A 265259-nucleotide genomic window follows, 5' to 3' on the forward strand; every position below is an offset into this window, starting at 1 on the left:
TAAAACTAACCCCCCCCCCTAAACCCTAAACCCTAAACCCTAAACCCTAAACCCTAAACCCTAAACCCTAAACCCTAAACCCTAAACCCTAAACCCTAAACCCTAAACCCTAAACCCTAAACCCTAAACCCTAAACCCATAAACCCTAAACCCTAAACCCTAAACCCTAAACCCTAAACCCCCCTAAACCCTAAACCCTAAACCCTAAACTCCAAACCCTAAACCCTAAACCCTAAACCCTAAACCCTAAACCCTAAACCCTAAACCCTAAACCCTAAACCCTAAACCCTAAACCCTAAACCCTAAACCCTAAACCCTAAACCCTAAACCCTAAACCCTAAACCCTAAACCCTAAACCCTAAACCCTAAACCCTAAACCCTAAACCCTAAACCCTAAACCCTAAACCCTAAACCCTAAACCCTAAACCCTAAACCCTAAACCCTAAACCCTAAACCCTAAACCCTAAACCCTAAACCCTAAACCCTAAACCCTAAACCCTAAACCCTAAACCCTAAACCCTAAACCCTAAACCCTAAACCCTAAACCCTAAACCCTAAACCCTAAACCCTAAACCCTAAACCCTAAACCCTAAACCCTAAACCCTAAACCCTAAACCCTAAACCCTAAACCCTAAACCCTAAACCCTAAACCCTAAACCCTAAACCCTAAACCCTAAACCCTAAACCCTAAACCCTAAACCCTAAACCCTAAACCCTAAACCCTAAACCCTAAACCCCTAAACCCTAAACCCTAAACCCTAAACCCTAAACCCTAAACCCTAAACCCTAAACCCTAAACCCTAAACCCTAAACCCTAAACCCTAAACCCTAAACCCTAAACCCTAAACCCTAAACCCTAAACCCTAAACCCTAAACCCTAAACCCTAAACCCTAAACCCTAAACCCTAAACCCTAAACCCTAAACCCTAAACCCTAAACCCTAAACCCTAAACCCTAAACCCTAAACCCTAAACCCTAAACCCTAAACCCTAAACCCTAAACCCTAAACCCTAAACCCTAAACCCTAAACCCTAAACCCTAAACCCTAAACCCTAAACCCTAAACCCTAAACCCTAAACCCTAAACCCTAAACCCTAAACCCTAAACCCTAAACCCTAAACCCTAAACCCTAAACCCTAAACCCTAAACCCTAAACCCTAAACCCTAAACCCTAAACCCTAAACCCTAAACCCTAAACCCTAAACCCTAAACCCTAAACCCTAAACCCTAAACCCTAAACCCTAAACCCTAAACCCTAAACCCTAAACCCTAAACCCTAAACCCTAAACCCTAAACCCTAAACCCTAAACCCTAAACCCTAAACCCTAAACCCTAAACCCTAAACCCTAAACCCTAAACCCTAAACCCTAAACCCTAAACCCTAAACCCTAAACCCTAAACCCTAAACCCTAAACCCTAAACCCTAAACCCTAAACCCTAAACCCTAAACCCTAAACCCTAAACCCTAAACCCTAAACCCTAAACCCTAAACCCTAAACCCTAAACCCTAAACCCTAAACCCTAAACCCTAAACCCTAAACCCTAAACCCTAAACCCTAAACCCTAAACCCTAAACCCTAAACCCTAAACCCTAAACCCTAAACCCTAAACCCTAAACCCTAAACCCTAAACCCTAAACCCTAAACCCTAAACCCTAAACCCTAAACCCTAAACCCTAAACCCTAAACCCTAAACCCTAAACCCTAAACCCTAAACCCTAAACCCTAAACCCTAAACCCTAAACCCTAAACCCTAAACCCTAAACCCTAAACCCTAAACCCTAAACCCTAAACCCTAAACCCTAAACCCTAAACCCTAAACCCTAAACCCTAAACCCTAAACCCTAAACCCTAAACCCTAAACCCTAAACCCTAAACCCTAAACCCTAAACCCTAAACCCTAAACCCTAAACCCTAAACCCTAAACCCTAAACCCTAAACCCTAAACCCTAAACCCTAAACCCTAAACCCTAAACCCTAAACCCTAAACCCTAAACCCTAAACCCTAAACCCTAAACCCTAAACCCTAAACCCTAAACCCTAAACCCTAAACCCTAAACCCTAAACCCTAAACCCTAAACCCTAAAAAACCCTAAACCCTAAACCCTAAACCCTAAACCCTAAACCCTAAACCCTAAAAACCCTAAACCCTAAACCCTAAACCCTAAACCCTAAACCCTAAACCCTAAACCCTAAACCCTAAACCCTAAACCCTAAACCCTAAACCCTAAACCCTAAACCCTAAACCCTAAACCCTAAACCCTAAACCCTAAACCCTAAACCCTAAACCCTAAACCCTAAACCCTAAACCCTAAACCCTAAACCCTAAACCCTAAACCCTAAACCCTAAACCCTAAACCCTAAACCCTAAACCCTAAACCCTAAACCCTAAACCCTAAACCCTAAACCCTAAACCCTAAACCCTAAACCCTAAACCCTAAACCCTAAACCCTAAACCCTAAACCCTAAACCCTAAACCCTAAACCCTAAACCCTAAACCCTAAACCCTAAAACCCTAAACCCTAAACCCTAAACCCTAAAACCCTAAACCCTAAACCCTAAACCCTAAACCCTAAACCCTAAACCCTAAACCCTTGTTTTTTCACATAATGATTTAGGTGCCTCCATGAGGGTCTTCTCGACAAGGTTGAGGTTGTGAGGTCTTACGACACGAGTAAATGTTATTTTTCTTCCATATTTTAAGCTTAGGACAATCTTTAGTGGATATGGCATGATACTAAAATGACAAAACAACTTTTTTGATCGAGTTAACGACCCTGTCTCAAACGTGAAAAAAGTTCCTATGTTAACACCTATGGACTTTGACTGCGAAATGGCCCAGAAGCGAAAGTGAATAAGTTTCGTATTTTCACCATTCATTCAATGTGGCTCTATTTCATTATATTCCATCCATATCCCAATTCCATTCATTTAATATCCTTCTGGTGTCATTGAGATAAGAGATGTCGTTTCTAGTCTATCTGAAGCAGAAGTGATGTGGATTATTCAAGAATCGAAGTCGAGTTGCTTTATAAAAGGAAGATATCAATGAACTTCTAACCATTAACCTTTTCAAAACTCACAAATGTTAAGAAAAAAAACTTAGATTTTAATGTCATTTTTCTTTCTAATCTTAATTTTGTAAGTCAATAAAAGCATATACGAATACTTTTGTTAACAAATCTTCAAACAAAAACCTATTAAAGTAAAAATTGCAACATCGAGATAAAATAAAATTGAACTTTTTCCCTAAAATTTTGTTATTGATTGATATTATTGTATTTAAAAACAGTATACTATTAATTATGCCTGTTAACAAATTAAAAATATGACGAGGGGTTTCTAATAATTAAAATATGTAGAATATTCAGTGATCGCCAGAAACTAGCGAAACAGAAATCTATATTGCAACCATGCTTCGTTGCAGTTGCAAGGAACCATAATCTACTTTATCTATAAACTAAAAAGTAAGCTACTGCTCAGCTGCACCATTTGCCTCCATCTGCGATGGCCTCCATTTACGTTCAAAAATACTCCGCTCTAAAACATTTTGAGTTTTTAGCCTCTCATCCTGATCAACCTTTAGTCTGTCATCTATGAGTTCTAACAGCTCTCGCAAGCCAACTCCAAACTTGGCTGATATTCTGACATGTGGACCAAATTGACCACCTGGAGGCTGTACATCCTTTCTCATCCCCTGGTCTTCTGAGGCCTCCTGAGCCTCAGAGTAACAATTTTCATCAACCCAAGGGTTTTGATCATCATCGTCCTCTGCCAACCAGTCTTCACACCAATCGCTCTCCTCTCCCTCAATTGTGTTTCCAAGATCTTTTTGAGAAAGCTGGCTGACATCTCCAGAGGGGAATCCACTGACTTCTCTAGTTGCTTGCTTTTTCGTAATATCACCCTTTTCCATTTTCATAAAATTGTTGCTTTCAGCATTTCCCTTTCTACCATCTCCTACCGACGAATTGCCAGCCTCGCCAATATCATCATCACAATATTCATCTACGCTCTCATCTTCTTCACGATAATCAATCTGTCCGAATTATTACACGCATCATGCATCACAGATCAAATTGCAAACTTGTCCCAAGTAAGAGAAATAAATAAATAGAATTACCTTGTTCCAAACTTCAATCATATCATCAAGCTTCGTTTTAGAAACTCCTATTTGCTTAAGTACTTGGAAAACGGTCAACCGGTGCTCATCAAGGTTGGGGGCGGTGCAATCCACCACATGCTGCAATAATCAAGATACCGGCATTGATATCTTATATTAGTATCTCCATCAATATCCTGGAAGTCTACTTCAGAATTGATTTTTCTACATATTCAGTATCAAATAGTGTGATCATACCAATTTTGAAATATAATTCAATTGTAAGAGGGCAAGCATGGTTCCCAGGAATCATATTAAGACACTATGGCTCAACAGACGAGGAAACTGCTAGGAACAAATGCTTTCATCTAAGTACAACATTAGTAACCCCACCATCCATTAAACTCTCTAGAGGTAAGATAACCCATATCAATTCATTTCTTGATAGCCTCCATATTTATCTTGATAGCCTCCCGAAAAATCCAATCATAATGACAAGCAGTCAATAAGTAAAGCATAGTATGGCATGTCTCAACAAAGTATGCACCAATTTGGAGAGGAGACTAACAAGGGATCCCTTTTTAGCTGCGCATAAGGTGTACTAATTCATTCACGAATTAATTCTGAAAGGAAAAATCTAATTTTCTAGGGAATTGGGCCCTTGAATATATTATTATAGAGATCTTTGTGACGATTTTGGCCACTGGACCCAATCTTAAAAGTGAGAAATTTGGTGAAGGTTCCTTTATCAACCAGATTCTATTTCCAATAATCATCTGTTGTTAACCTTGGAGGGGGGGGAGGAGAGATTGAGTGGAAAAGAGACTGTCCCATTCAAAAATTTGAAGCTTTGGTTCTAGATTTGATTAGAAACTCCATTAAATCTAGAATGAAGTGAAGGAGGACGAGTGAGCGAAAAAGGATGGCAGCAAGGGAGGGAGGCACAGGGGTGGTGGTGGTGACGGCAAGGTCTATCAGACGAGGAGGATGAGAATGAAGAAAGAATGTGGTGTGAAGGCCACATAAGAAAAAGTAATAATGTAAAAGAGACTGTCCCATTCAAAATTTGAAGCTTTGGTTCTAGATTTGATTAGAAACTCCATTAAATCTAGAATGAAGTGAAGGAGGACGAGTGAGCGAAAAAGGATGGCAGCAAGGGAGGGAGGCACAGGGGTGGTGGTGGTGACGGCAAGGTCTATCAGACGAGGAGGATGAGAATGAAGAAAGAATGTGGTGTGAAGGCCACATAAGAAAAAGTAATAATGTAAAAGAGACTGTCCCATTCAAAATTTGAAGCTTTGGTTCTAGATTTGATTAGAAACTCCATTAAATCTAGAATGAAGTGAAGGAGGACGAGTGAGCGAAAAAGGATGGCAGCAAGGGAGGGAGGCACAGGGGTGGTGGTGGTGACGGCAAGGTCTATCAGACGAGGAGGATGAGAATGAAGAAAGAATGTGGTGTGAAGGCCACATAAGAAAAAGTAATAATGTAAAATTAATATTTTTGCCGAACTTATTTAAAATTGTCAATAAGGCCAGGTCAACAAAGCCCAATGACCAGGTTAACTTACATGTTATCTGATCATATGGTCGACTAAGTCATACTCTATTTAGAACTATTTCAAACCTCAAAGACCACAAGTGAAATTTAAATTTGGCCCAGTATATCATTCATATGAGACCATAGTTCAACGGAGCTGAAGATGCAAAATATTTGCGCATAAAGAAGAGTCAGATCAAGCAGATCATACCACTAACAAGTCTGCTTCAACAACTTCCTCTAAAGTTGCATGAAATGCTTCAACCAACTATAAAAGGTGCATTGTCTTAGCGAAAGAGATATTAAGAATAACTTGTGAAAGAGAAAAAAGTGACACGTCAAGCTTTCATTACCTGCACAGGCAAATCTGAAATAAATCCCACCGTATCACTTACGAGTACTTTTCTCCTGAAAATTATTTAGAAAACAAAAGATTATAGAATAAACTCTGAAAATTAAACGATAAGATCGAGGTCTTAATTAATAGAAACCAACAAAAAGTAAGACTTCCAATTTATTACAAATTGTATACCCAGAAGGAAGAAAGACGCTTCTTAATGTGGGGTCAACAGTTGCAAACAATCTGCATAAATTCAGATTCCAATTATCAAATCAGATGCAAAATGTTGACAAAAAGAGAAAAAAGTATTCAAACCATTAAAAAGCACGTTGAGATACCTAGAATCACTATAGAGATCATTGTTTGAAAGTGCACTGACTAATGTCGACTTCCCCTGTTAAATGGGTTGCATAAAGCTGTTTAGTTTTCTTTTTTCCCCTTTCTCATGGAACACATAAAACAATCATAATTAATTGGAACTGAGCACGTACAGCATTAGTGTACCCAACAATAGCAACAGTAGCTAACTGTTGACCATTTGAGCCTCCATGTCTCTTTCGAGAAGAACGCTGCAAAGCACGTGTACGACGAACCTCTTCAATTTGAGATAATAGATGATTCCTTCGTTCCAAAATTCTGGAAGCATAGTTACAGAACTTAAACTACAGCAGAGAAGTAAATATCATTTACACAAAAGGAGAAAACAAGGAGGAGGTTAGGACTTCACCGTTTTCAAAACTTTTGAGAAATTTTGAGAATTGAAACAATTTCGTATATGATATGCAAAATTGAAAAAGACGGGAAGAATGCCAAGCCTCAAACCAAAAAGACAAAAATCTCTTCCAACTAGCCAAAAGTGCATTTATTTGAACTGTAATTGTTGATGGTTGACATAAGCATACAGCAAAATAGAGCTAAAAAAAAGTGAATATCTAAGGCCTCTTTTGATAACCATTTAATTTTGAGTTTTTGAAAATTGTGTTTGTTATCCATGAGACTAGTCGTAGATGTTTAAGTTTGGACGGGCAAACATGGAAATACACCATCCCTTATTTAGTTGTTAGTATATTTATGGTTTGCTGTTCTGGATGTTCTTAAGTTTTTGGTTGTGCAGTACCATACTCGGAAGGTAAGGAGAGTCCCACCCTCTCGAATGGTGCTTGATGGCTGTAACTGTACTTTTGTTATTGTGAAATACCATGTAGTCAAGGGATTCCTTGCATTATCTCACTGTTTCTCTACAACAGTTTTCATCTTTCAATTCTTACCCAAATTTTAAAAACTAAAACAAGTTTTCCAAAACTGCTTTTTTTTAAAACTAAGCTTGGTTTCTTTAACCATAAGTAAAAAGTAGATGACAAAACAAAAAGAACCTTATCTTTCAGAAACCAAAAACCAAACGGTTATCAAGCAGAGCCTAAGAAACTATCAAAAGAATTCTCCTCATAGAATATTCTATAGTTATGTTCAATTCGAGGCCACAAGATCCAAGAAAAATGCCCAGTGCATTGAAACCACAAGACCTTTTCTCTTTTGAATGGTTCCGCACCACTATCAATGATATAAGGATGTTAGAATCCATGTGGTGGGGGCGCGTACCAACTGAAAATGGAGACTCCAAATATTCCTAAAGGAGCAATATAGGAAGAGGTGGCCACTCAGACTCTTCCTTGCAACAAGAACACCATCCTGAGGGGTAAAGCACGGATTCAATTTATTTTTCTATCTTTCCATGGGTATGTATTCTTTCGTGACTAAGCTCCCAAAGTTTAGTACCAAACAAGCTTAAGTCCCTAGGTCTTTATATTTTGCTTGTTTATTTTGGCAACGAAGTTGGAGTGCCTCCTTGTCACAGTTTTTCCTTTCTTGGACTTGAGGACTCCTTATCCTCCAATTATTGTATCATTTATATATTGTTTGTAAGAAAGGAGTTCCAAATAAATTTGAGTATTTAGCATCACAGATTCAACCTTCGTCGCTGGAGTTGAAGTTCAGTCTCTCCTGCACCACTTATAAAGCCACGTCCCCCACTCCCTCTCCTGCATATTAGTATCTTCGTAAGTAAAATACTTAACAAAAAAAATAATACACAAAGAAATGAAAACTTTGGCTTGTTACTGTTTTTGTTATTGCAAAGCTGTAAATGCAGTATACTCTACCCTCTGGCACTAACAACTTCGGCTTCTCCCGTGGCACCAAATGTAAGACGTCCATCAAGGCCACGTACACGAACAAGTCTCGACTTTTTATACGTTAAAGCAGCCAGTTCAGCCTATAAATAATGTAAGGGTACAAACAAAATTAAATAAGGGAGATGATTTATAGATGCGCAGATACTGGGCTTTTTTACCTTGTTAAGCAAAAGAAAAAGGTTAATTGTTAGTGTTGTCCTGGAACATGGAAATAAATTGTCAGAACTTCCTTCTCTGGAAAACTCAATTTAAAATTTCATTCAATCTGAAATTTTGAGCACCATAGTACAAATGTTGCTTCTTAAATAGGATGAAACTAGAATCCAAGTAAAGTAAATGTGTTCAACCCAACTGGGATGAAGTTGTTGATGGAGGTTGACAGAATGATCGAGGAAAAGAATGATGTTTCTTACCCACGCTGTTCAACAGAAGGTGAAGTTTGGACCCAATTAATGGACAAGGACCAACAATATCGACCAACCATGCCTAACTTGCAAAAATAGGTAGGTAGCACAAATGGTGGGTATTACTGACTTTATGGGGTTGATGGGCTATGACCCATTTGGTTGAGAAAGAAAAAGGCAATAATTCATATTACCTGAACCAGCAATGGTTGTTACAGGGGTAGGTGCTGAAGATGATGAAGATGCACTAAATGATTTCTGGTACTGTTTAAATTTAGCTAAGTCATCTACCAAATTAATAAATGACTTCTTAGATAAATCATTGATGGGCTGAGCCCTCGATTGAACAAAATCAGATATCACCACCGATTTCTCTCTGGCTATATTCCAAAAATAATGGAGAAACACAGTCTAATCCAAATCAACAAAATCAAAACCCAATGACCCCACATAATTTTTTTTTTTTTTCTGGTACAGCTTCAAATTGGAACCAACTGTAAATTTTTCTTGTAGTTACAATTGGTTGCAACTAAATAAAACTTAATGGACCAAGTTGAAACAATGATAAAATACAAATTGAACTCTATCCTTTTATTGTAAGTACAGGTTAGCAAGAAAAAGGCAATGATACATTTAATTGGGCCCATGAAAAAACCTGTAACTTCGCCTCTTTCGTGTAGGCATGAGCATTGAATATCTCTATTATGAGACCCACGCGGTCCAGTACAGGTTTATCCCATGCTCGCTGACATAGAATAGTGGAGCATGTCATCAAGAACAAAGAATATTGCAAAACATTTATATTAATGTAAAGATATACACAACCTACACTTTTTCTACAAGACCATGAGTGTATTTGTTCATGGTCGAACTAACAAGGGGAAGAAATGAATATACACAAGATATACCTCCAAATTCCTCTGCTGAATGCCAGAGAGAGTAGCATTTACAAAAATAGCATCAACCTCACTCTGACAAAATTTTAAACTGATAAGGTTTAGTTTGGTGATCATATTACACATCTAGTAACGTACAAACAAAACCAAATTACCACTACCTTCGACTCTGCCACATTCAAATGGCATTTGATGGCATCCACAGTTCCTGGTCCAAAATATGTATCTAAAAACATAAAACACAATGAGAAAAAATGAAATAATGCAACGCTCAACCATCTAGATCATAGACAAGTCAATTTACTCATTATCTAAAATTAAGGACTTGTCTTCAAACATTCAATATCAAGGATGAATTAGAACTACTAAAAAGATTTTTAAAAAAATCATTATCAGACATTTTTTCAAAACAATATTTTGCTTTCTAAGAAACAGATGTCACAGCTCCCCGACATCTCCCCCCAGAGGGATAAAAGAGTGGGGAATTACACAAAAGCTTCCAACCAGAGAGTTCAAGAATGAAGGATCACTTCAAAAATGATTGGTTATTATTGCTCACAGGAAAATGATAGGAACGCTATCAGGGTATTATTGGGATATCAAGGGTATATTCGTCATTTTTTAGGGAAGTTGTCATGGTATTTGGTTATAAGTAGAGGGAGAGGAAAATGACAAAGTTAGACAATTTTTTAGTGGCTAATGGATTGAGCGATATCTCAAGAGGGGAGGTTCCAAATACCTTGAATACTCGGGAAGTTACATTGTAGTTTTGTTATCGTTTGTATTTCAAGACATTGGAATATTTCTGATTGGTATCAGAGCTGTACAGTTCTGGCCAAGGAGCTTCATGTGAATTTATGCAAAGAGATATAGAAGTGTTTATGCGAAGGAATGGATTGACTTAAGAATCAAGTGAAGAAGTAAACGGACTTGATCTTTCAATCTATATGGCTACTGCGTAATTTCAGATAAAGAAAAGGGGAGATTGCAGCAACAAAAGAATAGGAGATTAGACTGGCAAAAACAATGAGTCAGAAATTCATATTAGAATAAGGTAGTCTTATATGGAAAGAAATAGAGGATACTAGGAAGGTCGTTGATCAGTAGAGTGAGAATGGCCACAAAGAAAGAAGAATCGTCATATCAGAGACGAAGGCAGAAAACGTGAAGAGTCGTCCTAGGTTGAGTTTGTTCACAAAAAGTGTAGAAAAGAAACAGAAAAATGGGAAGGCCGACAAAAAAATACTAGCACAGAAGAATTGGTGGCCATTGAAAGGAGATTAATTTTCCCGGAATTCAGACTGTGCGACTAAAGACTAGATTTTTGGCACAAGGTTCTTACAAAAGTTGCCATGGCAGTAGCATCTGTTCAACAAAAGGTGAAAAAGAAACAGCACAGCTACTAAGGACAACAGATGAGAGGATGCGTGTAAGGGGCCCCCATGGGAGACGTAAGCATATTTTCAACCCTTCAATCTATACACCCCTTGTTAAATCAAGGGACTGCAAAAAGAAAGAGATTTCAGTTTACCGACAAGCAACAGATCAAGGCAAGAATTATGGTTTCCTTCCCAAAAATATTGATAGGAAGCAAGATGTCATCCGCAAATAGAATCTAACCTTATGCAAATAGGAGACCTATTAAAGAAAAAGCCTCTAATTGATTGTTGTCTCTCACCACTACCCTAAAGTCCCTTCCATTGTCTTCAAGCCCATGCTTCCCATATGAAAAGAAAGGGCAGACTTGGAAAGGGGATTGAAGGAAGAGCACATTAGTGAAAGAGTTGGATGTCCTATCGTCCATTCTCATTTGTCAACACAGCTACCAAGGACAACAGATGAGAGGATGCGTGTAAGAGGCCCCCATGGGAGACGTAAGCATATTTTCAACCCTTCAATATATACACCCCTTGTTAAATCAAGGGACTGCAGAAAGAAAGAGATTTCAGTTTACCGACAAGCAACAGATCAAGGCAAGAATTATGGTTTCCTTCCCGAAAATATTGATAAGAAGCAAGATGTCGTCCGCAAATAGAATGTGCCTTATGCAAATAGGAGACCTGTTAAAGAAGCCTCTAATTGTGCCTTGACAGGAACCATGAGAAAGAAGGCAACTTAGGCAGTCGGCAACAATAACTACGAAAAGTAGCAGTTCAGAAAAATAAAATTAACGTCTTCGCATGCTTCCCAGCATAACATAAATCTTTGGAATCGAAGATATGGTCAGACTTTATGATCTTTTTATGAGTCATGCATTCAGTCACCGTGTCTTTTTAAATCAATTTAATAATTCAGAATTGAGGCGCTAACAGGACCATAGTTCAAGTGGCATAACTCAAAAACCGTCCAGTAATAAGCCGAATTCAAAGAAAGGGAAAAAAAAAATCCAAATTGAGGCAATGAATACTAAAATAACTAAGAAAACATAACCAAAGGACCCAAATTTCAATTTCTAAAATATTTCAATAGGCAGTTAACTCAAACACCGGTCGGTTTGAGGTGAGTAAGAGAGCTCTCAAGTGTCCCCAACTGAAAAATGTCTAAGCACAAAATAAAAGAAAGGGGCTACAGAATTCAATTTTCTTGGACTTACCAGCGCGAGCTCCTCTGGCAGAAGGATTTTGAACTACAACGTGAGGGGGTATTTCCTTGTCAAAGAAATCAATATCGAAATACCCATCCCGTTGTTGTTCTAGAGAATTTGCAAGACACAAAGCCTCGTTTAGCTTTGCTTGCAGAATAGTATCGGGACGAAGACGAGGTTGAACCACGAAGAGTTTGGGTGGAGCTATTGGGTCTCTGTTGCAAACGGAAGCAACGTCGTTGCTATTTTCCTTCCTGTGCTTGGATGAGTGCGAGAATGGCGAAAAGAGTATCCGAACCGAAGGTGGCAACAGCTTGGAAGGAGAATTAGATGGTAATAGGTAGGTTATTGAGGCGGAAGATAGAGAGGTTATGTAACGGGCGAGAAACTTGATGCGAGGTTGCGATACAGAGATAATTCTCAACATTTGGAAGAATCGGTGGAATAATCAACCTCCTTTCACCACTATCAACCCTCGGCGTCGGTGAGTTGGCCGGTGTTGCCCTTCTGCACTCCAGAAGTTTTATGGTTTATTAAAAATATAAAAATAAAGTATCTTTTGGACCCTTTCACTTCCGAATACTTCGAACAGTAAATTACAATTTTACCCTTTATTATCCATGGTTGAGGGTGGGTCCAAACTTCATTTACGAAGTTAGAGAAGTGTTTTATAAACATAATTAGATCTCCAATCCAACAACATTATTCATGGTTTTGTTTCACTACGATTTGAGTTTTTCAAGTTTTGTACCCATATATGAACTTCAAGAAACCTTGTTGAACAATAGCAGAGGTTTCAACTCCACGTTCTTGCTTTTCAAAGGGCAGATTTTTCAGTCATCTTTATCCTTCTTTACTTTGTATGTTTGAATCGTCTTTAGAGGTTATTTACATTTACTAGTGTGTATGCCTTCATCTGCATTATCAATTCTGCACTTTGACATCAACATGTTATAACTGCTATCACAGCATGCAAAGATTAGGGAGGCAGAAGAATTGTTCCTTTTGGAGTGCACTTCACAGAATGCAATGTGAAACAAAATTCATAATAGTCAAAACAAACAAGTGTTGGACCGTATCATAACTTTACATAATACAGGGCAGGAATTGAGCAGTGGAGATGAACTTGTTCCACACATCTCCAATATTAGCAAAAAAATTACAAATGACAAGCACAATAACCAAACCGACTACGGTAGCTCCATTACTTTATCAAGCATTGCCCCTGCAAATCAAATGCAGGAGAAAAATCAAGAAATAAAGTTGAGTAAGGGAGGCGGGAAATGTCTTGTGAGAGTGCCTCAAAAATCCTTTCCGCACCTTCTAAGGATGACCCCATTTCGTTCACTAAACTTGTTCTCCACATCTACAAAGACACATAATACACCTGCCAAGAAAGGTGAGAAGCATCAGTGATTCCATTCAAACAAATTGCAGAACAAGGAACATTAACTGAGGAGCATAACTAAACTCTCACAATTAGGAAAATGACCACACCTCTGCTGCAAAATAGTAAAAAGAAAATGACTTAAGGACAAGCTCATATGAAAAGAAGAAAGCTAATAATAAATATTAGAAACCTGAACACAGCCAAAAGCAGGTCTAGCAAGACAGATTTCAAAACAATATGAATACAAATCGGAGGCTTCAATAGTCTGTCTATGTTAGAAGGTGGTGAAGGAAATACAAAATAGAAATGTAAGTTTGATGATGATCCGGATCCATCTTATCTGTTATAGTATAGTCAATCTAGTGTCAGCTACATATTGCATAAGACAAGATTAGAAATATAAGCGTCCCTACAAACAGGTGGGGCAAACAAGGTCCACCACTTCAAGCACCCGCAGGTCAAGTCCATTATATGATTATCAGTCCATACGCAAAACAAAAGGAAAATTATTCAAAAGAACAGAGCACAGAGACAAGCCCCAGTTTCGCTTCTTTTTCATAAACAAATCTAGCTCATCATATCCATGCCATCTCCAACTTGACTACAAATTGGGACGGCAGCAGAGAAAGATCTCTCAAAAGGTGAAGGATGAAACTGGGCATCCCGCCTACGCTTAAAACCAAAATCATCAACGGAGGAACTGTCAGCATCAAGTTTCCTGCGAATGCCTCTGATTGCTTGTTCCTCTGTCAGTGTAAGCGGGAAAATTTGCCCACTTGCACGACAAAGTGAGCTATGGTTATCATACACAATTCTTTGGTCACAGTTTTTGTCACAAATGTGAGTCATTCCTGTAAGTTTGCAGCGGTACATATTACCACACACATGTTCATTCTCACATTTCCAATCACATTTGTGGGCAACAACTTGCTCATCTCTACCCAGAATAGTTGAAAGATAAATAACGTTTGCAGAGACCATGGATTTGCCGTTCAACTCCATTTTGATGATGCGATCAAAAGGAAAGTCTTGCCTCAAAATTTCTGCACAGCCCAACACAAAATACACAACTGTCAAATATTGGACTATGAAAGCAGGGAACCCCCAGGTACGAGGTACCTACTTCTCTGATCATAAATTTTCGTTTTTTTTTTTTTTTTTTCTCAAACTAACTATATTCTTCCGCCGCACGTCCCTAATCATTATGGTGAGTTTAAATTCTAAATTTGACTGAAATTTGAAGCAAATAAAATAGAATAAGAGAAAAAGAAACTGCAAAATATAGATATATCAACAAATTGATTAATCATCCAAGAAACTCTAAAGGAAGCCCTAGAAAATCAGCTCTCCAGATCTTAAAATAGTAGAATGGTATATACCACGAAATATAATGAGAAAAGTAAAAGGTGCGTGCAGCTGGAAGGACCTTACAGAGTGCCAGATTGACATTATCCTAACTCCGGAGACCACCACAAGTCCTTAATTAATCATATTATGAAGAGCGTGGTGATTTCAGGCCAGATCTAAGAAACCCATGTGCAGATTAGGGAAAAAAACAAATATTTAGTACTGGAGAAACGCTTTTTTTCTTTTTGGAATAGTGTAGGAAGACTTATACAAAAGACATATGAATGTTTCGATGCAGATCTTAAAAGGGAAATAGAACATGAGGTGCTAAAAAAAGCCAGAAAAGGAACAGAAAATAACTCACTTGATCTGAGAGGCCACACGACAACACCAGAGTAATGGAAAATAAAAACAAACAAAGAACAAACGAAGGCGCGCTGTCTCCCTCTCAATCAACTCCCGCACTCCCTCCTGTTTTAAGGAAGCAGAAAAATGAAAAAGACAGAAAATGGAATAGAACGAGCGAAAGGGGGGACGGGGCAAGCTTTTTTATAGAGAGAGGAGAGTTCGCAGTCCGTGATGATGGGGTCGATGTTATTAGTAGTTGGAGTGGGAAGGGATTTACTCAATTTTTATAAATAAATAAAAATAAAAAAAATCAACATTATCCATAATATGACTTGTATGTAGTCCCAAACAAATGAAATTCCACTTCTCACAGGTGGAAAATAAAAGGTATATTTGGGAAACTAGGGTTGTAAGAAATAGAGGTATTAGATCGAATTGTTTCACGCTTTAGAAATAGACAATAATATTCTTTAAAAAATGACTAATAATGCTGCTCCGTGAAAACAACTGAAAAGTTGTCCGAGAAAAAAACTTTGGAAACCTTTTTTTTTTCTTTTTTTTTTTTTCTTTTTTTTTTTTTTTTTGTCATAACTAAGTTATTTTCCAGCATGTGCTTTCAATAACCAATTTTGGAATTTTGTTTTGTGTGTGTCAAGATGTTATATTTAAGGCCTATAGTTTTGTTTAGAAATATCTCTGAATAAAATAGTACCGAGTTAAATGAATTGATTGTTAACAACTTGTTCACAAAGACAAGAAGGGCAGCAACAATGGACGCAAAGGGGCCAGCGGCAGAAAAAGGCTGAATAAGAAATAATTATCGTATTGAGAATGAATTTGGAGTGGCTTCTGGTATAGATAGAGTTTCCTCTCACCCAAAAAGAATCCCACACCCAGAAAAAGGGAAACCCTTCACACTATGTTAAATCCATTTACTACTCCGCAATCTTGGGGCTCTGTACAGAAAATCCTGGGCTGCCATTTTGAACTTCCTCAGCAACTCTAACAGTTTGATTGCCCTCTCCCCCGATTTCCGCTGCCGGATTGCTCTCCTTTATGCCTTCATTTAATCCACTTGTTCTGCCTTCATTGCCAGAAACATTGCCAACCAGGTTCTTGTAAATAGTAAGGGCTTGAGCCATCATGTTACCTGGATTGGCAGCTGAACTAGGAAGCAACATTGTGGTACCCTGAAGTGGAAATTCAAGATAAGGATCAAGACCCTATTATGAATGGTGATCGTCAAATAATCATAACAAGCTCAGACGACTTCACCTCTTTGGCAATATTACTGAAGGCTTGTATATATTGCTCAGCGATTCTCAAACTAGCAGCCTGTCAATAACCCAGAGATACTTCAGTTATGCATGCTATAAGCAATCACTTAACAATTTGATCTTCACAATGAAAAGCCACTGCATGCGATATAGACATTACAAACAAACAAACAAAAAAACGTCTTGAATAATACATTATTTACTTCCTCTTAAAGGTCGAGGTTCAATTCCCTCCACCTTGTTTATTTAAGGTAAAAAAAAAAAGTTATGAGAATTACACAATGAAAAGAAGGAATACAACAACAAGGAAAAAAAAAAAAAAAAAAAAAAACTCGGTTATCAACTGAATGTTTGCATAACATAAAAAGAATTGGAAAAGTTAGATATTCGAAAGGGAATAAATATTTAACCACGATATATCACAATAAGACATTAAAATTTAATATATCAAGTATTCTATTGCTAATAATGTAAGCAAATAACCAAACTAAGTTGCGGAAAACTGAAGGAATGGGGAAGGAGCTACTATAAATAATTAGAGCACCATTGTACTTGATGTTCCAAATATGAAAATTTACCTCTGTGAACTTTAAAACGTCTTTCCCACAATTTTTTCATTTGTACCTCTCTTTAGAGGTCATGGGCTTAAACCCCACCCCGTGTTTGTGGTGTATTACTCTAAAAAAAGTCAGATGGTTTTTAACAGTATAATACTGGAGGGTATCATTACAGATTTCGATAGTTCAACAATACCAGAGAAACAGGGCTGTCTCCTACACGAATTACATGCTAATCAGAAAGGGGAGAATTAGGGTATGACACATGCCTATTCTTAATATATACGTAAATAATAATTTCAGTGATTTAAATTAATAAAAATAAGGACGATAACTTTAAAATCAGAGCTCAAAGGTTTGATTTTAAGAAGAGTTGATATTGGGGGGAAAAATAAATGTAGCTTTCACTTTTCACAAGCCCCCAAGGGGTGGCCTTATTGGTTTTTGAGGGTTGGTTAGGTTTACATCTACGTCCTAGCCCTAAGTTCAATCTACAAGATGGAAATCTTAATAAAAGAAAACTCTTAAGTCTTCCAAGTTCTGGCTAATTTTCCCATGGTTTAGTGGGGTTCAACCCAACACCATGGTAATAGAAAAAAAACATATAAGATCTTAACTACCAGGAAGCCAAAATGCATCATCGCCTCCTAAAGTTTCAATATTCAAATTAATTGTGATTGTCCATTGGAGTTCAAAAGATGATCTAGTTAGATCATGTTGGTTCTGTTTTTGGCCCAAACTGAGAATCCAACGCATCAACGTATTAAAAGCTAAAACATGAGGATAAGAACCTCACCTCGACGCCCCCACTGTCTTTGAGGGCCTGTGACACAAGAGCGAGTCCTTTGGCTGTTGCTTGGGATTTTACAAGGATGGCCTCCGCTTCACCTGGTGAAGTAGTGGGGTAGTGTTTGAGGATGAAAAAAGAAAAATGACACAAGAAGTAATACTCGTCCTCCCATGTATTCAGATGCCATTTTAATCAAATGGAACAAGAGATTGGAAAAAAGAATGTCATATAAATGGTAAAAATGGAAATTGACAAAGAAAAGGCTCAAAATTTCAAGTAGAGTAGGAAGTTTTCCCATTCCCACCATGAAGAAAAAAAGGAGAAAAAAAATTTGTTAAAAAATAATATGCTTTTCAAGTTTGCTAGTTATCTTTCTCTAATATTTTTTTGCAAAAGTTAATATTTTGGCGACTGAGGTGAGATGGGGATGAAACTGCATCCTGATAGAAACTTAAAGCATCATCATGGATTTCAACCAAGAAGGTCGAGATGATCGTGAAAGATTCTCATGCAACTGAGAAGAAAATAGGATCCTATTGAAAGAAGCTCTAGAGATATCAGCATTTTAAACTAGATTAAAACCACCAAGCAAGAACCAATAGAAATTTTAGAACAAGATAAAGAATGTTTCAACTTGGTATTGAGATAACAAAATAAACAAATGAAAAAGGGGGAAAATTCATTTCAGTATTGAGATGAAAGAGAACAGTTGCTATCCTCATAATGTGATCATCTTAAGCCTTGAAAAGCCTCTGAGATTTCTTTTCAATAGTTTGTTTGGTCGTATCACTCACAACCCCCAATCCAACAAAACAGACCGCATCTCAGTTCTACAAATCAAACATTGTAGTAGCTCTTGTTTCTCATTCATCAAGCCCTCCTAACCCCACAACCCCTGTATGTTTTATTTCTTCCTTTCTCGAGTCCACGCCTTCTCAGTTCTCATCTCCGTCCTTTCATTGTAGTCAACAAAATTCAATCTTCCATTAAAGAAAATTTTCAACTCTCACTACAACATTCCATTAATAAGTGAGAAAAGCATATTCAAGAATGGACATGGAGTTGAAGATTTACTTCAATGTTTTGGATGAACCACAAAAAAAAAAATTGGCTATGATAATCTTTACACCAAGAAAGCTTTCAAACATACTTAGATGAGATAGGCAAAGAAAGGTGAAGAAGAGGAAAATATAGAAGTATCTATGCAATTTCACAGGAAAAAAGCTTGATATCCTCGGGTAGTGAGGGGTGGGCCGAAACCATCTACCCCTTCTTTATACCCACTTTTGTTAGAATCCTGTGAAATGATATATACTTAACTGAGTATGAGCCTGAGCAATTAGTTCCATCACACTAAATCACTCAAGGAAAGCAGATGTGTATTTTCATAGCACTAATTGAAATAGTAATGCAGACTGACCTTGCGCCCTGTTAACTTGGTCTATTTTTGCAGCTTCAGATTCTAATATAACTGCATTCTTCTTACCATCAGCAATATTGATATTGGCCTGCCTTTCTCCTGTTAAAAATTGAAGGGCATCAATCTTCATGAATGAATATCAGAACCTAAGAGAGTACCAAAAGAAAGAGACTAATTCAGTTCCTCGAGAATTTAGGTTTTCACCACCTCCATACACACCCAAATAACCCCAGCATATGAAATAGCTAAATCATTTTACTTCTCTCTGGAACCGTCCATCCATTCCACAGAAGCTCATGGATATTTGACACCTTAGGTCGGTAGCCGTCATAATTTAAAACTATGGCCTCAAAAACATTCAACATGCTCAGTTGAACAACTGAACCTATTGATGAGATTTTAATCAACTGAATCTATTTGACCTCTGGAAAATTAGGTTATTTTATCAAACTCAAATCGAGATGATTTTAATTGTTTGCTTACCTTCAGACTCAAGAACTTGAGCTCTCTTTTTGCGTTCTGCTTCAGCTTGCATCTCCATAGCTGCCCTTACCCCTCGAGGGGGAGAAATATCCCCTGGAAGCAAAAAAAAAAAAAAAAATGAAGTCATAAAGTCGCTATCAAAAATTCACTTAAGACATGATAGAACTATATAGAGCTATGAGTAATATAGAACGAACTTATTTCATATCGAAGGCATTGCAGTCCCCAGTCCCTTGTGGCTACATTGATAGACTCCTACAGAAATGACCAGTTAAAATATTACTAATCAGTAAAATCGTTCATTTATTTTCGTTCAAGCAATCAGGGTAAAATGCAGTACAAAACTCTAAGAAGAAGAAGAAGAAGAAGAAGAAGAGAAAAAAAAAATGTTTTCCCAAATGCAAATTTTGCTCCACAGCAAGCAAACACAACCAGAATTCTCAAAATCTAAAGACATGATGAAAAGGATGTAATAAAAAATAAATAATAAATAAATAAATAAAAGTACCACTATCTTCTCATTCAGCGTGTCTCTTTCCTCAAATGTTTTGTCAAGAGTAATCTTCCCAAGCTCGCTTCGCATTGTAGTCTGAGCGAGCTGAATAACGGCATATATGGGATGCTCCACACCATAAGATGCCAGCTTGGGGTCCACTATCTGCACAGAAACGGAGACTTTGTCGTTTCATTCGTAAATTGTAGCAGAAAGAAAAGTAGAGCGAGTTTTAAGAGTAAGAAACCAGAACACGAAAGTCCGCGAACAGCTTCGCCTCATACCTTAACATAAAGAACCCCATCTATCAAAATGCTAACATTGTCCTTTGTGATAGCAGACTGGTCCGGAATAGGAATAGCTTCCTCCTTCAAGGAATGCACATAGGCTATCCGATCGACAAATGGAATCAAAAAATGGATTCCGGAGGGAAGTGTCTTCACATACTTTCCAAATCGTTCGATCACGTAAGCCTTCTTCTCCGGGACAATTCGAATACCCCAATTTAAAGGAGGAGTAATCTCGTAGCTAATAGAAGGGGGGTTAGAAAATAATTGCGCATGAGTAGACAACAAAATTAGTTGTGAAAAGAAGGAATTGGAAGGAATAGAAGATATGTAGGGAGGGGAGGTCACCTGATGTTGGGATCTCGAGCAGTACGAAGATAGCGGATGGTGGCGGGAGAGAAGAGGGAGGAAGGTTGAGGAGAAAGAAGGTTATTGTAGAAGGGAAAGGAAGAGCGGGTTGTGGAGAGACGTCTGGAATGTGCGATGAAATGGAGAAATGTAAGGGAGGAAGAAGCGTTGGACTTGAAAATGTTCATCATTTCCGAGCAACCTCAGGTGGGCGTAGAATGAGGTCTTAGAAGAAGTCCCACCCAGTTTCACTTTTTCTTTCTTGCAGACGGAGGCATCCGCTTTTAATTTTACAAAAAAAAAATAATAATAAAAAATAAAAAAATACTCCACTGTTCTACGGTTAAGTTATGTTCTTAAATTTGCAAAACTTTCTTTTTTTTTTTTCTTTTTATTTATTCTCGACCTATCCTGACATAAAGCTTCCGGGAAACATAATATTTACCTATTCATTAGCTCCTTTTTACCCCTCTTTTAAATTAATATTTACCTATTCATTAGCTCTCTTTTTACCCAATTAATATTTACCCGCTCTCTTTTTACCCATTAACTAACTCTCTTTTAAATTAATATTTATCCATTCACTAGCTCTCTTTATGAATTCGGCTCTTTTTACCTATTCACTAACTCTCTTTTTATCCATTCACTAGCTCTCTTTTAAATTAATATTTACCCATTCACTAGCTCTTTTTATGAATTCCACCCTCTTTTAATATACTAGCTCTTTTTATGAATTCCGCTCTCTCTTTTAATATACTAGCTCTCTTTTGAATTTTAATATAACTTCTAAATTAATATTTACCCATTCACTAGCTCTCTTTTGAATTTTAATATAACTTGTCTCAGAATTTTGAATTTTAATATAACTCCTCCCGCTCTCGGAGTTTTGAATTTTAATATAACTTCTCTCGGAGTACATGGTGAACTCATCGCTACATATTTCGTGTTCATCTCAACCACAAAACTCGCTAAAATAACAAGATTACTTTTTCATGTTCATCTCAATCACAAAACTCGCTAAAATAACAAAATTACCTTTTCCTTAACAATTGAAATGCTTACTCATAAAATGCATGTTACCTTCTTTAATGAAGTCCAAAATTCAGAAACGTTTTGAACATTTTGAATAGTTTAACTAGAAGTGACAATATATTGCATTTCCCTCGCTCAAAGGGAGCAAAAAGACCCATTAGGCTCTTCATGTATGCCCTGCCCTACATAAATAAAAATACAGTTGGCCTCTGCCCTTGTTCTCTTAGACACAGTTTTTTTTTTTTTTACATCAATCAAGCCTATCATAATGTAATGCGTTGAAATTGTTCTTAAATTGTGTGAGAATTCATGATTAAGGGATTGTGAATGCCTAAAGCAAGAAATCCAAGGGTTCTCCTAAAAGGTACATAGAAATCAAGTAACATAGACATCTGTAGAAGAAGGGTTACTTGCTGAATGCCAGTTTAGTGCCTCGAATAGAAAATATCCATAAAACAAAACTGTAATAAAGTTTAAAAGGTTTGCCACGAAACATCACAAAATTACGCAATTGGTTGCGAAAAAACAATTCCAAAAAGAGAATAAACTACTCTTGAAACTAAGAGCAGATATAACCTACAATTCTATTCATCCCTCTTCTTCTCCAACAATGGTACCCTTCTCGCTGACATAGATACCATCAAGGAACTTCCGTATATCCTTGTTCTTCACATGACATTTCTGCAAAAGAAGACAAGAAAGAGTAAGCCACAGAATGATTTAAGACCAAGAAATGCACCATTTAACTCTTTTCTTTTATGTGCAGCAATGCCTGCATCATGTGAGTCTGATCAATACAAACCTGGTTTATAAGGGCACAAGACCGTGAAACCAGTTCAATATCATTTCCATCCAAGACCAACTCATCTTTCACTTTCTCAGATCGGGTAATTGAAACTCCATCAAGCATATCCACCTTCCTCACCTGATTCAACAATTACCCGCATTAAAGTTTAGCCGATAATGACATCTAACAAACCCATCTACAAAAGTATTTACAATTCCAATTCCAACTGTTTCTCTTTTCTTTGTAAGAAACATGCTTGTCAATAATATTTTGAGAGTGAGTGAGGATAAGAGATTAGAAGCAAACCATCCTATCTATCTTAAACATGCAAAACTCTGACACGAAGCGCAGAATGTGAATGACTTGGGCCTTTTTTCATTTACGAGTATCAAGGCCAAGTTATACACCTTAGAAAGATGGCACCAAATAAGATATTAAGTTCAAATCAATTTCCAATCAGGATGAATATTTCATATTCTGAAATTTTAGATATGGCACTGGCCTAGGCTTCTTTATATGTTGGTTTTGGTACTAAACTGAAATATGAGTTTTGGTACTAAACTGAAATATGAATTACTAAAAGAACTGGAAATGAGGTTCGAATAGCCATTGCACAAAATAGACTTCTAGCTTCAAAGACCCGTTTAAAAATCATTTGGCTTTCAAAAACTAATGATTTAATTTTCAAAATCTTGGCATGGTTTTATGAAAACATAGGTAAAGAGGTAGATGACAAAAAGACTAACCATGGTTATCAATAGGTCCCAACCCATATGTACATCAAGAAGAAATCATGTAATGATGGAGAACCCATTCGTAAAAATGGCAATTCAAATGTCGAACACGCATGGAAAACAATATAAATAATGCAACTGAAAAAATTGATATAGACAGAATTCCACAAACCTCAGAGAAACTGATTAGAGCTAAGTAATATTAGAAGGTTTATTTTTCATGTAAAATCACCACCAAGCAGATTCCTATGAATAAAATATGTTGCATAAAATCACAGCGCGAGGTTGTAAACAAGTAACAGCACAGGTCCATACGAGTGTACAAACATTAATGTAAACAGTAGATATCAAAGAATGGAATATGGCACAAAATTGAAAAAACCAGCAAAACTAAAGGAAGGCTCATTACTAATGAACAGAAGTTACTTGGAATATATATTTCCAAGAAGAACACTAACTAAATAACAAGATCAAAACCTAACACAAGTGATGGTCAAATCAAACACATGGCGATTAATAATGAATGAATAACATGAGAAGCATAGAGAAAACAATACCTTCTTTTCTCCAAGAAAATTACGAATCTCAATAGACTTGCTGCCGTTTGTGATACTAGCATTGATGGGAAAGTGAGCGTAGACGAAGCGCATCTTGTAACGATAGCCCTTAGTGACGCCGGTAATGAGGTTCTCAACATGGCTGAGAGCAGTACGAATAGCGGCGGATGTCTTCCTAGACCCAAACCATGCTTCAATCCGGAGCTTCTTCTTGCCAGTGGCCTCGTCAGTAATGAGTTGAAAGTCGAGATTGAGATGCTTAAAGTTACGAACAAGCTTACCACGAGGACCTTCAACCTCGATGATCTTGGCATGGACCTTGATTTTAACCCCATCTGGGATATCCATAGACTCGGATGAAAGAATGGTCTTCATTTTTCTGTGGAAAGAGACTCAAGGAAGCGCCGGCAAGAAACCACGGAGGCTGCGGCAGAAAGCGGAAAAGCTCTGTGAGAAGATTTATATACAGAAAACCGACTACGATGCAGCTGCCGAAGAAAAGTAATAAACTTACGGAAGAAGAAAAACCCTAAGGCTAAAGGGGAAGGAGCGATGGGCTTGGGCCGATATATAGAGTTTAATTTTAATTACAGAACTGCCAATGAAAACGAAAGGGCATCGGTTCGGTTTTCTCGACTTTTATCTAAACCGGAACCGAACAAACCGATCCGATTGGGTTTTGTGGTTCCGATTCCAGACCGTTTGAATTTTATACAACAACGACCTGAAAGTGCTTTAAAGAGAGGGAGGGTGGCGGCTAGGGCAAAGCCTTTCTTTTGTATTTTCCCCCATAACCCGGTTTCAGCGACTGTCTGTGGGCTGGTTAAGGTGCGTTATATTGGACTGCTGGAAGCTAAATTAGGAACTGGGACTGGGCCTATTTATTATTTCATACGGGAATAATTATATATACTTTTTTTTAGAACCTCATCGAATTCGAATGCTAACCTTTAATTTTTTTTATTAACATAAACAGAAAAGATTGTTACGTGAAACTTTAGAGCATATATCCTAATAATAACAAATATGAGTTTAAAACTTATCATCACGTGTTATTCCAAATTATATTTAACTTTTATTATTATTATTATTGAGTTTTTATTTATTTATTTTCAAAATTTTAATTAATATTTGGAACTCAATTGAATTTTATAAAATTACCTTCTAAATAAGGAAGATAAATAATTATCAAAATAATATAATATATGTATAGATATGCTTATTGGAATCAAAAAAGAGTTGTAAATAAATTTGAGTTGATTCAATTAACTCGATTTAATTTTAGGAAATTCGTGAATTAACGTAATCCATAAAAATTTTCATTTATTTGAGTCTAACCTAACTTAAATAAGTTTATAACACAACTCCTAATTGACAACTTTAATAAACTCATTTGGGTTAAACATTAAAAAATATATTGTTCGTAAATAACAAAACTAATATAGAAATTATATTTTCAATGGCAAAATCGTCTTTGGACTCCCACAAACTTGACTATATTGAAGAAGAATATAAAAGTTTTGTACCCTAATGTCACAATCAAAAAAGTTATGATTCCTAATTGTTGTAGCTAAAGCGGAACCAATATCGATTGCACTCATATATTCTTAATCATAAATTATATAAAAATACACGGATGAAGAAATAAGAAATTTCCCTACATCTACCTATGGTAGCCAAATCACTATAACTAAAGTTCCTCCAGATTGATCATAGACAAATACAAAATGACAATAATTTCAAACTTCAAAACAACGCTAGATAAACTTTTATACCTGTCTAATCATATTAATTATTTTACATATACCAAATCAATGAGAATATAAACAAAAAAAAAAAAAAAAAAAAATTTAGTCAAAGATAAATAAGAATATAAGGTTATAAACTAAATGAGAGTTAGTTACGAGAGTATATCACAACTTCCAACAAAATGTTTAGCTTTCGGGTATGTTTTGGTAGTCAAATGTGGGTCAAAAGTGGAGAGACTTAGTTAAGATCCTATGGGTGAAAGGGAGAGCGTAGGCCGCATGTCATTAAGTCGCATAGAACAAGAGGAAAACAAATTTCCTTTTTCTTTTTTGTTTGTTTGTTCCTGTGTTGGTATAAACTCTCTCGCTCTCTCTCTGTCTCTGAAGAACATGCATGCAGGTAGCAGGTAGCAGGTAGCTAAGAAAAACAAACACATGGGTGTTCACAAATCGTTGAACGCATCTCGCCCCGTTTTCGCAATGTTGGCTGTCCAAGTTATTGCCGCCGGATTGCAAATTCTCAGCAAAGTTATTATCGATCAAGGCACCTTCATTTTTGCACTCATGACCTACCGCCATCTCGTCGCCGCTCTCTGCGTTGCACCCTTTGCTTTCTTCTTCGAAAGGTGTCTTAGCTTTCACTCTTACTTCCATATTAACTCAAACTCCTCACTACATCACTCCATTCCCCTGCTTTGCTTGCAGAAGTAACGCATACAAGTTGTTGAGCCCCATGGTTCTGTTTTGGCTCTTTCTCAGTGCCTTCACCGGGTACGCCTCTTCTCTCTCTCTCTGTTGCTTTTCTCAATCCAATGCATTATCCCTCAAAACCATCCATATCATTACTCCAACAACCCAATTAATATGCAGGATAACAGCGGCTATGGGACTGTACTACTATGGTCTACGAGACACCACAGCTACTTATGCTACCAACTTCCTCAACTTAATTCCCGTGCTCACTTTCGTCATCTCCTCCATCCTTGGGTATATACTCTGCTACTGCACTCTACTAATAACTAAATAAAAAGCCCTGCACTGATGCATGTGAACTGTGCAAGTGTAGGATGGAAAAGGTGAGCTTGAAGAGCAGAGCAGGGAAATTAAAGATAATGGGGGCATTTTTGGGTGTTGTGGGAGCATTAATTACGTGTCTTTACAAAGGAAAAGGATTCCACATTGGTCATCATGTTGTTGTCCAGCAACAGCATGTCGCCGTCCATAAGGCTCACTGGGGACGAGGCACCCTCCTGCTTCTTGGAAGCTGCTTCTCCTATGCTACTTGGTTTGTTGTCCAAGTATGTGTGCGTGTGTGTGTTAATTACACATATTCTTTCTTCTCATTCAATTCCAATTCAGCTAACTTTTCTAGTTAACTAAAAACAGGTGAAGTTGCTCAAAGTGTTTCCATATAAGTACTTAGCGACCATGCTAACATGCATCATAGCATGCATTCACTCGACGCTTATTGGCTTGTTCCTGGACACCGACAAGGCCGCTTGGAAGTTGGGTTGGGATCTGCAGCTTCTCACCATTTTATACTCTGTAACTGTTTCTCTGTATCTCTCTGGCTACTAGCTATTCTCTATTATATTAATTCATCCGTAATAGTATATATATGCATATGCAGGGAGCATTGGCGACAGCAGCTACTTTTTGCTTAGTGGCATGGGCAGTTTCAATCAAGGGACCAACTTTCCCTCCCATGTTCAACCCCCTGCCTCTAGTTTTTGTGGCAATCTTAGAAGCCATCATACTTGGCGAGGAGATCAAAGTGGGCAAGTAGGATATTAAATTAATTACTTACTTCATTTACCCTTAATTCAATCTGCTTTGAGGAAACTGATGGATCTGGCGTTGCAGCATACTTGGGGCGGTTGTGATGGTAGCGGGGCTCTACTGTTTCCTGTGGGGTAAGGCAAAGGAGATGAAGGAATTATCGCATCTCCCAAAAGCAGCTGCTGCGGTGACAGTTGAAGCAGCAACAGCAACTTCACAACCTGCGCGGCTGCACTCGGCAGCTGTAGTGCCAAGCGCTTCACCAACTCACCAACATCATAATAATGCTCCAATTTCTGGTGCTGATCTAGAACAAGGCTTCATCAAAAGAAACCCCTGAAGCCATTGCAACAATGTATTTCTGTTATTAAGCTTTCAACCAGTTTTTGTCAGGATCTTACTTTTTGCCAATCCATCAATTCATTAACCCATTACATCTTCATCCTCCAGCGCTATATCAAAATTCTCCAATCAAAGGACAAAAGCTGAGCAAAAGAATTCTAATATGCGAATTGAATCAAATTTTCGATTTATTTAAGTTATCCAAATCTTAGCAAAAGTAAAAGAAAAAGTAAGAATAACAATAAATGCAAATCTACATAAATTGAAACACTAATAGAAGTTATTAAAAATATTGTAGTTATATTAATTAATTGGCACAATTATTTGGTTGGTGGATTCTGAAAAGAAAAAAGATGGATAAAGCAAGTATTTTGTATTAGAGAAGAGGGAAATTGAGAAAGAAATGATAATTAAATAGGATTTAAAAGGAATAAACAAAAAGTAATTGTTATTATATTTTTGGGTTTGGTAATGGTAATGGTAATGGCAAAAATAAAAAATATATGGTCATATTAATAATTAACTTTTCAAAAGCCAAACCACACTATAGAACATCACCCATCAATCACTATCTGCTTTCCCAATATCCACTCTGATACCTCAAACTATTCCCTTCTCTTTCTTTTATGAAACGTGTAAAGTTTGTATCATTCATTTCAAAATAAAATTATAGATCTCAAATTATATTGCAAAATTTTATTTCCAAAGATATATATCTTAGGTTCAATTAATAAAAATAGACAAAAGTTGCAACAAAATCAACTTTTATTCATTTATTTATTTTATCAATTTTAATAATTAATTTTTTTTTTAATTTTGGTCCAGTTGAATCTCAAATTTTAATATTATGGTAAATTTTACCCTTTTTCAATTTTTACTAATTTCATCTCTTAATTTCTACTAAAGTAATAAAAATATTCATAAATTTAGATATAATGATTACAAGTTGTCATACCATAGATTCTGATATTTTTCTTTTATTATTGATGATTGTTAAACTGGATGAGCATAAAAATGAGGGACACTGTCTCCAAACAAAAAACAAAGTCACAGAGCTCAAGCTCAAAATGGACTATATCATACCAATGTGAAGAATTGAGACGTTGTTCAATTCCTCGCCCCCCGAGACTTAAGACCACTTCATGCCTAAGGGCATGCTCTTGCATGGGTTCTACTCGAGACACCTTTAGTTGGCTAGTTGCCTTTTCTAGAATCAGATAGAGAAAATGAATAACACTTCAATTCCATCAACAAGTGTCTTTTACGGTCATAAGGTACAAAAATACCAATTGATTATAAAATAAACTCTCTTTGGGAAGATAAAACTCAAGCTTTCGTGATATTCCTAAAGAGAATTAAAAAACCAATTTAGAATCATAATATTTCTTTTAGGAAAGTGACAAGATTATAAAAATCTTACATCATCGTCTTTTAAACGTCATACACAATCTTTAAATTTGAACCCTCAAATCTTATATAGGAATGTAACATAACCACGAATAAGACTGAAATCATCTCTGTAAAGTCCGATATTGAGAATAATATAAATATCATATTAAAGCCTCTAAAATTTACTTAGTAAATAGAATGCAAAACAAAATCGAACACTAATGAAAACTAGAATAATTTTTTAGGATTTGGTAGTAATCCCGTGATAATTCGAAGCATACAATAAATTAAAAATGTAATATATATATATATGATGTTTGTAACACGGACGGTGTTAGACTAGACTCTTAACACCTAAGGTATATAAACTATCTTCTTCCACCGAGGAAATGTAAATCCATGTTAGCCCACAATTCTAAAACCCTACCTATTTCTGTTACTAACTTAAAAGTTGTTGGTATGATACAAAAATTGTAACTAATTTTAAAGTTTATTGAATATAAATGGAGTAAAATGAGTTATTTAAAAATAGAAGAACCAAGTTTTATACTATTATTAAAAAAAAAATGAAAATATAAGAAACGTGTAAACCCATGGATCCGCGTCCAATACAAAAATAGCTTCAATACTTCAATTCAAACTGTAAAATTAAGAGTTATTTAGGAAAGAAAAGAAAATGAAATTTGACCAAGTAATTATTTAGTCTGAATGTTAGTATGTTTGAATTATTTGAAAAAAAAAAAAAGAAAAAGGAATGGGGGGATGAGTAAGTTCGGAGCAATTTCTTTAGAGTGGACCCGGACAATGACGAATCTTTAATGACTTGCGTTCACATTACGTGTCAAACTTTGATTCGCTCGCGTACGACATTTCACTCCCACTTTTCCAACTTGGTGAATGGCAGAGTTGTTATTTTGATGAACCGCCGGGGTAGAACTGGCATGAGAAAGGCACAAAACGCGTTTTTGATTTTGTTAATAGAAAAAGGAAAAGAAAAAGAAAAGGAAAGCTGCCCTTCATTGCCCTTCATTGCCCTCGCCCTCCTATTAAACTTACTGTCGTCTTCTTCGTTCTCCCCTAAAGTAAATCGCACTCTCGTCTCTCTTCTTCTGCTTTCATCTCTCAGTTTTTGACTCTTTATTAAAACAAACAAACAGAGAGAATCTCTACGGCCGATTACTTCTTCTTCTTCCTCCCTTCCCTGTTTCTTCTTTATCATCTTCTTTCCCTTCGCTTTCACCGACGATGGCGGTTTTAACCCTCAGTTCCCTCCCCCTGGGCTTCCGATTTAGACCCACCGATGAAGAACTCATCAACTTCTACCTCCGCTCCAAGATCAATGGAAATCACGAAGAAGTCAGCGTTATTCGCGAAATCGATGTCTGTAAATGGGAGCCCTGGGATCTTCCTGGTACGCTGTCTCTTTGCTTCCCCAATTTTTCTTTTATTCCTCTTCTTATTTATTTTCTTTTTCCGCCCTATGTTTCGACCTATCTCTGTCTTGCTGCTCTTTACGGACATCTCGAGTATCATTTGATTTTATTCCATTTTCGCTCCTCTCTGATTCTTTACTTTTAGTTTCTACTTATTCCTTCTTTCTTCAATCAATTCCATCTGCGTATCGCTTCACCCGACTCCATGATTTCCTCTTACTAATCACCTATCATGATCCACCTTCGAGCTTCGATTTTTCTAACAACTGTTTTTTTCCGCCTATTTTGATCGGTGCAGATCTATCGATAATAAAGACAAAAGATCCCGAGTGGTTCTTCTTTTGTCCACAGGACAGGAAGTATCCCAACGGGCACCGTTTGAAGAGAGCTACCGATGCTGGCTACTGGAAGGCAACGGGTAAGGATCGCAAAATCAAGTCCGGAACGAACTTGATTGGAATGAAGAAGACATTGGTATTCTACAAAGGTCGTGCTCCTAAGGGAAAGAGAACCAATTGGGTAGTCCATGAGTATCGTGCCACTCTTAAGGAACTTGATGGCACTAACCCTGGACAGGTCTTATTCTCTTCTAATTCCTCCTTTTGGCTACTGGGCTGAATTCATGCTACAGTTCTGTCGATCCATATACAGTTGCTTGATTTGATTTCTCTTTTCCTTTCGTGCATTCAAAACTGGGATGGATGACTTTTAAGACCTACATAATGCTACTTAATAGTATTTAAAACTTATCTCTATCACTGCATCATGATTTTCTTCTATTTTATTCTCTGCGCCATCTTATGTTTATGCTGAAATTCTAAGCGAGAAATATGTGGATATAGTATCTAATTCGTAACTCGAGTATAGACTTCAAGACTCCTTTGAGAGGTCTTGTTCTGCATAACTAAATTTTTTCTTTACACTTGCTAATTCAAAATGATCGATTTTCAGGTGAAATCTATCTCCTGAATCTTTGAATGCCCTTGTTTCAATTCTAATTAAAATGTTGTTTGGTTGTTGGTTTCAGAGTGCCTTTGTTCTCTGTCGTCTGTTTAAGAAACAGGATGAAAGTATTGAAGGGTCAAATGGCGATGAAGCTGAAGCTGCTATTTCATCCCCTACCACAGCTGACTCATCTCCTGGACCTGGAGACTCCCATTCAGAGCCAATACCTCCTTTAGTTTCTCCATCATTGCCGGGGCGGGCTGAAAGTTCTGATGAAGTGGCATCTGAAACAGTCGAACATCCTGATGGTTCAGCTGAAATCTCTTGTTTTGATTCATATAATGCTGAAGTGAGAGGCTCCCTTTTCCTTTTCATTTTTATTACAAGAAATTCAGCATAATCTGAACTGTATGCATCTATGTCTATTTCTTATTGCAGATGGATCCTCATCCATATGAGAAGAAGAATTACTGTGTTTCAGAGGATGAACCACTTGATAGCAAACTGTTTTCCCCCTTGCGCTCGCAGCTGCAAGCAGAGCTAGGATCATCTGGCATATACTATTCCGATAGCAATTACTTGAACTTCGACACTAATGCAAATGCAGTGCAGCAGTTACAGAGTGGGACAGAGGAGTCAGATTATATCTATCAGTTTATAGACTCTTTCGACTGTAATTTGGATGATTTTGCTCTTGAAGACTTCCAGATTCCGAATAATACAATGGCTAGCTTGGACTACCGATTTTATGGCGAAGTGGAGGCTGAAAATTCTAAAAAATCAAAGGTTTGTGGGACTTTTCCTGCGAGTTTTTCTTTTTTAAAGATAATCTTACATTTTTAGCCGGTGGTTTCTGTTTCTGCTTTGAATTCGTTTCGTTGTATTACTAATTTCTGGTCTCGAAGCAGGTTATGTCAGAGTTGGAAAGCTCAATTTGTCTGGAGGATATAGACAGGAAGATTCCTATTATTGAACATACGGAAACTGCACCAACAGAACAAGGTGCTGCTGCCTCTCTCTTCTCACAATAATGTACTCAACGCGCCCATGACATATCTTGTTAAAATAATCTTGCTAATTGTTCTTGGCAGGTCAATTTTTTAATCCATCTGGGAGCCTTCCGGAATCATGCAATCAATTGTCTGCAGAAGGAAGTACCGATGCTACAGCTGGAATTCAGAGAATTAGTCGCCGGCAAAGAAGTCAGCAGCAACACAATGAGTTTTCTGCATCACAGGGGACTGCGCCAAGAAGGCTACGATTGCAAAGGATACTTGCAGCGCCATCCTCACGCTCTAGCAAAATGTGTAGTGCGAGTGGTGGAAGGCGGGATGATGACCCCCCATCAATCTCTAGCAAGGTAAGCGCTCGATATAAAGTTAGTTATAACTATATATATCATGGTGTAAAGTTATAAACGGGTGTTATTGACATGACACACAGGAGAAAAAAGCTTCAGAAAACAAGAGTATTGGAGGGGTATGTGGGAGTGATGATGGTTTTGATGATGTGAAACAGCCCCAGATGAGGACTGGGGCTGCTGAGTCAGGGGTGAGCAGTGGTAAAGCCTCCCAGGAAGCAAGTTCAAAGTCAGTGGCAAGCTATAGCTCAAAGATTGGTTTCGTAACTGGGAAAAGAAGATTGGCGAAGGCACTGCCACCTTCAGTTCTTTCATACGTTTCTATAGTTAGGCTTGTTGTTGTAGTATTGTCCATAATTTTTATTAGCATTTGGAAGTGGTGTAAGCGCGACCAGCGTGGGTACCCTGTCTCACCCTTCCGTTAAGCCTTCATAGTTTTTTATGGCCTTTCCTTCATGGGGTAGCAGCTTAGGATTGTGAGAGGCATGTATGTGGTCAATGTGGATATTTAGTTTGGGCCTAATGTATGTTTTTATGCACCGTCCCCAGGACTCGGGAGTCCCATGTTTTTGTATAAAACAGCATCATCACTCTTCTCCACTCTCTTTTCTTTAAGGTGTTTTATGTGTAAATTTAGCTACCTGCTTTTATTCTGAAGATCATTGCTTTAATAATAACATTTATTTATTTAAATAACCCCATTTGATGGAATCACAATCTTATATGTCATTGCCAACTTGAAGCCTGGATATCCAATCAATTTGAATGGTATCTTGGTGGTACAATTTGATCTTCATCACTTTCCTTCCTTGCATCATCAATTATAGAAGAAGTCTTGTTGCTTGGATGGGAAGGAAGAGGAATATGAACGAAAGAACTATAATTTATTCAACTTTTTCACTAAAGGGAGAAAAATATGTATTTTATGTGCATGGACGGCGGATTGTTTCATTTAATTAGGATGTTGAGCGTGTGGAGTAAGAATTGGGAGGGCTCGGGGCTCAAACATCCAAAAATGTCCCATGCTGACTCACTTCCACGTGTTATCCTCCTTAATAAGCTAAAAGGCAGGTTACCCTATTAGCTTTTTTCATTTTTTTTTTTCAACTTAAAATTATCAAAGCAGTTTTATTGCATTGAAGAATATTATCTATTATCTTCAGTGCAGTGAGTTGGGTTACTTAAATTTTATGAACTTGGTTTGTGGGAAAAGGAAAAGGAAAAACTGATGGATCATGAAATTTTGGTTGCCTTGGTGTGGCGTGGCGTGGCGTGGCGTAGAGAAAGAGAATGAGTTATTAGAAAGAGAGAAGGGTGAAAAGGCATGTGAGATCCACTTTTGAGAAAATATGTATTAGGGGGGGAGGAACTGAGTTCCAGCATCCCCACGTTTTGAAGCATCTCAACTCTTGTAAAGTTGCTTCATTTCTGTGTTTCCCTTTTTGAACCTTTCATGGGCAGCCCTTCTTCTTAATGTGTGTGCCATAATACCCCCACTTGGTGCTGTTAGCAGTTACAACTCTTTCAATCGCTCCTCCTTCTCCAATCCTTGTTTTCTTTTTTTTTTTTTTTTTTTTTTTTTATTATAAATTCCTTACGCTCATTTACTCATCTGCACTGCCCTGCCCTGCTCTGCTCTGCTTTCTTCCAGTCCTTCCCCTACCAACACAACACAAACATTCTGTTCTTTCCCTCTTCGCGTTTCTGGTGATGGGTGGAGAAGCTGTTAAGATGGTCAGTCAGTATCTTATAACTTATTGTAATTAATGCAGTAGTAAAGTAAAGTAAAGTAATCGCTCATACATAACTTGTTCATGCAGGAAGAAGCAAAGGTAGAAGAGACGAAGGAAGAACTGAAAGTGGAGAAACCCAAGCCTTGTCCTCCTTCCGTGCTGTTGTTTGTGGATCTGCATTGCACAGGGTGTGCTAAGAAAATTGAGAAGTCCCTCATGAGAATAACAGGTCTTCTTTCCAATTCACTTTCCTACTACTGCATTTGGAATTATTTGTGAACCTTGTCCTGATTCCTGATGGATGGATGGATGGATGCAGGAGTTGAAGGGGTGAGCATTAATGTGGCCAAAAATGAATTAACCATCAAGGGAATAGTAGACCCACATGCGGTTTGCGCCAAAATCACCAAGAAGACCAAGAGAGTAGCCAAAGTGTTGTCCCCATTGCCACCTGCTGAGGGCGAACCCGCCGGCCCCCAACTTGTCAACTCCCAGGTATAAGCACACACACCTACGCACCTAACCTGCTCCAACCATACCACAATGCTTTAATTTGTTTATAAATTTTAATTCATTGAAGGTGGGTGGATTGACGGTGGTGGAATTGAAGGTTAACATGCACTGCGAGGCCTGTGCCCTGCAACTCAAAAGAAAGATACTCAAAATGAGAGGTACTATTGATTCAACCAGTTTTGAGAACTGATCAGACATGGATTAATTATGATTCATTGAAGGCGGATTTCATTTGTAATTGTCCAGGAGTGCAAACAGCATGGACGGAACTGAGCACGGGAAAAGTGGTGGTAACAGGAAGCATGGATGGGAGTAAGCTAGTGGAGTACGTGTATAGACGCACCAAAAAGCAAGCCAGAATAGTGCCACAGCCGGAACCTCCTCAGCAAGAAAACAAGCCCCCTCAAGAAGAACCACCAAAAGCCGAGGAAAAGAAAGAAGATGAGGCGGCGGCGGCGGCACCACCACCAGAGACAAAGACAGAAGACGCGCTACCCCAAGGAACAGACACGAACAATAACAAGGAGGAAGAACAACCAAAACCGACGGAACCAGCGGAACCAGGGGAACCAGCAGAAGAGACGAAGGCAAGTAGTGTGGAAACGAAGCCGGCGGAGGGCGGAGACGAGAAGATTGTTATGGATGAGGTAGACCCTGAAATCATGAAGAGGATGATTTACCATAATTATCAGTATCAGCCGCTGTACGTTATCGAACCAATTCCTCCACCGCCTCAGCTATTCAGCGATGAGAATCCCAATGCTTGCTGCATCCAGTAAATGCTTGCTATACATTATCAAGATTTATAATATCCTATCCTTGTGTACGCCTTCTGTAATATATTCATTTCTATATTCATATCTAATAATCCAATTCTCTGATTCCATGTGGTCGTTCATCATATTCATGATTTAATTAATATTCTTTTTGCATATAATTAATTTAACAGGCGTGGCATGTGATGCCCAAACATGAGATTAGTTTTCCATTGGGATATAAAATATAAGTATTAGGAAAAGAATATAATTGAATTTTGATTATTCCATTATGGTAGATGTGAAAATGAAGTTGATGATAGGTGGAATTGTTTGAGAAAAGAAGGGTTTGGGGAGTAGAGCATTAGGCGAACAATGTGTTGGAAGTTGTTAAAAATTAAAATATAGTTAGGAACAAAGAAAACAACAAACCCTCCTCGTCACTCACTGCGCTTTAATACTAATGTGTATTGGTAATTGGTATTGGTATTGGTATTGGTTTTCACGTGGATGGGCCCTTCTTCTGAAGCATGAATCATGTTACGAAAATGGGCCATTGAAAGCAATAAGATTGATTATAAAGGCAGAGGGTGACGCTGATTTCCACTCCTCCGACTCACTTCAATGGAATAATGCATGCCTCTCATCCTACTTAATATATATGAACTAAAGCTGACCCACCACTTTCCCACTGCACAAAAGGCTTCAAAAGAAACGGATAACAAAAACGTTCCCATGGGGGAATACCCTTTCCAATATGGCCTATAAAAACCAACCTTAATCTGAGTGAGTGCATGGCTAATTTGCAAATAGTTCCGGCTCACACCCCATTTCATGTGGAGCCTCAGCTGGTGGAGATGATGGTTCCCCTTTATTCTCATGGTTGCGCCAACAAAATCCACAAGGCTCTCTCCCATCTCAAAGGTCTTATTTTGATTTCTAGTACAACACCCATCTATATATTCTCCAAAACCTCACACTAACAACATGCATGGTATGATTGCAGGGATATATTCAGTTAACGTAGATTACGACGAGCAGAAAGTGACGGTGTGGGGAATATGCAACAAAAACCAAGTGTTGAGCACTGTGAGAAGCAAGAGAAAAGCAGCTCGTTTTTGGAACACTGATGATGATGATAATAATAATAATGATCCACAAGCAGAAGAAGAAGGTCTAAACTCAAGAAGGCCTTCTTTTGGTGTTAACAAGCTTCGTTCCCTCAGTTTCAAATTAGCCTGCAAGAAGGTTTTCACCACTACAAGATCATATTCCTTGCGTATCTTTGGGGCTCCTACTGTTTCCTAACTTTTGTACATAATATATGTATCCATCTATCTTTTCACTCCATGGTCTTTGGATTCTCTAATCATCAATCTCAACATGAATGACTACTCCACACACTTCCACTAATCCTTTATTTCTACATCTTCTTCTTCTTCTTCTTCTTCTTCTTCTTCTTCTTCTACTTCTTCTTCACATCACCAGATTGATTGCCCCTGCTATTCTAAATTCAATTATCGTTGGTGCTAATTTGGCTACTATCACCTAACCAATCACTATCGGTTATCTTGGTTATGGAACAATTTGTTCTTCCACAACCAAGATACACTCTAATTCTACAAAATAAGAAATTTACTTTAGGCTGAGATTATGGTAGTGTAGGTACATGAAAGGAGGAAAGAAATTTTGTGAAATCTACGCTCCCGGTGAGGAAAGGAATCTTGTTGATATTGTATCAACTGAGGCATGTTAACTCTAGTGTGTGATTGCTTGTGTTGTTTTTCTTGTTGAGAATAGGAAGAAACGACGAGCCTAGATTAGGGCGCTTGAGACTAAGTAGGCCAGAGAAAGACCTAGAACAGGATACCTCCAAGAGACGGTGCATTTAGGAACGCGAAAGGGTAACTAGCGGGCCTAGACTCCAATATTCCAGACCACGACAGGTTTGAGAAATCTTACGCGATGATCCTAGAGATGAGTGGATCCATGTCTAACCCACCAAGATCCACCCTAGAAAAGCTAGTAGGACGCCACGGTAACTATAGACAATCAAGGTAGCTCAACAGACTTGAGCAGTGTGAATAGTGTCACTAGAACCTCCACTTCCCTCTCTGCTCCGATACCGTACCGTCGAGCTAGGCTGATCTGGACAGGGTAATGTGATTCGTGCCTCGACCTAGTGGTGATGGCTAAGGGGTCTCCTAAACAGGACCTTCGTGCCGTAGAAACCTATCCCTGAGCGGGGGACCGTGGGACCACGTAGGATGACCTAGTCACTAATCGACACACAGGAGATCGCAGCCCCCCGAATTTAGTGGTAGTATGGTTCTGCGGGAGGATTGTCGGCTAACCTCCATGAATGATGTTCAGAGAGCAATATTGATTCATATCCAGCCATACTGTCCCTCAATTTTACTCATGAGGTTGCGTCTCATTGCAAGACTCGGATCATTCACCGCATAAGATGGGCAAGCTACCTAAGTGGTACAAAAGAAAGAGTTGGAATCTAGTCTGCACTCCCTAGAACCTAGAGATAAGGTCGTGGATACTTACCAAGATGAGAATGCAAAAAGAGCCAATTTGATTGATTACGGACTTTCTTATACTCGTCCCTTTCTATTCTTCCTTTCCAAGTGAGTGATGCCACGAATCGAAGCAGGAGAGCGTTCGAGACTCCTGGAGCCAAAAAAGAGTGTCACAGGACATCTCGGAGTCAATGTCATGCATAGCTACATAATACATTTTGTACCCCCACAAACTTCTTTTATAAAATTCATACACTACTTAGACCATTGTTTTTTTTTTTTTTATATTGGAATTCTTCTTCTTAATTGCTAAATTTTTCATTACTTTATCTCTTTTTTACATGCTTTCATTGCATACTCAATAAGCCTCATCTTTGATTTTGAGCTTTGACAAAACAGATCATTGAAATGAAAAAAATTGAATTGTGATAAAAAAAAAAAATCAATTTTATAGTTGAAAATGTTAAAGTAATGAGTTTGATTCATTCTTTTTAATACCATTAAAGTTTTGATGAATATTTGTGAATTTATTAGTAGAATATGTGAAAGGTGAATGAATTTTTATAGGGTATGATTCCAATTTTTGGATATTTATTAAAATGGTATCATTTATGATTTGTGGTGTAAACACAAAAGCTTAGAAGAGTGAAATGGCATACATTATTAGGAAAAGGAAGAAACAAGAAACCCAAAATTGATTAGAATGAAAAATATCATTATTGCGAAAAGAAAGAGACTGTCAGTGGGAATAAGGGTTAAAAGGGTGGGAAGACGGAGGGTTAGATGCAAATCTGAATGGGAGAAGGGAATTAAGTACCTACTCTCTACATCACAAGGTGGAAGAGGAGACGACTGCGGCACCACCTCCTGCTCCGCTTCACTATTCTGGTTAATCTTCTTCCTTATACCCTTCTTTCTAATTCTGCATATCTTACGAATCTTGAATCTTATTCTGCCCTCTTTTCATTGCTTTTTTTCTTAAAACTTGTCCATTTCATCCATTACCTTCATTGTCTCCTGCAATATGAACATGGGTTTTGCCCCTTTTGGTGTTGGTAATGGAGGATCTTCATCATCTTTCTCCAATTTATCACCTTTGGCGCCGCCCTTTACTCTTGATCGTTCGGTTACTAAACCTTTATCAACCCCACTTGTGGATATCACTGAACCTGAACCTGAACCTGAATTTGGGGTTGGGGTTGGGGTTGGGGTTGGGGTTGGGGTTCCCCTCAACCCTTTGCAACACAATTGGCTCCCTTCCACCTCCAAAACCTCAGCCCATGACTTCGATTGGTTACCCTTCTCTACTGGCTCTGGATACCCCAGGTCGCAGGCTATGATGGACCCTTCTCATAACCATGGACCTCTTTTGGGTCGTCTTACAATCACTTCAACTGACCTCTCCTCATACCACGGATCCTCTGATGGAGTAACAACTAGTATGGGCAAACCAAAACCCTATTATCCTTCTTATGCCGCAACTTCATCTAACAAAGCTGGTCCTACGGCCATTGTTGATCAACCAAGTTATGATTGGCTATCAAACTCGCACGTTGTTAAATTCAAAGGGCCCCCGTGCACCGACTTCTCTCGCGGATCTTCAGCTTCTGAGAGATCAACTAAAGAGGCTTCACATTCTGTTGATGTGCTTGATCTGAATAAATGCAACGACTTTGTAAGAGAATATCCAAATGAGGAATTGTTTTCGGAGCGAAACCTTAACATTGAGAGAATTTCTAACATGGATGCTCATTCTGCATTTCCAGGATGTCATCCTAAGACTAGGACACCACCTTCCAATCCAGCCTCAAGTTCTCAAAACTCTCCATTTCTGAAAAAGCCTCCATATCTGGAAATCTCGAGAGAGCAAGATTCTAGACTGAACGTGACTACATCAATTGTCAATTCTCCCGCTACTTTTTCCATCAGACCATCTGTTGTCAGCACTGATTCTTTTGCCTGGAATGTCGGCTCATGTCATGTTTCAGATTATGGCTATGAAGCAAAACAAGGTGGTAACAACCTTTCCAATCTAAAGGAGCTTCTTCCAGTTAACTCTGAGAGCAAGGAATTCGTCAGTGCAGAGAATTATGATACATGTATAGATAAAAACGATCCCGTAATTACTGAGCCCTCATCAACCAAAATTCATGACTTGCGAAACAATATACATTCTGCTAAGGATTCGCCAGATCGTAGATTGAAGGCTGGAATGAGACTTCATATTCCCGATGCCAGTCCTCATTTTAGTTTGGACCCTAAAGGAATTGAAACTGCCACAACAACTGAGAGTTCCTCTGAAAGTTTTGATCAGTACAACCTTGCAGCAGTAGACTCACCTTGCTGGAAAGGAGTTCCAATTAATCAGATTTCTCCTTTTCAAGCATTTGAGATTGTTACACCGAGTCGTACGAAGATGTTGGAAGTTTACAACAGTGTGAATCTGTCATTGTCTCAAGTACCCCCGTCTACTGCTGAGGATACTGTGAAAGTCATAGTTCATGAACCAAATGAAAGCACGATAGGCAGCATTCTGGAAAAAGGTGCAACGTCTTCTCCAAAGATGCCTTCAGTTATTGGTTCCTCCTTGCCTGCAGAACAGAAAAGTAGCAATTCTGTGAAAGCAGGAGAATTTTGTTCAAAAATGGGTTGCTTCCATCCAGCTACCAGTAGCGTCTATGAAACATTTGAAGATGGTGGTGACTTCTATTCTTCCTGTTCCATACCACAAAATAAATATAAGCATAATTTAGTGTCTGGAAAAAGGATTGGACGTACAAGTTGTACGGAAAAGCATGCAGATGCAAGATTAAATAGCGACAACTCTTCTGGAAATGGTTTAAATCATTTGTCGTTTGATGCTGCAGAACATGTCCAGAATTTGCCTTCTGAGCTGGTGAAGGCATTTCATGGAGAATCAACTTCAAAAGTTGATATCAGGATTTTGGTTGATACATTGCATAGTCTATCAGAGTTGCTCCTTGCACATTGTTCAAATGGTTTGGATGCATTACACCAAAAAGACGTCATGTCCCTCGAGACTGTGATGAATAACCTTGATGTGTGTATAAATAGCGTTGGATCACAAGGTTCTCTCTCACCTGAGCAAAGGACTTCACAAAGCCTTGAGCAGTTTCATCAGCTTCATGCGGTATGTTAATTCTACTCAAATCTACTCGAGGCTTAGAAGTTCTCACTGCATTGTGAGAATGCAAATTGTAATTCCTGTGATTATGTAATATATTTGTTCGTCAGCATTTCCAGGATTTGGGAGTGCTCAAGTCCCAGTCCCAGATGACAAAGATTGAAGGTGAAAATTTGGAGTGTCTATCAAATGATCGAAATGGTGTCGAGGAAACGAATCGACACATATTATCTGTCAAGAAAGACAAAGAAGCTGCTGGCTCTCATCATCTTAGGAATGGGATTGACTCGATGAAAGAAGATAGCATGACCAAGGTATCTATTAGGAAAAGAAGTTACATCTTTTCATCTGTTGAGTGGAACATATAATGAATGATCACTTATCAGCTTATGCCGTTGTCATATTTTAGGCTCTTAAGAAGGTTCTGAGTGAGAATTTTCATGACGATGAAGAACATCCTCAAACTCTCTTGTACAAGAATCTATGGCTTCAAGCAGAAGCTGCGTTATGTGCCTCCAATTTAAGAGCTCGTTTTAATAGTGCAAAGTCAGAAATGGAGAAACATGAATCACCAAAAGTGAAAGGTAAGTTTTAATCATATTGTATTTAGTTTGGTGTGTTGAGTCAATGTTCTCCTTAGATTTATTTATTTATGAGCCTAATTTTTATGTCTTAGAACATGCCAAAAATCACAACCAACTATTCGTTTCTGGTGCATCTCCTGGTTCAAACACCATTGCGGAAGTGGCATCTAAGACTAAAGTTGGTTCTACCTCATTTGTTTCCGTCCAAACTTCCCCTACTGTGAGTGTCAGAAGTCATGCATCAGATGACGTGATTACTAGATTCAATATTCTCAAACACCGAGACGATGAAGCAAAGCTTAGGGATGCCGAAAATTCGGGAACACTATCTGATTTTGAGGTTTCAGTTAAACAAGGCATGGTTGAAAAATCCGCACTGGAGAAGGAACAAACTGCAGGCCCACATATGAAAGACATGGATTCTTCCTTCCCCTCTTCAAAGGTCAAGGGGAATGATTCTGGGCCAGCTCCTCGGTCGACTTCCCCCATCTTGACCAGGACCAGTCATATAGACGATGTTATGTCGAGATTTCAAATTCTGAAATCTCGAGACGAGCGCGTAAGTTCTTTGAATGCGGGAAAGGTGCAGAAAGTTACAAGTTCCCGTTGCAGTGAAATTGAGAAGGCGGCACTTGAAGGTGCCATCTCGATGATACATCATCCCGTTGCAGATAACAAAAATGAAGTTGATGATTTAGATGGTTCAGTAATGGGCAGACTAGATGTCCTAAGGAGTCGGGGAAACAACATAAGCCCAACTCCTGCAGGGGAAAACTTACAGGAGTATTGGACATCTGTTGAAAACAAAGTAAAAATGGAACCTTTCTTGCGGCCTGAAGCTGGGAAGGATAGTAGAAGCCATTTTGAGGGCAAGCTTCCTGCTGGTTGTTCTAATGGGTCCTCATCAGACTGGGAACATGTTCTCTGGTGCGATTGAATGTGTATAGAGTTCTAATGATCCTTCTCTCAGTGTATCATAACGTTTTTATTTCTGTTGAATCAACTTCTGGTGAGACTGTTTAACTCACTCAGATTCTCTGCCATACTTAACTACCATCGATCATAATAGATCTCTTGTTTGTTCATAATAGATATCTTGTTTGTAATTACTTTGTTCTTCTGCCTTTATATTTTGAGAAAAATGAAGTGGAGTTCTATTCTTTAATAAAGAAGATCAGGAAATTTAACAAAGAAGAAGATTGGACAAACTCTAATTAGGTGAGGATTTGTTTTTGCAGATACAGGTACGCTGATTAGATGAGGATGGTAAACAACCAGCCCACCGTACCAAACCTAAGAGCAAAATGTAGTCACACACACCAACCACTGATTGATGGAGTTAAACTATATAAAATAAGCTCACTAATTCTCGTTCACTCACCTCTCAAACGACCATCTCCCCATCTACTCTACACTGCCATTTTTTTCAAAATGACCATTTGCATCATCCGACACACTAAGAGTGTGCATTGAAGCTAAATTGAGGTATACACAAAGCTCGAGAGAACGAGGCGACACGAGTGTCGCAGACAAGCTCAAAGAGGACTAGGTAGGGTCCCGTGCCATAACCTCAGAAGTCGGAGTTTCGATATGAGTTTCAGCACGTGGCTCGAGAATTAGGTCTGTCGATATAAAAAGATAAAAGCTCATCAAATTTGAACGAATACTCGATGGACTATGCACGAGACCGTCTATCTACTCGCTAAAATGATGTCTACTCGAGAAGGATTGAAAATGCCTCAAAATGTACTATAGGGGAGGCATGGTGTGGGCTCTCTACCACCCCTGAACCCTTAGGCCTAAGCAAGCTAACCAGTGTTATATTCGTGTGTCATAGCGTGAACGAGTGTGTAAAGGATCTTCCTTTGAAAATGATATTTTCTTTTGTTTGTATTTTGATTGTTTGATTGTTGCGATATGTTTGGTTGACACCTTACCGTGTTGCAATGAAGTTTATTGTGCAACAAGATAAGTGGGTGAAAAGGTGGGAAGCGTGTGGAATGACCAATAAAGTTTGGGTTTCAATTCGAAGTGGGGTAAAGTTTGGTGGAATTGTGTAATTGAAGAGAAAAATGAAGAAATGAAAGATAGATATGAAAATTAGAAGGCAGCTCAAAAAGATTGGAGGTCAACTGCAGTGGACCCATTTACCAACCCCGTTTGATATTTGGTATCTGTATTGGGATGGCTCCAACCAAAACAAGACAAGTGTAAGTGAGTGAGGTGAGTAAGGTGAGGGAGGGGCGTGAGTGCGGTTGGTGGAGGATGTGAAAGAAAGTTGAAGTCACTATAAAACCAACACTCACCACGGGAATGTATGGGTTGTAATTGCATACCATTCTTTAAGCAAACCAAAGTCCAGGGAGAAAGAAATAGAAAAGAATGGGGTCCTCGGGGCAAGGTTGTGAGGTCCAGATCACCCCCACCACCCAAGTGAGCGATGAAGAAGCACAGCTGTTCGCTATGCAGTTGGCGAGCGCTTCGGTTCTTCCAATGGTGCTGAAGGCCGCCATCGAGCTAGACGTGCTGGAGATCATTGCGGCGGCAGGGGAGGGGGCTTTGTTGTCCCCCTCACAAATAGCCTCTCACCTCTCCTTCTCCGGGGCCAAAACCCCAAACCCTGAGGCGGGTGTGGTTCTGGACCGCATGCTCCGGTTGCTGGCTTCCTACTCCATCCTCACTTACTCCCTCAATACTCTCCCCGATGGCTCACTCCAGAGGCTCTACGGCCTCGCCCCTGTAGCCAAGTTCTTGGTCAAGAATCAAGACGGCGTCTCCATCGCTCCCCTGTGTCTCATGAACCAGGACAAGGTCCTCATGGAGAGCTGGTAATTATCCTCCTTTCCATCCTTCCTCTGCTTCAGATTCAAATTACAAATAATAAATCTAACCAAGTGTATGCATAATTAATAATTTAAAAACGTATTTGTCATTAATAGAATCAGTGTTAATTATAATACAACAACAACAACAACAAAAGAAAAATGTTATTTAAATTAACTCTTTTTAGACACTTAGATGTGAGAAGTCAGATCAGAGCTTAGCTCCTCTGCTACTCTGGTCCAAAATGTTTTGGGAATAATTTTAATAATTTTATTTAAGGAACCATGACTTTATTTGTATGTTTTGGGAATGAAGGTACCATTTGAAAGATGCGGTACTGGAAGGAGGGATTCCATTCAACAAAGCATACGGAATGACGGCGTTCGAATATCATGGAACAGATCCGAGATTCAACAGGGTGTTCAACAGGGGAATGTCCGACCATTCCACCATTACCATGAAGAAGATTCTAGAGACCTACAAAGGCTTCGAAGGCCTTAATTCAGTGGTGGATGTGGGCGGTGGGACCGGAGCTGTTCTCAACATGATAGTCTCCAAGTACCCTTCTATTAGGGGCATCAACTTCGACCTCCCTCATGTCATTCAGGACGCCCCTGCCTACCCAGGTAACCTCTGTTTCGGAACTGGGAATTTAATAAATATGCATCCGAATTCTCAATTGCTTCTTCATTGAAATGGCTGCTGCAGGCGTCCAACATGTTGGGGGCGACATGTTTGTGAGCGTGCCCAAGGGGGATGCTATTTTCATGAAGGTAAAGTAACTGAATTTAGAACACCTACACCCATACCTATACCGACTCTGTATTGCATGTATGTATTTGGTCTGATGTAATGTGGGGTTTGCAGTGGATCTGTCACGATTGGAGCGACCAGCACTGCCTGAAATTGTTGAAAAATTGCCACGATTCTCTGCCGGAGCATGGGAAGGTGATTGTGGCGGAATGCATTCTTCCGGTTGCACCAGACAGCAGCCTTGCCACCAAGGGAGTGATTCACATCGATGTCATAATGCTGGCTCACAACCCTGGAGGCAAAGAAAGGACCGAGCAGGAGTTCCACGCCTTGGCCAAGGCTGCTGGATTTCAAGGCTTCAAGGTCCACTCTTGTGCTTTCAACACATACATCATGGAATTTCTCAAGACTCTTTAGTTTCAAACTCCACACATAACCTTCCTCCTCTGCCTTTCTGCCTTTTGGTTTTCAAATCAGTCAATAACATCTTTTGTGGCCATAAGTTCATTATTTGGGCAAAAGAATCAATTTTACAACGTGGAAAGGATAAACCAAAATGAAAAAGAAAAGTATTAGATAATACATCGAAGATAGCGCGATGAACTCTTGGCCATTGGATGATAAGGCTGCTTACGACATCGCCGCTGACATGATGACGTCAAAAGCAAGATATTAAAAATAAGGTTAATTTTGAATGGCTGCGATTTGAGAAATTTAAATAAATAAATAGTCCCATGATTAGAGTGGACCCCACTTGTACTCTAGGAGTCAATGGTCGTTGTCCAGATTTTCCGCCCCAATTCATAATTCAGGTCGCCAATCCTCTCTTTACTAATTCATAACACAAACAGATAAGAAAAGGCACACTCAAATTTAAAAAAAAAAAACGAATCTTCAGCTAATAATTGCTATTTTTCTTCTCTTTTTTTAATTGAAATATCCTTGTTCCCCATCAATACTTGAACAAATAAAAACGGGTTTTGAATTCTAAGTGTGTGGAGTGGAAGAAATATCATTGAATATTACATGTTAAATTCAACTTTTTTTTTTTTCTTTTTTAAGATTTTTTTTTTGTTTAGTAAGTAATTATTTCCGTTATATTATAGATCCTTTTGTGTAATGATAATCCTTCTAATTCAAACAAAACAAAGTATGATACAATAAAAAATAAAGGATTTAGTACAACTTAATCTGACGCATATATAATTTATTTATTTATTTATTTATTTATTAATAAACTATGAAAGTAGGGAACACCTCTCTGCTTCTTTTCTACTGGTTAGAAAGTAAAGTTAATAGGGTGATGTTAGAGGTAGAGAAGAAGAATGAAGGGGGAGAGAGAGGAAGTTAGAAGGAAGGAGGGTTAGATGGGCAAGTAGTTGGGAAGAGGATGGCATGGAATCTGAGGGAACCACTCTCATTCCCTCCACCATCTCCATCATTGATGACCTTCATTCCCTCCACTCTTATTCACCAAATTCTTATAATGAAGATTCATTGCACCCTTCCCATCTCTAAAACTTACCCACACACGTAGTTTCTACACCTCAATTTCCGCACAAAAGGACCAATTAGGTCTACCCCAGTTGTATGTCCTTAACCTTCGTCAACCCTCAATCTACCTCTCAACTCACATGCATGCCTCGTACCTCATCAACCTCCATCTACTCTACTTTAACTTTAAGTTTTGCCTCAAAGGAAAGGAAAGACCTATGTTTAACTTTCGCATATCAAGTATGATATCAACCAATCATAAATCACTTTGTTTCAAGTTAGTATCAATGCAAACCTTTTTCCTAACAATCAATTTTTATATTCCAATAGCCTTTACAATAATGAAGGTGTGTTCCTTCATGTTATTTTGCTCATTTTAATCGTCTTTCTCCAACCTTTCTCCTTCAACCCTTGTGGCTTTCTCCTTCAACCCTTATGGCAAAATCATCCTCTTCTACTACTTAGTTACTTCTGTGTTTTTTCTTCATTTACAGTAGTATCACATGATCAAACTTCGGAATTAAATTTCAAACATCTTTACAACAATTGTTTAATCTAAAATTTCTTCACGATAGGCACACATTTGACTAACTATCATTATTGCTAGGCAAAAAAAAAAATATATCAATAATCGATTCACCACCATTTGTCCCGAGCAAACTACAAATGTTTAAGATTGTTTTACTCACCCACGTCCAAGAGTTACAATGCCTAGTTAATTATCAATCCAAGAAGTACGGGTTGGCTTTCATCTCATTTCATTGTTTTAGTAATCAAACAGAAGTTGAAAAGACCAATTACCATTGTAAATTAAATGAAAAAGAGAACTACAAACTCACTACTAAAAAACTTGAGACGATTGAACAGAGAAAAATAAAGATAAATCCAATAAGGCTACCACCCAAAAACGTCCTAATGCAATGCAACAACGCAACAAAAGGGCATTCTAATCGAATAAGCTGAATCCCATGTCGTCATCACTCTCTTCCTTCGGCTCCTCCTGCACAATACGCTTAAGAATGAACAAATATCGAAAGGGGAAAGACAGATAAGATTCATTCCAGGCGACTACCATGTCAATGACGATGGTCATTAAAATTTGCTAGGTACAAATTATGCTGTCAATACAAGTTCAACGAGGGATAGCTATGATCATCTAATGGGTTAATTATGAAAAGGTAAACATTTTTATTAGCATAATTTGACCATTGTATTGTCATGACAAACTAGTATTAGTCATACCAACATACAAAACGTGGGTCAGTTAGAGCTACCAAAGGTAAAGCAGCATATTTGATTAACGGGTTAATACTGATAACCGGAGTTTATAAACGCGTCTATGGAAGGTTCCCTACATAATTATTACATCCGAGAGAGTCCATGAACAGTTGAAATGATCGTATGTTGTAAACGTATGAAAGAAACTTATCAAAGATATAGCTAAATTGTAAGAAAGAGTAGAAAAAAGATTCATCAGCATACCTTCTTTTCCTCAACGGCAGGAGCGGCAGCAGACGCAGCACCACCAGCAGGAGCAGCTACAGACACAGCAGCCGCAGCGCCGCCACCACAGCCAACATTCAGAAGAAGGTCCCCAATATCCCTCTTCTCCGCCAACTTCGCAAACAGGCTAGGCCAGTAGGATTCCACACAGAGACCTGCAGCTGCTACTACGGCTGCAATCTTGTCCGCCTAGATACAAAAAAAAATAAATAAATAAAAACTCGGACTAATCACGCATCGAGCATTCAAAAAAAAAAAAAAAAAAAAATGAGAGAGAGATAAAGAAAGTGGTTGGTACAGTGATTGCAATTCCATCATCGTGAAGAGCCAGGGCGGCGTAGGCGCAAGCAAGCTCACTGGTAGACATGGTTAGCGTAGCGCTTGATATGCAATGAGGACCTATAAATTAGAGAAGCAGAGGTGAGAAAGAAGGCAATCGGAAACGATTGAGTGAGAAGCGCAAGATCAATAAACGGAGATCTTGGAGGAGCGACATACCGTGAGAGTACTACTTAGAAGCCAAATGCGCGTACGGCGATCGCCACACCTTTCACTAAACTATGCTATATATCGGGGGGAAGGAGAAATAGGGTTTTTGATGCTCCATCGATATCGGACCGCGTTCATCTGACTGGCTTGGGCTTCAGTGGACCAACGAAAATCTATTGGGCCGTTTGTATATTTTGAATTGTTTTTGAGTTATAAATTTTCTTAAATAAGTAAATTATAGAAATTAGTAAAAGGGTGTTTGGGGATGGAGCTACATTATTACATTATACATAAGAAATAAGGTATTAATTGGGGTTGGGGAGTAATTAATTTTGTGGAATCCTTTTCCACAAAATATGAGCTCTGCTTAGCCATTTTGAGCAAAACTGGAGTGGAGGGCGGAGGGTGGAGCCCTGCCTGCCTAAACCAATGCCACAACCTTCGCTCTCCGTCCCCACATCAGTCCTTAATGCAAAACTCACATAACAGCCTCCACAAATTAGATATCACCTTCCATTTTTAATTAATTATGCCTAAACGCTAATATCTTCCATAATTAATCACGCTAATATCTTCAATTTTTATTATATCAATCATCTAATATATATAATCACGATTAATGTTTATTTGTCGATTTTGGAGAAATCACGATTAAGTCACAATTCAAGCTCAAGGTTTTTGAAATAAAAAGAGTAATCAACTAAATTATTTTTCGGACATATAATATTATGAATGACAAAAAAAAATACGAGATATTTGTCCTCCATATTGACTAATAAAAAAGGAAAATAAAATATAAAAAGAATTTAGGGGGAATTAAAAAAAGATGCCAAAATGCAAAGAGTGGAGACAAAATGAAAGAAGAACCAAACTAATCATCTTTCGACGTTTCCTAATAAACAAATCCCAGTAACAAACATGTGCACCCTAACTCATCATGGTCTTGTCCAAGTTTTAATAACCTCCACAAAAATTTATTTATAGTACATTCATTTTTCTTCCCGATCTACCCCCACATCTTTCATTTTTATATTATTCCCATTTTTTTTTTTTAAATTATAGATTCAATTTCTATTATTAGAAATTTGTGTCCCACTCCCCATGGTACGTTAAATAACATTAAAATTTAGTACTTTTCTATATAATTCAATACAAATTAAGTATTGGTTTTGCACCACGCAACATCGTATAATTGACCATGGTTCCACATCTCTTTCCAAACTAAGTCCATGTGGCAATGGTGGGGAGGCGCATTTTATAAACTATGGAGTATCTCCTAACGAAAATTGATGATATAAGTCAAAGTACCTCAATCATGTAATATGTACTTCAACGAAGATGGAAAAAAATGTTGTTCATATTACTTAATACAAATTAAAGCTATAATTAAAGAAGAACCGAGTTTCAACATTTTTTTCACATCATTCTTAAAGTGCATATTGTAGGATTGAAATGTCTTAGTTGGTATCGTCAAATATGATGACTTTGGATAATTTTACGATGATGGATGAGCCGCTCCCTCCATTTATATTTTGTATAATTTGAAATTGTGGTAGATTCTAATATAATTATTGCTTTTAGATAAGGTAATATAAACGTTTAAGAGTTTTAATAAACTCGAAAAATTAGAGTTTTGATTTATTAAATGAAGTTTGATTTTTGTGAAATATAAAATGAAAATAAAGATGTAAAAGGTCAACTACTAAATTAACATGATAATAAAAACACGTGGACTGAAAACATAATTGAAGTTGAATTTTTGTGAATATACTTTGCCTCCACTAGAAGCTTCTCGGATGCCACAGTTGCGGACCCCACTCCTAATACCTACAAAATTACACGTCACCCTTTGAATAGAAGATTTAATATTTGCCTTTCATTTTTTACACAAAAATTCAAAATTCCGCACATATTTAATTAAAATAATTATAATGATTATATATATTTTCTAAAACAATTGAATCCATTAAAAGTTCTAAAAATTCTTTTCTGTAATAATTTATTAAAATTTGTTATTGTAAAGTCGAGCTCAACTAGTTTTACTAGGCACTTAATTTTCTACTATCCTTGTATTGTAAATCTTTACCCTCTTTCGTTTAAACTAGTTAATCATCTTCCACTTCTACAACTAAAGCAACGTCACATAATTAACCATAATTATAAGTGTGATGAAAGGATATGCTTCTGCAGCAAATAAACTTCACTTGTAATCATAGCCTATTTAAACTACGACAATGCATCACATTATCTTGATTAAACAACAATAACGAAAGATAAAATAATGCAACTAAACAACAACCTATCACTTAATCAACACAAAATTATAATTAGATTAGGATGTTTTTACATGGGTTTGATTTAATTTTTGTCAAATTTGTAAATAGTTTCAACATTTGGGTATTTTTTCTATGTTTGCAAACACTATTTTTTTAAGGTTAAAACCAAATTGAAAATAATTTAATGACATTTAGGTATATTTAGCCAAAATCAAGATGATTTTAGAAACAATTTTCACAAAGTCTCTTATGTATAAGAATTAGCAAATGACATCCACTAATGAAGAAAATATCTAGGTTCAGTTACAAACAAAATGACCATGATACCCTTTTCTCATAATTATTAAAAATAAATAAAAAATCATATAGTCCATGTCAAACCTCTTTTTCGTTAAGTTGAAAAATATTCATATCTAAATACCTAAATCAAAGAAGCTAAGAGCATGGCTTAAAGTTCAATCAAGCCAGGATGGTTAAGGAGAACCCCAAATAGTGTAACAAGTTTTTATTAGTTAAAAGATACGAAAAAAATTATTGCAACCTTCATCATTTTAAATACGATGGTCATATGAATAATGAGATATATAACATACACCCAATGACACCCAATGACATGTACCCTATAACCAAAGGCTAAATGTTCAATTCTCTTTAGCGGAATTTCATACATGTGTGAATAGTAATATAATCATTTAATTTATAGCAATTAAATAAAAATTCACTAGAACAATAAACACAATTAATTGTCATTTTACATTATCATCAAACCATAAATGCTACAAATAGCTCCATCTAGCATAGTTTTCCAAAAATTAAAGTTTAACAAACAATAGAAAATAAGTAGCCAAATAATTTGGTTGATTTTTGAAGAGAAATTATGTCTATTTTTTTTAATCTCCCAAAAATTCAGGAAATCTCAACTTATAAGAAAAAAAAAATGAATTTAAATAATTTAGGTCAAACCAAATCTTAAATCTTTTAAAAATCAACTTTATTTAAACAATAGGCTCTCGTATTTTTAGACTCATTTAACGCCAAAAACGAATTTTCAGTTTTGGTTCACAGGAAATCATTTTAAACCTTGTAGGTTTAGATTTGAACAAAAAAAAAAAAAAAAAAAAAAAAAAAAAACACTTTTAATAAAACCACAATTTTTATCCACAGTCAATATTTAAATTTTCAAATCAAATCTCGTTTTTCTCAAAACAATAATATTTTTATATATATATTTTTTTGTCCAATATTACACATTGAAAGAAAATAATAATAATAATTGAATTTCATTCATAAAATAATAATAGTTGAATTTCTTAGCGACAGACAAGCTTCCTTTGTAAAAAAAAAACATTAATTTAGGTGTAGATAAAAATGAATATTTTAATTTATAAAAACAAACAAATTTAAATTATATATATTTTAAAACAACATTATATTAATTTTTAATTTATTTATCATTACTTATAATAATAATAATAACAATAGTAATACATGATGTTGTAAAATATTAATTTGACAGAAATGGAAAATTAAAAGATTTATAACCATTGTGAAAACAGTTTTTATAATCGAAGAGAGATATATTATACACAAAAGTGTTGAATTTAAGGTAATATATGAATAAAAGGAAATGATGATGAAAAATGGTAAAAACAAAATGTGGGCGTGGGTGGTGAATGGCATTTGCATTTATAAGAGGAAAAATTAAATGTGATAAAGATATAATGATTGGTTTGCATATAAAGAAATAAGGAAATAAAGAAATAAAGAAATAAAGAAATAAAGAAATAAAGAAATAAAGAAATAAAGAAATAAAGAAATGCAGAAAGAAATGCATGATGCATGGTGATGGTTCATTCATGCATGGGTGATGGGAAAGGGCATGGATATGGGCATTTTAGGAATTTTGAAAAGTTTGGTTGGGTGTCCCTGAAATATGTTGAGGGCGAGGGGAAAAGGGGAGGGGAAGAGGAAGACGGAATTTCATCTCATCGGTCATTTCTGGGATGCTGTGCCACTCTCATCTCCACCGCAATCCGACGATCTGATTCTGAGCAGCCCACGTACACACCCCCCCCTTCCTTCTCTCTTTCTTCTACGCCTCTCTGTCTGTTTACCAAGCATCGCCCCCCCCCCCCCCCCCCCCCCCCCCCCCCCCCCACCCTAACAACCCATTAACATTCTCTCTTGTTTTTTTCATAGCAACAACACCACCCTTACCTTTTCTTAATTCGCGCACAGGGGTTTTCCTTTTCTGTTCGATCCTCTTCAATTCTGCTTCTTCTCCCTCACTTCGATCTCCTGCTGCCTTCACTCCTTTACCAATGGAAATGTGTTAGATACATAACCCCTGCCCTCCCCTCAGGTAACACCCATCCCCCACTTCTTTCCCCGCTTTTTCGTTTTTCTCCTTTCTGATCATACGATTCAATTGATTTTCAGAATAACACTGCAAAACAACCACCTTTTCACCACTACTCTTTCTCTTATCATGGCGGTTCCTGAGAATGTTGGACCCAAAATCGGTTCTCCAAGTCAAACTTTGGAAAATACCATGGTTTCCTCCGATTCTAATGACCCCAACGATGTTGAGACTCAGAAGCCCAACAGCGATTCTACGGTCCCCATGAATGGAGAACCCGACTTTCATTCCAACGGCAATGATCACGATGTACAGATGAAGGCACAGCTTCAGGAGAGAGCAGCTACCGCTGCTTCCTTTTCACTTCCTTCAGCCAATTTCAAGCCTCAAATGCCTCAGATGCTCAACGGGTTTGAAGCTAATGCCCAGACGCTGATGGTGAAGTCTGCTGCCGGGTATGGGATGAATCAGAGGCCTAACGGAGTGATAAATGGAGCGGATGGAGGAGAAAACTTTAAGAGGGACATGAGCGATCTGGAGGACTTACTATCCAAATTGAATCCCATGGCTGAGGAATTTATCCCTCCTTCGCTTGGTAAAAATTTGTCTGGTTACTTCGGCGCTGGTGGGCTTGGGTATACTAACGACTTTCTATTGCAAGCTAATTCTGTCAACAACGAAGGGCATATGAATCGAAGGGTATGTGGGGATCTTGGATGATTTGAAAGATGTCCAACTGTTATTTATACTATTACTAAACTTTGAATGCCGTGCACCTCGCTTTGATTTCTGTACTACAAAAACCCTCAAGACTACATGATGGTTTTGTAGGGTCGGGTGTTGGAGTTTTTGAACATTGAAGTGTTTTTTTTTATTTTGTAGTGCTGTTAACCTGCTAGAAGAGCAGCTTGATTATGTATTATTTGATTGCACATTTTAGCACCAATAGATTTTAGAGAAATCTATTTTGTGTTGAATGAATCTACTATTGATTTGGTTTCTCTTGTTTGTTTCCTTTATTCTTTTCGCTTAGAAGAAGAATGGTTTTAGCCAAGGGAGAAGGAGGATGAATAATAAGATGAATGCGGTGAAGAGGGATGAGATGACCCGGAGGACGGTGTATGTATCAGACATCGATCAGCAGGTAAGAGACCTCCATTTCCAAAACTTCCTTGATTATATGCCTTGCACTTCTCCTTTTTGACCAATCCATTTTTGGATCATGGAATTGCATTGTAGGTGACTGAAGAGCTACTTGCTACTGTCTTTGCTGGCTGTGGAGAGGTAGCGGGTTATTCTCTTTCCTTTCATTTGATCTGTTTTTTTTTTTTTGTTTTTTTTTTTGGCATTTTACTGCTAGCTTAATGTGATGTATCTTCAATAGGTTGTTGACTGTCGTATCTGCGGTGATCCCAACTCCATTCTTCATTTTGCCTTCATTGAGTTCACGGATGAAGGTACAGTCCCAAACTCAGTATATCTAGATGTATTTCCGACTATATCATATCTAATTTGCTTCATGCTAGCAGAGGGTGCAAGAGCTTCCTTGAGTCTTTCAGGGACAGTTCTTGGTTTCTATCCAGTTAGAGTGCTGCCCTCAAAAACTGCCATAGCACCTGTCAATCCTGACTTTTTACCCAGGGTAATTAACCGTCTTCAATGTCACTCCTTCATTTTTTTTTATCCATTCTAATTTGTTCCTAGCAATGCTATCAACTCATTTTAATTTATTGTACTTCTTTTCTTGAAACTGATTTTGTTTTATTGTTTCTAGTCGGATGATGAACGTGAGATGTGCTCAAGAACTATCTATTGTACAAATATTGACAAGAAGGTAGGTTTGCAAGTGAAAAACTTTCTGAATGAATTTGAGAACTGTGTTTTTGGAAGAGGAGAGAATGAAAGAACTTAAATATGCTCGATTGTTATATTGATTGTTTTCATGGTATGTGATGTCATGTAGGTTACTCAAGCAGAGGTCAAGCTGTTCTTTGAATCACTATGTGGAGAGGTCTGTTCTTCGTTTAACAGATGTCTTATTTCTTCGGAATTTTATTTGATTCTCTTTACAGCGCTTTTATGTTTTCTGGTTGTGGCTTAATCTATGTAATCTGTTAACCTCGTGTAGGTTCAGCGCCTTAGGCTACTTGGAGATTATCATCATTCCACTCGTATAGCTTTTGTTGAGTTTACCATGGTAATCTTGTTCACTTCCGTTGATTTTATTGTTTTCTTTTTTTTTTTTTTTTTTTTTTTTTTTACACTTTTTTCTTCTTTTCCTTTTGTGGGGGTGGGGGTTGGAGATTGAGCATTAGAGGAGTGATGAGGATGGACATGGTTTGCCTTTTCAACTATTAGAGGGGTGGTGAGGATGAATTTGGTTTGCTACTTCCTAACCCTGAAGAAACTCACGCCAAAACGGGGACGATGGCAAGCAAGACAAACTTGCCTAGTTTGATTGACTTAATTAATGAACAGCCATCAATTCAAATTCTGGATTTCTGAACCGAGAGAGATCAAGAATTCTCACTATTTCTTAGATTCATGGACCCAATTCAATTCAGTGGGATCTTTCCTTCACATTTTTTTGATCAAGAACAATTATCAACTAAATCTGATGTGTGGTTCTTGCATTTACCATCTATCAATGCATCTTTGCTTTTATGGGGTACAGAATGCATTTAGAGCACCTTTGTCGAACCCCCCCCCCCCCCCCCCCCCCCCCCCCCCAAAAAAAAAAAAAATGCATTTAGAGTACTGCTTTACTTGTTATATCTATATGTAAACTTAATAATGGATGTGGTTTGCCTTATCAACAAGTCTGTTGTGATTCTTGAAGTTATCATTCACCAATACATCGTTGGTTTTGTGGCATATAGAATGGAGAGCACTTGAGTGATGGCTTTAAGATGCTGCATTCACATCTGTCGAGCAATTTCAAATATCTTTGTAATGCATATATCATCTATTAAATCGTCAAAGATTGATTGTTTTTCATTTGAGTGATTATTGTTTTTCATGTTTGTGAATAACAAAGCATTAGCTATGCCCTAAAAGACTTTCTAGAGAACATGGGTGTTTACCCATGCAGTTACATGAATGAAGTCGTGTTTGGCTGTAACTTCACCATGACTTTGCGTAACTGTATTGCATTTATTCTTAATTTGCAGGCTGAGAGTGCAATTGCTGCACTTAATTGCAGTGGAGTGGTGTTGGGTTCCCTGCCAATAAGGTTAGTATAGCTTGTTCTTGTTTCCTTTTCTGGTATTGGGTATTTTGAGAAACGTGTTGTGTTTTTGTTTGAAGAAGTAAAACCGTTTTGATTCTTATGGGTTTTGTTTTCAGGGTAAGCCCATCAAAGACCCCAGTTCGCCCTCGCTCCCCTCGTGCCCAGCTGAACTGATGCTCCCCTGCTTCTATCCCATGTGGGCCTAGTGCCCAATAGATATATTTATATATATTGCATATATATATTATGGTTATAGAGATATGTCCAAAGGGGTTGTGGGGTTTGGTGGTGCATGATCCTCTGCAGTGGAGTTGAGTTGGTACCTTTTGGTGTACCTAGAACTAGGTGTTGTTGGTGAATGAGATATTTGTTTAGTTTTTTTTTTTTTTTTTTTTTAATATTTTTTTTTTATACAGTGGATGGCATTTTGAGGCTCGTAGTCGTTTATCTGTGACGATGTTATGATGGATGGACTGATGGATTCTGTAGGGTTGGTCCCTGGGAACACTTGCAACTTGCTTTCAATGTTTCTAACTGGAAACTCTCTCTTAATCAACCTCGCTTTAGTCATTTGTTTTTGATCATCTACATTCTTTTTTCTGGATGCTGTGTGTTTGTGTTTTTTCATTATCATTCTGCTGCTACATAGTTAGCACATAGAGATGGTAGATGGTAGATGCAGATGAATAACCCAGGACACAGAAGTTGATAGGGAAAACGGTGATGGAACTTTCCCTGAGAGTGTGAACTCTCAGGGAAAGTTCCATCACCGTTTTCCCTATCAACTTCTGTGTCCTGGGTTGGAGTTGGTTTGAATCAAGTTTAGGAAAATGAAGAGTTTTGGTGAAGGTGGGTTGAAGCTGAACCTAACATCCGTATGTATTTCTTTATTTGTTGAGGCTGTTTGGTAGGTGGGAATGCTTTATTAAGCCGAAGATAGAAAGCAGTGAGCAAACTAAAGTTGAATGTGAAGAAGATGATGAAAGAAAGTAAGAAGGAATGAAGGAGGAATAAAGAGGAGAAAAGAGAAGAAGAGATGTGGGGGCATTTCTGGAACCTCAGTTCAGGGTAAGCCTTGAGCGGGGGCAGAGGATTATAATGGTTGGACCCCCTACTCCTCCCTCCTCGGATTCCTTGACGAGCTTCATAAACAGGAATCACAAACCGCCGCATACCCCTTCCGGATATTAGCCTGTTCTACACCGACCAAGATGCCCTCCCCACGTTGGAACGTCGTGATGGGTTTTCTTGTTGCCGGAGAAGTTGATGAGGAAGAGGATGGAAATCGGAAAACGGGGATTGGGGTTGGGGTAGAGGCTGCGGCTGCGGAGGAGGAGGCTTAGAGCAATGAAGAACATGGATTTTCAAAACTCAATTCTTTCTCACAGAAACTTCTCCCCAATCTCCTACCCAGTAACTAATTATCTTATCTTCATTCAATGCAATGCCTACGCTTCAAAGCGTGATGCTTTATCATTCATTTTGAAATCAATTTTGAAACCATCACTAAGTTCCCTCGAAACGTGTCCAAGTATTAGCCAGCCAAAGCTTCAAAATTCAAAGCCACCTTCTCCTGCTGCCTACAAGACTTTACTACCAAACTAAGCTATCTTTCTTTTTCTTTTTCCTTTTCTTTTTTTTGGGTGTTTCCCAAAACGGCAGCTTGACACTCAGAAATTTCATTGGTTCGTTGTATCAAAGGAGATTGTCAGCGTCATGAACTCGCAAGGGCCGTGGCGTGCAAGCCATGGCCTTTTATGAATAAACAAGAAACCAATTTATACCTTACGCTCACTGCTAAATATGGCAATCCATCGCCGTCTTGGATCCCCAAATTCCACTGCTTTGTGCTGTGCCATCCATCAAACACCAGCCAAAAGCCAAAGCCGCCTCTTCCCTTTGTAAATATGCTATGGATTTGACAACAATATTCACAATACCTTCACTTTGTCTGTATTTGGCCACACACAGCCATATCCAATCCCAGATATTATATCTCATTCAAACTGAAATTAAAGGCTCTGATTGAAATAAATCACTATGATATTTATGCAAGACACAGCAGATATTTGTGCCCGTGTAAAAGGAAAGGGGTTCAATGCATGGGAAGCTAGCTAGCCCAGGATAAGCATGTAGTATAGTGCCTTTATAGCAAAAGGTTTTGAAGAAGAAAAAAAAAAAAAAAAAACACTGTTAGAGGGTGGTGGTGGTGCTTAGTTTTGAAGCTGAAAAGGGAAAAATGGATGCAGACGACCACAGGACATGGGCTGGAAAAAACCACACGCTATTGAGCTCCATTGGTTTCCATGCAAACATTTGTTGTTTCACACTTCCCCCTATAAATATATTCTTATCTCTAATCCTTTCCGAGAGAGCTTGTAGTTTCAACAAAAGTTATGGAGAGACAGGAGTACATCAAAATACAAAATTTTGAAGTAGCCTCTTCGCAGACATGTCCAACTCCTAGGAGGAAGAAGAAGAAGAAGAAGAAGAAGAAGAAGAAGAGCAACAACATGAACAAAAGAAGGTTTAGTGATGAACAAATCAGGTCACTGGAGTCCATATTTTATTCATCGGATTCAAAGCTTGATTCGAGGAAGAAGGTGCAGCTGGCAGCCGAGTTGGGACTCCAACCTCGCCAGATTTCTGTATGGTTTCAGAATAGAAGAGCAAGATGGAAGTCGAAGCAGATGGAGAACGATTTCAGGAGCCTCAGAGCTAGTTATGATAATCTAGCGTCTCAGTTTAGAACTTTACAGGAAGAGAACAACTCCTTGCTCTCACAGGTACCATAAACTCCTTTTTCCATTTTCATTAGTTCATCATGAACTGTAGTGGTAAGCACTCCCCTGGTATTTGAAACAGTTGCAAAAGTTAGGCGAGCTTGTTGAAGAAGAACCTGGTGAGGGATGTTATTCCAATAATTTTGGAAAAAACGCTGATGAGAATCAAGCAAAGCTAGAAATCTTAGAAGATGAACCGGAACAGAATGGAGTCACGTATTTGAACAACAATTCAAAGACAGAGAATGGAGGAGGACATCAAGCGACCCATTTGTTGGAAGGCAGAAGCAACGGCATAAGCCACAGTGAGGAGCAAGTATGGTGCGATTTTGAGTCGGATGGTGGTGTCATCTTTGAATATCAGCCGTGTAGCAGTTTGCACTTGCAGGGGCTAAGTTTCTGGGGATGAGAGGATTCCAGAGAAAACTAGGCTACATCCACTTAGAACTAAACCTCGTGTAGCAGTCTGCAGTGCCTAAATTTGCAGGGATGACAAAGGATTCCAGAGTTAACTAAAAGTGGCTCACAAATATTGGTCTTAATACTGCTAGGTCGGTCTTATTACTATCAGATTGGCTCCCCGAACAACTTGAATTCTAGGTGCGATCTTTCCATGGCTTTACATCACAAAGAAACTGTTGCCTCAGCTCACCGGTTTAGCTAACTGCTTGACATTAAAGATTGCCAATTAGAGTTGGTTAATATGAACTAATCCTAGAAACTGGAGACTTGCTAGTTGCTTTGTAACACATTTACTATGAATCCAAGTTCCCATAGTAGCTGCACTCAAGAGTTTGGCATGGACAAAGCAAGTAGTACGTTTTAATCCCTTGTTTGTGCACTTACAAAAGAAACAAACAGAAGAAAAAATGGACGTTCAACGCTTTCAGATGCATCAGTGCATTAAAGAAATAATGCAACCAGCTTCATTCCTGGGATCTCTTATGAACGTGTTTGTCATCATTTTGAAAGAATTATGCTACGATAGTATTATTATGAAGGTGTTCATATATCATCGTTCGAATGGACTTTCAACTGAACCAGAATTGGACTCAACCATCAGCCATACCTGATCCCCAATCTTCATGTAGTGGCACTTTTAGTATATTTTGAATTATTGTATAGTTGCTTCTTCCCAAAGCCCATTCACAGTCAAAATGTATTATCGATTATTTTTTATGGTTGTCCCAATATTTAGCATTCTAGTTACTTGTTAACAGTGGGAAAGAGTCCAAAAATGAGCTGTTGATGGAAAATAAAATGACCGAAGATTTGGTACTACAAAGTCAAGAACAAAACATACCATAACTGAGAATGTCGCAGAAACAAAAATTACAACAATTCCAACTCCTAATGAGTGTTAAGCAAATAGTTCTGAGCATAAATGCACCCAAAAATAAATAAAAACATAAACTTTTGCATAGGTTTCCTCTCTCCAAATCAATGGTCTACTTGATCTTCTTCTTTGGCCTCAACTGCAAGTCAATGATTAACCCAAAAAGGTTAAAGTAGTGGCAGCAAGATTCACAGATTTATCAGAAAATTACACCAGGAAACAATAAATTACCTGGTTGCTGTGTCCGCACTTCTTTTTCCTGCAGTTGACAGCACGAGGGTGCAGGCGGGCATAGCACCTGTTGTAATACAATTGTACGTGAGCAACCTTTGATAATGATTAAGAAAGCCACCACAAACGTACGTATATAAATTTTAACTCTAATGCAACGTTTTAGCTTCTAAAGACATAGGATGTTGATACACTTAATTGGAAATTGAACTAATGCTAAAGAAATTAAAACAGAAAAGGTATGGATAACCACCCAACACATCCAACTCCGAGTATAATTTTAATTGCAAGACAAAACCACAAACCCCTCCATCTTGAAGAACCGATCGGAACATCTTTTTATAAATAATGAAAAGTATAGAAGCTTACTTGCGGCAGATCATCTTGTCCTGATTGTACTTCCTAGCCAAAGCCATCAAAGAAGGCTCAATAATACCACCACGAAGCCTGAGCACCAAGTGCAGAGTTGACTCTACGAGGAAGAGAAAAATGATGGTAATGAGATGCAATTTTCACTTTTTAGAACACTGCACTTTTAATACATCCCTAAATTTTAAATACATCCCTAAATTTTGGAATAAATCATTGTTTCGAGACCTTTTAATACCAAAAGATCCTATTCGCAATATTATATAACTGGAAAGTATGAACTAACTCAAATTTTTTATTTGCTTCGCAACCAAAATAGATAGCTGCAAGTTTGAAAACATTTTCAGATAGTACTTGAGCACATCCTAGCTCTTTACAAGAATCAGAAAGTGTAACTTGACGATGTCAGAACGGAAACTCCACAACCAGTTTCGAGTCTCACAGGTGTCACATGACATACAAAACGCTACTCAACAAGCAAAGCATGTATTCAAATTAAAACCAAGACGGTCGCAAAAGAAGATTTACAGATATACCAAACCCAGTGGATGAGATTACCTAATCAACAAACAATACGTTATTTTCTCAAATTTTATTAGCACGATTTATTTCTTAATAGGAAAGAGAATACAATGAAAGGCATAGCACCAACCCTTCTGGATGTTGTAGTCGGCGAGAGTTCGCCCATCCTCAAGCTGCTTCCCAGCGAAGATAAGCCTCTGCTGGTCCGGAGGAATACCTGAAACATGCACCGCGAATCATTAAGATCTAAAACACATGCATTAAGAACGATGAAAAGAAGAAGAAGAAATATTGCTTGAAAAAGCAGATAATTTAGAAAAAAAATCGAACCTTCCTTGTCCTGGATCTTAGCTTTGACATTGTCGATGGTGTCGCTGGACTCAACTTCCAACGTAATCGTCTTCCCAGTAAGGGTTTTGACGAAGATCTGCATCCTGTCGTGTCGTCGTTAAGGCTCTCTCTGGTTAGCAACTCTGCCTTCGCGACACTGACCTCCTCGTTGGAATGGCGATTATAAGCCCCTTTTATATGGTTTTGAATTAGGGTTTTGTAGGGATGGGTGTTTGGGTGCAGGATTACCGTATCCCAATTGTGTCTGATTCTCTTATCTTTGGGTGTGCAGTTCACAAATGTAAGCCCAAATCGAAGTCATGAAGAGGCCACGTTGAGGATAGTTCACAAATGTACGCCCAAATCAAAGTCATGAAGAGGCCACGTTGAGGATAGTTCACAAATGTAAGCCCAAATCAAAGTCATCAAGAGGCCACGTTGAGGATAGTTCACAAATGTAAGCCCAAACCAAAGTCATCAAGAGGCCACGTTGAGGATAGTTCACAAATGTAAGCCCAAATCAAAGTCATCAAGAGGCCACGTTGAGGATAGTTCACAAATGAAGAGGCCACGTTGAGGATGCAAAATGGGCTCCTTTGGCCCAACCTCGGGCTAATTTCAGCCCAGTGTTGAGGAGTCAAATGTTAAAAGTAACGAACGAATTAAAAGAAGATACATATTTTTTTGAATGATTAATGGTTTAATTAAATGAATGTTTAGTATGTTGATTCGCAAAGATGATTGAAAATAGAAAATTTGGGAGGTTAGGGGATGAGGTGGCAGTGAAGATGAGCAAAAGAAAGGGTTTAAAGGTAAAAAGTAGGGGCAGGGATGAGACACTTGACGGAGTAATCCACTTATGAGTGTTTCTTCTTCTTCGTCTTCGTCGTCTTCTTCTTCTTCTTCTCTCTCCTCCTTTTCTGCATCTAGAGAGAGACAAAGCGGCATATACAAAAGGAACTTGCTCTCCTCCCCTTCTCGTACGTGGAAAAAGCCAACTCCATGCTCTTGGCCCCCAACCATACTTCAAGCCTCTCTTAGATTCATTCTCCTAAAGGATAACCCATTGCCAACGAAGCTCCGATCTGCATCTTCTTCCCCTCTATGATCGCCTCCGGCACCGACATCGCCCGCTCCTTCGGCGTCGGCGGCGGCTTCGTCTCCCGGATGATGGCGGGGGCACGGCCGAATGCAGCCGTCGCGGTCACGGCCTTGGCGGGCCTCGCTGTGGTCGTCGTTCTCTTCTACTCTGCCAGTAGGTAAAACCCATAGCAATCTTTTCTTCCCACAATTTCACATTCATCTCTAAGGGGCCACAAAGAAGGGGTTCATTCGCTAGTAAAGAGGGGAATTTACCCAACCCCAATTCCTTTATGCCCACTAGTCAATTTTCCATAGATGAGAGCTCTTAAACAAACTCCAACTCCATCGTCTCCGGATCCGAATTCCAATTCTCCTCCTCCTTCATCTTCCTTGTCGTCAGCCTCGTCGTCATGGGTTCATTTGCGTTCGGTTCTATTCGTTGTTACTTCTTCTTCACCGGCTTCTTCTTCCTCCTCTGATCGGTGAGTCTCTCTTTCCTTCCTCTTTTGCTTCCCATTTCTCTTATTCAGCTCAAAATTAAGCATAAACCTAGTTTTCGACAGGGATCTTGGCCATTTCGGGTTTTGGTCGTTTTTCTAGGGTTGATCTTTTGCTCAATCTAGGTGTTTAGGTCGTCTCAGTACCATGTCTCCTTTACATTTCTGGAGTATCTAGTTTCCTTCACATTTAGGTTCCTTTCTTACCAATGTGAAGTTACTATCTAAATCTCCAGTTTGCTTCGGTTATTCAGAGTACTTTATCATTTTAGTATCTTTTTATTTTTCAGCTGTAACTGGTGAATTATTAGTGTCATTATCCTCCTTAGAAGGAGGTACATATATAGGTAATTGTGTATCGTGCTGAGGGTATTCCATTTCATTGGATAAATTTAAAAATGAATTGACTTCGATGTATTAACCATGTCTTAGGGGACGCCTTAAATCGCCTTGGTCACGCAAGAAAAGAAAGCACGCACTTTCACCGCAACAATGGAGGGGTTTGTATACGCCAGATGGGAAACTTCGAGATGGCGGCCTTAAGTTTTTAAAAAAAGTTCGGAGTGGAGTGAGTATAAATCACTTTGTCTCGTGCATTTTCTATCCAGCGTTGAATAAGTTTCTTCTTTCATAACTTTGAGGTACTTACCCATTAGATTTTGATCTGATGATGTCTACCAGGGAGTAGATCCAAGTATTAGAGCAGAGGTCTGGCCATTCCTTCTTGGAGTGTAAGTGAATCCCCGGCCCCCTTCTTTTCGTGATCTTGCATATGCTTATTCTCTTGTTTTATGTACAAAATATTTTAGTTCTTCAGTCCATGAGGGATTTGGCTAGAATGCTGATTCTTCTGGCTCCTATCAAGTGCATCATCTTAACACAAATATATGAGCTATTTTAATTCAGAACCTCAGATTGTGTGACCAATGTAATCTTAATGAGCTTGAAAATATATAGGCTGGTTTGTTGATCTTTTCCAAAGTTTCCCTCTCTAAAGGTTTTGGAGTTAAAAGCATAAATCTCTTGCTCTTGGGTCTTGTGTATAGATTTGTATGGTCTTCTCTACATTGCTCTTTTATCCTTACAATCATTGTTTGTGGGCAAGAAAGGAGTGATTTGATGCACAAGTTTCTTTCTATCTAGTTCATTATTTATTTATTTTATTTTTTGATCAATAACTGAGCTTTCATTGATGGAGAAACTAAAGAATCATAAGGGAATACAAAGGGAGAGTCCACAAAGGGATAAACACCACAAGTAGGGTCTCAAGTCAAGCAAAATAAGACCTGAAAGTTAATTGTAAAAAGGTTTTGCCACCAAAGCCCAAAGATAAACATAAACTTTAACAAGGGACCAACGGTGATCTCTAAAGTCCTCAAAAAATTCTACTGTACCTCTCTCCTCAAAGTTAGAACACATCCCAACTTGCCACAAAAACTTTCCTTTATTGGAAAAAAAAAAGATGAAGAAGGAACTCCTTGATCATCTCTTCTTGCTTAGCCAAAACGTGTCTATCTAGTTCATTATTATTGCTATTATACCATCATCATGATTTTTAAGATCTCATCCTCTTCTTATTGCATATCCGTGCCAGTTAGATGTCTCTTGGAGATTCACCCCTATTTAGCATCCCTTTCTCTTACTAAGCACTACGCATCCGATCTGTATTTTATAATAGCAACGAGTATCATGCCCCAATATACATAGAAGGTTGTCCCGGCATGTCTGCAATTCTGAAGTATAATGAAGGTTGGAAGTTCTGCTTGTTGTTCACACGATCACGATGTTTTGGAATCGATGATCTGCGATAATTGGAGAGACTATGTTACTAGGTTTGTATCATGCAAACATTGAAGGGTGTAGAGCCATTCCTGCATAAGAAAAAAAGATACTGCATTCTGATGCTTCTTCCCACCATAACCTCTTTCTCTTTTGCATGTGGTCATCTTATATTTTGTTCACTTTTTATTCAAGACATTTGTAACGACCCAATTTTCGGTATCACGAACCCCAAATATTTTGTTCACTTTTTATTCAAGACATTTGGAACTACCCAATCTTTGGTATCACAGATCTCCACGTACACTCAAGGGTAAAAAGGGCAGTAAAATTTTCTTTTGTAAAACGGGAGACTCAAGGAATTTGAAATTTAAATATGCATTCAAAACCGACACAAGAAGGATAATATTCGAGCAATAGCATTTAAAATAATAATGAAATGACAAGAAAGAAGATGACTCGATTTGAAGGGCACCCCCTACAGGTGCATGGCTCCGCACGCTCTTGTCATCAATAGTGGTCTACACTCCATCTGGAAAAAAATAGAATAACATGGGATGAGTATAAAATACTCAGTAATCAACCTACTTGTAGGCTCTTGTCAGACTTAATCCTACACACAGAAGCATGGTTATGTGCTCATAACAGTACATAGCGGTAGCCAAACTATGGCTTAACGTCTATACCAAATTTTGTAGGTCGCTGCGTAACTAACTTTCAGCATACCTCCTTTAAGGAGTACTAAATCCCTCTTAGGTTCACAACCTAGGGTTTTTTGTTTCCTCTTGGCTCTAAGTTTCATCTATGTCTAGGTCCTTCGTCAGTCTTGTGCAAAGTGCGCCTCGAGTCGTTTGGCCCATGGAAAGGCCCTAAGGTAATACTCATAAGTCTAGGAGGAGCCCTTTTTGCTCCTCCATACATGTCTACCTACTGAGCTTTAATCAGTGGATTCTCCTTAGTGGTGCCGGCAACATTTACCTGTTCCTACGATTAGTAAACTACATGTCACTATGCCCTTTTTAGGCTGGAACAGGAAACTACTTGCTCATGTACCCTCATTGAGTTAGAACAGTAAAAGTACCTGCTCATGTACCCTCATCGGGTTAGAATAGTAAAACTACTTGTCACTACGCCACTTAGTCATGGCCTCTCCCCACTAGGCACCACCGTAAGTACTTCAGTAGTATACCCTCTATGACTCCCAAAATTCTCTATGGGTGACAACTAAGTCATGTGTAACAAGTAGACCCTAACCACTGTTGGTTAGTTCACAAATAGGGGTTGTGCCCTATCTGTTCCTACAAGGTACCTAGTCAACCGAAGGAGGCTATGGAATTCATGACTAAGTACTAGGACCAAAATACATGAAACAATGACTCATAGTCTATGGATACCACGACTAGCCAGCACTCTATGGCACATAGCAATAGTCAAATTCGTTACTGGGCAATAACTGGTTATCCAAACCCTAAATCATGCATAATAAACGTATGAAGAAATACAACATGTCAGTCATGCTCATGGAGTGATAATGATCAAACTTCAACAATCTGGAAAGCATAAAAGCCTAATGATCTATCTGAGTTCACAACCATGCGAGCGGAAGCTGTATAAATGTAAGTAGGACTAAGTTGTAAACTTTTCACATTATCTAAGCAAAGTTATCATAAGAATAGGTTGAACTAGGCTCCTAAACATAATACTCAATCATTGTCCTCAATCCTAATCGACTTGCTCCGTATGGTTACTTAGTTGATTGTATACTTCCTAAGCTTGTTTTGGGTCTTCGAGGATATTCCAAATTTCTCCAAAATTCCTCAATATGTCCTAAATTAAATAAAAAGAATTAACACCAGTGAAATTGACTAGCTTCAAATTTGTTAAAAAAGAAAGGAATGTGGGTCAAGAAACTAACCGTTGACTGTACGGCCATCTTCTCCAACTTGCGTGCTTGCCATTCTGCTTTCCTTCCTTCTTTTTTATTTTTTTATCTTTTTAGAAAAAAGATCTTTTATTTATTTTCTACATTTCTTTTATAGTCTTTTAGGCTGGGTTTCATCTACACCTGCCCCTAGGTTGTTTGCCTTTTTTGTCGTAATACATTCACCATTTCTTACCAAAAGAAAAAACTGTATACATATTTTGTTAACTTCTCTATAGGATTAGTCATAGCGACACCCTCATTTTGAAGATTCATGTCATGCTATATATGCCTGCTGTACTACTGTGCTATGTGTTTGTGATGCTTGGTATTGTTCAACATCGTGCTGTGTGCAAAATGTGTATTGACATGACCACTAATGTTTTCAACAGCTATGACTTGACCAGTTCTGAAGAAGAAAGAGATGCTGTAAGAGTACAGAAGAGGTATATGTCAAGTGCTAATATTATTTAATTCTATTTTTCTTGGATAAGTTGGTGGGGGTATTTTACCCACCTAAAGCTGTGCTCTGAGTTGGCAGTTTAAACTTTAAGGTGGTACATATATAATGCAGGAAAGAATATGAAAGGCTTCGCAAACAATGCCGATCTTTACTGAAGTTTGGGGATGAGAGTATGAAGTTGAATGATGATGATATGAACTGCCACAAGGAGGGGGGCATTCAGCATGCTGCTCATGGTGATGACTCTTCAATGAACTGCAACAAGGAGGGGGACAATCAGCATGTTGCTCGTGGTGATGACTCTTCAATGAACTGCAACAAGGAGGGGGACAATCAGCATGTTGCTCATGGTGATGACTCTCCTAGTTTGGGAGATGTGATAAGTGCTAGAGAATCAATTTCTAGTGATGAAAGGGGTTTAAACTCGGGGGTTTTGTTGGAAGAGGATGACAGTTCTAGAGGGATGACAAATGCTGATGCTTCTGTTCTAAATACTGAATCATCCGACTCAGATTCGTCTGGGGATCCTGAAGTTAGTCATACATTCCCTTCCTCTGATGGTAGAGAAGATAATGATCCTGATTTCACCTCCAAAAATTTGTCTCCCTTGGTTGAGGTTACATCCAAATTTCGCAGTAATGAAGACTTTACAACATGGCAGCGGATCATCCGTCTTGATGCAGTACGTGCAAATGCAGAATGGATAGCATATGCACCATCCCAAGCAGCAGTATCGGATGATAAGGCTAGGCATTTGGCTGAGGTTGTTGGTTTGAAAGATTACGATCACCTAGAGCCATCCAGGATCTTTCATGCTTCTAGGTTGGTCACCATTCTTGAAGCATATGCTCTTTATGATCCTGAAATTGGGTATTGCCAAGGAATGAGTGATCTGCTTTCTCCTATAATTACCGTGATAACTGAAGATCATGAGGCATTCTGGTGCTTTGTAGGGTTCATGCGGAAAGCTCGGCATAATTTTAGGCTTGATGAGGTTGGGATTCGAAAGCAACTGAACATTGTATCTAGGATCATCAGGTTCAAGGACTCCCACCTTTACAGACACCTGCAAAATCTCGAAGCGGAGGATTGCTTTTTTGTTTATAGGATGGTTGTGGTACTCTTTAGAAGGGAATTAACTTTTGAACAGACACTGTGCCTATGGGAGGTGATGTGGGCTGATCAGGCAGCTATTAGAGCTGGTGTAGGTAAATCATCTTGGAGCAGGATTAGGCAACGAGCCCCACCCACGGAGGATCTGCTGCTCTACGCAATTGCTGCCTCGGTATTGCAGAAGAGAAAGTTGATTATAGAGAAATACAACAGCATGGACGAAATAATAAGGGAGTGTAACAGTATGGCCGGGCAACTTGATGTATGGAAACTATTGGACGGTGCTCATGATTTGGTGGTGACCCTCCATGAGAAGATAGAAACCTCGATTTAACGAGTAAATGCCCAATTGTTGGGTTGTTAGTTTACGTGCCATTCTTCCTGGACCCGTATCTAGGCTTCTGCTCGGAGAAAGTGCAGCTCTCTTGGCTCTTATTCAAGGGGGTAGCCAGATGTTTCTTTTGCTCACATTCTTGTAGCTCACTCAAGCTCACTCAAGTTGTAGTGACGGATTTTAATGATGAATCACTATAATTTGCATAACATTGCATCCTCACCTTGATCTGTTTCAGAGTGGCTGCATAATAGCTGAAAATGGGAGTAGCCTATCGACAAGCACGAGAATGAATTTTGAAAAAGTAGAAAATATTAGGTCATTGGTGTACGTTTAGCTGGAGTAATAACTTCTGGTCTACATTGTTGGGTTGTTTTTTTGTGAACTTGGTTCATGTAATCTGTTTCCAGTTAACCAAAGTCTATATTCAAGAATTTTAGTCGATATCTTTCCGAGATCAGATCTCTTAGTTCCTACCAAATATCTTGCAAAAATAAAAAAGTGTTGGGGATCTGGGTCATCAATGAAAGAGATGCCCAGAAGAAGCTCTGAACTCGTTCATGGGGTTTTGTTGAGCGTAGTCATAATGTTGAGCTTAATGATATCTGTTGATCCGAGCATCATATATGTTGTGATGAGTGGGAAAGATCAACTTGGGGATGTCTAAGTACATTGAGTTAATTATGCTAAGCAGGCTGAACTTTGCAAAAAACACGTTATTCGTGTGGGTCCAGCATTGTTATTTAGAGGTTGATGTCGAAGCAAGTTGAGAAACGTTGGAGATTTTCATTTACTGATGAAACACAAAGAAAAAGGATCTTGCTCCACCAACATTGGGTTTAGCATTTGGTTAGCGAGTAGGAAAATGAACTGACAGGAGCCTTAAATCAACGGTGAGTTGTTCCATCAACTGGGAAGGTGTTCTCTGCTTCTATTTACTTGAACTCGTTGTCCATTTGCTGAATTGTCCAAGCTTTATTCCTAAATCTAGTTTCTAGCCTTTGAGAAGTTCCATCTTGTGATTCTTCAAACTGATCATCTCTACTGCTAGCTAATCTTAAGTATAACTTGGCTCTTTATAAATTAAATTATGTTTCAATATCTTAACTATGCTTAGAAGTTCGTTTCTTTCACTTTATAGGGCTCAATTTTTGTTAGCTCTACCTCTTTGCCTTTGGCATCTAAGGTAAGTTGCGAGCTTTCTGCAGGAATTTGGTTGAGATTTTCTGTTTGACTATTCAGTATTCATCATTTAAACATTTTTGAGAGAGGTTGACAAACAAAATGAGTCGTACCCTTCTGTGTCTTGGTTGTTGCACTTCGCCGCTTCTTAAAATGCGAGCCTTAGAATTATTGCCACTTCTTGAAGTGTGTGAGACAGAGCCTTCGAATTTAAAGCCATTGTCATCCACCGCATCTTTATGTCGTATGTCTTATCTATGCTAAGTATTTGGTTGCTCACACGCAGTCAAGGATCCTTATCCACCAAACTCTTTTCTTTAGTTTAACGGTATGTGATTGGTCTGCATCATTGTAATCGACATACTTTTCAAAAAGCTTCTTTCAATAAAATCAATGAAATAACCCATTCAATATATCAATGTTTTTAATTACTGAAGCTGAACGTCAGTTGATTGACATAAATTCATTTCATTTTCTAAACGTCTCCATTGCTGCGAAGTTACCATTTGGCTGCGTTCCATCTGTTCAGCTATAGTCTTGCCATAGTAACCGGCAGTTTCTCCTTCCACAATGAGTTGCCTTCATGAAGTTCACGCTCTTTTCCCCTTGACATCAAAATAAACAGATTTTAGTCTAGGATGATTCATGCACTGATGAACTCAATGACAACAGGTCAATCACATGTTTCTATGTGAATGACTGATTTTAAAATAAATTTGTTTAGTAGAGGAGGATAACACTTTGCAAAAGTGTTATGAGAATGCATGCCAATATTAAGGTCAAGAATATGTTTTGTTGATGCAGTTTGATTCAATACTTCCATAAAATATTTTATTAAGCTTTAATTAATACAGGAGGATACAAGAGTTTGCAGCTTCTCTACATCTTGAGTTATGCATAAAATTCTATCTATACTAACAAAGTTTATATCTAATACTCTCTTTCTAGATTCAACTTTTACTGGAAGGGAAAAAGCTCATGCAGATTGGGGGATGGACCTTAGCCAAGGCAAGAATTGATGAAGGAAGAATCCATAAACCTTCTCCACATATCAAACCAGAGGCAACGGCTGGAACCATCAATCCTGCCTTTTGACTATTCAGATAGTGCCACACGAACACGATCAAGCTACCAATGCACATATCAATTGCGAAATATGCACCAACAAGGAAGGGCACAGCCATGGCCATCGGTAGTGGGATCCATTTACCAAACTTTTTAGGGATACAATCTCTCATCAAGTTGGCTGCTATGGCAAAGCCGAAGAACCCATAACATAGCTGCAAGCAATGCTGGGGCAGAGCTGAGAAGCCTTCAACTCCTAGGATAGCCATGTTTCTGTATATGATGGCATATGGGACCTTATATTCACCATCTGGGTCGGCCAAATCAAAAGCCTTGTAGAATATAAAGAATGTGAGAGGAGCTACAATGCAGCCTACCGCTGTCCCAATAGCTTGGCTTACAAGCATGGATCTTGGAGATGTGAGTGTGAGATGGCCAGTCTTGAAATCATGCATCAAATCAGAGGAGATGGAAACAATAGACTTAATCAAACCACATCCCACAAGTCCTGCAACTACACCATCATTTTTACCAGCCATGGCAGCAAGCACGAACAGAGCCACTTTTCCGTAGTTATATGCCATATTCATGTCAGTTAGACCAGCACCATATGCATTGCAAAAGCTAAGAGAAGGTGCCAAAGTATAGGCAACAACTATGTAATACCACTTCACCTCCGGGAACATGATCGGGATTACGATGATAGAGACGATGGAGAAGCAGACGTACCCTATAACTGCCACCCATATTGGAATTCCATCTCTTAAGAATACTTCATTTCGTCGATGATCATCAAAAGTTTGAACCAGGTTGTCATCCGGGACTGCATACATGTACGCACTATGTCATAATTAATTAAATGAAACTTGGAAATTGGCACATCTGCTACTATCCCCCGACACACAAGTTGCAGCATTATGCACTATGCTAGTGGACAGTGCTGCAAGTGGTGAGAGGTAACTTAGCTTCACGCTAAGATTGAGCAGATAAATTGAAGGAAACAACATATAGAATCATCATTTTACATGTTTTGAGCTTCTTGTTGGTTGCTTTTGCATACATGCTCGAGGCAGTGAAATACAGAATCTTAAGGAAATGATAAAGCCCATCTCCAAGTATCAGAGCAATTGATACAAACACCTGTACCAAACAAGGGAACAAGAAAAATAATTCAGCATAGACTTCAATAATGATGTCCATGATGTCAAAGAAACGCCCCATTTCCTACTTCGTACCTTGTAACCATTGAGACTTTTCATACTGCTCTGTGGAAGAGATCCAGGATACCATTCCCCTTTAAGTTCCTCCATTAAGGGCCACATTATGCCCCAAGAAAGAATCGCACCGAGAAGCAACGACAAGTTCACAATATGGGAGCATATCATCCCTGCTCCAATATAAGTCAAGCTGAAATCAAAGTAGAACCTGCAAAATACTTGGGCAGTCAGTTTGAGGGAGAAAAACCAATTCCAAGTACGGAGAAAGAAGACGCAAAGGGGCAAGATGTTGAGCACCCACGAATTTTTCCAAGCTTTCAATCCAAATGTAGGAAACTGTGAGAATCCACATTTGTCTCCCCCAGAATAAAACCATTGAAAAAGAGCCCAGAGAAAACTGAATGAAAAGTACTTCATGAATCCATGAACCTGCTTCCTGGTATTAAAAAAAAAGAAAAAAAGCAGTTCTTTTGAGTTGATTTCAACTCAAGTTCCGTACAATTAAGTTTTAAAGATTATACTTTGGTTAGGAGAAGATGGGGGGATTGCATACTTCGCCATCTTGTCTCCTTTTGGTGTGTGGAAACCATTTATGAGAACAGCAGTTGCAGTTCCACTGGGATAAGCCAACTTATAATCTAGTATCATGATCTGCAATACAATTCAAGATGGCATTGGCATTAATAAACCATACAAACATCTCTGGCACATAAGTTGTACCAGAAAGAAATATTACCTTTCGTAGGGGCACCAAGGCAAGAAGTCCTACAAAACTGCTGACGGAGAGGAAGGCAGTCATCCAACCAATTCCAGGTTCTTTGGTACTTCCAGGAGGATTTCCTTCTGTGTTTATGCCTGCTTGCTCGTATGTCTTCCTGCTCAAACCAAACAAGTAGGATCCAAAGCCGCCTGCAAAACCACAACATGAACATCAAACACAGAAACAAAGCGTATTTCCATGGCAAACATTTTGGTAGCACACAGCTCACTGACCTCCAACAGCAATGCTATAACAAGCGACAGCACATGTCTGAATTACAGTATTTTCCTGTCGTGTAAAGGGAGTGGATACAATTCCAGCTTTCTCAAGCAGCGTAGTCCATGTCTTTATAAAGACGTAGGCAATAAGAGCAGCCGAGACGTTCAAATTTGGGACCAAACCTGTTGTAAGATTAAGCTTCATCACTATTACACTGTACATGATTCCTATTGCTATGCTTGCAATAACACCCCGAACTGTAATCTGTCTAGTCCAAGGTGCCAGTTTTTTTACATCCTCCGCCTCATCTCTAGTCTTCTCTTCGTCTACAGTTTCAGCACCCTCAATTTCTTGCACTTCGAGGCTCGAGTTCCTCATTTGAACGACCAAATTGTTCAATCCAATCCGATTCAGGTATCTACAATCTTCATCGTTTCAAGCAAGTAACGTCTAAATATAGTTCAATACCAGATGAGAATAAAGGCAACAAATTCAACCCCACAAAGGAACGTACCGTAGTTTCAGGCTTCTTGTTCTTCAGGATGAAAATTCAAAAGTTTTGACTTGGGGGGCTGTTTTCCTTTTTGTTGAACAAGATACTGAATCAGGATTCAGCCCAGGGAAACACGAAGGCAAGTGGCTGATGACTGCCCTCCTTCAAACATCGATTTTCTACCTTCAGGTCCTCTATCGCTGCTTTGACTCCCGATTATATTCCAAAGGGGATCTTCAAAACTCCTCAGTCTCTCACAACTCTACCCAACCACCCTAATGACATTACGCGGCACAAAAACAGGAAGCCCCAGTTTTCTTATATTGAGTGGGAATTCAAGATCCTACCAAACCGGGCCAAAATGTTTTGTACTGCATGGAAGTACAATAACCCGACTTGGTACTACACAGCTACAACTTCAATTTGAAAGCTCAACCATACCTTTCTTTTGCTTTTTGCTTTTTTTTTTTTTTCTACCGTTTCATTTTCCTCATGCCGGTTGAAATTCCAATGAGCAATCGAAAGTTGACTTCGCTCAGCTCCGAAAAGGACGAGAGCCGAGCAGATTGCGCCCAATAAGTCAACAGTGAGAAGCGTTGAAGTTCGTCGCGAAAAGGGAAAAGGGGAAATGAAAAAAGGAGTTGGGTGTTGGAGATTGAGGGCTACAGCACGCAATTTAATATCAAAAACTTAAAAGACAATTTAATATAAAAAAACTTGAAAAAGACAGATAATGAAGGGATGGTTTATCATAAATTAGCCTCAACCAACAACAACTAACAATTTTCAAACCTCATTTGTTAGTAGGAAGAGCGAAGGTTGGTTGGTGATCCGAGAATGGATTGTCCGGTGAATGGAAAGGCTTTGGCTTTTATTAAGCTGTCACGTGGGAACCACGCGACTTTGGTTCAACCAATTTCATTGCCATCAACATTATTATTTATTTCTACGACTCTCTCTCTCTTTTTTCTTTTTGTTTTTTTTGTTTTTTTGGTGAAAAGGGGAAAAAGATCCTGTCTTTTTTTAAGACGGAAAGGAGCGTAAAGTAAACAGAATCCCAATCACTTCCCTTATCTGCATCATATTCATGCTCTCTAATTTTGGAAAAAAATGTAAGAATTTCAAAGTAATTAAGAAATATTATTGGTTGTACTTAAAATAAATTAAAAAACAATGTAATTAACACCGGATGTTTCAAACAAATTTTTAATTGGCTCCTTTTAAAGTGATTTGTTTTCTATATATATATTTTCTTTAGTAGTTTGTTCCATGAAAGAACAAATAAAAAGGAGAAAAAGAAAGTACAAGTATAAGCTTAGAATTGAAGCTGAATTTTGTGAGGTGTTGTTTAATGAATTTGGAGAAGTGACTGGAATGGGAGGGTGGTTTCGAAATGGCAATGCCCAATGGGTATGACTTGATTGGTACCTTTGCGGTGAAACTGAAGCACATTTTTGCTTTTCTAAATCTTTGGAACATATACTTTACTTTTTCTATAAATATTCAATTCTTTTTATATGGACCTCATAAATCTGCCTCCTATAAACGAAATTTATTTTTATAAATAAAATTACAAACTTAATTGTTGAGAATTTAATTTCTATAATTCTAAAAAGAATTTAATAAAATCTTGGATGTCCACCTAATTCTTTGGCCCAAAATCAAGGGCCCAATACTTGATCCGAAGTCAAGGGCCCAATACTTGATCCGAAGTCAAGGGCCCAATACTTGATCCGAAGTCAAGGGCCCAATACTTGATCCGAAGTCAAGGGCCCAATACTTGATCCGAAGTCAAGGGCCCAATACTTGATCCGAAGTCAAGGGCCCAATACTTGATCCGAAGTCAAGGGCCCAATACTTGATCCGAAGTCAAGGGCCCAATACTTGATCCGAAGTCAAGGGCCCAATACTTGATCCGAAGTCAAGGGCCCAATACTTGATCCGAAGTCAAGGGCCCAATACTTGATCCGAAGTCAAGGGCCCAATACTTGATCCGAAGTCAAGGGCCCAATACTTGATCCGAAGTCAAGGGCCCAATACTTGATCCGAAGTCAATGGCCCAATACTTGATCCGAAGTCAAGGGCCCAATACTTGATCCGAAGTCAAGGGCCCAATACTTGATCCAAAATCAAGACGAAACTCAATTCCTTTCGCCTTCACTTTCTCCTTCTCCACTTCTGCGGTCCCTTCCGTCTCCCGAGACCGAGGGGCTCCCTGTTTAATTCTCTTCGTCGCTTCTGGTTTCATAATTCGCGGGAGAGAATTCCCAGCTTCGTTTGTTGTTGAATTTCGTGGAAGCTTTCACCCGCTCTTTGCTGCTTGTTTTTGTTGGGAGAGAATCCTCCATGGGGGTTTCATCAGAGACCAAGTTCTTGCAGGAGCTCATACTCTACGCAGCCAGTGCCGCTTTAAGTTGTTTGGTATTGTTCGCAGGCCTTCGACACCTTGACCCCAACCGTGAGGCTTCAAAGAAAGCTCTCGAGCATAAGAAGGAGATAGCCAAACGCTTGGGCCGCCCACTTATTGAGACTAACCCTTATGAGGTACCTGTTTCGTTCTTTCTGATTGAGGAAAAAGAAATGAATGCAACAAAGTAGCTTCTTTATTGTTCTAAACGGGAACACGACATTTATTTCTATCTTTGTTATCATTTATCTTTGCAGCTTCCTGTAGAGGACTAGCTTGTTTTAAATGTTCTATGATCGGTTCTATTCATTACTCGAGGTTCTTGTTATATTGTTTGCACTTGACGTATGGGCTGTGGGTTCGGTCCAAAATCTCACATCTAGTAAATGTCTTCTACTATTTTATGTGTAAGAAGTTTGCTTTCTTGCATATATTTGTTCATGGGATTGATATGCCGATTATGGTGTGAAATTTACTGCATAGTCTAGGAAAAGGTGATAATTAACGGAAGAATGTGTACTGTTTAAGCTCAATGCACGTGGATTCATGATGCGTGAATCTTTACTTTAACTTGGAATTCATAATACTACCCATTCTCATTTGAATCCCTCGATCGTTATCGTTTCTCCCTGATCATTTTTCTTTCTACAGGATGTCATTGCCTGTGATGTTATAAATCCCGATCACATCGATGTGGAATTTAATTCTATTGGAGGATTGGAGACTATCAAGCAAGCATTATATGAACTTGTGATACTTCCTCTTAAGAGACCTGAGTTATTTTCACACGGGAAGCTTTTAGGACCCCAGAAAGGCGTATTGCTTTATGGGCCACCTGGTACAGGAAAAACTATGCTTGCAAAAGCTATTGCAAAGGAGTCGGGAGCAGTTTTTATTAATGTTAGGATTTCAAATCTGATGAGCAAGTGGTTTGGTGATGCACAGAAGCTTGGTAAGCTTGAAAGTTTTAGATCATTCTTTAACCACATTCTTGGCTCAAGGTTTTCCTTGCTCATTCTGGAAAAATATGCTTTATTATGCGAGTATTGCTTCAACTTTATGGCGTAGTTTGCAACAAGCTAGCTAGGTTACACGGTCAAGATGAACGAACAATTTAGATCCTTAAATGCTGTTTTCATCATGCTTTGTAGTGAGATTTGCTTAATATATATATTTGTTGGCTCAAGTGATTTTCTTCAATGAGCTCTGAAGCTTACCGAAAAAAAGACCTTCCAATTAATTGCATCTAATTCATTAGTTTTGTATTATCAAATTATTCAAAGAATAAATTACAATCTAAGAACTGCACTCCTTGTAGCTGGTATGGTAAAAAAGATTCTTTTAGTTGATCAGGTCATGTAAGTTGGAAGTGTGTATATGATGTGGAATCTAGTTTGTTCTCCAATATTGATGCAGAACAAAACTAGAAACCGGGAATCAATTATTATTATAAAACAATACCCTTATCTGCTTCTATATGGAAACTCGTTGTAGTTTTGCATATTTTAGGTGTTGGTTTTTTATTGATTGTTGAGATAAAAATTGCAATCATACTTAGTTTTGAAGATTTGATTGCCTTATATGTCATGACTAAGAAATCATAGCAATGGCTGTGACATTGTCACCTATTGCTGAATTATAGCTGTCCAACATTTTTTTTTTTTGTCTCTCCCTATTATTAAGTTAGGCATCAATGTGATTGGAACTAAAAGTAGGAGTCCTAACCCTCTTTGCATTGTGAGAGGAACTATAAGTAGACATTAAATGTATCAGGAAGTTGTTTACTGTCATCACCCTCTTTCCCTCCCCCACAGCCATACAGCCTCTATTTTATTGCACTACTTCCCCTCAAATATACCCACCATTTTTCTAATTGTTCTTCTCACTCCCCTTGATCTACAAGCGAGGCCTTAGCACCCACACTAGTTTTTGGCTCCTGTCTCCTTTTGTTTGCCAAGCTCCTTCCATGAAAAAAAAAAACTAAAGACCTTTTTATATAGCCTTTTGTGCATTTGTCAGCATTCTTTAGAATGGTTGTCAACATTCAGCCATCGTCTACTTAGGATTGTGAGTGTTTGATATCTTCTGTATAGGATTCATTTTTTTGGTGGCTCTGTCCAGGTTCGACTTGCCTTTTTCCTCTAGTTTCTACTCAAACATCATTGTTGCTTGGAATTTTATTACTTTCATTTGTTACTTCCATTCATCAATCTTTAGGACCTGATTGTCCCAACTTAGTATTAATATATTTTTTTAACCTATTTTTGAATCTCTTTTATCACCAGGATGCATTAATTCCTGAGTTAATTTTAGCAGTAGGCTTTGCACTTCTAGTAGAAATTCCATATGAAATCTATGGCGAGAATGAATGCTCCAATACCTATTTGATGGGAATAAAAAATGGAAGGGAAAATTAATAGAAAATGTTGTTATATGAGAAAGGGAATTTACAATATTCAAGCATTTGAGAAGCTAGAACTCCCCCAATAAAACAACTCCCAAAGATTTAGTTACCATCCCAACACAATCGCATGTCAGAGCAGCAACCACCATCGCAAAGACCAAGACATAAAGGATAACTTAGAGAATAGACACTATACTAGCAATTTTATTGCTAACTGGAGGTTTTTTCATCCCGTTTACTGTTATGTCAGGTTTATGTTCTGGTTTGCAGAATGACATTGGTGCTGCATTTATATTATTATGACTCAGGTTTTGTATTATTCTGTTACTTGATCAACTATCCTTCTGATGGTAATTACTAGTGTTATGGAAGTATACAATATTCAAGTGCTGAGTAAGCTTTTCAAGGCATGAGGCAATCAATCCCTTATGCAACATGATTTTTGCTTGCCAGGAAGAAACGCAGAAGTTCCTCATCTGAGTAAAGAGAGGCACGTTAAAATTAACTGAAAAAACAGTTATATGTTGATGGCAGGGGATGCGATCAATGAATGGATCAAGGAGGCTTTATTCATGTCATCCTATATTAAGGAAGAAGCCCACCGGGGATGACTTGCTTTTGATCTGCGTAAAAGTAGAATATTGTGTAGCCATGTATGACCTATGAAATACACAATTAGGTGTAAATATATCTTCTTCAGTGACAATATAGCAATTAAATACATAAGAATACTAGGTCTACTTTGAATTGATTATTGCATTAAAAAATTATATAATTGACCATAATCAGACACAAATGCTATTTTGTCCTTTGTTGCCTTGATGTTCTAACTCATATGAAGTATTATTTTGCAGTGGCTGCTGTATTTAGCTTGGCTTATAAACTTCAGCCTTCTATTATCTTTATTGATGAGGTCGACAGTTTCTTGAGTCAACGACGCTCTAGTGATCATGAAGCTTTGTCAAACATGAAAACTGAGTTTATGGCTTTGTGGGATGGATTTACCACAGATCGTGAGTTTCTAGGACTATTGATTTTTTTTTTTTTAAGTGATAGTTGGTGTGCTTTTATAATTCATCACAAAAATTAACATTTAAAAATTGAGATAAAAGAAGGAAATATTCTTTGTCTGTTAGTATATTGGCCGTGACCCTTTTTTTAATATCTAATTTGCTATACTCGTTTGTTGGATAAGCTCTTTCTTGATGAATTCTATTCTGGTTCTACAGAGAATGCACGCGTAATGGTCCTTGCTGCTACCAATCGTCCTTCAGAACTTGATGAAGCAATTTTAAGACGACTTCCTCAGGCATTTGAAATTGGGATACCTAACAATCGGGAGAGGGCTGAGATACTAAAGGTGATTTTGAAGGGTGAGAGGGTTGAAGACAACGTTGACTATGATCACATAGCTAACTTATGCGAGGGGTATACTGGTTCAGATCTTCTCGAGCTCTGCAAGAAAGCGGCATATTTCCCAATCAGGGATCTACTGGATGAAGAAAAGGAAGGAAAACAATCTAATGTAAGTTATCATCAACCTTGTTTGCCTTGTTTCTGATGTTTTATCTGCCAGCCTTGGTCAACGTTTCTATTTGAATCAATGTTAAAGTATTGGGTATCCTTTGGATTGGAAGTGTTATTTATATTCTAAATTTGAGCGGTCTTGCAATATTCTTTTTGACCATTTTTTGGACGTTACTCAGTTTCTTTCACATGATTACTTTTCAGTCACCGAGGCCACTGTCACAGTCAGATTTGGAGACCGCTCTCTTCTCATCGAGAAAGACAAAGGTTGTTGCTAGTGAGTACGCTGGATTAGGGTCGCAACAGACAGAACTGAGTGATTCTCATATTCGAGCAGTGTTGAGCGAGTTCTCGAAGTTTGGCATTTCTCCAGAAAATGTTGGATCAGACGAAGATGACTCTTGAGAGAGATCCCGACTGTTCTCCACATTGGTGCAGAAAAAAAGACGACCGTGGGGAGGGAGAGGTTTCTGTTTCATTTATTACATTAACGCCATAGTTTTAACATTGATGATTCTATAATCGTTACAAGGAAAAGCCGCGGAAATACGTAGCCTTGTTGATGAGTTTGAATAGCTTTGTTTTTTAATACCATATCATACATTGGAGAGTCATTTTTGGACTATTGTGTCTAAATTCTATTGAGTTATTGCTCGTGCGATTCCTCTCATTCTCTCTCAATTAACTCTTGAAATGATCAATATTTAGGGTTGGAATGTTCAAAGGCTTAGAATGTCAAAAGGTTTGCAACATCCTCATTCGATACCTTACTCTTCTGAAACTACAGGCAATCCTTCTTTGCACCAATTGCAGAGACCCCCTTGGATTATCAGTCTCCTTGGTTTGGTCTGAGGGAATTTTTTTCTCTGTTTGTGTGAAAGGTCTGAGTGTAAGGTGATAGGAAGGAAGTGTTGAGGAGAATACAGTAGGGGAGAGTTGGAGAATAGGGTGGCAAGAAGATGAAGACGAAGGTAGGGGCAGTGAGGCGAAAACAGCTAACTAAACTAAGGAGAGCACGGCTAGATATTTGCGAGCTTGTGGGCTAAAGTGACTGTGGTCTTAGATTTCTCATAATTCCCACCTTATGCTTGTTGTCGATATTTTACGTATACCCATTTCGACATACATTTCCTTCATCTTCGACTTTTCAGCTTTATAGTAACTTTATTGAATATTACTGACTCCGTTGATAGTTTGGAGAGACACCAGACCGGCATAACATTTGTTAATGTTATATTGTTAGATTTCTACGAGTTACTCGTAGAAATGGTTGTCAGAAACAAAATCGAAATAATATACCCAAGATGTGAAATAAACATACCTACAAATTAATTTCGCATATTGGTCGATTTATTTTTAATTAGACAAAATTAAAAATACTGTTTTAGAAAGCCTATGGGCTTTCAGAAAATAGGTACATGGGCCATAAGGGCCATAAGGCCCTCGATTGTTTGGGACTTTAAGAAAACACTTATTTAAATTCATTCCCTACATATTATCACCCAAAACCCTTCTTAACTCCTCACCGATTCTCTGAAATCCGGCGAAAATTATCGATGGCATTATCGAAACCTTCCTTCTTGACGCACCTCAAAACCCTAACCGGATCCCACCATTTGCTCCGGCACCATGCACCGGCTCCTCCCCTCGTCGCCCTTCGTTTTCTCTCTTTTGCTACGCCGGAGGAAGCTGCTGCCGAACGACGCCGTCGGAAGCGCCGCCTCCGCATCGAACCTCCTCTCTCGTCCTCCTCTGCTACTCGCCCTCAATCGCAGCCTCCTAAACCTCAATCCCCACAAAACCCTAATGCCCCCAAACTCCCTGAGCATATCTCTGCTCTCTCTGGTAATCGCCTTAACCTCCACAACCGCATTCTCACTCTCATTCGTGAAAATGATCTGGAAGAAGCCGCGCTTTTCACCCGCCATTCCATTTACTCCAATTGTCGACCCACGATCTTCACCGTCAATGCCGTTCTCAATGCACAGCTTCGCCAATCAAAGTACTCCGATTTGCTTTCACTCCACCGGTTTATTACACAGGCTGGTGTCGCTCCCAATATTATTACTCACAATTTGATTTTTCAGACGTATTTGGATTGTCGTAAGCCGGATACGGCAATGGAACACTATAAGCAGTTGATCAATGATGCGCCTTTCAACCCGTCGCCCACGACTTACAGGATCTTGATTAAGGGGTTGGTAGATAACAACAAATTGGAGAGGGCAATGGAGCTGAAAGAGGAAATGACTGTGAAAGGTTTCGTTCCAGACCCTATTATTTATCATTATCTGATGGTGGGCTGTCTGAAAAATTCGGATCCCGATGGCGTTTTTAAGCTATGTGAAGAATTGAAGGAGAAATTAGGAGGGGCTGTGGAAGATGGAGTTGTTTATGGAAGCTTGATAAAGGGGTACTTTATAAGAGGAATGGAGGAGGAAGCAATGAAATTTTATGAGCAGACTGTGGGTGTTAATTCAGAAGTTAAGATGAGCGCCATTGCGTACAATTCTGTGCTTGATGCGTTATGCAAGAATGGAAAGTTTGATGAGGCCTTGGTGTTGTTTGATAGGATGATAAAGGAGCACAGTCCGCCCAGGCGTTTGACATTGAACTTGGGAAGCTTTAATGTGATAGTTGATGGATACTGCACAGAAGGGAGATTCAGAGATGCCATTGAAATATTCGAGAAGATGGGTGATTATAGGTGTAGCCCAGATACTTTATCATTCAATAATTTGATCGAACAATTATGTAATAATGGAATGTTGGCTGAAGCCGAGGAGCTCTATGGATCGATGGGTGATAAGGGAGTCAGCCCTGACGAGTTTACTTATGGCTTGTTGATGGATTATTGCTTTAAAGGGAACAGGCCAGATGATGCAGCTGGATATTTTAGAAAAATGGTAGAATCCGGACTCAGACCCAATATAGTCGTTTATAATAGATTGGTAGATGAGTTGGTCAAATTAGGGAAAATTGAGGAAGCAAATTCTTACTTTGACATGATGGTGAAGAAGATCAAGATGGATGCCTCAAGCTATCGTTTTATAATTAAGGCGTTAAGTGAATCCGGGAAAGTAGATGAAATACTAAATGTGGTCAATACTCTTCTGGATGACGATGGGATTGAATTTACTGAAGAGTTGCAGGAGTTTGTAAGAGGTGAGCTGAGGAAGGAAGACAGAGAAGGGGATTTAGCTAAAGTTATGGAAGAGAAAGAAAGAGTGAAAGCTGAAGCGAAGGCGGCAGAGGCTGAGGCGGCAGAGGCACAGAAGAGAAGTGCTAAAGCTGCGGTCTCTTCTTTACTGTCATCCAAGTTGTTTGGGAACAAGGAAGGTGAGAAGGAATCTGCAGAGAACGAAATGCAATCTGGTCAGGAAGACACTGGTAAGACTGCACTACAGGAATCTAACCCTTGAAGTTGCACAGTACAGGAAGAAGTAAGACGTGAGAAATGAATTGTGTGATCCCTTCTTTGTTTTTTTCCACTCTATTATTTGTTTTGCTCCATTACATGGGAACGTGATCTGCTTTCCGTTTCTCCTAACCAATTAGGCAGGAGTTAGAACCTGTTTAGTTTAGTTGTACATTTTATCCTGTATCTGTAACATTTTTGCTTCTAATGTCAATCTAATCTGTCGGAGCTTCCACTGATTCGATGGAGCATCATTCGTGCGATCCTATTGAGATAACCCCTTTATCTTTACGCCTGAAGTAATCTAATCTCTTTTATAGGACGGCGAAAGCAAGGATCCACGCAAATCCTCTTACAAGTTAGTGAATGTTACAACTTTAGCAAACATCTCTATCAAGAATTATCAACATCATCGGTATTTTACAATTAAAAAATCGCCCGTTACAATATATGAGGAAAGGTAAGAATAGGTACAAAGCGAAGCAGTGTCTAAACACCCGAAGAGCCAGGCATTGAGCAGCACTTCACTTTTAGCTACAAAGGTTCGGAATGCAGGCTCCAGCATCTGCGTTTTGTTCCTTCCATATCCTTCCTGTAACTCTTAGCTTCAGTTCCTTTCTATCCCCGCCTGAGAAGAAAAGAGCCATATTTCTTTGAATAATTAATCCATCGTGGCTGTCCCTGACTTTTCGATGACTATCTCGAATACTTCGTGGTGTACCCTCCCATATCAGTTTTCGCCCATATCCACCAACTTCGAGACTGTAGCTGTAGGTTCGTGCCTCATTCTCATCTCCCATGAATCGAAGGAAAGCCATGTAGACTGGGGCCATGCCAAGCTGAAAGGCTTCAAAGTGAAGGCAGAAATATTGACCGAAACAATGAAAAACCTGCACAATGTGAGAAGAGCAAGCCAAAAGAAACAAGGATTAATCTGAAGTATGGAGTAAAACAAGGTTAAGGTCGAAGTAACATAAAATAAAAGAGAATGATCCAAGACAAGTTTACACATCATCAATACCTTTTTCACATCATCAACCAAATCTATGGACCAACTTTGATGGTTTATATAACTTGCAGCTTGCTATGTATTAATGTACTTTAAATCATCTTAGTAGGAGTCTTCTGGATTGGGTTTGAAACCCCTCACCCTACCTTTAGTAGCTTCCAAGTTATATAATATATACATAAATACAAATTTTACATAGACATACACAGGTGTGCATATAATGTTTATATCACAGATAAGGAAAAATTAGGAGGATACACGAAGTTATACCCAAGACAGAGCAAATGAATTCACTTGGGGTTGAGGCCAAATATATGAGACTTACAGTAAGCATCCAAGTGGCATTCTCCACTTCCTTTGGATTGGATTTCACATAGCGATGGTTAAATGTGCATCCAGTGTGCATGTCCACCTTGTGATCGTCCCTCAGATGGGCGACAAGAAAGGGAATATCCCCAACAGCAGAGCATTCCGAGCCAGCATACGGGCAACTATAGGGTCTGAAGTTGCATAGAGCCTCATGCTTAAGTTTACTATAGTACGGAAATATCTCAGGGCATCCCAGGGAATAATACTTGCAAGGCAATTCAAGCGACTCTGCCACCTTCTCCAGTGCTAAGCACCTAATATCTCCAAGCTCTTGTCTACAAGTAGGGCAGCGATTATGAACCCGTGTTTTACAAGTAGAACATAAGGTATGTCCATTGTGGCACTGCAACATTTAGTTGGTCATACAGTTAACCAACATTGAATATGTATCTCCAATAAAATATAACATCTTATGGAAAAACAGTATATTTCCTAGAAAATTATTGGAATACAACATGCATATTCTCAACTGCTTTCATTCTGATCTGATGGTACAGATGATATACACAGAGCGAAAGCTATGATGATGGAAAACGACACCCAAGGGAAGCAAGGGGAAAATTAAATTTTCATCAGCCTACCGAAGTAATGTTTCCTCAGCAAATTGGGAGAAACTACAAGCACCTTATGCTATAAATATTGGGTTTTGAGGACAAACGGGGCAAGTATTAATCTAATCTCTGCTGGACAATCTTAGAGCTAGAAAACCTTAATAAGAAAGAGAGTTTAATGAGTACACATACAACAACATACAATAACCCAAACACTAAGATAAGTTATTTTCTAGCACACAGGAATTTTGAAACCAGCATTCCAGAATCCCCCAAATTTTCAAGACCAACGCAACAGCGACGTTTTCAGGATTTCTTTTATTTTCAAAAGTAACGTCCATTTCATGTCTCAGCGTAAACATCACCTGCAATGTAAATTTTCTGAATTCTTTCAGGAAATAAGAATAAAAGCAATGAACATCGCCATATAAGATCTTCGGGCAGCAAACGTACATAGAAAAGATCATATCGGAAACTCTAATATGCACTACAATCTCGCCTTACTTTTTCAGTTGATACAGCACTCCATATGCGCAATAAGATAGACTGACTAGTACAATCAATTATGTTTAAAGAAATAGGCAGTTATCTCCCCCACAAATGGTAAGGAAGAGAAGAAAATAAGGCATTCTCGGAGTAGTTTCTTGCAAAGAACTAGTTCTGACACCATCCACATTCACTTACTTATCGCAGAGAGTACCAGCATACAATGTCCCGCAACAAGTTCATCGATCAACACTAATCCAAAAACCCAGCAGGAAAAAAAAAACCATTTCATACCAAAATCAAAAATCCAAATTTGGGGTGTGGAGAGCCATATAATCTCCATTCTGTAAGAAATTAGGGCAAGGAACACAAACCTGATGGATGGGAGGGTACATAGAATTAGTGCAGACAGGGCATTCGAGCAATTCATGGACGCTAGTCGACGGCGCAGTGGCAGTGGGGTCGTTCACAGCGCTGTTGTTGTTACCATTACGAGGCTTCGATGCTGACAACTCGGGGTGATGATGAGAGTGAGAATAAGGATGAAGAGTGTGGTGCAAATGGATGTCATCCTCATCGAGACCATCGGACGACGAGACACACTCGATACTATCCAAATCCATTTACAAAACAGAAAAGCGAAGGAGCTGAAGAAAAACCCAATTATCTAAATCCAGAATCAATCAAGATCTCAGAGAAATTTCAGGATTCCCCTCTTCAATAGTTTCCCGACTCACTCCAAATTTCTCCAGAGAGTGGGAAAGAAGCAAAGAATGAAAAGAGGGGGGAAAAAAAGGAAGGGGTAAGATTGATGGATTCCAAGGAATCAAAAAACCCTTTTACCCTAAAGATGAGGTTCTTTTCTTCGTCTAACTACCCCCTGCGTTCGGTTGTTCCTCTCTTCATAGATCATCTCTGAAATGCAGGTAAGAGAGAGAGAGAGAGCGAATCCAAAATGGGGATTATTGAAAGACCAACGAATTATATAATATATATATATATATATAGCATTTTCTTAAATCTGTATTGAGTTGAGTTGGGATGTATTATACAGCATGCCATGGTCAATTGATGTAAAATAATTTACCAAAATATTAAAAGTGAGATACATTTGATAAACAGGTGGGTTTAGAATTAAATTATAATGTAGGGTGTCTATCCTTCTGTAGACAATAATTAATGCAGTGTTCTACTCCTAGCACAACAATTATTGTAGACTCTATTTACAGAAGTGGATAACAAAAAAAAGAACAAAAGAATCCACTGATGTGTATTAGAGTTGCAAAGCAAACATCCATTACAACTTAATCTTTGGAAGATGGATAATAATTATGAATATCACTGCTACTTAACAACAACTCATCCATTACAATGTAATACCACCAAACCAGCAAAGCTCAAAACAGAGAGAGAGAGAGAGAGAGAGAGATTAGGTACAAACAAAGCACAGCAGCTGCACAACACACAACATTCAGAATGCTTTTCTTTAGCTACACAGGTTGGGTATGCAGACCCCAGCATCCGGGTTTTGTTCCTTCCATATCCTTCCCGTAACTCTCAGCTTCAGTTCCTTCCTATCCCCACCCGAGAAGAACAGAGCCATATTTCTTTGAATCATCAGCCCATCATGGCTATCCCTCACTTTTCGATGGCTATCTCTGATACTTCGCGGGGTGCCCTCCCATATCAGTTTTCGCCCATATCCACCCACCTCCAGACTGTAGCTGTAGGTTCGCGCCTCATTCTCGTCGCCCATGAAACGAAGGAAAGCCATATACACTGGGGCCATCCCAAGCTGAAAGGCTTCAAAGTGAAGGCAGAAGTATTGACCGAAACAATGAAAAACCTGCAAAATCAAATACAGAGCAACAAACCGCAAGAAACAAGATCAAACTAAAACTTGCATTGCAACAGTACCTTTTTCACACCATAAGAAAAAATTGTGAACCATCTTCAATGGTTTATAAAACTTAAAACTTGTAGCAGGCTATACACTACCAATGAATTTTCTCATCATACATCAATTGCTATTGACTAGTAGAAATCTTATTCTAATCTCTCCCTAATAGCTTGATTGGGTTTGTTATCCTAGCCCTCATACATCTGAACCACCCACGTGCATGTGTGTGATAAAACAATTTCTACCAAAGAAGAAAAAAAGAAAAAAAGAAAAACACTTCATAATAAAGGTCAAATACATTAGACTTACCGTAAGCATCCAAGTGGCATTCTCCACTTCCCTTGGGTTGGATTTCACATAGCGATGGTTAAATGTGCATCCAGTGTGCATGTCCACCTTGTGATCATCCCTCAGATGGGAAACAAGGAAAGGAATATCCCCAACAGCAGAGCATTCCGAGCCAGCATATGGGCAATTGTAGGGTCTGAAGTTGCACAATGCTTCGTGCTTGAGTTTACTGTAGTAAGGAAATATTTCTGGGCATCCCAAGGAATAATATCTGCAAGGCAATTCCAGTGACTCTGCCACCTTCTCCAGTGCTAAGCACCTAATGTCTCCAAGCTCTTGTCTACAAGTAGGGCAACGATTATGAACCCGTGTTTTACATGTAGAACATAATGTATGTCCATTGTGGCACTGCAACATTTAGTTGATTATACAGTTAACCCACATTTGCATACAAGCCTCGGATACATATCAAAAACAAAGTATACATCCCATGAATGCTTTAAGACGATATTGGGATATAACAAGCATCTTCTTAACAGCTCTCATCCTGACGGTACCAAAACGAACATGCTACCAAATGATGCAAGAGGAAAGATGAAGATAACTGAAATGACGGGAAATGACACTCTAAAAAAGAAATGGGATACTAAAGTTTCATCAGCCAGTCAAAATCCTGTTTATAACTAAACCCAAAAATCTCCTTAGAAAGTGGGTTCAAACAACCAGCATATTATACTAGAAACAATGGTCTTCAAGCACAAACAGGTCAAGTACTAATCTCATCTCAATTATATAGCCTAGTGTTAGAAAACCTAAAGAAAGAAGTACGAGAGATGTTTATGTTTTATGGTTACAACATGACACAACAAATATCAAGCCAAAGACTTGACATATTTCAATATAATGTAGTTATAAACTTCATATTGAGCACTTTAAATACAAGTTAGCATTTAACACATCCATCCAAAACATTGAATGATCAAACCTTAAATCAGAAACCCAGCAGGGAAAAGATAAATCGAAGGAAATTATGTCGTCGAAAATCAAATGGAAATAGGAAGGAGGCCCTATACCTCCCCCTCCCCCTCCCCCCAGGGAAGAGGGCCATTCTGCAAGTAATTATAATTAGGGCAACAAAGCCAAACCTGATGAATGGGAGGGTACATAGAATTGGTACAGACAGGGCACTCGAGCAATTCATGGACGCTAGTGGCCGGCGCAGTGGCAGTGGGGCCTGCTACAGCGCTATTATTGTTTCCATTGCGAGGCTTGGTTGCTGACAACTCGGGATGATGATGAGAATGGGAATAAGAATGAAGAGTGTGATGCAGATGGATCTCATCCTCATCGAAACCATCGGAAGATGATACACACTCGATACTATCTAAATCCATTTACAAAACAGAAAGAAAGTACAGAACCAAAGCAAGAATGGATCAAGATCTCAGAAAATTGGAGGGTTTCCCCTCTTCAAAACTTGACCAGTTGGGTGCAGAATTCTCCCCGGAAGTCGAAAAGAAGCAAAGGCGAGGAGAGGAAAAGGGGTGGATAAAGGGATCGAAAGAACCCTTTATACCCGAAAGATGGAGGTTCCTTTCTTGGTCGTCTCTACCCCCTGGGGTTGTTCCTGTATTCCCCAGGTGTCTGAAGTGAGAGAAGAGAGAAGAGAGAAGAGAGAAAGGCGTTTAATGGCACCGTAGATTTGGTGATGGGAAGACTAAAACTCACATCCCACGCCCACAACATTGGTTAACACAGCTTGGGATATGTGATCATCACAGTTCATCACTCACCAAGCCCGCCACGTGCATATATCTCTCTTTTTTTTTTCTTTCTTTTTTTCTCTTTTCTCTTTTTTCTTTTTCTTTTCTTTTTCCTTTCTTGTAATTATCATCATAATATCTATTTAAGATCTTTCAATAATTATGGCAATTAAGATGCATCATTATTCTTTTAACTGTTTTTTTCTTTAAGAAAAAGAATGAATTTTAAGGTTGTCTGGCCAGCAAATGAAAGAAGCTGCCTTAATTTGTACAACTAATACATATTATCTTAGCAATTGACTTATAATTATTCATTCTATAAATATAAATACTTGTCAGCTTAAATATGTTAAGAGGTTTGTTCCAATCAGCAATTTTATTTAATTTGTATCCAAGAATGAATCACAACTAAGAAATTAAATAACTTCATTAGTGAGTGCGGGGCCTAATTAAAATCTCAAAGTGTATCTAAAAAAAAAAAATACTCGTAGAAGTTAAAAAAAGGGCAATCATATCTTTAATTGTAGGCTCCCCTTTCCAATACATATAGTATTAGGAAAATGCAGGTTGAAAAGGGGAATATCAACCTTGGATATGGATATGGCTGTGAGTGAATTTGAAGCTACAAAAGCATATTATTCCCAATGTTAACCTCATCAATCAACATTCATGGGCAAGTAAATTTTGTGCTTTTCCCACCTCTTGTACAAGGTGTAGGCTCTCAAGGCATCAGGACTTTGAAAATGAAAAACACAACACTTTCTTTTTAGAGAATCAGATAATCTGTATGACAGTAATTTCCCATTTGAGCTATTAATAAATGTGGACTAGTAATATTTACAACATTACAGTTATAATACATGGACTTTCAGAAATGGCTGGTTACATGCTGCTGGCAGCAACTGAAGGAAGATCTGTTTCACTTTCAGGTTCTGCTTCTTTTTCGGAACCCTGACTTGTAGTCTGCAAAGCCAAGTTATCAGCGTTATTAGATTGCCAGGATGGATATGTAATTGATATTGATAGAGCTTTCTATCTTCTACCTTTTGTCCTGAAAGATAGCGATCCAATGCTCCCTTTCCGTAAAGAATTTTAGCGCCACAACCCGTGCTGTCTGACCCAATGGATTCTTCATCAATGATAACAGCATCGATTATATCCTCACCTGTTCTGACATCAGGAATCTGCAATACACTCCAAGGTGATATGGTAGGTTAAAGTATAAGAAATTGTTTGTCAAATGACTTGCTGCAGTGAAAAGAACAGAACCACTTTGACTCAGAGTAGATGTAGCTTAGTTTAGTTTACTAATGGCTTCCAAAGGAGGAAAAAAAAGAAGTGTTGTTTCATTCTTGGTCTTAGTGCACACCTGTTATTTCTGCAGTCACCGTCTTCTCAAAGCGGTGCCATCTTTACTAATGTAGTTTTCATCTACTCAGAAGGTCTTCTTTGTTACCGTATTGTATCGATTTAAAGCCATTTGCAGTCTTAAAATAATAGAGACGAGATTTATAGTGGTATTAGTTATGATCCCCCAAAGTTTTGATTGTATAGGCGGCTATCACGAATTGTGAAGATGAGCACTTTCCTGCCACTATTTAGGGCTTCCCCTAGGTGATAATTCCAACCAGTTATCCTTTCAGAGACCTATTTTGGAAAAGGACCAAACTCCAAAAGCATCTTCTTCCTAAAAGAGGCACTTTTCTCTAGGGAAGAGGTTGACTCTAATTCAGACTATTTTGAGTGGGATCCTAACAAACTCTCTTTTTAGAATTTCTCCCTCTCTTAGTGATGGTTTCAAGAAGATCATGAGAGATTTCCTATAAAATTCAACAAGGGTAGGGTTCCCGTTTGATAAGGTGGGATTTGTGATAAGACCCACCGACTTAGGTGGGTTGGGCATGGGAAACTTGAGGCTTCCTAATTGGGCTTATTACTAAAATGGTTGAGCCAAATGCTTTGCACCATAGGGTTTACTGTGACTTGTGACGTGAGAAAGGGGTTCTCACCTGTTTGGATGGGTCTTGAATTTTCTGTGGCTCAATGTACATATAGGAATTACTTGGAAGCAATCTCATCTACTTGTTTCCTCATCTTTTAATGCTACTCCGTGTGATTATCGTCCTTCATTCTTTAGGGTAATTGCACATCATATAATTTTGGGTCTCCCACCTATTTTAAACAGGAAAACTTTTGATGTTTTACCTCTCCTTTCTTTGTTGGTCAGTTTTCATTACGATTCTAGGATAATTATGGATTTCCATTCATATACTGTGATTCTTCAAACGGGTTTCTTCTACATTTTCCTTTCATCTTGTGCGACCCTCAACCTTTCAGGTACTTCTTGTTTTCCTTGCTACGGAAGGGTAGAGTTCCCAAGAATGTTAAAACTTTTCTACTCAGCTGGTCCTCCATGAGAGAGTTAACACTAGTGATTCAATTCATAGGCATTTGTCCAAATATGGTTTAGACTGCAGTGGCGTCTTCTTTGTTAGAATGCTTATGAGGATTTGGATCACATCCTCTGGAGACTCAACTGCGTTTTGGGATCATCCGGGGCTCATAACCGAAAGTGTTTCTTCACGATGGTCAAGCTCTGATTTCACCTCAAGTAGTAGGCATGCAAGCTTTTTTTTTCGTTTTTTTTTTCTTCTTTTTTTCTTTTTTCTTTTTTGTGATGGAGCACTTGGTTCAGGAGAAAAAACAATTTTAAGGTATTGAGAGGCTCTGGGGAAGGCTTGGTCTTTGGCCAAGTTCAATGTCTCTGGATTGATTGGCCAATTTTAAGGTCTTTCCACCCTATTCTTATTGATTGGAGTCCTTTTTTGTATCTGTTTAGATTTTTGTCTTCTCCTTTCTTAGGCCACTTGTATTTTTAAGTTCATATGGAGAAATAAGGAACAGCCTACCTCGTACATAGCATCCATCAATAGATTCTCCAATATTGATCGCAAACCCCGTGCTCCAGTGTTCTTAGACATTGCCTTTCTTGCAATTAATCTCAAGGCATTTTCTGTGAAGTGGAGCTTGACCTGGTGACATGTTATCCCAAGATATTAGTGTTTAAAGTTAACCAGAAAGTCGAAGTAACAACTGTACCAACACAATAGAAGGGTAATAAGTAAATGTATAATAGTACGGGTACAAAAATTCAAGTCCTCCCTTGGAATCTGAAAAGAAGGAAAAGAGCAGAATAACTTACGTCATTCATCTGGAACATCTTTCTATACTGCTTTCCTAGCGCATTTTTTGGCTCTGTCAAGACCTAAAAATGCGCAGTATGCAAGTTATGTTGAGTTGGGAAGATAACATCCATAGCAATTAAGATCAGTAAAACTTGAGAGCTTGAGAGATTATCGACTTATGTTCTTCACGATCATTAATTTACTAACCAAATATCAGCGAAGAGGCATATTATTCCACATATCTTGCAAGCATGACAATAAAAGAATGTGGACTGGACCTACCATAAACTTGTGCAGCTAAAAGAATGCAAACTGAAACTACAACCATCTTGTGCAGCTAGATCTCACCATGCAATCAGTGAATTTTGGATTTTCTTATTTAAAATAAATTCCATGACTCCCCACGGTAGCAACAGAATTGGGGAAAGTATACATAAAAGACAGTTATTTTCTATTCAATTAGAATCGGGGAAAGTATACATAAAAGACAGTTATTTTCTATTCAATTAGTATTAGTTCGGGAGATCTTGGTTGACCCAACACTAGATGAATACATGAATACATGAGGGCTATCTTTCAGAATAAATGATCACAAGAAGAACAAAATATAGAATATACCTGAACAAGTTGGTCTTCTGTTAGGGCTGACAAACTGACGAGGATGGGGAATCGACCAACAAATTCGGGTATTAACCCATATGCAATGAGGTCACTACTTTCAACCTACCAAAATATAAATTCTCTATGAAAAAACAGTAAGAGAATGATAGAAACAAGACACAAATGGATATCTATTCTAAATTGGCAGAATTTGGTGTACAATCATATTGAAGTCAGAGTTGGGAGAGGAGACAAAACTCTGTTTTTGAAAGATGTTTGGTTTTAGTCTACATATCCCTCTCTTTACCATCTCTCTCAAAAAAGTGGCCCCCAATGCTGATCTTCGGAATCGAAGTGCTGGTTCTTGGAACATTTTCTTGAGAAGAAATCTTAATGAAGTTGAAATTGAAGAATGGGCTTCCCTATCTCATCTACTTTTGACCTTCATAGTCAAAGATCAAGAGGATAGATGGTTTTGAGCGTTAGAGAAGAATGGGGTTTTTTTCTACAAGTTCACCAACTCAAAAGCTTGCTTCCACTAGTAATTTGATCGATTCGCCTTTTTATCAACAGTTATGGAAGGCCGTCCTCCAAAACTTTTCTAAATTTAAATGCTTGGGCCCTTCTTTGTTTAAAAAATTTCTCCATGTCCAAATTTTAAAAATAAAAAAAAAGAAAGAACACGTAAAATAGTGTGTTGGACACGTGTCGGGATGTATCCGTGCCTGACACAGACTCAGGCGTAAAATGAAGTGTCCATGTTTCATTGCTGTTATTTATAAACTGAAAGTGGTCTGCACTTACAGTCTCCAATAGTGAAGAAGTAACGATGGCATCTGTAACACCACTTGCCCTCATGTTTGCACGAACTGGGGCCCCAAACCCTAAAGAAGAATCTTGTCGCCTGAATTGAAGAAAAAGTCCTCCCAGGTTATAAACTAACGTAAGTAATTGGTACTGAAATGAGTAAACTAGGGTAGCTATTACATGCAGATAACCTTTCTGAGATAGTTTTTTCTAAGTCAATGAAGGCACCCCCACATATGAAGAGAATGTCCTTAGTATCAATCTGCAAAGAAACATTTCATAATGACTATCTATAATGATCACTATTTAAACTCCTAAGCCAATTATTGTTCATATCATTATAATAAAGATAAGTGGAGAAACACATCTAAAGGCTCACTGTTCTTTTATTCCCTTGCTAGGAAAGCAAATTCCTTCAAATTACAACCACCTACCTGGATATTTTCACCTCTGGGATGCTTTCTTGCACCTTTCTCAGGCACGTTTACAATCTAGATATAAAAAAAATATATATATCACATATGAGCTCACCACAAACAACTAGAGAACAAAAAATATATACTACGAAAGGCTCTAGTCCAAATTAGAATTCCTGATTTCATTCTCACCATCGCAATGGTTTCAATGGCATCACAAGTCACGTGTGCCTGCTGCACATAATCATAAAACTTCATCTACAATGAATTGCAAAACTTACCGTTCCTTCTAGCATTTTTAATAATGCCTGCTGCACGCCCTCTCCTGACACATCTCTGCTAATGTTAAGGCTCTCTGCCTGCCTCATACAAATGCAATAGAATTATCAGGCAAAGAAAATTTACATCAGTCCTTCCTCAGAAGATGGGGAGGGAAAGGTGAATATAAGAATCGAGGAGAACCTTCTTGGTAATTTTATCAACTTCGTCTATGTAAACAATGCCCTGCTGTGCAGCTGCCACATTATAATCAGCAACCTGACATTTAAATACATATAAGAACAATATCAAGAAAGGAGAATATTAAGAACCAGAGCCAAAACGAAGTTACAGGTTCTGAACTAAGTATTGGAAAATAATTTTTTATTTAAGAATTAAACCAAATGAAAAAGAATATACTGTACGGTAATGGTTTGATTACAGAAAGAAAGAGTGTATGCTGCATGGTCTTGATTATAATTGACATATTGGATGTGAAGTGAAAAGTTTAACTGTACTCTGGTGGTTTGATTACAGAAAGAAAGAGTGTATGCTGCATGGTCTTGATTATAATTGACATATTGGATGTGAAGTGAAAAGTTTAACTGTACTCTGGTGCATACCATCAGAAGTTTGTACAATATAGACTCCACGTCTTCTCCAACATATCCCGCCTACACACAGCAACAAAAATATCCAACTAAAACATTATAAATTCAACCAGAAAACGTCAGTGACTGGAAGCAACTTGATACTCTATCTTAAGAACTATAGATGAATAACTCCAGGTTCCAAACTGAAAGAGATTTACCTTTTGAATCATTAACAATTTATAGTTAACGTAGGCAAGACACTACAATGATTGAATTTAGTGGACCTAGAAACTAGCGGGTATATAAGACTCGTGGAACAGAAACATATATCTTTGTGCCATCAACATCCCAGAAAGTTAAATGAAATATCCAGAACACAGCAAAGGTTACTTGCCCATGAAAAACACAACTAACCCTATTAAGAACTAAATTTTTTATGCAAAAAAAAAAAAAAAAAAAAAAGTAATCAAGTTACCTGTGTTAGGGTAGTTGCATCTGCAATAACAAATGGAACATTAACAAAGCGTGCCAAGGTTTTAGCGAGAAGTGTTTTCCCTGTCCTTGAAACAAATATTAAGTAGAATAAGAAAGAATTATATAAGAGTTCACAATAATTAGAGACGATATTAGACAGCAAACAAAAACTAATTGACCAATGTTTAATAGAGCAGTAATTGAAGGAATGTGTCATGTTTGGAGGAGCATTGCAATAATGAGTTTTAGCTTTTAGGATTTGATACGGTTAGAGATAGGGCTTCTAAGAGGCTCAACTAGATGGAAGAAGGTTACCACACAAGGGAAGGCTTACTCCTGCAAAATCAGTTCTCTTCAGCATGCCTACCAATTACATGTCCCTTTACCAAACCCGAACTAAAGCATCCAGACTCTATGAAGAAAATATGGGCCCTTTGGGCAAGAGTAGACACCAACTCCGGGAGCCACTTTTGGTTGGTGGGAAAAAAGGCACTATTCCATTCATAGGGAGAATGGCCTTAGCATAGGAAATCTTTGGGGAAGAAAATAGGCTAAATCAATTTGGTTGAATCAATTAAAACCCCAAACTAATGATTGTATGAATTTAAACCTTAAACTTTCATGAGTGAATCAATTTAGACCTTCCATTAGTATTTTATAGCTAGTTTGACTTTATTCCATTTCAAATCAACTCAAAATCACTTAAATAACATCATTCTTCTCCTAAAGTCCTAACAAAATAGCAAGAAAAATTATCACGGAATTACTTCTAAATAAGTAGAAAAATAGAGGAAGACGAGAGATAAAAAATTGCTAACTAATGAAAAACTCATATTATCCATTTAGTTCCAATATTTTTCCCTATTTTATGTCCATCCCCGTATTAAGAGAGGTTTTATACAAGAGTGAAAGTTATACATTAAGAGTCTTAAAACCTAAATTGATGCACTAATAAAAGTTTCAGGTTTAAATTGATACAATTACTGGATTGAGATTTTATGTGATACAACCTTTAAAGTTCCGTGGTATAAATTGATTTCTTAACAAGAAAATATTTCTCTATATCTCCAAATGAATTTGGAAAGATCTTTATTCTATTTTATTTTTATCAGTTGGGACAAATCAAATTTCCAAAGATATGGTGATTATTGAACTTGAATCACATACTCTACATTTTACAAAAGTAAACTGCACCTGAGCCTGTTGGCCCCATCAGAAGGATGTTACTTTTCTCAAGTTCCACTTTATCATCATCAACAGCATCAGCTTTGTTGGTAACCGTATCTCCTGTAGGCCTAGATTGCACAAGAAAAACAAAACATTTAAAGGTCCTTCATATTTTACTTCACAGAATGAGCACATCCTCAATGAGTGTAGCAAGAGGGACACAGAGAAATCAACACCCATCTAAATAGAATATTCACAACATGTATCATTATTATTCACATGAAAACATGCACTCAACTCCCCCGGAAGGAAGGAATGAAAGCATACATCACTCTGATCATATAAACACTTACTGCTCTATAAATTCAAAACAGAAACTCAAAAGGAGAGAGAATGATATGAACCAAGACATCAATCATGCAATATAAACTTTAAGGAAGATGTGAAGAAAATGTTGTTAAAATTGTCAAAAGATGTTTCAATTCATGCCACATTGAAGAAGAATCAAGCTTTATTGTTATAAATTTTGGGTGGGTCATAATTTAGAGTTATGATGTTCCTTTAATGCGATTTAGGACTTTTTGTTTACTTTAGGTTACATTTACATAGTACAACTTTTGAAACGGAAGGTCAAAGAGTTCATTTTAAGGCTATATAAAACCATGTATGTTGTATTTGAAAAAGAGACTTAGAAAAGGCAGTAAAAGGATTTGTGCTTTTTTTAGCCAATGGCTAAGTTTCTTTGTAATTCTATGTAGTTTAGATTGCATGTTTAAAATCATTCAAGCTTGATATGCGATCTTGCTTGTGAAGTGATTCGAATCTCAAACAAGTGTTATTGTCTTGAGATTTCGATCAGCAAGATAATCCAAATCTTACGTCCCTTGTAGGCGATTCCTTATCGGAGAATGTCTTCTTGAAGAATTGTTCTGGAAGTGGATTCACCTCAATTTTGAACTAAAAGTTTCCAGTTCCCAATTTGACTGTCCAATTCAGTGTATCCTTTCTTATCATAAAATCAAGAAGACAGACTGGTAAAACTAGGCTCTGCAGGTTTTAGACTCGATAAAGACAATGATCCACTACAAGTACAGGCATCATGATATTTGTATGCATCTGTGTGTGTTTTGCCTTTGGGAGTTATCGTAAGAGTTTAACAACTATGTTAGCCACTTCCTCCCACACACCACAGAACAAGTAATGAAGAAACAAGGACAACAGATAAGTTGGTTGTGAGTTGTAATTTCTGACCAGAACTATGGACCTCAAGTAAAGCCACGCCTTACTAACTCCACCATACTTCAAAACAGTATATATATACTCGTAATAGACAGGAAGTATACAGCGTTCAAATTCAACAACCTTTGCAACGATTCATGATAGATACGCTTGTAGTGATTGTAAACACCCACAGAGAGCACCTGCAAGAGAGACCAACATTTACTTCAGACAATAAAAAGAATGTATCTGAATGTATAAAAAATGTCCAGCCACAAACGATGATTACCTTTTTAGCTCTCTCCTGACCAATTACAAACTTATCAAGCCCCTTGGAGATTTCCTTCGGGGTTGGAAAATTAGGACCCAAACTGGAACCACCCCAACACCCATCATTCGAGTTCGCGCCAAACCCACTTCCACCAGAACCAGAGTTAGCGCTTCCACCACCGCCACCACCACGACCATCCAAGCTTGAATTACTCCCACGAATCACAATCCCATCTCCAGACCACACCTCAGGCGGGTCCCCATAAGTGCTCATAAAACAACCGCCCCTGCTCAACCTCTCATTCAGGTTCTTGTTGGGATTCGGATAAGCCATCCGATGATCGAAAGGTTGAGTCCCGTCGTGGAGAAAGTCGCCTCTAAGTGAAACCGACTTGAAAGAGACCAAGTGGAAAGGCGAGCTGAGATAGAGGTCATTCGATTTGTTACGACTCGCGCAGTGGGAAATGGGATTGCTAGCAGAGTGAATATAATTGGAAACACAGTGTCTACAACGAGAAAGAGTTAAACTGGCAACTTCCTTGGAGGACCTGGACCTGAGAGCGGCGGCGGCCATGGGTGAAAGTAGTATTTAGCGGGAAATGAAAGGAAAAAGAGGAGAAAAGAGCTAAAAATATAAGGTCATGGAGGAAGTGAGATGGGGATTGAGAAAATTGGAAGCTAAAAGAGATGGAGAAATGAAAGATTTGGAATTGGCATCGGCATCGGCGGGGGAGAGAAGGAAGGGAAATTGGAAGCGGATGATGAAGGAAGACACTAGGAGATATTCTCACACAACAGAAAATCACGCAGCGAGGTGAAGTTGTGACTCGTGTGCCTTCCAGATTGAATATCTAATTTGGAGGATTTGGGGAAAACGACGTCATTTCACTTCCGAAAAGAAGTACTGAAAATCAATTTGTTTTGTATTTTGGAGTGAGCCTTGTTTGGGCAAGCGCCTAATGATAGATCTTTGGTCCATCTTAATAAAGCCCTCTTTTGTCTTAATAAACCAAACACAAACAAGATAATTGTTTCGGCCTTGTGGGCTCACTCCCAACAAAAATCTGGCCCATCTTTGATCCACTACCAACAGCCCAAATGAGTTTCGTTCACGTATACAACATACATACATGTATATGTGTGCTCATTAAAAGCCTCCACCAACTGGAAGTGGAAAAAGTATGGTGTTGTTCACGTATGACAAAGAAATCCCCTGCCTTTCTCCTCGTGATTCCCTTTAACATTAACGGCAGCTTCTTCTTCTCTCCAGCTTTGTTTTGGCGTTAATTTATCCTTCACACCCTCACCTACCTACCGCTTCTCTTCTTCATTTTCCAATGCCCGCTTAATCCAACCTCTTCAAGCTGATGGTCGCGACCCCTGCCTTCACTCCTGCCGGTCACTGAATTCTTTTTCCTTGCTTTTGAACGCCTTTGATCTGTTTCCGGTGGCTGCAGATGGGGAAGAAACCAACTGCCCGCTGGTTCTCCACCGTCAAGAAAGTCTTCAAATCTTCTTCTTCTTCTTCTTTTAAGGACTTCACCTCGCCCGAGTTCCACAACAAGGTTTGGGTTTTCATCTCTCGTCTTCCCACAATTACTTCCAAAACTTTAACTGCTTTTCTGGGTCTGCATATACTCAACCTTGGGATTTGTGTGTTTAAAGTTTACTCTCTTTTTTTATCATCACTACATTTTTGTGCTCTTCTCTTTGCTCCAAGAAAAAGAGAGGAAACTTTTTATTAGATGAACACGACTCTCCGCAATAGTATGATGTTGTCAACTTTGAGTCTAAGCTCTCGTGGACTTTGTTTTCGACTTTCCCAAAAGGCCTCACTCAACCAATTGAGTGGAGGAGGATATCACGGTCATGCATGTCCAAGACCTGTTGTCAATGGCCGCATGACCGATATTCCGGTCTTGCTTGTCCAGGACGTGTTGTTCATGGTTGCATGCCCGTTCCAAACCCTTTTACATGCTTTCATCCTAGATAGGCCTTTACCATTCCATATTGAGTCAACGATGAAGGTGTATGACTATAAGAGCTAAAATGCCCCAAAATGTACCATAGTACTATAGTATAGGAAGAAGTTGAAGGTTATAATCACATGACCCAACACATTTAATCTTGATTAACAAAAGGTCCATGCATGACTGAGGAAGAAGGGAAGAAAACCAAAGGCGGGGGTTTTGGTCCCCCATGAGAGTACATGAGGGCCCAAAATGTGTATGACATATTGTTGTCAAACCTTTTAAGCCTATCATGTGCATGTTGGTGGTAGATATCCATCATATTCCAACCACATTTTTATCTCTTTTCTTTTAACCAATTTTGTGTTTTAACAATATGCCATAATGGGGATACCCATTTGTCTAGTTGGTGAAGTTTAAGTAAAAGAATTGTGAATGTGGGAAAATGGCAGCATAATGCTCCGGAGGGTATATCACTTCAACAATTTCCCGAGGAGAATTCGACAGAAATAATGAACGACGAAAGCGTTCAATCGACACCGAGGATCAAAGGTCGAGATCATGCCATTGCGGTTGCAGAGGCGACTGCAGCAGCTACAGAAGCTGCAGTTGCTGCAGCTCAGGCAGCGGCAAAAGTGGTTCATTTGGCTGGCTATGGGTGGCAATTTAGAGAAGATAGTGCAGCTACTCTTATTCAAGCTTATTACAGAGGCTACTTGGTAAGTCGGTTCTTTTTTTTTCTTTGTGAACTTCAAGGTTGTTTTTTTGTTTCTACATTTGAAATTCTAAATCTTATTCTACATTTGTTTCATGTGATAAATTCATATAATTTTGTCTTCCTTATGAGATAAGATATCAATTACAACTTCAAAAGAACTTAAAAAGAATGTTCTTCGCCATTAAATTATTGTGTGTTATTCAATGTTGTAGGCGCGACGAGCACTGCGTGCCTTGAAGGGGCTAGTGAGGCTGCAAGCATTGGTCCGAGGCCACAACGTGCGAAAGCAAGCAGAAATGACGATGCGTTGCATGCAAGCATTAGTGAGGGTGCAAGCAAGAGTTCGTGCTGGTAGGCTGCAATTGGCAAACCAAAATTATGATAAAAGATTTGCAGTAGAAGAAGAAGGTTGGGATGGTGGGGTTGTAAGTGTAGAGAAAATGAAAGAAGATTGTTCAAGAAAACGTGATGCCCAAATGAAAAGGGAAAAAGCTCTGGCTTATGCATATTCGTATCAGGTTTGTCTTCTCTTCCCATACCCTTCCCCTGTTAGGCTTCTCCATATCAGCAACATTCTGACACTTGTCTGTACAACAGCAACATCAACGAACACAAGAAGAAGGAATGTTACAATTGGGTGGAAATGTGAATGGTTTTAGGTTTAACCATGACAAGGCCAATTGGCTCCAGCATTGGATGTGTTCCCACCCATATCATGTTCCTCATTCCAACGCACGTGAGTCTTATATCGCACCCACAACTGCCACCACTGCAACAGACGACATGTCGGAAAAGACCATCGAAATGGATCCCATTGCACTGGCGCAACTAAATTTGGACTCGATTGAATTAGGCTCATACTCGACTCGACAAGAGCGAGTTTCCAAGAATGTTCCTAGCTACATGGCCCCGACCCAATCCACTAAGGCCAAGGTGAGGAGTAGTCAAGGCTCAATCAAACACCAAAGACCAAAATGCAAGATGTCAATGACAAAAAGATCGGTTTTCGGGTTGGGTTGTGACTCGTCGAGTTCAGGGGGAGGAACGCAAATGAGCCGAAGCCCAATGAAGAATGGAACTCGGTTGTCTCCGATACAGATGGTAGGGTGTAGCCCGGAGTACACTGCAGGAGGAGAAGATTGGGCAGTGCCCCTTGGTGTCAAAGATTGGAGGGCTGGTTTTGCTTCATTCACTTAAATACTCATGTTGTTCAATCAATAAATGAATGTCATCAGTCTTTGCTTGTTTATACATTTCCTACTTATTCATTTGCCTTTATATTTAATAATTTGAAAAAATATTAAATTTATAATTTATACTGGGGCAGTAGCTAATGTACATGGGCCCAGTAGTAAACCCACATGGTGATGGGCCGCATAGGGGTTTGGCGTAATAGACAAGTCATGGCATCCAACCGACAAGAAGTAGCCCAGTTAAGGCCCCTCCAAATTCCAATAACACCCCCTTTGCTTAATTGGATTATATTAACAGAGTCGCGTGGGTGAGGCTGAGCTGTAATGGGACACTCACACTCCAGTCTCGTTACAGAGTCCAATCCGACATGTAGCTTCGATACAACAAAGTTTGACTGCTCCCTCCCTAACTCTAATCTAATCTCTTATGTGTATCCAAATTTTAATACAACTTATTTATTAGAAGCAGAATGTGACTATGTCAGTAGAGGCGGGCAGTTGAAGTGGGCACATAAACGACGCGATAATTCTCTTTGGTACACCTTCTCTGCCCCCTCAACTTCATAAGAATCTGTGACCCAATTAGAATCTTTCCCTCTTTATTCTTCTTTTGCCAATCTAATCTCATGAGCTTGCTTTGAATGCAATCAAAGAGGTTCGGCATAGGACCCATTTCAAATCCCGCATTGCCAACTTCGGCTTCCGAGGCCCGATCTCCAACTTCAGGATTATAAATTGCTCGACCTCGTGGTAAATGGGATTCTTGTGGAGGATCTGTATTATTGAGTCCGAGTTTTGATTATATCGAATTGTGTGCTCTGCTCTTTCTTATGCTGGTTTCTGCTTTACAGGTCGAACCGATGGAAGAAATTCCACCGGTCAATTCTTCCGGACCCACGAAGCGCTTGTTGACTCAGTAGCTCCACCATTTTGTCTATCTAAAACTGATACATTTAATTGTTCATCTATAATAATACTATGCGCAAGAGGATGCTCCATCCTGATTTTACTTTGGCTGAACCACTGAAAGGTATTTGATGTCTTCTTCCACTCGCTGGCGAAAGAAGAGTGGGTTTTACTGTTTTTAGCTATGAAATGGAATACGGTTCTTGGTGGGCTTCTTTGATTTGGGTTATTGTTGCTTCTCCTTTGCAAACTACACTTACCGCTGTTACTGTGCATCGCTAGCAACTCTTTTGTTTTCTACTTCAAAAGGTGAGAAGTAAAAGACATAATCTCCTTGTGAAAACTGAAAGTAACTTACATATGCAGCCTTCTCAAATACTTCTCATTATGCCTTGAAAAGGAACAATATATGGAAAAGGAATAGTTTTATAGAGGACTTTTTGATGCACAAAAGTTGCCTTTTCTTTTCAGTTTACATTTAGTTGCCATTAATTTCCTGAAAACCTTATGTTTGCTTTATCAACCACTCTTGACTCGTGATAGAGAAAGTTTGAGGAGATGGGATTGGGGGAGATGGAAAAGGGGAAAAGCAAGTGGGGCTGATTGCAGCCTGTCTTTTCCCTGAAAACCAGGGACAATTCTCTTTTATTCTTTTTCTTTTTTCGTAGCTCTTGTATTGTGTTGTAGTTTGGCTTCTCCTCCACTGCTCTGCAGTCTTGGGCACATGTAAAAGCAGCCATGCTTTTGATATTTCACGTTCTTCTTCATAACCTTATAGCCTCCATCCATCTTACATATTACAATTTTATGATTTGGTGATGGCTCCATGATGTTCTATAAGAACTGCTGCTCTCTTGAGTTCAGTGTCCCCCCCACTTTCAATACTGATGATCTAAGATAAGCCCTCATCCTGTTTGACTTTCTTCTGCAAGACTCTTGTATGTGTTGTTTCCGTGCTTCAATTCTCAAATGCTTGTGGGCTGTATATTGTAATCTGACTGGTCTTTTGTCCAATCTCTTGCTTTCACTCTCCTGAAAGTCTTGTTTTAGTCCTGTTTCTAATGTATTACATGAATTGTTAACGTCTTATAAACTAACCTTTATTTATCTTGTGATAGTGTACTCAAAAGGAGAAGGACCATTGTTTTGAATGATGGATGAGAAACAGGTCTCCAACACACTAACATTTATCTCAGAAGAGAAGATTGACAGTTTATCTCCCATGTATTTCGGTGTTTCTTGCGCATTCTTTGCTCTTCGACTATTGTCAATATCGGATTGCATAGACGAAAAATGGTGTGAAGTTCGGGAAAAGATGCTTCAAGGAAGTGCCCAGCTCCTGGGATTGCTAATATGGAGTGCTCAGAGAGAAGTGGATTGGCAAACACCCGATCTTCTTCATAAGCTCAAGGCTGCTGAGAGAGAGATAGCAGAGTTGAAAAGAATCAGACATGAAGATGCCAAAGCTAATGAAAAAGTTGTTTGCATTTTCGCTGCTCAAGAGCAACGGTGGTTGATTGAAAGGAAGAAGCTTCGCCAACACATTGGAGCTCTAATGCATGATGTGAGGGTTCTGGAAAAGAAGGAGGAACTTATTTCTGAACTGAACGAAAAATTGAAGGAGATGGAGACGGCACTGGAGTCTAAGGAGAAGACAATAGAGGAAGAGATTAAAAAAGGAATTGAGTTGGAAGAAAAACTGTCCAAGGTTGAAAATGTAGTAGAAGAATTGAGAGAGACAGCTAAACAGGAGGCCCAAGAGCATTCCTCTGAGCTTTGGAAGCACAAATCCGCGTTCATCGAGCTGGTCTCAAACCAAAGGCAACTTGAAGCTGATATGGGGCGAGCAGTTAGAGAAGTTGAAGCATCAAAAGATGAGCTTGATTCAGTTTTAGAGCAAAAGGAGGAGTCGGTAATATTGGTACAGAAACTATCAGCTGAGATTGTTAAGATGCGCAAGGATTTAGAACAGAAAGACAAGATACTATCAGCAATGCTGAGAAAATCCAAGCTGGATACGGCACACAAGCAAATGCTCCTTAAGGAGATTAAGTTATCCAAAGCTAAGAGAAAGCAAGCAGAATTAGAAGCTGAAAGATGGAAGACAATTTTAGAATCTAGACATGAAAGACAATCACTAAGAAGTGTGTTATCCAATCAGGACAATTCAGGATATGATGTTCCTGCGAGTGCTGGGGGCAAGTATTCAAATACAAGCGGGCTCTCAAATAATGGGAAGACAATATTGAAGCCAACTGATATTTATATTGACTACAATCACCCCCTTTCTGAATGTCTTTCCCCTGAAAAAAGTGATGACTCAGTCTCAGGTAATAAACTTAAATTTCCCTTATTAGCCAAATGCGTTATATATATATATATATATATAGCTCATTCTAACCAACATTGGTCATGTTTATTTCCATTGATCCTATGGACTTTCCTCCCAATATTCTTTCATATGTTTGACTTAACACTGCTTAAATCAAGGTGTCTTTGACTTAATCATTTATTTTTCCTTTTTGGGTTCATCTATGGATTTTCCTCTGAAGGGAGAATGATTGATGTCAAGCAGATGGAAGAGTTGGTATGTTCTGAGGCAGAAAAGTATGTGTTAATACTTCAGCAGAGACATGACCTAGAAATCGATGCATTTGCAGAACAAATGGGGATGAAAGATGAAAAGTTAGAAGTTTTCCATTGGCAGATGCTCAGCTTGGAACTTGAATCCAAGCGGCTTCAGTCACATCTTGCTGGACAGAATCAAGAGATCCTGCAGCTTAGACATAGGAATATGAAATTAAAAGCTCTGTCAATGGAGAGAGAAGAGGAATTAGCTTCCCTGAAAGGCCAATTGGCATCACAGTTTAGCTCTCAAGGGTACCAGGCGACAAAATGGGATCTGCTAGATGAAGACAACGGCACTTGGTCTGATGTCAAGGTTATAAAGATACAATCGGGAGAAGAAGAGCAACAGAGAGATAAAGATTCTATTGGGACGATAAGAGACGATGCTATTGAGAGAGAAGAGATTGCTTGTTCAAACCTTGTTGAGAACAGAAATCCATTGATACAATCTCCAGGAACTGAGTTTGAAGATGAGAAAGAAATTGCTTGTCACAGTCCCATTCAAGAAGCTAACACAAGCAGTCCACAGGAGGTTGATAATGCCGAACAGTTGGCATCAATAGGACAGCAGTTTGGAAGAACTTATAGTGTCCAATGGAGGATGGATATCCATGCTCTAGGAGTGTCTTACAAAATCAAAAGGCTGAAACAGCAATTTCTTTTGCTTGAGAAGCTCATCGGAAAACGAGAAACTGGTCGGAATTCTGAAATTGAGGATAATGGACAAGTTATCATTAGAGAATTTCTTTTGTTTCTGACACTGCTGAATAAACAAGTGGGCAGATACAATTCTCTGCAGGAGAAGAATGATGAACTCTGCCAAAGGATGGTAAGTTCATATTTACAAACATTCTGTTATAAATTCATTCCTCATTTTCTACTTCTTCGAGAATTTCCATGTCGTCGTACTTGATGTTTTTGCTCTATATTTCTGAAAGTATTGGAGTCTTATATGAAGCTGTGTGGAACTCGCTTTCTGATAATCTGTTTGTGGTTTGCAGCATGATTATGAGGCGAGTGTAAAATGTGTAGAGTCTAAAGTAGTTAGAACGAAAGGGAAAACCAAAGCGTTGGAAAGCTTCCTTGAACAGACATTTCAGCTACAAAGATATGTTGTCTTAACGGGACAGAAATTGATGGACATTCAAACCAAGATCAGCCCGGAATTTGCCAAGGTCGCTGACGAACTTCAAAAGTCTGGTAGCTTTGACATTAAGCTCTTTGCCAGTAGTGTTAAAACTCTCTTCCAAGAAGTGCAAAGAGGTCTAGAAGTTCGAATAACTCGAATTATTGGAGATCTAGAAGGAACCTTGGCGTGTGAGGGTATGATCCGTCTAAGTAGGTAGTTGTGAAACTGAATCTTAATCAATAAAGTTGAATAGTCATGTATGATTTTGTGTGTTCTTTTTCTTGCTTTGTATGGAGAAGTTTCTAAGAATGGCCTTCGAATGTAATGAAATGGCCCAAGTGATTGATGAAAGCTTGTGCTCCCAAAAGTGAGTGATGGTTAAGCTTTAAAAACCTCTCAACACATTGATTTCTGGGACATTCTATGCAACAAAACATTAATTTCTGGTCTCTGACGAAGTTTCAGGTCGATTTCCGGTTTCCCATTTAGCTGGTTTTTTGTGGGTTAGGGGTAGGTAGCTCATAGATAGCCATCAGCTTAGAACCACTGGTTTTGTTGGTCTGAGCAAGTCGTGCTCTTTTTTAAACTCCAAAATCAACTAAAAACAGAAGGTTCTCTTTGCATATAATATGGACATGAAAAGAAAAATTGCAGGTGAAAGCCAAAGAACTTCTGCAAGTGACTCCAAAGTTGCTCGAATAGAGGGTTTAAGTTAATCATGTAATGCTAAATGAATCAACCATTTTATCCAAGCATCAAAAAGCCTATCCCTTCTCGACCGTTTGCCTCCAAGAGGAAAAATCAGGACTTGGACTGTTGATGGTTCTTTGATCCATCCAAATTGCAGACCCAACCGTTTCAACTCGTGGGATCGATTTGGTGCATTTAAAGTCCAATTTATACAGAGAAAGTTTCTGGCATTTTCTCGTGAAGACGAAGCGCCAGGAGCGTTTTGCAGTTACCCTCACAATTCGCATCTCCTTCCACTTCCTTCTCTCTCTACAAAACCTGCCCTTGTTTCTCTTTCTTTAAAACTTGTTCCAATTCTACACTAACTGATCATTCAGTTCAGGTGGGCCTTCTTGTTTTTGTTCAAAATTAAACGGGTCTGTGAGATTTTGGCGGAATGAGGACTGCAACAGGGGAAAATCCAAGCTCCACGCCACCAAAGCTGTCTCTGTTTTCTTTTCCAAGACAACCATTGGAGCCGCCAGGGATGGTGACGCCGCCGCTGCACGCGTCGATTTCTGTGCCGTTTCACTGGGAAGAGGCACCGGGGAAGCCGAAGCCGCTCGGAATTATTGAATTGAATCCAAAGCCCAAAAGTGCAAGAACTTTGGATCTGCCACCCCGGCTGTTCGCTGACGCCAAGGTAGCCCATTTTGCCTCTCCTACAATCGCCGCGGATGAACCCGTCGCCGGCCGAGACCTATCGTTCAGGTTCCCGGACAGCTGGGCGGAGACGGCGACGGCGACGGAGACGAGGGAGGGAAAGGATGTTAACAAGGAGAATGTGAAGCGTGGGTCTGAAATTTCACTCTCGGCCGGCGGTGCGGACGACGGCAATACGAGAGTGAAGATCACGAGATTAAGGATTAGAAGAAACTTTATTGGGACATGGAATTCAAAGTCGCACATCGTAAGTCCTCATTATCTCAATCTTCGACTATTTCTAAAGTAATTGCACCTTTCGATCATTTAGTACATCCTGAAATGCTTAATTGTCATTTTCTTAAACAGTTGTTTCTAATAATGGCAGGCATGTATTTATGGGAGCTTGAAGCAAGTGCTTCCATGGAGACGTAAGCATGATGAATGAACGAAAATGGTTGCCTCATGATTTCAATTCTTCTGTATCAACAAGCAGCCACAGAGTCTGTTTCCCTAAACTTCATGTGTCCAAATGCAAAGAACGAGCCAAGGTGTGTGTTTCTCTGATCACTACAACAAATGACAGTCTTTAGTGAAGAGCAGCAACATTGGACCTTCGCTTCTTCTTGTAATTGGCTTTGAAACAGGCTTGCCTGAGCCTTCTGGTTCTGTGAGTGAGGTCCATATCTGGGAGTTCCTCCACAAGCCTCTTGTGCTCCTCCAACCCTTTTATCTCATTTGTCAACCCCATCTCCTGCACTTCCAAATTACACCGACGTTGAGCGTCCTAAGAACTTGAATCAATAGACATATAGAATGATGGATGTGTATACATACAAACCTGGACATTTGTAATGAGAGAGTTCAAGCTCTTGAGCTTTCTATGAGGCCATCTCATTATATGAAGTTCTCTGCACCTCCTTTTAAGCACTGTCAAACCCACATTCATCGCTTTTGCGGCCTCTGTTATTGGGATATGAAAGTGCTTTTGAATCTCTTCCAATCCCAACACTGAATTCTTTCTCCTCCCGTTTCTCATTATTAATCTCACCCTCCTTTCACACTCTTCTTCTTCTTCTTCTTCTTTACAACTTGAAAGCCCTGTTTCAATCATCCTTGTCACCTCCTGCAACTCCCTACTCATATCGTCGTCTTTTAATTTCACCATTCTCTCCGGCTTCGTCTCATCGGCCACCATGTGCTCCTCATAAAGTGGTGTAACTGGTATCATGTGTTTGTCCAACGACAAAATTTCAGCCTCCAACTCGGAAATATCATCCCAATGGAATGGTAAGGAAAGCGAGTTGAAGTCGAAGGATCCATCGACATCTAATGGAGGAAGCTCTAGTGCTCTGTGGAAAATGAAAAAACCAAAATTAAGCAAGACCCATCAAAGACAAATCAATTTAAAATGAACCCATCACGTAAAGTTGAATCCTTTAGACTTGTGTTAACAAATTGAACTGTATCTATCAATTTAGATGGTTTGTTCTTACTCGTGGTCGAAGGGGAAAAGATGTTGGTGATATGGCCACTCAAAGTCAAAGTCGTGTGGGTGTAGTTTGGTGCTGGGCTCCATGGCTAGATATGGAGTGTGGAGGAGGGAGGAGAGTGAATGAGTTTTAGTTTGAAGAAGGGGTGGTATAAGTAGTAAGTGAAATTTAGGAGGAGGAGGGGAAGAAAGAGGATTTAGAAGTTGGTGCAAGAATTGATTGGGAGTTAAAATTTCAATGAAAGGGGATTAAATATTTGAAACAATTACCAATCAACAATAGGGGGGCTGTATTATCCATACACCTCCACTCCATACCCTTTCATGCATACACATACCATGCAAAATTGCAAATGCATGCACTCTCTCTTTCTATATTATGCTTCTCTCTCCTATGCAGTCAAAAGTGGGCGGGATTAATTTTGTGTTGTAAATGATTTTTGGGCTTATAGCCCATATTCAGAGGAGGGGTTCGTAGCCCACGTTGAATCTGATGGAGGGCCCACAATTCCCCAACAATCACGCCGCTGATTTTAAACAAATTTCTTTCGGTCAAGCCGAATTTCCTTCCTTTAAATTTATCAAGAAGATGATAATGTCACTACCTGGTGATTAGTTTCTTTACAGGATCCAGACCGTTTATTTTGAAGGAGAAACCTGTTTTTGTAAGATTAGAAACTGGTAAACTGGATTGAATTATCCGATTGATGATAAGCTCACCTAACTAATTACGGTGGTCAATGTTACAAAGCCCCACAATCAATCAATCAAGTGGGGAAAGAAGGAAAACAATGTTTAGATTGGAAGGAGAGAGAAAAAGGCAAAAGCTTTGATTTGGGAATATTAAACCCTGTTTCTTTCTTTGAATCCAACAATTAGTATTAGGAAGAGGAGAATGGCGGAGGGTTTTTGGGGTTGGGACCCATCGTTTCCAAAACACACTCGTACAGTGGCAACCACGAGACACAATGATGGGGAGGGAGAGCTAAAATAGGGGATTTTTCACATTCAAATTTGCCCACTTTTGCTGCTTCCAAAAGAGAGGGAGGCCCTTTCAACCAGAATGCCCCCTGAATTTCTGGCTTAACCGACGAGCTCCTCTTCATGTTTGTCCCTCCCGTTTCCCATCTCACGCCCACCACCACCACCCTCTTTCTTTCTATCATTTTCATCTTCAAATCCTTGCCTTTTCCTGTTTCTTTTGTTCAAACATTTTACAGAGGTTTTGTAACCTGTCGTTTTTCTAGTTCACTCTAAATCTTTTACCAAACCCACTTGATTTTTTTGCCAACTTTTGGCTTCTTTTGCTTCTACTCACTCTGGGTTCTCATTTTGAGGCTCAAAAATTAGATGGGTTTTCGGCTACCGTCTCCTTTCTAGGTTCGACCTCTTCACCTGCAAAACAACAGGTACTTCCCTTGAGTTTCTTTCTTTGTTTTTGCTCTCCAGTCCTTATTTTGTTGCTGACAAGTTTGGAATGAGAGAAAACAAATTGGTTTCTCGACTGTGTTACCCGGGGCTTTCATCTTCTGCAAATTTTAACTTCTATATCGCAAACACTTCATTTTTCGCACCTTTTTCGATGTTGTTAAGGAATTACTGGACATTGCCTTTTTAAAATTCTCCAAGTGGGTTGCTTTGAATTTAATTATTCACTGCAGCTTGAGTCCTGGCGAAGATTCAGACAGAATGAGCTTTTTCAATTCATGAAATTTCAACATTTACTTATCTGTTTTGTTCTTTTTTTTTTGAATTATGGAAAAACACTATTTGTTTTATGTCGTTGATTGGTTCAAATTTGGTATATGTTTAATCTATGAGACACCGAGTCAACTATTCTTTCATTTATTGAATTCAGAATTCTCATCACTTATAACCTGTCAAAGGGAATGCTGTCTCTCTCCCTCACTTGCTAAATCAATACTTCTGTTGTCTCTTTTGGGCTATACTACAAAACATTAATGATTTATGAATGTTTCCACTGCTAGTGGTGGGAGTGTTGCTTGTTTCAATGATTTTCGTCTCTTGCCATGATTTCCTTTGGTTGTTTTGAAATTTGTTGGTTGCAGGCCTTGTAGTTAGTTTGAGCTCAAACCAAATCTTGTACAATGCCCATCTCACAACAAACGTCCAACTTCGATGAGATTTCTATGAAGCAGAGTTTGATTTTCTCTGATTGTCTCAAGGTACTACTCTGTGTCTTTGTCCAGGTTCTCCAAAATGGCAACTCCTCGTCTTTTGTTCACTCTCTTTCTGCATTTGATTTTCAGGATTTGAAGAACCTGCGAGCACAATTATACTCAGCAGCAGAATACTTCGAACTCTCTTACATGAATGACGACCAAAAACAGATGTGAGTTAGTTTGAGTTGTTTATTAGAGTAATTTATGAGAGAGTAAACTGGAATCAATCATGTTTTTTTCTATGCAGAGTGGTAGAAACATTGAAAGATTATGCTGTTAAAGCTCTTGTGAATACGGTGGATCATTTAGGTTCTGTTACTTTTAAGGTTAACGATCTCTTGGATGAAAAGGTGGATGATGTTTCTGGAACTGAGTTTAGGGTGTCATGCATCGAGCAGGTAAGTTGCAACTTACATTATTTGATACAAAAATGAAAAGAGAAACTCGAATAAGCTGTATAGATCCTCTAAAATCCATACTTCTTAGCAGTAGAGGAAGCTGATTAATTCAGCGATAACTACATTCTAAATTGTTCACTTTTACTAACCTACGGGGCTGTAGAGGCTAAGAACGTGCCAACAGTATATTGATCATGAAGGACATTCCCAGCAATCCCTGGTGATGAATACCCCAAAATATCACAAGCGTTACATATTACCAGGCAAGTTTATTATCTTTGCCCGACGTCCCAGTTCCTTTCTTTTGCCTTCTGAGAAGAAGTCTTATAGTTTGTAGAATTTGTCCAGTTGGGGAGACCATGAATGGCGGTATCCAAACTAGATCCAAATACGAAGGATGCAACCTAGATGATGAAGATGACTGGCACCAATTTAGAAATGGTAAGCGCCCAAATCAACTGTTTGGAAAATTTTCAAATGAAACTTCACCATGTATTAATCTGATTGATATCCTCTAGCTGTTCGAGCTACCATTAGGGAAACGCCGCCATCCATTATCAGGTAAATGCCACATTTTCTTTTGATCCGAACTGAAACTGCTTGCTTGCGTTTACCTCTCTTCTTCAGGTGAACTTGGTTTAATGAATTCTTTCTCGTTCGTGCAGTAAAGAAAATTCTCCTGTGCGTTCGCAACGACCTTCGCCATCCCCACAACCTAGAACGTTTTCGTTCACGTCTACTATGTCCAAGAAGGAATTAGGTTCATATGCTCTTAATTCTTCCCCTTTAGCTGCCCTTTTGTGTGTTAATGTAACTATATTGGTTTTTGTGCTCATAGCTTATGTCTGCCCTCATAAAATGCAAATACATTTGTTTCAAACCAGATAAACGGTCGGTTTCACCACACCGGTTTCCACTTCTGCGTTCTGGTTCTCTCTCAAGTAGGCCAAAGACGCAGAGTTCAAGTCGATCAACTACGCCCAACTCAAGTAGGCCCACCACTCCAAGTAATTCCAATGGCCAACGACGGGTGTGTTCATTGTGCTCTCTTATGTTTTACTAAATTAAGTGAAAAATGACATCACTGAGTAACTGAGATTCTACAACATGAATTTTTCTTTGCTACCAGTATCCTTCAGAACCTAGGAAATCAGCATCAATGCGTATGCCTGCAGAAAGGGATAACAGCAAGGATGTTGAACAATATCCCAGCAAAAGCAAACGCCTGCTAAAGGCATTACTCAGCCGACGCAAGTCGAAGAAAGACGATATGCTGTACACCTATTTGGATGAATACTAGTACTTCCAACACGTCCAGGAAAGCAATGAACCACAGAGGAACCTCTTCAATTCACTAGAGTTACCACTTTGTATGTTTCATATAGCAGTTTTTCCTTCATCCCATGCTCAAATCATTTCTTTGTTCTTCTTTGACTTCAATTTTTAGTAATATAAGTGATTTCATCGTGTGGGTTTTAAGAATTATCCCTTATCAGCATGGATTTCTGTAGCTGAGTCAAATGACCTGATTAACTCATTAGCCATTTAGATTTCTTTCAACTATTGAGGTAGAAAAATAATCGACCACATCAGTAATGATTGGAACTAAATTGAGATTCAAAAGAAATAATATATTATGTAATGAGTAATATGGTATTGAAAATGTTATATTGTTGGATCTCAATGTTCGAATGATGGATGTAGGATGTGGTTCTTCACCATGGATCAAACCACTACAAATCATATTGTAACAAAATTGGAGATCAGATGTAAACTAAGCAAACATGAGATGTAAAAGATGAGCGAAGGCAATCAGAAATCCAATCCTTGTCCGAAATCTTCGATTGTTTTTATGGCAAGAGTAAGCACATCCAGAAAAGCACTATATGATGCACGCAGAAATCTTGCTTCCACTGCCTCGAAGTGTCTGCATGAAACAAGTCAGACAGCTAATGAAAATTCTAAAAAATGATTGCGGAGAATTGTGAATGTTCCCAAGAATTCTGTATTAAGCTATTTTGGTATCCATGTATTATTAATGAGGAATGCCAAGAGCATAATAGGCTCACACTGAAAGTTTTCCATCAGAAACTGTCATCTCCCTTTTCACCTTGTCTGGCTGCAACTGTACTTAGCACAGAAATCAAATCAGAAACAAGTCCACTAGGGAGCACAATGCGAAGGTTGAAATAATCGAGAAGCACCTCTTTATCGACGACTAAAGCATTATAGACAATTGAAGCTTTCTTCTCAGATTCACAGTCCACTTCGAAGTCACTGCAGATAGCAAACAATGAGTTAAACTGCATGTTTCCAACATAAATGTTGACCATTTAAAGAAAGAAGCAAGCGCAATGACCACTTAGGAACAAATAGCAATTGTTAAACACTAACAACACCCAGAAAGGAAACAACATTGGGTTCTAGGAACCATAGCAAAAGAAGAAACCTTTGCATATTTGAGCTTTCATGACACTATTTTACTCGCAAAACTTCGGGTTCAGCAACAAAAGAAAAATGGGTTGCCATTATCATTGTCTTATTTTGAATATGGAAATTGCAAGGAACCAGAGAAAAAAACAAAACGGATTAATCAAATGAGAAATAAGATTAAACTAAAGACGCGAAGCTCACCAAAATGCTAACATAGCAACGATAATAAACAAACTGATCTAAAGGAAAACTTGTATCTATGCATTTATGGGCTTAGAGAGAGAGAGAGATAGAGAGAGAGAGAGAGAGGAACCAGCTGAATTCCCATTTAGCATCTCCATCAGAAACGACGGAAGCTGTCGGAGCCATTGCTTCAATTTTAGCGGAAAAACGTCAAATTCTTCGCTAAACCTAACATAACAGGCGGCACGGCGATTTTTGAAGGTTTTTTAGTAAATAAAATAAAACATCAATTTTGGGCTTGGGCTTGATATTGGGCCCGGTCCTGGGCGGGCTTTCTACTTTTAAAAAATAATTTTAGGGCACTCTGGTTAAATAGCCATTATACAACGGCGGCTTCTCCATCACCTTCGCGGGTTCTGTTACGTTCGCCGTCGTCGGAACACTCTGAGCTTCATTGGAAGGGATTTGTCCATTATTGTTCGGCTGCAAAGCCACTGTCGGGATTCCTTCTTCCCTGTTTCTACGGTAATTTTACGTTTTCTTCTCCGTGCGCCCTTACTTTTTGCATTCTTGCTCGTCTGTTGAGGTTTATAGCTCTATTGTTTTCCATTTCCTTTTACAGACTCTTCGTTAGATCGAAATGGCTTGTATTCAATATGGTAAAAATGCACTCCAGAGAATTATTAAAGACACTAGGCTTCATCCTTCTGATCGAATGATGCAGCCATTGCTATTCTCGAGTCAGGGAGTTAGACATAGGAAGTTGGAAGTTATTCTGACAACAGTGAGTATGTGACTTCACTTTTTTAGTTTTCATGCCTGACCGTTGGGTTTTATGAACAATTAACTGAAAAATTCTTACTTTGATGTTTAAAAAGAGCATAGAAAAGCTTGGGAAGGCCGGTGAGACAGTTAAGGTTGCCCCGGGATACTTCCGAAACCATCTTATGCCCAAGTTGCTGGCTGTTCCAAATATTGACAAGTATGCTTATCTCATCAAGGAGCAGCGCAGGGTACTTCTCTGCAATTTAGATCTTATTAGTTACTTTTGGTTGTTTATCCATATGCGTTTGTGCTGTTATTTTCTTGATTGCATTGATTAGTCTTACTTTATTGTTCCCTCCCAATTGGAAAGAAGGGCTGAGGAGACGACAATTGAATTTACCTGACTGGAAATCGTGCTTGTTATGTTAATTTTTGGTGATTTTTAATTTTTAGCAGCCCTCGTGAAAACACATTTGAGAGTTGCAAAAATGTTAAGTCTTTTATCCCTATTTTGGAGACTTAATGGAGGATTGACCAACTGATTTTGCTACATGATGGTTTCAGTTTCTAATGTTGGCTGCATCGCCATGATAGATTGCACACGAGGATTCAGATACTTTTCATTGGTTTTGATAATTTCAATTTTTTTTAATTTAGATTTACCAACCAGTTGAGGAAGAGGTCGTTAAGGTTGTGACCGTGACGAAGGAGGATAAGATGAAAGAATATGAGAAGGCAGCAAAACGCCTGGATAGTACTCAGCTGGTTTGTAACTTCAATTTTTATCCTTACTTAGTTCTATATATGTTTTGTTCTTCGCCAATTGTCAATTTCTTTTAATCAGTTACCCTTGGAATGATTTATTGTTTGATGTTTAAGAAATGGATAAACTGGTGCACTAAATGGCTTTAGCAAATGTCGGAGGTTGCCCTTTTTAGGAGGCAAGACACAGCGATTGCAATAAGAAAAGTGGATGAGATTGCCTTCACAGTATTAGAGAATTATTTATAATTGGATATTCTTCCGAATTGATAGATTTATTAATTATAACTGATGCTTAACACAATCTTAGGTTTTGAGGAGGTTAATTGACAAGGAAAAGTTCCGTACTCGTGCCACAAAAGATGAGCCTTTGGCCTTGCAATCTTCTGTGACGGTAGACGACCTTGTTGCTGAGGTAGGCTTTGATCAATTCTTGTGTTCTTTTTCAAATGAGAATTGAACGGATAGGTTATTTATTCCTTGAGAATGAGACTAGTTGAACTTGTCGTTGTGGTTGGCTTTAATTGAATTGATGCCTTTCTTTTGAGCTTCTTCCTCCCCCCTTATTGGGTATGGTTTGGTTTTGTTTTGTTTTTTTTTTCTTTGGTGGGGGGGGGGGGGGGGGGGGGGGGGGGGGGGTTGTTGCGGTGTGGGTGGGAGAGAGATCCTGAGAGTATCGTAAAGTGAAACTTCTTGTCTGCAAATTATAAGCATTTCAGTAAGAGTTCGTGGTCCTAACAACTAACAGAGGATGGACTGAATAGATAAAGATATGGGATGAGAATCATTTTTAGTCTTTTATCAATGAAGACTTCATTTTTCTTTTCTAATGTAGATCAACATATCCTTTTCTTGGTTTAGGTGGCACGGCAACTTTCTATTCAAATTATGCCTGAAAATGTACATTTGCCAGCCCCCTTGCCAACATGTGGTGAATATGAAGTACCACTGCGCTTTCCAAAGTCGATCCCATTGCCCGAAGGAAAGATCTACTGGTCCCTGAAAGTTAAAGTCCGTAGTAAATAAAAAATGGGAAACAGCATGCTCGTTCATAATGATGCCAGTGGTTTTGGTTTCTTAAGATCGTTAGGCCTCTGGTTATTTTGAGGATTTATTTTTTGTGCTTTAATGTTAGCTGTTTGCTGGTTTCTCAAGTTATTGAATTGAATTTGTTTGCAAGACTATACAATGGATTCACATTATGATGAGACAAAAGAATCAAATGCTGAATGGCCATGGCATGAGAAGCTTGTGTTCAAAGAGTACACTATTTTACTCTTTTCTTTGCATACTTTTGTTTAAGATACGTTAATTTTCTCTTCTTCTCTGTTTGTTCTTATGTTGAGTCTCTTGCACTCGCAAAAACTATATTTGGTTTTCGAGCTCTACTCTGTGTCGTCCATTCACATATTCCTCAGTAGTCTCTAGTACGTCTCACCCATTTCAAGGCCAACTGAATTAACTGTTGTCAATTCAAAGCTTGAACCTTAGGATCTTGGAGGGTTTGAGTTGTTGCGGAATTGAAGTGGTCTAGAGAATCCTTTGTTGGGTATTTGATTAAGATTTTCAAATATTTCAAACATAGTAAGATTAGGTGTGCGAGATTAGTTGAGGCCCCCTAATTTTAGTGTATTTGATTGATGATAAAAACCGTGACTCTCTTGTAAATAAATCTCTTTTTCTTTGCATGTACCTACATAGCTTTAGCATTTTAATGTTCTTTGATTTCTTGTATATGATTATAATTTATGTTTTTTCCATCTTTGGTAAAATCAACTCCACTGTACTACCATATATTTATTAGTAGACAATCCAAATTTTTATTTAACAGTACATCCCATCCCAGTCAACCTACCATAATACTTCCCAGTCAACCTACCATAATACTTGTGCTATTTTTTTATCTCTTTCAACCACAATAATATAAATAAAACAATTTAACTTGAAACTAAAACTTACAAAATAAACAAACTTACTATAATAAACCTTAGCATTCGAGATACGACGGAAGAAAACAATAATTATTTTCTGAATTATTTTTTCAATAAAAGAGATGTTAAAATGGCAACCATAAATTGGTCCTTTGAAAAGGAAGATATATTATATGCTTTTGACTTTATATTTCGAAATGCAACGTAATAATGATTTTCATTTAGAATGAAAATTCGATTATTAATTAAATGAGTATTTAATGATTAAAATAATATTATAATAAAAATATAAACAAATGAATTTAACAGAAAAGAATCATGGTTAGAAATCGAAAGTAGTTTTGACTTAGTAGAACGGTTAACATGTGTGTTTATCTTTATCCACTGTGATTAGGAGAGAAAACAAAGGCGCTCAACAAACGGCGTCGTTCGCTTCTTCACTGGCCAAGAGAAATCTGATGGATTCGTATTTGCATCACAGCTTCAATTAGTCTTCTTCTTCTTCTTCTTCTTGTACTAGGGTTTTTAATTGCAAAGGTTGTACTGGATTTTCACTGGATACAAGCAGAGGGACGGGATTGAAGCAACGGAATTGAAGCAACGGAGTGAGTTCTGAGTTTTTATTTTGTTTCTGTTCTTTTTGGACCCGAGGAATCTAATCTACTTATGAGTTAGAGATTATTTGGACCCTTTTACTCCAGAAGATAAGATTGTAACAAAACTGGAAAATCAAAGCCAATGACATCGAATTTCTGTGACTCTAATGGCTTCGCATTGTAATCAACTAAACCGGGGTAACCATTATTTAACATTTGAGATGGAGAAGTCTAGATCTAAGAGAAACTACTACTATGACCACCAAGACTATGATTCCGAGTCGATGGGTAGAACCAGACCTCGTTACAACAATCACTACGCCAGTAATAACTATCGTCACCGTGGCACTGCAATTCGACCGTCTAAACCTCAAGACCAACCTCTTATGGTGACCACAACTTACAGGATACTCTGTCATGACGCCAAAGCCGGGGGTGTCATCGGAAAATCTGGTAGTATCATTAAGTCCATAAGGCAGCACACCGGTGCGTGGATCAACGTGCATGAGCTTGTTCCAGGCGATGAGGAGAGAATAATTGAGATATCGGACACTCGGCGGCGGGACCCCGAAGGTCGGATGTCGTCGTTCTCTCCCGCGCAGGAAGCACTTTTCTTGATTCATGAAAGGATTCTCGAGAGTGAAATGAGTCCTGGGTTTAATGGAATGGGGTATGGTGCTGAGGATGAGGAGGATGATTACGGCGAGGTTAGAGGAGGAGCTGGTGGTGGCAGTACCCGTGTGGCCACAAGGCTTGTGGTGTCTAGAATGCACGTAGGTTGTTTGCTAGGGAAGGGAGGAAAGATAATCGAGCAAATGAGAATGGAAACCAAGACTCAGATAAGGGTTCTACCTAGAGATCACAATTTGCCTAGCTGCATTACAATGTCAGAGGAGATCGTTCAGGTTTAGTTTCTGAACACTTCAGTATCTCGAAAGAGTACCCTATTTCTTGTTGCTATGGTAATCTAAAAAATATTATACTCATACTGAATCAGGTCTAAAGGAAGCCAATTTACTTTTGCAATGCTTAACGGAAGTTGCTAATTGGGTTCTTAGGACATGTTAGAACGTTAAAAGAGGCAGTAATAAAATGGCGTCTATAAGCAGCTTAGTAATGCAGTGACAGGTTTTTTGAATCTGCTACTGTCCTGTCTTTGCTTCACTAGCTATTTGAGAAATTAATAGAGTTCGACCAGAAATCATTTGTTTTCTGAAACCATCAAATTTGTTTCTTACTGCACATTTTATTCAATCTGTGAGTTTACAAAAGCTAGTCATATTGGCAGAAATGTTTATGTGGGAACGTCACATATATCTTGCATATTACATTGTTTTGCCTTTTCATATGTTGATTCCTGCGTTGATTGTTGAACTAACTTATTCAACCCCATTTATAATCTCATTTATAGTTTTATTTTCATGCCTAGGTACTGGTCAAACATTTGCCTATGGTTTTAACAAGCCCTTTAAAGGTCTTTTGAAATTGTTAAGTAGACAGTAAATATACAAGACATATGTAGTCTTTCATTTTGTTGTATCATTGCTTATATGACCATGTAGTTGTTTATTTTTAGGATGTTGCTTAAATTCTTCTATTCTCCATAGATTGGAGGATCAAAAACTGTCAAGAAATAAATTATATAATATTAGTGTGATAATCTAATGGACATGCATTCGGATTCCAATTTTTGGTGCCAAGTTATATCCCTCATCCATCTATGATCTAGCTAACCAGGCTTTATATAACTTAAAACACGAGCTCTATCTTGATCCAGACTGAATTAAGGAAAAATATATGGTGACGTGATCAATTGTCTTTCTGTTCGAAGTTCTCACAACTTCATTATTCCATTCGTTGAGTATGAAGAATATATAGTTGTTAATTACTTTCTACTTGGGGCTTTAAACCTCGGCAGATTGTTGGAGATGCAAATGGTGTAAAGAAAGCTATAGCTATCATTTCATCACGCTTGAGAGAGAGCCAGCATCGTGACCGTAGTCATTTCCATGGGCGTCTACATTCACCAGAACGAATGTTCCCTCCTGATGATGATTATGTTCCACATACAGCACGGCGATTGTCAATGGATGGACGACCATTTAGGCCACGTATATCTGCTTCTAATACAAGAAGCAATGACTATTTGAACCGTCATTCTAGTTTTTCGGTGGAGCATGGGGCTACTCCTGTTAATGACAATATGATGCCCTTTTATGGTGAGGACCTTGTATTTAGAATATTATGCCCAATTGAGAAGGTTGATAGTGTCATTGGAGAGTCTGATGGAATCATAGAATTACTTCGGAATGAAGTTGGTGTGGATATCAAGGTTTCAAGCCCTATGACTGGTTCAAATGAACAAATTCTTATCATTTCCTCGGACGAGGTACTTCAACTTTTTTTTTCTGCCTTAGTGGTGTACACCAATTTGCTGTTTCCTAGGTCCAAATCACTTAAGATTGCCTTTCCTTGCAGAATATTTTTAGGAGTTATATAAATAATCACTAAACTGACTTTAAAAGTTATGTTTACCATTTATATATTCATATTTTTCTTGTTTAACTTTCTGATCGGAAAATTTGAGTTCTTAGGGTCCAGATGATGAGCTTTTTCCAGCGCAGGAAGCTTTGTTACACATCCAAACTCGCATTGTTGATCTTGTTCCTGACAAGGATAACATTGTAACTACTAGGTTACTTGTCCATTCAAGTGATATTGGATGTTTGGAGGGAAGAGATGGATCGTTGTTAGAGATGAAGAGATTAACTGGTGCAAATGTACAAATTGTGCCAAGAGAAGAACTTCCCATGTTTGTATCTGGGGCTGACGAGCTTGTACAGGTTTGTCATTGAACTTTAAATTGATAGAATTCCTAGATTTGATTAAAGTTGTTTAATGTAACTACATTTTGCTCTTCGGGTTTCTTTTTTTTTTTTTTTTTTTTAATTTTAAATTCATAGCTTTTGCAGAATTTTTTTCCTTAAATCAGTTACAGAACATGGGCATGAACAGTGAAAGTTAGCGGTCTTAAACCATTGTATGAATATTACTTTTATTTATCTTTTTTTTTTCTCTATTTTTTAAGGATTAAATATGCATATTCTGATTTGAAAATGCAGTTATGAAGTCTCAGGTTAGTAGAAAATATTGGTATTTCCTGATGTATAAATAATATTTTTCTAATTTTTCTACTTTGTTTTATAACTAGTCATTTGGTTTTTTAGCTAGAATTTTGATTAGTAAGAATCTATACTCTGTTTATATGGACGGTAATTTTTGTTAAATATTTTCTAATTTTTCTACTAATGTGTCTAGTTGGAATTGATGACTTTTTCTTCCTGAGTTTCTAATTCCCTAACTGCAATGTTTGTAGATCATAGGGGACATACAAGCAGCTCGAGATGCACTTGTTGAGTTAACATCAAGATTACGGAGTTATATTTGTAAGGAGCCCTACCAAAAAGATGCAAGTCCTCCGATCTCAGCACCGAACACCATGGTCAGTTTAGGACTCGAGGAATCATCTTCAAATAATAATGCTGCAGCTCGTGAAGTTCACAGTGGAAATGATTCTTTTAGCACGGCCTATCAAAATGTGCAACCTTTTGCAACAGCACAGCTTCTGAAGGTTACTTATTTTTTAAATCTTTTTTCTTCTCTCATGACGAGAGGATTCTTTCTTTTCAAAACGGTCTCTTATCAGCCATTATGAGTGGAGCCACTTTACTTTCTTTGGATACGAAACTATTTCAGATTAAGGTTCTTCTGAAAACTTCTTCTGCATAAACTTGCTCTCTTTCAGACAAGTAGTAAAAGATTCAACCAAGATTTGAAGCCTTGGTGTTAAATCCCTTGAGCCATTGGTCACTCGCAACTTTATAAAATCCAATGTGCCAAATGTTATTTTGGTAGTCATATGATGGTTCAAGTTCCAATCTGTGGGGGAAAAAAGAAAAAGTCGGGTCACTTTTCTTGCGTGTCTAAAGGGAAAAAAAAGTGTTTTTGGCCAACCTAGGTGAACATTTGGTTTCTACTATGGGTCTTCTTATATGTTTCTTTTGCATTAATATTCAGGAGTATTTATTGGTTTAATAACATACCTGCTCTCCATAAATTCTATTGCATTTGAATGCGCACCTCTACTGAGACTTTAGTTCTGCACCAAAATGATTCAAACTATCATTTGCAGGAAACTGGAGGGTCGAGCAATGAGACTGGTACGCAGAATGAAAATGACCGACGTGAAGATTTGCCTAGTGGGTTAAATAGGTAGAACTTCTTTCTGCAATGCTGATTCCTCCCCCTCCCCAATTCTTTTGAACCAATGAGACATTTTATAAGTTACAAATGATTTCATGGTGTTTTCCTGCCTGTCATTTACATGCTTCTCTTATAAGTTAGATCAATGACTTCACTGCAATATATAAGTTTTGACATTCCGATTAGGATCCCTGTGCCGCTTGTCACTCGGAGTACACTTGAAGTTGTGATACCAGAGCCTGCAGTTCCCCAGCTTATAACAAAGTCAAAAAACAAGCTTGCTCAGATCAGTGAGGTGGCAGTAGTTAAATTTTGTCAAACCTTTCTGTAGTATATTAAGAAAATGCCTTGTTGGCTGATATTTTGTTTCTATCAGTTATCCGGAGCCAATGTTACGTTGGTAGAAGATAGACCAGATATAACCCAGAAGATAATTCAAATATCAGGAACACCAGAGCAAGCAGAAAGAGCCCAGAGCTTGCTGCAAGGCTTTATTTTGAGCAGTAAGTCTCTCTCACTACCCAATTTTGTGTTACATTTATAATCTTAGATTACTTTTTTCTCTCTGTATTTATTTGTTTGTTTAACACTTTTCAGTGCAAGAAGATGGGCCTTGAGTTATGGCCATTTGGTTTTACTCTGAACTTTAGTTGCCTATATAAAAGGATTGACCCATCATGATCAACTGTATTTATCACGGGGCTCTTGCTTCTAGGCTCGGAAGGTGTCGACAGCGAATTAACCATTGCCATGTAAATTTAGAAGATACAAGAGTTTTCATTCTTCAGTTTTTTTTTTTTTTTTTTTTTTTTTTCGTTCTTCCTTTTGCTGTTTCACAAATACTTGTGTGTTTGTAGGAAGCAATTTGGGTATCATTCATCTCCTATTGAAATCCAACTTTTAAGCATCTCTTGTTGTACTTCTACTTCTACTTGTAGTTTTATTTATTTATAGTTTGAGTCAAGATATGAACCTCTTAACATTTTAGTCAAGCTTATTATGCCTATGTTTATTGCCTCTTCTACAACCACAATGATTCTTGTGCATGGTTTAGTGTTATTAATAAACAAAAAGCAAGTTTGTTTTCTAATTTTGAATTGTATTTTTTTTTAATAATTTCTATTAGGATTCATGAATAATGCTTAAATGATAACTTGATATGACTATTAAATTTAACTAAATGTTAAATTAATGAATCAAATATTTATTTAATTTATGAAAATTTTCAATAACAAAAGAAATCAAATTTCGAAAAAAAATAAAAAGGCTAAAATTATTGATTGTTTATAAAGGACATTTTCTTTTAGACTATGAAACATCATAATCCAAATGTGGAGCATGAATGAGACTTTTTACCTTCCTACAATTTCAATGAACTCTCATTTTCTTCTTTCTTCAAATAGTTGCAACTATTGGGTCGAGATGCCCATTGAGAAAATTCACTACAACGTAAGTGGTTACATGGTGAACCAATAATGTATCGTGAGTGAAGTGTGCAAACTGTAAGACAAGAATTAAACTTAGCCTCAAATTCCGTTCCTTTCCTTCCTTGAGCTCCTCTAAAATGTCAACATATTTCTCAAGAAAAAACCAGAATCAAACCAAACAGAAGCCAAGAGACGGTCAAGATTACAACTTTGGAGATGAGCCACAGGTTTCACAGTCAGACCCCACTTGGTAATGGTATGCCTGCATCGTCTCGTCTGTCCAACAATGAACCATCTCTTTCCATAGCTGTGGGGGCAACATCCAAACTATCTCTAACTATGGTATCTGATCCGTTAACCCAATTAGAGGCCTTCCTTCATTCTCTTATCTTTCCCTCTTAACGTAATCTCCTTCTCACAAGTATTTGATTTGAATTGGACTCAACTGGGTTTGGAGTTTCGATTCAGCAAATGGCTTTGTTGAGTCCTCGATTGCATAGATTCTGCTTATTAACCAAGCTCCACCAAGCCTCTGCCTCCAAACCCACTAACGCAAATCAGCTCACTGTCAGAAGAAAAACCGGATGCTGCTATGCCATAGCTGTTGATGCTCCATCTTCTTTAACAGATGCTGCGGGAATCAGATGGGGTTCGACCACTTTGCAAGGCTTGCGGGAAGAAATGGAGGACGATGCTGTTGTGCGGTCTGATGGTCTTAATGGCTTCTTGTTTGCTGCAGTGTTCGATGGCCATGGTGGCTGTTCCTCCGTCAAGTTCCTCAGGTGGGAACCCAACAGGGCATCTTGTGGTGAAATCTTTAGGATTTATGAACATATGTATTGCAGAGTGGAGGCTTCCTTCACAATATCATTGGTTTATTCATAGTGCCAAAAATAGATAATAAACAAGGCCTTTGATTGTGTAAATAATATGGCAATAGGGAGGAGCTGTACAAAGACTGCCTAACAGCTGTACAAGGTGGTCTGCTGTTGAATGGAGGGGATTTTGAAGTGATCAAAGCGGCTTTGGAGAAGGCTTTTGATGATACTGATAAACGATTACTCCCTTTGTAAGTGAAAAGTCCAGTTCTTCACTTGGTTATATCCTCTCAGTGCAATTCTGTATTTGACGTAATTTTTGCTCAACTCTTCAAGGCTAGAGGCAGCTGGGAAGGAAGATGAATCTGGTTCCACTGCAACTGTTGCATTCATACGAAATGATGTTATGTTCATTTCACATGTTGGTGACTCTTGTGTTGTAAGCATCAACCTGGTGATCTTTATATCTCAGTTTCTTGGCATAAGAAACAGTTCTAAGCATTGTTATTCTCTTTCTTAGTTAGTTTTGGAACTCAGTTTTGTGGGACTGCTTCTTTTATGTGCCCTTCTACATTCTTTCATGTTTTTCAATTAAGATCTTCTAAATTCAGAGCTGATTTGTTCATGCAGGTGTTGTCACGTTCCGGAGGAGCACAGGTATTGACGAGTTCTCATCGGCCTTATGGAAACAACACCACCTCACTGCAAGAAATTAGAAGAATTAGAGAAGCAGGTGGATGGGTGTGTACCTGTTTCAGTTAACTCTCTTACCCATTTCTTCCATATAAAACATAATCATTCGATTGTGTATTTGACATTTAAACTCTTTGTTGCTCGCTGCCCTGTTTGAAACAGGAAATGCAGCATATGCCTACGTTAATCTGCCATTCTTACTGTTGAAAAATGACTCAATATTATTTATCTATCAAAAAAACCAAATCTTTTTTTTTTTTTTTTTTTTGAGTCATTAAAAATTTAGATACTCATTATTGCAGCTTTTGGTGTCTTTAGATCGTTAACGGGAGAATCTGTGGAGACATCTCTGTATCTCGTGCATTTGGTGACATACGATTCAAGACGAAGAAATACGAGTTTGGTCCTTTTAACTCTCTTCTAATATTCTCGAGCTTCAGAAGATTTCTTTTTGCACCTCCTTATGGTTGTTCTATATAACAGGATGCTGAGAAAAGGAGTTGAAGAAGGGAGATGGTCTGAAAAGTTTGTTTCTCGGTAGGTATGCTTTATGATTCCTCACTTGTATCTTTCTTATTCATTTTTCAACGCTTATTGTTTATGTTTAGTATTACTAATTGATTCAATTAAGGAAGCAGTTTGACCATAAAATCTTTTTTAACTCATCAGTGTACAGTTCAATGGAGATTTGGTAACCGCATCACCAGAAGTTCTTCAGCTTACCCTCGGATCAAATGTCGAGTTTGTACTGATAGCATCGGATGGCCTATGGGATTACATGAATAGGTCATTTTTCGTATCTCAGTCATTTCTAGGCTTCAGTCTTTATGTCCTAAAGATTTATCAGATTGTCCATCAACTTTGATCTAGACAGACTAAATAAGTGCCATTTTCGGGTGTTGTATCAGCTCCGATGCGGTTAAGTTTGTTCGGAATCAATTGAGTCAGCATGGTGATGTTCAGGTGTACATCATGTTACTTGTATTCTTTATTCTTTTACGCACTCTATTTCTTGCTGTCTCTGTTTGCTTATGGTTCAACTTCTAACTTCTCATTTACATTGATTTTCAGTTAGCTTGTGAAGCCCTCGCACAAGCAGCCTTGGTAATACTCGCACAATTTGATTTGTTTAAAGCTTCTAATAACAAGAACTTGGTTTACAGTTCTAATAAAGCAAATATTATGTTTGTATCTTGTAGGACAAAGGGTCACAAGACAATATCAGCATTATCATGGCTGATTTGGGGTGAGTACACTTAAGTATAAACATGGCAAATGAGGAGACAGTTACAATAGTAGGCATTAAAAGAATAAAAGTTCAAATGGCTTTGCTTGTTTCCAAATGCATAGAAACAATAAACTTTCTTCTGAGAAGCTAAATACAGCAGCTAACGAAACTCGATCTCAGTTATTAGACTGTCTTATTTGTTGTTGTGGGAGTTCTTCCAATACAAATATGATTTAAACTAACTGGAGATGAGATGCAGGCGGACAGATTGGCAGAATTTGCCCCTCCAGCAAGACAACGTCATATTTGAAGTGGCTCAAGCTTTTGGTACGATTGGGGTCGTTTCTTTCGGTATTTGGTGGGCGTCCTCTATTTTCTGTCTTTAAAGTTTGTGTGTCCCACTGTTGTATAATCAGCTTATTCTTCCATACTTTTCATCTGTAAAGTGTAAGTGAATAGTTATACAATGTATCACATCTTAGCTAGTTTAGATGACTTAACCTACCCTCACAAGAGTTTGACGCCTTAACTATCATGCCTCTAAAACTGCACTACAACTTGTTGATTCATTCTACACCTTCCATTAGGATTCAGAACTTTTCAATTTGGAAGTCTTATTTGGTTCACAAGGAGACTATCAGGAGAGTTCCTATTTTCATCCTCATTATTTGCCCAAGGGAAACACAGGAATCTCAAGTCCTATGTCTTTCCAGTGCCTGGTTTCTGAGGCTCATGCTTACGGTTACCTACAGGATCATCATAATCTGGTCTGTCAACCATCAAAATCTTCCTCATCTCTGTTTGGAATCCATCCTTCATGGAAGAAAAGATTACTGCAAGGTTACCAACACAATACACATTGTATAACTTTCCTGAGTGAAAATTACTCACAACAGCTCAGAAATTCTCATCCAGGTCAGATTCCTGAAACAGATCAAACTCATCAGAACTGTTCTTAACGAATCTGTTGACATAAAACTATATACTTGTATAATATCTGGATCTCTCATGTCTCTGACAGTAGGGACTAGAGAAGTTGTTAAAGAGAAAAGTAAATAGCTTCCAAACATGAAAAACCACATATTCACCACTTTACAGTATACCTTGTTAGGAGAGTGATTAAGATTCATCTTAGTATTGGAGGCCCCTAACTCTCCTGCAATGGAAGGAAGAAAAAAGGGAGGTTATCTGTCTCTTAAGCTATGGCACTGAGCGATTTCTGTGATGTTGAAAGATTATGTTACCTGTAGAGAAGGAAGGCAGTGATTTTGGAGGCCATGACTGATCTTTCTACTTCTTCGTGTAAGAAAGAAAGGAATGGTTTCTAAAGTTGCATGCACTGCCTGCCTTGTCTGCCCTTCATCAGAGCCAACTTAAAGCCTTTTTTCTTTTTAAATGTTTTCATTGAAAAGTACTCAAACATGATGGAAGGTGGCCTCCATAAAAAAAGACCTCCAATAGCAGCAGCCATTTTCTGTTAGGCTAAGCTGCCTCCCATGTATAACATTGTGGCAAGGACCATTTGGAAGTGGAACGACAGAAGATTACTTTTTTTTTTATAAAAAAATATATATCTTGAGAAAACTCAAAACAGAACCTATAATATTCAAGAATCAACAACGCAGGTAGTTACTAAAGTTCCAATACATCAATCAAAGGCATTTGAGTTCATATTTGTCTCTTTAATCATTGTAGATCTATCTATCTATCTATAGGGGTTGATGTCATCCGTTTCAAGTTGAATGTTATAACTCTATAAAACTAGTTAGCATAAAATCTTAAAACCCATACACAACTGAAATAAAGCATATAATTGCATGCTAAAATTGAGTTTTTTCCCCCCTAGATAACAGGTATATAAATAAATAAACATGAAACAATATGATGAGCACCATGGGCGAAATGAAAAAAGAAAATAGAAAATAAAATGATTTACAATAAATGGAATTGGAAAAAAGAAAGAAAAAATGGGGACAGAAAATCTGTCTACCATAATTCATTTTAATATACAGCATAGACGAGAGGCTATTCTTTACATTTGAAGGAAAACAATGGAAAATGAATCAAAATTTAGAGGGTAGGTGAGTTAATAGTAACCCAGACCATTTTATATTGTTTATTTCCTTCACCCCTATGCAACCCATCATCAAATACAATCTAAAATCTAAGCTTAAGAAAAGAAAAGAAAAAAAAAAAAAAAAAAGAAGAAAAAAACCATCAAAGTTCATCATGGAAATCGTCTTCATAGTCGCCATTTTGATTTTCATATAGTGTGGTGTAGAATACGTACTCGTGTTTAAGCATCTCCTCGAGTGTTAAGAACCCATCCTTGTTATCATCAGCCTGCAGCGTTAATTACAGCATAAAATCGAGTGAATCATCATGTTTGTTTTCTTAATCTCTTCAAATCAACTACTAATATACCTCATTAATCAAATGAGCTGCGTAATGTTGGGCATGAGAAAGTTCTCCAGGATTAAGATACTGGAATAATGGCCTTAATTCTTCCACTGTCAATACTCTGCACACAATTTTTTGATATTATAAACACCCAACACGTTGGTATGAAGCAGAAATATAGGTCAAATGCATACTCATCCTCATCAAGATCAAGCTCATCAAATTTCTCTTCCGCGGTCGGTACGTCGTCCCCTTGAGTTTCGAATTCAATATAGCTCTTGTATATGTCGTATGCGTGGTGGAGGAATTCATCAAAACTGAGTTTTCCATCTCTGTCATAGTCCATGCGCCTGCACATATTAAACACAAGCTGATGCTTTGATTTGCAATGCAGATAGCAAAAGTTAAGAGCTTGAGTATGGGGAAAGGTTACTTCATTTTCTCGCTCAACAGCCAGTTTTGTATTCGGTAATTGCTGCTGTCTTGTGGGTGCAGGAAACTGCAGCACACAAAGATCACATTCCATTCTTACAAGGAAACACATGTTTCAAATTAATGGTTAAAAATGGTACATTACTCTTTCAGTTCATCAAAACTGAGCAATCCATTTGGGTCAACATCAGCATTTGTGAATTGCTGTTTCCACCATCCAGCTTGTCCATGCCCCGTTTCGTTTCTAGCTGTTTCACAATGTTCATTTCAATCCCAGAAAACCATGGTTTGTTTTGATCTATCATCATTCTAGTTTCCAGGAAAATGGGAATTTCTTGAACTTCCCCAGCATTAAAGAAACCAAAAGGCTTACCAATATCTTCCTCTGTAAACTGCGGCAGATATTCGTGGAAAGATATGGCGCCATCTCCGTTCTTGTCGTAGAACGCTAACTCTCTCCCCGTTCTGCTGTTCAATTTGTTGATGGTTTGCTCAGTAATCCAATTGCTCATCTCCTCGTAGTTGATAAGCCCATCTTTTGGGGAGTGGTCCACCAAAGGAAACAATACGACCAACCTCGACGAAATGTTCAATCTCCCTTCGTCGTTGGAATCTCTGTAAGCCTCGGGAATCTTTGCCTTCGCAGTTTGTTCCACTCCAATCACGTTTCCTCGGCTTCCCAATTCACGTTCCTCTGCGATTCTTTCCAATTCTGCCACAAGAGGATCAAAAGTGGGGGTTCGGAATTTGTAACCTAGGCGACGAGTTAGTTCTTGACGGTTCCGATCGGGGAGATCGGACGGAGAAAATACGAAGAAAGCAGCGAAGGCGGCGAATATAAGAACATAAACCACCGCCCTCCCCATTTGAGGACGCCGAAAATGACAAGTTCAGGACAAGATAGAAACCTGGATCAGGTGGGATTCCAATGCAATAACCTTGATGGCGAAAACGATTATCTACAGAAGCCATTGACGAAATAGTAGTGAAAATATCGGAGATTAGGATGGGGGAAGACGGTGAACGGAGCACCGTTCACTAAGCTTGCAATATTAGACAATGGCGGAATCCATTCTGAGGCTGACAACTTTTGTATTCTAAAATAGGCGACAAGTTATCCACAGACAAAACAAAAGAATGGGTCTCTTTCCATTTATAAACCACATTAAATCATCAACAATCATTGACCATTCATTACCATTTACATTAACAATAGAAATTCCAGCTTCTTTCCTTCCTCGTTAATCCCATTTATAAACACATTTTTGCAGCACAAATGGCGGCTACTGTTTTACAATACCGCTTAGTTTAATGCTTAAACGTGCAAAGAAGAGATAACCCAGATGAGAGAAAGAAGATGCAAAGAAGAGATAACCCAGATGAGAGAAAGAAGATACAAAGAAGAGATAACCCAGATGAGAGAAAGAAGATGCAAAGAAGAGATAACCCAGATGAGAGAAAGAAGATGCAAAGAAGAGATAACCCAGATGAGGGGAAAGCGAGGAATGGTGCAAAAAGCCTCCAATTTTGCAACATTTCTTGCTGAAATGAGCATCGCAGAAAGAAGCAGCAGGAGCATCATAAAAAGAAAGAAAAAGGGTTGATTAGTTTCCATTTGCATCTGCTGCTCTGTTTGGAATACTCATTTGAGCAAGAAAAGTTGGAAAGAGGATACAGAAATTCACATTTAGTGTTGAGCATGATTGAGTGATAGTGAATGGTATGCATGAAGCTGAGGGTTGGGTTCATATAAATAGAAAGCACTTCAAAAAGAGGTGGAAAGTTGGAAGTAGAAGGAGGGAGGAGTTTGCAGGGAAATTATTACGAAAAGAACATGAATGGTGACAGACAAAAGTGCTTCTGCCAGGCTGCTTCAACTCTGTGCGTCTGATATAATAACAACATAATTTTCTTACATCATCCCAATTATTTTGGCATAGGATTCTCTTTACCACCCTTGTTTGGCTTGGTTCTTCAAGGACTCCCACACTTGAATGTTGGGTAACAAAGGACAGTCAGACATCTGTGAAGGAATTTCAGGTGGCCCTGTGGAATGACAGCTCAAAAAGTTTCAAAAGCACAACAAACTTTCTCTAATCTATATTTTACAGTTCGTTAACATTGAACTCTCTGTCAAAACAACCTCTCATCTTCTGGTCCAGACTCGACTCGACTCGACTCACTGAGTTATGTTCTTGATTTTTCTTTCCCATATTGGTTAAATTTGATATGTAGGCTATTATGATAAAGTTTGCAGAAAGTATGGTGGGTGACCCTTGTTAGGTACGAGTACTGTAGTGTTAGTGTTAGTGGGGGCCTCCTGGTGATGGGCATTTGATATTGATTGGCCACTGATACGGCTTCTGTAACAATGCATGTGGGTTTGAAGAAAAGATTGGCATCTTTTTAGTGACAGCACAGTCAAAGAATAACTCATCCCATGCAAATATACAAATAGATGCGCATCCGGGGAACCGAACCCTGGTTAGTACCGTGGGAGGGTACTATGATACCACTAAACCAGATGCCCTTAAATAGGCAGTTAAGAGTATACTCGAAAGAAAAAACATCAGATTTTGTTCCTAAGGAAACAACTAGAACTTGACAGTGACACCACATTGTTCTTCAACAGAAGTTAGAGGGAGTTGTCTCTTTGAATATGTATTACTTACCAAAATCATTTAAGTTGTTTATACAATACAATACATACACAGACTATATTGAAATCATCGACATCCCAATTCAGCTCTTCCTTCAGGACTAATAGTTGGATTTACACACAGTTTCTGAAGATCAATGTAGCCTATGATTGTGTCCTCAAAAACTGCATCCTGTAATTGAGCATCATCAAATGTGGACCCTGAAAGTACAGTGTTCTTGAACGAAGCTCCTTGGAGATTGGCTTTCCCAAAATTTACCCTATCTAGAACTGCGTTCGAGAAATCGACACCTGCAATATGCAATGTTGTCATGATGTTTGAACCCGTGTTATGAGTATTAATACATGATTTTAGAGTTGGGAGATCCAAATGACCAGCTTTAGATGAATGAAAATCAAAGTCTTTCTCCTTTGTTCACAATCCGCCTGGCTATTGGAGTTGGGGTAAGATAGAGAGAATTTTACCCTTGAAGCTGGCTCCAACGGCATATGCTTTTGACATTACCACTTCAGAGAGGTCTGCACCATCAAACTTTGCTTCTGACATCAACGCAGCAGCAAGAGATTTCCCTTTTAACTGGCTTTTTTCATTTGTGTAGTCACAGAAACGAAGATCAATTGGCTTATCATACACACCATTTGCTTGACCTATAGTGTTGCCAACAAAAGCACGCTCACATCGGTTGGGTTCTGTCGACAGTGGAGGAAGCCTCTGCAAGTCCCACATATTATATTATCAGTTCAACAGGTTTATTTCTCGAGGTTAAATATAATGAGTTGTTTCACACTTGCCACACAAAGTGAACGAATTTTGTTGATCATGACTATAAAAGGAAGAACGTAAAAAAAAGAAGATGTTTCCACACTCTTAAAAACGCATCTGCTACGGAGATGTTTCCACACTCTTAAAAAGAATGTTTCGTTTCCCTCTCCAATTGATACTATTTGTAACAGTTTAAGTCCACCGCTAGCAGATATTGTCCTCTTGGGGCTTTTCCTTCCACGGTTACTCTCAAGGTTTTAAAACGCGTCCGCTAGGGAGAGGTTCTACACTCTTATAAAGAATGTTTCGTTCCCACTCCCCAACCGATATAGGATCTCACAAGACTATTGCAAGATGTCCTTAACCCAAGTTTAGATGCAAGTTCGTGGGTTTGGAATGGCGCCTGGGAATTTTTATCTCACGTACCCAAACATCAGATAAATTTGAATAGCAATTCATTATTCTAAAAGGTCATGTCAATACACTCCAAATAGTTGAAAATTTATCTACGCTACACACTTCTAATACACAAAACTCAAACGTATAAACTATAAATCAGCAGAAAATGCATAAACTCCAAATTGATCATTTAATGAAATGCCTGAAAGCGAAGAATGTCACAGATGTGGGTATTAATTGTTAATTGCCTCAAGCCATGTGGATGGAGAAATGTGATAGGCTATTGACCTGAGTAGCTGCAATCACAGGAGTGGTATTTGTCAAAGCCCAAACAGCAAGAAGACCACAAGCTACGGTACCAATGTGCTTGCAAGGCGACAAGCTCTCCTTTGGTTCAGCCCCATCCACAGTAGCTGCAATTGAACCACACGGACACTTGTTTGATCAGTTAATAAAATGGCATTGCAGATAAGGCTCCATTAAACATAAGTCATAACGATTGAATACACACGATGGGGTTGAGCTCAAATTGCGTTCCCCCAAGCACATCAAAGGGTATGCAAAAACAGGAATTTTTACCAATTTAGAGATCACTCAATGCATTTACCCACAACCAGCATCCTGATCCTAACAACACAATATGCAGCAAAGGGCAGAGACCGGGAAAAGGAAAACAGTTCTCCCCAGATTCTAATGCAATTTACCCACAAAAAGGGTACGATGTGGGGAGCAATCGTTCAAGTAAATCAATGCATAAAACTAAAGTGAGTTGAAAAAAAGAAAGAAGAGGTCGAAGAAGAACTAACCACAGCAAGTGATACGGGCGAGGGAAGGGGCAAGTGGGGATATAAGCTGTGGGCGTTTTGCAGAGTAGAAGCTGCGAGAGAAACCATTCTGAGAGAGTGGAATTGATAAAGCGGCCATTTGGAAAAATGAATTCCCTCTCCTTCGGTCCCTGTGCTTCACTTATCCGTTCTGAGATGTTGGGGATCCGATATTGATGGCGTGGCAGTACACGTAGGATTATGGCTATAAAAAAAAAAAAAAAAAAAAAAATTGTGAGGAGGACAAGCACATTACATTATTGAGTTCCCCAGGAAAACAAAAGCAAAGCTCTGTTCATGATTCAACCTCCTCCATTAATGGGTGTGTTAGGAGGGAAAGCATTAATATTTCATGGCCAACCCTTCCTTCCAACACTGAAATGAAATGAGCTTTGTTTGGGATTGCAGTTCTGGTGTGTTGGATTGTGATGGGGAGGACCATATCCTCCTCTCACTTACTCTGAACACCATAAATGAGGAGGATGTTTTTTTCCATCCAAGTGCTCCCCAACTTTCTTCCACTAAAATTGTCTTGTTTGACTATTGGAATTCTCAAAATAATTGCCGTAAAATATGACTTGCATTGACTTTGACTTTGACTTTTATGTATTGACTTTGAATCTTAACCTGCACTCTCAGTTGAGTGTCAGCTAAATTATTAAAAACAAAGGATGTAATTCCTTCCCAACATTGGAGGGGAAATCGAGTCTTCTAACGATGTTTGGACAGCTGAAGTAACCATAATAAGAGTGTGAATTGGGATATATGATATAAACAAAAAGAAAAGATAAAAGAAACTAAACGACAATAAATATAAAGAGTGACAAAGAACATAACACAACAAAAAAACAATAACAGCAAATAATTAAAAGATAATGGAGCTATGACTATAAGAAACTAACATACAAAAACACTATTGACTTTAGCCTCATTTCACATTTCACATTAATGGAAATTGGAATTGGAATATCTCCCAAATCATATTATATATGATATGTTTTTTTTTTTTTTTTTTTTTTTTTTTTTTTTTATAACAAAATATATGAAATTATTATCGATATTCAATTTGGAGATAAGTTGATATCCCGAAAAATAAGCAATATAAATGAGATGGTGGTTGGCTCACCGTAACTACTTTTTTTTTTTTTTTTTTTTAGGATAAAAAGATACTCAATTAATTTTTATTAATATTTAACAAATTTAATAATTATGTATTTATGTTTCAGTTTCAGATATTTATATTTAGATTTAAATAATATAATTTAGGTGAATAAGATTTGAAATTACTTATTTACTTTTTAAATAAGAATAATGAAATGAAACTGATTTGATTCGTTGACCAATTCCGACTCCCATTCCCATTAGAGATTCGAATCTCATTCATAGTCCCACTGATTCAGTTTCCTTATATTCTACGGGTTGTTTTGCAGTTGCCATAAGAAGAAGAAGAAGAAGAGGAAGAAGAAGAAGAAGAAGAAGAAGAAGAAGAAGAAGAAGAAGAAGAAGAAGAAGAAGAAGCGAGGCCGCTGTGAACACTCTCTCTCAATCGCCTCCCACTCCACATCGCCATGTCCACTAGCGTATCGGAGATCCAGAGCGAAGACCCGCTATCGGCCGTCGACGATGAGTGCCCGGTTAAGCAGGTGGATATTACTGTCCCCAAAACCGATGACCCCAACTTGCCGGTTCTCACATTCAGAATGTGGGTTCTGGGGGTTGCTGCCTGCGTCATACTCTCCTTTGTCAACCAGTTCTTTTGGTACAGAGCCAACCCATTATCGGTTTCTTCGATTGCCGCGCAGATTGCTGTGGTGCCCCTTGGCCATTTGATGGCCAAGACGCTTCCCACTCGACCCTTTTTCCGAGGCACCCGGTTTGAGTTCACTTTGAATCCTGGACCCTTCAATATAAAGGAGCATGTTCTGATTACCATTTTTGCTAATTCTGGTGCTGGCTCTGTTTATGCCACTCATATCTTGACTGCTGTTAAGCTTCTCTACAAGAGACAGCTTACTTTCATTCCTGCTCTGCTTATTATGCTCACTACTCAGGTCTCTTTCTTTATCTTTGGTTTTCAGTCTCCACACAATGCATGCTCTCCTAACTCGTATCATTTATGAATTCTGAATTTGTTAATAGTATCTCGAGATTCCAGATTTGAATCGAACAGACATTCCCGTAACTGGTTTGATAGTCTGTTCTGAAAAATGCGTCTTCTATCTTCTCTTAGGGTTTACACTTTTTGTTTTTCATTTTGAAGAGAGTTGCAATGGCTATTCCTTTTCTGTATTCTGGTGTTCATAACTTGTATTCCTTGTTAATTGTAGATTCTAGGATTTGGCTGGGCTGGACTGTTTAGGAAATATCTGGTTGAGCCTGGGGAGATGTGGTGGCCTTCCAATTTGGTTCAGGTGTCGTTGTTTCGGTGATGTCTTATGATCTAAACCCCCTTTCACTAATTCTGTTCTAGTTGAATGAAGCTATTCATGTATGTTTTCTGACTCGGGGAACTTTGAGATCTGCAGGGCTCTGCATGAGAAGGAAAAGAGGCCCAAACGCGGCACCACTCTTACACAGTTTTTCCTCTTGGCCATGATTTGCAGCTTTGCTTACTATGTTGTTCCTGGCTATCTTCTCCTGATGCTTACCTCTTTCTCTTGGCTCTGTTGGTTTGATTCGAAGTCTCTTTTCCTTCATCAACTGGGTTCTGGCATGAATGGCCTTGGACTCGGCGCATTCGGGATAGATTGGACCACAATTTCATCTTACCTTGGAAGTCCCCTAGCCAGTCCTTGGTTTGCCACTGCCAACATTGCTGTGGGCTTTGTTCTTGTTATGTATGTCATGACACCCCTTACTTACTGGCTCAATGTATATGGGGCAAAGAAATTTCCCATATATTCGAGCGCTCTTTTCATGTCCAATGGTCAAAGATACAACATTTCAAGCATAGTCGATTCTAATTTCCATCTTGATCGAGGAGTTTACAGAACAACTGGGCCTGTAAATCTCAGTACCTTCTTTGCAATGACCTATGGTCTTGGATTTGCCACTCTTTCTGCTACAATTGTGCATGTCTTTCTCTTCAATGGAAGGTAAATTCTCGACAAAACTTCAAACTACAAAGTGTAGGGAAGTGCGTAACAACCTTGTGTAATTGATAAATGTTCTTTATTATATGCAGGGAACTGTGGAACCAAAGCAGAAGTGCTTTTGGTGGGAAGAGAAAAATAGACATACATACAAAGCTTATGCGTGCCTACAAACAAGTGCCAACTTGGTGGTTCATCGTCATTCTTGTGCTCAACATTGGTCTCTCCATTTTTTCCTGTCAATATTACAATGTCTCGCTTCAATTGCCTTGGTGGGGTGTACTGTTAGCTTGTGTCATTGCCTTCTTCTTCACTCTTCCCATCGGCATCATTGCTGCTACCACAAACCAGGTGAGAGGCATGGAACACCATTCCAAACGACAAATCTCTTTGTTTTCATGAGTTCCTTTCTGAAAAGCTTACTCATATTGAATCTAATAATGTCTTTCTTGTTTGCAGGCACCTGGTCTGAACATTATTACAGAATACATCATTGGTTATGCATACCCCGAACGCCCGGTTGCCAACATGTGCTTCAAGGTGTATGGATATATCAGTATGACACAAGCTCTAACCTTTGTGTCCGACTTTAAACTTGGTCACTACATGAAGATTCCACCCAGGACGATGTTCATGGCCCAGGTGAAATTTCTATGACCTTTGGGATGAAATTAAATATCAAATATCAAAATATGTTGTTGCTGATAATGAATGAACGTTATGGTATGGCAGATTGTTGGAACCATCATAGCCGTGTTTGTGTACATTGCAACTGCATGGTGGCTAATGGGATCGATTCAAGACCTGTGTGATACGAACCTGCTGCCTGAAAACAGCCCCTGGACTTGCCCAATGGACAGAGTGTTCTTCGATGCTTCTGTGATTTGGGGGCTTGTTGGGCCTCGTAGAATCTTCGGGAACCTGGGAGAATATGGAGCTGTGAATTGGTTCTTTTTTGGAGGAGCCATTGCCCCTTTGGTTGTATGGAGTGCGCACAAGATGTTCCCGAAGCAGAGTTGGATTCGGCTGATCCACATGCCTGTCCTGTTGGGCGCCACATCGATGATGCCACCAGCCAGCGCTGTGAACTTCACCAGTTGGTTGATCTGTGGGTTCGTGTTTGGATTTGTGGTTTTCAGATACAAGACGGAGTGGTGGAAGCGGTACAATTACATCCTGTCGGGGGGGCTGGATGCTGGAACCGCGTTCATGACAATACTCATCTTTCTTACATTGGGATCAAAAAGCATTGACTGGTGGGGGAACAACACCGATGGATGCCCCTTGGCGTCTTGCCCCTCAGCCAAAGGAGTTATGATTCATGGCTGCCCAATATTCTGATCTCTCTCATCTTTCTTCTTAGCTTACCAAAAGTCTGTATCTCTTCTTATTTTCTCGTTACATCATGGCGTCTACTTTCTCTCTCTCTCTCTCTCTCTCTGTTGTAAATTTGTTCTCTGTGATTTCCTTTGACGTTTCTTTTAGTTGAGGGTTAAGTAAAATGCACAGTTTTTTTCTTCTCCTAATTATTGTTTCTTCTGATATGTGATGTCCACTTTCATTAAACTTGCACCAAGCTTCTTGTGATTGGGTGATCTAGCATGGAAGGTTGGTTTGTTGGCAGGGTTTTGTAGATCACAGGGTTGTAACACTACTCCCTACCTAATGCTTTATGGGTCTAAGTTTTGCATGGATACAATCTGGCACTCACTCAAATATCCAGTGCTACCAAAACCTCCTCATCAATATTTGGGTTCACACAAAATAAATGTTGATGTGATGGGTGGAGGGGGAGTTAGGTTGGGGGTAAATAAATAAGAAACAAAGTAAATGCAAATGAAGGTTTTTCAAATGCCCATTTATTATTTATTTCATTTATTGCCCACCCACACCGTTCCCCATTGCCCTCCATTTTCAACCGCCACAGCCACCGCCACCGCCACCACATTATTACTCTTTCCTCCTCAATTTTTTCCCCCAACTTTCTTTTTTTCTTTTTTTTTTTCTTTTTTTTTTTTTTTTTTTAAATTAACTAATAACAGCTTTATTGTTTTCTTTTTCCTTTTCAGTTTTGAGGTCCAGAACTTATAATATCTGCTTTTTCCATAAAGTCTTATTTATTAAGAGTTAAAGCGATGGTAAACTTGTAATTTCCTCTCCAAAACAGTGGATTACTTTGACCTCTTTTTCTTCTACAGTTTCTTCTTACAATAATTATTATATTTTAATTCAACATGGAATTTTATAATATATAAATAGATTAACATTCTAATGCCTTATTAATGATATATATATATATATATAAAATCAAATATTATTCTGTTACAATACAAATAAGAGGGGAAGCAAAAAAAAAAAAAATGAAACATAAATTAATATTAAGACATTCACCGTGCCAAAAATTATTTAAAAAAAAAAAAAAAAAAAAAAAAAAAAAAAAAAAAAAAAATCACGGTTAACTATATAGTATTTTATGCAGACACTTTTTACGTACCTTTTTCTCCAGCTTCTTGTTTTTCTTCCTTCTTTATTACGCACCTTAGTGCAATAGAGGTGGCCGAATTACAGATTTAGCCCTCCCAGGAAAGCCACTCCGGTGGACGGTAGCCACGACGAGCCGTAAATGAACTGCGCCACCGTGAACTGAGTTGCCTCCACCCTCGACGTTATGACCCGATATCCAGGCCAGGTCACCCTCTGGCCCACTGCCCCACCCGACCCATAGTTCATATACTCACCGTAATACAACGTGTCAAGTGCAAACGTGGCGTTCCATTCCAGCCAACCGCGAGGATGCACGTGGCCCCCAATGTATGACTGCATGTACACAACTCTAGAGTATAGTTTCCAGGGACGACCCAGATACGTTGGGTTGGTGGTAGTTGAGGACGACGCCAGATCGGGGGTGGCCAAAATCCGGCAAGCGTGGATGGAAATTCCAGTGTTCTGATTGGGATCCTTCCGGTTCTGGGCCGTGATTGTGTTCTTTTGAAGCTCCATCGCCTTTCGGGCGTAAATGCTGCAGTTTTGAAACACCACGGCCGCATTGCCGAAGATGAAATCCACCGTCCCGTAAATGTCGCACTCCCGAAAGAATTGCCGGTTCGAATGCACGTAGAGAGTGTCCTGATACCCGATGACGTTGCACCGGTACACGACGGCGTGATCGGCGCTGACTCGGAGGGCCACCGCCTGGTGCCGAGCCGGTCCGGCCCAGTTCACAAATGTCATGTCCCTCAAAATGATACCGGCGCCGCTGACGGCTGTGACCCCAAAAAATAAAATAAAAAACATAGTGAAAAGACACTCAGATTGATGGGTAAAATACCTATAAATATTTTAGAAGAATAAATTAATGAAATTCCCATGCAACTCAGAAATCATATTAGATTAGGGTTTAGGGTAATTGAACTAAATAAATAAATAAATAAATTAAAAAAAAATTAATTAATTAGAGAAATGGTTGAAAATAATTTATTTTACCAAACGACGCCGTGTGAAACGTTGTCACGTTGTCAAAGATACTCTTGCCGCCCGAAATCACAGTTTTACCCTTCCCATCCCCAACAAACATCAGATTCGTTTTCTTCCTCCCTACCTTCAGGTTTTTCTCTTCGTACCTGTACGTAGAAAGGACAAGAAGGGTATTTCCGTAAATTCACCATGACAAAATCGTAATTCAAAAATATTAATTGAAGTGTACATTTATTTACCTTCCTGCCATCACGTAGATGATCGTCTTTCTGGTACTGAATTCCGGTGCCTTTTTTATCGCTTCTGCGATCGTCTTTACCGTTCCATTCCCGTCCTTCGAGACCACAATATCGGCCTGCAACACCCCAACCGGCAACGTCAGCAACCGCCTCTCTCTCCGGCTCATCCACCCGGGGAAGTTACCAGAATCATCCTCCTTCTCGGCGGCGTTCATCAAGCGTCGCTTGTTCTGAATCGGCACTCCGGAAAAGTCGTTCCTTACGCTACCGGAAAACAACGCCAGGCAATTGCTCACAAGCTCAGACAAATTGTGGAGTTTGTCAGTCATTTGATCTTTAACATTGCCGCTGAGTTGGGAGAATCCGTCCGTACAGGTGTCTTGATTGGTGAGGGCGGCGCTGAGCCAGGTGATGACGTCATCGGAGGAGGAGGAGGAGGCGAGGGGATGCGGGCGGCTGTCAGAGGAAGGCGGCGCAAGGGAGTGAAAAGAGCGGGTTAGGGCATGGACGGAATCATCGAGGAGTTCAAGACAGGCGTCGTAGGCGGAGCGAAGGGGAAGATCCATATGAAGAGAGGAAAGGTGGGAGGATGAGTAGAGGGCTTCATTGAGATGGTGGAGAGTCAAATTGAAGGAAATGTGAACGAGATCCCGTTCGTTGGCGCTCAGAGATCCAGGGAAATCCATGAGCGAGTCCACACAGAGAGCCGGGAGCCGACTTCGGGCACAGGCCTTGGAAATTGCCCGGGTCGGTTTTCGAGGGAGTTTCGGGTCGGAAGAGGTTCGGAGTCCGAGGAGTGAAGTGGGGGAGACGGCGGCGGCGGCGGCGGCGGGGAGGATGAGAATGAGGGACAGAAGAGAGAGAACGGGAAGTGGTCCTCTCCTTGGGTTGGCAGCAGGGTGGGTTTCATTGAGGCGGCGACACCCCATTTTCGGAGAGGAGAGGAGAGAGAGTGATCCGAAATGGTAAAGGAGGAGCTGAGGATAGAGTGATTTTAAGGGATAAATATTTCAACTCTAAACTCTTATCTCACTCTTCAAATCTAACATTACATTTTGTAGGTGAAATGTTATCCACGGTGGACCTTTGGAGTCTTCGAACAACCTCTTCTTAATCAAGATTTATTCCACTTTTGACCACACTCTCCACGTAGGTTTACAGCTTTTTTGTTTTTGGGCATGACTTGGATGAAACTACCTACTTCTACGATGGTATGATAGTATTCACTTTTTTTTTGTTTCCCAATTAGTTTCATACTAATAAAAATAATATATTTTTTCCCTCAAGACTCCCAACAATCCTCGATGTAGCCCGAGTTCTAGGGTGGCTTCATCCCTCTAATTTCATTTTCTTTTTAGGGACGAAATTGGTAGGTTTGAAATAAAAAAGAAAAAGAAAAAATAGGGCATGAATTAGAATTATAATTAGAATTATAATGCCTCACATGAATGCAAAATTATTGGGAATATGAAATAAATGAGTATTATTATTTACTCATTGCTTAATCAACCATCATTATTATGATTTTATTAATTTTGAAATTTGAAAAAGCTGAGTCATAAATGAATTTGGTCAGCTTAATAACAAATTAGAATTTTAGTTCCCAAGATTAGATTAACAAAAGATGCAAGAAGAAGGTTTTATTTAGTTTAATGAGAAATAATTATTTATTTGTTTTATAAAAGAAACATTTATTTATTTGTTTTATAAAAGAAATAATTTTGAAGCACCTTCCACCCTCCTTTTATTCCCTACCTCTTTTAGTACTTAATATTCCACTTCACATCACTTTGTTTCCCCCCTTTTCTTTTCTTTTTTGTTGGTATTTTCATCTAAAAAATATGGTTTTACTTGGGAAGAAGAAAGAGAGGATCTTGATTAGTGGGAACCAATGAATGTGGACTTTATATTATAAAGTTAACTATAAAGATTATTATGCCATGGAATGCCCATTTAAATTGTGTAAATTCACCTAAGTCTACATAAATACATCCAACTTTTGCAAAACTTATTTATTTTATGTGTGTATTTGTGTTTTTCTTCGTAAAAAATATGGACAAAATAAAATTTTAGAAAATGTTGTATATTAATAAAGATGGTGTCGCTAAATCCGCTAAATCTAAAAAGTCTTACAATTGTAAATAAACACAAAAAGGAAAGATGATATTCTTCTTTTAAAAAAAACATATTATTCCATTTATAAAAAGAAATCACTTTAAAATAAAACCTAAAGGTGAGGAATAAATCCCAATTAAGAAAATGTCATTAATTTTTTTATTTGTGGTGTTCGATTAGAATAGGATATTCTTTCATTATCATATTTATATAACTTCATACGTTAAATTGGATCCTAAAAAACTTTATAAATTAGATCATGGTTAGAAGAGAAGTTTGATGCATAGACTGAATTAGCTACTTGAGTCTTTGAGTGGTATGAGTTGTACACCTAGAACCAAAAGAAAAGCTCATAGTCTCCTATTAGATCCAAGATGCAATGAGAGCCTACGAAGTATTATTTGTATATGAAATTTTGCGGTAGATTGTTCCTTAGAAAGACAGCAAATTTGGGGTTTTAAACAAAAAAAACATATTGTAAGGGGGGCATGTTAGGATGGGAAGGAGAGCTACAAATTTGATTAGACATTAATAATGTGCATGTGGTTGGTTGTTTGTTTTGGGGGACAAACCCCAATTCCACCAATTTCATCCACATGATTTCCCACAAAATTCTTCTCTTTTTCATTCTTCATCTTCCAATCATGTGTTTCCCAAACCCTTTTCTTCTATCATAACACTCCCTATTATTGGAACCCGAGTCACTGGGTCAGAAATCGGTCCGGTCCAAACTACGAAAGTCAATGCCGGTCCTGTCAACGAGTCTCCGTTAAACGTTGCGTTTTACCGCAAAAATTCGAATTTTAAATAAAACCAAAAAAAAAATGGAGGTGCGGGGAATCGAACCCCGTGCCTCTCGCATGCGAAGCGAGCGCTCTACCATATGAGCTACACCCCCGATGTTGAATCCTCGTTACAGTTTTATCGGATAATTTATATTCAAAAATACGAGCTAGAAATGGGCTAAGCCCATCATCTTATTCAGCGGGAGGCCCAGAGTTGGAGCGTATCCGGCCTGCGAACATTTCTACGTGACTATAATATATATTTTTTCCTGTCCATTTGAAGAAGTTGTTTTTTTTCGCCAGTGCATTTACTTTTTCTTTTAATTTTACAATTCAAATCAGTCCAACTATGGTTGTTTTAAAATTAAAATAAAATTTTATAACAAAATCTTGTACAAATACGCTAGAGGATTCATTACTAGACACTATGTAGCATGTGATAGAACACTTCTTCAGTATCGAGTAACGAGTAGCATGTTGCATTTTATCGTACGATACCTAAAAAGAAGTATATAAAAAAAGAAGAATATAAAAGAATCTTATGCTACACTTTTTGGAACACAAACAAGGGTTTATTAATATTAAGTGCAAAGGATGAAAAGATTTAAACATGGTCTCATTTTCATGTTATGATTATAATAATTTTTGCTTGTGTTTACTTATTTGGTCTCAACTTTTAAAATAAATATAATCTTTATATAAATTAATTGTTTATAAAGTAAAATTACTTGTGAAAAGGTAAGAAATAAAATAAAATAAAATAAAATAATTGTCCCCCTCCATACCTTATTTTATAGCCGTCAAAAAATAAGATCCATCATTTATAAAATATGATTACTTTCATGTTTTTAAAATCTGACTAATAATTCAAAGAAAGGAAGAAATAAGGATAAAATAAAAATATTTTGTAATAAAACCTGTAATCCCATTTTGGACTTTATGTAGGATCCATTTCAATTAATTCTTTTTTGTATCCATTTCAATCACCAAAAGATGTGCACATCCTCACAAACCTCCAAAACAAAATAATAATAATAATAATAATAATAATAATAATAACAAATAATTGAACGGTTAATATATTACATACTTTCCATTAATATTAGTGTTGCTCTTCCCTACAATTCAAAGCTTCCTTTCATTACATTAATAATTCTAACAAAAAAAATATTCATATTATTTAAAAAGTTACAGTATTATCTTTAATTTTTTTTTTTAAATATGCTTGAAATAGAAATATGTGGTAATTAAGATATTTGTATGGATTAAACTTGAAAAAAAAATATTTGGCTAACTTTTAACATTGCTTCTATTGTAAATACAAATTTAAATGATTTATATTTGTAATATTGAAAAGAATACCAGTATAGAAAAAAAAAATATATATATATATATATATATAATTTAGCGTAGCGTATATGTGTGTATATACATATAAAGGGAAGCAATCTTAGTTCCTAGAAAAGCGAGGAAAGCGTGTGTATGGTTGACACGTGGGAGGCATAATAATGAATCGAGGTGTTTGGGAGAGAGACGAGTTTGTTCCATTCTAGGACAGCTCCATCTTGTCCCCGCATAGAACACAATTCCAATATTATTTTGGTCATGAGGACCTTCACCCACTGCTTTGCTGCCACATTTCGTTGCGTTTTCAAATGGCAATTAATTACTACGTTTTTCATCCCCATTCCATTGTGTTGCAATGCCACCTATTTCTTTATTTTTTTTCTTTTTCCTGTTTTTTTATACCAAATTTATTCTTCTCAAAAGTTGATTTAGACAGGACAGAGATCTGACCACCAACGATTAGAGTACATTTGGTACGTTCATTCAACTTTTAAGATTATTAAAGTTAAAAAAAATGTATAATTGACCTATTAAATAGGTCAATCGAGACGAGAAAAACACTTCAATAATGAAAATGAAGACACATCAAAAATGCCCATCTAAATAGAACTTTGTTAGTTCGTAGGTTTGTTTCCTAATCAAATTCAATTAATTTTTTAATTTCAGGATCAAATTAAATTTTGTCATCAGGAATCATTTTTTTTTTTTTAATAATTGTTCAAAAATAAAAGAATAGGTTGGTTATTATGGAAAATGAAGGATTTAATGCAAAATGTTGATTGATCTATGAGAGTTTGAATGTAAATTTGCGTCTCTAAAATGTGGAGAGAGAGAGAGAGAGTGATGTTGGATGGTTAAGATTTATAGGCTAATTATTGTTGTGAATCCAACGAAAGGGTGCCCTCTAAAGACTTGTAATTTTCAAAATGTGAACATATATATATTAAATATTTTTTAAAAAACTGTGTATTAAAAATATTTATGTTAATATGATTACCCTAAAACAAACCATATTAAAAACAAAATTAATTATAAAAATAAGTTAAATAAGTTTTTTCATATTTTTAATTTCAACTCCTAACTCAAATCCCACGTGTTTATTTCTCAATAATACAAATTAGGGACTTGATTTATGGCGAATTGCATTTGGATACGCACATTTTCTTAAATAGTGAGCAAAAAGTTGATTTATTCTCGTCTTAAAGTCCCAATCATATCATATCAATATCAAACCATTGTACTTAGACTTCATTTCTATTATTATTATTATTTTATTTTCGTATAGTCGTTTTTGCAAATGGAGGGCTCAAAGCATAGTGTTGGGGAAATATGTTAGTATTTAGCATAAAGAAATGAAATAAAAAAAAAAATACAAATGATTATTTGACGAGATATAGTTGATGGAATATTAATATGATTAACACTCATTTGTGTTATTATGCTATCGTTAAATACATGGTTTAACTCTAATCAATTATAATAAATTAGTGTTATTTTATTATTGAAAAAAGTGGTAGGATAAAAAGGGAAATAATTGAAGTTTGAGAAATTGATAAAGATTAGAAAAATGAGTTGGTTAAGTGTAAAGTAGATAAACACATCACAGACATTATTCCATTAATAACCAAGAACAAGAACAACAGCAACAGCTTCAGTACAGAGGTTTTTGACAATGAACCCCACTAACCACTTTTTTTTTTTTTTTTTTTTTTTAATTATTCCATGTCAACTTCTAAAACAAATAAATAAAATAAATAAAGTAATATATAATTAATTGAATTGGTGTAAGAAAAGACAAGCACTATGAATCTATCACATCCCACCTGTTTCTTCCTTTCATTAATTCAATATTTTCAACAAAAAAACAACAAATTCTCCATTCCCTATTTCCCCCAATAATTAATTGCCTCTTTTTTATTTATTTATTATCAGAACACAACCCATCCAAAACTTCGAAATTAAAAATACTCGTTTTTAATTTAAATATTTTATCCAAAAAGATAAATAAAAATCTAAAAGTTCCAAACAAAATTCTTATTAAACAGAATATTAATTCTTCTTTTATTTAAGTGAAAGTCAACCTCTAAATGCCAACTAATTTTTCAGCACCCAATGTTGGCTCTGGAAATCCTTTTTTACGCCCAAAATTTCTTTTTTTTTTTAAAAAAAAAAAAAAAGAGAACATATTCGAAAATTTAAAAGGAAAAAAAAAAAAACATCAAATTTTAGGGACATGCGTACAATAGTACTAAATGTTTTAGTACTTTTGGGATTGAATTTAAAATTTAAAATTTCATTTTTTATAAAAAAAAACAACCAAATAAAAGAAAAAATGAGCCATTTATTTATTTATTTATTTATTTATTAGAAGAAATGAATGAGGTAGTATTTGTTTTGATTTATTTTATTGGGTTTCCGAATATGGGAATTTCAAGGTTTTCCATTTCTTTTTTTCGTATTGGGTAAACCAAAAAAAGAATTTCAGCTTTTCACACCACTCCTTCTTGTTGTTTATTAAGCATTTTGGATTTAACCCTTTTTCACTTTTTCATTTTCTTTATTATTTTATTTTATTTTCCACAATTTTCTTTTGGTGGGTATCGCCGTATTTTTAGGGTTTCTTCCATCTTTTCACATTACTTTTTCTTTCTCAAATGCAAAACTTCAATTAAATACACATTTTATTTTCCCCTTTCCTCTGTATACCTTTTTTTAACTACAATAAACTATTAAACCCCCCTATACATTATATTACAATACATTATATTACAATAAAATTTCTCCATCTAAATCAAACTTTCTTTAACTTTGCACCTTAAATAAGATTGACTTAATTTAGAGTAAACAACTGGATGAAATCCTTTTATTTTTGTTTGTGCATTTCCTTTTCTTTTGTTTTGGCCTTTTCCATGGCACAAAAAATAGTAACATCTTATCTTAATTATTGGTTCTTATGTCTGAAACCATATTATAAAACAATAATTATCCATTCCATTTTTAATTGGTTCCAAAATAATTTTAAGGAAAAAATGTGATAATGTAGTTGAAATGTACTATCTTTTGTATATTGTCCACGTTGTTTCTTTTAATATGGAGACATCAAAATCTTTTATGGGGTTGTTGAATGCTTATGAGTTATAAGAAGAAATACATGATATTCCCAAATGCCCATCCCAACGACCTTTTCACTGCTAATTATCTCTATACCTACCATCAAACTATACCAAACTTTCCATTTCTAGAAAGATTATGTCCCTAAATTATTCATTTTGTCTACCTTTCTTTAAGGAACCTAACTCCTCCTGATATTCATATTTAAATACCTAATGCCCTCTGTTAGACGAACACGAGTCTCCACAATGGTATGATATTGTCCACTTTGAGCATAAGCTCTCATGGGTTTTCCCAAAAGGCCTCACACCAATGGAGTCAGTATTCCTCACTTATAAAACCATGATCATTCCCTAAATTAGCCGACGTCGACGTGGGACTTCCATCATCCAACGCCCTTCACATTCTCCTACAAGAGTAAAGACTATCTCCACAAAATATGACTTAATTTTTAAGTTCTTATGATTGAGGCACAAAAAAAAAAAAACATTATTACTCTAAGTTTCAATTCTTTCAAAAAAAAAAAAAAAAAATGGTGGGAATCATTGTGAAATTGGGATAAATTATATAATATGAAGAAAGTGAATTAAAAAGAAAAAAAAAAAAAAAAAGTATAGAGAGAAAATGGGTTCGTTCATATAAATGGGAATGGACGATCAGCATCCCCACGCTCCACATTAGCGCGTGAATATATTACTATTGGACCCATATTCTTTAGGCTGTCCACAACTCACCTTCATCTGCTTCCAAGAAAATTATCTTTTTTATTTTATTTTAAATTATCCAATCTATACATTATAATTCAAACAAAATATGTAAAAAAAATTAATTGTTGAGGATTAATAAAATAAATTAGTAAAACGTCGGTTGTGGTAGAGGTCTGACCTTTTTATGGGGGAAAAAAAACAAATAATTATACAAACGTCAAATACCATTGCAAATACAAATCATTTTTAGTTTTATTCAATTAAAAAAAAAAAAGAAAAGAAATATTAAAAAATTGAGGTATTTTATTTGTTTTGTTTTGTTTTGTCGTTATATGTGTTGTGGGGAAACCTGATTACATCATAATCATATGGGTGCTTTAAATTCAGTCATCAAAAATTAACTTCTCAGTATAAATTCCTCAGTTTCTCACCTCCAAAACAAACCCATTTACACCCTTTTCTTTCTCTTCTTTTCGGCTGCTCTGTTTTTCTGCTACTCTGCTTCGCTTCTCAACATTTGCAGCGATTTTCTTCAACTTTAACAGAGTTCTGTCTCATTGGGCACTCAAAATGTTCGAGGATATTGGGGTTTTCTTTCCTCACTTTCAGAACTTCTCCCAGGTCCAGCAGCTCGAGGAGTTTTGCAAAACCCACCAGCCATCTTCTTCTCCAATGGTACTACTACTTTCCTCCATCTCTCTGTTTTTCCTTATTGCTGTTTCTGGATTATTCTGTTTCGCATTTTCTTTGCACTGTTTGAAGCTGATTTGCTCCAGAATTTCACATTTCGATATTGGGTGTTCTTCATTTTCAACTTTGAAGCTTTAATTTCTCTCCTTTTTGCTCAAGGGAAGATATAAGCTTATAATGAACCTGAGTTTGTATGCAAACTGGGTTCCATGGCAATTTTTGTGTTGATTTGGATAATGGGAAAGAAGATGGAGGGGAATTTTGGTAGGCATGTGTTGGTAAGTGGTACATGGCGATATCAGTGGAATGGATGTGAAAAGAAAGCCGATAAAGGAATTCTTTCTTTTATCACTTTTTTCTTTTCGTCAACAAACATTTTGTAATGACAATATTGCTGTGCTTCTTTTCATGCTGGATGTCAAAAATTATTTGTAGAAATAGGAAGGAATATAATGGGCTTAAACTCTTCTTTTTCAGTTTTGGGGTTTCGTGTTCTACAGGCCTTCTTCCATTCCTTTTTTTTTCTTTCTTTTCTTGTCTCATTCTGTTAGGTAGACTTCACTTGCTCTCCTACTGTTTGTGAAAATGCTTGTGAGAGAACAAAATCTCCACCTTCGTTATTTTGCAACCACTTCCATTTGGAACTATAACGCTCCACAGAAAGTAAAGGAAAAAAGGGAAATTCAGCCTGAAAAGTGCGCTCTGGATCCTCTCTGGCTGGCTAAAAGTGCGGAATCTGATTGTGAAAAAAGAAACTGAGGATGCCTTTGGACCTTTAACAACACCTCTTAAACCTACTCCAATTAGCTCAACCATTTTTCCTATTGTTACCCTAAATGCTTAACTTATCACTTCTATTTCCTTTCCCTTTTTGCCTCAAACTTAACCAAACTGACTTTCAAATACATTGGTTTCTGATACTTTTTTGGTTGCATCGCCATAGCTTAAATTTATGAGCATGTTTCAAATATAATGCAGATATCCACAATCTGTGAATATGACATGGGTGGGGAGGGAGATCTGTTTGAAGCCCCACAACCACAACCATTTGTTGAAGACACTTTCATAGGTCTTGATCCTGTGATGGCAGCCATTTCAATGATGTCTTGTGCTGAAGAAGTCATCTCTCCTGAAGGACTAAAAGTTGCAGACTTTCAATCGCTTCAAAATGACCAGCTGCTAAATGAGGTATATTATGAGTGTGAAAAGGATCTCTTGGAAAAAGCTGCATTAGAAAGACCACTGCCTGAAGCCCTGAACATTGATATTCCAGTTCTGTACCCAGAAGAAAATCAAATTCCGGAAAACAAGCCACTCCCTGATGTCTCGATCCAGAAAAGTACCAGCTCGGGGGGGTTAAGCTCAATGGATTTGTTGAAAGAACCTACCATCAAGCCAAGTTTAATAGATTTCCCTGGCATGGATTTCAGTTCTGCTTATGGGATGAGGAGAGCATTTAGTGAAGGAGATATCAAGGTAAGACATGTTACAACAATGGTCAGTTGTTTCTAGGCTTTGGACTTGATAGATCTTTAATTTTTTGTTTTTTTTGGGCTGCAGACACTCGGCAATGACAAGATAGGCATGATCCATTCTTCCTTCCAACGACCCTTGTTTAGCAATTGTATCAACGAGGAACGCCTAGAAAAGCTTTACCGATACAGGAACAAGAAGACAAAGAGGAATTTTGGGAGAAAGATCAAGGTAAAAAGAAAACAGAATGTTACGTTTCATTTCAAATTATCAGAAACTTATCATAGCCCTTTCAGGAACTCCCACTCTAGGCCTGTATGCATGTAATCCCCCGCCCAAACCCACCGTTGGTAGATATTGTCTTCTTTGGGCTTTCCCTTTCAGGTTTTCCTTAAGGTTTTTAAAACGCGTATGCTAAGGAGAGGTTTCCACATCCTTATCAAGAATGTTTCGTTCTCCTTCCCAACCGATGTGGGATCTTACAAGCCACCCTCCTTCTGCCCAATGTCCTCGCTGACACTCGTTCCCTTCTCCAATCGAAATGGGACCCTCCAATCCACCCCGTTCGTATCCACCTCCTTTTGGGGCCTAGCCTCCTCGTTGGCACACCCCCTCGTGTCCACCTCCCTTCGGGACTTAGCCTCGTCGTTGGCACATCGTCGGTGCCTGGCTCTGATACCATTTGTAATGCCCCAAGCCCACCGCTAGCAGATATTGATCTCTTTGGAATTTCCCTCGAGGTTTTTAAAACACATCTGCTAGGGAGAAGTTTCCACGCCCTTATAAATAATGTTTCGTTGTCCTTACCAACAACAAGTTGTCGGTGGGATCTTACACACATATTCTTGCATATACAGTTTCTAATCTTGGTGAATTGTTGTTCATAAATTTCATTGTATGGTCTGGTTTTCAGTATGCTTGTAGGAAGGCTCTTGCAGACAGTCAACCTAGGATCCGTGGAAGGTTTGCGAAGACGGACGAAAGTGAAGTCAAGGGCAGTAGCTCACTCTCAATGCTGTTTCTATGAGAAAAATAAGAATGAAAAGCAATATAGGCACGAGAAGCTTGTTGTGAAGATGAGGTGGGAGAGTTGAGCAGAAGCCATAGAGTTTATGTTTGTGGAAAGTTCAGATTGAATCTCACTCAATAAGATCCACAAACCAAGAAGGCTATAGGGTATTTTGTCATATTATGATTTGTATTACTATCTTTTGTACACTAGAATGGTTGCCTACATTTGTGTATATATATATATTATCCGTTGAATAAAATAGGAAATAAAAGTTCTTTGTTTATTAAGTTTGTACGAGATGGGCGTGCTGTGCTGTTCAGCTGATAGAACTAAGCCTACTTTGTCAAATATATCTTCAACCAAAGAGTGTTCAAACAATTAACCTGACCTTAGGATAGATTTTGTGAAATCGGAGGAGAACAAAATATTATTTATACGGGTGTGGAAACGTTCTTCTAGCAAACACATTTTAAAAACTCTGAGGGAAAGCCCAAAAGAAAATGTCCAACTCATTGACAGCAGTGGACTTGGACCGTTATAAATAGTATCAGAGCCAGACATTGGACGATGTGCCGAGAAAACTGAGCCCCGAAGGGGATGGACATGAAACGGTGTGCCAGCAAGAACGCTGGCCCGATAGGGAGTGGATTGGAGGGAGGGTCCCACATCTCTCGGAGAAAGGAACAAGTTCCAATGAGGACATTGGGTCCCAAAGGAGGGTATTTATAAGGGTGTGAAAACTAAAACCTCTCACTAACCGACCTGTTTTAAAAACCTTGAAAGGAAGTCGAACGAGAAAACCCGAAGTCTAAAAAAGAAAATCTATAGAAGACAATATCTCTCTATGTAGATTTGGGCAGTTACATGTTTGGTTTTAGAATTAATGTGGATGACAGATGCTTGGATATCTTATGGGTTGAGTCCATTCAACTTCTGGACCCAAGACCCGAACAAACTCAATTGGGTTTTGTCTACCTCAACTTGATTTTCAATCCAACTCAATCCAACTCAATCCAAATTGTTGGGTTACTCGGGGTTATTGGTTTTTTTTCAAGAAAGTAACTGAATGCATTGATTGGGCATTAGCGTAACGATTCATCATTTAGTAACTTCTTTTGCAATTGAAGTGATGATAGTTGAAAGGTAATTGACATGTATTATCGACTAACTTCTGGTGTGATTTCATTGCAGAAAACACCTTCCTGGATGTCGGAGATGGTTAGTAACTTATTTGGAGTCCTGGACATTATTGTATATAAATGAATTCCTTTTGTTGTCCTAAGCAGATGACATAAAAACTGGTGATTGGTCCAAATGGTAACAGTCCAGGACCAGACAAAGCATAAAGAATTGTGATGTCAGGCTCCATATCTCCCCCCCCTGCTTCCTTCCTTCCCAGTTCTTGCTTCCTTTCTCAAGCTAGGAGACAATCACTACACTTCTTTCATCTTCTTCCAATGCTGTGTACCACTCTCTGTGACTCCATTTTTGTTCACAGCTATCAGTTTCATGTTCTTAACTCATTTCCTTGCTTTCAAATGTAATACGAGTTTGTGGGAAGAAAATGAAAAGGATTCTCCTTTCATCTTCTTGTTCCCTTCGAAGGGTCTCTGGATTTTCAAGAAAACTACAAAACTACACAAAAACAAGAAGACACCGAAACCATTGAGTGAAGTGAAGGTTCATGTGATGTGTTCTTATTTTTCATGCTTACTTCACGTGATCCGACATCGACATTGGAACTAAGTTGTTTCAGAACGACAGCACAGAAAGAAAGAAAGAAAGAAAGAAAGAAAGAAAACGCCGTCGTTTTTTAACCTCTCCTACATTTTCATTCTCTTCCCAAATTTAACCTCCTTGCTTCAATTGTTTATGTTCAAAACAGGGGCACAGAAAGAAGCAATTTTTGCTGATTTTTCCCCCCCAAGGAATAAAGAGTAGTTTCTTTTGGAGGGTCAACTCCATTAAAGGGTTTAATAAACACAATAATACGAGAATACCCTTGAAAGAAAATGGTGGGAAATTCTCAATTCCAGTCTCTCCCATTGCAGACACCATCAAGTTCCTGTCTTTCTCTCTCTCTCTCTCTGTCAGCTCTCCGTAACCCACATAGTGATTCATCCATGAAGCTATCCATTAAAGTTGGTTGACTTGATTTGGTGTGTTTGAGCAGTTTGGCTGCGCAGCACATAAGAAAAAAGGAAGAAAAGAAAGGTGGCAAAGTTTTGATTTTTGGAGATTAGATGAAGCGTTGGTGGGCACCGTGACACACACACACACACTCTCTCTCTCTCTCTCTCTCTCTCTCTGACTCCACATTCTGCGTCGAAACAAAAACGAAGTGCATAATGGTGGTTCAAAGACTATAAGAGAAGTGAAGAAAAGGATAAGGAAAAGCGCGATGGTTGAGGCAGAGGGAAACCCCTTCACCCCAAATTGCAAAATTTGGAACCAAACCAACGCCGATCCCTATTTCTCTCTCTTCTCATATGGATTGCGTTGTTTTTCTGCCTCCAAAACCATTATATTTGACAACCCAAAAAGAAACAGAGGATAATTTATTTTCGATTAGAATGAGTAATTATTATTAAATATTACCTCTCTTTCTCTCTCCCCTTCTGCCTTCTATGCTCTGACCCAGTGAGAGAGAGAGAGAGAGAGAGAGAGAGAGAGAGAGAGAGAGAGAGAGAGAGAGAGAGAGAGAGAAAGAGAAAGAGAAAGAGAAAGAGAAAGAGAAAGGGTGTTTCCTTCCCTCCCCTTCGAACAGATCCCTATTCATTCAGCCTCTGGGAATTCGATTGCTTCGTTTCTTTTCTCTCTTCGCGAACAGCCCGATTTCCCTCCTTTGATTTTGGTGTCGGATTTTCGTTTCTCTTTCCCCCGTCCTTTTCGAGTGCTATTTCACTGTTCAATTGTTTTTCCATTGCTCTGTTCTCGCCCCAATTTGAGGGGAAAAGGGTTTTATGTGAATTTCGCGACTTGGGTTTTTACTCTTAAATGTAAACCTCCAATTACCATTAAGGGGTTGCAGTTTTATGAACTGAAATTTTGTTTATCATTCGGACAAAATGATAATCAAACGCAATCTCAAATCCCAAATGCCGAATCTCAAACGGTGTAAACTCGCCGACTCGCTTGCTGAAGACGACGAAACCTCCGCCGCCAGGAAGAAGAGAAAGCTAAATGGTTATTACCCACTTCATCTTCTCGGCGAGGTTGCCGCTGGAATAATCCCTCTGAATCTTCACCACATTCTCGGCACCAACAACAAGGGGATTACGCCGTCGTGGGCTACCCAGATATCATGTTCCGCCATGGAAATGGAGTCCAAGTCGAACAGCCGAGAATCATTAGCAAGGGAAGCTACGAAACGGCCGGCCGAGGTCCCACGACCGCCCCTCGTGAGAACTTCCAGAGGACGGGTTCAGGTTCTTCCTTCTCGATTCAACGATTCTGTTATCGAGAATTGGAAGAAAGACAGCAAGACTAGCTTGCGCGATTACAGTTTCGATGAGGAATTCAAGTGTAAGAAGGAGAAATTCAGTTTCAAGACTCCTAGAATTTGTAATGGGACCGCCAAGAAAGTACAGAACGGTGAGAAATTGGGTCTCAAGTTCGTGAAGTGCCCAGCATTTTGTGAAGAGGAGGAAGATGAACAAGCGGGTATGGAGTTCAAGAATTTCGATTTCAGGAAGTATTCCAGCTCTCGTAGTTCACTAACTTCCGTTCACGAGACTGTTGTTGAAGATGAGAAGTTCCCAGTTGATGTAGTTGGTGAAGATGCAAGTCCAAAGGAGACTAAACCCAAGGATGGTTTATATGGACCTGAAGACTTCTATTCAGGTGATATTGTATGGGCAAAGACAGGGAGGAAAGAGCCCTTTTGGCCTGCCATTGTCATCGATCCTATAACTCAGGCACCTGAACTAGTTTTGAGAGCTTGTGTTGCAGATGCAGCTTGCATTATGTTCTTTGGGTATTCAGGGAACGAAAATCAAAGGGTATGGCTATAACTATTTACAAGTTTTCTTTTAATTGAAACCACCGTTATAGTCCCTTTGTTTCTATTTATAGAAGAATGTGACTCTCTTTTGTGAAAATTTCAATGATCATGAGCAGGATTATGCATGGGTGAGGCGAGGGATGATCTTTCCATTTATGGATTTTGTAGACAGGTATAGGTTTTCAGTTACTGTTTACAACATTTCATATGAACTGAACTCCATACTCAGTCAAAATTTTCATGTTCTAGGTTCCAAGGACAGCCAGAATTGGATAGATTCAAACCTAACGAGTTCCAGATTGCAATAGAGGAAGCATTTCTTGCAGAACGTGGTTTTACAGAGAAATTGATTGCAGATATTAATATGGCAGCTGGAAATACGATTGCTGATGAATTCCTTTTCCGAGGGACTCAGGAAGCTACTGGTTCTAACCAGGATCCTGATTGCCACTCTCCTCCTAAGTGGACTAGCTGGATTAAGGTACTGCTATTTTATTTTCTTTCATTTACTGCGTTCTTTCCTTTTTTATTAACAAGAAACATCCGATGTAAGAAACCCCCACCCGGTAGAATACTCCACTAAATGTTTGTGTTAACTTCGGATCTTCTCTTAAGCTCTACAGTTTGGCTGGTTGATTTCTGGCGTAATGCTTCTGTTTCATATATGTGCATCGTGAAGTAGGTTTAGAGAGTATAGAGAGGAACCAATACATAACTTGCATTTTTTATTTATAAATTTTCGAAGGCAGATACTTCATTTATGTAATAATACTCTGTTTTCAAGCGTGAGAAAAGATGCAACCTTGAAGAAGAACGTAAATGTTATGGAAAAATCTATTTAGCTGTTTGTTCTGTAGTCCTCCATGAAACTAGATCCATCATGAGAGACCGAACATAGTAAGCAACGATGCAAGCACAGTTTTTGTTCTTTTTTTTAATGGGGGGGTGCGGGGAGACAGAGAAGGAAAGATAACCCAATATCGAGTGGAGGTTGGTACTGCCCAAAAGATGTCATCTTCGTGGAAAGCAAGAGAGTAAGGTATAGAAGTAGAAGAGCTTGCTGACCAAAATTCTTGAGTGATACTTGTTTGTCCCTTTCAAGCAAATTGGGTGATCTTCCGTTGGCTTTCTAGCTGTTTTAGGAATTTGGTGAGCTCTTTTGTCATGCATAAATTCTTCAGAGAATTTGGGAGGGACCAGCAGGCTGTGCCTTCCCTCAATATGTGAAGGTCTGAAGTAGCTTTTTGTGGAAATAATCTCTAGTAAAAGCCCGGATCCTTTGATCTAATTAGGTTTAATCCAATCCATCCTTTGGAAAATTTGGGAAGATTGTTGTAACAGCTCAAGCCCACTACTAACAAATATTGTCCTCTTTGGACTTTCCTTTTCAGGCTTCCCCTCAAGATTTTAAAACACGTATGTTAGAGAGAGGTTTCCACACCCTTATAAAGAATGCTTCATTTCCCTCTCTAACCAATGTGGGATCTCACAATTGTAATCTTTCCAGGAGTAAACAAGGATTATAGTTTTGTTTGGGTAACATTGTTTTGGCTTCCACTAATTGAAGTTGTCTTCATCGAAGTTTTTGTAATTGTGATTTGTCTTTTGGTTGTTATTGATTGGAGGAATTTTTAGCAGGTCTTTTGGCTTTTGTAGGCGTCTAGCCACTCCTTTTTCATTTGTTCTATGAAAGATATATTCTATTTGCAAGTAGATAAATTGGTGATTGAATAAATGAGTTTGCTCCCCACCGTTGTACTTCAACAAGTTGATTACTATACGCAGGAAATATATGCAAAGAAAGATGGACGGCATTGTGAGGGTTGTGGCCAAACACTTCCTGTAAAATTGGTGAAGAAAATGAAGGCTTCACATCCTGGAAGTCAATTTTTATGTAAATCATGCACAAGGGTATGTATAACATGCCTTCCTTGGAAGAATTTCTTTTGACTCGAACTTTCTACCGGCAATATTGCTATTAAATTCAAATCTGTACCATGTTCTGGTTTCTTCGTGCTAAAATTAAAATTTACCATTTTCTTCAGTTAACGAATTCAAAACATTATTGCGGCATATGCAAAAAGATTTGGAATCATTCAGATAGTGGTAGTTGGGTACGTGAACATGCTAGCGAACTATGGTTTTGACTTTTATCATTGTTCTTAAAGATGAAGGCAATTTTGTTTATCTCCCAAACCCTGTATGTGATAGGTTCGTTGTGATGGTTGTAAAGTATGGGTGCATGCAGCGTGTGACAAAATTTCAAGCAACCTGTTCAAGGTTTGTTCATCATGCTTTCTCTCTCTCTCTCTCTCTCTCTCTCTTTTCCCTCATCTAAGTAATTTTTGTTCTTTCAGGATCTTGGAAGTACTGATTATTTCTGCCCTACATGCAAAGTAAAATTTGATTTTGAGCTATCAGATTCAGAAAAATCACGACCCAAAGTCAAGTAATTCAGCTTAGCATTTATTTATTTATTTATTCTTTTTGTAAATTATCTTTTGGTTATATTATTACTTGGTTCAACTATTTTACTTTGTATTAGTTCTGTAATACTGAAGTAGATAAGTTCTGCTATTAATAACTTCTGATGATTGTTATTTTTGCTTATAGAGGGAACACGGATAATGAACGAACGGTTCATTCTAACAAAGTTAATGTGCTCTGCAATGGTGTGGAAGGCACTTATTTTCCAAGCCTTCACTTGTAAGCTTATATTGACTCAATCTAGTCCTTCCTTTTGTTATGTTTTCCCCCCTTTTTTCTTCTACTTTTTTCAGTGCGGTTGGGGGTTAAGAAGGTGAGGTATATGTTAATGCTGTTGATGCTAGTTCACTTTTGTGTTTCTTTGCAGAGTTGTGTGCAAGTGTGGTTCTTGCGGGACAGAAAAACAAGCACTTAGCGAGTGGGAACGGCATACTGGATCTAAGTCGAGGAATTGGAAGACCAGTGTGAGGGTAAAAGGTTCCATGCTGCCCCTAGAACAATGGGTAAGTGCCCTTCTTCATTTCATTCATGCATATTGCTTATGGCCTCTCTTATGATTTTCAGGGGACCATAGTCTTCTAAATAACAAATTCATACCAGTACAGTTGAAAGAATACTTGTATGGAAATCTCTTTTTTTTTTTTTTTAATGAAGAACAGAACTTTCATTGAGAAAAAATAAAAGAATGCACGGGCATCTAAGGAACTTCACTACAAAAAAAAAATAAATAAATAAAAAAAATAAAATAAAGGCTTCAATCAAGTAAAACAAGACCTAAAGAATAATACAAAAATAACCTCATCTCGAATGCCCCAAGAGAAACATTAAACCTAACAAGGACCAAGCATCACGAGGGTCCTTCTCTCACCCTAAACACAGCACAGGCCCCTAGCTGCACAAAACCTCTCTTCTCCCTAAACGGTAGATGGGGAACGAACTCCTCAGTCATTTCATTCCTAACAAATAGAAAGCCACACACTTCAAACTGGAGGATCGAAAAGACCTTGTATTGAGATTTCATTGATAACATCCATATGGTCAGATACGTTGTAATGAAGTTGCATTCTTTCCTAGTTTAGCTTTATTTACCAATAGCTGCATTGTGCTTGCATTTTTACTTCTGAAACCCATTTTTGGAGGTCCCAAGTCTTCAAAATCATTTCCTTCTATCATAGATTAAAATCTAATATTATATTACTTGTCCTTGCAGATGCTGCAATTAGCCGAGTACCATGCAAGTGCTGCTTCTGTCAAGCATCCTAAACGGCCTTCCATGAAAGAACGAAGACAAAAGTTGCTCGCTTTTTTGCAGGGTATACCTGAATTTTCATTTGCTCCTCTTTTTGAGATGTAATATTCTTTGCTGCGGAAAATAGTGCGTTTAGCGCTACATTAGCCTTCCAAGTTTTGATAACCCAAACTAACTTTGTCATTCTTGCTGTCTCAGAGAAATATGAACCTGTTTATGCAAAATGGACGACAGAAAGATGTGCTGTCTGTAGATGGGTTGAAGACTGGGACTACAATAAGATTATTATCTGCAACAGGTATTGTAAAAAGATGATTATCTGTCTCATTACCTGTATCAAACACAATATTATTCAGGCCGAAAGCCCCATTCTTTCTGAATTACATCTCTGAAATTTGGCAATTTGGTAGGTTGATATTAAATATTTTTTATATTTGGTCTAGCCCTTTAACCTCTGCATGGTTTTTATATCCTTTGAGATTAAGTGCCTGTCTACTGAAATTTCAGTAGCAGGTATTCCCTTTCATTTTAAATATTGCATGTTTGTTCTGACTTCTGCAATAACTTTTTTTATAAGAGACTTCTGGAATAACTTGTTTTCTTGGATCTCTTTGTTCCAAAACAAGTCTGTTTCTGTAAATATATTATCACTGATTCTTTTTTTTCGGTGTGGAAAAAAATGTATCAGATGTCAAATAGCAGTTCATCAAGAATGCTATGGAGCTAGAAATGTTCGGGATTTAACATCTTGGGTCTGTAAAGTGTGTGAAACTCCTGATGTTAAGCGGGAATGTTGCCTCTGTCCAGTAAAAGGTTTTGTTTTCTTCATTTTGTGGATCAAATAAGTTATGAATTTGTTTGCTGTAATTATTCTCTTTACATTTGGCATTAAGCTAGATAAGTTCTCTATAATATAGTTCTTCTCTTGCGATTTATTTCAAGTCTCTCGAAATCTCATCTCCACAAGTATCCTGGCTGATCATTTCGCTGAATAATTTTTTGATTATCTGGATATCACTTGCAATAGATCTTTTGACGGCCTGCACAAATCATGTGCATTTTTCTTTTCAGTATTGAATCATAAGTGATATCTTTACCCTGCTGCTGATAATTTTTATATTGTGTAGGGGGTGCCTTGAAGCCCACAGACGTCGATACATTATGGGTTCATGTTACCTGTGCTTGGTTTAGGCCTGAAGTCTCCTTTGCAAGTGATGAGAAAATGGAACCTGCTCTTGGTATCTTGAGTATCCCATCAAATTCTTTTGTAAAGGTTCAATGTCTATACTTTTTAGTGGTGTTTTGCGCTGTTCTTGCGAAGCTTTTGATTTTCCTTTACTTTTCCTAATCTTCACTAAATACTCGTCTTCATGAATTCCAGATTTGTGTGATCTGTAAGCAAATTCACGGTTCATGCATGCAATGCTGCAAGTGCTCTACTTACTACCATGCTATGTGTGCATCAAGAGCAGGCTATTGCATGGAGGTATTCTTTATTGTCACAGTTACTGTTTTTCTTTAACATGTAAATGGATGCTACTGTTCAATCTTCATGCCTGAGCTTGTGTGCTGCTAATTGATCTCAAAGCATCATCTCCTTTTTGTTTTATAGCATTCTTTCGATGTATTTGCATGCATCTTCTCTTGCTGTTCTTTAGGTGTTAAAAGTTTATGCATGAAGCTGTTAATTCATCGAGTTACAGCTTTACAAACCATTTATGATTCTCGTTTCCGAGTTTAAGTTTATGTAAATTGAATCAATATTTGAAACAAAGCCTTATGCCCAATCCTACTAATAGTAATGTTTTAGCAAGACTAGATGTCTAATACTAATAGTTTGTGTTCTTGCAGTTGCACTGCCTGGAGAAGAATGGTAGACAAGTCACGAAAATGGTATCTTATTGTGCTTATCATAGGTATTGCTTTCTAATTTGGGTTTGTTTGAAACATCTTATGTTGTTTTCACATGATGCTTGGTTTCTGATCACATTTTACTCAATAGTAATTTTTCATCTCACCTTGATTTAGGGCTCCCAATCCGGATACCGTTCTTATCGTACAGACTCCTCTTGGTGTATTTTCTACTAAAAGCCTTCTTCAAAATAAGAAGAGAGCTGGTTCGAGGTTAATTTCATCTAGCAGAAAGGAAATAGAAGCAGTATCTGAAACTTCTGAGCTTGAGCCATTTTCTGCTGCAAGGTGTCAAGTTTATAAAAGATCAACCAGTGTGAAGAAGGTAGTCCATGTTTTGCATATCTAATTTACTCTTAGATTGCTTGAGTTTTTTATTTTGCGACTCGTATTCCTTGAGCCAACTTATAGCGGTTGTGATAATGAAATGGTGCGTAGTCCTCGGGATGAGATATGGAGACTGAAATCGTAGACGAAATGAAACGAAAAAAGTATAGTATAAAGTTGGTTGTAGTTAAAATAATTGTAAAGGTGAAAACTTTGTGCAGATTGAAAGTATAGTATATAGTTATTTATATGACCCACCACATTTGCCTAAATAATCTTTCTTCTACTTTTGTGGCCACTAGAGAACGGTAGAGGAAACGGTTATACACAAAGTGATGGGGCCACGCCGTCATCCCTTACAAGCATTACAAAGTCTTAATACATTCAGCGTAAAGTTCTTCCTTATTTAAAGTATATACAGAATTTGTCCGACCCCCTTCCATTTAGAACGAGATAAAGTTTACTTCGCTGTTGCCTTACAGTTACCGATGGTTGAGGAACCAAAGATATTTTCCTCATTTCGGGATCGATTGCACCACTTACAGGTAGTTCCTTCCATTTTCTTCTACAAATGATGTTTCCTTGTTTGGTATCTGATTTTCTTCTCATGTGTGGCGTGAAATTCCAGAGAACGGAGAATGACCGGGTATGCTTCGGTAGATCTGGTATACATGGATGGGGGCTTTTCGCACGTAGAAACATTCAAGAAGGAGAAATGGTATAGAGCCATGTAAATCGGATGTCTTTTTGTTATGCTATGCTATTGCACTTCATGATGAGTTATTGCTTGTCACCAGCTACTGAACATTATTCCTTATGAGATGTAATTGACATGCTCAATGTGATCATAACGTGAGAAACAATGTAAAAATTAATAGATATTGGGAAGTTTTTGCATACTAAAAGTCGATTTGATCAACTGTATTGGAACTCAATTTCCTCTTTTGATGTGTGATGGGAGCGATCATGTTTAATAAGTGGTTTGAACTGATGCTCAACCGTCTTGTTCACAGGTTCTTGAATATCGTGGCGAACAAGTGAGGCGCACTATTGCTGACCTGAGGGAGGCGCGGTACAGATCGGCGGGCAAAGACTGCTATGTATGTTAGACTCTTTACCTTTTTTTTTATTTTTTTTTTTCAAATTTGAACTTAATGCTATTAATCACACTATTATGAGAAGACAACAACCACAACCACCACGAGGGGAAAAGAAAAAAAGATTTCTTAGCCAAATTCAAGATTTTGAAAAGAAACTTATTGGTAGGACTAGTGTTTATAAGTTTTATTTTTTAGAACCATGTGGATATCACACGGAATCTTAGAAGTTCGAGTCACATGAACATGAAGTTAACTTTCAAGCTCCACGGAGAGTTATACAAATGATTACACAAACCTAAGTTTCTATATGAACTGTTCTTCTAGTTTTTATAATCCAAGCTTCACAAGTGTAGGCTAGATAAAATGTTAATTCAAACATCTGTAAATATTTAGACATCATTTTGATAACAGCATATCAACTTACACTGTTTGTGATATATCTGACAGCTTTTTAAGATTAGCGAAGAAGTAGTTGTCGATGCCACCGACAAAGGAAATATAGCACGCTTGATCAACCATTCAGTAAGTCGTTTGCAGAAGTTAACCATCAAGTTTTGCTAGAAGTGGCTGATGCTTGAAGTTTTGTTTACTGATGGCTGTCTCGAATTGTTTGTGCAGTGTATGCCCAACTGCTACGCAAGGATCATGAGTGTGGGGGATGATGAAAGTCGGATTGTACTCATTGCGAAGGCTAATGTCCCTGCTGGCGAGGAGCTAACGTCTCTCTCTTTCTCTATCTTTCTCTATATTTATCTCACACACACACACAGGCACATGCTCACGCACTTGCTCTCGCATGGAGTTTGAATGATTCTAAATGAAAGTGTTGTTTGGTTTGGTAGGTATGATTACTTGTTCGATCCCGATGAACCCGATGAATTCAAAGTCCCGTGTCTATGTAAAGCGCCAAACTGTCGGAAGTTCATGAATTAGGGCAATAGGATACACATTAACAGTCATCAGTCATTGTTTCATCTCAAAGATGCTAACCCATTCTCCTCATCTACCTTATACTCAATTTGCACTGCTTGCAGCCAACAGCAAAAAAGGAAAGGAAAGTTCTTCAGTTTTTTTTTTTTTTTTTTTTTTGGTTCTATTTCAAAACCTAAAGGCTTAATAATAAAGGTTAGGCTACATATTGATTAGCTGGGGTTCTGGTTTAGGGCGTTGATGTAAATTTTGTACTCTCTTCTTTCTCAATAGCTAGCTGATTAGCTGAATGTTGTTGACCCATCCTCTTCTACTTCCCTCCTTTTTGACACCGAAGGGCTTTACTTGTTGGAAATTGAGCTGCAAAATGTGATAAAATCACTGTTGTAAATAGATATCTTTTTTTTTTTTAATTTCTGTTGTAAATTCAGTTTCTGTTAGAGATTGGAAATCTCTCTCAGTATCTTATTTCTAAATCGTTGTTGGAAATCCACACTAAATCTTTAAAGTTTAGCAATTAAAATTAAATAAAACCCCATGTGTTTCTTATGTTGTGAATAAATAGAAGAGAAATGTAATGCAATTTAATAAGATCAGAGTAGATTGGAATCCTGTCCAGAGAGTCGCACATAAAAGCCAGATAGAAGCGCCAATAATAAATTATAGGAACTGAAATCCTAAACAAAAGTGACGTGTCAGCATCTGAGCGGGGGTGGTCAGAGAAAGGATTCGCAATCACCGTTCAAAAACAAACGAGGAGCGAGGAAAGCTGATGAAAGCAACGTTTTCAGCACTTCCTCATTTTCTATGTAATTGAAATAAGCAAAAAGATAGATGGCGACATTCATGTCGAATTCATAAAAGGAACTTCAAATAATACAGAAAAATAATCTCAGCTCATTTCTAAATCAGAATAGAACGTGATTTCTCAAATTTAGCTTCCAAAAATGCATTACAATCTGACTACGAATAAAATTGGCTAGAGCATTTCATAATCTCCATTCAATCAACATGACCAAGTGCTTCTCCCAAACCTCAACGACCATCTATCCATAATAGGAACCTAAAAAAGAAAGATTAGGAAATAACCCATTTACTAAACCATACAATAAGGAAGCAAGAGAAGGATATATCTTCCTTTCTTCCACAGGTGGTTGACATGGAACTCAGGAGTCAGTTTTGAGTGGAGAGAAATTCAGATGGAAGTTACCGATAAGAAAGAAGTCCATGATTCTTATATCAACCCCTGGCGTTGCAGATCTGTATATGTCTTCTTATTGTAAATGTTACCCTCCTTATCTTCGTATTCTTCTTCCAGATCTGGTCGCCACTTGCTAACTCCTTGTCGTTCTTGAATTCTTTTCCACAAGTCTTTTGCCTCCTGTAAGATCCCATAAGTGAATATAAATTCTAAAAAAATAAAATATCAGCTCCTCTTGTCTACCCTTTCTACTCATTACAGTTTGATTCTTTCATTAGTAATAACAATTGGCCACATATTTGTAAGCTCCCTCCTTGGTTGAGTTTCCTTTACAGTGCATTTTAATTTATCAATGAAAAGTGCAGATCCTTACCAAAAAGAAAAAAGAAAAAAGAAAAAATAATAATAATAATAATAAACGCTCACAGATAGGGAGGTCAAAGTAGTAGCAAAGACCTACCTCAATTGATGTGATTTCATTGAAGTTCTTTGTATTTGGAATACCAAGGCAACGCATTCCATGCTGATGACGCCATTCCTTGAAATGTCGCTCAAAAGCTCTACGACCCCAATAACTATAGTTCCCGCATATCTCGCATTTGAATTCCTGTTGCACAAATTTATCACATTCTCAAGCAAATCTTTCAACGTGAACTTCAAAAAGTTGAAAACAAAAGCAACCAGAGCATGCTGTTGAACAATTTAGTTTATGGAAATAACAAGTGCAACTATGATCTCCACAATGTAATGGCTTGAGACTTCGCTGTAGGAAGTTATGTTCTAAGCGATATCATATCATATTTCACTTTCAAACATGCATCAACATATTGGCTTGAAAAGACAAACAAACTAGATACCAGTAAATAAAGTCAAATCCAGAGAAGAATTAAGTACAGTGACTGCTTAGTAAGTGGGCACATAACTATTAAACACCTAATATGCTATATTTCCTTTCCCCTGCTACAGGGCTTGGGCTTTCGTGGAGGTAATGATTTACCTGACCAAGGCCATGAAGCTTGTAGAGCCAGTAAGGTATGGGTTTCCCATCCCAACCCATTGGGAGCTTGAGCGGATTATAAATTTGCTGCTCGTCATCATCACTTTCAGACTCAGCTTGCGTCTCTTCCTGCCAGAATTGACGCATCAGAAGGCTATATTAAATATTCAAAAGATTTAAGTAAATGATGCACGGTTTCTTAAAAGCTCAGTTGCCAACCGGGCATTAACAAACTTGCATAGATACAAAAGATCTCGAACCCACATAATAAACCATCGCTATTAGTGCAGGCCATTCACCATCAAGAAGTAAATTTGGTGACCTTGATAAGGTTCTAACTAGTATTTGAAATCAGTAGACCATAAAGCCAGATTGGGATGCATATGTGCAAACTTTTAAATAAATTTCTGATACAAATATCCATGACACTGTCAAACGGACACTTCTCCAGGCAGACAAAACTTCTGTGGATGACATGCAGGGTAACTATCTTAGATATAAATAATGTATTCCAAAAATTTATCCCAAAATAGCTTAAGGGAGAGAAATAAGGGGGGGTCTCGAAAGGACATAAAACAAACTACTGTTTCCTCACCTCCTCACGTTCTGCTTCAATTTCCTCATATGTTAAGGCTTGCTTCTTAACAATGTTGTCTTTGGTTCTGTCGATAGTCTGAAAGTGACCACAAATAAAACAAATTATCCCAAAATTATTACTTTTGGAATATATACATTATGGAAATTACAAGTAAACAAAGGGATATTTTGATCATTCTCAAAAGCTAACCTCATCCAGAAGATCGCACAATTTTTCAATTTTTGCTTCCATCAGAGCAACTTGTTTCAAATTTTCATTGTGTAGTGAAGCTGCAGCTGCCCCATTCTGAAATGATTGCCGGGACGGTTTTGCAAAGTGTTTTTTGTCCAACAATTGAAGAGGTGTATGCTGCAAAGAATAGGGGTGTCAAATGAACTGTAAAATTAATAAAATAAGATTCCAAGCATTGAAAAAAAAAACAGTGGTGTAAGATTATATGACATCTCAGAAAATAAAACTGTCTGATGTTTCCTACCAGTCAATGCTCGAGGATAATGAGATAAATATTCTTATCACATAGAACATAACTAGCATAAAGGGGGATAGGTTTATTTCAGAAACAAAAATACTAATCAGCAAGTAATATATTGGAAAATCCAAGCATATTGATGACCGCACTAAAACAAGACCCAATCTTCCTTGGTAATGGAAGGACACATAACCATAACAAATTCATGGTTTAAACTATACGTTGGTCATCCTATTGCAATCTAGCCTTAAAATCATACTTTGCTGTCCATTCTTTTTTAATCGATAAGTGAAACTTTCCATTAAAGAAATGAAAAGAGAAGGCAAATATCTTGTAAAGAAAATCAGCACACAAACTAATCTAAAAGACAGGAAAGAAAAAGGTTTTTGCTATACTACGAACATCATACTATGTGTATGTGCTACCACCATAAACTTTCAACAATGCGCTGTTTCCTTTTTACAAGAAACAAAATTTTATTAAAAACATAAGCACAGAGAAAATGGCTCGACAAGCAGTTGTGCTGATAGCACAACGCAGGACCTAAGAAATTAATTCCTCGTTAAAATTACTTATACACACGTGAACCATGCCAGTATGCTTATATTGTAGGTTCACAACATTGATGTCCTATTTTGGGCAAAAAGGCAGTAAAATACTACCTTAGTGAGGAAAAGCCTCTCTGCACGCTGCTGAACTGTACCACCAGTCTTCAGCCCCAATGCTGCCAACCCCTGCCACACAATGATATAACAATGAAGAACAAAGAAAAAGAAAGCCGTCCACCCCCGGCCCTGAAGATGTTTCCTGTTCTTTTGGAAGAATTTTTTCCTCATTATTTCTTATAAAAAAATAAAAAAATAAAAAAATAAAAAAATAAAAAATAATAAAAGCCGTAGTGCAGTAATGCCATATTTAGAACTACCACAACATATATAATATGGCATCAGATATCACTTCTTACCTCCTTCAATCTCTCAGGACCTAGCTCCACCAGCTCTTCTACTGAGCTATAATAGTCAAGATCAATAAGACTAAGCTGGGCAGGATCATGGCCATTATCTTCCACAGTGTTCTCCCATCCTTCAATTGTACCGGTAATCCATTGCTCTTCAAATTCAGATTCAACCTATCAAAAGACCCTCAAATAATCAAAATCGTCTTTAGAAAGATGCAAGCCTAAAGTTCTATGCAAACATGCATACAATGGATAGCCTTCGAACAGCACGCTTTCAAATGATTAAAATTTTTGCATGCAGAAAACCATAATGAAAAAAGCCAATTAAGATCCAGTTCCGAGAAGTAAGCCAGCATAATGCATAATTGATAATTGAATGTTAAAATTGGGAAAGAAAACACTATCATATAATAACCTTTGAGAATATACGATCAAGATCTTGTAAGGGCTCTGTACGCTGGAAAAAGTAAGTGAGATAAGCAAGAAGATTCTCCAAGTATTCCCTGTATTGTCTGTATAAAGTAGATATTAGAACTCAAAATAAGGCACCATTTATTTACTTTAAAAAAATCATCAATCAAAGGAACTATCCTATTTGAGAAAGAACTTTGATCTGCTTACCTTGAATTCTTTAGTTTGCGAGAGATTTTCTGGGGCTGTGAAAAAACATCCAGGTAAGAAGAGTACTCGATGGCCTCTCCAAATTTCGAATTAATATACTGGTTGTAGAGTTCGTGCAAGTCAAGATACCGTCCAAATGCTTCCTAAAACATAAACAAGTCAATAAATGAAACGGGAAATATTGATACACATGCAGATTATACATAAAGGGAGTTAGAATTTCCAATTTCATTCATGCATGTAACAAAACAATATTGGAAATTCTATTACCAACCTTGAACTTTCACATTTACATTGTTTTGGTCCTCACAACTTTTTAGTCCTTAAAATTCATAAATACTCATTTGATTCTTGTTCACACATTTTTTACATTTTGATATTATATTTAACATAAACCATACATCAGCTATTTTTCAAATTGGATATCAAACTTATGTGTAACTTAGAACAAAATTTTCATATAGTGCATATAAAATTTCTATTAAATTGTAATACAAAATTTAGCTGCAAGGAACAAAGTAGATATTTACTTGAAGTTCAAGAACAAGAGATAAACATTTAAAAGTAAAATAATAAAAATCAATGAAGTATGGAACTTTAGGAACCAAAATAAGATTTGAATCAACAATTAACCCACCAAAAGGGAGCTCTCTCAAGATGACCCCCACTAGTTAACACAAGCCCATAACTAAGCATTGCTTAATCTCAAAGACTGAAATTTATTCTCTTAGAAAAAGATAAGCGGTTTAAGGCTAAGAAATAAATTATGAGATCTTATTATTACCACTAACAGTTTTGTATTCCAAAAACAACCTTTCATTAAATTGAAGAAATGCAAGAAAGCCAAGAAAAGGCCAGACAAACATGAGAACCAGCAAAAGATGAGGCCAACGAAAAGTGGCAGCCCAAAAAAAGGAGCCCAACCAACTATTCTACAAGAAAAGACCCCAATACAAAAGAATAAGACCTAATAACATCAAAAAACAACTTTTGGTTATTATGACCAAAGTGAATTCTCAAGGGTGAATTTACCTTTGCCAGATGAGGCAAATTTGTACATTGCATTAATACAAAAAATTAGAAAATAAAGACTTAAGCTCCCAATCACTAGGCAATAGAAAAGGCTCTTCTTTGATAAGAATGCATTGTGTCATACTCAAAATCTAATTATGACACCATAAAAACATGAAAATGCAAGCATGAGGTTTGTTTTCATGATTGGACTTGGAGCATGTTTCCATACATGGCCTGCAATGAGGCAGTAGATCAATTTCACGAAAATACAGGTTTCACCATGAAAGAACTGAAGTCGAGCAATTCTATGCAAATTCAAGGTAAGAGAAGAAACAGAGAGACCTCTCCACTGAACTCAATTTGTGGTTCCTCTTTGAGTAGACCATCCTCCTCATTAACATCAACAACCCGTGCAGCTGGATGCCTTCTATGGTATTCACGAATCTGCGCACAAAGTAATTTGACTTTGAAATAATAATTCAGATTTACTAGTGAACACAAAATTATATTTTCTTCATTCATTGGAGTATTGTATTTACTAAGTTTTCTAAGAAACGTGCCTCTACAGTTGAGCAAGCATAGGAATATCAATGAACTTTCCAGTTGGTCGTCCAAGCTAGACCTAACTTCAAAAGGTTTTGGGAAGAAATGTAGGAATAGAATTTTCACAAGCATCTTAAATACAAACCTCTCTATAACTACCAACGTCAAGCAAAGAGGAAAAATCTTTGCCTCTAGAGGTACAGGTAAGGTTTTCCTTTTTTTTCTTTTTTCTTATATTACGGCTGATTCTCTTGAGGTTCTCAAGCAGTGTATGTTGAAGGTTTCATTTATCACTTCCTAAATTAATGATATGCTTCTCTCCAGCTGAATTAAAAAAAAAACCAAAACCTTTCAACATTATCCAAAAAAATTAAGGAAGCATCGAGTCTGAAATCTAACCTATCCAAAACCACACTCCTTAACATAAATTTTCCAAAAGACAGCCTAAAATCAATTGCTACCTACATTAGCAGTAGCGTAGAGGAATGGCCCTCTTCCCGCCTTGGCTTGCCTCTCATGACAACCCTCACAAGGCCTCCTTTTGAAACTTGATACTTGCAAGCTTGAAAGGCAAAACAACACCCCTCTTTAAGGCAGGCTGACAGTAGACTAGCTCTTACCTCACAAAGTCTCCTTTCAAAACTTGATACTAGCAAGGTTGAAAGGCAAAACAACACCCCTCTTTAATGCAGGTTGACAGTAGACTCGCTCTCACTCAAGCCATCTTTCCGAACCTCCACTTACTCCATGTCCCTCTTCAAAAGGCCAAAGTTGGTAAACATCATTGAAAAGATTCTAGGGAACTTCTAGATACTCGGTTCCCATCATGTTCTTTGAAGCAAACATTCTCAGTTTTGCACTAGAAAAAACCCATGCACGCACACAGTTTTGCTTTGGTTGGTAACTCTTGCTCGGCTGTATCAATAGTCAAAGCAGTATTGATTGTTTTGCCTCTCCCTAATTTGTGCTACATATGTTAAGCAAGCCAAAAAAACTCAATGACATCTTCTCCTCACTAGCCCTCATGCCTGTAATTTCTAGAAAACTATCTTCAGCAACTTCAATTGGGTGAATCCTCTCCCAAACGCTCTCAAAAGAAACCCTGCACTCATATTGGATGCGCAGCCATTTAAAAATGAAGTTAAAATTTTGTGGGTCACTTCATTTTTGTTGCCTATATGGCCTGAAAGAAATAGTAGGGCTTTCTTAGGCAAAGAATTTCTTTGGACAATTATTGGGGAGAAAATGCCTTCTATGGCTACCCATCTACATTTTTTTTACATTTCATTTCATGAAGGACATTACCTCTTATTAAAATAAATAAATAATAGAATGCTACACTTGAACTGCATCCCTTTTCTCCAGATTCACCAGCTCACATTCAAGTGAAATATTTAAATAAATTCTGAAATAGATAGATGCTAAGATAATGAAACATAGCTACTGACCTCTTTCAGTCTATCATAAAATGCACTAAAAACGTTGGTTCCTAAAGTTGTTTGCCCTCCAAGTGCCGCAATCTCATCTTTCCTGGCATTATCCTTATCTTCATAAATCTCAACCTGCACACAAAAGCAATAATGGCGGAGAGGGGGTAGAAAAGAGTTCAGTCCAGATTAAAGAAAAGCATGCCCGTCAAGCAACGATAATATAAGGAGACTAGCACAAATGAAACAAAATAACCCATCTAGCTTATTAAAAAATTTATTCAAAACATGAATTTTGCAAAACTCATTTTTCCCAACTCAAAGAAAACTGCCCAATCTTCCATCATCAAGCTTCCTAATTGGAGCATATCCTAATTTGTATGGTTCCCCTTCCATTCCATTTTAAATCCAAAATTGTGGTGAAGAGAGAATTAATTATTTTCAAGCGAAATGAAAAATTTTATATGAACTTTCGCAGTCATAGTAGAGTATGCTAATAGAAGCAAATAAATCTCTTCCCAAATGCCGCGAAATGAAATTCTTCAACTTGCTTGTCATTGGAAATTTTAAAATTCAAATGCAGACGCCCACCCTACAAGAAAACAAAAAAATCCCACCAAAGAGGGCCTAAAACCTAAAACGTCCATGCCCCATTACGTCCTCAAATGTTCAACGCCAGCAGACAGAAATCACAGAAAATATTAAGCATAGAGAGGAAAGTACGAGCTTGTCGGTGGTGGACACGATGGTGTCGATCATGTTGCGGACTCGGTGACTCTGTAGCAAACGGTCCCGGCCGGAAGCAGGTTCATTTTGGAGCTCCTTCACTACAAGCCGCTCAAGTCGCTCCACCTCCTCGTGCGAAGACCGGGTCACCTCTAGTAGCGTAGACGACATGTTAAGTCACCAATCTGGTCTCTCTCACTGTCAGCTTGAGCCCTCGGTTGCTGGTGCAGATTCAGGCGCAAGCGCAGCTTCGCGCCAGAGCTTGTATTGAAGATGCTTCCTCTGAAAGAAGGCCTTCGAGATTTCGCAGTTTAATTTGGGGCTCTCTCTTCAAATTCATTTTATATCCAATTAACATTTTGAACGATAATATAAACCCTTTTCTTTCTTTCCAAACAATTATTTTTCTTTAGTACATTTTCATAAATGAAATTTTTAAAAAACATTTTCATAAATGAGAATGAGGGGATTTTAGTTTAAACAATTTTTTCACTTATACCATGCCTAAAACCCTACTTTCACATTTTGTATATATATATATTTTTTTTTTTTTTGGGTCAGATCTATAGCGGTAACTACTCCTCTTTCGATGCTCAAAAAGAACCACTTTTATACGAGTCCCTTTGGCCAGTATCCTCCTATCTAGTGTAGCTTTTTGGAACTGCGAGACTTCATGTATTATTTGAATGACGATGATAAAGAATTATTTTGGAAGGAGATTCGTATACATGTTTGACGCTTGACGAGGGGATATGTTTGACGCTTGACGAGGGGATTTACTGTTAAGAAGTTTATCCTCTTATCTTTCCATATCTAGTTGATATTTTTTATTAATTGTATTGTTTATATGATCGAAAGTACTTTTTCGACCGTAGTTTGAGGATCGACTAAACCCTAATTCTCCAAATTGTCTAACTCAAAATATTGTACACATTCACCTTGGAACCCGGGCTCGACTTCGAGAGAGAGAATGAACACGACTCCCTCTTTCTTTCTACTCTACCATCCAAAACAGGTTGATGGTTCAAAGTTCTAGAATAGGGTTCATTTGTCATCCATCATAGAATTAGAATTAAAATCTCATATTGGTTGAAAGTGCTTCATAACTCAAAATTGGCTCGAAAGTGCTTTATTGGTTGAGCCTCTAGCACGTGGGTTTGGTTTACCTACGAGCAATCAGCATTCCTCAAGTCCCACGTCTTCCAGCTAAAGGTCCACCGTCCTCTCGTATCCGGAACTTTGGTCGACACCTTCGAAGACCACGGGAGCTCACCCAATACTGAATTTCCATCAAAATGTGGAAGCTCGGCCTAGGCGTATTTGGCGATGATGAAGAGCGTGGTCAGAGCTTGCTGGACGAAGATTCGGAAGATCTTTGCTCTCTAACTCCTGTACAGGTACTTTAAACAACGATCAGAGAGCTCCACTTGTGGAAAATTTTATGGATTTTGCTTTTTGTTATTTTTTTTTTTTTTTCAGTTTTCATACTGTGTTGGATTTTTGATGAACAGAGACTATACGGGTTTGGAGGCTGCTTGACCGGGGGCGTGGTCTGCATGATCGTGGTATGAACATTTAAGCGATTTCTTCATTTGATACAATGGCATATATGTTTTTTCTGTATGCATCTTGTGTAAATGGCGAACAGCTTTGATGATAATTTTGGATTTGGACCTAAGTTACGCTCTGGGTATGATCGGTAACTCGGGTTTTCTTTATTTCCATTGATTGTCTTGGGATGTAAATAAGATTTTTATTCTCTCACTATTCACTGGTTGGTCCTTGGGACTTCAAGAATGAATTAAAAAAGCACAACAAACAAGGAAGGTATTATTGATTTGGAATAGAAAGCCAAGGAATTTCCTCTAAGAAGGGAATGCTAAAGAAAAATCAAGTCGCTTGGTTCATTGGGAGATTGTTTCTACCTATTGAAAACGGAGGACTCGAGATTTGGATTTCAATGAAGGAAAACGGACCTTAGTTATCCAATGGATATGGCGGACTTTCTACCGATTCTGATGAGTTGTGGAACGAGACTCAATCCAATATCTATGGAGAGAACAGAGGAGGTTAAGTATAGGAGGTTAGGTGTTACTGATTTATTGAAGCATTCACTAGAATTGATGTGGCAAATTGAAGGAAAACGTTTTACCTATTATTCTCTTTCTTTGTTGATTTCCAATCAGAGAGTTTTCATGTAATTCACCTTTAGGTGTTGGGAGTTTTTACTCCCTTTATTTCGTTCGCAATGAAATACGTTTCTCTTCTCAAAAAAATTGAAAGATGTTTTTCTCCTTAAAAGAAATGTAAGGAAAGCCTTATTCTAGAGACTTCTGGGTGGGTCGGAAAGGGAAGTCATCTGTTGGGAGGATTTGTTAGAATGTCTGTAGTTTCTGCAGACAAGAAATGACCGTAGGTGAGGCTTGGGAGGATGTTCTTGGAATATGACAACGTTGAGAACCTAACTGACCAGAAATTGGCATTGAGCAACAAGTTGTTTGCAGCAATCATGTGAGATCCCACCTTGATTAGGGAGGAGAACGAAGCATTCTTTATAAGGGTGTGGAAACCTCTCCCTAGCAGACGCGTTTTAAAAACCTTGAGGGGAAGTCCGAAAGGGAAAGCCAAAAGAGGATAATACTGGCTAGCGGTGAGCTTGGACTGTTACAAAATGGTATCAAAGCCAGACACCAGGTGATGTGCCAACAAGGAGGCTGAGCCCCGAAGGGGGTGGACGCAAGGCGGTGTGCCACAAGGACGTTGGGCCACGAAAGGGGGTGGATTGGGGGGTCCCACATCGATTGGAGAAAGGAACGAGTGTCAGCAGGGATGTTGGTCTCCGAAGGGGGGGGGGGGTTGGATTGTGAGATCCCACATCGGTTGGGGAGGAGAACGAAACATTCTTTATAAGGGTGGGCTCCAAAGGGGAGTGAATTGTGAGATCCCACATCGGTTAGGGAGGAGAACGTTTTAATATCTGCTAGCGGTGGGCTTGAGTTGAGTAAGTTCCCTTCTTTGTGTGGACATTACGTGATGAGGTGTAAATTCAGCTGAGGGGAGGGATTCAAAGGGAACTCATATGGTTTTAAAACCCTGTTAGTGCATCCTTTGTTGCAAAGAAGAAAAGGGACAAAATCGCCTCTTTTTTCCCTGTTACTACTGTTAACTGTGTTGGGAATCTCAACTCAATAAAATGCTGTGCACTTATAAAAGTCAGTAAAAAAGGATGTTATCCCATTGTTATCGAGTAACAGACTTGAGACGAAAGCTAAAATCATATGGGTTAATGCATTAAAAGCAATTTGGGGTTTGCAGTTAGGTGGAAATACATGATTCACAAACAAAAATCTTCTTCAACATTGCATTATCTTAATCGGTAAACAATGAGCCTGTTCGAAAGTTAAAGATAATTGTCAATGACGTAATGCGTTACTGGCTATTTGTCCTGAACCAATGTCATACCCTTTTCACTGCACAGTATCAAACAGATGATTTTGTTCATTGTTCTTTCTTAATCAGTGATATTTTTATCTCATGTTTTTTCCCTCTGAAATCCCATTTGGATTTTTATGATTCTAGAATAACATACCCCATCTCTGTAGTCTTGCTAGCTCTTTTGCTGGAACTGCATTTGATGTGTTTGCTCCATTTTTTTCTTGATGCAGTCACTGCTTGTTTTTGCCAAGCCAATTAAATTTGCTGCACTCTTTACATTTGGCAATGTTCTGGCAGTCGGAAGGTTGGTTAACCAGCTAAATTAGACAGCTCTTTTATAACATTTTTTATGTCAGCAGTTAAGAAGTATTGCTAGGAGCAGCACTTTTGTTTACTTTCATTGCCAATTCATTGTTCTTGTTTGCATCTAATTCTTTTGTAATCTTCTATTTCATAAATTTCCTCAGAAGAAGTCTATTGGTGTACAAACAAAAGGACCCTTTAATGTTTTTTTTCACTGTGTTGTTCCTTTTCCTTGAGGTATTAATATTCTAAACCGCCTCTTATTTGGCAGCACAGCTTTCCTCTTTGGACCTGGGCAACAAATGCGAATGATGTTTGATTCAGTTCGTATATATGCAACTGCTATTTACCTGGGATGTGTTGTGCTAGCTCTTATTTGTGCTCTCTTGGTAAGTTACAATTCAAAATGCATATGACATTTGACATCATAGGGGAAAACAGACTTTAATTCCTAGCACACACAGATATTCAATAAACAATCTTCTAGACATCTTTGGAACACAACGTTAATGGATTTTTGATATTAGACAGTATGTTGGTCTATTCCACAAAATCTCCCATCAGACCGTTTTAGCATTGTTTTCCTTTAAATCTTGAATAAAACATGTATCAAAATGTTATATGAACTTGAAATGGACCTGCAAACAGTTAATGCCTCATCTTTTAGTTTGTAATTGTGTTTCTTTGCTATTTCTTTTTCATTTTTCAGATCCACAATAAGATCTTGACAGTGATTGCGATGACAAGTGAGATATGTGCACTTATATGGTACGTTTAACGTTTTCATTGACCTTCCTCTGTTTGATTCAAGTTTCTTGAAACTAGAGGATAAAGGCTCTTCTTCGTTGAAAAATGTGTTTAATCATACCTTCCGAGACTTTTCTTGAATCTAAACTAGAATGGGCCATGACTTTCTTGGTTTATCCTGTTCCAGGTATAGTTTGAGCTATATTCCATTTGCCCGGAGGATGGTCTCTGAATTGATGATCCGATTTTGTGACACAGAACTATAGACAATGAAACTTGCGATGATGACTGATGATTCAGTCTCTTCAAGATCTGGGATTTCCTTTTGTCCTTGTTTTTATTTTAGTGAGCACAAAACCAGTTGAAGATTTGTTTTTATTTTTATTTTTTATATTTATTTGTTTTTATTTGTCCACATAAATGTATAATCCAAAGCCAGTTCAATGCTTGTGCTAATCTTCTAATGTAACAGCATTCTTTTCGCAGAATTAACTTAGTGATCTGTCTCTCTCTCTCTCTTTTTTTTTTCTCAAAGGGAAATGATTTTCCAGGTAAAACAAAATCAGGACGTTTAGAATGAAAGTAGGGAGCCCAATCGTCGTGCAATGAGCTTCAGCTTACAATCAGCAAATTGGGTCATTCTCCAGGTTAGCAGCAACAACTACTTTTTCTAGAGATTTTGATTTGGTCCTTTACATGAATTTTTTTTACATTTTTTCACCTTAAACTGCCACTAAATTCAAAAGGTTAAAATTATCAACCTATGTAAAACTCATCTAATTTACGCAAATGCTTCCCAACCAAGAGGTCAACAGTTCAAATTCCCCAACTCCCAAAAACTCCCAATGTCGTTGAACTCAAAATTCAAGAAGTTTAAGTTGATAAGCTAGAGTATATTTGTCTATCCTTAACATTTAAAACCACAAACTCAACCAACCTTCAAAGGAAGAAAAAAACAGCCCTATTAGGAAAGCCTGGCTCTCTTTTCTTGACTGTCTTGTCTTTCAGAATACATTTTTATGGTTTCATTCATAGTAGTCGGACACAACGTAATGATATGTCATTTGGGTTAACGGCTGGGCTGCAAGCCCATAAAAACCAACATAGTAACTCAGGTCAGAGCGGCTGGCAATATTTTAATCGCCACTTGCCAGTTAGGTTCTGAAAGTGAAATCTAGAGATACTTTGCCTGTATGACCTCTCTTATGACTGAAGAATAAAATATTGTGTATGACACAAACCTTGCATCTTAACACCATGTGGAAAACTTTTCAGTTTTCACCTACCTCAATGGCCACCCCCCACCTACCCATGTGGGGATTTGCCTTCTTCAACCGCCATACCTCTCTTCCAAGTTGATCAAAATTGTCTTCTTAATTGTTGGCTTTCAACTCATCACATTCAAGGTAACACATGTCTGGTCTACTCAGCATATGGCCCCTGTTACGCACATGCATTTTACCATAATACCCTCTTTCTAGAAATGATGGAAACTCCGTTGCTTTAACCTTTTGTGGAGCTTGTTCTGTGAGAAATCTGGTTGTGTCTTTTGATTCTGTTGGACTATTTAAAGCTTCTGCGAGGTTAGGGGAGGAGTAAGGGCATGGGAATCAATTGTTTCGACCTGTGATTACAGAAAAGCTGGTTTTTATTATTATTATTATTATTATTATTTTTGTGTGTGTGTTTTGGCAAAAAGTGCCCATTATATTTAGTGGTTAGGCTGAAAGTGTCTAGACGTGAAAAACTAATGCACTACTCTGTAGAAAGAATCTCTTTGGTTTTTAATGGGAAAAGAGTGGATCTGCCTCCCCTTTGAATCTTTCAGAGTGATATAATAAAGAATTAATCTCGTGCGGGTAAAGGCTTGAGGTGGTTGGTGTACGCCTCTAGGTTGAAAACTTAATAACTTAGTCATATTGTGACAATCTCTTCAAATAATTTTTCGTTGAAATTTAATAAAACAAAATTAGAGAACAGGTGGTGGCTATGAGTAGGACTCTAATTTTCTAATTCTGTATAAAAATTAAATATCCATATTATTTCCGTTTCTGTTCTTTGAATATTGTTTTGGTTTTCAATTTAAACTGCACACCAACCCACCTTCTTGATGACATAAACATGCATTAACCACATTTAATGGTGGCTTAAAGACTTTCTTTTTCTCTTTCATTTTCCTCCATACTTTATGCATTAACCTAACTTGTTTCCTATTTCCCATTCCCTTTCTTCTCTCTTTCCTAGAAATCAACTCAAATCCTTTCTTTCTAAGGCAAATGTTTTATTTCGTCAAGAAAGTGATTTTGAAAATTAAAGGAACTGTTTCATTTAGGAAAGAAAGTTTGTGAAGGATGATGATTCCCACCAAAAATTTAGTTATCGGGTATGTTAATTCCATATGAATCAATACTGAGAAGCCTTTACCCGTTATTCTAGCAATGACATCAAAGATGAAATAGAGTTTTCATATCTTTGTGGTTAGTGAAAATCAATCATTAGACTTGATTTGTTGTCCTTTCTTTTAGATTAACCAATCACTTTTAAGACGAAAGTATAGTTGTTATATAAGATAGCGGAAGGCTCTTCACTCTCCCCGAGACATAAGTGAAACTAACCTCCATAGCAAGATTATTAGTTTTCCCTTTCTCTTATCTAGAGAAAGGGATGTAGCCATATTTGTGTCATATTCTTAGACTATTATCTATGGGCTAAATAAATTATATGAAATTTACCATTGGAAGTGTTATAATCACCCTATATTCATTCTAAAATTTCATAAATGACCGGTTTGAGTGACAAAAATAAGAATAATGTGAGCTCAGTTATGGCTCTGGTGACCGTTTTTGTTTTTAGTGTTCTTGAACACGTGCTCTGTTTGTTTGCTCTCTTTTCTGCTTTTCTTTTTATGGAAACTCATTTTTTGATGTTTGAGTTTCGTGATAGCTATCACGTTGTAAGGATGGTAGACTCCGTTTCGTAATAATTTTATTTGTCGGCGTGACCTTTGGAATCTTGAAGGAGTGAAGGCCTAAACCCTAAGGGACCTTAACCATTTAGATGGCCGACTTACTTTTCATCACTATTTTTTTATTCTTAAAGAATTATTTTCTACTACAGTTTGACCACATTTATAGCTCATACTACCAAATATAATGATTGATATAAAAAAATCATGTCTTTTTTAATCTTAAGCTACCTCATAATCAAATTAATCAAATTCGATATTTGACTTTTAACCAATAAATGTGGCTAATAAAACTATATTATATAAATCTTAGATTTCATGAATGTAACAATAAAGTGAGCATAGCTTACTAGTAATTGATATTCTCAATAGAATCCCTTTTTATTTATTAACCTTTACAATAGCACACATTAAAACATTAACGCACATTTATTTTACATTGGTCAAGGTTGGGTCGAAATAACGGAAAACATTCTTAGGATCAAATGTCGACAAAACTAACCTTTATTCAAGCTTTGATGAGTTAGTATATATCGCTTGGTCAAGATTGGGTCAAAATAACGGAAAGCCTTCTTTGGATCAAATCTCGACAAAACTAACCTTTATTCAAGCTTTGATGAGTTAGTATATATCGCTTGGTCAAGATTGGGTCAAAATAACGGAAAGCATTATGTGGATCAAATCTCGACAAAACTAACCTTTATTCATGGTTTGATGAGTTAGTATATATCGCTAGATTTTGTATGATTTATTGGACCGTTTTATTTGACACTTGTGACAATATTTCTTATTTTATGGAATGTCTATGCCGTTATAGTCAAATAGTAAAATACGGATATGAGAGGTTTAAATTCATCTTTTACCATTTTTTTAATTCAATGGTATAGAACATGATTCGAATCTCGAACAACATTTTGATAAGTTAATTTGGGGTGATTTACAAAGTTTATGAAATGATAGTTTAAGTTGAAGCACTCTTCATTTAAAATGTTACATTATTTGTGTAGTTTTTAAAGTACAAAGTAAATTGACTGACACCATTTTCTTTTAATAACAATAATAATAATAAATAAATAAATAAATAAATAAACAGATTGTTTTGTATTAGAATATTAGGCTACATGTCAGGGTTGGTTACACAATTTTGTCTCTATTTATGATGACATCCCTCTCCTTTCCTTTTTTTTATACATCTTTTTTAAAAAAGAGAAAAACATGACTTTCGTTTATGCTCCCTTCATCAATAAATTACCAAATTTCTTTTTTCCAACCTGGATTAAATTATTATAAATAGTCTTTATAGTTTTGTACGTTAAAGTCTTTGTTACCATAGTTTGATAAAATAGGATAATTTTCTATTTTATCAAACTATAGAATAAAACTATAATTTTTTTTTAATTTTTTTTAATTTTTTTTAATTTTTAAAAAAGTGAAGTATGGGAGAGATGTGGGCAAGAGCTAAATAAAGCGATATAGTATTGGCTTTGGGTTACACAAATTTTTTTAATGGCATTATTTTGGAGACAAATAGGGATGGAAATGGAAGGAAATTAGAAGATGGTGCACATGCTTCCTCTTATATTTGCATACCTAACCTACCTTTACTTGGACTCTCCAATTTCATCATACTATCTCCCTACCTTTTGTTTTCCCCCATATAATTTCTCTCTTTAAAAACATATCACTACAAGATGCGTAATATATTAGATTTTCTTCTTATTGTCTTATTTTATAACACCATCTATAATATATGATCTTATAATATATGTACATTAATTAAGTTTAAGAGAAAGTTGAATCCAAATTCTCCTCTTATTGCCAAAAGTCTTTTATAAATTTGGTTTTTGTTAGGAGGAAATATCTAATTGAGATATATCTAACTAACCCTTTTTTAAATGAATGTGTTATACATATTCTTTTTTAAATTTGGTAGTTAAACCGATGTAAACAAATTTCTCAATGACAATTTTATGTTGAGTGACCTTGAGAGATATCCCACGAGATGGGGGCAAAGATGAAGATATCTTCACTTTCCTCGTTCTCATCTCTATCCTCGCCTCCTATTTCAATATCCATCTTTGCATAAAATTTCATGTATTTTTACAAAGATTGGATCTTCCCCTTATTTGTTCTTGTCCTCGCCTCCTATTTTAATATCATATCTACAAAAATTTCTATGTATTTTTACAGGGATCGAGTTACGCAACGAATTTTTCCTATTTCTTTTATATGTATAACAGAATAAGGTAGGGAGTAAGCGGGGTGACGGGGACATGACCATGAATATAATCCTCATCCTCGATAAGTTTAGTTTAAGGGAAGAAATCTCTCTTGATATCCTTTCTTAAATAGGAATTTTCATAAATGAAGAATTAGAAAGCAAAACTCCAAAACCCCAAAACCAGTTAGACTTTTGGAAAAAGGAGAAAAAGAAAAGTGATAGCTTTACACTAAAGGGAACTTTTCATTTGAATATTTTATTTGTAATTAAATTTTCATTGGTTAACAAACATTAATTCAAATTCCAAAAAATAAAATTATATAAAGGATAAAATATCATAATTTATGCTCTTTTCTATTGTTTATTAATTTTTAAAAATTACAAATACTTTATTTACTTTATATATTAGAATCTTTTTTGTCTTGATGTTCGTGAATATAATAAATAAATAAGCCACTCCATTAAACCAACCCATTCAAGGTCAAAGCCTCCAATTTTATTTTTCCTTTTAATTTATTGGTATCCTTATTGTCCCTTGAATAACGTGAAATTATTTAATAATTGCGGAGATTTCCATGTTCTCTCATTATTATTATTATACTATATGATAAAAATGTGAACATAAAAATATAACATATGCTTTGGACGCTTAATGTAAGGATTGCTATCAAGTTTAAATTTGTCACACGTCTCCTTGCCTTTTCTTTTTCTTCATAGGTTAAGAATGGTTGAATTATTACTATTATTGTTATTTTTATCTAAAAACTACTTTTACGTTAGATTTGATATAAAGTCACGAAAAGAAAAATAAAATAAAAAGTTGTTGCCGAAACAAATAATTTGAGTAGATTATGTCGAATATAAAGAAAATAAACATTTCAAATAACGGTTCATATAAAAATATTTATTAGTTTGATTATAAAAATAACGGAACAAAAATAAGTCACATTTTTGGCATAAAGATAAAGGAAAAGGATAATAAGCATTTCATTTTGTCAACACGTAGAGATTGTGGTTAGTGCATGTTGCCAACACGTAGAGCTCTCGGGTTTGTTTGGTTTGGTTCTCTTCTAACCTAATTCACAATGAAGTGAGAAGAGTGCACGGAGAATCTCTTTTCAATGCCTAAATAAGCTAAACAACAGAGTTGGTATGACAAAGACACGCTAGTGTGCTTAAAAAAAGTCAAACAACTTAGCGACATCATTTCCCGATCCTAAACGTATAATATGAATTGTAAGGAAGCAACTTTACAAGCTACGTCCTCTCTCCTAAAATAAATTCAAAATTGGGTGCATTTTTCCTAACCATTTTAAAAAATAACACAAAAATAAAACTTTATATTATAATATTTGGACTCTTGGATGAAGGAGATGATCAACATAATTGAATAGCAACAACTCCAATAAAAAAGGAGAATAAAATCAAAATTTTAAATCTTTATTCTCACGTAATTCTCTTAAATAGATAATCAATATATAAAGCATATTTTTACTTTTACAAGGTATATATATATATATATATATATATATATATATATATATATATATATATATATATACTATTTTAGTATTACAACTTTCAAAATTATACCCATAAATATTTATACAGGGACAAAATAAATACATGAATTAAATTATTATTAAAAAAAAAAAAAAAAAAAAAGAAAGATTATTTGATGAAAGTTTATATATATATATAATACAATTGAATCTTTGCTTTTTTCACTTTTATTATATTATATGCTTCAGATTCCCTTTGAAAGGCAATATTTTTATATGTTCTGGGTGGAAAAAATAAAGCCTCCCTTTTTATTTTCCCCATTTTATTTTTATATTGCAAAGTGGCACATGGATGGCTATAATTATGGATACCATATATTTATTTTACATTCCTTCTTAAATAATTCAATATTCATATTTAATGGCTGAAGTATAAATTATTTCTTACTAATAAAACATTTGATCTTAATTAAAAAAAATTCTATCATTGTTAGTAATATCTTTAGAATTTATTTCGTAATATTTAACTATAATATGTGACAATTAAGTTAATGGGTTTATTTCTAAAAATAAAATGATTTTAAATGAGATATAAATTATTTCTTTATATGGATCAAATTTGCTTTATTTATTTATTTAATTATTTCTTTTGTAAAAAAAGAAAGGTATAATAATTAGTTACACACGTGTTGGGTAATGGATGCGGCAAGCAAACCGTGTGAACACCTACGACGTCGTTGCCTAGCTTAAAATAGCCACTGCCACTACCCTTCAACCTCAAATATAACATACTTTCCACAATAAATAAATACAATAAAATATGTACTTTTCAAATATTTGTTTTTATTTTCTTTTAAAATAATTGGTATACATTGAACAAATTTATATATATACATATACCTCCTTGCATTATAATCTAACATTAGAAAAAAAAATGTTAGGAAAATAATTGTATGAATATAAGTTTTTTTTTTTTTTTTTTTAAATAAACATACCATAAAAAAAAAAAAAAAAATTAACATATTTTCTTTTTACCTCTATTAAAAATAAAAAAATGAAACCGTTCTCCAGAAAAAAAAAAAAAAAAAAAAGTGACACGTGAAAATCCGTATGATTGATATATGATTGATAATAGAAAGTCCTTATAGCTTTCATTTTCTTCCCATGAAACCCGTATAACTTTATTTGCTAGTCTCCGTCCCACCTACTCCGCTACTCGTTCTCTCTAATATCAAAGTTGCTTATCGCGTGGAGCCAAAATGTTATTTATGGTAATTATTAACGTAAATGCAATTCGATTTAACGTAAGACGAGACAAATGACAAGTCAACTCTATCAAATGCAAATCGGCACGTTTTTTTTTAACGTGACGTACTCTCTTAATAATTTATATTATAGTATATAGATTTGAAGTCATACCTGTAGAAAGTATGATTATTTGTGTTGTGATAGCAAAACAATATACCTGATAATTTGTATATATTGTTTAATGAAATAATTTGATGTCACTATGATTATAATATTGGGTTATAATTAGCTTGAAATTATTTTAATCCATTCAGAAATAAACGCTAACTGTTGGCCGCGTATAATCAGGTGGCGGCATCTTTTTCTAAATACCACTGGCCGTGTCGCTTCCTCTTTTATATTTATTATTTTTAAATATTTGTCTAACTTACCGTTTTACCGTTTCCGTTTTACTTGTCCACTACGCTACCTACCAGCCCTATACTTATTTACTATTTTACCCTCCACCAATCAATTCTCTCTCTTTCTTGTCCCCCTCCCCATTTTTTAAATAATAAGAATTTGCTATAATTATTATAATTCTTATTTTTGGCAAGTCAGTAGGCCTCAGATTCTGTTTATGGAATAAGTAAACGTTGCACAGAAACTACTCCCAAGAACAACAACCAACAAATTAAATCTCTGTTAAAAAAAAAAAAAAAAAAAAATAATAATAATACCCTCTGAAGGTTATATTAGGAATTCAAACCACTCAAGTGCCAGGTTGGGTGGCCAAATGCTCCATCCTCGTGAGGGTCAAATTTACTATGTTGTGGTAATTTACTTTCCTTTTTTTCAAAAAATATAAACAAACAAATATTCCATGTCAGAAGACGTTTTCTATTATTACGGTGCTGACTAATTATCTTTTGTTATTTTTTCCGTTTCGGGTCTGCAGGTTCGGACCCGAACCTAGTGGCGTTAAAACGGTGACGTAAGACGGCTAAGCAAAAAAAAAAAAAAAAGTATTTTTACGTATGATATATGAGATAAAAGTTTTATCTCGGTGTGGGGTCAATAATCCACGTGGATTATTTGGAGAAATCTGAGCTGTCACTCTGTATTGTAAAAGTGATTGTGTGAAATGACGAAAGTAGGCCTCGGTTCCCTCCTTTGGGCTCTCGTGGGTCCCGAGTTTTCTCTCTCTTCCACTTTCTCTCTCTACTGTGGATTCTATAAAAATCTCACTCCTCTGCATTCTTCATGCGAAGAAGGTTAAATAAGAAACCTAAAAGCAGAGCTGCCGCTGAGTTCTCGGTCGCTTTGCCTTTCATTTCGCCCACTCTCGGTTTTTCTTATTCCTTTTGCCTTCCATTTTCGCGCTGGTTTTCCGGGAAAATTTGTTGCTCAACCCTCTTTTCCTCTAAGATCTGCGAGTCGCAAGGGGATTCTTCCTATTCTCATGCTTTCAGATTTGAATGTCATTTTCGAGAATTTTCGGCCAAATTTACAAAATATTTTTATATAATAACTCTCACTTCTTGTTCGTCTTCATCTTCTTTTAATCTCCTGAATCACCCAATCCAGATACTCCTCTGTTGTCTTTCACTTATTAATCTTCAAGAACCATTTCGTTTTCAGGAATTCCAACCATAAGTTCTGCGCTTTTATTTGAAAATTAATCCTAAGATTAGCTGAGTTGGATCTTAAATTAGTTACAACGATTTCCATTGGTTGTAGCGTTTAAGTTTGATATTATATCGTGTTGTTAATCCCCTGTGTAATTTCACAATGCTGGCGAAATCTGGTTCTCTTCTTAAGCTTCCGGCGGCTCCTTTCACGTTTGATAAGACCTCTGTTAAGCCCCAGTTGAATGTTAACCCTAAAGCTCGGTTGGCAACCAGAGCTGCGCGATGCTCCGCTTCTAATGGAGCATCGAGGTCGTTAAACGTGTCGGAGAAGAAGTTCTTTGGAGCCCGTTTAAGGGCTCCGGGATCCGGAAGAGTCCAGTTTTGGCATTTGGACGGTCCTGGCCGGTCGCCGAAGTTCCGGTTTGCAGTCCGCTCGGGTCTGTCAGCTGTGCCTGAGAAACCACTTGGCCTTTACGATCCGAAATTCGATAAGGACTCCTGTGGAGTTGGGTTCGTTGCTGAATTATCCGGCGAAAGCAGCCGCAAGACGGTTAGGATAATCGAATTCTTTCTTGAAAATGTTTTCTCTTTAACGTTTGGTTTGTATTTGTCTAACATGGACATGTATTGGGTATATTTTTTTTGAATTTTTTTATTCACGTCTTTCTGTGATGTTGCTTTATTGCAGATAACTGATGCTTTGGAAATGTTGGTTCGTATGGCACATAGAGGTGCTTGCGGTTGCGAAGCAAATACTGGTGATGGAGCTGGGCTTCTACTAGCTCTTCCGCACGAGTTCTTTAAAGAGGTACGGGTTTTGTGTTTTGCTTTCCCTCTTCCATTTGTTTATCAATTTTGCAACCTTTATTCATCCTTTATGATTGTTCATGCTTCTCTTCGAAAAGATAGTTTCTTGGAGGAAATCCCATCTACTCTATTCTTCGATTGATATTCACCTTCTATTATCCAAGTATACTGATTAGTCACGGTTCCATGAGAGAATTCGACGATAAAAATGAGTATATTGATGGCGGTTACATGCTTTTTGAATCCCTTTTCATTTTTTGAAAATTTTGACATCTGGATAAGAATATGTCTGCATCTAACGATGGTTTCGTATGGCGGGAGTATTTGTAACGAATAATTACTGCAGGTTTTATTGCAATTTAAACACATGAAAGTACCCTTAATCTTTTTTTTTTTGTTTGGCCTGATTTCTACTTCATTTTTCTCGTGTTCGATCCCTGCTTATCAGTACTGATAATTGGTGTCTTTTTAGGCGGCAAGAGATGATGGGTTCGAGCTCCCACCGCCGGGGCAGTATGCCGTTGGCATGTTTTTCTTGCCCACGTCCGATTGCCGCAGAGAGGAAAGTAAAAAAGTATTTACAAAGGTATTTTCTTGCTACTGAGTTTTGTTTTCATCTATTTCTCTTGTTTTTGGGCTCCAGCTTCCTAATTATTTTTGAAATTTCGGTCTACAATATAGTTAACCAATACACTTATAAACATAATAGACAAGTGATGGTTCAATCCTCTGTTTGTGTGCAAGGTTGCCGAATCACTTGGGCATTCTGTTCTTGGATGGCGGTCTGTGCCAACCGACAATACTGGATTGGGCAAGTCTGCCGTAATTACGGAACCTGTGATTGAGCAAGTGTTCCTTACCCCAAGTGCAAGGTCGAAAGTTGATTTGGAAAAACAGGTGATGATCCCTTCAGTTTTTTAATTTTCAGTCCTGTTTACGTTTGGCTCGGTGGTTTGGTACAGTAATTTCTTTTGTGCAATTATGATCCATCTGGTTAAATTGAATCTCAAATCTTTTCGAATAGATGTACATATTAAGGAGGCTTTCAATGGTGGCTATTCGTGCTGCATTAAATCTCGAGCACGGTGGCGCTAAAGACTTCTACATTTGTTCTCTCTCCTCGAGGTGAATCTTAAAGTTCTCATGATTTCCTATGAAACTTGGTTATCATATTGTCATGACTTAAATTCACTGCCATAATTTTATAGGACCATTGTGTACAAAGGTCAATTGAAGCCGATACAGTTGAAGGACTATTATCTGGATCTTGGGAATGAAAGGTTTACGAGCTACATGGCCCTGGTAAATATTTTATCTATTCACTTTCTTCCTCTCCACTAACTTCATATACTCCAATAAACAGCATGGGAACAACCAGTAACTGAAGAGAGATGCAAGGTTGAGGAATGACTTCTGAGGCATTGAGGTTTGAATGATCTCTTAAGTTCTTCCACTCCCTTGATTTCTTGTTAAATTTGGATGCTGGATTGGATGGTTGGGTGACTTTGGTAAGAAACCTCATTACCAAGTGAGTCATATTTACAGAAACACAAGGCTGCCAATGTCAGAATCAGTTGTCGGGGATTCAGCTTGCAATAGTTATATGAAAAGAAATTGTTTTGAAACTGTCTAGCTTAGGTTATTGATGACCTTCTAGGTTGAACAAAGATGATTACTGCCTTTAATTTGTTGTTTCACTTCATATTTTGACCGAAAGAAGGAAAAAAGAAAGTGACAGATTGGGTCTTTGAAATATTTGTGCAGGTGCACTCCCGGTTTTCAACCAATACTTTTCCTAGCTGGGATCGTGCTCAACCCATGCGTATCTTGGGCCACAATGGAGAAATCAACACCCTTAGAGGCAACGTGAATTGGTATGCTTACTGATTGTTCTCCTTCAATATCTTGTGAGCTATTTCACCATTGATTTGATCCGATGAAGACTTCTCTTTATTCTTTAGGATGAAGGCACGAGAAGGTCTACTGAAGTGTACGGAACTTGGTCTGTCAGAAGACGAGTTAAAACATCTATTACCCATTGTGGATTCCAGCTCTTCAGATTCAGGTGAACTATCTCTATTTTTTGCATTGCATCTCTTTGCGTTTGCATGCATATCTGTACGTATGCGTGCTTATCCGTACACGGTTATAGATCATACCTCTGTGGTTTCTCATCATTCTTTTTTGGTGCTGCCACCTACAGGAGCTTTTGACGGTGTTCTTGAGCTTTTAATTAGAGCTGGTAGAAGTCTTCCAGAAGCCGTCATGATGATGATCCCTGAAGCATGGCAAAATGACGAGAATATGGATCCTCAGAGGAAAGCATTATATGAATATTTTTCATGTCTCATGGAGCCGTGGGATGGACCTGCTCTTATTTCATGTAATACAATATGATATATTCACTTCTTTATCGGTTCAAAATCTTTCTTTTCGAGAGAATTCTAAGTTTTAAATGTTGTTTGTAGTTACTGATGGCCGCTATCTTGGAGCTACTTTGGATCGCAATGGACTTCGGCCTGGTCGTTTCTATGTAACTCACAGTGGGCGAGTTATAATGGCCAGTGAAGTTGGTGTAGTGGACATTGCACCAGAGGATGTTTCAAGGAAAGGAAGGCTCAACCCTGGGATGATGCTTTTAGTGGATTTTGAAAATCATGTTGTTGTAGATGATGAAGCCTTGAAGCAGCAATATTCACTTGCTAGGCCTTATGGAGAGTGGCTTAAAAGGCAGAAGATTGAACTAAAGGACATTGTTAGCTCGATTGACAAATCTGAATTGATCTCTCCAGCAATTGCAGGAGCATTGTCTGTAAGTATGAGGTTTGTCACACTTGGTTTTTCTTTGATTATATTATCTGATTATTCCTCATTTTTGACTCGTAGACGTCAGCTGATGATGATAACATGGATAATATGGGCATACATGGTTTACTCGCTCCCTTGAAAGCCTTTGGGTATGTATATTGAGCTGCTGCATAATCTATCCAATTCCATTTCTGAACCAAGGCAAACCGCAATCTCAATTTGAACTTTTTGTGCAGCTTCACTACTGAAGGCTTGGAGATGTTGTTGCTTCCTATGGCAACAGATGGTTCTGAGGCCCTTGGTTCAATGGGAAATGATACTCCACTAGCTGTCATGTCCAACAGAGAAAAGCTCACTTTTGAGTATTTCAAGCAAATGTTCGCTCAGGTTACGAATCCTCCAATTGATCCCATCAGAGAGAAGATAGTGACCTCCATGCAATGTATGATTGGTCCAGAAGGAGACCTGACTGAAACTACTGAAGGACAATGTCACCTTCTGTCGTTGGAAGGCCCTCTCTTGTCCATTGAAGAAACGGAAGCAGTAAAAATGATGAATTATAGGGGCTGGCGAAGTAAAGTTTTAGATATCACATATCCAAAATACCTTGGTAGGAGAGGATTGGAGGAGACATTGGATAGGATTTGTGCCGAAGCTCATGATGCCATTAAGGAGGGGTATACTACCCTTGTTCTTTCCGATAGAGGTATTCTAGTGTTTTGCGTACTCATTTATGCTTTCTGCTTTTAGTTATGAAGCTTCATTTTAACCCGTTTAATATTTTCCTTATTCATTTTCCAGCCTTCTCAACCAAGCGTGTTGCTGTGAGCTCCCTCTTGGCTGTTGGTGCTGTCCATCAGTACCTAGTTAAAAATCTATTACGCACTCAAGTTGGCTTGATAGTAGAATCTGCTGAACCCCGTGAAGTCCACCATTTTTGTACACTTGTGGGATTTGGTGCTGATGCTATATGCCCTTACCTGGCTATGGAGGCCATCTGGAGATTACAAGTTGATGGACGAATTCCAGCAAAATCAAGCGGTGAATTCCATTCCAAAGAGGAATTGGTCAAGAAGTACTTCAATGCAAGCACCTACGGGATGATGAAGGTTCTTGCGAAGATGGGAATATCAACTTTGGCATCTTATAAAGGTGCTCAAATTTTTGAAGCTCTTGGTCTTTCATCAGAAGTTGTTGACAAGTGCTTTGCTGGAACTCCTAGCAGAGTAGAGGGTGCAACATTTGACATGCTGGCTCGTGATTCACTTAGTTTGCATGAAATGGCTTTTCCCTCTAGAGCTTTCCCGCCTGGTAGTGCGGAAGCTGTAGCATTACCAAACCCTGGGGATTATCATTGGAGGAAGGGTGGTGAAATTCACTTAAATGATCCAGTAGCCATAGCAAAATTGCAAGAGGCTGCTCGAACTAATAGTGTAAATGCCTATAAGGAGTACTCCAAGCTTGTCCATGAATTAAATAAAGCATGCAATTTGAGAGGACTTCTGAAATTTAAAGAGACAGGGGCAAGTATTCCCTTGGATGAAGTGGAGTCGGCTAGTGAAATTGTTAAGCGGTTTTGCACTGGTGCAATGAGTTATGGATCAATCTCTCTGGAGGCACACTCTACTTTGGCAATGGCTATGAATAAAATTGGTGGAAAATCAAACACAGGTGCGTTCTGTTCTGACCTCAAGTTCTGGGCATTGTTAGTGAATAGATATTGACATCGTTACCTTAGTTATATCCTGAAGATCATTTTATATGAAATTTCTATTGAAGGTGAGGGAGGAGAGCAGCCATCTCGAATGGAGCCTCTTCCTGATGGTTCGATGAATCCAAAGAGAAGCGCTATCAAACAAGTTGCGAGTGGGAGGTTTGGTGTTTCAAGTTACTACCTCACAAATGCAGACGAACTGCAGATAAAAATGGCTCAGGTATTCATTTGATATTTTGTTTGAATCGATATGGTTGTTTATTTGCATTCCATTTTTCCTCTTCATTCCTATTGGAAAAGAGGTTCGTCTTTTTTATGGAACTATGTTCATGGCAGATGATGCTGTATCTGCAAAGCACCTCTGGGTGTTTTGCATCTTTAATTGATATCTACATTGAATGTGGTGAGACGAAGTAAAAGCTGTAGCTATATGTCTTTGACAATTTACTGTATTTTAATTTGCAATGTTGGTTATTGTATTAGGGGGCCAAGCCCGGTGAGGGTGGTGAACTTCCTGGTCACAAGGTTGTTGGTGAAATTGCAGCAACAAGGAATTCTACAGCTGGAGTAGGGCTTATCAGCCCACCTCCTCATCATGATATTTATTCTATTGAAGATCTTGCTCAGTTAATCCATGATCTGAAGGTAAAGTAGCTTGTGAACTCAATTGTATACAAATTCAAACTTCTTAGACTGAATTACTGACCTTTTTCTTTCCTTTTCTGTTGGCTTTCAGAATTCCAACCCAGCTGCTCGGATTAGTGTGAAGTTGGTGTCTGAAGCAGGTGTTGGTGTAATTGCCAGTGGAGTTGTTAAGGGCCACGCAGATCATGTACTAATTTCTGGTCATGATGGAGGTACAGGTGCATCAAGGTGGACTGGCATCAAGAATGCTGGGCTTCCATGGGAACTGGGGTTGGCTGAAACCCACCAAACTCTGGTTGCTAATGACCTTCGTGGTCGCACGGTGCTTCAGACAGATGGTCAATTAAAAACTGGAAGGGATGTGGCTATAGCTGCTTTGCTTGGTGCAGAGGAATTTGGCTTCAGCACTGCACCCCTTATTACAATGGGCTGCATTATGATGCGGAAGTGCCACAAGAACACATGCCCAGTTGGAATTGCTACTCAAGATCCTGTTCTTAGAGAGAAGTTTGCAGGAGAACCTGAACATGTGATCAACTTTTTCTTTATGGTAGCTGAGGAAATGAGGGAGATAATGTCCCAGCTTGGATTTCGTACAGTCAACGAGATGGTTGGTCGTTCTGATGTGTTGGAAGTTGATAAGGAAGTTGCTTGGCGAAATGAGAAGCTAGATAATATTGATCTCTCTCTGTTACTTAGACCTGCTTCTGATCTACGGCCTGAAGCTGCTCAATACTGTGTGCAGAAACAAGATCACGGTCTGGACATGGCTTTGGATCAAAAGCTGATTTCACTTTCAAAGTCTGCGCTGGAAAAGAGTCTTCCTGTGTACATTGAATCCCCAATCAACAATGTCAACCGTGCTGTTGGAACAATGCTTAGCCATGAGGTAACCAAGCGTTACCACATGGCTGGGCTTCCTTCAGAAACTATTCATATCAAATTCACTGGAAGTGCTGGACAGAGTCTTGGAGCATTCCTCTGCTCTGGCATAATGCTAGAGCTGGAGGGTGACAGCAATGACTATGTTGGCAAAGGATTATCAGGTGGCAAAATTGTCATTTACCCTCCAAAGGAGAGTTTGTTTGATCCTAAAGAGAACATAATCATAGGTAATGTGGCTCTTTATGGTGCTATATGTGGTGAGGCCTATTTCAATGGTATGGCAGCAGAAAGGTTTTGTGTACGTAATTCAGGGGCAAAGGCTGTTGTGGAGGGTGTTGGTGATCATGGATGTGAATATATGACTGGTGGCACTGTTGTCGTTCTTGGTAAAACTGGAAGAAATTTTGCTGCCGGTATGAGTGGAGGTATTGCGTATGTTCTAGACTTGGATGGACAATTTGAATCCCGATGCAATCTAGAGCTTGTGGATCTGGACAAAGTTGAAGAAGAGGATGATATTTTGACTCTGAAAATGATGATACAGCAGCATCAGCGTCACACATCAAGCAACTTCGCAAAAGAAGTCCTTGATAACTTCGAGAACTTATTGCCTAGATTTATAAAGGTTTTCCCAAGGGAATATAAGCGTGTTCTCTTGAACATGAAAGCTCAAGAAGCCGCCAACGAGGCTTCAGAACCAGCTGTTATAAAGGATGCATTTGAGGAGCTCAAGAAAATGGCTGCTGCCTCCTTGAATGGGAATTCCAAACAGGTAACTTTTGAGTTCCCTTAGACTAGTTCCCCTATTGTTCACTAGTATGGTTCTGACTTGAAATTGGATCCGAATGTTGAAAAGATTGAAGCCCCAAAGAGACCTACTGAGATACCTGATGCTGTTAAACATCGGGGCTTTATTGCTTATGAGCGGGAGGGAGTGAAGTACAGGGATCCCACTGTTCGAATGGGTGATTGGAAAGAGGTTATGGAAGAATCAAAACCTGGGCCGCTGTTAAAAACTCAGTCAGCTCGATGCATGGATTGTGGAACCCCATTTTGCCATCAGGTAGGATGATCACTGCCCATTCTTTTACCCAAATTTTACAACATGCTTGAATCTCATTTTCTAAGCGTTTGTATGTTTTCTGACCCTCTTCTTTTTTGTTTTTAATTATTTCAGGAGAACTCCGGATGCCCTCTTGGTAATAAAATTCCTGAATTCAATGAGTTAGTTTATCAGAATAGGTGGCGTGAAGCTCTGGATCGTCTTCTTGAAACAAACAACTTCCCAGAGTTTACCGGCCGGGTCTGCCCTGCCCCATGCGAAGGATCTTGTGTTCTGGGCATTATTGAAAATCCTGTGTCTATCAAAAGCATTGAATGTGCAATTATAGACAAGGCCTATGAAGAGGGGTGGATGACTCCACGGCCTCCCCTTACGAGATCTGGGTAAGCAGCTGTTTTTCTGTCAGCTTCTATTGACATTCGTTACTTCGACTTCGTAATATGACCATTTTGTTTTAGACCGTGTACTTCTTGTTCACATAATTTGTTGATGAATGCAGGAAAAGAGTAGCCGTTGTTGGAAGTGGACCATCTGGCATGGCTGCAGCAGACCAGCTAAATAAAATGGGTCACACAGTGACAGTGTATGAACGAGCTGACAGAATTGGAGGACTTATGATGTATGGAGTACCAAATATGAAGACTGACAAAGTGGATGTAGTTCAGCGGCGTGTTAACCTTATGGCAGAGGAAGGTGTTAACTTTGTTGTTAATGCTAACGTTGGAACTGATCCTTCATATTCTCTTGAACGTCTTCGAGATGAAAATGATGCACTCATTTTGGCTGTTGGTGCCACAAAACCAAGGTAAGTCTCTTCAATTTACCATCCAAGGAATTTTGATGCACAGCCCGATCATCCATAAGAATTCCTTGAAAATATGTTTTGTCTCAGGGACCTTCCTGTGCCTGGACGGGAACTTGCCGGAGTCCATTTTGCCATGGAATTCCTTCATTCAAACACGAAAAGCTTGCTTGATAGCAATCTGGAAGATGGTAAATACATTTCTGCAAAGAACAAAAAGGTGGTTGTGATTGGTGGTGGTGACACTGGAACAGATTGCTTGGGAACCTCTATAAGGCATGGTTGCAGTAGCATTGTAAATCTAGAGCTTCTTTCTCAGCCGCCACTGACCAGGGCTCCAGGGAACCCTTGGCCACAGGTTTGCCTTCATTTCCCTTCGGCCTCCTACTACTATGTTTGGGTGAATGCTTGACCCTATTTCTGGGATTACGTTTTGACATATTCACCATTTCTGGGATTGCAGTGGCCCAGAATATTCCGAGTTGATTATGGACACCAGGAAGCAGCTGCCAAATTCGGAAAAGATCCAAGATCCTACGAGGTTCTGACTAAGCGGTTTATTGGAGATGAAAGTGGGGTAGTGAAAGGACTTGAAGTAGTGCGTGTTCAATGGGAGAAGGATGCAAGCGGAAGGTTCCAGTTCAAGGAGGTGGAAGGCAGCGAGGAAATAATAGAGGCCGATCTTGTTCTACTGGCAATGGGATTCCTGGGTCCCGAATCGGTTAGTGTTTTTTATGTACAGTACATTCACTTGTCACACATGGAAGGCTGCTGTAGAACTTGAAGGCTGAGTATTGTTTCTTTGCATTTTACAGACAGTAGCAGACAAGCTGGGCGTGGAGAAGGATACCCGGTCGAACTTCAAGGCTGAGTATGGCCGCTTCTCAACTAGTGTAGACGGAGTGTTTGCAGCCGGAGACTGCCGTCGGGGGCAGTCCCTCGTGGTATGGGCCATCTCTGAAGGACGGCAAGCAGCTGCTCAGGTTGACAAGTACCTGTCAAAGGAAGAAAAGAACGTTGTTGTAGGTGAAGGAGGGTATGAAGGGGTTGGGACAAGGTCCCAAGATTACAAGAACAACAGGCCACAGGAGAGTACAAGCAGTAGCAGCAGCAGACACACAGTAATGACATAGGCAATGAAGCTTTTGTCAAAACTTCCTTGTAACGAAGAAAGGAAGGTTGAATAGAGTTTTGGGTGAAGATTTGATATTTTTGTACCGAATAAAAAGCCAATTTCAGAGAACCTGAGGCTGGTTGGGGTTGTTGGTTATTATAATATATGTCGAGAGGGTAAAAGGTGGTGAATGAATGAAGGAATGAATGAATGAATGAATGAATGAAAGTAATAGTTGCTGATTGTACTACACAGAACAGAACATTGGTGGGTGTTTCATCGTCTCCTCAATATATTCATTTTGATAGGCGTTTTAAAGAATTCCGCAAAATGAATAATGAATGATGTACAGTTGGCATAATATTACTGTCATTGCTTTCTTTGGTAAGTTGAAATATTATTTGCAGTTGGAAGTTTAATGTATTCTACAGAATCCTCTTTCATTGTTTCCTTAAATCTCAGCCGTTCACTTCTCTGCAACCCCCAGATGGCGTCCATCCGAACACACTAAACAAATCCAATCATTTGAACTGCCATTTCAATCGTCCCCCTTTCCTTTTCATGGGAATGCGGAACTAACTGAGTTTACGAACCGCCATTTCAGACGAGAGAGTGACGGAGGATTCATTTTGAGTGTGGATAGAGGTGTAATTCTATGACAATCTAATTCATTTTAAGTCTTCATTCATTCTGTTGTCCAATAATTTATCTAAGGTTGAATTTGGTAGAGGAGTGCATGAGAATTGTTGGGTTTTGGTTCAAAAGATGAATGCTAAATTTCCAAATAATGGGGGCGTGGGGTTCCATTTTGATGCCCATATTTTATACAACTTTGAATTTTTGGTTCAAAATCATGGACTTATTAGGCCTTCCCTTCTTACTACTTCAACTCTCTTCTTCACACTTCAGTTGCCAAATATGACATATTTACCTCCCAACTTGGACTATAATGTTTGGTCTTTTCTGCTCTTTTTTAGCCTTTGCTTATGTTTCCCTTCTTTTTCCATAAACATATCCTTTTAAACAAAAAAATTTGTCTTTTTTTAATCCCTCTTGTTTTCTAGTAAATCTGAACAGTAGCTCTCAAATATGGCATTAATAAATATGGCATTAATATGATGTACATAGAGTAAGAGAAGAAACAAACACAATAAAACTTACTAAACTTCTTTGATTGAGAAGATATGCGAACAAAAGAGTAACAAATAAACCTCCATCTTGTAAGATAAAAATTAGAGATATTCATTTCACTCGTAAAATTAGAGAAAAGGAAAAGAGTTCAGCTCATCGGGGCCTCGACCCTACCCAAAATAAAAAAAAAAGTTGTAAAAAAGTGGAAAAATATGGATCAATTAAAAACAATTTATTTAAAGGATGAATAAAAATTATATGGAAGACTGTGCAGAGAGCAGTGCAACAGAGTGGAACCAAAGAAAAAGAAGACGAGGAGAGTGAGAAGAGAAAAAGAGAAAAAGAGGAGAACTTCCATTTACAATTCACGCTCCTTCCTTCCCTCATCGGAAGTTGTAAAACCCAATTTTGATTTTGTAATAATATTCTTGTTCTTCGTCAATTTTAGTGTTCACTTTTCATCTGCTACTCCAACCAGTCCCACTGCGTCTTCATCTATATAAACCCAACCTTTCCGCCCTTCTATCCTCTGCCACTCACGCATACACTGCCTGCAATTTCTCACCACCGGCTTTTGGGCTCTCTGATTCTCTCCTCCCGCTCGCTTCGCCATTCTTCGACCCTTCCGTGTAATCTTTCCTTCCCTTTTCTCTTTCCTTTTCAATCTCTTCTTCTTTCTCTGCTCTCTACTTTTGTTTCTGAAATGGGGTATTCGAAACCTTGATCACTGATGTTTGGGTTTTGGGTTTTATTCGTTTTCCAGTTTCCATCACAAAGATCTCGACCTGCTCTGCTTTTCTCTGTTCACTCTAATACTCGTGTCATTTCCTAACCCTGCAGATTTTAAGGAAAAAACAAAAACAAAATTTGGATGTTTGAACACCTTTTAGAGCTAAAATTAAGCATGAAACTATTGAAGGAAGGACGGAAGGAAGTATTTGGATTTCGCGTATTTTATTGGTCGGTGTGTGTAAGATAGTGATACACGCTTTCTTATTTTGTCCCTTTATGGTTTGTGGTCTTTGTGTTCCATCTTTATTTTTTTGTTGAACCGACTCATAAACAATGGTTCATGCTCGGTATGCTGCGGAAACTGAAAGAACGTGGGGAATCTGAACTTCTTTTTCATTTTAAAAATAAACTTCTCTCATCTTCTTGGACCTTAAAATCCAGTTGAGCTACCTGAATTAATAGAAGGTTCATCATGAACAGTCTGGCTTATGGACATAGTTCTACTCTGTTTGTACCATTATAATATATCCTTGATTCCACTTCTGAGGTTTACCATGACTTTCATCAGTTCTTTTTTTATACCTATTCTCCATAGGGGTCTGAAGCTCTCTATTCCGATGGATTTCAGTCAATATCATTTGCTTATCTTTCTTGACCTGGCTTTGTGAAACTTTATCCTTTGTTCTTGTCACCTTACATGATCTTATAGTAAATTTCAAACCTGGTAGGAACTCTAAAAGTTAACGAGAGAGATCATTTATTTTCTCTATCTCCAGATTTAACATAATTCTGATGGCATTCTTTTTTTCAGTTTTTTTTTTTTTTTTTTTCCTCTGATCAAAAGCTTTGCATTGTACACTGGAAGAAGAAGCTGCGTGACTGTGCGTATTGGGTTGTGATCTAAGTTACTGTAAATCCACTTCCTATACAACTTGCTGATGCTTATTTGTTTCTGCTGATGATTATTCCTCGATCTTGTTTTGATGGGATTTCTTGTTATACATTTTGTCTTTTCTTGATGGTAACAAAGCATATTAGTGGGTGACATGTATTTGTCCAAAAGCCAAAAAACTTATATAGTCATAACGAAGCTATAGGTTCGATAATTTCATTTGTCCACTGGTGACTTCAATTTCTTCCTTGGAAATCTTGAATCTGCAGAAAGTAAAGATGCAAATGCTTACAAAATGTATAATCTATTACTTTCCCACGACTTATGTATGGTAGAAGAGCATGAGTCACTCAAAAGATGTCTCTTGTATACATATCTTCTTTCTCCATGTTTATGATGATGTGCTATTCTTGATGTTCCAGAGGCTGGAGACTGAACAAAAAACGATAATACATGGAGGACGTCACAGGAAGAAGTTTGGAATGCCAGACAATTATGGATGGGAAGGCGACTAACGGGAATGGCTTAGATAAGCCCATTCCGTCTTGTTGTTTGAAGGCTAAGGCTTCAGATCCTGAGCTTGAGGCTCAATGCCATTCAACTGTTGTTTCTGGCTGGATTTCAGAATTTCAGTCTGGCTCTGGTCATTCTCCTTTTCTTTAATCTCCTTGTGAAGCTCTTGGTTCTGTTTTGGAAACCGTGGCTCACCATGTGGATATTAACATCAGTTGCGCTCGTTTCCTTTGCAGATAAAGCTAGCAAGTTCGTTTATTTCAACAACCCAATGTGGCCGGGTGAGTGCTTTTCTTGTATTTCTTGTTAATGGTCTCTTTTTCATGCTGAGGGACTTCATTTTACTTTCATTCTTGACAAGGAGTTGAATGTTCATATAAACGTTCACCACTTTCTGCAACATCAAAACTTTTTGACGTATATTTGATTGCACTAGTGTTACATAAGCCACGCGTCAAATGTTTGCATTTGACAAGCTGATGTTATTGTCAATCTTTCAGGAGAAGCACATTCTCTGCAAGTAGAGAAGATACTATTTAAAGGAAAGTCAGAGTACCAAGAGGTCATGGTTTTTGAGGTACCATTCGCTGAGACAATGTTTTTACCTTCGCAATTCATTTGCTTGGTTTCTTGATTAATACTTCACTTGTTTGTCTCTATTTGTTTACAGTCTGCATCATATGGAAAAGTCCTTGTTCTTGATGGCATTGTTCAACTGACAGAGAAAGATGAATGTGCCTACCAGGAAATGATAGCGCATCTTCCTCTTTGTTCGATCCCGTCTCCTAAAACCGTTAGTCCTCCCAAAAATTTGATTCTGTGCCAATTCCATCTCTTATTAAGAAATTTTCTTTTTCTCTTCCAACTTTTGCATAATTTTAAGACATAAAATGACATTATTTAGGTTCTGGTTGTTGGCGGAGGTGATGGCGGAGTCCTGAGGGAAATTTCTCGTCACGACTCAGTGGAGCACATCGACATTTGTGAGATAGATGAGATGGTCATTAATGTAAGTGTTCATTAGAGACATGTTGCAAATTGTATGATAAGTTCATAATGAAACAACTTGCTGCTGTGGTATGTTTCAAGATTGTGACCTAATGCTTCATTTCCCTGTTTTCTTAATTCCTAGGTGTCAAAACAATTTTTCCCCCAACTAGCTGTTGGATTCGAGGACCCTCGTGTTCACCTTCATGTTGGTGATGGTGCGTCGAAAGTCGAGACATCTTATTCCTTTTTTTGTTTCTTATGCTCTTTCCTATATAATTTGCATCTTTGTTATATCAGCTGTTGAATTTCTTCGGAATGCAAAGCAAGGGAAGTATGATGCCGTCATTGTTGATTCCTCTGATCCTGTGGGTAAGTTAATGATTTGTAACAGAGAAGAATAAAAAAAAAAAAAAAAAAAAATGGTGCAACTCTGCAAGCTACATATCTTTTCGTTCAACAATTAGAACCTTAAATTTATGTTCTCTTTCGAAAGACTTGTGCTCGTAAACTCATCTTCTAACCGGGGGTTCTTGTAATAAAGGTCCTGCCCAAGAACTGGTGGAGATGCCATTTTTTCAGATGATAGCCCGAGCATTGCGACCCGGTGGTGTTCTCTGTAACATGGCTGAAAGTATGTGGCTGCATACACATCTCATTCAGGACATGATATCAATATGTCGCCAAACATTCAAGGATGTTCACTATGCATGGACCAGTGTTCCAACATATCCAAGTGGTGTTATAGGGTTTCTACTCTGCTCAACTGAAGGGCCAACAGTTGATTTTAGGAACCCTGTGAATCCCATCGAGAAGTTAGGACATCTCAAGTCAAAAAGAGAACTCAAATTCTACAACTCTGAGGTAACCACACAAGAGCTTTTTAACTTAACTAAGATTCGATACAATGTTGATGTAGAGATACATCCATCGACACACTATATGGATTAAAACTTCGATTACACCTGCGTTGATACTAATAATGGATGACATTCCAACAGATGCACTTGGCTGCATTTGCGCTGCCATCGTTTCTCAAGAGCGAGGTGAAGGCACTTAGTGATGCTTCAGCTTCATTTGAAAAGGGAAGCATTTCATCCTAAGTAGGTGACTGTTTGAAATGCTTCTTCCAAGGTGGTGATGGGCACTAGTGTTGAGTGTATACATAAAATTATTGGAGTGGCTGAAACATCTCTACTGTGTGCTGAGGGAGGGCATCGTTGATGATATTATTTAACAAGTTCAGGTTTGTTATCCTAGTTAGAAGAAAAGTGTTTAGCTGTTTTTGTTGTTTTTCCATGGCTGATTGGTATGCCAATTAGCCGATAAATAAAGAAAACCAAGAAAGAAACCACTTCCTAATAATTAATAAAAATGGGGAATTTATATAACAATGAGGGTTCTACTAATAATCTATGCTACCTCAATGTTGACGAGCATAATTCAGTAGATAAAACATAAAATACAAACTATAAAGCATATTCAACCACAATGTGCACCTGGAAAGGAGAAAAAGAGTTACTGCAGTGAAGGAAATGCTCTTAAACGTTGCTATTTTCTGATGATATCAATCCAATCCATGTGTACCACCCGACAATCCTGTCGTATATTACAGAGAGTTTCATGAGCTGAAAACTGATCTAAACGTTCATACATTGTTCCACATTCTATCTCTGATTGGTCCAGGATTATTCTCCCTCCTTCCTCCGCCTCCCATATATTGTATGTATATATATATATATATATATAATAGTATAGTACCCATAAAGAATGCAGTGTCGTGGAAGAGTTATTACAGTGAAAGAAATCTTCTCAGATGTTGCTTTGTTTTGGCAAGTCATTGTTGTTGCTGGTTCCCGGCATATCATTGCTTGCATTTCTTCTTTTTTGTCTTCGGTTTAGAGCATTTAATGCACGAGCAATGAATCTAGAGGCATGAATGGTTGTGGTGACTGAAGGCTGTGAGTTCCCACTTTCAGTGGCTAAGTTTAACTGAGATTTCTCTCTTTCACGCTTACTCTTGAAGTAACGACGCCATGCAGCTTGCATCACAAGAGCAGCCAATGGCGCCCATCGCTCTTTAAAGTTGGGATCGTTTCCATGCTCTTGACTGATAAGCCACCAAAATTTAGAGACCACATTCTTCAAATCATTTGCACTTAAAACAAATGCTTCCACTTTGGTGTGTGTAGAGACAGTTTTTGTGGAGATGGGGACAGTGGATAAAAGTGGATCTGTCAATACCCATTTTAAAAGCTCTTCTCCAAACACATCGCCTTTTTTAAGGCTCTCAGACGAACCCAATGTTTCACCATCTCTATTGGAGTTGGAATAGATCCATAACTTGCCATGGATTATGAAGATCATCTCATCTAGTGGCTCTCCTTCTCGAACGATGAAGTTACGCTCAATGTATAGCATCGGCTTCAAATAACCACAAACTGCATCCAAGAACTTCTCATCCATGTTTTGAAACATTGAAACCTTTACCATATGCAAGAAGAATGAATAACATGAGCTGAAATGTAACCGCCCAAGCCCATTGCTAGCAAATATTGTCCCTTTTTACTTTCGTTTTAAAACGGGTCTACTAGGGAGAGATTCCCACACCCTTATAAGGAATGCTTCGTTCTCCTCTCCAACCAATGTTGGATCTCACCATCCACCTCTTGGGGGCCCAACGTCCTCGCTGGCACACTGCCCGGTGTCTGGCCTTGATACCATTTGTAACAGCCCAAGCCCACTGCTAGCAGATATTGTCCTCTTTGGGCTTTCCTGGGCTTCTCCTCAATGTTTCTAAAACATGACTGTAAGGGAGAGATTTCCACACCACACTTTTATAAGGAATGCGGAATGCTTCAATACCCTCTCCAACAGATATGAGATCTCACACCAACACACCATGAAAGGAGAACAGAAACTTACACTTTTGATTGCACGCAAGCAAAGGTGTCTTGTTGTGTCCCTTCTAAGGTCTCTAGGAAGATTATCGAGAATGTTTGCAACATCAACACCTCTAGTTTTCCGCCATTTATACTTCTCATATAGTTTGATCCGCTTCCTTAGATCACGAGGGAGTGAATGGTAGGCCATCCATAGTTCAATATCTTGCCCCTTCAATCTCATTTCCTCCAGTCTCGCAATTGTTGACTGCAGAAATGTCTGTTTCACAACCAAATTCCCATTTCAAGGTGTCACCGGAGTTGGCCTTAACCATGTAACTATGCTACATGAATATCGATTGGCACTGACCTGCAGATTTCCTATTAGAAGTGCAAATAGTACCAAGCCAGCAATGGTTATGGAGACTGCGAAGTAAATTTCCCATATATGCTTACTAGTTCTGAGGCCTTGACCCAAAGAACTGAAAAATGTTGAAGCAGTGAAATACGTAAACATAGAGTATGGATAGAGGAGTAATACCAAATGCATAGGCTTTTGAGTACAGACCTTAGATTTTGCAGACCCCACCAATAACAATAAGAGACTTTCCAGACGAAGTCAGTGGAATTGACAACGTCATACTTAAAGGCATCATCAAATATTCCGAAATTGAAAGGTAGCGTGTCATTTGATGATGCTTTTCTAGAGCAATTATCTAAGCACGATCCCTCCTCAGTGATGTTATACTTCCGAGGGCAATATGGATGGCTAAGACACCTTGACTGCAAGCAAGTTGCTTTGCGCTCAATAGAAAACAAGTACCAAAAGGCTCCAAACACCTACAAGAACCACATAGATACTGAATTATGCTAAGATATTGGCAAACAAAAAGCATAGAAGCTCTGAATCAACCATTGAAAAAGGTTGCTGGTTTGTAATTGACAAAGCTTGAGTAGTGAATGAACTTACATGACTGGCAAGCATATAGAGGAAGAGATTGAATATAGCTTTGGCCGCAGCAGAATCAGGCAAAATCCCAGAACTCCATCTCACTTTCTTTAAGAATAAGTACACTCGAAACACCCTTGGCAAATATTCGTTTAGGTCTTTTATTTAAGGAATGTGTCGAAAATTGTTGGGAGAGAGTCCCACATCAACTAATTAAGGAAATGATTATGAGTTTACAAGTAAGAGATATATCTTATCATTGTCGGAGGGTCATAATTCCTAACAGAAGGTGGTTTTAAATCTTTTCAAGTTAGGAGATGGGCAATATACTAGAAAATTAAAATGAGGAAAGATCTGAATAGATGGTTATAAATTCGTTATAAATTCATCCGGCTATAATATTACCCACTATGAAATTGACAAATGTTTGATCGTAATTCTATTTTTTTCCCTCTAATGGTTCGAGAAAAAAAAAAAACTTTTGGAACCTGTATTTTGCTCCTAGATATGAAATTGAGAAATATTGACCATACTCAATTTTGTCACCACATGTCTTATTTTAAGGATTGAATATCAAGAGAAAAATAGTTGAAAAAGTCCCACAAACCCAATGTGGGACTCCAAGGATTGCTCTCCATGGAGCTGAATTATTGTTAGTTTAATTTATATTCTCTAACATCTTCAACCAGCATTAGGCTTTATATAGCTCAGTTTTTAGATTGATACATCAATTCAACACACATATTTTGGCAGACAAATAAAGCATGATGACGACGAACAAGTAACCGTGAAGCAGTGATCTCAAGCTGGACAGTGTAATGAACATACAGAGGAAGCGATCACTAATAAAAATACAAAGAAAGCTAAATAGAACTAACCATAATACATTTCTCAAACTCTGCTAGATTCTGCTTGTGATTTTTTGCGCTTTAGCTTTAAAGCCCGAAGAGCACGAACAATATATGTAGAGGCAGTAAATGGGGCATCCGATTTCTGAGTATTAATCCTTCCTTCAATGCCTAACCGAGACTTATTCTTCTCCTTTTTGCTTTTATGGTAACGCCGCCATGCTACCTGCAAAGCTAAAGCCGCCCACGGTTCCCATATTGCTTTCAAACTTGGAGAGTTTCTGCTGAAAAGCCACCAAAATTTTGAGACCACTGTCTTTAAATCGTTTGCAATGAGGATAAAGGCTTCGACTTTCGAGTGTGCTCGAAGCGTTTTGGTAGATATGGGGACGGTTGTTGAAGTAGGATGGTGTAGCGCCCATTCTAGAAGAGCCTCTCCATAAAAGTCACCTTTGGTAAGGCAATTGAAAAGTGAGGAACTAGCTGCAATGCCATTATCGCTTTTGGAATATATCCTTACTTGGCCTCGAATTATGAAGACCATTTCATCCAATGGCTCTCCTTCTTGAATAATGAGGCTACGCTCAATGTACAGCACTGGTCTCAAACAATCACATATAGCATCGAGTAGCTTATCGTCCATGTTTTGAAACTTTGGGACCTTGATGAGCACATATTGTCAACCATAAGAAGAGAAGCGCAACAACATGAATGGATGCTAATTACAAAAAGTAATATCATTGGTAAACTTGCTCAAAACTGCTTACACTTTTGAGTGGAGTCGAGCAAAGATGTCGCTTTGTGTCCCTTCTTAGGTCTCTAGGAAGATTATGAAGAAGTAGCTCGACATCAACACCTTTGGTTTCTCGCCATTTGTACCGTTCGTACTTTTTAATTCTTTTCTTCAACTTTCTAGGGAGGGAATGGAAAGCCATCCATAGCTCAATATCTTGCCCCTTCAATCTCATTTCCTCCAATCTTGCAATGGTTGACTGTAGATATGTCTGTTACACAATAAAATAGCTCATCAGATTAGATAATGTTGAGGCATCATTTAAACAATTGTCTGCTATGTGTCACGGGCAAGCTTGTACAAGGCATGTTGTTTATGGTCGCATGTCAGATGTTCCAGTCATGCTTGTCCAGGACGTGTTCTCTATGGCCGCATGCCCGTTCCGAACCCCTTTTACATGCTTCATCTTAGATAGGTCTTTACTATTTCACATGGTGTCAATATGAGGGTGTATGACCGTTCACAAAATCATGTCGATACTCGCCAAGGCTAAAATGCCCATAAATATACTCTAGGGGGGTGTGACTAGTTGTCAATTCTTCCTACCCGGATTATATGCTATCAAAGTCGTTGCTATTGCCTACTGGCTTTTAACTTATAACATTGCTTTCTTTAAAATTGTTTTCAACGTATTTCCTCGCTCACGTTTTCTAAATCATTTCTCTCAAATGTGACCCAAGGCTCAAGTATACACAAATATTGTTTGCAAAGTGCGAATTTCACACAGCTGACTTGTTCGCTAGGTTAGAACAAGTGTCACACAATCGTTGTCCCGTTGCCACAAGAGTGCAATTGTGACACTAGGCAAACTAATGTGTAGATCAACCAGTTTGAAGTAAACTTAACTACTGACCTGCAAATTTCCAACAAGAAGCGCAAATAGTATCAACCCAGAAATGGTAATGGTGACTGCAAAGTAGATTTCCCACAAATGGTCACTAGTTTTGAGGTCTTGTCCCAATGAGCTGCAACATATTAAATCTATAAGTGTCAAAAGCAAGATCCTAAAAGCCTAAGATGCATTTCAGTTAATGAAGTAATGTAGTTTTTCTATTGCAATCCATCCAGATATCATAATCACTCATCAGAATCTAGCAGATAGGTACTTTGTCTCGAATTACGACGTGAAGTTTCCGAGCCGTAAAGTCCTTAGAAAGTTTATGAGATGATCCATGACAAATCAATAACTTTAATATAGACAATGAGTTATTGTTTGGTAAAAGTAAATCCAAAAAGAAAAAACTCAGACGAACCTCAATTTCTGCAGACCCCACCAATAACAAAAAGAAATTTTCCTCATGAAATTTCTTGATTTCACAATACGAAGACCAACTTCGAACATTCCAAAATCAAAAGTTTGAGACTCATTTCCAGCTTTTCCAGAGCAAAAACTGTCAGCACTCGAATTGCCGTTTGTAGCGTAGTCACAGTTTAGAGGGCAATGTACACACCTTTCTTCCCAGCAAACTGTTTTTCTCTCTATAGTGAATAAGTACCAAAATGCTCCAATAACCTAATAGAGCAATATAATTATATGCTTATTAGAAGAAAGCACACCAGAGAAGTGTTGCTATTACTAACACTTCAAAAGGAACACAAGTGAGAATCAACGCACATGGCTTGCAAGCATATAAAGGAAGAGATTGAATGCAGCTTTAGCCCCAGCAGTTTCTGGGAGAATGTTAGAACTCCATCTAACTTTCTTTAAGAACGAGTAGATTCGAAAGACCCTCGGCAAATATTGAACGACGAGAATATATTTCAGTGACCTCACTGCATATATAAATCCGTATCCTTTGAGGCTTGGAATGAGTATTAAACTCACCACCTACCCCGACCATTTTTCACATGCATCACAACAATATCAGTAGCCAAAAAATCAGGAATATAATCACGTTCTTGTGCAAATTTGAGATATAATATTGATAGAATCTATGTGTACAGAGGGTGAAGGTTCATACCTGGGGGAGTGGAAGAACTGCAAGAACATCAACAGTGAAGTAGGATAAAAGAAATCTCCATGCTCTTGTGCAAACACCATCATCAGCATCGTCACGATTTGCATTATAAAATGAGGAGTATCCAAGATGAAAATGACAGACAATAAGAATTATGTAGAGTAAGTCTGTAATTGAGCGAAGAATTACAGCTACTTTCCTCAACTTCTTGTCAAATCCGACACATCTTTTGTCATCGTCAACCACCAGGATGTAACAGAACAAAGGATCCAAAGAGGTAGCAATCACACACAACATGACAAGTATTTCATTCCACAAATGAAGGAGTAGTGGGTTTTTATCAAAAATACTTTTGATATATCCCAACCCTTTACTCCTAATTTCTTGTTCGAAATATATGTTTCCAAAACTCGTAAGCCTGTCAAAACTAGAGGAAAAGCTTGCTGAAACCGATCTTATTGATCTTAGGGAGTACCGTGGGTGTGTTTCTCCAGCTGATGGATGTTCCTTTTGATGAAAACCGTCTGCAGCCCTGGACAGGGGGCAGAGCAAGTGAAACAAATAAACCGAAAGATACATCTACTATTTGATTACGAGATCATGAAGAAAAGAAAAGAAACCACGTTAAATCCTCTTTAGATTTTCCCTTCCCGACTTCCCCTTAACGTTTTAAAACGTGTCTAGTAGAGAGAGGTTTCTAACTCTTGTAAGGAATCTCCCCTCCAACCGATGTGAGATCTCACCATCCATCTCCTTGGAGGCCAGTGAAGGAGGCTAGTGTCCTCGCTGACACATTGCTTGGTGTCTGACTCTGATACTATTTGTAATAGCTCGAGTCCACCGCTAGTAGATATTGTCCTCTTTAGGCTTTTCCTTTTAAGATTTCTTTCAAAATTATTACAACGTGTCTATTAAGAAAAGTTTTCAACTCTTATAAAGAATGCCCGTTCCCCCATCAACTATTAAAAAAAAAAAAAAAAAAAAAAAACACAGAGGTGACTGATGAAAGTAGCTTTTCCTGAGTTGAAAGGATTGAAAAAGTGACCCAATGAATGTTAAAGGAAACAAATGAGGGAGAAAACAACCCAACTTCGTTTTTTCTTTCGAAATATTAAACAATTATTGTTATGGAATTAACGCCTGAACCTACTTCCAGCACACAAAAAGCTCACAAACTCCTGAAATTTGTTAGAACTACACGGCTAAAGCTTAGAGTAATTTTGTGGATCTATCGCAATTATGAAGCATAATGAAGTAGAAAACGTAAAAACACTTGAAGAAACTATAATAATCTCAAGAACTTGGGAAGGCAGGCAGTAGAGCAGAGAGAAAGAACAGTAAGTTCTGCCTTTTACTTTTTGACTCCTTACCAGTTACCAGCTCCCCAAATGATCCAAACTCAAATTGAGTGAACATCACAAGTGGGTTCAGTCCCTTCTAGTTGATTCACTAATTAGCACCCATATTACATCCCCACAATCACAGTTATGCAAGAGGAAGAAGAAAAATGCGTCGTAGAATCCAACATGAACAGAATGAGTAGAGCTTACTTCTGTACTTCCATGGCTGATTGAGTGAGAAACAAATGATGGAGCTCACATGTAGGACCAACAAATGAATGAAGCTTATATAGAGATGTTGCCGGGAAGGTAATTTAAAGCTTTCGCCGGTAGTGATGTCACAAACTTCCAGTTGTGGAAGGAGGTTTGAGCCGCCATAATCAACCAAATAAAGGAATGATGATGAATTAGTATAGGAACAAACATAAATGCTTTTAATCAAACCAATAGTCGATGATGAATGGGACCGCTGCCTAAGATAAAAGAGAAATAAAAGATTCCTTTTTGTGTTTGCATTTTTCAAATACATGACAAGAATGAAAGCAAAAAGAAAGGCTTTCATTTTATTCACAAAATTTTAACTTTAATTTTGTATAAATTATAGATAGGATAATTTTTTTTTAACATGTGATTTCAAAATTAGTACATGGTTGTTGGGAAAAAAGTAACTCAATTATTTGATCACATTCACACTTTAATGAGTTAATATAGAAATATAATTTATTTTATTAAAAAAAGTACATATATATTGAGTTTGAGTGAATGGTTGTAGCTTGAAAATATGTATAAAGAAAGAAATAAGAGATAATGATGAAGACATTAAGCCAAGTGATTTTATTTTTTATTAATTAACCATAGAGTAATACAAAATTAAATAGTAAAGCCAAAAGGGTTTTAGTTTAATTTAGTTTATTTTTATTTTTAATAGACTAAAGTAATGGAAATTCCACAATAAAATAGTAATTAACTCCATCCATCCACTCACTCCATTACTAATTGAATTTAAGATCCTTAGAGGTCTTACCAACCAATTTTTTATTTCCATCCATCATCATTATTATTATTATTATTATTATTTATTTATTTATTTTTTGGAGTGGAGCCATGTGAAAATTAACCATTCATTCAATCCATTCACAATTTCAAATTCGCGTGGCTAGTGGTTCACTCAACTTTGACTTGGAAATTAAAATAAGACAAGAGCTAAGATAACAACCATGGTTTTGAAATGAAATGAAAATCGAGCCAGGTAGAAAAAGGTTAGGGGAGGCTTCATATGCTATTTGATCATTACAAAATGAATGAAAGATGTTCAAAATGAACGATTACAAATAAGAACACAATTTCAATATGAAGTCATAAACAACAAATGTAAGTATCATCTTTTTAACAGTATGGTCAAGAGTTATTGTCTTCCAAGGTAAAATCAGGCTCTGCTGGCTTCTGAAGCAGCATGGACATCCTAGCTTTCCTAGAACTGTTTCGTCTCATCGCCCGAAGCATGTTGGCTGCAAATCTAGATGCATAAATGGTGGCGCCTAAACTCGGTGACCGCTCGTCGATGGAAGCCAGTACGACTTTCAACCTACTCTCTTCTTCCTTCACACACTCCCTGAGCTTCTTTCTTTGATGCCACCTCCATGCTGCTTGTAAGAAACAAGCTGCCCAGGTTCTCCATTGCTGTGAGTAAAATCTGAAAATCTGGCGCAGCTGCTTGCTGTGAAGCCTACGGTATTGAGCAGCTACAATTTTCAAGTCGTCGGGTTTAAAGGCAAATGCTTCGACTTCTGTGAGCGACCGAACGGTTCGAGTTGAAATGGGGAGATTGGTTGAGGAGTGAGGGTCTAGACCCCAAGTCAGTAACTCTTCTCCACAGAAATCACCAGCCATGAGGAAATCAGAGTTGAAGAAACCAGTTCTCCCTCCATTTGTAGTCGTGGTTAAGAGCTTGCCTCGCATGATGAAGAGCATCTCATCGACTGGATCGCCTTCCCGAACAATGCAGCTTTCTTCTGTGTACAACACGGGCTTTAGACGTGCACACATTGCATCCAACAATTGGTCATCCATCTTTTCAAACATCGGAACCTTAATGGAAAATGTACATAAATCATCAGAATCAATTAAAAAAGTTAAGCTTGCAATAAGTGTGTAACCGAGCTAGTGATTGTTTATGACCTTTGTCTATCCATCTTTTCATACGGTGGATGCTTAACCAAGCTAGTATTTCTCCAAAAGTGATCATAGGACAAAACAAAAGAAAACTCACTCGCATAAGCAAAACCAAGCAAAGATGGCGCTTAATATCTCTATGGAGGTCTTTAGGCAGATTATGCAGCAGATTATGTTCATCAGCGCCTCTGGTATCCTGCCACATGTAATGTTCATACCTTCGAACCCGCTCCCTCATATTCTCAGGGAGTAAACGATGCGACATCCATTGTTCAACATCTCTCCTTCTCACTCTCATCTCCTCCACCCTTGTGTTTGTGGATCGCCAACACATCTGCTCGAAAGCAAGTTTCACACAGAGAGAGACTTCTCGTTCTAAGAAGGAATTGCACAAGATTTCATATATAACAATGTAAAATATGCATCAAACACTGCATAGGCTTATATAACAAGTACATCTATGTTGCTCAACAGTTCATAATTCATGTAAAGAAAAGCGATTCTATGGCAGCCAAAGATGAGTAACAGCAGCAAGAATAGGCAGTACCAACCTGCAGGTTGCCAAGGAGAGACGCAAACAACACTAGGCCAGAGATGCAAATCAAAATGGCAAAGCAGTTTTCCCAATTGCAAGTACTTGTAGTGAGATTTTGACCCAAAGCGCTGCATCCAAGAGAGAAGTACATGTATCCAGAAAACTTCTTCAATACTATATGGAAAAATTAGTATGCAAAAACTACTAAATTGAGTGAACTTTTATGTGAGTTCTAATCATTTAGCATAACTTTCATCTGCGATCTAAGCCAATTGAATCAAGAGCAGCTTAGACAAGCACAAAATTGTATAAAACTCAGGGCAGCCTGCGGTGGACTAGGTACAAGGTAGGCACAACTATAAGCCCAAGACTTTCAACTAAAAAAGTATATAGAGAAAGCAACAGGTATCACATAATATGAATATAAAAACACGTTCCCGAGGATGTTTGTAAATTTATAGCAGATCTCTCAATCAGAAAGAGTAACCAAGAAGGGCAGTGGACAGCATACCTTAGATTCCTTAAGCCCCACCAAAAGCAGTGAAGAAACTTCTTGGGAAAGTGTGATTCCCCAATATCAGATTGAAGGGCTTGAAGGAATATTCCAAAGTTAAAGATTCCTACATTTGGCTTTTCGATTGGACAAGAAGCATTGAGGAATAGGTTTCCTTCATGACTGTAATTGTAGCCACAATACAAGGAAGTAAGGTTACAGCCAGGATGTTTGCTACAAGCATCATGCCAGCATTGGGCTTCTCGTTCTACAGAACATAAGTACCAGATTGACCCAAATACCTAGGAATAAAAACACACAAAGAAGATAAGAAAAATGTCACTGCAACACAGAGATGAACTAAAGGTGTGAATATAATTAGTAGAAATACTATAGTTCATTTAGCACACTCGAGGTCAAGGAATCTGTAACAGCCCAAGCCCACCGCTAGTAGATATTGTCCTTTTTGGGCTTCCTCTCAAGGTTTTTAAAACGTATTTGCTAGGGAGAGGTTTCCACACCTTTATAAAGAATGCTCCGTTCTCCTCTCCATCCGATGTGGAATCTCACATAATCAAATGCAAATGGTAGCATGCACAACTATTCCTCTACTTTGGCTATTTTGTTTTTCAAATAAACCCAAGATTCCATGAAAACATTCCATTAAGCACCCAAGGAGCAGAGGAGAAAACTAACATGACTGGCTAGCATGTAGAGAAAGAGATTAAACGCAGCTCCTGCCCAAGCAGTTTCAATGAGTATGCCAGAGGTCCTTGTAACTTCTTTATACAGAGGATAGATTCGAAGAAACCTTGGCACAAATTGACATAATACAGCAAGTTTCAGCAAGTTCTCTGTATTCCACGATCTCAAACCTCTAATTTTATGGATGTTTATCAAAATCATCACCTAGACACATTAAAAAAAATAAAATAAAGCAGGACAGTTCACGTATCAAAATCAAAGAGCTGAACATTGCACTAGCAACCTTGAAATAAGTGGAACCACATTTCCTACAACTTCCCAATAAAACTTATTGTTTACAAAGAACTAAAAAATACAAGTAATAATCAATTGATGCTGAATCATTGCAATTAGCGTTCGAAAACTAGGACCTGACAATTTGTTTAAACCATTTTAAGATAGAAAAGGGAAAAATGATGGAATCAAACAGATGCATGAATGAAGAATTCCCTAGGCAAAAGCTACTAACAAATTAACAGTAGAGTAGGCGTACTCTTGTGTCCCAAGAAACATTCCTCACCTGTGGAAGTGGGAGGACTGAGAATATGTCAATTAGAAAGTATGATGACAGATACCTCATTGCTATTGCCCATGAATCTTCTATTAAAACACCTCTTCCAAACACTCGGGAAGAGGGAGCGATAAATCCTGTACGAAACTGAAAAACGATATGCACGACATAGAATAAATCTGTAAACAATCGCAATATACAGGCTACAGTCTCCACTTTCTCATCTAACCTAAGACACTTGTTTCTATTATCAATCACAGGAACATAAAAGAACAGAGGATCCAATGAAACAGCAACCACACAAGACAGCACAAATATCTTGTTCCAACTTTGAAGAAAAGGCCCTTGTGGATCAAGAATTCTCTTCCCGGAGCGCAAGCCTTCAGGCATGAGATTATTACAAGAAGGAGATTTCAATGACTTCTCAATTCCTCTACTTCCATGAGAACTAGATGCCAACCCTCTGTGGAGAGCTGAATTCATTTACTCATCCACTACGAAACTCCACTCCACCAGTTTTCTTTGGCCTTGGATCTTGAAGCCTGACCAGTAGCAAATTGATTAAAAATCAGGATGATCAAGGTCAGATCCAAGTAACCCAATAGTTGAAAAGATTGAAAACGTGAAATCAGATTTCGCTACCCTCAATAAAGCTATGAGCATCAACTTCATCAAAATCATAAACATGCACTCAAACCAGCTCATAAAAACAAGCACACAATCAAAAAGGGGCAGACAAAATTCAGTAACCCAATAAGAATCCAGTTGGATAAGGAGGTTTCTGAGTCTCATAGACATCCATACCAAGTTGTCTGCATAAAAGCATAAACTCCACTGCTAACATCATATTATAAAAAGCAATAAAAACCACAAAATCACACAAAGGAAACTCAGGAATATTTTCCACAGTAACAGTAAGACCACCAGGCATCTAATTCAAAACCAACTTCAAAAATCAAAACGACAAAACAAAAAGGAAATAATCAAACAAAAACTCATTACCCAAATGAGGGAAGTTCGTGAGGCACGAAAAATCAACCATACCCACCAAAGGGAACAATAAGAAATTAAAGAAAACGCCCACTCTCTCGTTGAAGTTCTTGTTGTTGTTCGTAGAACCCAGAAACAAGGTATAAAACTTCCATGGAAAGTCCGAGCTGCCATTATGAATGAAAAAAATTCTTCAGAAAATTGACTACTCGCCCCAAAGAGTGTGTGACTGTGAGATGATCGGAAATGAGAAATGGGGTGCAATTGGGTCCCGCGGCGAAGGTCGAAGAAGGTGGGTTTGGGGAGCTTTGACTTCGTATTCTTCGAATTTGTCAACGTGAGAGACGACATGAAAGTGCCTGACGTCAACAAAAATATTGTATTTATTTTGTTCCCAAACGATACGTCGGTTTTTCTTTTATGGTAAACGACAAGCTTCCCGCGTCCCAAATCCTATGAATTCTTCTCCTCAAAATATATATATATATTTTTTTGTGTTTAAACCTTTAAAAGTTAAATATATATATTCATAACCTTAAAAAATAAAATTTGAAAATATAACCCTCATTTAAACTATACTCCCATTAGTATTTTGAGTTAGACTTTTGGTATCTTAGAAAATGACATGAATTAACACTAAAAATAGATGATAATTAGTATTTTATTCATTGTATTCATTGGGATAGGTGGGACAAAATTGTTCATAAATGGCTCTAAATGAAGAAGCACAAAATTGTTCCTAAATGAAGAAGCATTGTGGTGAAAAGCAAGTAAGAAAAGGAAGGAAGGAGAAGGTTTGAAAACCATTCAATTATTGGAGTAAAAAGGAGTTGGACAAAGAAAGAAAGAGATATCCATGAAAATAATAGAAAAAAACAGGGGAGGCGGAAAAGAGCATTAGGGGCGCGCACCTGGCTACTCTTCGGTGCCAATTCTTCGAAAAGCCACCACCTTCTCTCTCCTTCCCCATATATCTCCCTCTCTCTTGTTTATCCCATTTTTGTTTTCTTGTAGCACCCTGTTCTGCCCCGATTCTTCCATTTTCTACCCCGAGTAAGTATATTCATCCCATCTCCTGTTTTCCACCCCAATTTCTCAGATGGGATCATCGTTTTCATCTTCCCCCATCTACTTTTCCCCTCACCCCTCTTGATCTAGCCTCAAACCTTTCTATTTTCCCCAGAATTTCCCCTTATTCTGTACATAATCTGTATCGATTTTGTCTGCGACTGACTTTTTTATATCGTGTTTATTTGGATTGGCAATCCCCCCAATCATTTTCTGAATGTTTTTGATGTTTTGATGCCTAAATAGCTCGTGTGAATCGAGGGTGGTGGACGAATAGAACGGATGTAATCATTTTTCCCTGACCCATTTCGTTTTTATTGAGTTTCATGGACTTAGTTTTTGGTAGGCGTTATTTGGGATCGATCATGCCGGAGGGGAATGTTTTATGGGTACCATGGCGTGTGTGATTGGAAACAACTAGAGTCAGAGTCTTGTTTTTTTTTTTTAAAAAAAAAAAAATGTTTTGGCCCATTTCCTCCGAGTTCGCTATCATTCTGATATCAAGAATCTGCAAGAGAACTCGAGATTTTGAATGTTGAATACTTCACAATGCGAGGATTTAGTTTGCTGCATCTGTTCTTTGTTAGGTTTTGAATCTTTGATCAGGTTGGTATCTTTTGATAATTGTAGTGATGTGATTGTGCAGTTGCTGGATTAGATGGTATGCAGCTACAATATCAGGAATGTGATTTCTTGGGCTGGACATGTAGGAATAATCAACCGAAGGGTTCAAATCAACAGTATCTGGAGGAGCTTGCCTTCAAATCTTGGATTTGTTCACACCTGGAAGCGTGAATATAGAACGAGTCTCATGATGATGGTTGATACGGGTGCATCAGAAAATCGCAGGCCGATTGTTGATAAGCATCCAGAGAAAAATGAAGATGGTGGCTATGCCAGTGGAGGGTGGAAAAGGTCTGAATGGATTCATTTGAATGAACCTTACGTCTTTTTATTTAAAGTTATGTTGCTGAATTGTTATTCTGATCTTATGAAGATGTCTAGAAGACAATGCTTTGATCTGGTTATTGAAGTTTGCACCTAGCCTATCAAACAGCCTATTCCAATGAGATATGTGCTTAAATTTTTATGTTTTTGTTTGATCTGCAGTGACGATGGGAAACTTAGTTGGGGGTATTCAAGTATCAGGGGGAAGAGGGCAACCATGGAAGATTTCTTCGATATTAAAATGTCGAAGGTTGATGGTCAAACGGTTTGCCTTTTTGGCATCTTTGATGGTTAGACTCTCCCACCATTGTTACAGTGGCATGATGTAGGTGTTAGATTTAGTAAATTTTAACCTTTCCAATTTCTTGGTGCTATGTTGTTGGGATGTAGGTGTTAAGTTTCACTTAGTGATTGAAGATTAGAAAGTTCGAGATTTCAGATTCTTGCAAACTACTCCAAGTTTAGACTTCATATATCCAAGACATATTTCGTAATCAATTTTGGCGCTTGAGTTGAATCAATACGAGAGATTAGTATTTTTATTGCATCATTGATGTTGAGCAATTAAATTATAGATGCTACCATAGATATCTGACATATATTATACATTGTACAAATAATTAGTCCTTTTAATGTGGTTTCAGGCCATGGTGGATCTCGTGCCGCAGAGTTTTTGAAAGACCATCTCTTCGAGAATCTGATGAAGCACCCAAATTTTTTGATGGATACCAAAGTAGCTATCAGTGTGTTTCATTTCCCTTATGCACCATTCATTTGTATATAAAGATATATTAATTAGATTTATATGATGATTGTATTTTAGCTGCCCACAGGTGTAAGAACACAGGATCTTTAAGTTTCATGTTCTTTGTTTACGTTGCACTGTTTTCTACTGAAAAAAAAAATATGACATTAGATTCCTTGTTATTTTGTACTCGGCTTCAAAAGTTTCTTCTGTCACTTCCCAGGTGAAACATATCAACGGACCGATGCTGAATTTTTAAGTTTGGAAAAAGAAACTTTAAGGGACGATGGCTCCACTGCTTCAACAGCTTTGCTAGTTGGCAATCATCTCTATGTTGCCAATGTTGGCGATTCGCGTGCTATAATATCAAAAGGAGGTGAAGGTATTATTTGCTTACCTTTTCTTGTTTTCTTACCCTTTTGTTTTAATGTAAGGTAGAAAGTCTAGACTCTTGACCATGATAGTTTATGGTAAAAGCTAATGATAAAGATGATCAAAGTTGAACAAATCATAATGATTACAATATAACTACAACCTTTATTTCATATGCTTATTTTCATATGGGAACTTGAAACTTATCTTCATCCTGCTCGGCAGCAATCCCTCTTTCTGAGGACCACAAACCAAATAGAACTGACGAGCGGCGGAGAATTGAAAAGGCCGGTGGTGTTGTCATGTGGGCTGGTAAGATTTTCATAATGGTTTTGCTAATGATGTTAAGAACTGCTATCCCTGTTGGTTAACTTATGTATATAGGCAAAGTTCCACCATCTTATTTAAACTGCTTATGGGAAGATAAGAGTACCAAAGGCTAAAATATGCGAACCAACAGAGGTCCTGTTCGTATTAACAACTATAGAAGTAAAATGATTTCAGGGAAGTTGGAATGCTTTCCTTGATAATTATCTATTGGTTGCCCGAGTATTATTACTGTTTACAGCAATTTAAATTTCTCAAGTTGTAGTTTCTTCTGACCATCTTCTAGAAAAAATGTAATGCCTTTAGCTACTGTATTTGAAGGTTATCTGCTATAATTCTTATTCATTTTCTGTTGTCAGGCACTTGGAGGGTAGGAGGTGTGTTAGCAATGTCCCGCGCTTTCGGTAACAAGATGTTGAAGCAGTTTGTTGTTGCAGATCCTGATATTCAGGTGTCTTTTTCGACACCCGGTCGCTCAATCATTTGAGTTCCGAAACTTAATCATGTTTGTTAATTATTTGCAGGGGAGCCCAAATAACTGTTTAGTTTCACTTTAGATTGCTAGCGTTAGACTAATAATGGATATGTGGAAGAAGAAAGTCTTTGATGAATGAAATTTATGTTAATAGTTTAGAACTTTTTAGAATCTTTGAAGGTTTTATGAGAATTTATTGTTTCAAATGCTCATCAGTGGGATTCTTTTCTAGTTTTATGTTTTGTTTGGTAAAGCTTGTCATGGTTTCCTAAAACTGCCCACCATACTCACCAGGATCTTGAAGTAGACAAGGACGTCGAGTTGCTTATTCTCGCAAGCGATGGTCTTTGGGATGTGGTTCGCAACGAGGTATGCTCGCTTCATAATCCCACATATCCAAGATGCTCTAGAGGGCGTGATCTGCACATATCAACTTACATTCCCTATGCAGGATGCAGTACTAGTTGCAGGGAAGGAAGAAGAACCTGAGGCAGCTGCTCGGAAGCTAACCGAAGCAGCATTTACCCGTGGTAGCGCTGACAATATAACATGCATTGTGGTGAAGTTTCATCATGATGATGCAGGTCCTGCTGCCGAAACTCGAGAAATCGACTAAGCATTTTGTATTGCTCAGTGTAGATTCTTTTTCTAGAGAGAGAAGAAAAGAAAAGAAAAGAAAAGAAAACTTGGATATGGCCTGCTAATTCTACACCTGCAGCAAATGGGTGTGCAAAAAGGGCTAGCTTTGATTTGTTAATTCATTGGTATTATGTTATTTGTTTTTCCCAATCTTGTTTAACTGTTTATTCCTCGTATTTGTTTGCTGTCTGTCTGTCTGTAAACTGAGGCAGAACAAATGAATCTAGTTTTAAACAACCCTTTCTTTTTCTCCTCTCTTTTTGGTTTTAAGATTATATCTTTTGTTGTTTATGCTTAGACACTTACTCTCGCTCTCGTGTAAGCCAATCAATTAAAACTTGGGTCACCGGTGGCACCAACAACACATGATTTAGTCTCAACCACCAATCATTTTAGAATATGGGGTTAGAAAAAGCCTTAAAAAATGTATTTGAAAGCAATATTGTGAGTAATGTAAAAGAGTTTGAAATGGATTAACTGAACAAACATGACCGGAGCTTTAAAAATGACTTTAAAATAGCTATTATTGTTCTTGTTTTCACTTGATATTTTCTTGATTTTGCAGAAAAATATGGGCTTTGTGCCGTAAGGTCCATTTAAAATTTTGCGAGTGAGCCAGCCCTATTTAACCTGGGGGCTAGCGATGGATCTCCATGTTCATACCAAATCTACGCGCCAATTGTAACGATTCTCATCAAGAGAAAAAAAAAAAAAAAAAAGAAAAAAAACCCATCTCCATAAATTTTTCTCATCAACCAAGCAAACAATTAGAACAGGGATAAAAGCTTCGGCTCAATCAATCATCACTTCTCGTTTTTGGACAAAGGAGTTTGTGGATCTTTCACAGCAACCCTCTGCAGAGAAGCGACATATTGCGAGGTAATTGATAAGAGACGAATCGACTTTGTTTCTGATGCAAGTAATCCATTTAATTGGTCGATAGGTTGAAAAGTATTGGGAATGGGTTTTGGAAATGAATCAGAGATGAAAATGGTCTTGAATTGTGTGTGTGTGTGTGATAGAGGAGGAAGGGAAGGGATGGGGTTTTGGCGGGTGCGTTTCTAATTTACGTACTTCTTCCGAATGAATAATCGGAGTAATCTATTTCCTTGCGTGAACAGAATATTCTATTTTTCGTATGATTTGGCCTACTCTTTGACAGGATATGAGCCCATAGCAAATATGAAAAATCAAAGGGTAAAAGGACAAAAACCAAAAGAAAGAAGAGAATAGTATCCTTTAGCCAGCCCCCTTTATGCTGTTGATTGGGTATCTATCACTTTTTAGACCAAGGGATAAACCATTTTTTTTAAGAGAAGATGCTTTGTGTGAGGAAATGTAGATGAATTGTTCTGTTATTTGCCATGGAAAATGATTGTTTTCTTTATTTTGCTTCATTTTTAATCCAATAAAGTGATATTTTGCTGGCTGAAAAGCAAGTTTAAACAATGATAGATATTGGTGGAATCCCTTGTTCTGCATAAAGCTGTTCTGATGGTTTAGATTCTTTCTGTGGGTTTTTCTTTACATATAAAACGTTATTATTCCTTTCTGCATAAACTCTTTTGTAGATAACTGAATGTAGCTTGCAAGTGTCTTCTACCTCAGAAGAGAACCTTTTATGTTTCTGTAATTGTTTTGCATTTGGCAGAAAAATTGTGAGATCTACGACACTTTTCTTTTTAAACTCCTAGGATTGGAGCTTTCTTTTGACGAGACTTTTCCAACAAATTGAAAAACGTCAGTTCCTTCCATGGTATTTTAGTTTATTGGAAGAAGTATTTTGGGAACTCCTTGGTTATTCGATTCCGTCTTAGCGAATAGAAATGGGTTTCTTTCGGTCTTAAAACTTGTGCTTGGATGCCCCATCTCACTTATTTTCTACTCATGTTCTGATTTCAAAAGATAAAAGACCTTTGGAGGTTTCCACTTGCTCTGCACTTTGGTTGATACAGATATTTTTCTTATAAGAAAAAATTTCATTGGTAGTATGTTTATGAAGAACAATGGAGTGATATCATCTCTGATGGAGCTAGGTGATTCGGTTGGTTTTGTTTCAATTGAGCCACTTTAAATGAAGTCTCTTGAGTGTTAGGAATCACATATCTCCACAATGATATGATATTATCCACTTTGAGCATAAACTCTCGTGGTTTTGCTTTTGGTTTCTCCAAAAAAAAAAAAGCCTTATACCAATGCAGATGTATTCCTTACTTATAAACTCAGGATCATTTCTTAAATTAGTCAATGTGTGACTCCCTCCCAACAATCCTCCCCTCGAATAAAGTACATCATAGAGTCTCTCCTGAGGCCTATAGAGCCCTCGAATAGCCTCCCCTTAATTGAGGCTCGAGTCCTTTCTCTGGAGCCATCGAACAAAGTACACCATTTGTTCGACACTTCAGTCACTTTTGGCTACACGTTCGAGGGTCCCAATTTCTTTGTTCGACATTTAAAGATTTTATTGACATGGCTAAATTAAGAGCATGACTCTAATACCATGTTAGGAATTACAGACATCCACAATGATATGATATTGTCCACTTTAAACATAAGCTCTCATGCTTTTGGTTTCCCCACAAGGTTTCATACCAATGGAGATATATTCTTTACTTATAAACCCACGATCATTTCTTAAGTTAGCCAATATAGGACTCCCTCCCAACAATCCTCAACACTGAGTTTGAAGTTTATTATACCCCTCGTGTACTTTAGCTTGTGATTTATTGTTGTATGCTAGAACACTTTTTGGAATGAAACAAATGTTCATGGAATATTTGGTTGCATTCTATAATCATATTAGGGTCTGTGATGTTTTCAATTTTAGTGGACATGGCAGCGGGGATGATAGTTTAGAAAAATTGAGATTCTTTACTTAAAGCCCGTTTAAAGCTGCATCCAATTGCTTTGGAAGCAACTTCTCTGTTGTTAAAATCAATAAACATTCCTTTTGTAGAAGATTCTCATCAGCTGATTTTTGAAGCAATCGTCAAACTAAAATAATTGATTGCTTTTATTTTGAGAATCTAATTTGAGACTCAGAGCAGAACACAGATTGGGCAGATGTTTTTGGGAAAAACAGGTACGAACTTTGGAATTGACTTGTTTTGTAGCTTGTTGGAAGGTATTTTGTTTGAGATAGGCTATACAGTTGTCATACAAAGATAGGAAGGTACTTCACTCCACACACAACACGGGTTCTCTGTAACTCTAGGAACTTGGGAATCTCACAACTTAGTTTCTGAACACAAGAACATGGGTTAAGCTTTTTAGATGAGTAGGCTTTTACTCAAATTGGTGAGAAATGCTTCCACTCATTTCTTATGAGAATGATATTCGCCTGCCTCTTTTCTGTACACAAGGAGATATTTCAAATTAACTTTAGTAAATGGTTTCACTATTTTTGTTCCAAACCCATCTATAAACCTCGAGTTAGGTTTGCTTCCACGTGTAAATAGTATACACACGTATTCTTTTTGAGTTAAAAGGAACTATTGGAGTTAGATATTGAACCACCACCTTTAGCAGGGTAATTGATGCCCGACTCACTAAACTACACTATGCTGGTAGATATATAAAGTTGTGTTAACCCATTTGGGTTCATTATTGTTTAGAATAATTGATATTTCACTTATGGGTGTTGTGGATAAGTTTGAGTTTGTTGTTGGTCCCTAGAAAGGGTTCAGAAGGGTATTGGTTAGAATGATAAGAAGGTTTTAAAAGGACCAATGAAGGAGTTTGGGTTAGAACATAATGATGCATGGAGTTGAGAAATGGGGGAAAGAGTACAAAACTGAAGAAGGGTGGTTGGTATTGGGTATTATTTAGGGTTAGCGGTCAAAAAACTGGATTGTGGAATTGCTTAGGCATCCCATTGTGATTGGTTGAAAATGACAGATGAGAAGAGAAAAGCCGTATTTTCTTTTGGCACTTTGTTCCTTCCAAGAAACCCAACTTTCAGCCAAAGCCTGCCATTATCACTCCCTTCAAATTCCAAATTCACATCTTCTTCCTTCTTTTCTTTTCTTTTCTTTTCTTTTCTTTTCTTTCCTTTTCTTTTACTGATGGCATGCACTCCAAAATAAGGAAAGGGAAGTTCTTAAACATGAAGTATGTCGTTGAAATGTGCTACTTCACTCGAGAAACTCAAACCAAGAAATTTGACTCATCGGTCTACAAAATTCATTTCTTTCGACTCCAAATATATTATTGAAAATATTAGCTTAAATGAACAAAATTTAACAATTATTTATTTTATTGGATTTTTATTTATTTTAGTTTATAGGAGTAAATTAAAAAATATGTAAAAGATTATGGATATACTTTCCATGTACAAAATATCAAAGATGCCCCTCCCCTTGAGGAAGGCAAAACCAACCAACTATTAAGGTCTTCTTGTTAAAAAAGGGTAAAACTTGAAACAAAATGATCTCAAAGATCATATTTGAAAATGACAACTCAATAAACAGCAATAAATAAATAAATAAATAAATAAATAAATGATGTAACTTTGATTTTTATTGAATTATTAGCTTTGTCACATTTAATTTAATTCTGTTTAAAATATATTTTTTAATTTTTTATGCTAAGTTTTGTTTAATAAAAGTAAATTTAGGGTTTTCTTTTAATGTGGATATAAAAAGGAAAAATAAAGAAATAAATAAATAAATAATTGGGGAGAAGAACAATAAATTATCACAAGATTTTATGGCTCTCATCTTATAATAATAAATATTTCAACCTTTTGCTGTTTGGTTTTATTATATGTTTTAAGGGATGAGATGAGATGAGATGAGATGAGAGGATGATAGAGAAACTTGAGGTTATTTCTTGTCTGCTTCCCTATGCACCAGGCAACTCAATCACCACACTTTTCCCCGTCGTTTTCTCATCTCCGGTCATCTGACCTCCGCCTCAATTCCGATCCACCCTCCGCTTTCTAACCTCAGATGACACGGACGGACTGCCATTTCCACTCTGTTCCCGATTCTTAACCATGAGCCCTCTTTAGGTTTGAGCTTCTCTTGGTTTCTGCCTTTTTGTTCTACCTCAGCTTAGTTTTTAAAAATGAGTGGTAGCGGTGGATTCAGCAGCTTGGAGAGGGAGTGCATTCGGAGGCATCACAGCCACGAGCCTGCTGAGAATCAGTGCAGCTCCGTGCTCATCAAGCGCATCAAAGCTCCTGTTCCCCTTGTATGATTTCTTTCATTTATCTATCTCTCTTTTCATATGGTTGTTTCATATGTGAAATTTCTGTTCCTTGGGTATGGGTTTTACATGAGCCACATACGCTTTTTCTCTCTCTCATTCTTTGACGTCCATATTTGTAAATTCTGAAGAGGATAATCCTCGGTGGATCGGACTATAACTCTTTGTTCGGTGTTTTCAGCCTCAAAATTTGGGCCCTTCAATTTTTTTTAGTGCGTTTTCTTTGTCGCAGCGTTTACCAGAGATCTATGGGGGTATTTCCATTGGCTTGTTGTTTCGTGTATGAAATATAATAATCAATTCTGTTTAGTGCTTATCTCTGTTTCTGCAGAGTACTAGACAGTAATTGTAAGCATTTAGTTTATTGTTTAGTCTTGTTAAATCACTAAACCCCAAAAAAGAATTGATCTCTTGGATTAAGAAAAACCTTACCTTTTCAATATATATTCAACACTTTCCTCCCTTCACTTTCTAAATTGTTGCCCATCTCTTTTATCAAAAACTGGCAACCATAGATCTATGTCTTGTTTACTTGTTTTTGTAGTCTGTAGTTGGGTTGTTTGCCCAACTATGTTGCGAAAATTATATACATATATATATACACAGTCCCAAGTATTCTGCCAATCTTTCTTTGGATATTGGCACTAACTTGGAAGGCTTAGTGGATTATTTACATTTTTCGCTTCATTGGACAATAGTACGCATATGAGGTCTCTGGAAATGTGTATGTCAAGGTGAATGACTAGCTTATAATACTCGTAATTAAAAAAAAAATGAAATGAAACTTGGAGAAAATCAAAATTTTATCGACATGGAAATCAATTTTCTACTACGAACTGCACTATCATATTTTTTCGAAATGTGGTTATTTTGAGAGATCTATCACGTGCATCTGATTTATTTGGCGACATCCACGTTCTAATTTAGTTCTCATCAGGTTTGGTCTTTGGTGAGAAGATTTGACCAGCCCCAAAAATACAAGCCATTTATAAGCAGGTGTGTAGTGCAGGGGAATCTTGAGATTGGAAGTCTCAGAGAAGTTGATGTCAAGTCTGGGCTCCCTGCCACCACAAGCACCGAAAGGTTGGAACTTCTTGATGATGATAAACATATTCTTAGCATCAGGATAGTTGGTGGTGATCACAGGCTTAGGGTAAGTTTCTCTTTTTCCATTGCCTGATTGCTATTTACTTAGATGGGGTATTGCCGCACAAATACTTTTTCTCAATTTTAAATTGTTTTCACACATTAGTCGCATTCACAAGTTGCATTGTCTACAAAATCTTATATAGGTTATAGTTCTAAAAACTCTTCTGGGTGTGGTTAAATTCTGGGGGAACTCTAGAGCGCCTAACTGAGAATAATTTGTTTAACTGATGGATGGATCAAGCTTGGGTAATTGCATGTGTTCTTAACAGAGGATGAAATTCTCCAATTCAATTCTTTGGACATCCTTGATGTATCACTTTACCGGCTTAGGCTATTTTTAATTCAAATCAGACGGACAATCCATTTTCAGGATTGGGGAGGGCATATTCGAGTAGGAATTTGAACATTTGCAGCTACAATGGGAAGGCCTCTCTTATTGAAACTAATCGTCACCCTTTGTTGATAGAAGTTGTCTAATGAGATAGGGCATGGTGAAATGTTTATTCAAAGAATACCTTGTGCTGATTATTGGTCCTTATGATGCATAATCCAACCAACTTTCTTCTTCGTTTTCTTTCAGAACTACTCTTCAATAATTTCCCTCCATTCAGAGATCATAGATGGAAGGCCAGGGACTCTTGTGGTTGAGTCATTTGTGGTGGACACTCCTGAAGGAAACACAAAGGATGAGACGTGCTTCGTTGTAGAGACGTTAATCAAATGCAATCTCAAATCTCTTGCTGATGTCTCAGAACGGCTTGCTATTCAGGATTGGACTGAGCCTATGGTTTAAGCGAACTTTAAAGATTGATATGAATGGAGAATGGTGGGGGCAAGATTTGCTGTGATATTACGCACCAAGACTGGCAGTAGTACTACTCCCATATACACATTTCACACTTGTTCACTTTGCTGGTTAATTGTCTTTGAATTATAGGCTGCTGTCTTCCGTGGCTGAAGCACCTCATGTCTTTATAAAGGAATTCAACACCCATTCATGAATAAGGCGTATAGAAGTTATTCTTCTCTAGTGTCCAGGATTTTGGTTAGGTAGTGTAGGATTTATGGTTGTACACACGAAGAGGCATTATGAGTACACTCGTTAATTATTTTGGTTACTAGTTTCAGACAGTCAAACTGGGACAAACCGTATTTGGATTTTAAGTATTGTCTGTTTGTTGGTGGAAATTCTATTTTTCACGTAATGTTGGCCGAGTTTATCACCATGTCCATGTTTGTTAGCTAATCGAGCATCATTTAAGTAACAATCAAGTTGATGGTCGATTTAGAATCGTCTGGTTTATCATCTAAAGTAGACTTATGTTGGGATTATAATTGCCTTGTGAATAAAGTGAGGTGTTGTCATGTCTTTCTGTAACAGGCTAAGCTCATCGCTAATAGATATTGTCTGCTTTAACCTGTTATGTATCGCCGTCAGCCTCGCGTTTTAAAATGCATTTGGGAGAGAGGTTTCCACACTCTTGTAAGAAATGTTATGTTCTCTTCAACCAGTGTGGGATCTCACAATCCACCCCCCTTAGAGGCTAGCATCACACACCGCCCACCACTGTCTGGCTCTGACTTGCTCTGATACCATCCATAACAACTCAAGCCCACCACTAACAAATATTATTTGCTTTGGCCTGTTACTTTGCTCTGATACCATCCATAACAACTCAAGCCCACCACTAACAAATATTATTTGCTTTGGCCTGTTACTTATTGCCATCAATCTCACGGTTTTAAAATGCGTCTATTAGGGAGAAGTTTCCACATTCTTATAAAGAATGTTTCGTTCTCTTCTCCACCAACGTGGGATCTCACAATCCACCCCCTTAGGGGCCTAGCGAGGAAGTTTCCACATTCTTATAAAGAATGTTTCGTTCTCTTCTCCAACCAACGTGGGATCTCACAATCCACCCCCCTTAGGGGCCTAGCGTCCTCGCTGGCACATTGCTCGGTGTCTAGCTCTTATACCATTTGTAATAGCCTAATCCCACCGCTAATAGATATTGTCTGTTTTGGCCCGTTACGCATCGTTGTCAGTCTCACGATTTTTTAACGCGTTTGCTAGGAAGATGTTTTTACACCCTTACAAGGAATGCTTCGTTCTACTCTCGAACCAACCATGGTGGGATCTCACAATTTCTCTTCTATATCCAACCATATAAAACTGCTACCCAACTTCCTCCAATAATTTCTCTCATTAAATCCAAAGTCCTTTGGAATTGTTTGAATAAGTCACCACTCCAATGCTAAGGTGAACCATTCATGATAGTTTTCTCTTCTATAAGAAGTAAATTTGATCATAATGGTTTGACTTTCACAATTTCCAATCAATGTGTTAGGTTATAGTGACTTTAATATTTTTAATGGTTTTGACTATTACTTTAATTCATCAGACATAGAGCATATAGGTTTGAACATAAATCTAATTCATGTGATGTAACAAAAAGTATCAAGCTATTCCATGAAAATGAACTTAGTTTTAAGTCTATTCCTGAACATCCAAATCCTAGTTCTGATACTTAACTGCCAATGTCTTTAATTATGACGTCTTCAAATTAGAAACCGCTGAATTCTTAGGGGAAAGAAATGAAATCCCCATTAGGGAAGGCAAGAAAATTCCAAATAGGAACTGTATTGGTAACTAAGAGATGAAAAGCCATAAATTTGGTTCGAGAGAGAAAGAAAAGGAACAAGATGAAGATGTGCAGATGGAGACAACACTCAAAGTTGTGGCTTTGGAGCAAAAAAGTGAGACTTGAAGTAAAGATGAACATGGATTTTTGCTGTTTGAAAAATTATTCCATATGATTACTTTTAGTCTTTATCCAACTAGCCTTTGTCATTTCAAATGTGTCTATTCATCCATATGAGTATAGTTCAACGGATTAAGTCATTCGTGTCCATTTTCCTTCTGATACTGATAGCTAAAGGAGTTTCTTTCTTCCTATGAATCCTTTTTGCAGAAAAAAAACTTGGAAAACAGTCAAAAGGGTGTAATTTATAAACAGTATAAGATATTTTTATCACATATATGTATACAAAGGTACAACCATTCCTGTGTTTTAATTGCTATTCTTCTCCTATCAAACTCCCTTGTGCCTACAAGTAGCAGATCTGCCAATTGAATGTACTGCAAAATATGAATCATAGTTACAAATATATGGTACAAATCTCTTGCTCCTTGAGATGTTTTGGCCATAAGAAATTATGCAGAGTACAAGATCATTGAAACAAAGCATGAGGTTCTCATCGATTCAGATTAAATGCCGACGAAGGTAATCCACTCTTGCAGGATGTTTGAGCTTCATCAGAGCTTTAACTTCGTGCTTCCGCACCATCTCTCTTGAAATATTTAGATTTCCTGCTATCTCACCTAATGTTCGGTTTCCTTTCCCGTCGAGACCGTATCTTTGTCTGATCACCAAGCTCTCCTTTGGCTTAAGAGAATCAAGCTGGAAGACAGTTCTAGGATCAGGTCATCAAGAATTATAAATATCAGCAGAATACGGCATTTCTAAGCATTCCATCAAATGATGCAGCAGAAAGGACAGCTACTATCCACTGATATGAAGAACCATTTGAGTTCAAAGTAATCCCAAGTCAGGAATGCCTACGAAATCTACCAAAAGGAAAGTCCATGCAAGTCTAACAGTCTAACAGCCTGAGCCCGAAGCTAGCAGATACTGTCCTCTTTGTGATTTCCCTTCAAGGGCTTCCCCTCAAGATTTTAAAACGCGTATGTTAGAGACAGGTATCAGAGTTAGGCACCGAATGGTGTGCCAGCTAGGACGCTGGGCCCCCAAGGGGGTGGATTGTGAGATCCCACATTGGTTGGAGAGGGAAACGAAGCATTCCTTATAAGGGTGTGGAAACCTTTCTATAGTACAAGCGTTTTAAATCCTTGAGGGGAAGCCCAGAAGAGAAAGCCCAAAGAGGACAATATATGCTAACGGTGGCCTTGGTTGTTACAAATAAACTACTTTTACGTTGATTTTGGACAAATAAGTGTAGTGCGGAGCAAATGAGTTGCATCTAAAACAAGCAGAGCAGTGTGTGCCATACTGCTACGATGCCTTTAACCAAGCATTCATGATGAAAAGACATTTTACCAAATATATTTCACAAGTTAAATCATGGAAGCAAAGATGAGATATATCTCCGGCTATGTTCAAAAGCCAAGAAATTATCAAAGAAGATTAACGTAGTGGTTTGGAGGGAAAAGGGACATGCTGCAAGATTTGAACGGAGACATTACCACATCGTCAAGAGCAAGCCTCAGAAGAGCTGGTTGCCGCTGGTTGTCACCTCCAGTACCTTCTACATCAGTGATCGCATTGATAAACTCTTCTGATGTAGTCGAGTGCCTAGAATGGAGAGAGTAAACTGGTTTTATAGCCCTCATTACTTCTAGGTACCTCTCAGGCGAGATGCCAACTTTTGCAATAATCTCTTCCTCTGTTGGTAATCTATGATGCTCACATGATAACTCAAGTTTAGCTCTTTGAATATCAACTCTTACCTGCACTAAGTAAAGGTCCAATCTCAATAATCCATGCCATCATGTGCACCAAGTATCGTTTAGACGATGTTTTAGATTCAAAACATAACAAAGTGACAGAATCTATTCAACTGTTTATGATGTGAATATGAATCTCTCAAAAACTCTTGCAGTCTACCTCAAATGGTCGCTAGATGATTTATGGCTTGCTTCCTTGAGTATCCAGCTACTCTAGCGTGATTTTTTGCTATTTCAGTTTGTTCAAATGCAGAGCTTCTAAACTTAGAGTGGTAAACTTGCTTCTTTGAATTACAACTAGATGGAAAGAGAACCTTCCTTCCCCTTTAGACAGTGGCTAGAATCTTAGAGATGTCAAGATCATGCTCTCAATATGAACTTTTAGGTTTCCTTCAAAGTCTACATATTCCCTTATTCTATTGCTCTTTGTTTCTTCTCTGTTTAAGGTGACAACTTCTTTGGTTGTTCAATACAGCAACAACAGTATGATGTGATGAAGAAAAGCATAATGATGATTAATGAACGCAAGCAATCCATTTCCTTACAGAAAATGAAGGAATGAAAAAGCCAAAGTGGATTAAGAACCAACCGAGTCGAGTCCAAATGAGACACGTGTGAAGCTTGAGAGAGTCATTGACCGAATAATAGCATGTCTTATCCAAAATAAAGCATAAGTTGATAGCCGGAATCTCCTCTTTGGTTCAAAGCGGTCGATTGCTGTCATGAGTCCCTTGACACCTGCTTGACAAAGGTCTAGAAATTTTGGGCCAGTTGCAAAATCTTCAAAGTATTTGTTGATCACAAACAGTACAAGGCGAAGATTATGCTGCAACAGATGTAAAATCTAATCATTAGTTCCACCCTTTTCACAACTTGGTCACATTCTTGTATGCCATTATATTTCTGACGTGTTATCAGAGAAGCCTGAAGCAATAATGCTTTAATTGTGGAAGGAAGCCACTCTTACCTTGATGAGATTGTTTCTGGCAGCACGACCAACCTCCAGTTGCCTCCTCACTTGAATTACATTCATATTTGTTGCATCGACCAATTCTCCTTCAGTTGGTTCTCTTCCCAACTCTTTCTGCAGCTCTTCTTGTACTTGAATAAGTTCCTAACAGAGGAAAACGTTATTTGGCAGTGAACAAGAATGATAACTTTTCATAGTTTCATTCAAATTTGTTTACAACATCAGAATTCCTAAGCCTCACCTTCATTGGTTGAACCAACTTGAACAAACGGGTATGCTCTGATGAACTAAGAACAGGAGGAATCTTCATTTTTTTCCAGTCCAAACTTACCATATCAGTTGACGCAGGGTAGTTTCTAACAAGATCATCAGTTTCATCAGCTTCACTTACAGTATCTTTTTGTTTCCTTAATGAAGGAGTTGCTTTGTCCTCCTTGTTACTTTTCAATGCTATCCTCTTGTCTAGATCTAGTCGCTTAATCCTCCTAGTATGGTTCCTGACTATGCCATCACCTGGTCTCTTGTCTGGTTTTTTCCTCCTTTGCTGGCGTCTTTTCGGTCTGCCATCTTCACATTCCACATCGGTATCCTCTGTCACAGAGCTAAGCTTGAATATGTTTTCAAGTTTAGCAGCAGCCTCATAGTAATCCACATCCCAAGTGCAGGGAGTAGCTTCATCAATAAAGACAGCTTTAACTCTCTTCAAAGATTTGCTTGTTTTTCCTGATCTTTTCTGGTTTCTGTTATTACTCTCCACAGGCAGGATCACTTGCTCGTGAGGTGAGACCAGAGTAGTGTCAGTGTGCTTATCCACTTTAAAAGCAACAATCGATGGTCTTTTCGATGACGAATTGTGATTGGAGAATATTGCGCCCAGCCGAAGAGGAGATCGTGCTGCAGAGCTTGAAACAGTCACAACTCCCATACCAAGTAGCCTTCAGAACAGCAAAAGAAATCAATATAGAAGCTCCTGCAACCTGCAAATAAATGGTAAATGTATCTCTTATCACTCTAATCCTGTACTTCAAGTATGCATTGGCCAAAAATCTTCATTCTCCCTCATGGGCAATTCATCAAACAAGTGGTTAGCATAAATCTTAGAAGCATCCCTATCGGTGCATTCACCTTTAGAAATAGCTACCATTTTTCAAGTTTAGGACATGGCTACAAACATTTTCCTTACAAGTAACTTCAAGAAGGTAGGATTACAAAGCTTGAAACTTTACTTGTTTACTCATGTGGGTTTGTTGTGGGGGATCCTAAACTGAAAGACGATGATAAAAAAACACACAAAAGTTCAACCATTTGCAACTAAAAGCACTTTTTTGAAGGAGTTACCCGATTTTCCCACAAAGAACAACAAGATTCTTCAAAGATTCAACTAATACAAACAGAAAAAGAAATCCAAGTTGAGAAACACAAACCTTCAAAGACCAAGGTAAAGCACAATTTTGTTTTCCTTCAATATTTCCTTTGGGGCTCCCAGAATCAGAGGGAACAAGCTTAAAATGACAGTCTACTAAATACATGAATTTTTGTGTCCACAAAACAATCTCACTTTTTATTCGACAGAAATGGACTGTGATAGCAGGGCCTTGTGATCAATCCACGGTGAAGAAAGCAGCAAGGTAGGGAAAGGAAAGTGGACTAGAATTGCCAGGGTGACGTGGCGGTGTTGGAGCAGAGGGTGAATAATATGAGAGGTTACGTGGCAGCTGAGGAGTGGAGGAGAATATATTTTTGGGAAAGTTAATGGATGATGCAAGTGAAAGACGTGTGGTTCTAATTGGCTTTGGAGTTTTAACCCAACTTTTGCATTGGTTTCGAGCTCTACACGTTGCTTAAAACCCCAACCATTCAATTATTTTTCTAACTTAATAACTATTTAATTTTTTCAAACTGTATCTGTTTTCTTATTACTTTTACACAATAAATTCTTTTATAAATAAATAATATTCAAACTTTTTACACCATAAATTCTTTTATAAATAAATAATATTCAAACTTTTGAAAAAAAGCAAAAGAGCTTATATTCAAATTGGATAATATCATGTTAGTGTGGAGATTTTGTTGTTTCTACTAGATAGAGTCATGCTTTTATCTTAACTTAGTCATGTCTTGTGAGCTTCGAATGTATACTCATAGTGACTTTCTTGTGAGCTTCGAATGTATACTCATAGTGACTAAAGTGTCGAGCAAATGATGTACTTTGTTCGAGGGCTCCACCATGAAAGTTGACGGACAATCTATTTCTAACACAAATTAGTAAGTCTCCTTTGTAAGTTTAATTTCCCTCTGTGTTTCAAAAGTGGAATTGGTCAAAATTGGACTTAATCTCTCAAACCAATTTCTAGGGAATGTATCTACGACCGAAGACTCGTCTCCTTTTGAAGAAAACTCGTCTCCTTTTGAAGAAAACTCATCTAAGTCAAACTATCTCCCCTTCCTTTCCATTGGCTTCAAAAAGATTCTCAAACTTGTTTTTTAAATTGCCCTCCATCTTCTTCCTCCTCCTTCATCAGACCTTCGCAATTCACACTTCCTTTGCTCATTCATCCCCAACTTTTGTTTCCTTTGATCACCCAAAAGTTGTGCAAATTCAAGTGTAAAAACTCCTTTTTGCCTACTTTTTCTCAGACCCCACTTCAAGTCTTCGCTTCTTTACACCATTCTTTGGTTTGTTAGCTTCCTTTGAAGCACCCTGTTTGGTTTAAAGCTACATTATGTGTATATTTAAGGTAGAGTTCTGTTAGTTTGTTTATGTGTGTTTTCTGGCTGCCTTGCCTTCTATTCTTCATCAAATTTCAGAACTTTGATTCCCACTTTTGGAAATGGAGAACTTGGGGGAATGGGAGCGGAAGAATCTTCAAAATGAGCTGCTTAAAGGGAAGGAATTTGCGAGGCAACTCCGAGTTCATCTCAATGTGAGACCTTCAACTTCATCCATGGCTGCTGCTGCTTCTTCTTCTTCTTCATATGATGGTGTAGAATTATTGGTTCAGAAGATTTTATCTTCATATGAGAAGGCGCTGTCATTGCTCTCTTCAACTAAATCTCCTTCCTCTCTTAACGCAAATCCAAGGAGTGAAGACTCTGACCATATTGCCCAAACAAATGCTGCTTCTCGTAAAAGGTAACTGATTTGAACAAAGAAAAAACACTCTTTATCAGAACTCTTGTTAAATTTTCATAGTTTTTGAGACAGTTATGCATATAATTGTAGGAACATTCTTCCAACCTGGACACTGAAATTCCAAGTTACTCCAGGAATGGCCCTTGAAGGCTCTCTTGATGATGGCTTTTCTTGGAGAAAATACGGTCAAAAGGGGATTTTTGGTGCCAAACATCCCAGGTATAACTTTTGATTGAGGGTCGATGGTATATTTCTTAACGAGTTGAGCTATGCTCAAGTTGACGATAATCATGTTATTGATTTGAAGCAACTATGTGCATTGTTCATATGCAGAGGCTATTACCGATGCACACGTAGGAACCTCCAAGGTTGTGTAGCAACCAAACAAGTTCAACGTTCCGATGACGATCCGACTATCTTCAAAATCACATATCGAGGAAACCATACTTGCAGCCAAGTGTCCAACCTTGGTACTACACCTGCAGCACCAGAGTTTCAGCAACAAAACCGTAGAATTGATCAAAATTTGGTGCAAAGCCAACAAACATCACCTGATGCTCTCTTGAACTCATGGGCATCCTTAAGAATCATAACGGAAAACCTTGACACAGTTCATGAACCAATATTGTTCCCACCTTTTAGCTACGATCCCACATCAAGTTACGAGGCTGCAGACCGCATCGAGTCGACATCAACTGTCGACATGAACTTTACAGAGTTTTCGCCTTCGTTTTTGTCCCCAACAAAGTGTGGTTCTGGGGTGAGCTATTTCTCTGGGTCCTCAAGTGAGATGAGTGAAGGATTTATTGGGAATCAGAAGTTAGAGTCGCAGCCAAGGAAATCTGAGTTACCTGAGATATTTTCATCACCAACTTCAGGTGTAAACTCTCGAACTCTTGGCTTAGACTTCCCATCTGCTGAGCTTCAAATGGAGCCAAGTTTCACTTTTGACAACACAACTTTCTTCTCCTAAATCTCCTTAGTTTGTATTGTAGAGTTCTTACAATCTTTTTGTATACACACTATGATTATATCTATACCCTACAATCCCTTTGGGACCCAGCGTTCTTGCGGCATGCCGCCCGGTGTCTAGTTTTGATACCAACTGTAATAGCCTAAGCCCAAGGTTAGCAAATATTGTCATCTTTGAGCTTTCCCTTTCAGACTTTCACTCAAGGTTTTTAAATACATCGGTTAGTGAGATGTTTCCACACCCTTATAGAGAATGTTTTGTTCTCCTCCCCAACCGACGTGGGATCTCACAATCCACCTCATTTCAAGGCCTAGGATCCTCGTTGACACTCGTTCCCCTCTCTAATCGATGTGAGATCTCACAATCCACCTGCCTTCAAGATCCAGCGTCCTCATTGTTAGAAAACACACATACAACTAAGAGAGACAATAAACCAACCTCTTTAATTCAACTTGTTACAGAATACATATATAGACAGAATAGCCACACTAACCGCTAGTAACTACCCTTAACCGCTAGTAACTACCCTTAACCGCTAGTAACTACCCTTAACCGCTACTAACTACCCTTAACCGCTACTAACTACCCTTAACCGCTAATTACTTCCCTCAACTGACATACAATGAAATACAAACAGTAAATAAGATTAATTACGGTTAATACAAGATTAAATAAACTAACACTCATTGGCACTCGAACTTCTCTCCAATCATTATGGGATCCTACAATCCACCCTTTTTCAGGGCTTAGCGTCTTCGCTGGCACACCGCCTGATCGATGTGGGATCCTACAATCTACCCCTTCAAAGCTCAATATCCTCACTAAGACACCACCCCGTGTCTAGCTCTTACCTACTTTAAGAGTCCAATTAATTTAGCTTGAATCTGTATGAATACCAATAGGCCAATTATGGATGGGCCATAACAGGAAACCCGCACAAATCTTTGTAAGATTTTCTTAATGTATCGTCAAAATCAGAAGGCTAGCTGATGTAGTATGATTCTGACCCTTTAATATCACTTCTTTCACTTTTAATTAATTAATAATTTATTATATAAGTTTTATTAATATTCAAGTTGAATATTACTATTTATACGATGATTCAATCTTAAGAATTCTTTAAATTTTTTCTATAAAGCATGTGGGTCGAGACCAAACATGTTAGAACAAGTAGATAATATAGTTAAAACATGTTAGAACAAGTAGATAATATAGTTATATGATAGTAGATGCAAGAGATACTAAATTTTAAGGTTAGAATTAGAGATGATTTGATGAGAAAAAGAGCAACTAAAATATAGGAACGATGAAGAGTTTATAACTTAGAAAAAAGAATCTACAAAAAAGAGAGTTACATTAATTGGTTAATGGGTAGTGATGACAATCCCTCCCCCACTTCCTCCTTTATTTCTGCTCCGTACTCTTCTTTTTTTTTTTTTTTTTTTTTCTTCTGTAGAGAGAGAAAGTAGAGAGAGAGAGAGAGAGAGAGAGAAACTCCATGCAAGCAATTAAGTAACCCTTCAATTAGCAGAATGTTTGCTGAATTTGGTGAGCCAGTTCCTCCGCACTAAGTTGGCATTCAATTCCAATCTATAAATTAAAGAACCAAAAAGAACCCATATTACAATCATCATAGCTATCAAAACTAAAGATCATCATGGAAGATAGCAACAAAAAACAAGAAAAAATATCCAAATTTGGGCGTAAATTTGAGGGCTTTCTCCTCTGAAAACATGCAAAAGAGCTACCATTTCATCTCTGAAATTCGAGCCATGTTTGTCCATGCATGGAAGCCATCTGTGAGCCTAAACAAACCTTGAACATGCCAAGAAATGGAGTGCTTTGGTGCTTGTGCTAAAAGTTTTGATACACAAAAGCAAATATAACACGTATAAGGGAAAAAGACTTTTCCTTTTGAGATACCCAGATGAAATTTTTTTTTTATTTTAATCAACTTAAAATCAATAAGAAGAAAGAATTACTTAATGGGTTATGAAGTTAAGGATGAAAGCTTGAAACTTTATTGGTGTTGGTGTTGTTTGTGTATACCTTAATTGTGAAAGAGTTAATCATGGTTTGATCAAGTGTGGTGATCTTGACATGGAGAATTTCAAGGGAGAGGTGCTCAAGTGCAGAAATGATCTTCACAGCTTGCCCAGGAATTGGAGGAGAAACTGTCTTCAAAACCACATTTGGACCTGTGAACTTCACCTCAACTTCAGCTATGCCTGATTTTGAATTGGCCACAAGATCATTGTTGCCATTGTTAGCATTGTCAATGGAGGAATATGTGGTTGAAGATGAATTACAAGGGGATGGCTGTAATGAGTTGTTGTTGTTGTTGTTGTTAGCCATATTGGTGGTGCAGCCGCTGCTTGCGGTGGCGGTGGGAGGTTGTTGCAACCTTGGAGGCTTGGTGTAAGGGCTAGTGGGTTGTGGAGTTCTTGGGCTAATTGGCAAGTTAAGGCGAGGACTTAGTGGTGGTTTTCTTGGACTCATTTGTAAATTAGGCCTTGGACTTGAAACTACCCTAGGGCTCAACCCTTCACTATAAACTTTCCTTTGCCTCTTGGCCTCCAATGATTGAAGAACTTGTTGCAACTCCTTGATGTATTCCACCACCCCTCCAATTATTGAAGCTTGATCTCCCTAAAATCCCAACGTCACAATCAACAACAATTCACAAAACCCTTATGAAAAAAAGAGTAAAAATTTGAACACATTTTTGATATTGCTTACTTTTTTGACATAGAAGCAAGGCATGAGTGTCCTCAAGATGGACAAATGCTCGTTCATTTGCTTCCTACGGTTGCGCTCCACCGTAATGTGGGAAATTCTTTGAGTTCCATCAGGGTTTGCTTCCTCCAAGGGAGAAGCCTTTGCCATAGTCGTTGTCGTAGTCGTCTTCAATCGCTTTGTTTTCGGCGAAGCCTCGAGCTCAGTCTCGGAGAAGACCAAGCTTGTGGTCTCCTCGCCGTCTTTGATTGGTTCGATATCGTCCTCGATCATAGTGAACTCGGCAACACTCTCCAAACTCTCAAAGATACTGAAGAGGTCATCTCCTTGGAGATGGGGAGTTGTATTATCGACAAATTCTTGATTTGGTTGGAAAAATTGAGCTAAACTAGCAACCATGGTGGTGTATGTTTGTGTTCCCTTGAGCCAAAGAAACACAAAGTTTGGATTTTTGTTGTTGAAAAAGTGGCGGACACAAATAGAGAAGAAAATGGAGGAAAATATATATATTGTAAGGACCAAGAAAGGATGGCTAGGCCTAAGAGGAAGTTAATAAGAGGAGGGAGAGTATGAAAGGGACTAAAGTGTCACCATCAACACCATTTTCTGAGTTATTACCTCTCTTCAAATACTCACCGTTGGATGTGTGAGGATCAGACGGCCAGCAGGGACAAACCCCTTGAAATATGAAGAACAAGAAGAACATCAAAAAAGGGTTCTTATAAACATGGAATTCCAAGTGGTTTGGTTTTAGATTCTTTGACAAATTTGGTTCTTACATTATCGGTGGCTTGGCTTTCACGTCCCGTCTTCTCAAACCTTAACTCTTCTTGTACCATTGTACTACACAAGACACTCAGATTGGACACCATTTGTGGTATAATAATTTCATCATCATCAACCTAATCATTATGAGTTCATTAATAATAACATGTTAAAGGTGAGAACTTTGTGTTTTGCTTATCTTATACTTGATTATACACAAAACCCACTTCTATTTTTTACCAATTTAAAACATGAAATATAAAATAAAAAAAAAATTGTTCATTAATTAGATTTTTATGGTGGCTAGGACTTGGAATCTAAATGGTATGTATATTCACTTACACTATGATCAAGAATATGATCAATTTAGGGCTTAATAATCAAGAATATGCAACAAGAAAAAGCCAATTCAGCAGATATTTGTCCGGTTTGAGCTGTATTATCGCAGCTTCACAGTTTAAAAATGCGTCTTTTAGGAAAAGTTTTTCACACCCTGATGAAAAATATTTCGTTCCCATCTCTAACTGATGTATATGGCACGTCTAGATTGTTTTCACTTTTCAAGATGCCTTTTTTCTCCTACTTCTTGTCTTCTTTCTGCCCTATTCTGATTTCCTTCTATATAACTAAACCTCAAATCATTATATAACTAAACCTCAAATCATCCCACACGTTTAAGTAATAGTATTGTCAACCTAAACATAATTTAATTCATTATGGTATCAAAAAGGTTAAATATTCGAATCTCCATTATCACATGCTCCCGAGAGGAGGAGGGAGAAGGATGTATGTATTAGAGAGGAGGCACGGAGATGGCGTGCCTGTGCGCACATTGAAAGAGGTTCAGAAATTGATGACACATTACAATAAAGAAGAAAGCGACTTAAGTAATATGGTATTCAATATTTGTAACAAAACTAACACAACTTGCAGGTTTTCAATTTCCCCACTCCCCTTTGTTTCTAGCATCCATCAATTTCCTCATTTACCATCCTCACCAACCCTCTCTCTCTCTCTTTTCAAATAATCCAATTTAACAACAAAAATTAAGGCAAATTTTGAGTCCTAACCCATGTGTTAATCAAAATTACAAACTTGTAAGAACGATAACGAAGAACGAACAATAATAAAACGGATGTTCGTTCATTAATATTGATACGTAGCATACTCACAGCATCTGTATGATGGACTTTATAAAGGCATAATAAATATAGAGAAAGAGAAGCAACAAAGCTACCAACTTTGTACATATATGAACATAACAAGCTACATTAAGATTGGATGTGGAATGTGGGACAAAATTTAAAAACAACAACTTTTTTTTCTCAATAAATATAAATCCAAGTTGTAATAATTATAACATATTAAATTGCATGGCCCAATGGGTCCTTCTCTTTCTCTCTCTCTAAAAACTTCATTCATTTCCCAATCTGAATCCCTCATTCATTACACACCCACGAAATGTATGAGCTTTACATTACTCTCCCACCATTAATTAGAACCCTTCCTCCTCTTTCCTTCCTTCTTCTTTCGCTACAAGACCTTCGAGTTTCGAGACGATTTTATACCGTTAGAGGTAAGAGAGAATTCTCGACGATTTTATACCGTTAGAGGTAAGAGAGAATTTAAAATCAGTATTATGAACCTACAACGACTAGAAATCGAACATGTCAAACTTAAACTTATATTCAACGGTTATTTTATAAGGTGTTTGAGTTAGTTTCGTGATTCTTGGGTTCGGAGAGAACTCGGAGAACCTCGGGAATTGTGTGTGGCCGTGATCGGACAGATGTCAGACGTGGAGCTGGGTCCTACAATGTTGATTGCATATTAGATTTGGATGTCCCATATGGGATGACTTGTCTCCATTCATGTCCTTTAACCGTTGGAAGGCTGCAGTACTTCCCTCCTTCCTTATTCAATTCGACATCTATATATCACTCACTTACAAACCCTCCCTTTTGATATCATTTCAAAGAAGAAAAAGAAACAAAAAACCAAACTTTTCTCTTAGTTATTGAAGATTAAGAAGTTAAGCTTACAAATTTGCAAGACAAGAACATGATGATGGTAAAAAAAACATAGGTAAAAATGAAAAATAAACATAAGGGCAAGAATGTTGGTGTATGAGTGAAAGTGTTTAAGTGGAGTAGCTGAGTGAAAAGGTTGTAGGACCATAACTTTTATTTGTAAAGCTTTAGAGGGTGGACAAAATGCAGGATCTTTCTAGCCCTTTCTTGCCCTCTCACAATTCACTAAAGACCCTACTTGACATTATTATTTTTACCTTTCCACGACGCGACCTTGTAAAATTTTGAATCCGTATCGACGTTTTTATTGAATAATCGGGTTTTTAAGTAAGTTAAAAAAGAGATTGAGAAAAGGGAGTTGTCATGCATTATGATGAGCAGTGGTTGTGTGTTCTTAAAAAAAGACAAACATGAATCTAACACAATACAATGTCCTTTGCTTTAATTTTGGTACGATTTTTGAAAGTAAAAGACAAAATTTTTGAATTGAGGGCTTAGTTTTTGTTCATTTAGTGAGCAATGACCCGTCCGGTTTTGGGTAGTTGGGTGAGTTTATGCCTGTTTTAGCCCCACCCACCTTCACCCATTTCACCAAAACGAATGTCTTCTTCTTATTTGTGCCCCCTCTTCCTCCAAATATCTATTGTTCTTCCACCAAAATGTCCATTTTCATCACTTTTTGTCATTTATTTTTCTTTATCTCTCTTTGTTTGGGTGAATCTTGGCTTTATTGTCATTTGTTTCCCAAAAAAGACACGGTTTTGGTCCCCTAAACATTTAGACATTTGATTCAATCTTTGGAACATGTTTTTTTTCCCTTTTTTTGTCTCAGAACTTTTGAAGTTTGAGTTTCTATTCAACCCTCTATCTTTAGCTTTTTTCTATAATAAATATTTGACAACTTTTCATAACTTGGTGGATGAAACATCAAGAAATTAGTTCATGATCGATTACGTCATTAGATCTATGATCATATCATGTTAATTGTTCGTCTTTTGTTCATTTTATCAGTATGTTCTCAAGTACATGTAATGGGGTCGAGGATTTAGGCACAATACAAGAAAGAGATGGAGTTGTCTGGCTACAACACGAATGGGAAACTGTTTTTGATGAGTAGATCTAGACGTGTACGTGAAAGACTATATAAAGACTATTAAGCGTTTGGAAGAACACTTTAGTCGACGAAAGTAGACCGATAATATGATCAAACAAATAATATACAAACCCAAAACCTCTTAAAATTGAGTAACCAAAAAAGAATCTCCTCCTAAATTTAAAAAAAAAAAAAATGAATACTTTGATCAGATTCTGTATGCAGTTTCAGACATTTCAGCATTTAAAATTTGAAGTATTCTAGACTTTGCACATCGGGATGGTGGGTCCTGTGAGAACGATCATTCATATTTAATACTCAAATTTAAAAATAAAAAAATAAAAAATTATTTTCTTCTGCCATTGGAACTTGAAGAAATTTAGGGTTTGGATAAACAGTGTTGATTGCAGTGTCCAGTGAGTGTTATTGGAGAGTGCTTAAAGTCCTCTATTCAATCGCATGTCTTAACTGTTGTTGTGTATGCCTTTTTTGTCTCTATTGTTGACATCAAACAGTGCCACCACCTGTTTCAATGGGACAAATTTTTTAAACCAAACATTATTGTTCATCTTTTTCTTAAAGTTCACATCATACAAAGCCTTTATCTTGTCTCTCTACATAACTGAATCTCCGTTCCTAGCTGGTTTTAACTTCACAAAGGGAAGTGACAAGAACCCTTCTTTTTTTTTCAACTTTAATCTAAGAAACAATATCAACCTCACATTTGTAAAATCGAGATAATATTTGGTAGGGTGAAGCGATTTGTTTGTACGAGACAGGGATTGCTTGTGCTTGTTTAAACGGAAAATGAAGAAGAGAGTGAAGAGAGATTTCTCCCGGTTAGATAAAACAACTTATTTCGAACTAATATTCTTATATGTTTTCATTAAATTTTGTGGTTAGACAATTTTAGATGGGTATAAAATTGGATGTAAAGTGAACAAAAGAAAGGGTTACAAATGCATTAGAGAAAATGGGGAAAGAAGGTTTTAAAAAGTTAGTTAGTACCCATTAGAGGTCTGTTTTTGAGTCTGGTCTTTATGGTTCACTAATGGCTCTGAACACAGCAATTGGAATGTCAATGTAGTGTTCAGAATAGCTTTCAAGTTGTGCAGCCCATAGAGTCATTAAACAACGGCATTTATACCTTTAAGCCTTTTGTTTCTCAAAACCTTGTCATCTTCAATCCATATATAGCAACCATTTTCAAATAAGAAAAAAGGAAAAACTTGACAACGCCTATGAATGAAGAGATGATAACACCATTGAGACAGCAAGTAGTGATCCAGTTATAAGACCTTCTCGCCCTTCCATTCTCTGCTTAACAATCTCAGCAGCCACTTTTATGGCATGTAATAGCAAGGTTTCGGTGGTCAATATCGAACCATTTGCTCTTAATGGAGGCTAGACTTTTTTTTCTGGAGCCCTTGAACAAAATACACCCCTTTTGTTTGACACTTGAGTCACCTTTCACGAGACTACTTTGATTGTCTCTAATTCTTCTAAGTGAGTTCTGAACCATTCTTTAGAATTGGATCCCATTCTTTGGCTGATAGAAGGCCTTTCACCAGCGAAAAACTTAGGAGCTGGAAGAGTGCCTGATAGGGTAAGCCGAGCATCACAACCTTGTCGGACAGATAAGAAGTGGTGCCCATTTGGTTATGTGAGGGGCGAGACAAATAAGTACCATGATGCGACTAAGGAGGATGGTGCATCATATCAAGAAGAGTGTGCATTTAAGACAGCTGATATATAAGCAAGATTGCAGGAAACGATGACAAGCTTGAAAAGGGTCGGGTAAGGCTCTGGACCACAAGCACAACCTTAAAAGTCAGGGTTTCGGTATGAGTTTCAGCATACGGCTCTAAAGTTAAGTTTGTCTATATGAAAAATGAAAGCTCACTAAATTTCAATCGATGACGACACAAGCGTCGAAGACAAGCTCAAAGAGGGGTGGGTAGGGCCCTGGACCACAATCATAACCTCAGAAGTCGGGATTCTTATATGATTTCCGGCATGCGGCTCTAGAGTTAAGTCTATATAGAAAATATGAAAGTTTGCCAAATTTCAACCGGACACACGACGGACACTTCACGAGGCCATATGACCGCTTGCCAATTACGTGTGCCCTAAAAAAATCAATAAAAAGAAATAAAAAAAATTCTAAACATATTTTTCAAACCTTTTATTTAGGTAGAACATAGGGAAACTTTTTAAAATTTAACTATTTCTATTTAATAGACTTTTTTTTAGTTTAAAGGTATATTGAAATTTTTTAAGGTTGACGGCAATTTTTTAAAAAAAATAAATACAAAATTTAGGAATATTTTTACTAATTTAATTTGTATGTAAATGGAAGATAATAAAGGTGTAGATTTTAAAACCTTTATTCAAATAATGTTTAATATGATATTTATTATTCAGATATGCATGAATTAGTAGAAAGTGTGAAGATTGGATTTAAATATTGTTTTAATATAATAAATAAATAGCTATATTTAAATTAAGAAGGGCAAAATGGGAAATCCAGAAATCATGAGAGAGTAAAAAACTCTCCCCAAGCTTCGTTTACATATAAATAGACCTATATCTTAACATTTTAATAAAGGGAAGGGTATAATTGTCAAAATACAGAAATAAAAGGGGTTTCGCGGGGAAATGGACAATTCACCTTCCTTCTTTGCGAAGCATGGCGACACCGGTAAGTTCCTGATCGCTCTTCAACTCTTCCAGCTTTTGTTGCAATCAGACCATTTCTGTAACCCTAAATACCCATTTCCAATTTGACCGGCTCCATTTGATTTTTAAGTTTACGTTTCTTTGTCTTTAGCATTTCGTTGTTGTTTCATTTTGTTCTATCGTGTTTGGCCTAGAAAACCCGGGGGAGAAAAAGGAAACTGAAAATGAAATAAAATAATTCCTTTTTGGTACTGGGAACTTGTAAAAATACATCGAATTTTTTCGGAGAGATTTGCCTCGTATGAATTCATTGAAACCCTGAAACTCAAAGATGTATTAATTTGGTAAATGGGGTGGTTTGGTTGTCTGTCGCTTTTGTTTGTTGTTTTGCTGCCGAGGAAACAGAGAAATTGCTGACAAAAGATAATTTTGACTTCTAAGCTGGTTTTGATCCTTCTTTTTAAATATATTCAACTCAGGTATGCAATTGAAACGTGGTGCCGTTATTTGTTTCAGAGTTGATTTGTTTATGTGCTTATGTTGGATTTGAAGATGGATGTGGAGGAAGTTAGACATAAAGTAGAATTAAGCGATGTATGTAAGTGTAATGAATTGAAATTGAGGTGTGAAAGAGCTGAAAAGAAATGTGAAGAGTTAGAATTGACGATTCAGACAAAGAAGATTGAGTGTGAATTACTTCAAGGCCAATTGAAGAATTTGGAGTCAGAAAAGTCAGCAATTGAAGAAGAGCTAGCTGTTCGGATGGAGAAGGGTCGTGAACCGGGGCAGCAGGTTAGTTGTGCTGGAGATGGAAAGCCAATTTGTTTTGAGGATGGAAACAAAGGAGCTGAGAATTTAATTGGTAAGACTGATGTGGAAAATGAGGTTGTTCAGCTTCTAATTGAGAATAATGTTTTGGCTGTTGAGAAGAAGAAGGCTGAAAGTGAAGCTGAGATGTGGAAAGATAAGTTCAAAAAATTGGAGATTAAGATCTCGAAGTTGGAAGAAAGTTTTGTTCTCGAAGATGACGGGCTAGTGCTTTCTGGGAGGCTTGAAGGGGGAACTGGATCACCCTTGAGTCCCGAAGCTCGTGTTTTGGATTGCGTGGCCTCTAACCATCATTCCCTCTGTAAAGATATTCGAGACTTGCAAGCAGGTATTCCTTATCTCGTCTTTTTTCCTTTTTCGCACTCAATACCATATAAGACGACCACTCAACACTTCAATGATGTAGGATTGGATCATAGTATATAATATCTTAGATGAGTAGCCATGAAGACTTTGACCTAATTAATTCAGGTTGACTGTTTTCTAACCATTTCTTTTCCTTCTGTGTTTGGTGGATATGCTCTAATGATAGGAACACCTCCAAATGGTTCACCACACCATCATACTGTTTCCCTTGAGAGAGGGAAGAAATTCCGTTGTATAGAATCTTATTTCAAGCATGGAAATCAAGTTAGAAAACAGTTGAATTTTGAAGAAGAGAGCCCCATAAAAAAGATGGCACCATTAACTCCAGCTGTTTCTAGACCTTTACATGGTATCATTAACATTGATGATAGTGATGATGAACCGACTATTGCCAAATCGCCCTCTAATAATCAGAAAAAGAATGGGGTCTGTGTTTCAGCAGCTCAAGATTTAAGTGGATGTGGATGTACTAGTTTTGAGGAGAAAATACGCAATGAAAACAAATTGAGTGGTACGAAAAATGTGGAACTTATGGAAGCTTTTAGTGATGATTTCATCTTTAATTCTACACCCAAAAGGAAACGGGCTTCTAATATTATAACGAGCGACACTGAAACTGATGATGATGATAATGTTCCAATCTGCAAATTGAAGAGAATGCCAATTCAGAAAACAAACCATACACAAGTAAGCTTAGAATTGAATGATGGCCCTGCTACTACTACTTCTGCATGTGACAAAGTTGTGGATAGTGCAACCCCTGCAAGGCGGCGTTTAGTATCATTAAGACATTGCTACGAGAAAGTAAGTGGAAAGAAATACCCTGCAAGCCAAATCATTAATATCGATAATGGAATGAAGGATGTTGAAGATGAACTGGAAGATATTGTGTCAGAGCAAGATACTGAGAGTGAAAGCTTGGATCGATTTATTGTTGACAGCTCCGATGCTTCAGATGTTGGAAGCGCTCAGTCAGAAGATTTATCAAATGGCAGTGAAGGGTATGAAGAGATAATATCTAAGCTAGGGAGGAGAAAAAAGGAGTTGAAATGGGAGTATGAGGCTGATATGCTCGCAGCTTTTGGTAAGGATCCTGAATTGTGTATGAAGGCTGTGTGTGCTCTTTATCGACAGCAAACTTCTGAGGAAAAAGTTAGTAAAGAATCATTATTTTCTAACAAGAGAGGATTCAGCAAGTTTGATGCTATCAAGTATGATTTCCAACCTTCTTTCACTTTTTCTTGGATAAACGTTTTATCATATACAACGAGGGAAAACAAACACGGAAGATCTATATCTAAGAAGTTGGGCATATTGTTGGCACGCGAAGGGAGCGAGTTCATACCAAAATAAGTTTTTTGATAAATTTTGCTCACTCACTTTAATGTCTGTTACAGGGGCACTAGGTTGGCTGAGTTCCTCACGGACGGCGATCCGCAAGGCAATCTCAACAAATCTGTTAGAGAGTTGGAGGAGTATGACCCAAATGCCATTAACCTCTGCAGAAAGTTAGCAACGCATTACTCCAAGCAGTTGTTCGAGATATATGGAAATAAAGAAGATCCTTTCTTTCTACCAGCATGACATGATCTCATTGATTCCACCGGCTAAACAAATGCATATGTAAGATTCAAAACCCTCTGCTTGAAGCATCTCCAAAAAATGGTTATCTTGTTGGAAAATAGCGTAGAGTGTGATTATGTTGGATACTTGTTAAGAGGAAAGCTATATTGATAGACCACCTGTGAATCTCATCGTAAGTTTTGAGTATATAGGATGATTATATATTTCTATCGACTACCTTGGAGAGGTCTACGTTGTATATTCTGTACCCTTTATGGCAATATGTTACAAAGAAAATTGAGGCCTGTTTTGGAGCATCGTAAATAAGTTCTTTGATTACCATTCTCAAAAATAATTTTGAAAAAAGAAAATATTTTACAGTTTTTTGTATGAGCCCTTGATTCTCCTATTCCAATACAAATATTTTGGTTCATTTCTCAAAAGTATTAGTTGCACCATCTACTTAGGATGCTAAAAGTCTTATAAATTGTTCTTAAGTTAATCAGTGAATAGGGAAAAGAATCTCTGTTGAAGAACAATGATTGTGGTTGGTAGTTATTATGAAGATACCCATGTGATGACAGAATGGTTTCGAACAATCACAACTCTAATGAACTGGCAACAAGAATTTATTCTCAAGAAGAAAGGATCCACGGACTGTTACGTAGGACTCTAAGGTATAAGTGAAATTGCTTGATTTCTTAACTGGATGTTTGACTCTTGCTTCACTAAGCTCGAGTTAGGAAGTTCGGTTTTGTTCTAACTCGTATTTGAATTATGCTAATGAATAGATCACACAAACATAGAATTGTGTAATCTACATTTGGTTTGTAGATTTATGATTGTACTCGAAACATTCTCTTGTCGGTTTTGAACCTTAGAATTTTGAATTATAGGAGACAAATGAAAGAAAGCATGGACCATGTTTAAATGTAATACAATCATACACAGCCACAAGATTGCTGTAAAGGGCGTTGGCAGAGAAAAGAAGCCAAAAATAGGGAAATAGAGGGAAAACGTTGCCAGCAAAGGGGTGGCTTCCCAGATAAGCAGATAAGGAATTAGGCAAGAACCAGTTTACAGTCTGTCTTTTTGTAAAGTAAATTAAGGATCCAGCAAAGCAGCATAAAAAAGAAGGAATCTTTAGAGAGAGAAAGAAAGAGAATGAAGACTCACATGGGTTGGCGTGGATTCCCAAGACTTTAGCAGTTGAAACCCAAACAGTACTAAACCCAAATCCCTCCATAGCCATCCTCATTCACAGCTCTCAATTTTCTTCTTGTTCTTGTTCTTCTTGTTTTTCTGTCTTTTATTGAGGAAGAAAGGGCATTTTGGATTGAACAGAGAGACAGAGATGGCTGTTTTGAGGGCTTGTTTTGGAATCTATGCTGTGATTATTGCTATCTTTTATGTTGTCATGTTGCCTGTATCTCGAGCTGAGCATGCCTCTTCTCCAGCTCCGGCTCCCACTAGCGATGGTTAGTTCGCTTTATCCTTGGTACTTTTTTCTGTTTGTTTCTGGAGAAACTTGCTGGGAAAATGACTGGATATCAAAAAATGGCTTTAGAATCAACTCTTCTCTTCTCTTCTCTTCTCTTCAAAATCCATGTTCGAACCAGTACCAATTCAATTGGATCTCCTTGAATTGGAAATGGGTTTCGGGAAATGTGTCTCCTTGTTTGAATTGAAACAAAATCCACTCTTTTCTCCCACAAAAACCTGCCTTTTGTAGACATTTTCTGTTTGATTCTTGAAAATTTTACAGGGGAGAGATGACTGGAAATCCGAGAATGGTTTTGAAACCAACTCTCATCTTCAAATACAGCTAAATCTGCTTAAATTGAAAATGGGTTTCTGGTATTCGAAGAGAAGAGTTATTGCGTTTTGAAAATGAATCTCCCTAAATTGAGAAAGGATTTGAATGGATTTCATCATGTTGCAGGCACCGCAATAGACCAAGGCATAGCATACATTCTAATGCTGCTGGCTTTAGCGCTCACTTATATCATCCATTGATGCAACTTCCAAAAGCACCAAAAACAGAAGAAGCTCCAATTATGTGTAAGAGATGAAGGGAGGAGGGCGTGGTGTTTCAAATGCCTTTTACCTTTTTTTTTCTTCTTCTTCTTTTTTTTGAAAGATTGGCAGAGATTTCATTTGTAGAAAGTCAGTTGTATTATTATATATTTATCATTCTTTTTCTTGAGTGATCATTATATTCATTTGGGTATCATAAATCTCCAAAATCAGCCACTCTCTTTGAATAATTCAAGGAAGAAAATTGAAAAACCAGATAGAAACCATTGATATCCTAATTGAAATGATGAAGAAGCAAAAAAGGAATCAAGAAATACTAAACAAGAAGTTGCATAGGAAGCAAGGCCTTTTAGAAGACACATGAATGAGAACCCGATTCACGGCTAGAGTGAGCCCGATGATGGTTAATTTTTGAAAATTCGTGTCTTAGAAGCTCGTCTAAAAGCATAGACAACATGTGAAAATGTATGCAAATAAAATGTTATTTTTTAGGAATCGACCAATAATCTAACTCGAAAATATTACATTGGTGAAAAGAAGTTGCATAAGAGATGCTACCACAGAGACGGCGCATCAGCATCAATACGTTTAATAACCGGGGATGTGTTGAGTATGAATTTCAAATCTTTGGACTTGCAAACAAAAAAAAAACGAGACAGAGAGACAACTTGAGAATGATGACACATAGTTTCAAAGAAGAAGCAGCTGAGAGGACAAATTTATGGATTTTCATGTGAAGAAACAAACTTCCAATTAAAGGAATAAACACAAACCCACTTCTATTGTCTTTTAGTTGTCCCTATCTCTTAAATTTAGGCATGAGCCCTCTTTATAGCCAACCAGATAAGAGGTCTAAAGCAACAAAATAAAATAGCATTAATACAGGTAGAATGTGTGTCATTTTCTTAGGCATCTGTTGTCTGACATGTCGTTGGATTGGAACCAAGTTTAAGGAAAGCAGAATGTTCACCAACATTTGCTCACCAGATACACTCTACGATTGAAATATGTTTAGATGTTCCAACACAATACGATGATGATCAATGGTGGCTCAAAAATATGTTGCCTCTATTGGAGTTTCAGCTGCTCTTGTTCTTTTGTGGCAATTTTTCATTTTTTCGGTCGTTCAAGGAGATTCAAGCAAACTCAGGACTTCTGAAGCTTGGAGGTCAATGTTGGAGCCTAGAAAAGTAAATTTTGGAAGCTCGAGATTGTGAGGAGCAGGATATTGCCATGATGGACCTTATTTGTCCTTTTTAAAATGGATTGACGCTCCAGAACGATCCCCTCTATGACCGCACAGTTCTAGAACGCTCCTCCCCCTTGACCGACAACTTGCGAACACCTAAAAAGAGAAAGGAAAGGGGTGAATATATAAATATACTCAGTAAGCAACCTACTTATAAGCTCTCATCACATCCTTCATCACATCCTTAACCTAGTAGGTACCCATGAGATTTACTCTAGGCTCTAGGAAGTTCGAGCTAATCTCTACTACTACCGGAATATCTAAGGTGCGGTGCTTTAACTACTCACAGACCCACTCTGAGTATGGAGGGTCTAGTTCACCATTTCTGGCGTCGTAGGTCTTCTGGGCGACAAATCTCATTTTTGTGGTGAACTATTTTTCCGTTCTTAGACTTAGGTAGCTTACTCTGCCTAAGCAGTATGTAACTAAGCTGTCCTAGATTGAGACACTACCAAGTAAAACTCTCTCTCTGGTGGAGACAACATGGTGTATGCTAGCCTGCTCTCATTATTCATGCTCTCATTATCCATGGGAGGTTAGTTGGCGAACCTTACCCACACAGGACCATCTAGTCATCCAAGGTTGGGGGAGCAACACTTGTGTGCTTGCCAACTACTAAGACTATCCTCATAATTCTACATCCCCTCTCAGAATGGATATGTTGTGCAAGATAATCCAACTAAACTAGCGGTCACACAATCCTAACCGGTCTATGCTTGGCTCGACGGTACTGGTACCGGAGTGGAAATGGAAGTGGAAGCTCCGTTGACATCATACCATCTGCTAACGGCCTGGAGGCTACCTTTGTTTTGCTGAGTTGCTACAATCTTTCTGTTCTTTGTTCTTGGCAGCTTACTTTGCTTACATAGTGAATGATCGACGACTTGAATTAAGGTGAGACCTCGTAAAATTCTGATGAGACAATGTGGTGATTTCTAGTCTGAACAGCATCCCAGGGAGGTTGGTTGCCCCATCCCTCAGGACCAAAGAGTCACCTACGCTTGGGGGATGCGATCCTCGTGTCCTGGCTAGCTACTAGGCTATCCGACTTGGTCTCATGCTCCCCTCTCAGAAATGGGTTTACAGCACAATGACCCTGTTTAAGAGATCACTGGTCATTCCACGAAACTAAAGCTCATACTACTTTAGACGATCTATAACAGCCTAAGCCCACCGCTAGCCGATATTGTTCACTTTGGTCCATTACGTTTCATCGTCAACCTCACAGTTTTAAAACACGTCTGCTAGGAAGAGATTTTCATGCCCTTATAAGGAATGTTTCGTTCTCCTCTCCAACCGATGTGGGATCTCACATGATCTGTGCCTAGTGTCATGGTCATGCTCGTCCAAGGCATGTTGCCCATGGCCGCATGCCCATGACAAGCCAAACCCTTTATGTATTTACATGTTGTAGTGTTTTACTTTTGTATTTCTAGGGAGTATGACGATTCGGAAAAATCATGTCTAGGTTTGCCAGACATGAAATGCCTCAAAATGTACTATAGGGGATATGACTAGTTGTCAACTTCTCCCTACCCGATAGTTATATGCAGTAAGCCGTTGTTGTTGCCTTTTGCTTACATTCCCATACAACGCCAATTTCAATTTCTCAAATGTTGCTTTCAAAACTCTATTTCAAAATCTCTCTGCCCCCATTTTCTAAGACTTTCTTCTTGAACCGGGGCAGAGGCTCGAGCATTCATCGCTTGGCCGTAGGCGACGCAAGAATGAATAGGCTTAACTCACTTGTTGCTGGGAAGTGAGTGCTGCACAATCGCAAGTTTGCTGCCATCAAAGTGCGATTGTGACACCTAGCTCGTTACCGGAGTGGAAAGGGTAGTGGAGGGTCTGAAGACGCCATCACACTACTATCAGCCTGAAGAAATGCCTTGGTAGTCCCTTGTCCCCTATCAAGGCGGGCTATATCTTCATACACCGTGACTTCTCAAATTGTTCCATCATGTTATCATCAATCTTATAAGTTCTTATAGTTCTCTATACGTGTCGTGGAGATTTATTAGGTTCTAGGTCGTCTATGCAGAATAGGTCACATCTCGTGTTTCAAAGTTGTTCAGGTTTAGCTCCTTGTGGCTAAGTCAGATCTCGGGGGTATCTAAGTCTCTAATTGTCGCTCATGATCCTAGGTGCTCGGCGACCGGAAATGTATTAACCTAAGACAATGCATAAATCACTCTAGTTCTACTCCCCTAAATTTATTTTGATTCATATATGCTTTACGAGGGAGATTCACTCGATCACCTAGTGCACTCAAATCATGATCTAAACGTTTATGCAGGCTTAAGATAGAGATATTACTATCAATCAACTAAGCATATATAATTCATATATACATTCACCTGAATCTAGCATACAATTTAACATACAATTTAAACATGATCAACGTGGAGATAACGTCTATCTAACATCTAAAGTACATATCACAAATTTTCCATCCTCCATTCTAGTACAACGGAAACCATTTAATATACATGCGTCCTCTATTCTCATACTAGAGGGATTTTCGTAATTTTTTTAACATACTACACTTATCCATATAGCTCATTAAAGTTCTAAACATGCTTATTTTAACCACCTAATTTTAACCACCTAATGTAAGATAAGCTTGCATGCTAGCACATCTTAGTGATCCCTACAGGTATTACTTGTCTAAGCTCGCATGCTAGTATCCACTCATTGGAAGCTCCAAACTTCCTGAAAACTCACTGATAGGTCCTGATTCGAGCTAAATTAGGATCAATATCAAAATTGAAGCAAAGTAAATGAAAGTCAAACTAGACAAAAGTGGGTTCTCAGGCGCCCCTGCCGTGGCTGGGTGGTCGGCTTCGCGCGCAGGCGAGTAGCATGCTGATAGCTCTGGCATTCGAATCACCACCGAATAGTTTTGCACTTCAGCCGTTTTTAGATCATTTTCCATAGGGGTACTAATACGATTACAATTTTTCTCATTTTAGTCTCATACTCTCATCCTGTATTCAATTGAGATTGTAGTAAGACTAAGATGACGAAAGAAAAAAAACATGTGGCCATGCATATAAGACCTTACCACCCAGACCCTCTTGAGACAACCGTAATATGGCCATTTAAAGTATTATGTGAAAAAATTGAGTTATAGTTAATAATTTTTGTTATATTATGAGGTACGTTCAAATTTGATGAATTTGACATATATGTTTAATAAATCTCGCTCGAAAATATTTTCGCCACAGAAACATATCCATATCTCCTTCTTAATTGGCACTAGACCACATCTCTCAAAATGTTGTCGTTTCATCAAACATGAACAGCTTGAGGAAGTGAGATTTATTTTATCATTTTTTTTTTTTTCTTATTCAGCAAATCAATTAACAGAAACCCATTGGTTTTAATGAACAGATAAATATCAATTCTTGTTGAACTATTTTTGTGTTTTCCAGTTTGGATCTCTGAAGATTCTGTTAACTATAATAACTATTCATAGACCTTAGTGATGTCTCTGTTTTCACCGTGAACTTTGCTTCGTAACAAATTTCCAAACAAGGAAAATGAAACCCAACACACAACAAAGAACTGAACAAATCTTCGTTGTCTTTGTTTTTATTCCCTGATGCGTGTATTGGTTGTAGGAAACAACTTATCGAGCCAAACCCAATTGAAAAGACGCCAACTTTGAAGCAGAAACTCCAAACATTCTTTGTTTTTCCATTTGTTCTTGTTCCTTTGGATCTTCTTGTCTGTGTCGTGTGGTCGGAGAGAAGAAGAATATGTCGCTGATTAAGCATAACTCCACGGCAAACGGGACAAACCAAATTTGTTTGAGTGTGTTGCCTTTCGTAAACTCAGATGGTTTGTGGGCAAAGGCTCATAGCTATCAATGGTGGCTCAACAGTTCCTTGCCTCTCTTGGAATTACAGTTGGTTGTGTTCGGTTTGATGATGATAACTATTCAGCTGCTTCTCAAGCGTCTTGGGGCCTCCAAAATTTCCTCTCAAATTTTGGTAACTCTACACATTCCACTTTGTTCTATATTGGGTTAATTGTTAAATACATGAATACGAACAATTTGAGCGTAGCTTAACAGTTAAAACATCGATAACAAATGGAACCCTTTTAATGATTTGATGATGTTTGCAATTGAAACAGACTGGAATGATATTTGGTTGTTCCTGGGGCGCGTTTGACGAAGCAAAATTCAAGCTTTTTAGGATTGACAGTGAAGAGGTGTTGGGATTGCTATCATATTTCGGGTACACGCTATATTTGTTCATAACAGCAGTCAAAATGGATATCAGAATGACTATGCAAACAGGCAAGAAAGCATGGATAATTGGAACGCCTTCAGTTCTTGTGCCTCTATTTTGTGGTCTTTTTGTGTGTTCTTTTCTCCACGAAGGCCTAACTGTTGAAGAGATAAGAAAGCTCCCATTAATGACTTCACTGCAAAGTATGATCTCATTTCCAGTGATTGCTTCACTTTTAAATGAGCTGAAAATCGTGAGCACAGAACTTGGTCGTTTGGGGCTGTCCTCAGCATTAGTTGCAGACATATTCAGCCTAATTTCTATGTTAACTACAAAACAACTGACACGAGAGAGTGCTGCAAAAGTGTATTATTCATTTGGAGCATTGTTTGTTCAAGTTTTTTTGGTGTCATTTTTGTTTAGGCCTGCAGTGATTTGGATTCTGAAACGAACACCTGAAGGGAAGCCAGTGAGCCGTGGTAGTACCCAAGGAGTTTTTGTTTTGGTTCTGCTTTCTTCTATGACATCTACTGTTTTGGGGCACTCAGTAATCTTAGGGCCTTATTTGTTGGGATTGGCCATTCCTGATGGAGGCCCTGTGGGATATTCTTTTGTTGAGAAGATGGAATCCTTTGTTTCAGATTTTTTCGTGCCACTGTTTGCCATTACTTGTTCTCTCAAGGTGGATTTATCCAAGCTTTTCATAGCATATGGGGCTGCTTTTACAAGAGTTACCGTAATTCTTGCCTTTATAACTAGTGTAGTCAAATTCTCGTGTGTCTTTCTTGGCTCATTGTATTGTCAGCTGAGCACTAGAGATTCCTTGGTGCTGTCCCTCATTCTCAGCTGCAAGGGTGTTGTTGAGTTGGCCTTTACCTCACTCTACACTGAATACAGAGTATTTTCTCTGTTCCTCTCTACTTTTGTTGTTAATTGTGTAAGAATCTTGTCTTATTTCTTGTGGGGTTTGGCTGATTTTGCAGGTTATCAGCAAAGGGACGATGGGGTGGATCACATTTTTCATATTCCTTCTTGCAACCTTTGCGCCAATTGGAGTGAAATGCGTGAATGACCTTTCAAGGAAACAAGCAAGCAACCAGAACAGGAGCATCATGCACATGAGCCCCAACTCAGAGCTGAGAATCCTCGCTTGCATTCACAAAAACGAAAACATCTATGGCTTGATTCATCTTTTGAACATCACATGTCCAACCCCAGACAACCCCATCTCGGTTTACGTGCTCCATCTGATCGCGCTCGTGGGGCGGTCGAGCCCCGTGTTCATTTCCCACAGACAGGAAGACAAGCCAATTGGGGACCAACCGGCCTACTCAGAAAATGTCATCGTTTCTTTTGAGCACTTGGAGCAGGAAAATTCAGGCGCAGTGTATGCTGAATGCTTCACCACAATCTCACCAAGCAAGTTCATGCACAACGACGTATACAAATTGGCAATGGACAAGTTCACATCCCTCATAATATTGTGTTTCCACAGGACATGGACAAGTGATGGGCTGATAGACCAAGAGGACAACACAATGAGACATTTGAACTGCAGTGTCATTGAGAAAGCGCCTTGCTCGGTGGCCATTTTGGCTGACAAAGGGCGTTTAGGGAGCCTGGCTTCCATGGCATCAGTAGGGCGTGGGAAATGCAAGTATTCAGTCTGTGTGATATTCATGGGAGGGAGTGATGATCGAGAGGCCATTTCATTTGCAAAACGAATGGCAAGGGACTCAGAGATTGATCTAACAGTCCTGAAACTTGGGTCGGCAGTGGATGATGGGTCCAGCAAATGGGACAAGATCCTTGACTCTGAGGTGATCAAGGACTTCAAAACGACATTCATGGGGGATGGGAGGGTGACGTTCATAGAGGAAGAGAGTGAAGATGGGCCTCAAACAGCGTTGAGACTCAGAGAAATAGTGAATCAATATGATCTGATGATCGTAGGAAGAAGAAAAGGGTTGGAGTCATCATCGCCTCAAACATCAGGGCTAAGTGAATGGAATGAGTTTCCAGAGCTTGGAGTTCTTGGGGATTTGATTGCATCACTTGATATCAACACAAGAACTTCTGTCTTGGTAATACAACAACAGAAGTAGTAATATATACTTCATTTCATCATCCCACTATCCCACTCCTCAACACAACTAGATCCCCAAATTTTTTTATACAAGTCCATTAATGGGAAACTTCTTTCCTAATGTATTGCATTAATCTCTCATTTCTTTCCTAACCATCTTTTTTTTTTTTTTTTTTTTTTACACTATTTTTCGTGTATGTACTCATGTTTAGTAATTTGTTAATGATAAAAAAGACGTGAGATTCCACCTCGATTGGAAAAGGAAATGAGTATGATGCATAGTCCCTTTTGGGGATGGATTGTGAGATCTCACATCCATTGGAGGAGGGAACGAGTGTCACCCTGAACGTGGGTGGATTATGAGATCTCAAGTCTATTAGAGAAGGGAACAAGTGCCAAGAGAGAATGATGGACCCTGAAAGTGTGTGGATTGTGAGATCCCACATCGATTGGAGAGAGGAACAAGTGTCAACGAGGGCGATGGACCATGAAGGTGAGTGGATTGTGAGACCCCACATCGATTGAAAAAAGGAACAAGTGCTAACGAGGGGTATAAGGGTATGGAGACCTCTCCATAGCAAATACATTATAAAAACCTTGAGATGAAGCTCGAAAAGCCTGAAAGAGGTGAATATCAAAAAAAAAAAAAAAAAAAGTAAATATTCACATAGGACGAAAGCACGTGCGAGTCTCTATAAGCGAATACGGGCCGAGTTGAGAAGAAAAACCCCAAAAAAAAAAAAAAAAAAATGTTGGAAATAAAATTTGAAATTTTTGTGGCCCAAAACCTGAATCCAAACAGTTTCAGCTTCAGATACCTTCCCCCAAACAAATCCTTCTCCATTCTTCTCTTCTCCCCTCTCTGTCTTTCCCTTTCCCGCCATGAAATGGGACATGGAAATCGAGGAAATCGAGGTTATCCTCGAGAAGATTTGGGACCTTCACGATAAGCTCAGTGAAGCTATTCACTCCATTACCCGAGACCACTTCCTCACCTCCACCCAAAATCTCAGGAAATCCGACACCAAGGATTCTAAGTCCCCCAGTGCCCGACCCACTCACAACCCTGCTGGCCCCTCCCCTTTCGTCAGGGACTTCCGGATCCACGTCGATGATTCGGCTATCCAGGAGGCCAGAAGTCTAAACGCCATTCGAACTGCGCTTGAGAATCTCGAAGATCAGCTTGAATTTTTCCATGTATGTTGATTTTTTGCCCAATTCCGTGCGCTTCTTTTAATTAATTAACGCCTATTCTTTTTCTGATCGATGACGAATTTGACGGAAGAGACAACAGGAAATCCTTGTTTCGATCCTTTTGGGGGTTCCATTATTACCCGAATCACCAGATTATGTACTGTTAGCTTGGTTTGCGGTTTAATTCAGTGTTCTTACCTCCCAATCGGGATTACATCTGTAATTTATGATTTTCTGTGTTTTCTGCTGTCTGGAAAATTGAAAACAGGAATCTTAAATTCATTTTCCTTAATTTGTGTTCACTTAGCTAAAGATGGGAATGTGTTAATTTCTTGTCGCGTCTGTTTGTCTTGGTCTCTGGTTATTGGAAGCTTTCTGTTGTTCCATCATTTAGAGGGTTAAGGGGGAAAGAAAGCTTGCTGTTGAGATAATTTGAATGCAATAGTTATGTTACTTGGTCTTGTTTCAACTTCTAAATCATGATTCAGGGAGCTTTACAGGATGTTCCTTTTCATTTTTTTTCATTAAGATTATACGCTAAGCTGAATTAAGTCTGGCAATTGTGTGTCAATCAGAATGTCAATACAGCTACAAATTTTCTATTTTAATGTTCTTGAAGCCATAAGTTTTCTTGAATTTCTTACGGCTGTTTAGGATGGTTTCCAGAAAAACAAAGTTGTGTCTTCTATGAATGAACTGCTTTTTAGATCAATGGAAATCATCCCTCTAGAAATCATGGGCAGATACCAAACTTTTACCAGTCATTCAGTGATTAGTTAAAAACAAGCTCAGCAAATTGTTTCGAAGACAGTCTTCTGAACAAGGTTGAGTGTGAGATCCTACATTGGTTGGAGAGGGGAACGAAGCATTCCTTATTAAAGGTGTAGAAACCCCTCCCTAGTAGACGCGTTTTAAAATCGTGAGGTTGACGGTGGTATATAACAGGCCAAAGCGGACAATATCTGCTAGCGGTGGACTTAGGTTGTTACGAATGGTATTAGAGTCAGGCACCGAGCGGTGTGCCAGCAAGGATGCTGAGTCCCAAGAGGGGTGGATTGTGAGATCCCACATCGATTGGAGAGGGGAACAAAGCATTTCTCATAAGGGTGTGGAAACCTCTTCCTAGTAGATGCGTTTTAAAACCGTGAGACTGATAGCGATATGTAACGGGCTAAAGTAGACAATATCTACTAGCGGTAGACTTGGGCTGTGACATTGAGCTTTTTCTTCATATTCATAGGACGGACAAAACATAGATGCTTAGCGTAGAGAAGACCTTTAATGGAAACATAGATGCTTCAGTTTGAAATGAAAGCAGTAATGAACAGCATTCTTTTATTTCTTCTTGCCTGTGGGGTTACGATGATAAGTATTTCATTAGGGGGAACATATTATTTTTTGAGTCTTGACAATCTCTTTGGCGAATTCATTGTTTCGATTTTGCAGACCGTGCAAGTGCAACAACAGGTTGATAGAGATGCTGCAATTGCACGACTAGAGCAAAGTAGGATTGTTCTTGCAATGAGATTGGCTGAACATCATGGTAAGAACTATAAAGTCATCAGCGAAGCCTTAGCGTTTGTTGGAGATGTACGTTATCCTGCTAACTATGCTTCGCATGGGAAACAAGATGCTCCACCATTTACCCCAAATTGTGAGAAGCTTGCATTGAACAGTTCAAAGAGGTCTAATATTGTTGTCAAGATGCTATTCTCAACTCTCGACATAGCAAGAAAATCCCTCAAAATGGATAATGTGGGCGGGATACTTGGCAATGCTGCCCTGGTTGCAATCAGCATGCTTGCATTTCTGCATATGCACCATATAGCATACAAGGAGCCATCACCTGAGAAAGACGATATTCCCTTCAACAGAAATCTTCGGAGAACATCTCGGCTCGAAGGATCTTCCCCAAACGAAGATTTCCGCAACTTCGACGTGTTATCAGCTAGGGGTTAGTGTGAATATATTAAACTTTTCAAGCTTTGATGCATCTCTTATCTGCTTCACTAAATGTCAGCTGCTTATCCTGTGGAATGAGTCGAATATGATCATGTCTGTTGTATGAAAATTATTTGATTTAGTTGTTAGAAGTTTCATCACCATTCTTGAGGTTGTCATGTGTAGTGGATAGAGAGTTTTAAATCTTCTCCAACAAACTTTCATGAATGCAATACCAAGATTTGTGAAGTGATCAAGTAAAGGACATGTCCATTGGGCCTGAATACAGCTCTCTCCCCATTAGGTCCTGACCTTGAGAGACCCAAACCCAATACCCATAATGTAGAACAACTAGATTAGGGTCCATAAGAACAAATGAAGAAATGATTGAACGTGGGTCAATATGAACTCAAGAAGCTAACTGTTTATACAGAAAACCAAATCTTCTTTGACCACGTGTGGAAGTGTCGGCCGGCTAAGTGTTTGATGTTGATTTGTAGCCATGTCCGGTGAGGCTTTCTTTGACTTGTTTAATTTGAAAGCCTGCATGCATCACTCTTCAATCTCACCCCATGAATCACTCCCAAATTTCTCTTTTACTACAAAACAGATCATTCCTTTCTGTCCACATCAAAAATCTTTTCACAGATCCTTCTATACATAATGCTGCATTTCAAATTCCTTTTTTTTTTTTTTTTTTTTTCTTTTTTTGCATATTAGGGTTAGTTTTTTTTATCTTCGCTCGGCGAGTGAACCTTAAAATCAAACTCCCTTCTCGGTAAGTTGATCTTTATAATCAAAGCATATATCTAGTTCGGAAAAGTCCTTGCATACCACTCCTTAGGAATTATCATTTGAAAAGATGATTTTGTCGACATCCTCTTAGAAAAAATCAAATCTTCGCGAGACAATTTGATTGAATCTTTGTTCTTTTTTATCATGGAGTTTGAAATTAATGATTCGTGTTTATCCAAATCGCTAAATAAAGTGAAACACCATATTTAAAATATGAAAGCTATAATTTGGAAGAGAAAAACAAAAATCCACCAACAAAGACATTGAAGTCCCGTTCCCACATAGACCCTTTTGTTGTCGGAGCCAAACGGGTCCCTTGCATTCATTACTCCAGTGATATTAATTTTAAATTTGTCAATTCATTAATATAATGTAAGCCACGTGTCGAGTGATTAGGCATGCTGACTATTGATGATACTGCCACGTGGAGTAAAATTAGGGGACAAATGTAATTGGGTGCAGGAACCCTCCATACACCTCACATGTTACTTATCTGACACCATTTCTTCCTGTTTTCTCCTCCTTTAATTATATACCTTTTTTTTTTCCCCATTTTATTTGGGCCCCCCTAGAGCGGGGCTTTTTTTTTTTTTTTTTTTTGAATTTTTTATTTATTTATGAATATGTGGGGCAATTCTGTCAAAATTCAATGCATTTTACAAAAAGGGTCATAATAAAAATCTTTAAAAAAAAAAAAGGACCAAATTTCAATAATTAACCCTACAATAAACTCTAGTTTTTCTTTTTTTTTTGTTAGTATTAGATTTTTTAAAAAAAAAAAATAGATTAAGAAATTTGCTCACATGTCACATTGACCTAAGATAATAGAGACATATTTCGTAGGTCCCACATTTGGTTGCCGTACGTTGAACTTTGATCCGGTCGACCCAAACCGGACCCCACAGATTTGTGAATGGAGACCAAAATCCCATGGCCGAAAGCTTCTTGATTTCCACTAATTAAGCATGAGCCTTGGGTTTTGTGACTGAACCCGGCCCTACAAACCTCCGGGTCAACTATCTGACCGGCCCTACCCTTGTGGGTCCTGTCCCATTCCGGGTCAAATCAACCTCGGCCCAGTATCGTTGGTTTTTTTTTTTTTTTTTTTTTTGGAAAAGTTTATCATGGTTCATTTAATGTAAATTATTATGCAAACTCCTCTCTTTAACTTTTCGATGTTTTCAGATTGTTAAGAAGATGTGACAGTGACAAATCACATCCAATTTTTGTTTCTTACCAAAGTCTTCCATGTTGATTCCTTTTCATCCATTTATATCATAAAATTATTTGGTTGCATTATTTTTAAAAAAGTGACTCTATTAATTAAATTTCTTTTTTTTATTACATATTTGGAAGATTTTCATAACAATAATTAATCTATATTTATAATAATAATAATAACAATAATATGAATTTTTTTAAAAAAAATTAAGAATATATCTTTAACTATAACTTATCATAACATACATAATCACTCCTAACAAAACATTAAACTCCCATTTTTCTCTTATTTTTATAACTTATCATAAAACTTATGTCACACTTTAAATTTTGTGATTTAAAATCTTAAACAAACATGTGAATCCGACGTTATCTATGTCAAAAATGAATCGAACCGAAGAACCACGTACACTTTTATCGAAAAAGATTAGGAAAGGTTTGAGATGATGATAAACAAATACCACTTGCAATATACAAACCTAACCCAAGCTAGCATTGGGAAAG

General features: G+C 38.0%; 51 protein-coding genes, 2 long non-coding RNA genes, 1 other non-coding gene and 1 pseudogene across 81 annotated transcripts; 32 read left to right on the forward strand and 23 right to left on the reverse strand.

The window, feature by feature from the left end:
• Positions 1-3319: 3319 nt before the first annotated feature.
• Positions 3320-12594, reverse strand: LOC111801783 (GTP-binding protein, HflX). Of its 3 annotated transcripts, none has more exons than XM_023685939.2 (13): positions 12066-12593; positions 9634-9698; positions 9485-9547; positions 9232-9321; positions 8140-8252; positions 7951-8019; positions 6472-6616; positions 6319-6374; positions 6173-6223; positions 5994-6048; positions 5852-5908; positions 4123-4242; positions 3320-4038 (listed from the first exon to the last, which is right to left on the reverse strand). In XM_023685939.2, exons 1-13 carry the CDS (start codon positions 12481-12483, stop codon positions 3472-3474), a joined length of 1869 nt encoding a protein of 622 aa, XP_023541707.1. In that variant the 5' UTR covers positions 12484-12593; the 3' UTR covers positions 3320-3471. The 3 variants fall into 3 exon arrangements, with proteins under 3 accessions (XP_023541707.1, XP_086982761.1, XP_086982762.1); XM_087126635.1 differs by having other exon boundaries at positions 9208-9321; XM_087126636.1 differs by lacking the exon at positions 5852-5908 and having other exon boundaries at positions 9208-9321; positions 12066-12594.
• Positions 12595-13081: 487 nt separating this feature from the next.
• LOC111802281 (uncharacterized) lies at positions 13082-15376 on the reverse strand. Its single transcript, XM_023686586.2, has 2 exons — positions 15158-15376; positions 13082-14489 (listed from the first exon to the last, which is right to left on the reverse strand). The coding sequence occupies exon 2, from the start codon at positions 14446-14448 to the stop codon at positions 14014-14016; it is 435 nt and encodes a 144-aa protein (XP_023542354.1). The 5' UTR covers positions 14449-14489; positions 15158-15376; the 3' UTR covers positions 13082-14013.
• A 568-nt stretch (positions 15377-15944) lies between these two features.
• Positions 15945-21064, reverse strand: LOC111802716 (uncharacterized). The gene is made up of 9 exons (XM_023687183.2): positions 20797-21064; positions 20446-20689; positions 20177-20326; positions 19866-19923; positions 19669-19761; positions 19186-19284; positions 17772-17863; positions 16417-16476; positions 15945-16331 (listed from the first exon to the last, which is right to left on the reverse strand). The coding sequence occupies exons 1-9, from the start codon at positions 20985-20987 to the stop codon at positions 16077-16079; spliced, it is 1242 nt and encodes a 413-aa protein (XP_023542951.2). The 5' UTR covers positions 20988-21064; the 3' UTR covers positions 15945-16076.
• Positions 21065-22221: 1157 nt separating this feature from the next.
• LOC111802425 (large ribosomal subunit protein uL6) lies at positions 22222-24446 on the reverse strand. The gene is made up of 3 exons (XM_023686776.2): positions 23907-24446; positions 22631-22753; positions 22222-22509 (listed from the first exon to the last, which is right to left on the reverse strand). The coding sequence occupies exons 1-3, from the start codon at positions 24279-24281 to the stop codon at positions 22417-22419; spliced, it is 591 nt and encodes a 196-aa protein (XP_023542544.1). The 5' UTR covers positions 24282-24446; the 3' UTR covers positions 22222-22416.
• Positions 24447-26089: 1643 nt separating this feature from the next.
• LOC111801683 (WAT1-related protein At1g43650-like) lies at positions 26090-27917 on the forward strand. The gene is made up of 7 exons (XM_023685784.2): positions 26090-26280; positions 26360-26425; positions 26525-26641; positions 26721-26952; positions 27041-27199; positions 27285-27436; positions 27518-27917. The coding sequence occupies exons 1-7, from the start codon at positions 26090-26092 to the stop codon at positions 27771-27773; spliced, it is 1173 nt and encodes a 390-aa protein (XP_023541552.2). The 3' UTR covers positions 27774-27917.
• A 2270-nt stretch (positions 27918-30187) lies between these two features.
• On the forward strand, positions 30188-33502 carry LOC111801760 (NAC domain-containing protein 91). Its single transcript, XM_023685904.2, has 7 exons — positions 30188-30575; positions 30896-31173; positions 31625-31891; positions 31981-32328; positions 32451-32544; positions 32634-32902; positions 32986-33502. Exons 1-7 carry the CDS (start codon positions 30410-30412, stop codon positions 33325-33327), a joined length of 1764 nt encoding a protein of 587 aa, XP_023541672.2. The 5' UTR covers positions 30188-30409; the 3' UTR covers positions 33328-33502.
• A 547-nt stretch (positions 33503-34049) lies between these two features.
• On the forward strand, positions 34050-36029 carry LOC111801761 (uncharacterized). Its single transcript, XM_023685905.2, has 5 exons — positions 34050-34636; positions 34723-34864; positions 34955-35130; positions 35216-35306; positions 35395-36029. The coding sequence occupies exons 1-5, from the start codon at positions 34613-34615 to the stop codon at positions 35925-35927; spliced, it is 966 nt and encodes a 321-aa protein (XP_023541673.2). The 5' UTR covers positions 34050-34612; the 3' UTR covers positions 35928-36029.
• A 386-nt stretch (positions 36030-36415) lies between these two features.
• Positions 36416-38642, forward strand: LOC111802695 (Heavy metal transport/detoxification superfamily protein). The gene is made up of 2 exons (XM_023687154.2): positions 36416-36827; positions 36910-38642. Exons 1-2 carry the CDS (start codon positions 36698-36700, stop codon positions 37209-37211), a joined length of 432 nt encoding a protein of 143 aa, XP_023542922.1. The 5' UTR covers positions 36416-36697; the 3' UTR covers positions 37212-38642.
• Positions 38643-39138: 496 nt separating this feature from the next.
• On the forward strand, positions 39139-43269 carry LOC111801731 (uncharacterized). Of its 2 annotated transcripts, none has more exons than XM_023685853.2 (4): positions 39139-41582; positions 41687-41890; positions 41986-42160; positions 42253-43269. In XM_023685853.2, the coding sequence occupies exons 1-4, from the start codon at positions 39456-39458 to the stop codon at positions 43095-43097; spliced, it is 3351 nt and encodes a 1116-aa protein (XP_023541621.2). In that variant the 5' UTR covers positions 39139-39455; the 3' UTR covers positions 43098-43269. The 2 variants fall into 2 exon arrangements, with proteins under 2 accessions (XP_023541621.2, XP_023541622.2); XM_023685854.2 differs by having other exon boundaries at positions 41696-41890.
• A 1195-nt stretch (positions 43270-44464) lies between these two features.
• OMT1 (O-methyltransferase 1) lies at positions 44465-46246 on the forward strand. Its single transcript, XM_023686550.2, has 4 exons — positions 44465-44988; positions 45299-45609; positions 45692-45756; positions 45851-46246. Exons 1-4 carry the CDS (start codon positions 44543-44545, stop codon positions 46151-46153), a joined length of 1125 nt encoding a protein of 374 aa, XP_023542318.2. The 5' UTR covers positions 44465-44542; the 3' UTR covers positions 46154-46246.
• A 1703-nt stretch (positions 46247-47949) lies between these two features.
• Positions 47950-49381, reverse strand: LOC111801491 (large ribosomal subunit protein P1). The gene is made up of 4 exons (XM_023685502.2): positions 49232-49381; positions 49032-49132; positions 48713-48922; positions 47950-48230 (listed from the first exon to the last, which is right to left on the reverse strand). The coding sequence occupies exons 2-4, from the start codon at positions 49098-49100 to the stop codon at positions 48177-48179; spliced, it is 333 nt and encodes a 110-aa protein (XP_023541270.1). The 5' UTR covers positions 49101-49132; positions 49232-49381; the 3' UTR covers positions 47950-48176.
• Positions 49382-53400: 4019 nt separating this feature from the next.
• Positions 53401-57670, forward strand: LOC111801994 (polyadenylate-binding protein-interacting protein 12). 3 transcript variants are annotated; one of them, XM_087127173.1, is made up of 12 exons: positions 53401-53558; positions 53737-53860; positions 53938-54556; positions 54891-55001; positions 55097-55141; positions 55242-55314; positions 55387-55499; positions 55632-55691; positions 55821-55868; positions 55986-56054; positions 57028-57089; positions 57203-57670. In XM_087127173.1, the coding sequence occupies exons 3-12, from the start codon at positions 53987-53989 to the stop codon at positions 57258-57260; spliced, it is 1209 nt and encodes a 402-aa protein (XP_086983299.1). In that variant the 5' UTR covers positions 53401-53558; positions 53737-53860; positions 53938-53986; the 3' UTR covers positions 57261-57670. The 3 variants fall into 3 exon arrangements, with proteins under 3 accessions (XP_086983299.1, XP_086983300.1, XP_086983298.1); XM_087127174.1 differs by lacking the exon at positions 53401-53558 and having other exon boundaries at positions 53630-53860; positions 54894-55001; XM_087127172.1 differs by lacking the exon at positions 53401-53558 and having other exon boundaries at positions 53632-53860.
• On the reverse strand, positions 56078-56811 carry LOC147790951 (uncharacterized). Its single transcript, XR_015422511.1, has 2 exons — positions 56616-56811; positions 56078-56547 (listed from the first exon to the last, which is right to left on the reverse strand). It is a non-coding gene; the product is annotated as an uncharacterized LOC147790951 (long non-coding RNA).
• Positions 57671-58873: 1203 nt separating the features above from the next.
• LOC111801688 (homeobox-leucine zipper protein ATHB-5-like) lies at positions 58874-60659 on the forward strand. The gene is made up of 2 exons (XM_023685794.2): positions 58874-59872; positions 59952-60659. The coding sequence occupies exons 1-2, from the start codon at positions 59483-59485 to the stop codon at positions 60276-60278; spliced, it is 717 nt and encodes a 238-aa protein (XP_023541562.2). The 5' UTR covers positions 58874-59482; the 3' UTR covers positions 60279-60659.
• A 461-nt stretch (positions 60660-61120) lies between these two features.
• On the reverse strand, positions 61121-62832 carry LOC111801689 (ubiquitin-ribosomal protein eL40 fusion protein). The gene is made up of 5 exons (XM_023685795.2): positions 62658-62832; positions 62458-62544; positions 61806-61908; positions 61437-61503; positions 61121-61344 (listed from the first exon to the last, which is right to left on the reverse strand). The coding sequence occupies exons 1-5, from the start codon at positions 62758-62760 to the stop codon at positions 61318-61320; spliced, it is 387 nt and encodes a 128-aa protein (XP_023541563.1). The 5' UTR covers positions 62761-62832; the 3' UTR covers positions 61121-61317.
• Positions 62833-63482: 650 nt separating this feature from the next.
• On the forward strand, positions 63483-70295 carry LOC111801686 (rab GTPase-activating protein 22). Of its 2 annotated transcripts, none has more exons than XM_023685790.2 (5): positions 63483-63916; positions 64670-64805; positions 64919-64968; positions 68330-68383; positions 68512-70295. In XM_023685790.2, the coding sequence occupies exons 1-5, from the start codon at positions 63762-63764 to the stop codon at positions 69845-69847; spliced, it is 1731 nt and encodes a 576-aa protein (XP_023541558.1). In that variant the 5' UTR covers positions 63483-63761; the 3' UTR covers positions 69848-70295. The 2 variants fall into 2 exon arrangements, with proteins under 2 accessions (XP_023541558.1, XP_023541555.1); XM_023685787.2 differs by having other exon boundaries at positions 63773-64222.
• Positions 70296-71405: 1110 nt separating this feature from the next.
• On the reverse strand, positions 71406-75663 carry LOC111801685 (metal-nicotianamine transporter YSL3). Of its 5 annotated transcripts, XM_087126815.1 has the most exons (9): positions 74805-75663; positions 74305-74715; positions 74048-74220; positions 73865-73962; positions 73613-73747; positions 73330-73519; positions 73120-73234; positions 72028-72917; positions 71406-71634 (listed from the first exon to the last, which is right to left on the reverse strand). In XM_087126815.1, the coding sequence occupies exons 2-9, from the start codon at positions 74666-74668 to the stop codon at positions 71620-71622; spliced, it is 1980 nt and encodes a 659-aa protein (XP_086982941.1). In that variant the 5' UTR covers positions 74669-74715; positions 74805-75663; the 3' UTR covers positions 71406-71619. The 5 variants fall into 5 exon arrangements, with proteins under 5 accessions (XP_086982941.1, XP_086982940.1, XP_086982939.1 ...); XM_087126814.1 differs by lacking the exon at positions 71406-71634 and having other exon boundaries at positions 71834-72917; positions 74305-74708; positions 74805-75661; XM_087126813.1 differs by lacking the exon at positions 71406-71634 and having other exon boundaries at positions 71834-72917; positions 74305-74740; positions 74805-75661.
• A 1275-nt stretch (positions 75664-76938) lies between these two features.
• Positions 76939-81802, forward strand: LOC111802124 (uncharacterized). The gene is made up of 5 exons (XM_023686390.2): positions 76939-77327; positions 77842-78142; positions 80449-80607; positions 80824-81119; positions 81326-81802. Exons 1-5 carry the CDS (start codon positions 77130-77132, stop codon positions 81524-81526), a joined length of 1155 nt encoding a protein of 384 aa, XP_023542158.1. The 5' UTR covers positions 76939-77129; the 3' UTR covers positions 81527-81802.
• An 808-nt stretch (positions 81803-82610) lies between these two features.
• LOC111801967 (pentatricopeptide repeat-containing protein At3g49240, mitochondrial pseudogene) lies at positions 82611-84778 on the forward strand (annotated as a pseudogene).
• A 137-nt stretch (positions 84779-84915) lies between these two features.
• On the reverse strand, positions 84916-87932 carry LOC111801970 (E3 ubiquitin-protein ligase SINAT5). The gene is made up of 3 exons (XM_023686220.2): positions 87329-87932; positions 85874-86260; positions 84916-85429 (listed from the first exon to the last, which is right to left on the reverse strand). Exons 1-3 carry the CDS (start codon positions 87575-87577, stop codon positions 85070-85072), a joined length of 996 nt encoding a protein of 331 aa, XP_023541988.1. The 5' UTR covers positions 87578-87932; the 3' UTR covers positions 84916-85069.
• A 269-nt stretch (positions 87933-88201) lies between these two features.
• Positions 88202-90890, reverse strand: LOC111801968 (E3 ubiquitin-protein ligase SINAT5). The gene is made up of 3 exons (XM_023686218.2): positions 90288-90890; positions 89164-89550; positions 88202-88800 (listed from the first exon to the last, which is right to left on the reverse strand). Exons 1-3 carry the CDS (start codon positions 90534-90536, stop codon positions 88441-88443), a joined length of 996 nt encoding a protein of 331 aa, XP_023541986.2. The 5' UTR covers positions 90537-90890; the 3' UTR covers positions 88202-88440.
• A 759-nt stretch (positions 90891-91649) lies between these two features.
• On the reverse strand, positions 91650-100726 carry LOC111801971 (CLP protease regulatory subunit CLPX1, mitochondrial). The gene is made up of 15 exons (XM_087127259.1): positions 99913-100726; positions 99768-99826; positions 98433-98533; positions 97240-97319; positions 96795-96845; positions 96376-96450; positions 96195-96272; positions 95932-95988; positions 95689-95759; positions 95495-95594; positions 94709-94813; positions 94108-94170; positions 93815-93937; positions 91949-92089; positions 91650-91868 (listed from the first exon to the last, which is right to left on the reverse strand). Exons 1-15 carry the CDS (start codon positions 100465-100467, stop codon positions 91788-91790), a joined length of 1740 nt encoding a protein of 579 aa, XP_086983385.1. The 5' UTR covers positions 100468-100726; the 3' UTR covers positions 91650-91787.
• Positions 93337-93806, forward strand: LOC147790952 (uncharacterized). The gene is made up of 2 exons (XR_015422536.1): positions 93337-93477; positions 93524-93806. It is a non-coding gene; the product is annotated as an uncharacterized LOC147790952 (long non-coding RNA).
• Positions 100727-101055: 329 nt separating the features above from the next.
• LOC111801493 (protein IQ-DOMAIN 21) lies at positions 101056-103834 on the forward strand. The gene is made up of 4 exons (XM_023685504.2): positions 101056-101458; positions 102316-102582; positions 102794-103099; positions 103179-103834. The coding sequence occupies exons 1-4, from the start codon at positions 101351-101353 to the stop codon at positions 103776-103778; spliced, it is 1281 nt and encodes a 426-aa protein (XP_023541272.1). The 5' UTR covers positions 101056-101350; the 3' UTR covers positions 103779-103834.
• A 1220-nt stretch (positions 103835-105054) lies between these two features.
• Positions 105055-108703, forward strand: LOC111802329 (Ribonuclease P protein subunit P38-like protein). The gene is made up of 3 exons (XM_087127258.1): positions 105055-107010; positions 107233-108137; positions 108310-108703. The coding sequence occupies exons 1-3, from the start codon at positions 105831-105833 to the stop codon at positions 108652-108654; spliced, it is 2430 nt and encodes an 809-aa protein (XP_086983384.1). The 5' UTR covers positions 105055-105830; the 3' UTR covers positions 108655-108703.
• Positions 108704-109003: 300 nt separating this feature from the next.
• LOC111802331 (uncharacterized) lies at positions 109004-110336 on the forward strand. Its single transcript, XM_023686654.2, has 2 exons — positions 109004-110076; positions 110197-110336. Exons 1-2 carry the CDS (start codon positions 109564-109566, stop codon positions 110254-110256), a joined length of 573 nt encoding a protein of 190 aa, XP_023542422.2. The 5' UTR covers positions 109004-109563; the 3' UTR covers positions 110257-110336.
• On the reverse strand, positions 110150-112051 carry RKD4 (RWP-RK domain-containing protein). Its single transcript, XM_023686257.2, has 2 exons — positions 110650-112051; positions 110150-110562 (listed from the first exon to the last, which is right to left on the reverse strand). The coding sequence occupies exons 1-2, from the start codon at positions 111037-111039 to the stop codon at positions 110398-110400; spliced, it is 555 nt and encodes a 184-aa protein (XP_023542025.2). The 5' UTR covers positions 111040-112051; the 3' UTR covers positions 110150-110397.
• A 220-nt stretch (positions 112052-112271) lies between these two features.
• LOC111801344 (protein ABIL2) lies at positions 112272-115363 on the forward strand. 3 transcript variants are annotated; one of them, XM_087127261.1, is made up of 10 exons: positions 112272-112709; positions 113370-113486; positions 113571-113653; positions 113731-113881; positions 114045-114144; positions 114212-114322; positions 114400-114442; positions 114547-114641; positions 114766-114911; positions 115011-115363. In XM_087127261.1, exons 2-10 carry the CDS (start codon positions 113409-113411, stop codon positions 115179-115181), a joined length of 978 nt encoding a protein of 325 aa, XP_086983387.1. In that variant the 5' UTR covers positions 112272-112709; positions 113370-113408; the 3' UTR covers positions 115182-115363. The 3 variants fall into 3 exon arrangements, with proteins under 3 accessions (XP_086983387.1, XP_023541071.2, XP_086983388.1); XM_023685303.2 differs by having other exon boundaries at positions 112291-112709; positions 114230-114322; XM_087127262.1 differs by lacking the exon at positions 112272-112709 and having other exon boundaries at positions 112730-113486.
• A 150-nt stretch (positions 115364-115513) lies between these two features.
• On the reverse strand, positions 115514-116778 carry LOC111801345 (uncharacterized). Of its 2 annotated transcripts, none has more exons than XM_023685304.2 (4): positions 116628-116778; positions 116086-116158; positions 115951-116006; positions 115514-115808 (listed from the first exon to the last, which is right to left on the reverse strand). In XM_023685304.2, exons 1-4 carry the CDS (start codon positions 116681-116683, stop codon positions 115694-115696), a joined length of 300 nt encoding a protein of 99 aa, XP_023541072.1. In that variant the 5' UTR covers positions 116684-116778; the 3' UTR covers positions 115514-115693. The 2 variants fall into 2 exon arrangements, with proteins under 2 accessions (XP_023541072.1, XP_023541073.1); XM_023685305.2 differs by having other exon boundaries at positions 116516-116646.
• An 89-nt stretch (positions 116779-116867) lies between these two features.
• LOC111801661 (Ribosomal protein L9/RNase H1) lies at positions 116868-119284 on the forward strand. The gene is made up of 6 exons (XM_023685730.2): positions 116868-117022; positions 117120-117281; positions 117376-117510; positions 117920-118027; positions 118335-118439; positions 118886-119284. The coding sequence occupies exons 2-6, from the start codon at positions 117138-117140 to the stop codon at positions 119048-119050; spliced, it is 657 nt and encodes a 218-aa protein (XP_023541498.1). The 5' UTR covers positions 116868-117022; positions 117120-117137; the 3' UTR covers positions 119051-119284.
• Positions 119285-120365: 1081 nt separating this feature from the next.
• On the forward strand, positions 120366-125820 carry LOC111801659 (RNA-binding KH domain-containing protein RCF3). 2 transcript variants are annotated; one of them, XM_087127263.1, is made up of 8 exons: positions 120366-121456; positions 122470-122940; positions 123146-123394; positions 123928-124182; positions 124744-124823; positions 124983-125109; positions 125191-125317; positions 125412-125820. In XM_087127263.1, the coding sequence occupies exons 1-8, from the start codon at positions 120719-120721 to the stop codon at positions 125429-125431; spliced, it is 2067 nt and encodes a 688-aa protein (XP_086983389.1). In that variant the 5' UTR covers positions 120366-120718; the 3' UTR covers positions 125432-125820. The 2 variants fall into 2 exon arrangements, with proteins under 2 accessions (XP_086983389.1, XP_023541494.2); XM_023685726.2 differs by having other exon boundaries at positions 120368-121456; positions 125001-125109.
• A 476-nt stretch (positions 125821-126296) lies between these two features.
• Positions 126297-129484, forward strand: LOC111801623 (protein phosphatase 2C 57). 3 transcript variants are annotated; one of them, XR_015422429.1, is made up of 11 exons: positions 126297-127023; positions 127182-127310; positions 127396-127513; positions 127690-127800; positions 128071-128150; positions 128236-128289; positions 128422-128538; positions 128627-128715; positions 128824-128856; positions 128952-128998; positions 129240-129296. XR_015422429.1 is itself a non-coding variant. In XM_087126858.1 (11 exons), exons 1-11 carry the CDS (start codon positions 126713-126715, stop codon positions 129364-129366), a joined length of 1182 nt encoding a protein of 393 aa, XP_086982984.1. In that variant the 5' UTR covers positions 126316-126712; the 3' UTR covers positions 129367-129484. The 3 variants fall into 3 exon arrangements, 2 of the variants coding, with proteins under 2 accessions (XP_086982984.1, XP_023541443.2); XM_087126858.1 differs by having other exon boundaries at positions 126316-127023; positions 128661-128715; positions 129240-129484; XM_023685675.2 differs by having other exon boundaries at positions 126324-127023; positions 127396-127498; positions 128661-128715; positions 129240-129484.
• A 1457-nt stretch (positions 129485-130941) lies between these two features.
• LOC111801624 (Calcium-binding EF hand family protein) lies at positions 130942-133506 on the reverse strand. The gene is made up of 6 exons (XM_023685677.2): positions 132186-133506; positions 131958-132060; positions 131814-131879; positions 131575-131730; positions 131405-131501; positions 130942-131323 (listed from the first exon to the last, which is right to left on the reverse strand). Exons 1-6 carry the CDS (start codon positions 132676-132678, stop codon positions 131198-131200), a joined length of 1041 nt encoding a protein of 346 aa, XP_023541445.1. The 5' UTR covers positions 132679-133506; the 3' UTR covers positions 130942-131197.
• A 924-nt stretch (positions 133507-134430) lies between these two features.
• Positions 134431-136644, reverse strand: LOC111801626 (thylakoid lumenal 17.4 kDa protein, chloroplastic-like). Its single transcript, XM_023685679.2, has 4 exons — positions 136440-136644; positions 135922-136046; positions 134937-135183; positions 134431-134762 (listed from the first exon to the last, which is right to left on the reverse strand). The coding sequence occupies exons 1-4, from the start codon at positions 136555-136557 to the stop codon at positions 134539-134541; spliced, it is 714 nt and encodes a 237-aa protein (XP_023541447.2). The 5' UTR covers positions 136558-136644; the 3' UTR covers positions 134431-134538.
• Positions 136645-137789: 1145 nt separating this feature from the next.
• On the forward strand, positions 137790-141100 carry OPT6 (oligopeptide transporter 1). Its single transcript, XM_023685680.2, has 6 exons — positions 137790-138508; positions 138785-138882; positions 138983-139552; positions 139642-139900; positions 140009-140191; positions 140282-141100. The coding sequence occupies exons 1-6, from the start codon at positions 138026-138028 to the stop codon at positions 140888-140890; spliced, it is 2202 nt and encodes a 733-aa protein (XP_023541448.2). The 5' UTR covers positions 137790-138025; the 3' UTR covers positions 140891-141100.
• Positions 141101-141974: 874 nt separating this feature from the next.
• Positions 141975-144246, reverse strand: LOC111801628 (putative pectinesterase/pectinesterase inhibitor 34). Its single transcript, XM_023685683.2, has 3 exons — positions 143263-144246; positions 143033-143169; positions 141975-142812 (listed from the first exon to the last, which is right to left on the reverse strand). Exons 1-3 carry the CDS (start codon positions 144189-144191, stop codon positions 142112-142114), a joined length of 1767 nt encoding a protein of 588 aa, XP_023541451.2. The 5' UTR covers positions 144192-144246; the 3' UTR covers positions 141975-142111.
• Positions 144247-146202: 1956 nt separating this feature from the next.
• TRNAA-CGC (transfer RNA alanine (anticodon CGC)) lies at positions 146203-146275 on the reverse strand. Its single transcript has one exon. It is a non-coding gene; the product is annotated as a tRNA-Ala (tRNA).
• Positions 146276-151739: 5464 nt separating this feature from the next.
• Positions 151740-154785, forward strand: LOC111801631 (uncharacterized). Its single transcript, XM_023685687.2, has 4 exons — positions 151740-152002; positions 152996-153493; positions 153578-153721; positions 154404-154785. Exons 1-4 carry the CDS (start codon positions 151898-151900, stop codon positions 154515-154517), a joined length of 861 nt encoding a protein of 286 aa, XP_023541455.2. The 5' UTR covers positions 151740-151897; the 3' UTR covers positions 154518-154785.
• A 2143-nt stretch (positions 154786-156928) lies between these two features.
• LOC111801629 (histone-lysine N-methyltransferase ATX4) lies at positions 156929-166799 on the forward strand. 2 transcript variants are annotated; one of them, XM_023685684.2, is made up of 23 exons: positions 156932-158503; positions 158622-158677; positions 158755-158986; positions 160291-160416; positions 160551-160619; positions 160717-160785; positions 160863-160954; positions 161119-161211; positions 161360-161495; positions 162203-162305; positions 162440-162539; positions 162930-163054; positions 163369-163514; positions 163623-163727; positions 164093-164157; positions 164270-164477; positions 164782-164868; positions 164962-165024; positions 165108-165197; positions 165493-165579; positions 166027-166101; positions 166198-166298; positions 166422-166799. In XM_023685684.2, the coding sequence occupies exons 1-23, from the start codon at positions 157571-157573 to the stop codon at positions 166510-166512; spliced, it is 3252 nt and encodes a 1083-aa protein (XP_023541452.1). In that variant the 5' UTR covers positions 156932-157570; the 3' UTR covers positions 166513-166799. The 2 variants fall into 2 exon arrangements, with proteins under 2 accessions (XP_086982915.1, XP_023541452.1); XM_087126789.1 differs by lacking the exon at positions 160551-160619 and having other exon boundaries at positions 156929-158503.
• A 584-nt stretch (positions 166800-167383) lies between these two features.
• Positions 167384-175395, reverse strand: ATO (splicing factor-like protein). 2 transcript variants are annotated; one of them, XM_023685686.2, is made up of 13 exons: positions 175061-175395; positions 174359-174472; positions 172710-172811; positions 171354-171496; positions 171148-171244; positions 170739-170903; positions 170437-170508; positions 169495-169653; positions 169303-169380; positions 168708-168836; positions 168171-168317; positions 167720-167890; positions 167384-167572 (listed from the first exon to the last, which is right to left on the reverse strand). In XM_023685686.2, exons 1-12 carry the CDS (start codon positions 175232-175234, stop codon positions 167744-167746), a joined length of 1527 nt encoding a protein of 508 aa, XP_023541454.1. In that variant the 5' UTR covers positions 175235-175395; the 3' UTR covers positions 167384-167572; positions 167720-167743. The 2 variants fall into 2 exon arrangements, with proteins under 2 accessions (XP_023541454.1, XP_023541453.1); XM_023685685.2 differs by having other exon boundaries at positions 167384-167890; positions 175061-175394.
• Positions 175396-176016: 621 nt separating this feature from the next.
• Positions 176017-180036, forward strand: LOC111801550 (Got1/Sft2-like vescicle transport protein family). The gene is made up of 6 exons (XM_023685578.2): positions 176017-176460; positions 176575-176628; positions 178729-178802; positions 179073-179190; positions 179511-179569; positions 179736-180036. Exons 1-6 carry the CDS (start codon positions 176359-176361, stop codon positions 179812-179814), a joined length of 486 nt encoding a protein of 161 aa, XP_023541346.2. The 5' UTR covers positions 176017-176358; the 3' UTR covers positions 179815-180036.
• Positions 180037-188720: 8684 nt separating this feature from the next.
• On the forward strand, positions 188721-199293 carry LOC111802084 (glutamate synthase [NADH], amyloplastic). Its single transcript, XM_023686332.2, has 22 exons — positions 188721-189644; positions 189783-189902; positions 190374-190487; positions 190646-190798; positions 190926-191026; positions 191110-191203; positions 191666-191775; positions 191863-191966; positions 192105-192284; positions 192370-192713; positions 192788-192858; positions 192946-193415; positions 193511-194380; positions 194489-194643; positions 194907-195068; positions 195160-196725; positions 196810-197016; positions 197131-197399; positions 197516-197821; positions 197909-198176; positions 198282-198539; positions 198634-199293. The coding sequence occupies exons 1-22, from the start codon at positions 189255-189257 to the stop codon at positions 198949-198951; spliced, it is 6630 nt and encodes a 2209-aa protein (XP_023542100.2). The 5' UTR covers positions 188721-189254; the 3' UTR covers positions 198952-199293.
• A 1161-nt stretch (positions 199294-200454) lies between these two features.
• Positions 200455-204581, forward strand: LOC111802086 (spermine synthase). The gene is made up of 10 exons (XM_023686333.2): positions 200455-200692; positions 202110-202330; positions 202437-202481; positions 202701-202777; positions 202871-202993; positions 203105-203209; positions 203333-203405; positions 203488-203559; positions 203732-204051; positions 204189-204581. Exons 2-10 carry the CDS (start codon positions 202141-202143, stop codon positions 204288-204290), a joined length of 1107 nt encoding a protein of 368 aa, XP_023542101.1. The 5' UTR covers positions 200455-200692; positions 202110-202140; the 3' UTR covers positions 204291-204581.
• Positions 204582-204714: 133 nt separating this feature from the next.
• LOC111802085 (cyclic nucleotide-gated ion channel 1-like) lies at positions 204715-207186 on the reverse strand. The gene is made up of 5 exons (XM_087127253.1): positions 207040-207186; positions 206638-206909; positions 206440-206551; positions 206113-206349; positions 204715-205671 (listed from the first exon to the last, which is right to left on the reverse strand). Exons 1-5 carry the CDS (start codon positions 207052-207054, stop codon positions 205000-205002), a joined length of 1308 nt encoding a protein of 435 aa, XP_086983379.1. The 5' UTR covers positions 207055-207186; the 3' UTR covers positions 204715-204999.
• Positions 207187-207696: 510 nt separating this feature from the next.
• On the reverse strand, positions 207697-212373 carry LOC111801732 (cyclic nucleotide-gated ion channel 1). Of its 3 annotated transcripts, none has more exons than XM_023685856.2 (7): positions 212168-212373; positions 210621-211149; positions 210275-210487; positions 209913-210172; positions 209513-209624; positions 208634-208870; positions 207697-208527 (listed from the first exon to the last, which is right to left on the reverse strand). In XM_023685856.2, exons 1-7 carry the CDS (start codon positions 212179-212181, stop codon positions 207910-207912), a joined length of 1983 nt encoding a protein of 660 aa, XP_023541624.2. In that variant the 5' UTR covers positions 212182-212373; the 3' UTR covers positions 207697-207909. The 3 variants fall into 3 exon arrangements, with proteins under 3 accessions (XP_023541624.2, XP_086983375.1, XP_023541623.2); XM_087127249.1 differs by lacking the exon at positions 212168-212373 and adding an exon at positions 211988-212117; XM_023685855.2 differs by lacking the exon at positions 212168-212373 and having other exon boundaries at positions 210621-212118.
• A 788-nt stretch (positions 212374-213161) lies between these two features.
• Positions 213162-217759, reverse strand: LOC111801906 (cyclic nucleotide-gated ion channel 1). 3 transcript variants are annotated; one of them, XM_087127250.1, is made up of 7 exons: positions 217415-217759; positions 216422-216954; positions 215854-216066; positions 215176-215459; positions 214681-214792; positions 214227-214463; positions 213162-214045 (listed from the first exon to the last, which is right to left on the reverse strand). In XM_087127250.1, the coding sequence occupies exons 2-7, from the start codon at positions 216893-216895 to the stop codon at positions 213356-213358; spliced, it is 2010 nt and encodes a 669-aa protein (XP_086983376.1). In that variant the 5' UTR covers positions 216896-216954; positions 217415-217759; the 3' UTR covers positions 213162-213355. The 3 variants fall into 3 exon arrangements, with proteins under 3 accessions (XP_086983376.1, XP_086983378.1, XP_086983377.1); XM_087127252.1 differs by lacking the exon at positions 217415-217759 and adding an exon at positions 217217-217379; XM_087127251.1 differs by lacking the exon at positions 217415-217759 and adding an exon at positions 217055-217210.
• Positions 217760-218278: 519 nt separating this feature from the next.
• Positions 218279-222229, forward strand: LOC111801907 (putative protein phosphatase 2C 76). 3 transcript variants are annotated; one of them, XM_023686134.2, is made up of 9 exons: positions 218279-218455; positions 219117-219385; positions 219581-219708; positions 220063-220161; positions 220387-220545; positions 220761-220847; positions 221222-221313; positions 221632-221706; positions 221789-222229. In XM_023686134.2, exons 2-9 carry the CDS (start codon positions 219129-219131, stop codon positions 221951-221953), a joined length of 1062 nt encoding a protein of 353 aa, XP_023541902.1. In that variant the 5' UTR covers positions 218279-218455; positions 219117-219128; the 3' UTR covers positions 221954-222229. The 3 variants fall into 3 exon arrangements, with proteins under 3 accessions (XP_023541902.1, XP_023541903.1, XP_086983380.1); XM_023686135.2 differs by lacking the exon at positions 218279-218455 and adding an exon at positions 218711-218754; XM_087127254.1 differs by lacking the exon at positions 218279-218455 and having other exon boundaries at positions 219101-219385.
• A 4505-nt stretch (positions 222230-226734) lies between these two features.
• Positions 226735-229538, forward strand: LOC111802262 (abscisic acid receptor PYL8). Its single transcript, XM_023686561.2, has 3 exons — positions 226735-227169; positions 228122-228337; positions 228914-229538. The coding sequence occupies exons 1-3, from the start codon at positions 227044-227046 to the stop codon at positions 229124-229126; spliced, it is 555 nt and encodes a 184-aa protein (XP_023542329.1). The 5' UTR covers positions 226735-227043; the 3' UTR covers positions 229127-229538.
• A 1776-nt stretch (positions 229539-231314) lies between these two features.
• On the reverse strand, positions 231315-235455 carry LOC111802761 (RNA polymerase sigma factor sigE, chloroplastic/mitochondrial). 2 transcript variants are annotated; one of them, XM_087126589.1, is made up of 6 exons: positions 235253-235455; positions 234070-234798; positions 233826-233972; positions 233448-233684; positions 232598-232861; positions 231315-231794 (listed from the first exon to the last, which is right to left on the reverse strand). In XM_087126589.1, exons 2-6 carry the CDS (start codon positions 234751-234753, stop codon positions 231597-231599), a joined length of 1530 nt encoding a protein of 509 aa, XP_086982715.1. In that variant the 5' UTR covers positions 234754-234798; positions 235253-235455; the 3' UTR covers positions 231315-231596. The 2 variants fall into 2 exon arrangements, with proteins under 2 accessions (XP_086982715.1, XP_023543020.2); XM_023687252.2 differs by having other exon boundaries at positions 234070-234805.
• Positions 235456-235832: 377 nt separating this feature from the next.
• On the forward strand, positions 235833-238318 carry LOC111802710 (putative WRKY transcription factor 53). Its single transcript, XM_023687176.2, has 3 exons — positions 235833-236961; positions 237052-237180; positions 237295-238318. Exons 1-3 carry the CDS (start codon positions 236660-236662, stop codon positions 237932-237934), a joined length of 1071 nt encoding a protein of 356 aa, XP_023542944.2. The 5' UTR covers positions 235833-236659; the 3' UTR covers positions 237935-238318.
• A 912-nt stretch (positions 238319-239230) lies between these two features.
• LOC111802392 (transcription factor SPEECHLESS-like) lies at positions 239231-241348 on the reverse strand. Its single transcript, XM_023686738.2, has 3 exons — positions 240674-241348; positions 239984-240583; positions 239231-239524 (listed from the first exon to the last, which is right to left on the reverse strand). The coding sequence occupies exons 1-3, from the start codon at positions 241067-241069 to the stop codon at positions 239459-239461; spliced, it is 1062 nt and encodes a 353-aa protein (XP_023542506.2). The 5' UTR covers positions 241070-241348; the 3' UTR covers positions 239231-239458.
• A 5822-nt stretch (positions 241349-247170) lies between these two features.
• Positions 247171-251023, forward strand: LOC111801900 (uncharacterized). Of its 3 annotated transcripts, XM_023686123.2 has the most exons (5): positions 247171-247259; positions 247717-248393; positions 248598-249642; positions 249829-250054; positions 250891-251023. In XM_023686123.2, exons 2-4 carry the CDS (start codon positions 247775-247777, stop codon positions 250013-250015), a joined length of 1851 nt encoding a protein of 616 aa, XP_023541891.2. In that variant the 5' UTR covers positions 247171-247259; positions 247717-247774; the 3' UTR covers positions 250016-250054; positions 250891-251023. The 3 variants fall into 3 exon arrangements, with proteins under 3 accessions (XP_023541891.2, XP_023541890.2, XP_023541893.2); XM_023686122.2 differs by lacking the exon at positions 250891-251023 and having other exon boundaries at positions 249829-250321; XM_023686125.2 differs by lacking the exon at positions 250891-251023 and having other exon boundaries at positions 247174-247259; positions 247754-248393; positions 249829-250321.
• A 152-nt stretch (positions 251024-251175) lies between these two features.
• On the forward strand, positions 251176-252212 carry LOC111801901 (arabinogalactan protein 41). The gene is made up of 2 exons (XM_023686126.2): positions 251176-251472; positions 251937-252212. Exons 1-2 carry the CDS (start codon positions 251349-251351, stop codon positions 252008-252010), a joined length of 198 nt encoding a protein of 65 aa, XP_023541894.1. The 5' UTR covers positions 251176-251348; the 3' UTR covers positions 252011-252212.
• Positions 252213-257014: 4802 nt separating this feature from the next.
• Positions 257015-259756, forward strand: LOC111801999 (cation/H(+) antiporter 4-like). Its single transcript, XM_023686258.2, has 3 exons — positions 257015-257275; positions 257421-258416; positions 258502-259756. The coding sequence occupies exons 1-3, from the start codon at positions 257042-257044 to the stop codon at positions 259621-259623; spliced, it is 2352 nt and encodes a 783-aa protein (XP_023542026.2). The 5' UTR covers positions 257015-257041; the 3' UTR covers positions 259624-259756.
• Positions 259757-260399: 643 nt separating this feature from the next.
• Positions 260400-262903, forward strand: LOC111801432 (plastid division protein PDV1). Its single transcript, XM_023685430.2, has 2 exons — positions 260400-260801; positions 262245-262903. Exons 1-2 carry the CDS (start codon positions 260487-260489, stop codon positions 262755-262757), a joined length of 828 nt encoding a protein of 275 aa, XP_023541198.2. The 5' UTR covers positions 260400-260486; the 3' UTR covers positions 262758-262903.
• The last annotated feature ends 2356 nt before the right edge of the window (positions 262904-265259 follow it).

This window comes from Cucurbita pepo, chromosome 9 (genome assembly GCF_057944985.1).
Source record: "Cucurbita pepo subsp. pepo isolate OVF chromosome 9, ASM5794498v1, whole genome shotgun sequence".
Lineage (NCBI taxonomy): Eukaryota > Viridiplantae > Streptophyta > Magnoliopsida > Cucurbitales > Cucurbitaceae > Cucurbita > Cucurbita pepo.

Coding starts and splice junctions, on each gene's coding strand:
- LOC111801783 (XM_087126635.1), bottom strand. CDS start 12,483: ATGTTGAGAATTATCTCTGTATCGCAACCTCGCATCAAGTTTCTCGCC. Junction 9,548..9,633: donor TGAATGTGGCAGAGTCGAAG/GTAGTGGTAATT, acceptor AAATTTTGTCAG/AGTGAGGTTGATGCTATTTT. Junction 6,617..7,950: donor CTTCAACTCCAGCGACGAAG/GTTGAATCTGTG, acceptor CTATGCTTCCAG/AATTTTGGAACGAAGGAATC.
- LOC111802281 (XM_023686586.2), bottom strand. CDS start 14,448: ATGGAGTTGAACGGCAAATCCATGGTCTCTGCAAACGTTATTTATCTT.
- LOC111802716 (XM_023687183.2), bottom strand. CDS start 20,987: ATGATGAACATTTTCAAGTCCAACGCTTCTTCCTCCCTTACATTTCTC. Junction 20,327..20,445: donor ATGGGGTTCTTTATGTTAAG/GTATGAGGCGAA, acceptor GTTTCTGTGCAG/ATAGTGGACCCCAAGCTGGC. Junction 19,762..19,865: donor ATGCCTTCGATATGAAATAA/GTTCGTTCTATA, acceptor TTTTGCTTCCAG/GGGATATTTCTCCCCCTCGA.
- LOC111802425 (XM_023686776.2), bottom strand. CDS start 24,281: ATGAAGACCATTCTTTCATCCGAGTCTATGGATATCCCAGATGGGGTT. Junction 22,754..23,906: donor ATTTTCTTGGAGAAAAGAAG/GTATTGTTTTCT, acceptor TTGTTGAATCAG/GTGAGGAAGGTGGATATGCT. Junction 22,510..22,630: donor CTTGTGCCCTTATAAACCAG/GTTTGTATTGAT, acceptor CTTCTTTTGCAG/AAATGTCATGTGAAGAACAA.
- LOC111801683 (XM_023685784.2), top strand. CDS start 26,090: ATGGGTGTTCACAAATCGTTGAACGCATCTCGCCCCGTTTTCGCAATG. Junction 26,281..26,359: donor TTTGCTTTCTTCTTCGAAAG/GTGTCTTAGCTT, acceptor CTTTGCTTGCAG/AAGTAACGCATACAAGTTGT. Junction 27,200..27,284: donor TTCTCACCATTTTATACTCT/GTAACTGTTTCT, acceptor ATGCATATGCAG/GGAGCATTGGCGACAGCAGC.
- LOC111801760 (XM_023685904.2), top strand. CDS start 30,410: ATGGCGGTTTTAACCCTCAGTTCCCTCCCCCTGGGCTTCCGATTTAGA. Junction 32,329..32,450: donor AAAATTCTAAAAAATCAAAG/GTTTGTGGGACT, acceptor GTCTCGAAGCAG/GTTATGTCAGAGTTGGAAAG. Junction 32,903..32,985: donor CCCCATCAATCTCTAGCAAG/GTAAGCGCTCGA, acceptor CATGACACACAG/GAGAAAAAAGCTTCAGAAAA.
- LOC111801761 (XM_023685905.2), top strand. CDS start 34,613: ATGGGTGGAGAAGCTGTTAAGATG. Junction 34,637..34,722: donor GTGGAGAAGCTGTTAAGATG/GTCAGTCAGTAT, acceptor TTGTTCATGCAG/GAAGAAGCAAAGGTAGAAGA. Junction 34,865..34,954: donor GTCCCTCATGAGAATAACAG/GTCTTCTTTCCA, acceptor GGATGGATGCAG/GAGTTGAAGGGGTGAGCATT.
- LOC111802695 (XM_023687154.2), top strand. CDS start 36,698: ATGGCTAATTTGCAAATAGTTCCGGCTCACACCCCATTTCATGTGGAG. Junction 36,828..36,909: donor GGCTCTCTCCCATCTCAAAG/GTCTTATTTTGA, acceptor GTATGATTGCAG/GGATATATTCAGTTAACGTA.
- LOC111801731 (XM_023685853.2), top strand. CDS start 39,456: ATGAACATGGGTTTTGCCCCTTTTGGTGTTGGTAATGGAGGATCTTCA. Junction 41,891..41,985: donor AAGAAGATAGCATGACCAAG/GTATCTATTAGG, acceptor GTCATATTTTAG/GCTCTTAAGAAGGTTCTGAG. Junction 42,161..42,252: donor TGAATCACCAAAAGTGAAAG/GTAAGTTTTAAT, acceptor TTTATGTCTTAG/AACATGCCAAAAATCACAAC.
- OMT1 (XM_023686550.2), top strand. CDS start 44,543: ATGGGGTCCTCGGGGCAAGGTTGTGAGGTCCAGATCACCCCCACCACC. Junction 45,610..45,691: donor GGACGCCCCTGCCTACCCAG/GTAACCTCTGTT, acceptor TGGCTGCTGCAG/GCGTCCAACATGTTGGGGGC. Junction 45,757..45,850: donor GGGATGCTATTTTCATGAAG/GTAAAGTAACTG, acceptor TGGGGTTTGCAG/TGGATCTGTCACGATTGGAG.
- LOC111801491 (XM_023685502.2), bottom strand. CDS start 49,100: ATGTCTACCAGTGAGCTTGCTTGCGCCTACGCCGCCCTGGCTCTTCAC. Junction 48,923..49,031: donor ATGATGGAATTGCAATCACT/GTACCAACCACT, acceptor TTTTGTATCTAG/GCGGACAAGATTGCAGCCGT. Junction 48,231..48,712: donor CTGCCGTTGAGGAAAAGAAG/GTATGCTGATGA, acceptor CGTATTGTGCAG/GAGGAGCCGAAGGAAGAGAG.
- LOC111801994 (XM_087127173.1), top strand. CDS start 53,987: ATGGCGGTTCCTGAGAATGTTGGACCCAAAATCGGTTCTCCAAGTCAA. Junction 54,557..54,890: donor AAGGGCATATGAATCGAAGG/GTATGTGGGGAT, acceptor CTTTTCGCTTAG/AAGAAGAATGGTTTTAGCCA. Junction 57,090..57,202: donor TTGGGTTCCCTGCCAATAAG/GTTAGTATAGCT, acceptor TTTTGTTTTCAG/GGTAAGCCCATCAAAGACCC.
- LOC111801688 (XM_023685794.2), top strand. CDS start 59,483: ATGGAGAGACAGGAGTACATCAAAATACAAAATTTTGAAGTAGCCTCT. Junction 59,873..59,951: donor ACAACTCCTTGCTCTCACAG/GTACCATAAACT, acceptor TATTTGAAACAG/TTGCAAAAGTTAGGCGAGCT.
- LOC111801689 (XM_023685795.2), bottom strand. CDS start 62,760: ATGCAGATCTTCGTCAAAACCCTTACTGGGAAGACGATTACGTTGGAA. Junction 62,545..62,657: donor TAAGATCCAGGACAAGGAAG/GTTCGATTTTTT, acceptor TGCATGTTTCAG/GTATTCCTCCGGACCAGCAG. Junction 61,909..62,457: donor CGACTACAACATCCAGAAGG/GTTGGTGCTATG, acceptor TCTTCCTCGTAG/AGTCAACTCTGCACTTGGTG.
- LOC111801686 (XM_023685787.2), top strand. CDS start 64,056: ATGAGAGCTCTTAAACAAACTCCAACTCCATCGTCTCCGGATCCGAAT. Junction 64,223..64,669: donor TCTTCTTCCTCCTCTGATCG/GTGAGTCTCTCT, acceptor ACCATGTCTTAG/GGGACGCCTTAAATCGCCTT. Junction 68,384..68,511: donor GCTGTAAGAGTACAGAAGAG/GTATATGTCAAG, acceptor TATATAATGCAG/GAAAGAATATGAAAGGCTTC.
- LOC111801685 (XM_087126814.1), bottom strand. CDS start 74,668: ATGAGGAACTCGAGCCTCGAAGTGCAAGAAATTGAGGGTGCTGAAACT. Junction 74,221..74,304: donor TTATAGCATTGCTGTTGGAG/GTCAGTGAGCTG, acceptor GTGGTTTTGCAG/GCGGCTTTGGATCCTACTTG. Junction 73,520..73,612: donor TTGAAAGCTTGGAAAAATTC/GTGGGTGCTCAA, acceptor AGTATTTTGCAG/GTTCTACTTTGATTTCAGCT.
- LOC111802124 (XM_023686390.2), top strand. CDS start 77,130: ATGGGGGTTTCATCAGAGACCAAGTTCTTGCAGGAGCTCATACTCTAC. Junction 77,328..77,841: donor TTGAGACTAACCCTTATGAG/GTACCTGTTTCG, acceptor TTCTTTCTACAG/GATGTCATTGCCTGTGATGT. Junction 81,120..81,325: donor AGGAAGGAAAACAATCTAAT/GTAAGTTATCAT, acceptor ATTACTTTTCAG/TCACCGAGGCCACTGTCACA.
- LOC111801970 (XM_023686220.2), bottom strand. CDS start 87,577: ATGGATTTGGATAGTATCGAGTGTGTCTCGTCGTCCGATGGTCTCGAT. Junction 86,261..87,328: donor TGTACCCTCCCATCCATCAG/GTTTGTGTTCCT, acceptor TAAATGTTGCAG/TGCCACAATGGACATACCTT. Junction 85,430..85,873: donor ATGCCACTTGGATGCTTACT/GTAAGTCTCATA, acceptor CACATTGTGCAG/GTTTTTCATTGTTTCGGTCA.
- LOC111801968 (XM_023686218.2), bottom strand. CDS start 90,536: ATGGATTTAGATAGTATCGAGTGTGTATCATCTTCCGATGGTTTCGAT. Junction 89,551..90,287: donor TGTACCCTCCCATTCATCAG/GTTTGGCTTTGT, acceptor TAAATGTTGCAG/TGCCACAATGGACATACATT. Junction 88,801..89,163: donor ATGCCACTTGGATGCTTACG/GTAAGTCTAATG, acceptor TTGATTTTGCAG/GTTTTTCATTGTTTCGGTCA.
- LOC111801971 (XM_087127259.1), bottom strand. CDS start 100,467: ATGGCCGCCGCCGCTCTCAGGTCCAGGTCCTCCAAGGAAGTTGCCAGT. Junction 95,595..95,688: donor GAAAAAACTATCTCAGAAAG/GTTATCTGCATG, acceptor TCTTCAATTCAG/GCGACAAGATTCTTCTTTAG. Junction 94,171..94,708: donor CAGAAGACCAACTTGTTCAG/GTATATTCTATA, acceptor GCGCATTTTTAG/GTCTTGACAGAGCCAAAAAA.
- LOC111801493 (XM_023685504.2), top strand. CDS start 101,351: ATGGGGAAGAAACCAACTGCCCGCTGGTTCTCCACCGTCAAGAAAGTC. Junction 101,459..102,315: donor CGCCCGAGTTCCACAACAAG/GTTTGGGTTTTC, acceptor GGAAAATGGCAG/CATAATGCTCCGGAGGGTAT. Junction 102,583..102,793: donor CTTATTACAGAGGCTACTTG/GTAAGTCGGTTC, acceptor TCAATGTTGTAG/GCGCGACGAGCACTGCGTGC.
- LOC111802329 (XM_087127258.1), top strand. CDS start 105,831: ATGATGGATGAGAAACAGGTCTCCAACACACTAACATTTATCTCAGAA. Junction 107,011..107,232: donor AAGTGATGACTCAGTCTCAG/GTAATAAACTTA, acceptor TTTCCTCTGAAG/GGAGAATGATTGATGTCAAG. Junction 108,138..108,309: donor ATGAACTCTGCCAAAGGATG/GTAAGTTCATAT, acceptor TGTGGTTTGCAG/CATGATTATGAGGCGAGTGT.
- LOC111802331 (XM_023686654.2), top strand. CDS start 109,564: ATGAGGACTGCAACAGGGGAAAATCCAAGCTCCACGCCACCAAAGCTG. Junction 110,077..110,196: donor GGAATTCAAAGTCGCACATC/GTAAGTCCTCAT, acceptor TAATAATGGCAG/GCATGTATTTATGGGAGCTT.
- RKD4 (XM_023686257.2), bottom strand. CDS start 111,039: ATGATACCAGTTACACCACTTTATGAGGAGCACATGGTGGCCGATGAG. Junction 110,563..110,649: donor CTCTCATTACAAATGTCCAG/GTTTGTATGTAT, acceptor TTGGAAGTGCAG/GAGATGGGGTTGACAAATGA.
- LOC111801344 (XM_087127261.1), top strand. CDS start 113,409: ATGCCCATCTCACAACAAACGTCCAACTTCGATGAGATTTCTATGAAG. Junction 114,323..114,399: donor CTGGCACCAATTTAGAAATG/GTAAGCGCCCAA, acceptor GATATCCTCTAG/CTGTTCGAGCTACCATTAGG. Junction 114,912..115,010: donor ATTCCAATGGCCAACGACGG/GTGTGTTCATTG, acceptor CTTTGCTACCAG/TATCCTTCAGAACCTAGGAA.
- LOC111801345 (XM_023685304.2), bottom strand. CDS start 116,683: ATGGCTCCGACAGCTTCCGTCGTTTCTGATGGAGATGCTAAATGGGAA. Junction 116,007..116,085: donor CTTTAGTCGTCGATAAAGAG/GTGCTTCTCGAT, acceptor TGCTAAGTACAG/TTGCAGCCAGACAAGGTGAA. Junction 115,809..115,950: donor TCTGATGGAAAACTTTCAGT/GTGAGCCTATTA, acceptor TGTTTCATGCAG/ACACTTCGAGGCAGTGGAAG.
- LOC111801661 (XM_023685730.2), top strand. CDS start 117,138: ATGGCTTGTATTCAATATGGTAAAAATGCACTCCAGAGAATTATTAAA. Junction 117,282..117,375: donor TGGAAGTTATTCTGACAACA/GTGAGTATGTGA, acceptor ATGTTTAAAAAG/AGCATAGAAAAGCTTGGGAA. Junction 118,028..118,334: donor GCCTGGATAGTACTCAGCTG/GTTTGTAACTTC, acceptor ACACAATCTTAG/GTTTTGAGGAGGTTAATTGA.
- LOC111801659 (XM_087127263.1), top strand. CDS start 120,719: ATGGCTTCGCATTGTAATCAACTAAACCGGGGTAACCATTATTTAACA. Junction 123,395..123,927: donor GGGCTGACGAGCTTGTACAG/GTTTGTCATTGA, acceptor CAATGTTTGTAG/ATCATAGGGGACATACAAGC. Junction 125,110..125,190: donor AGCTTGCTCAGATCAGTGAG/GTGGCAGTAGTT, acceptor TGTTTCTATCAG/TTATCCGGAGCCAATGTTAC.
- LOC111801623 (XM_087126858.1), top strand. CDS start 126,713: ATGGCTTTGTTGAGTCCTCGATTGCATAGATTCTGCTTATTAACCAAG. Junction 127,024..127,181: donor TCCTCCGTCAAGTTCCTCAG/GTGGGAACCCAA, acceptor ATATGGCAATAG/GGAGGAGCTGTACAAAGACT. Junction 127,514..127,689: donor GTGTTGTAAGCATCAACCTG/GTGATCTTTATA, acceptor TTGTTCATGCAG/GTGTTGTCACGTTCCGGAGG.
- LOC111801624 (XM_023685677.2), bottom strand. CDS start 132,678: ATGGGGAGGGCGGTGGTTTATGTTCTTATATTCGCCGCCTTCGCTGCT. Junction 131,731..131,813: donor CTGTTGAGCGAGAAAATGAA/GTAACCTTTCCC, acceptor TAATATGTGCAG/GCGCATGGACTATGACAGAG. Junction 131,502..131,574: donor CTTGATCTTGATGAGGATGA/GTATGCATTTGA, acceptor AATTGTGTGCAG/AGTATTGACAGTGGAAGAAT.
- LOC111801626 (XM_023685679.2), bottom strand. CDS start 136,557: ATGGCCGCTTTATCAATTCCACTCTCTCAGAATGGTTTCTCTCGCAGC. Junction 136,047..136,439: donor CGCCCGTATCACTTGCTGTG/GTTAGTTCTTCT, acceptor GTTCAATTGCAG/CTACTGTGGATGGGGCTGAA. Junction 134,763..134,936: donor CGTTGGAGCCAGCTTCAAGG/GTAAAATTCTCT, acceptor TGCATATTGCAG/GTGTCGATTTCTCGAACGCA.
- OPT6 (XM_023685680.2), top strand. CDS start 138,026: ATGTCCACTAGCGTATCGGAGATCCAGAGCGAAGACCCGCTATCGGCC. Junction 139,553..139,641: donor GTCTTTCTCTTCAATGGAAG/GTAAATTCTCGA, acceptor TATTATATGCAG/GGAACTGTGGAACCAAAGCA. Junction 139,901..140,008: donor TTGCTGCTACCACAAACCAG/GTGAGAGGCATG, acceptor TCTTGTTTGCAG/GCACCTGGTCTGAACATTAT.
- LOC111801628 (XM_023685683.2), bottom strand. CDS start 144,191: ATGGGGTGTCGCCGCCTCAATGAAACCCACCCTGCTGCCAACCCAAGG. Junction 143,170..143,262: donor ATCTACGTGATGGCAGGAAG/GTAAATAAATGT, acceptor TTCTACGTACAG/GTACGAAGAGAAAAACCTGA. Junction 142,813..143,032: donor GTTTCACACGGCGTCGTTTG/GTAAAATAAATT, acceptor TTGGGGTCACAG/CCGTCAGCGGCGCCGGTATC.
- LOC111801631 (XM_023685687.2), top strand. CDS start 151,898: ATGTTCGAGGATATTGGGGTTTTCTTTCCTCACTTTCAGAACTTCTCC. Junction 153,494..153,577: donor TTAGTGAAGGAGATATCAAG/GTAAGACATGTT, acceptor TTTGGGCTGCAG/ACACTCGGCAATGACAAGAT. Junction 153,722..154,403: donor ATTTTGGGAGAAAGATCAAG/GTAAAAAGAAAA, acceptor TCTGGTTTTCAG/TATGCTTGTAGGAAGGCTCT.
- LOC111801629 (XM_023685684.2), top strand. CDS start 157,571: ATGATAATCAAACGCAATCTCAAATCCCAAATGCCGAATCTCAAACGG. Junction 160,417..160,550: donor TATGTAAATCATGCACAAGG/GTATGTATAACA, acceptor CATTTTCTTCAG/TTAACGAATTCAAAACATTA. Junction 160,955..161,118: donor AAATCACGACCCAAAGTCAA/GTAATTCAGCTT, acceptor TTTTGCTTATAG/AGGGAACACGGATAATGAAC.
- ATO (XM_023685686.2), bottom strand. CDS start 175,234: ATGTCGTCTACGCTACTAGAGGTGACCCGGTCTTCGCACGAGGAGGTG. Junction 168,837..169,302: donor TTGAAGCAGAACGTGAGGAG/GTGAGGAAACAG, acceptor CAATTCTGGCAG/GAAGAGACGCAAGCTGAGTC. Junction 168,318..168,707: donor AGCTTCATGGCCTTGGTCAG/GTAAATCATTAC, acceptor TTTGTGCAACAG/GAATTCAAATGCGAGATATG.
- LOC111801550 (XM_023685578.2), top strand. CDS start 176,359: ATGTGGAAGCTCGGCCTAGGCGTATTTGGCGATGATGAAGAGCGTGGT. Junction 176,629..178,728: donor GCGTGGTCTGCATGATCGTG/GTATGAACATTT, acceptor TTCTTGATGCAG/TCACTGCTTGTTTTTGCCAA. Junction 179,570..179,735: donor GAGATATGTGCACTTATATG/GTACGTTTAACG, acceptor ATCCTGTTCCAG/GTATAGTTTGAGCTATATTC.
- LOC111802084 (XM_023686332.2), top strand. CDS start 189,255: ATGCTGGCGAAATCTGGTTCTCTTCTTAAGCTTCCGGCGGCTCCTTTC. Junction 190,799..190,925: donor AAGTTGATTTGGAAAAACAG/GTGATGATCCCT, acceptor CTTTTCGAATAG/ATGTACATATTAAGGAGGCT. Junction 194,644..194,906: donor TGCAGATAAAAATGGCTCAG/GTATTCATTTGA, acceptor TTATTGTATTAG/GGGGCCAAGCCCGGTGAGGG.
- LOC111802086 (XM_023686333.2), top strand. CDS start 202,141: ATGGAGGACGTCACAGGAAGAAGTTTGGAATGCCAGACAATTATGGAT. Junction 202,994..203,104: donor CGATCCCGTCTCCTAAAACC/GTTAGTCCTCCC, acceptor GACATTATTTAG/GTTCTGGTTGTTGGCGGAGG. Junction 203,560..203,731: donor TGATTCCTCTGATCCTGTGG/GTAAGTTAATGA, acceptor CTTGTAATAAAG/GTCCTGCCCAAGAACTGGTG.
- LOC111802085 (XM_087127253.1), bottom strand. Junction 206,552..206,637: donor TGGGGTCTGCAAAATCTAAG/GTCTGTACTCAA, acceptor AACATTTTTCAG/TTCTTTGGGTCAAGGCCTCA. Junction 206,350..206,439: donor TTCTAATAGGAAATCTGCAG/GTCAGTGCCAAT, acceptor GTTGTGAAACAG/ACATTTCTGCAGTCAACAAT.
- LOC111801732 (XM_023685855.2), bottom strand. CDS start 211,196: ATGTATCTTTCGGTTTATTTGTTTCACTTGCTCTGCCCCCTGTCCAGG. Junction 210,173..210,274: donor TTTATATGCTTGCAAGCCAT/GTGCGTTGATTC, acceptor TTGCTCTATTAG/GTTATTGGAGCATTTTGGTA. Junction 208,871..209,512: donor TTCTTGTTGGAAATTTGCAG/GTCAGTAGTTAA, acceptor ATTGTGTAACAG/ACATATCTACAGTCAACCAT.
- LOC111801906 (XM_087127250.1), bottom strand. CDS start 216,895: ATGAATTCAGCTCTCCACAGAGGGTTGGCATCTAGTTCTCATGGAAGT. Junction 215,460..215,853: donor TCTACATGCTAGCCAGTCAT/GTTAGTTTTCTC, acceptor TTTTATTCCTAG/GTATTTGGGTCAATCTGGTA. Junction 214,793..215,175: donor TGGGGCTTAAGGAATCTAAG/GTATGCTGTCCA, acceptor TCTTGGATGCAG/CGCTTTGGGTCAAAATCTCA.
- LOC111801907 (XM_023686134.2), top strand. CDS start 219,129: ATGGTATGCAGCTACAATATCAGGAATGTGATTTCTTGGGCTGGACAT. Junction 219,709..220,062: donor CCTTTTTGGCATCTTTGATG/GTTAGACTCTCC, acceptor ATGTGGTTTCAG/GCCATGGTGGATCTCGTGCC. Junction 220,546..220,760: donor AATATCAAAAGGAGGTGAAG/GTATTATTTGCT, acceptor CCTGCTCGGCAG/CAATCCCTCTTTCTGAGGAC.
- LOC111802262 (XM_023686561.2), top strand. CDS start 227,044: ATGAGTGGTAGCGGTGGATTCAGCAGCTTGGAGAGGGAGTGCATTCGG. Junction 227,170..228,121: donor TCAAAGCTCCTGTTCCCCTT/GTATGATTTCTT, acceptor AGTTCTCATCAG/GTTTGGTCTTTGGTGAGAAG. Junction 228,338..228,913: donor GTGGTGATCACAGGCTTAGG/GTAAGTTTCTCT, acceptor GTTTTCTTTCAG/AACTACTCTTCAATAATTTC.
- LOC111802761 (XM_087126589.1), bottom strand. CDS start 234,753: ATGGGAGTTGTGACTGTTTCAAGCTCTGCAGCACGATCTCCTCTTCGG. Junction 233,973..234,069: donor AGTTGGTTCAACCAATGAAG/GTGAGGCTTAGG, acceptor TTCCTCTGTTAG/GAACTTATTCAAGTACAAGA. Junction 231,795..232,597: donor GGCTTGCTCTTGACGATGTG/GTAATGTCTCCG, acceptor ACTGTCTTCCAG/CTTGATTCTCTTAAGCCAAA.
- LOC111802710 (XM_023687176.2), top strand. CDS start 236,660: ATGGAGAACTTGGGGGAATGGGAGCGGAAGAATCTTCAAAATGAGCTG. Junction 236,962..237,051: donor AATGCTGCTTCTCGTAAAAG/GTAACTGATTTG, acceptor ATATAATTGTAG/GAACATTCTTCCAACCTGGA. Junction 237,181..237,294: donor TTTGGTGCCAAACATCCCAG/GTATAACTTTTG, acceptor GTTCATATGCAG/AGGCTATTACCGATGCACAC.
- LOC111802392 (XM_023686738.2), bottom strand. CDS start 241,069: ATGGTTGCTAGTTTAGCTCAATTTTTCCAACCAAATCAAGAATTTGTC. Junction 240,584..240,673: donor CTTGCTTCTATGTCAAAAAA/GTAAGCAATATC, acceptor TTGGGATTTTAG/GGAGATCAAGCTTCAATAAT. Junction 239,525..239,983: donor TTAACTCTTTCACAATTAAG/GTATACACAAAC, acceptor TTTAATTTATAG/ATTGGAATTGAATGCCAACT.
- LOC111801900 (XM_023686123.2), top strand. CDS start 247,775: ATGTTGGATTTGAAGATGGATGTGGAGGAAGTTAGACATAAAGTAGAA. Junction 248,394..248,597: donor TATTCGAGACTTGCAAGCAG/GTATTCCTTATC, acceptor CTCTAATGATAG/GAACACCTCCAAATGGTTCA. Junction 249,643..249,828: donor AGCAAGTTTGATGCTATCAA/GTATGATTTCCA, acceptor TGTCTGTTACAG/GGGCACTAGGTTGGCTGAGT.
- LOC111801901 (XM_023686126.2), top strand. CDS start 251,349: ATGGCTGTTTTGAGGGCTTGTTTTGGAATCTATGCTGTGATTATTGCT. Junction 251,473..251,936: donor TCCGGCTCCCACTAGCGATG/GTTAGTTCGCTT, acceptor ATCATGTTGCAG/GCACCGCAATAGACCAAGGC.
- LOC111801999 (XM_023686258.2), top strand. CDS start 257,042: ATGTCGCTGATTAAGCATAACTCCACGGCAAACGGGACAAACCAAATT. Junction 257,276..257,420: donor AAATTTCCTCTCAAATTTTG/GTAACTCTACAC, acceptor CAATTGAAACAG/ACTGGAATGATATTTGGTTG. Junction 258,417..258,501: donor CACTCTACACTGAATACAGA/GTATTTTCTCTG, acceptor CTGATTTTGCAG/GTTATCAGCAAAGGGACGAT.
- LOC111801432 (XM_023685430.2), top strand. CDS start 260,487: ATGAAATGGGACATGGAAATCGAGGAAATCGAGGTTATCCTCGAGAAG. Junction 260,802..262,244: donor ATCAGCTTGAATTTTTCCAT/GTATGTTGATTT, acceptor TCGATTTTGCAG/ACCGTGCAAGTGCAACAACA.